Source organism: Pseudophryne corroboree, chromosome 1 (genome assembly GCF_028390025.1).
Source record: "Pseudophryne corroboree isolate aPseCor3 chromosome 1, aPseCor3.hap2, whole genome shotgun sequence".
In the NCBI taxonomy this organism is placed as follows: Eukaryota; Metazoa; Chordata; class Amphibia; order Anura; family Myobatrachidae; genus Pseudophryne; species Pseudophryne corroboree.
In genome coordinates this window covers 135,918,597-136,206,954 of record NC_086444.1, presented here as the reverse complement: position 1 = coordinate 136,206,954, position 288,358 = coordinate 135,918,597, and the positions used below count along the sequence as shown (strand labels likewise).

The 288,358-nt window shown below is 45.9% G+C and overlaps 1 protein-coding gene across 1 annotated transcript; it reads right to left on the bottom strand.

Annotated features, from left to right (window-relative positions):
• Positions 1 to 54,283: 54,283 nt before the first annotated feature.
• SHISAL2B (shisa like 2B) lies at positions 54,284 to 243,755 on the bottom strand. Its single transcript, XM_063963129.1, has 3 exons — positions 243,454 to 243,755; positions 191,551 to 191,708; positions 54,284 to 54,462 (listed from the first exon to the last, which is right to left on the bottom strand). The coding sequence occupies exons 1-3, from the start codon at positions 243,645 to 243,647 to the stop codon at positions 54,329 to 54,331; spliced, it is 486 nt and encodes a 161-aa protein (XP_063819199.1). The 5' UTR covers positions 243,648 to 243,755; the 3' UTR covers positions 54,284 to 54,328.
• Positions 243,756 to 288,358: the final 44,603 nt, after the last annotated feature.

Sequence of the window (288,358 nt, the reverse complement as noted above, 5' to 3'; positions counted from 1 at the left end):
TGTTTTGGAGAGACAGACTAAATAAAAAGGGTGGAGGGGTGTGTCTTTACGTAAAGCCGTTTTTAAAACCTGATATACGGGAAGATATTCAGGAGGGGACTGTAGACACTGTCGAGACGTTCTGGGTAGAAATTGCATGATTGACAGAACAAAGGTATTGGACGCAATACAAAAATTGTCAAGACAAGGTAATTTCCTTGGTTCCCGAATTACAACAGAAAAAAGGGTTTTATTCAAGCCTCTTTGTGGTCCCGAAGCCGGACGGCGTGGTCAGACCAACTCTGAATCAATTTCTAAAATGATTCAAGTTCAAGATGGAGTCCCTGAGAGCGGTGATTTCCAGCTTGGAGGAGAAGGAATTTATGGTGTCAGTGGACATCAAGGATGCTTATCTACATGTTCCCATCTACCCTCCACATCAGGCATACCTGAGGTTTGCGGTACAGGACTGTCATTACCAATTCCAAACGTTACCTTTCGGTCTCTCCACGGCCCCAAGGGTATTCACCAAGGTGATGGCGGAGATCATAGTACTTCTTCGCAAGAAAGGAGTCAACATAATTCCTTACCTGGATGATCTCCTCATAAAAGTGAGGTCCAGGGAGAAGCTAGTACAAGACATTACTCTATCTCTGTCGGTGCTTCAACAACATGGATGGAACCTGAATTTTCCAAAATCTCAGTTGGAACCGACAACAAGACTATAATTTCTGGGAATGATACTGGACACCGAGGTGCAGAGAGTTTTCCTTCCAATGGAGAAAGCTCTACAAAACCAGGAAATGGTAAAACTAATTTTGAAACCTGCACAAGTGTCTGTTCACCAATGCATTCGCCTACTGGGAAAGATGGTAGCGGCCTACGAGGCCCTACAATTTGGCCGATTCCATGCCAGGATTTTCTAGTGGGATCTCTTAGACCAGTGGTCCGGATCACACCTTCAGATGCATCAGAAGATAATTCTGTCAACAAGAACCAGGATTTCACTCCTGTGGTGGCTGCAATCGTGTCACCTATTGGAGGGCCGCAGGTTCTGGATTCAAGATTGGGTCCTAGTGACCACGGATGGAAGCCTCTGCGGTTGGGGAGCAGTCACGAGAGGAAAAAGCTTCCAAGGAAGGTGGTCAAGTCAGGAGACGCTTCTTCATATAAACATTCTGGAGTTAAGGGCAATGTACAACTGCCTTCAACAAGCAACGCATCTTCTCCACGATCTACCCATACAGATCCAGTCGGACAATGTGACAGCAGTGGCTCACATCAACCGTCAAGGAGGAACAAAAAACAGAGCTGCGATGGCGGAGCTGACAAAGATACTTCTCTGGGCAGAAAGACATGCAAGAGCTCTGTCAGCAATCTTCATTCCAGGAGTGGATAACTGGGAAGCAGACTTCCTCAGCAGACATGATCTCCGTCCAGGAGAATGGGGCCTGCACCAAGAGGTCTTTGCAGAACTGTCAAGACGTTGGGGCGTCCCTCAAGTGGACATGATGGCTTCTCGTCTCAACAAGAAACTTACGACATACTCTTCCAGGTCGAGAGACCCACAGGCAGTGGCGGCGGATGCTCTGGTAACCCAGTGTGTTGCCGGTCAGTGTATCTGTTCCCTCCACTTCCTCTAATACCAAGGGTTCTCAAGGTGATCAGAATAACGAAGGTTTGGGTGATTCTCATTGCGCCAGACTGGCCAAGGAGGGCTTGGTATCCAGTTCTTCAGGATTTGCTCTTGGAGGACCCTTGGGCCCTTCCTCTTCGCGAGGATCTACTTCAGCAAGGCCCGTTAGTTTATCAAGACTTACCGCGGCTACGTTTGACGGCATGGCTGTTGAACGCCAGATCCTAGCTCGTAAGGGTATTCCTAAGGCAGTCATCCCCACCCTTATTCTGGCTAGAAAGGGGGTAACGTCCAAACATTACCATCGTATATGGAGAAAATATATCTCCTGGTGTGAATCCAGGAAATCTCCTGTGGTGGATTTTTAATTGGGACAGCTTCTCCTTTTTCTGCAGGCAGGGGTGGATGCTGGTTTGCAACTAGGGTCCATCAAGGTCCAAATTTCAGCTTTGTCCATTCTCTTCCAGAAACAATTGGCTTCTCTTCCTGAGGTTCAGACATTCGTTAAAGGTGTTTTGCGCATGCAAGCTCCTTTTGTGCCACCATGGGATCTAAATGTGGTGTTGCAGTTTCTAAAATCAGACTGGTTTGAACCCCTACAGGAGGTAGAGTTAAAGTTTCTCACTTGGAAAGTGATCATGCAGTTGGCCTTGGCATCAGGCATACGAGTGTCTGAATTAGGAGCTCTTTCTCATAAGAGTCCTTATTTGATTTTTCACAATGATAGAGCTGAACTGCGGACGCGTCAGCATTTTCTTCCTAAGGTTGTGTCTTCATTCCATATTAACCAACCTGTGGTGGTGCCAGTAGCTTCAGACACCTCAGCCGTTCCCAAGTCTTTGGATGTCGTCAGGGCTCTGGAGATTTATGTGTCAAGAATGGCTAGATTACGGAAAACATAGGCCTTGTTTGTCCTTTATGACCCCAAGAAAATTGGGTGTCCTGCTTCTAAACAGACTATTGCTCGCTGGTCCGGGGTACAATTCAGCACGCTCATTCTAAGGCAGGATTGCCGATACCGACTTTGGTAAAGGCCCACTCCACGAGGAAAGTGGGTTCATCCTGGGTGGCTGCCCGGGGTGTCACGGCATTACAAATTGGCCGAACAGCTACTTGGTCAGGTGCAAACACGTTTGCTAAGTTCTACAAGTTTGACACCTTGGCGGCTGAAGACCATCAGTTTGGTCAGTCAGTGTTGCAGGAACATTAGCACTTTCCCGACCGTACTGGGAGCTTTGGTACATCCCCATGGTACTTAAATGGACGCAAGCATCCTCTAGGACGTAAGAGAAAACAGGATTTTGATACCTACCGGTAAATCCTTTTCTCCTAGTCCGTAGAGGATGCTGGGCGCCCGCCCAGTGCTCAATTTGCCTGCAGAATTTTGATAACAGTTCTTACACAAGTGTTGTGTTTGTTTTTTACAGAGGTTGTCTGTTTTGTTGTACATACACGTTAGCATGGGTTATGTTATGGCCATGTTAGGAGGCATGTCTGTAGAGTGTGGGCTGGTGTGAATCTCACCCTAGTTAATGTAAATCCTTCTCTCGAAGTTGTCCGTCTCCTTGGGCACAGTTCCTATACTGAGATCTGGAGAATGGGCATAGAGGGAGGAGCCAGGTCACACTAGTTGAAAAGTCTTAAAGTGCCGAAGGCTCCTGCGGAACCGTCTGTACCCCATGGTACTAAAATGGACCCCAGCATCCTCTACGGACTAGGAGAAAAGGATTTACCGGTAGGTATCAAAATCCTGTTTTTAAACACTAAATGATAACTACTTAGTTCAACTAATTGCATTGTACCTGGTAGGTTCCTCAATCTTAGACCTGGTATTAACAAACAATGGGGATTTAGTATCAGGTATTATAGTAGAGGAACCCATAGGAAACAGCGACCACAGTATGGTCACATTCAATATCAGTTTTCATAAACAGTCCTATACTGGCTCGACTAGGACTCTAAACTTTAGCAAAGCGAATTTTGAAAAGATGAGGGTATTTTTATGGGGTATTGAATGGGAAGGTTTGTTTCTAGGAAAAAATACTACGGAGAAATGGGATGTACTAAAATTCCTGCTAGCTAAAAATACTTAAATTTTTTCCTACAAGCAGCAAAAAAAGGAATAAAAATCATAAACCGATGTGGCTTAACAAAAAGATAAAGGAACTTATGGGCAAGAAAAGGCGAGCATTTAAAAAATACAGATCTGACGGGGAAGCTGAGTCATTTCAGCACTTTAAGGACTGTAACAAAATATGCAAAATGGAAATAAGAGCGGCTAAAGTAGAAACTGAAAAACTAGTAGCAAAGGAAAGCAAAGCGAATCCCAAAAACTTCTTTCAATACATTAATAGCAAGAGATTAAAGAAGGAGAGTATGGGCCCTTTAAAAGACAAGTTGGGAGTCTTAAGCAAAAATGATAATGACATAGCGGACACACTAAATGAGTTTTTTTTTTTTTTTTTTTGCAACAGTATTTACTAGAGAGGACCCTATTAAGGGACTAACACATAATCTCAATAATGAGAATATCCCACTCATAGGTACTTATTTAAGTGAGGAGGTAGTCTGTGACCGATTAAAACATTTAAAGATTAATAAGTCACCGGGGCCTGATGGAATTCACCCAAGGGTTCTAATGGAGCTTCACTCTGAACTTGCAAATCCGCTATTTTTGATCTTTAAGGATTCAGTAATATCCGGTATGGTTCCCAAAGACTGGCGTATAGCGGAAGTAGTGCCTGTATTCAAAAAGGGAAGTAAAGCTGAACCAGGTAATTATAGACCAGTTAGTCTTACAGCTATAGTGGGGAAAGTATTGGAAGGTATTCTAAGAGATAGTATTCAGAAGTTCCTTGAAGTCAATAAGGTCATTTAAAAGGAATCAACATGGATTTGTGAAGGTCAGATCCTGTCAAACCAACTTACTTGGCTCTTATGAAACAGTAAGTGCAAACTAAGATCAGGGTAAAGAGGTGGATGTAATCTTTTTCGACTTTGCGAATGCTTTCGACACTGTACCACACATGAGACTTATCTACAAGCTACAAGAAATAGGGCTAGGAAGCACAATATGCACTTGGATCAAAAATTGGTTAGATAATAGGGAGGAGCGCGTTGTGGTTAATGGATCTTTTTCAAATTGGACTGAAGTGCTAAGTGGTGTGCCACAAGGCTCAGTATTAGGACTGCTATTGTTCAATATTTTCATTAACGGCCTAACAGAAGGTCTAGAGAGCATGGTGTCATTTTTTGCAGATGATACCAAATTGTGTAAAGTTATAAATACGGAGGGGGATGCTGAGTCGCTTCAGAATGACTTAGTTAAATTAGAAGCATGGGCAGTGAAATGGAGAAGGCGCTTCAATACAGACAAGTGTAAGGTAATGCACTGTTGTAACGAACAAAAATAACACCTACATACTAAATAGGGTAAAATTAGGGGATTATGTACTGGAAAAGGACTTAGGTGTCCTCATAGATAGCAAACTAAGCAGTAGTACCCAAAGTAGGGTTGCAGCAAATAAGGCTAATAAGATATTAGCATGCATAAAACGGGGAATTGAATGCTAGGGACGAGAGTGTTATACTCCCATTGTATAAATCACTAGTGAGGCCACACCTTGAATACTGTGTACAATTCTGGGCACCATACTACAAAAAGGATATCCTGGAGCTAGAAAAGGTTCAGAGGCGGGCGACCAAACAAATTAAGGGCATGGAGACGCTGGAATACGAGGAAAGGCTTGCAAGGCTAGGCATGTTTACATTGGAAAAGAGGAGACTAAGAGGGGACATGATCAACATCTACAAATATATAAGGGGACAATACACAGATCTTGCACAGGACCTGTTTTTGGTTAGATCAACACAGAGAACTCGTGGACACTCGCTCAGGTTAGAGGAGAGGAGATTCCGCACAATTCGGCGTAAAGGCTTTTTCACGGTAAGGACGATACGTGTTTGGAATTCCCTACCTGAGGGAGTTGTAATGACGGACTCAGTCAACACCTTTAAGAACGGATTAGATAAATTCCTAATGGATAAGGATATCCAGGGTTATGGTGCATGACGCACTATAGTTATTCTAAAAAAGAGTCAACATTTTTACCAAATAATCCTGCATAGGAGACCACAAATAGGTTGAACTCGATGGACAATTGTCTTTTCTCATACGTCCTAGATACTATGTTACTATGTGCCAACAGGTTTTTTGTCGAAAAGTAGCGTATTGAATTGTCGAATGCAATTTGACTGGGGTTTTTTTGTTGAAAAAGCCCCATTTTCCGACAAAACGAGGGATTCGTCACCAATTGAATATACCCCTTAGTCTGTTCATATGTCTCTAGAACTCTAGTCTATGAAGATGCTTTTAAGTGTTTATTGAGGCCTTATGCATTATGAAAACGTAATATATACATGGGTCGGGTTTGGGTGATCAGCGGTTGCGATCTCATCGGTTAGCAAACCGATGCCGGGATCCCGGCCGCCAAAATGCCGACAGGGGGGCAAGCGCAATGAAGACCCTTGTGGGCTCGCTGCGTTCGCCACAGGTTCTATTCTTACTCTATAGGTGTCGTGGACACCCACGAGTGGGAATAGCCCTGGGCCCCCTGCCAGCATTCTGGCGGTCGGGATCCCGCATCGGTATGCTGACCGCCGGGATCCCGACCGCCGGTAACATGACTACATCCCATATACAGTACATCATGTTGTTACATAAACTAAAAAACTGAACAAAAAAAGGCATAGTTTTTAAATACATTTTAAGGAAACTTTTGACCCCTTAGGGAAACCTAAGAATATGATTGTTATTGTACACTAATTAATTGACTGATCCTCATAGATGGCAGCAGGCTAATGGGTCTGAGAGACCTTTACCTAGAGCAGTATATTGTGTACATGACATGGTTATAACCTAATATTATAGAAAGAATTAGCCCTGCCTTCCATATGATTTAGGATTTGGGGAAAATATGAGCTTGGTTAATCTGTGTTTGTTGCATATAATATGCCAAGCTGTCATTAGCATGGGGTTGTCAACTAGGTCAACAGGATTTTTTTGTTTGTGCATATGGAGAAAAGGGACAAATTTTGTTCCAATTCAAGGTTAACATATGTATCCAGTTACTGCTGAATATCATGTTACCTACTTCATTAAATATTTTTAAGTTGGGAAAATGTATGTCTCCCGAGGGCCTTAGAGTGTAAATAGCCCTACCATAGCTACCATGCAGAAACTGATCCATTGAGAAGGACCAGTGGGAATTAGCCAACACCAACCAGGTGGTTTTTTAACCGCGTGCCCATTCATACTCAGAAGTAGGCAGTTCTGGTACCAGTGGTAGGAGCCTGGGTGGAAGTAAGTGGTTCCAAGTGCCGATGTAGGAGGTTGGTGGTGGCAACGGGTTACCTGCCCACTGAGCAGTGGGTGGAATCAGTAACAAGCAGGTTATGACGGTAAGAGAGAATCCCTAATATTCCAAGTCAAATATTTGTGATCCGCTGGTAGAGCGAGGTCATCCGGTCACAGCTATTGCTGGCTGGGCGAGTCCCTCGGACTCGCCCAAAAAAAAGCCCAGTTTTTACCAACCAACTGAGTTTTGAAGTACATCACAGCCAGCTCTAGGTCCAGTAGTCATCGGAAGCTAGCCCCCCAGGTCACAGAGGGTACTCTTTCACGCCAATCTGCCTTACCTGATTCGGAGGTTGGTGCCAGGGTCACCCCCTTCGCTGCCATGCCTGGTACCATCAAGACAGGATGAACAACCCATTGAATCATTCATGCAGTGAGTATCTTGTTTGTTGACTGTATTATTTTATCCATGTATGTCTTATCTTCCATGTACTGCTTATTCGTATTGTATTTTGTAGCCAATGTAGTGTGCACAACATGACTGCCTTGTCTGGTGCTCTGTGCAGAATGAACAATACATGGTTCTGGGGAACTTGCAGTGATTTGGCCATAGTATTTTTTTTAGGTCTTCCATTGTGTGTCATTAGTTCCAGGCATTGCTTATTCTACCTAGTGAAATCCTATAAAGTGTACTTAAAATGGCTTCCTGACATGGATCCTTCATGGGTATGATGATCAAGTCTTACAACTGATGACACAAAATCACAGCACCGCCCTTTGTATAATCTTCATGGCCTCTGTGTTTCATGCACAGCGCTACCTCGTTACCATGTTCATAGTTTCTGTACTGCATAATGTTCATGCTTTCTGTAAAGCACCCTTAGTCCTATTTAGAGAAGGGCTCTTTCTGCAGCGGGGTACACTGGTATTCCACAGGGAATAACATCGGGGTGTAGAGTTGGATCTTGATCCGAGTCACCAACAGGCTAAAAGCTTTGACTGCTCCCAGGATGCATAGCGCCGCCTCCTCTATAACCCCGCCTCCAGGCACTGGACCTCAGTTTGTAAGCTGGTGCCTGCAGTGCAGGCAGGTAACAGGAAGGGCTGCGCTAGGTTGCCCTGAAAAGAGCTTTTTGGAGAAAGAAGACTCACCTTCTCCAGCGGCGCTGTATACTCCCGCACCCTGGTTGCCGGGTACTTACAGCGGAGGGCTCCGGTCTCATCAGGCACACACTCGCCGCATCTACAGGGAGGAGGTATGAGGGTCCCCCAGGCGGGACTCGCTGAAATCGTGATCCGGCGCGGTCTCCAGGCGACAGACCGCGCGCACTGTCGTGGACACTGTGGCCATACAGGGACCCCTCTAGACCACGGGGCACAAGTTGGATTTATTAAAATCCGTTTCAAATAGGCCCCGCAGTACCCGGTGGTGAAGTCCAGCAAGGGGATAAGGCTCTGACCTGTAGCCCCTCCCCCAGCCCCAGGTGCCATTTACTGCAAATGTTCCTGCTCTGGAGCTGCATATCTCTCTCTCCCTCACTCCCGGTCAGCGTTTGGGCGCCATTACACACAAGGTGAGCTGATTCTGGGACTGCTGGGCAATGTCTCCTCTGTAAAGCCGCCTGCATCATCAGCGCTGTGCACTTACAGGACACTTAAGTATTCTACATGTAATTTAGACAGTGTTAGTTAAGAACAAGTGCATTACTTCAGGGTTATTTAGTACAAGTACCCTGTGATATACATCCAGTCTTTACTGTGCATTGTTATATCTCTATATGTATACGTAGCTTTACTTAGTAGTCCAGTTACTTAGTATTGCTAGTCCAGTGCAGTTTTACTGTTAATAATAATTTCTGCATTGTACATGTGACTGTGTGTGCCAATAGCTGCTGTGTGGTCTATATTCCGTGTATCTCACACATATTGCTATCCCTATATTCTGTACCCTAAAGGGGGCTAAGTGCATCAGGGTTCTCATTTGATATAGGCCCTCATTCCGAGTTGATCGCTCGCTAGCTACTTTTAGCAGCCGTGCAAACGCATAGTCGCCGCCGTGCAAACGCATAGTCTCCGCCAACGGGGGAGTGTCTTTTCGCTTTGCAGGAGTGCGAACGCCGGTGCAGCCGAGCGGCAGCAAACACATTTTGTGCAGGACAAGACCAGCCCAGTAGTTACTTATTCTGTGCGATGATTGCTGCGATGAAGGTCCCGGTATTGACGTCAGATACCCGCCCGGCTACGCCTGCGTTTTTCCAAACACTCCCAGAAAACGGTCAGTTGACACCCAGAAACTCCCACTTCCTGTCAATCTCCTTGCGTCTTCCAGTGCGACTAGAAGCGTCGCTAGAACTTGTGCAAAACCACAAAGCTCTTTGTACTTGTATGATGCGCCTGTGCACTGCGATGCATACGCATGCCCAGATTAGCCCTGTTCTGCCATAATCGTTGCGCTGTGAAAATCCGTAGCAAGCGATGAACTCTGAATGACCCCCATAGTGTCTCACAGGATATACTATGGTATTTTTCTCTGTGTGTTTCAGTCACCGTATACCTCTTAAATTCTCTGTTTGTGCTCTGCTGGGTGGTAGATCCATTGCTGATCCTGCACCGTGCAGTGCTGACAGATTGTTCAGAGGAAAACATTGCAGCTGAGGGTTCAGGTACTGGGGGTTCTATACCCCTCAGTCAGTCTGCAGCACCGGGGTCACACCAAGACCCACCTTGGGCTGCCTTTTCTAATTTACTGACTACGCTAGTACCTAGACTTGCACCCCCTGTGGGACCTACTGTGCCATTACAGCCACATACAGTATTGTCCCTGCAGTTAATCCGCCATGGGCAGATAATCTGTCCTCTCGGTTACAGCAATTAAATCAGTCTTTGGCAAAACAAAAACCTAACCCTCTCCCGCCTAAGACCAAGGGGTCCTCTAAGCGGGCCATTACTTCCTCACAATCCACACGTTTCAGATACTTCATCCGATGAAGATGGTGCATATACTGACCTCTCAAACACTGATGCAGACTCTTCTGATGGGGAATCTATTACACAGGTGGATGTTCCTGACCTCTTGGAGGCTATCAGACTGATCCTTCAAATTGATGATGAAGCAGAGCCTCCAGATACCTCTAAGAAACCTGATATATTCAAGCGTCAGAAGGTTACTAAATTAGTTTTACCCCATTCTGACCATTTGGTTGACATACGTCAGGAATCCTGGGAGTATCCATTAAAGAAATTCTCTCTGTCTAAGAAGATGTTAGCTCGTTATCCCCTCGCTGCAGAGTTAAGTAAAAATTGGGAAACACCGCCGCCGGTGGACTCACAGGTCGCCATCTGGTGGTGTCATCTGCTCTGCCTGTCACTACCGTCACCTCTCTGAAGGAACCGACAGATAAGCGTGTGGAGGGTTGCTTGAAGTCTATTTACACTCTTGCAGGAGCTGTGCATAGGCCCACTATTGCGGCTTCTTGGGCTGCAAAAGCTATCGAAGCCTGGGTTCAGGAAGTTGAAGCGGAACTACCGTCTGATTTTCCTGATAATGCTAGACAGTGTCTTTCATATATTATTACAGCCTCTCATTATATTCAAGAGGTGGCATCTGATGCTGGTGTCCTGGCAGCCAAAGCGTCTACTGCGTCCATTCTGGCTCGCAAGATTCTCTGGTTACGGTCCTGGTCTGTAGATCTAGACTCTAAAAAGTCCTTGGAGGTGATCCCTTTTAAGGGAAACATCCTTTTTGTGGAGGATCTCAGCATGATTGTTGCTGACTTAACTTTCGCTAAGACTGCCTGTCTGCCTAGTACTAACCCTTCAGCTCTGAAGGCTAAAAGTACTTCCTTTTGTTCCTTTCGACGTCCAAGTAAAGCAAAGGGTCAGGCGTATCCGAAACAGGCTCGCACTTCCAAATCCACTAAGCCCAAACCTAAACGTTCCTAGGCTGCCCGTCAGCCTGCTTCCAAAACAGATAAGCCTGCTGCATGATGGGGTGGGCCTCCTCCTGGGGGATCCCAGGGTGGGAGGCCGACTTCTGTGGTTTGCTCAGGTGTGGTTACAGACCACTTCAGATGCCTGGGTTCAGGAAGTCGTCACGGATACGTCATCTCTTTCAAGAAACGTCCCCCTCGCCAGTTTTGCTCAACAAACATCCCTTTGGATCTGGTGAAAGCAAAAACTCTCCCTTTGGTGGTACAATCCCTCCTAGACACAGGAGTGATAGTGCCGGTGCCTCTGACTCAGAGAGGCAGGGGGTGCTATTCAACGTTGTTCCTAGTTCCGAAACCGAATGAGTCTTCCCAGCTCATTCTCAACCTCAAGTCTTTGAACAAATTTGTGAAGGTATCCAAATTCCGTATGGAAACTCTTCGCTCTATTGCTCTGGCTTTGGAGCCCATGGACTATATGGTATCCCAGAACAATAAAGGATGCTTACCTGCGTATTCCTATTGCTGTGTCGCATCAGCAATACCTGCAGTTTGCTATTGGCAACCTACATTTTCAATTCCAGGCCTTACCTTTTGGTCTGACCACGGCTCTGAGAATCTTCACCAAGGTCATGGCGGTCATGACGGCTACGCTACGCCGTCAGGGTATCAGGATCCTGCTGTATCTGGACGACTTGTTGATCCTGGCAAACTCTCCAGAGGTTCTCCTCTGTCATCTGGAACTGACGGTCCAATTCCTGCAAGACCACGGGTGGCTCATCCACTGGAAGAAATCCTCACTGGTCCCTGCTCAGAGCATGGTGCACCTGGGGGCATTACTGGACACCCACAACCAGCGGTTGTTCTTGTCTCCAGAGAAAGTCCTGAAACTTCAGGACAAGATAAGATGCTTCCTGTCTCGCCCGCATGTGTCAATACACTCGGTAATGCAAATTCTAGGCCTCAAAGTGTCGGCTTTCGACATTGTGGAGTATGCTCAATTTCATTCCCGCCCTCTGCAGAGGTTAATCCTTTCCAAATGGTATGGTCTACCACAACGGATCAGGTCTCCCATGATCTCCTTGACTCCGGAGTTTCGCCTGTCACTGACCTGGTGGCTACAGGACCAGCAATTAAGCAGGGGTCGTCCCTTCTGGATCCCCAACTGGGTCCTTCTAACTACAGATGCCAGTCTGCGGGGTTGGGGCGCGGTGTTCGAGCAACACTCTCTTCAGGGTCGATGGACCAGGGAGGAATCCCTCCTCCCGATAAACATTCTGGAGTTGCGAGCAGTGTTCAATGCTTTGAAACTGGCCCTGCCTCTGGTACAGAACAGGCCTATTCAAGTACAGTCGGACAACGCCACCATGGTGGCGTAGAAAAATCATCAAGGCGGCACTCGAAGCTGCATGGCAATGAGGGAAGTATCAAGGATTTTTCAATGGGCGGAACGCCATCTGCCAGCCATATCGGCAGTGTTCATTCCGGGGGTCCTAAACTGGGAAGCGGACTTCCTCAGTTGTCAGGACGTACACGCCGGAGAGTGGAGCCTCCATCCAGAAGTATTTCAACTCCTAGTGGACAAGTGGGGTCTCCCAGATGTAGACCTGATGGCGTCTCGACACAATCACAAGGTTCTGGTCTTCGGAGCAAGGACAAGGGATCCTCAAGCAGCGTTCGTGGACGCACTGGCAATTCTATTGAACTTTCGGCTGCCGTACATGTTCCCTCCGGTGTCACTCCTGCCCAGGGTAATAAGCAGGCCTGGGTTGGCCATAGAAGTCAGTGGGAGTTTCCCCGGTGGGCTGATTGGTGTGTGGGGGCCGCCTGTCATATGTTGGCCAGCCTCCCTTGGCTGCCTGTTATGCACAAAAGCCGTGACTGGGTGACGCGCCAAGGGGGGGGGGGGGGGGTTAGGGTGGGCTACGGATGACAGTCGGCCCCGCACACCAATCCGATCTGCTAGTACAGTTCCTATAATGAAGAGGCCCCGTCCACAAGGAAGGACGTATATGCGCCCCAACGCCAGGCACGTCACACACCTTGGAGAAGAGAGCATTAAGCAGGAGAGGTCAGGTCACTCAGTTCCGCAGCCTGCACTGTGCTCCCCGGGCCGCAGCTGCTCTGTTCTTTCATATAGCTTGCGGCCGGGGGACAATGTGTGCTCCTGGCCGCTCTGAACTCTGACACCCATTCACTGTGTCCTCAAATGCGGTGTTTCAGAGCCGCAGCAGTTTGGTCAGTGTCACCGCAGCCAGCCTTCTCTATATGCAGATGCAGTCCGGGATTGTTGGGGCCCCTCCCCTGGGACAAGCCAGCAATGAGCTGAGCTCCTATACTGGCTCGCCCCTCCTCTCCTGTCTCCCGACCTCCTCCCTTCGAACTCACTTTTCCCTGGCCAGCATCCATCCTGCTCCCTGCTTTCTACACCCACCAAGTAAACAAATGCTTGGGAGAGGGGGGTGTTGGTTATGTGCAGAAATTTAACAGTGTGGCATACATTTGGGTGTGTGTATACTAAGTGTGTCTGTATTTGTGTGTGTGAGGAAAATACATGTGTAAGTGAGCATACAACTATGTGTGTGTGGGGTGCTAATACTTTATTAAATGTGTGTGTATGCGGACTATTATATGTGTGTGAGTTTAAAAATATGCCTTGGGGTGTGTTGGGGGATAAAGGTTATGTGTAAAAATGTGTCAGTGTGGGTTATATATATATATATATATATAGCCCTCTGATGAAGTCCTGGTGACGAAACTGGTAGGGGCGTGGCTTATAGATGGACCCTGAACAAGGCAACATGCAGTGGTGAATCCATCTTGTATCTTTGATTTTAAAACAAATGTTTCAGTGGTGATCATACCACCATCTTTGGTACGCTTACATTTTTAGACCTGTGTTTCATGATGTGTCAATAAATTGTCATCTTTTAATGCACTATTGGCGCCCCCCATTATTCTATCTTCTCTAGACAAAATCTTTCCCCGTTGGGAGACGGGAGAACGGGGTGGACGACAGCTGATCTAAACAGCAGTGTGCAGCCAGATTGTCTGGATACTTTATCTGTTTCAATTTGGATCTAACAATCTGGACTTGGACTTGTAGTTCCACAGACATTCTCCATTTAAACCCGGTTTGCGCTCACACCTCCAATTTCTTTTTTCATATATATATATACATATATATATATATATGCAAATGGTTATAACTAAGACCAAAGTATGCAGTAGTGGTAATTTACTGTAGTGATAGTTTATGAGCAAATGGTTATAAGGGTTCTGGCGACCACCGGTGTGTTAAAAATATGTATCAGTCCATGTATATAATAAAATAAAATATACAAATTTATTTGGTACAGATAAAATACAAATAGAATGATAATAAAAAATATATAATGCTATAAAAAAAATTGTTTTAAAAAAAGTAGGAGGAGGGGGTGGATTGTGTTCTAAAAACACATAGACAAGTTTCTAAGACCAAAAGCTATAGAAGTAAATATATAAATAAGTATATACCAACTAAAAACACTCCCAAAGATTTTGGGCGTCTGCCGTCCCTTAAGTATGCAGTAGTGGTAATTTACTGTAGTGATAGTTTATGAGCAAATGGTTATAAGGGTTCTGGCGACCACCGTTGTGTTAAAAATATGTATCAGTCCATGTATATAATAAAATAAAATATACAAATTTATTTGGTACAGATAAAATACAAATAGAATGATAATAAAAAATATATAATGCTATAAAAAAAAATTTTGTTTTAAAAAAGTAGGAGGAGGGGGTGGATTGTGTTCTAAAAACACATAGACAAGTTTCTAAGACCAAAAGCTATAGAAGTAAATATATAAATATATAAATAAGTAATAGATGTTCAATAACTAGAATAAATAACGGAGAGTCTTAACTTTTAGGTAGAGGGTCACAGAGGGAGAGCCCAATGCGTTTTCGTCCTGATGACTTCTTCAAGGGGTACTGGTGTGCTGGGATAGGGTCTCTATATATACCCTCTACAATCAGTCAGTAATTGCTGATGTCACTTCCTGTTTCAGGACAGGTCAATTGTTTGTATCTAGATATATTGTTAAAAATACATGGATGAATATACATTACTCTATGGGGGACCATTCATATCTAGTAATATGCTCAAGATTCATGAAACGATGGGAATAAAGTGTTTAGAAAACATATAATCAAACCGGAGTGCGGCACTTCCGCCACACTTCCGGTATCGGACATGTCTATAATGCGCATCTGCAGGTTACGTCTATACTTCTATTGCCGGAGTGCGGCATTTCCGCCCCACTTCCGGTATCGGGCTCGTCTGGAATGCGCACGCGTCGTGTGAGATCTTCTTCTCCAGATGCGTCATCGTCCTTATCCCGGAACCGGAAGTCCCCTTACGTCAGGTGTCTGTTGTGTTGTTGACCAGGAAGTCCTCCTGTGAACCCACCATGCTTTCAGTTCTTTGGTCAATAATCTCTCCATTCCCCAAAAAAGATCATCTATATCGCAGACTGGAGCTGCTACTGTGGTGTTAATGTTCTCATTAAATATTTTCTTACACAGATCAATCCTTCTGTTGTTACGATCATTATTAAACATGTCAAGGTATCCGGGGTATTACCACACTAGGCTGCTGCTGCACAAGTAAACCATATAAGAAATAAGATAGAGAATATGCAAGCGCCACAAATGCTGTAAATACACCAACTAAAAACACTCCCAAAGATTTTGGGCGTCTGCCGTCCCTTAAGTATGCAGTAGTGGTAATTTACTGTAGTGATAGTTTATGAGCAAATGGTTATAAGGGTTCTGGCGACCACCGGTGTGTTAAAAATATGTATCAGTCCATGTATATAATAAAATAAAATATACAAATTTATTTGGTACAGATAAAATACAAATAGAATGATAATAAAAAAATATAATGCTATAAAAAAAAATTTGTTTTAAAAAACTAGGAGGAGGGGGTGGATTGTGTTCTAAAAACACATAGACAAGTTTCTAAGACCAAAAGCTATAGAAGTAAATATATAAATAAGTAATAGATGTTCAATAACTAGAATAAATAACGGAGAGTCTTAACTTTTATATATGATGTTGTTTATAAACAAATAGACATATATATACATATATATATAATTGTTCTTTGCATATTCTTTCCTTTAACTTATACTGATAAAAGTAACCATTATATGATAATTGAAACTGTTTTTATTTACATTCTACATATGTACTACGGATCACAATGGCATCTGTGAACTGTTCTATCAGAATGCATGATGCGTTCCACTATGCATCAGAACTCGGCATGGACCATGAATTTACTGGACTAAGAAGCCATCTGTACACTGCACGTCCGCTTCCGGCATAAATGACATTGAGTGCGGGCCAATATGCGGTTCACAGGAGGACTTCCTGGTCAACAACACAACAGACACCTGACGTAAGCGGACTTCCGGTTCCGGGATAAGGACGATGACGCATCTGGAGAAGAAGATCTCACACGACGCGTGCGCATTCCAGACGAGCCCGATACCGGAAGTGGGGCGGAAATGCCGCACTCCGGCAATAGAAGTATAGACGTAACCTGCACATGCGCATTATAGACATGTCCGATACCGGAAGTGTGGCGGAAGTGCCGCACTCCGGTTTGATTATACGTTTTCTAAACACTTTATTCCCATCGTTTCATGAATCTTGAGCATATTACTAGATATGAATGGTCCCCCATAGAGTAATGTATATTCATCCATGTATTCTTAACAATATATCTAGATACAAACAATTGACCTGTCCTGAAACAGGAAGTGACATCAGCAATTACTGACTGATTGTAGAGGGTATATATAGAGACCCTATCCCAGCACACCAGTACCCCTTGAAGAAGTCATCAGGACGAAACGCGTTGGGCTCTCCCTCTGTGGCCCTCTACCTAAAAGTTAAGACTCTCCGTTATTTATTCTAGTTATTGAACATCTATTACTTATTTATATATTTATATATTTACTTCTATAGCTTTTGGTCTTAGAAACTTGTCTATGTGTTTTTAGAACACAATCCACCCCCTCCTCCTACTTTTTTTAAAGCAAAACATTTTTTTTATAGCATTATAGATTTTTTATTATCATTCTATTTGTATTTTATCTGTACCAAATAAATTTGTATATTTTATTTTATTGTATACATGGACTGATACATATTTTTAACACACCGGTGGTCGCCAGAACCCTTATAACCATTTGCTCATAAACTATCACTACAGTAAATTACCACTACTGCATACTTAAGGGACGGCAGACGCCCAAAATCTTTGGGAGTGTTTTTAGTTGGTGTATTTACAGCATTTGTGGCGCTTGCATATTCTCTATCTTATTTATTATATATATATATATATATATATATATATTTATTTATTTATTTAATAGTATTCCGGAGCCCGGCACTCAAAATACGGCATGCAATGGCCACGATTCCCACCACAGACAATGAGGGGCGTAGGTTGGATCCGGTTGCGGCAGGTCCTGGCTTTGATGGTAGCAGCTGCAGTAGCTACGGGTGGTATGGTGGGGGGAAGTTGATGGTAGCAGTAGGATTCGGTCTGGGGGTTGAGGGGCGAGTCCTAGCGTCTGGTCCGGTGGTCAGGGGGTTTTATTTATTAACAGTTTTTTATGTAGCGCAGCAAATTCTTTAGTGCTTTATAATTGATAAATCAAAACTGGGAAATAACAAACAGTCATAGAGGTAGGAAGGCCCTGCTCGCAAGCTTACAATCTGTAATCTATATAATAGGGTCTCATGTAAGTTGAATGTATTTGTGTGTTCTGTAAAATTAATTTCTGTACTGCACAAGGACATAAAAAAAAGACTTGTGTCCATAGGCAAATTTGTTCTCATCTTGCACGTAGCTACTTATGCTTAGCGAGGCAGAATAGGGGTGGGTAGATGCCAATATGTTTTCGGTGAATACAGTAAGGGTGTGTTCATGAAAATGCAACAAAACAGTGCTGAAAAAAGAAGAATATTTGTCTCTTGTTCAACCTATGCTTCAAAATATGATGATGTCAGCGGCGGTAGGTTGGGGGGAAGTTTTAGTGGCGATGGTATTCCTTGTTTTTAATAGAGCACAGGTTCTCAAACTCAGTCCTCAGGACTTCAAACGGTGCATGTTTTTCAGGTCTCCTCACAGAATCACAAGTGAAATAGTTAGCTCCACCTTATGAAATGTGGTAGTGAGTAATGAATACACCTGTGCACCTGCTAGGTAACCTCGATAACGTGAGCTGTTTGCGGTCCTGAGGACTATGCTTGAGAACCACTGTAATAGAGTAAAGCATGTAGCTTAATTGCTTTAAAATGTATTTAGTGAGTGTGCAGAAAATGAAATGTCACCCCAGTTTTAATTTCTTTAGTACTTCTGCTACAACACAATACTTTCTAAACTTTTTAATATGTTAGGTCCAGCTAATATGTTTGAAGAAGAAAAAAGCAAATCAACTTTTTGTAGCAGCACTCATTCCCTAAATTCTTTTTTAATCAGAAATATGATACATTCAGATAATTTATTATTAATAATGTAAACTACAAGAAAGATTCTCAATACCCACATGTGATATAAGTGCCTTTATTATTACCACATATGATGTATTACATGTCCCCTTATTATAAAGGGGACATGTAGAGTGAAATATTAAAACAATAGAGACAGAATAACGTGTAAGAAAAAATAAATTAAATTTATGTGTATAGAGATGTATTTAAAAGAAAATGCTGGTACGCTGTCTTGATTTAGAAATCAATAAATACCTGTGATTCAAAAAATTATTGAATAATTTGTTTAATTTTTAGAAACAACCACTAACTCCTTTTGCCAGTGATGTTTATACAGGGTTAAGTGTATCAGTGTTGTAACATTCCTGGTGAGTTCTCAATTCTGTAAATCACAATGCAACATTTGTTGCTATATAGTAATGTGATAAGAATGTTGTGAACAACACTGCAAATACCCGGATGACAGTGTATCTGTGTGATTATTTATAAATATGAGGCTCTTATTGCCTTCAATAGCACCGGTATATGATCACATGCTGGCAAATTGTTCTTTAATATTGGGTATTATGGGTTGCCCCTATTGGGGTATATGCTCACTAACCAATACCCCTTAATTGATATCCTGCTATTACAGCAAAATCCTTGATAAAACTGTAAATTCACAGAGTACTAGTTTAAAAATAAGCCTGCTTTGGCACCTCTTTATTAGATTATATAAGAAGGAGACATAGGATTTATATATGGATATTGATACTACTGCAGATAATGCTGTCTTAAGTGTACAGCTAATCCATCCTTACACAACCACTATTTATTGTAATCCCAGTGATGTGTGCTCACAATAAATCAAACATGCCAAATTTTTCAGAGATATAAATGGCTGATTTTGATCTCTCATATATTGATGTAATAATTCCAGGACCTTTTGTTGCCTCAGTATCTGGTTGGTATTACAATGCGGCACAGGCACATATTGATAATTGATACTTTGATGTATATTGTGAAGCTTTTTACAAACAAACTTGATTTATTCATAACCTTCTTAATTGATATCCTTAATAAAAAATGCAAATTCGCACAGTACTAGCTTGTAAGTAAACCTGCTTTAGCACCTTTATTATTGGATTGTATAGGAAGGAGACATAGGATTTATATATGCATATTGATACTACTACAGATAATGCGGTCTTGGATAAACGGTTTGTCCAAACACATATAATTCCCAACATGGTAATTACATCCTTACACAACCACTGTTTGTTATTATCCCAGTGATGTGTGCTCACAATAAATCAAACATGCCACAGTTTGCCGAGGTGTTAATAGGGGTGTGGTTCATCAAATCGACAGTGTCTAGGTCGACAATGTTTAGGTCGACCACTATAGGTCGACAGTCACTAGGTCGACATGGATGGAAGGTCGACAGGGTTTCTAGGTTGACATGTGCTAGGTCGACCGTTCTAAAGGTCGACATGAGGCTTTTTTTTTTTGTGTCGTTTTCTTCGTAGAGTGACCGGGATCCCAAATTAGTGCACCGCGTCCCCTCGCATGGCTCGCTTCGCTCGCCATGCTTCGGGCATGGTGCCTTCGCTTCGCTCGGCACACTTTACCGTTCCAATCATAGTCCACGTGGATCGTTAAGTATGAAAAAATTCAAAAAAAGAAAAAAAATGTGAAAAACTCATGTCGACCTTTAGACCTGTCGACCTAGAAACCCTGTCGACCTTCCATCCATGTCGACCTAGTGACTGTCGACCTATAGTGGTTGACCTAAACATTGTCGACCTAGACACTGTCGATCTTCAGACCGGATCCCGTTAATAGCTGGTTTGAATCTCTCATATATAGATGTAATAATTTAAGCCCCTGTTGCTGCCTAAGTATCTGGCTGGTATTGCCATGCAGCACAGGCACACGTTAACAGTTAACACTTTATGAAATTTATTACAAACAAGCTTTAGTTTATTCACAACCTCAAATAGCTCTCCTTACTCATAAAAGAGCCATCATATTCAATATGTCTCTCATATACATGATGTCTCGCAGGTAGCTAGCACTTGGAGGAGACCCTCCTATCTTTTTGTATGAACTATGCCAGCATGAGTCTTTTGTTCTATGTAGTAACCCTTACTAATAATGTTGATATACACAGGATATTAATACATAATAATGTTGATACTGACAGCGCACAGCAAAGCCGATGCGCATTTCACTTTGTAAAGCTTCGAAGCTTTACAAAGTGAAATGCGCATCGGCTTTGCTGTGCGCTGTCAGTATCAACATTATTATGTATTAATATCCTGTGTATATCAACATTATTAGTAAGGGTTACTACATAGAACAAAAGACTCATGCTGGCATAGTTCATACAAAAAGATAGGAGGGTCTCCTCCAAGTGCTAGCTACCTGCGAGACATCATGTATATGAGAGACATATTGAATATGATGGCTCTTTTATGAGTAAGGAGAGCTATTTGAGGTTGTGAATAAACTAAAGCTTGTTTGTAATAAATTTCATAAAGTGTTAACTGTTAACGTGTGCCTGTGCTGCATGGCAATACCAGCCAGATACTTAGGCAGCAACAGGGGCTTAAATTATTACATCTATATATGAGAGATTCAAACCAGCTATTAACGGGATCCGGTCTGAAGATCGACAGTGTCTAGGTCGACAATGTTTAGGTCGACCACTATAGGTCGACAGCCACTAGGTCGACATGGATGGAAGGTCGACAGGGTTTCTAGGTCGACAGGTCTAAAGGTCGACATGAGTTTTTCACATTTTTTTTCTTTTTTTGAATTTTGTCATACTTAACGATCCACGTGGACTACGATTGGAACGGTAAAGTGTGCCGAGCGAAGCGAAGGCACCATGCCCGAAGCATGGCGAGGGGACGCGGTGCACTAATTTGGGATCCCGGTCACTCTACGAAGAAAACGACACAAAAAAAATAATCCTCATGTCGACCTTTAGAACTGTCGACCTAGCACATGTCGACCTAGAAACCCTGTTAACCTTCCATCCATGTCGACCTAGTGACTGTCGACCTATAGTGGTCGACCTAAACATTGTCGACCTAGACACTGTCGATTTGATGAACCACACCCCTATTAACACCTCGGCAAACTGTGGCATGTTTGATTTATTGTGAGCACACATCACTGGGATAATAACAAACAGTGGTTGTGTAAGGATGTAATTACCATGTTGGGAATTATATGTGTTTGGACAAACCGTTTATCCAAGACCGCATTATCTGTAGTAGTATCAATATGCATATATAAATCCTATGTCTCCTTCCTATACAATCCAATAATAAAGGTGCTAAAGCAGGTTTACTTACAAGCTAGTACTGTGCAAATTTGCATTTTTTATTAAGGATATCAATTAAGAAGGTTATGAATAAATCAAGTTTGTTTGTAAAAAGCTTCACAATATACATCAAAGTGTCAATTATCAATATGTGCCTGTGCCGCATTGTAATACCAACCAGATACTGAGGCAACAAAAGGTCCTGGAATTATTACATCAATATATGAGAGATCAAAATCAGCCATTTATATCTCTGAAAAATTTGGCATGTTTGATTTATTGTGAGCACACATCACTGGGATTACAATAAATAGTGGTTGTGTAAGGATGGATTAGCTGTACACTTAAGACAGCATTATCTGCAGTAGTATCAATATCCATATATAAATCCTATGTCTCCTTCTTATATAATCTAATAAAGAGGTGCTAAAGCAGGCTTATTTTTAAACTAGTACTCTGTGAATTTACAGTTTTATCAAGGATTTTGCTGTAATAGCAGGATATCAATTAAGGGGTATTGGTTAGTGAGCATATACCCCAATAGGGGCAACCCATAATACCCAATATTAAAGAACAATTTGCCAGCATGTGATCATATACCGGTGCTATTGAAGGCAATAAGAGCCTCATATTTATAAATAATCACACAGATAAACTGTCATCCGGGTATTTGCAGTGTTGTTCACAACATTCTTATCACATTACTATATAGCAACAAATGTTGCATTGTGATTTACAGAATTGAGAACTCACCAGGAATGTTACAACACTGATACACTTAACCCTGTATAAACATCACTGGCAAAAGGAGTTAGTGGTTGTTTCTAAAAATTAAACAAATTATTCAATAATTTTTTGAATCACAGGTATTTATTGATTTCTAAATCAAGACAGCGTACCAGCATTTTCTTTTAAATACATCTCTATACACATAAATTTAATTTATTTTTTCTTACACGTTATTCTGTCTCTATTGTTTTAATATTTCACTCTACATGTCCCCTTTATAATAAGGGGACATATAATACATCATATGTGGTAATAATAAAGGCACTTATATCACATGTGGGTATTGAGAATCTTTCTTGTAGTTTACATTATTAATAATAAATTATCTGAATGTATCATATTTCTGATTAAAAAAGAATTTAGGGAATGAGTGCTGCTACAAAAAGTTGATTTGCTTTTTTCTTCTTCAAACCTATATATTTATATCAACAAGCAGCACCACTTTAATACACTTGTGTTGAAATATTTGTTTGGTCAACACAATGTTATATTATAAATATTCCCTACATAGGATCATTTATTTATAATCTGGTGCGGGAGTCTCTTTAACTTGAGGTCCAGCTAATATGGCATGCTCTGCCTTTTACTGGTGTAACTCCACCTACATTACGCTTTGAAGTAGAAATCCCGCCTACTTTGCTATTGATTTTTCACCGCGCCCTGGTTATCTGCCTAAGGTGGTGTCATCTTTCCACCTTACCCGCTACAGTGCGTCCCCTCCCATGAGGAACTGCTTTAGGACATCCTCGATGTTATTCCCTGTGGAATACCAGTGTACCCCGCTGCAGAAAAGTCCAGTGTACCTCTCAGAAAGAGATTTAACAACGGTAAGTTCTTACCATAAATCTCCTTATACAAATACAATTATTATTATTACTATTGTTATTTCTCATACGTCCTAGTGGATGCTGGGGTCTACTTCAGTACCATGGGGTATAGACAGTTCCGCAGGAGCCATGGGCACTTTAAGACTTTTCAAGGGTGTGAAATGACTCCTCCCTCTATGCCCCTCCTCCAGACCTTAGTTTTAGAAATGTGCCCAGGCAGACTGGATGCACTCCAGAGGCGCTCTACTGAGTTTCTCTGAAAAGATTTATGTTAGGTTTTTTATTTTCAGGGAGAACTGCTGGCAACAGTCTCCAAGCTTCATGGGATTGAGGGGGCAGAAGTAGGAACCAACTTCATGCCAAGAGTTTCATGGCTCTGCTTCTGGCTGACAGGACACCATTAGCTCCTGAAGGGAACTGAACGCTAGCGGTGCCCAGATGCTCACTCCCAAAGCACGCCATCACCCCCCTCACAGAGCCAGAAGTCAGAAGACAGGTGAATGTTAGTAAACAGATCTTCAATCAAGAAAGTGACGGCTAAAGGTACCAAGCGGCTGGCGGGAGCACAGCGCGCCATGTTGCCCACACATACACAGGCACTGCAGGGCGCGGGGGGGGGGGGGGCGCCCTGGGCAGCATGAAACCTATAGAAACTGGCATAAATAAGGGGCATAAATTGCTGAGGCACAGTCCTGAATGAAAATAATCTGTTTAAGATGTTATTTTTAATAGTTCTGCCTTTCATCCACAGGGACCTTTCTGGGTCACATACAAATTTGCACAAGTAGTACAAACTGATACCGACACAGACTCTGATTCCTGTGTCAACACTAGTGATTCCGGGGGAATAGGTCCTAAGTTAGCAAAAAAGCATTCAAAACATGTTTTAGCTATAAAGGAGGTGTTAGAAGTTACGAAGCCCCCTCTTTTACCACAAGGAGAGGGTTTACTTTAGTAAAGAAGTATTGTAATTTTCCCTCCACCTCAGGCAGCTTACCTTTTTCCAAAAAAGGTGGGAGTCACCCCGCATTTTAGACAGGGCTCTGTCATAAAAGAGAAAAGGTGTTTCTCCCTGTGCCTGGAATGGCTTCACTTAAGGAGCCGACAGACCGCAAGTGAGTGAGGTGATCTATTGATGTGGCCAATGGGACACTACTCAGGCCTACCATTGTCTGTGAGTGGGTGAGTAGTGCTATTGAAAAGTGGTCAGAAAACTTGTCATTAGACATTGACACAATAGATACTCCAGTGGCGTGCAGTGAGGTCAGTGGCTGGTGAGGCACTGCAGTCATAATGTACGCTGAGGCCCACCGATGACCCCTACCACCGCTGAGCTGATGTCTGCTACCGCCCCACAAGCCAATACCCACTGCTGCTGCTGCCAATGCCAATCTACTACAAAATCGCCACTATCAACGGTCCTGGCCCCCCTGCCGCTAATTTGCATCTCAGTCCGATGCAGCCACTGCCAAACTTGTGATGAGCAGGCGGCTAATATATTGTAAATTTTGTAAAATAAAAAATAAATATTAAGGGGGGAGGGTGATGCCAGGGAGAGGGTGACAGCAGTGGGTGACAGAGAGAAGGTGACACTGACAGCATTGGGAGACAGGGAGATGGTGACGCCAGGGAGAGGGTGACAGCAGTGAGTGACAGAGTGAAGGTGACACTGACAGCATTGGGTGACAGGGAGAGGGTGACACCAGGGAGAGGGTGACAGAAGTGGGTGCCAGGGAGAGGGTGATGCTGTGGAGAGGATGACAGCAGTGGGTTACACGGAGAGGGTGACACTAGGTATAGCACAATATACAATTCAACATAAACAGTGCAGCCCGGGGTCCGTGTAACAGCACGAGTGAGCTTATACAATGTCACACTTAAAATACACTTAGAAATAAGAAGGCTCTTTTTGGGGGGCACGCTTGAAAATTTCCACAGGGATGTAAATGCACACATTTTTTTCTGGTCCCGCTCTTATCAGCGATCGTGGAGGGCACACGGCAATGCTTTTTAGTATCAGGGTGACCCGTTCCCCCTAACGCAGACAGCAGAAGGGACCCTCTATTACTATATACTGTACTACACTCTCTGTAATTTACCTCACATATTAGCTCAGTATTTTTTCCTATTTTTCAGCACTCTCTCATTGGCGAATTTGTTGTAGTCTCCCTGCACTGGCCTTTGGCATCAGGGTTACGATCAGCATCTAACACCAACAGCAGAAGTGTCCTTTCTGTCTTATTTTTTTTATTTACAGTACATTATACAGTGCAGGTACACAATTATGTATTCCTGTTTTAACTGGAAATACCTGTGCAAATAACTATGTTACTGCACAATCTGCTGAATCAAATTGTATCAATCGCTTTCTTTAACAAAAAATTCTAACAATGTGGCAATCATACAATAACAGTGTTGCTACCACTTACATTAGTTGGTGAATATAAACTTGTTTTATAGCAACAAAATATTCAGTTGCCACTTTTGAACTTGTTCTAAAGCAACAAACGTTTTAGCAATTAGAACACATCAGTGTTTCTGTTATCTTTATCACAAGCTTACAGTATATTGTTGCTCCTGGGACCCTCATTCTTGATCAATTGAGGTGAATACTGTTCTCTCTAATACAAGCCTATACTGTTATTCTTAAGGACCTCGATACTTTAGTAATTGAGGTGACAATTGTGTCTTTTCCATATTGGGTTACTCTAACTTTAAATTTTTTTATATTTATGTGATCTTTTTCAAATATCACAATAATTGGCGGTTAGGGAGCAATATGATTAAGGATCATTAATGCCAATTAACTTGTTTTTTGTATTTATGCTTTTGACCGAGTGTTATGCGGATAATGAATGAGGTCCGCCGTTGGAATTGCTCCTATATTACATGTGCAATTTCAGTCATTTGTAAACATTTCAGATCTTTTTGGTGTATAACATTAATTGGTATTGTCATTTATGACTAGAATAGTGATTATAGGATTATGTGATCAACAAATTGTGTATACATTAAAGGTCACTTTTACGTTTGAATGAATTAAATGTTTGGTATGTCTAAGTATTTTGGGGAACTGTACTCTTTTTAAGATGGAATAATAAAAGTCATGTTTTAATTTTTTCTAAGTGTGCATTTACAACCCTGCGGACATTTTCAAGCGTGCCCCCCAAAAAAGAGCATTCTTTTTTCTAAGTGTATTTTCTCTGTTTATTTGGCTCTGGGGAGCACCGCCAACCCGTATTATACATTTGCTCTGTAGGGCTTATAAATTAGGTTGTTGGCTTTGTATCAGTACTTCATGATATTTCCCATCCATTTGCATCTGTTTGAGACATTCTCAGATGCTCAGGGTGGGGATCCTGTTGCAGACATTCAATTTATGTTTTTCTGTCCACAATGTCACACTGACAAGCACTCACACTGTACTGAGGCACACACACTCATACTGAGACACAGACTCATACTGAGACACGCACACTGACACTCACACTGAGGCGCACACACTCATACTGAGACACGCACACTGACACTTACACTGAGGCACACACACTCATACTGAGACACACACACTGTCACTCACACTGAGGCACTCACACTTTTACTGAGACACACAGACACACTGAGGCACACATTAATACCGAGGCACACACACATTACCACAGTAGCTACCTTCAGGCTGGAGACTCCAGCTCACACTGCAGGAGCCAGTGTCAGCAAAGTAGGCAAAGCAGCAGTCAGATCAGGAAACTTGGCATAATCGTGGGCGTGGCTTAGTCACGGATATGTGACCACGCCCCTTTTTATAAAAATAACCCCTCACCATCAAGCAGCAGGCTCCGGAGCCAGCCCAACACTAGCTGGTGTACAGTGCTCCCCCCCTCCCCCCTTAACGCACCACTGCTCCCTGCAGCCCTGTCACCCGGGGGAGTCTCTGGTGATCTGCGGGTGTGAGCTGCCCCCCTTCCCACGTTACTTTCATTCACTCACCCCCCCTCACCTGGGTCCTCGGCATATGTGTCTTCCGCAGAGGTGTCAGTGCTGCTCCCTGGGAGAGAGCAGTGGAGGAAGGGAGTTAGCGCCGCCCGCTGCATAAAGCACTCCCAGCTTCTCTGCACTTGGCTCTCGCGGTGTGCTGTCTTCCGCTCTCCCCCCCTCCTCCATGTACCGCTGCTGCTGCACTGTGTCTTCTGGCTCTGTGTGTGACAGGCGCCGGACTGGCAGCGACAGCAACAGCAAGGACAGTGCTGTGAGTAAGGAGGCAGGGAGGGGAAAGCCTCTCATAATGAAGTCAGCGCCGCATGCACTCTGTCTCCTGGGCATCCCGGCGTGCTGCAGCTGGAGCAGTGCCTGACGTGTCCCGCCGCCGCTTCTCCCAGCTGCGTCTATGTGATTGGACCAGCGGATCCAGCACTGGATCCGCTGTCCAATCACAGGTGCCTCGCTAGCAGGGGCGTGCTTTCCCTGCTAGCGAGGCACTTGTATAAGTGCCGCTTTCCACTCTTTTTGTGATGGGCTTTTACAGCCCAGCACATGGCCCCGCCCCCCGCTTTGTGCCGTTCCCACTGGTTACGGGAGGCACTAGTTGTCAGTGCCTCCCAAACGTATTACAATGGACTACAATGATTATAATAATACAAAGAGGGTACATATGACACAGAATATGTGTCTTATGTATCTTCTTTGTATTATTTTAATCATTAGGGACAGGGGAGGCACTGCCTCCCCTGACTGCACGTCCCTGAGATACTCCTAACGTTAGGTCATATCAAAGACGCTGCTGCGTACGTACTAGAAACTATGAAATATATTGGTTTCTTGGAATCAAGAACCGCTACCATGGCAGTATCGGCTCGGAGGGCGTTGTGGATTCACCAGTGGAATGCTGATGCAGATTCCAAAAGAAAGATGGAGGCATTCCCGTATAAAGGTGAGGCTTTGGTGATGGGCTGGATGCGTTAGTCTCGGCGGCTACCGCAGGTAAGTCGACATTCTTGCCTTATGCTCCTACACCGGCGAAAAAGACACATCACTCTCACATACAGTCCTTTCGGCCCAACAAATACAAAAAGGCCAAAGGTTCCCCCTTTTTTGCAGGTAGGGGAAGGGGAAAAGGAATGAAATCTGCAGCGTCTCCCGGATCGCAGGAGCAGAAGTCCACCCCTGCTTCTGCCAAATCTGCAGCATAACGCTGGGTCTCCCTTGCGGGAGTCCGCTCGGGTGGGAGCACGTCTGAAACTTTTTAGCTAAATCTGGATTCAATCTGGCCTGGACCAATGGGTCTTACAAGTCCCATGGGTACAAACTAGAGTTTCAAAACGTCCCCCCATGCCGATTTTTCAAATAGACTTTGCCAGCTTCTCTTCCGGGAAGAGAGGCAGTAACAACAGCAATTCAAAAATTATGTCAGGATCAGGTCATTGTCCTGGTACCCTTGGCACAGTAAGGAGAAGGCTGTTTATTCAAGCCTCTTCGTAGTTCCGAATCCGGACGGCTCGGTCAGACCGATTTTAAACCTGAAAAATCTGAATCTCTACATGAAAAGGTTCAAGTTCAAGATGGAATCCCTGAGGGTAGTGATTTCCAGTCTGGAGGAGGTGTCGGTGTCTTCATGGTGTCAGTAGACATAAAAGATGCTTACTTGCATGTTCCCATTTATCCTCCTCACCAAGCTTATCTGAGATTCGCAGTACAGGATTGCCATTACCAGTTTCAGACGTTGCCGTTCGGACTCTCCACGGCACTGAGGGTATTCACCAAGGTGATGGCGGAGATGATGGTCCTCCTTCGTTAAAAAGGAGTCAATATAATCCCTTATCTGGACGATCTCCTGATAAAAGCGAGATCCAGGGAACAGTTGGTGCAGAACATCGCACTCTCCTTGTCAATACTCCAACAACACGGTTGGATCATGAATTTTCCAAAGTCGCAGTTGGAACCGACGACAAGATTGTCCTTTTTAGGGATGATTCTGGACACAGAAGTACGGAGAATATTTCTTCCAGTGGAAAAGGCTCTGGAAATCCAGAAAAGGGTCAAACAAATATTGAAACCAACAAGCGCGTCGATCTATCAATGCATTCGGTTGTTGGGGAAAATGGTAGCGGCCTACGAGGCCATACAGTTTGGCCAATTTCATGCCAGAGTATTCCAGTGGGACCTGTTGGACAAGAGGTCCGGATCCCACCTACACATGCACCAGAAAATAATTTTGTCCCCCCAAAGCCAGGATTTCGCTCCTGTGGTGGCTACACAGTTCTCACCTACTAGAGGGACGCAGGTTTGGGATTCACGACTGGGTCCTAATAACCACGGATGCAAGTCTCCGAGGCTGGGGAGCTGTCACACAGGGGGAAAGCTTCCAAGGATTCTCCTCTGGGCAGAAAGATGTTAGAGCTCTGTCAGCAATTTTCATTCTGGGAGTGGACAACTGGGAAGCAGACTTCCTCAGCAGACACGATCTCCATCCAGGAGAGTGGGGCCTCCACCAAGAAGTCTTCGCAGAGGTGACAAGGGGGAGTTCCTCAAGTAGACATGATGGCATCTCGTCTAAACAAGAAGCTTAAGAGATATTGTTCCAGGTCGAGAGACCCTCAAGCAATAGCAGTGGATGCACTGGTGACCCAGTGGGTGTTTCAGTTGGTATATGTTTTCCCTCCACTTCCGCTGATTCCAAAAGTTCTCAAAATAATAATAAGAACAAGAGGTTGAGCAATCTTCATTGCCCCAGACTGGCCAAGGAGGGCTTGGTATCCAGATCTTCAGGAGTTGTTCATAGAAGATCCTCGGCCTCTTCCTCCTCGAGAGGACCTACTACAGCAGGGGCTGTGTGTGTATCAAGACTTACCGCAACTATGTTTGACGGCATGGCTGTTGAGCGTCGGATCCTAGCCCGAAAGGGTATTCCCAAGGAAGTCATCCCACTCTTATTCAGGCCAGTAAAGGAGTAACGTCTAAACATTACCACCGTATTTGGAGAAAATATGTGTCTTGGTGTAAATCCAAGAAGGCTCCTACGGAAGAGTTTGAGTTGGGACGTTTTCTCCATTTTCTGCAGGCTGGTGTGGATGCGGGCCTTAGATTGTGGTCAATCAAGGTCCAGATTTCAGCCTTATCAGTTTTCTTTCAAAAACAATTGGCCTCCTTTCCAGAAGTTCAGACGTTCGTGAAAGGGGTTCTGCACACCCAGGCTCCATTTGTGCCTCTAGTGGCACCATGGGACCTTAATGTGGTGTTGCAGTTCCTTCAATCAGATTGGTTTGAACCTCTGCAGGAGATAGAATTGAAGTTTCTCACTTGGAAAGTGGTGATGCTTTTGGCCTTGGCATCCGAAAGGCGGGTGTCTGAGTTCTTCCATGAAGATAGGGCAGAGTTAAGAACTCGTCAACAATTTCTTCCAAAGGTGGTTTCGTCCTTCCACATAAACCAACCTATTGTGGTGCCAGTAGCTACTGACACTTTCACTGAATCATAGTCTCTAGATGTGGTTAGAGCTTTGAAGATTTATGTCGCAAGAACAGCTCGATTACGGAATACAGAGGCTCTGTTTGTCCTGTATTCTCCCAGCAAGATGGGTGTCCTGCTTCTAAGCAGACTATTGCGCACTGGATGAGAGGGACAATTCAGCACGCTGATTCTACGGCAGGCTTGCCGGTACCGAAGTCGGTGAAGGCCCATTGTACTAGGAAAGTGGACTCATCATGGGGCGGCTGCCCGGGGCGTCTCGGCTTTACAACTTTGCCGAGCAGCTACTTGGTCAGGGTCAAACACATTTGCTAAATTTTATAAGTTTGACAGCTTGGCCGATGAGGACCTCAAGTTCGGTCAGTCGGTACTGCAGGGTCATCCGCACTCTCCCGCCCGTACTGGAGCTTTGGTATAACCCCATGGTACTGAAGTGGACCCCAGCATCCTCTAGGATGTATGAGAAAATAGTATTTTAATTAGTGATGTGCACCAGAAATTTTTCGGGTTTTGTGTTTTGGTTTTGGATTCGGTTCCGCGGCCGTGTTTTGGATTCGGACGCGTTTTGGCAAAACCTCCCTGAAAATTGTCGGATTCGGGTGTGTTTTGGAATCGGGTGTTTTTTTTATAAAAACTCTCAAAAGCAGCTTAAATCATAGAATTTGGGGGTCATTTTGATCCCATAGTATTATTAACCTCAATAACCATAATTTCCAGTCTATTCTGAACACCTCACACCTCACAATATTATTTTTAGTCCTAAAATTTGCACCGAGGTCGCTGGATGACTAAGCTAAGCGACCCAATTGGCCAACACAAACACCTGGCCCATCTAGGAGTGGCACTGCAGTGTCAGACAGGATGGCAGATTTAAAAAATAGTCCCCAAACAGCACATGATGCAAAGAAAAAAAGAGGTGCACCAAGGTCGCTGGATGGCTAAGCTAAGCAACCCAAGTGGCCGATACAAACACCTGGCCCATCTAGGAGTGGCACTGCAGTGTCAGACAGAATGGCACTTCAAAAAATAGTCCCCAAACAGCACATGATGCAAAGAAAAAAAGAGGTGCACCAAGGTCGCTGGATGGCTAAGCTAAGCAACCCAAGTGGCCGACACAAACACCTGGACCATCTAGGAGTGGCACTGCAGTGTCAGACAGGATGGCACTTCAAAAATTAGTCCCCAAACAGCACATGATGCAAAGATAAATGAAAGAAAAAAGAGGTGCAAGATGGAATTGTCCTTGGGCCCTCCCACCCACCCACCACCCTTATGTTGTATAAACAGGACATGCACACTTTAACAAACCCATTATTTCAGCGACAGGGTCTGCCACACGACTGTGACTGAAATGACTGGTTGGTTTGGGCCCCCACCAAAAAAGAAGCAATCAATCTCTCCTTGCACAAACTGGCTCTACAGAGGTAAGATGTCCACCTCCTACTCATCGTCCGATTCCTCACCCCTTTCACTGTGTACATCCCCCTCCTCACAGATTATTAATTCGTCCCCACTGGAATCCACCATCTCGGGTCCCTGTGTACTTTCTGGGGGCAATTACTGGTGAATGTCTCCACGGAGGAATTGATTATAATTCATTTTGATGATCATCTTCTCCACATTTTCTGTAAGTAACCTCGTACGCCGATTGCTGACAAGGTGAGCGGCTGCACTAAACACTCTTTCGGAGTACACACTGGAGGGGGGGCAACTTAGGTAAAATAAAGCCAGTTTCTGCAAGGGCCTCCAAATTGCCTCTTTTTCCTGCCAGTATACGTACGGACTGTCTGACGTGCCTACTTGGATGCGGTCACTCATATAATCCACCATTCTTTCAATGGTGACAGAATCATATGCAGTGACAGTAGACGACATGTCAGTAATCGTTGGCAGGTCCGTCAGTCCGGACCAGATGTCAGCACTCGCTCCAGACTGCCCTGCATCACCACCAGCGGGTGGGCTTGGAATTCTTAGCCATTTCCTCGCAGCCCCAGTTGCGGGAGAATGTGAAGGAGGAGCTGTTGACGGGTCACGTTCCGTTTGACTTGACAAGTGTTCACCAGCAGGTCTCTGAAAGTCTGCAGACTTGTGTCTGCCGGAAAGAGAGATACAATGTAGGTTTTAAATCTAGGATCGAGCACGGTGGCCAAAATGTAGTGCTCTGATTTCAACAGATTGACCACCCGTGAATCCTGGTTAAGCGAATTAAGGGCTCCATCCACAAGTCCTACATGCCTAGCGGAATCGCTGTTTTAGCTCCTCCTTCAATCTCTCCAGCTTCCCCTGCAAAAGCCTGATGAGGGGAATGACCTGACTCAGGCTGGCAGTGTCTGAACTGACTTCACGTGTGGCAAGTTCAAAGGGTTGCAGAACCTTGCACAACGTTGAAATCATTCTCCACTGCGCTTGAGTCAGGTGCATTCCCCCTCCTTTGCCTATATCGTAGGTAGCTGTATAGGCTTGAATGGCCTTTTGCTGCTCCTCCATCCTCTGAAGCATATAGAGGGTTGAATTCCATCTCGTTACCACCTCTTGCTTCAGATGATGGCGGGGCAGGTTCAGGAGTGTTTGCTGGTGCTCCAGTCTTCGGCACGCGGTGGTTGAATGCCGAAAGTGGCCCGCAATTCTTCGGGCCACCAACAGCATCTCTTGCACGCCCCTGTCGTTTTTTAAATAATTCTGCACCACCAAATTCAATGTATGTGCAAAACATGGGACGTGCTGGAATTTGCCCACATGTAATGCACGCACAATTTTGGTGGCGTTGTCCGATGTCACAAATCCCCAGGAGAGTCCAATTGGGGTAAGCCATTCTGCGATGATGTTCCTCAGTTTCCGTAAGAGGTTGTCAGCTGTGTGCCTCTTATGGAAAGCGGTGATACAAAGCGTAGCCTGCCTAGGAACGAGTTGGCGTTTGCGAGATGCTGCTACTGGTGCTGCTGCTGTTCTTGCTGCGGGAGGCAATACATCTACCCAGTGGGCTGTCACAGTCATATAGTCCTGAGTCTGCCCTGCTCCACTTGTCCACATGTCCATGGTTAAGTGGACATTGGGTACAACTGCATTTTTTAGGACACTGGTGACTCTTTTTCTGAGGTCTGTGTACATTCTCGGTATCGCCTGCCTAGAGAAGTGGAACCTAGATGGTATTTGGTACCGGGGACACACTAACTCAATAAATTCTTTAATTCCCAGTGAATTAACGGTGGATACCGGACACACGTTTAACACCACCCAGGCTGACAAGGCCTGAGTTATCTGCTTTGCAGCAGGATGACTGCTGTGATATTTCATTTTCCTCGCAAAGGACTGTTGGACAGTCAATTGCTTACTGGAAGTAGTACAAGTGGTCTTCCGACTTCCCCTCTGGGATGACGATCGACTCCCAGCAGCAACAACAGCAGCGCCAGCAGCAGTAGGCGTTACACTCAAGGATGCATCGGAGGAATCCCAGGCAGGAGAGGACTCGTCAGACTTGACAGTGACATGGCCTGTAGGACTATTGGCTTTCCTGTCTAAGGAGGAAATTAACACTGAGGGAGTTGGTGGTGTGGTTTGCAGGAGCTTGGTTACAAAAGGAAGGGATTAAGTTGTCAGTGGACTGCTTCCACTGTCACCCAAAGTTTTTGAACTTGTCAATGACTTCTGATGAATGCGCTCCAGGTGACGTATAAGGGAGGATGTTCCTAGGTGGTTAACGGGGCTCAGTACTAAATGCCGCCGGCCGGAATCCCGGCGGTTGAAATTGCCGACGCCGGAATCCCGACCACACAATCCCGACAGTGGTGGCGAGCGGAACGCAGCCCCTTGCGGGCTCGCTACGCTCGCCACGCTGCGGGCACGGTGCCTCGCTACGCTTGGCACACTATTATATTCTCCCTCTATGGGTGTCGTGGACACCCACGGAGGGAGAATATGTCGGGATTGTGGCGGTCGGGATTCCGGCGTCTGTACTTCTACCGCCGGGATTCCGGCCGACGGCATCTTGACCGCATCCCGGTTAACATCCTTACTCCTACTTATTACAGCTTGACAAAGTCAACACACGGCTTGACAAATGTTGTCCGCATTTCTGTTAAAATATTTCCACACCGACGAGGTGATTTTTTTTGTAATTTGACCAGGCATGTCAATGGCCATATTCGTCCCACGGACAACAGGTGTCTCCCCGGGTGCCTGACTTAAACAAACCACCTCACCATCAGAATCCTCCTTGTCAATTTCCTCCTCAGCGCTAGCAACACCCATTTCCTCATCCTGGTGTACTTCAACAGTGACATCTTCAATTTGACTATCAGGAACTGGACTGCGGGTGCTCCTTCCAGCACTTGCAGGGGGCGTGCAAATGGTGGAAGGCGCCACCTCTTCCCGTCCAGTGTTAGGAAGGTCAGGCATCGCAACCGACACAATTGGACTCTCCTTGGGGATTTGTGATTTAGAAGAACGCACAGTTCTTTGCTGTGCTTTTGCCAGCTTTTCATTTTTCTAGCGAGAGGATGAGTGCTTTCATCCTCATGTGAATCTGAACCACTAGCCATGAACATAGGCCAGGGCCTCAGCCGTTCCTTGCCACTCCGTGTCATAAATGGCATATTGGCAAGTTTACGCTTCTCATCAGACGCTTTTAATTTTGATTTTTGGGTCATTTTACTGAACTTTTGTTTTTTGGATTTTACATGCTCTCTACTATGACATTGGGCATCGGCCTTGGCAGACGATGTTGATGGCATTTCATTGTCTCGGCCGTGACTAGTGGCAGCAGCTTCAGCACGAGGTGGAAGTGGATCTTGATCTTTTCCTATTTTACCCTCCACATTTTTGTTCTCCATTTTTTAATGTGTGGAATTATATGCCAGTAATATATCAATAGCAATGGCCTACTGTACCGTACTGCTATATATATACTGGTGGTTAGCAACAGTCTGCACTGTCCTCCTACTATATATACTGCGCACAACAAAAATGCAGCACAGGTATGGATGGATAGTATACTTGACGACACAGAGGTAGGTAGAGCAGTGGACTTCTGTACTGTACTGCTATATATATACTGGTGGTCAGCAAAATTCTGCACTGTCCTACTATATATACTGCGCACAACTAAAATGCAGCACAGGTATGGATGGATAGTATACTTGACGACACAGAGGTAGGTAGAGCAGTGGACTACTGTACCGTACTGCTATATATATATACTGGTGGTCAGCAAAATTCTGCACTGTCCTCCTACTATATATACTGCGCACAACTAAAATGCAGCACAGGTATGGATGGATAGTATACTTGACGACACAGAGGTAGGTAGAGCAGTGGACTACTGTACCGTACTGCTATATATATACTGGTGGTCAGCAAAATTCTGCACTGTCCTCCTACTATATATACTGCGCACAACTAAAATGCAGCATAGATATGGATGGATAGTATACTTAACGATACAGAGGCAGGTAGAGCAGTGGACTACTGTACCGTACTGCTATATATATATACTGGTGGTCAGCAAAATTCTGCACTGTCCTCCTACTATATATACTGCGCACAACTAAAATGCAGCACAGTTATGGATGGATAGTATACTTGACGACACAGAGGTAGGTAGAGCAGTGGACTACTGTGCCATACTGCTATATATATAGTGTACAAAGGGAAAAGGTAGCAGGTGCACTATCTCACACTAGCTCAACCTGTAGTAACCAGAGGCACTTAGCATATTCCTGGCCAGGGCTATGAGCTTACCCACCGCATCAAGGTAGCCTCTCATTGGGTAAGTCCCTAACACTAACTATAGGGAGTCAGGTCCGGGGGGCAGGACACCCCAGAGCCACCCAGCCAGACAGCCCCAGGGCATCGCAGGAGTGATAAAAATATAGGGTTAAAGAGGTAGGAGCAGCTGTTGCTGCATGTGTGAATAATGTGAGGAGTAAAAGAAAATTATGTGTATGTGTTACAGATATATAAAACAAACTATAAGTGCCATGGAGTGATGAAATAGTGTTAAATTGCGATGCCCCAGGGACACCCAGCCACGGCAGGCACAGGGAGCCCCGCACCCCAGAGAATTCCCCCCATTATGGACTGCCATATTAAACAAAATGTAGGAGTCTTACCACAGTGTGCTCATTCCAAATGTAAAGGCTAGAGTGTTGGACTATTTAAAATCATTCTGTTTAATATGGCAGTCCGTAATGGGGGGAATTCTCTGGGGTGCGGGGCTCCCTGTGCCTGCTGTGGCTGGGTGTCCCTGGGGCATCGCAATTTAACACTATTTCATCACTCCATGGCACTTATAGTTTGTTTTATATATATATGTAACAGCTTCACATAATTTTCTTTTACTCCTCACATTATTCACACATGCAGCAACAGCTGCTCCTACCTCTTTAACCCTATATTTTTATCACTCCTGCGATGCCCTGGGGTTGTCTGGCTGGGTGGCTCTGGGGTGTCCTGCCCCCCGAACCTGACCCCCTATAGTTAGTGTTATGGACTTACCCAATGAGAGGCTACCTTGATGCGGTGGGTAAGCTCATAGCCCTGGCCAGGAATATGCTAAGTGCCTCTGGTTACTACAGGTTGAGCTAGTGTGAGATAGTTCACCTGCTACCTTTTCCCTTTGTACACTTTACTAAGTCTCAAGCAGAGTAGCACCTCACTACCTAATTAAGGTGTGCAAATTAGGGCCCTTTTCCCTCTTTAACTGATGTATTCATACATTTTTGAAGGTAGGAGACACCTTCACCCTAATTTAGCACCCTGCCCCACCCACCCCTCTGATTTTAAATAGTCCAACACTCTAGCCTTTACATTTGGAATGAGCACACTGTGGTAAGATTCCTACATTTTGTTTAATATGGCAGTGCATAATGGGGGGAATTCTCTGGGGTGCGGGGCTCCCTGTGCCTGCCGTGGCTGGGTGTCCCTGGGGCATCGCAATTTAACACTATTTCATCACTCCATGGCACTTATAGTTTGTTTTATATATCTGTAACACCTTCACATAATTTTCTTTTACTCCTCACATTATTCACACATGCAGCAACAGCTGCTCCTACCTCTTTAACCCTATATTTTTATCACTCCTGCGATGCCCTGGGGCTGTCTGGCTGGGTGGCTCTGGGGTGTCCTGCCCCCCGGACCTGACCCCCTATAGTTAGTGTTAGGGACTTACCCAATGAGAGGCTACATTGATGCGGTGGGTAAGCTCATAGCCCTGGCCAGGAATATGCTAAGTGCCTCTAGTTACTACAGGTTGAGCTAGTATGAGATAGTGCACCTGCTACCTTTTCCCTTTGTACACTTTACTAAGTCTCAAGCAGAGTAGCACCTCACTACCTAATTAAGGTGTGCAAATTAGGGCCCTTTTCCCTCTGTAACTGATGTATTCATACATTTTTGAAGGTAGGAGACACCTTCACCCTAATTTAGCACCCTGCCCCACCCACCTCTCTGATTTCAAATAGTCCAACACTCTAGCCTTTACATTTGGTATGAGCACACTGTGGTAAGACTCCTACATTTTGTTTAATATGGCAGTCCATAATGGGGGGAATTCTCTGGGGTGCGGGGCTCCCTGTGTGTGCCGTGGCTGGGTGTCCCTGGGGCATCGCAATTTAACACTATTTCATCACTCCATGGCACTTATAGTTTGTTTCATATATATGTAACACCTTCACATAATTTTCTTTTACTCCTCACATTATTCACACATGCAGCAACAGCTGCTCCTACCTCTTTAACCCTATATTTTTATCACTCCTGCGATGCCCTGGGGCTGTCTGGCTGGGTGGCTCTGGGGTGTCCTGCCCCCCGGACCTGACCCCCTATAGTTAGTGTTAGGGACTTACCCAATGAGAGGCTACATTGATGCGGTGGGTAAGCTCATAGCCCTGGCCAGGAATATGCTAAGTGCCTCTGGTTACTACAGGTTGAGCTAGTATGAGATAGTGCACCTGCTACCTTTTCCCTTTGTACACTTTACTAAGTCTCAAGCAGAGTAGCACCTCACTACCTAATTAAGGTGTGCAAATTAGGGCCCTTTTCCCTCTGCTATATATATATATATATATATATATATATATATACTGGTGGTCAGCAAAACTCTGCACTGTCCTCCTACTATATACTACCATGCAGCACAGATATGGAGCGTTTTTCAGGCAGAGAACGTAGATATTTTCAGCACACTGAGCACAGATATTTGCAAGCACACTGAGCACAGATATTTGCAGCACACTGAACACAGAAACTGAGAGAACGCTGCATGTCCTCTCGCTATCATCTCCAATGCACAAGTGAAATTGGCGGCGACGTGCGGCTCCTTATATAGAATACGAATCTCGCGAGAATCCGACAGCGGGATGATGACGTTCGGGCACGCTCGGGTTAACCGAGCAAGGTGGGAAGATCCGAGTCTGCCTCGGAACCGTGTAAAATGGGTGAAGTTCGGGGGGGTTCAGATCTCGAGGAACCGAACCCGCTTATCACTAATTTTAATGCCTACCGGTAAATCCTTTTCTCCTAGTCCGTAGAGGATGCTGGGCACCCGACCCAGTGCGTACTTTACCTGCAGTTTGTTCTTTATAGTTACACAAGTTGTGTTTCATTTGTTTTCAGCATGTTGCTGTAAATGGTTCATGCCTGTTGGCGTGTGTTATGTTGAATGCCATGTTGTGCGGCATGGTTGAGGTGCAAGCTGGTATGAATCTCACCATTAGTATAAAAGTAAATCCTTTCCTCGAAATGTCCGTCTCCCTGGGCACAGTTCCTATAACTGAGGTCTGGAGGAGGGGCATAGAGGGAGGGCGGGCAAATATAACATGTGCAGAGAGAGTTACATTTTGGGTGGGGTGTGTTCAAACTGAAATCTAGATTGCAGTGTAAAAATAAAGCAGCCAGTATTTCTCTTATGTCCTAGAGGATACTGGGGTCCATTTAGTACCATGGGGTATAGACGGGTCCACTAGGAGCCATGGGCACTTTAATAATTTGATAGTGTGGGCTGGCTCCTCTCTCTATGCCCCTCCTACCAGACTCAGTTTAGAAAATGTGCCCGGAGGAACCGGTGATGCTGAAGGAATCTCCTGTAGAGTTTTCTGCATTTATTTTATATGTTTGTTATTTTCAGGCAGGGCTGGATGGCACCAGCCTGCATGCTTCGTGGGACTTAGGGGGGGAAAACGGCCCAACCTCTTGAATGGTTAATTGTCCCATTCCCCGCTGACAGGACACTGAGTTCCTGAGGGAGCTATTCGCAAGCCCATCACGGCGAGCATACAATCCCGCAGCACGCTGCCACTCCTAACAGAGCCAGAAGAATGGAGAGTGGTGAGTACTGAGCCGGCGTCCCGGTTAGCGGGGCACCGGCCATTATGGCAGCATGAGGGTACAGAGACGCACGGCTACTAAACGGGGTGGAATGCGTCTCCGGACACAGTACACAACTGCATCCCCATACACTGTACACAGTACCCATACTGGCACAACAGCCTTAAAACAGTTTTCTCCATTTTAAGCACCAGATTCCTCAGCCAGTATAAAAAAAGCGGGAAGACCGCGTGCCATTGAAGGGGTGGGGCTTCACTATGAGAGGATCCAGCAGCTCACCAGCGCCATTTTCTCTTGCGTCCTAGAGGATGCTGGGGACTCCAATAGGACCATGGGGTATAGACGGGATCCGCAGGAGACATGGGCACACTAAAAGACTGTGACTGGGTGTGAACTGGCTCCTCCCTCTATGCCCCTCCTCCAGACCTCAGTTAGATTCTGTGCCCAGGAGTGACTGGACACACACTAGGGGAGCTCTACTGAGTTTCTCAGGAAAGACTTTTGTTAGGTTTTTTATTTATAGGGAGACCTGCTGGCTACAGGCTCCCTGCATCGTGGGACTGAGGGGAGAGAAGTCAGACCTACTTCTTCTTAGTTCAAGGGCTCTGCTTTTTAGGCTACTGGACACCATTAGCTCCAGAGGGTTCGATCACTTGGTGCGCCTAGCTGCTTGTTCCCGGAGCCGCGCCGTCACCCCCCTCACAGAAGCCAGAAGAGAGAAGCCGGGTGAGTATTAGAAGAACAGAAGGCTTCAGACGGCAGAAGACTTCAGTGACGGAGGTTAAGTGCGGTACAGCGCGGCGGTCACGCTGCTCTCCCTGCTCCCACAAACTTCACCAACGGCACTCACAGGGTGTAGGGCGCTGGGGGGGGAGCGCCCTGGGCAGCAGTTACTGAAGGCTTTTTTACACTGGCAAGGCATATTCGGTGCCCGGGCACCGTATACAATACCCCCGCCAGTATAAAGATTTCCAATTTGAGCGGGACTACAGCGCACCGGGAAGGGGCGGGGCTTAGCCGCACAGTTTACCAGCGCCATTTTCTCTCTCCACAGCCGCTGCAGAGACGATGGCCCGGACCTCCAAGCTCCTTACAAGTAACAAGGGAGCAAAACGGGGGGCACATGCAATTTGGTGCTTTCTATATATATATTACAGCGCAAACACCATATATTATTTGTTGTTGTATATGGGCGCTGGGGTGTGAGCTGGCATACTCCCTCTGTGCTCTCTCTACAGGCTTCCCTGTGGGTCTGTATCCTTTATTTGGCCGGTGTGAGTGTGGGTGTGTCGGTACTGCGTGTCAACATGTCTGAGGCTGAGTGTTCCTCCCTGGAGGAAGTTGCTGGGGGAGCAGAAAAGGATTTGGGAATGACTCTGTCGGCACAGCAGACTGCTGATTGGGTGAATATGTTGAGTACACTGAATACAAATGTGGCTTTATTGTCTAAGAGGCTGGATAAATCTGATTCTCAGACGCAAACATGGAGGACGCTTTGTCTCAGGTACAGCCCCCCTCAGGGTCACATAAACGTTCAATTACCCAGATGGCAGATACTGATACCGACACAGACTCTGATTCCAGTGTCGATTTCAATGAGGCTACTTTACATCCAAAGGTAGTTAAGAGTATTCAGTACATGATAGTGGCTATTAAAGATGTTTTGCATATTTCTGAAGAGCCCCCTGTTCCAGATAAGAGGGTTTGTTTGTATAAAGGAAAAAAGCCTGACGTTTCCCCCATCTCATGAACTGAACGCTCTTTGTGAAAAGGCTTGGGAGTAGCCTGACAAAAGGTGGCAGATTCCCAAGAGAATTTTCATGGGCATATCCTTTCCCCTGTGACGACAGGGAGAAATGGGAGTCATCACCCAACGTGGACAAGGCTCTATTACGATTGTCCAAAAAGGTGGCGCTTCCGTCTCATGACACGGCTGCACTCAAGGATCCGGCAGATCGCAAGCAGGAGACGACATTGAAGGCCATTTTCGTTACTACTGGTGCATTGCGCAGACCTGCTGTGGCGTCGGCGTGGGTGAGTAGTGCTATTGCCAAGTGGACTAATAATTTAGCTTCTGATATGGATACCCTTGATAAGGATAACATTCTTTTGACTCTTGGTTATATCACGGACGCTGCAGATTACCTAAAGGATGCGGCGAGGGATATTGGCCTCTTGGGATCAAGAGCCAATGCCATGGCGGTCTCGGCCAGGAGGGCGCTGTGGATTCATCAATGGAATGCTGATGCCGACTCCAAGAAAGCTATGGAAGCTCTTCCTTTTAAAGGTAGTGTCTTGTTTGGGGATGGCCTTGCTGACCTGGTGTCTACCGCTACTGCGGGTAAGTCCTCTTTTCTTCCTTATGTTCCTACACAACAGAGAAAGGTGCCCCATTATCAGATGCAGTCCTTTCGGCCTAGTTAATACAAAAAAGGAAAGTGCTCGTCCTTCCTCGCTTCAAAGGGTAGAGGAAGAAGAAAGAGGTCACCTGCCGTGTCTGGTACCCAGGACCAAAAGTCCTCCCCCGCCTCTACCAAGTCCACCGCATGACGCTGGGGCTCCTCTGCGGGAGTCCGTGCCGGTGGGGGGCCATCTCCGATTCTTCAGTCAGGTTTGGGTTCATTCGGCCCTGGATCCTTGGGTCTTAGACATAGTCTCCCAAGGAGATACCCCCCCCCCCCCGCCGCTTTTTTAAGTCGGCCTTGCCAGTTTCTCTTCCAGAAAGGGAAGTAGTGAATGCTGCAATACAAAAGCTGTGTCAAAAGAGGGTCATTATACCGGTTCCCCCGTCCCAACCTGGGGAAGGGTTCTATTCGAGCCTCTTTGTAGTGCCGAAGCCGGACGGCTCGGTCAGACCGATTCTGAACCTAAAATCCCTCAATCCATACTTGAAAACTTTCAAGTTCAAGATGGAATCTCTTCGAGCTGTGATCTCCAGCCTAGAAGGGGGGGATTTTATGGCGTCAGTCGACATAAAGGATGCCTACTTACACGTCCCGATATATCCTCCTCATCAGGCCTTCCTAAGATTTGCGGTGCAGGATTGTCATTACCAATTTCAGACGTTGCCGTTTGGGCTTTCCACGGCCCGAGAGTTTTCACCAAGGTTATGGCGGAAATGATGGTACTCCTTCGCAAGCAAGGGGTCACAATTATCCCGTACTTGGACGATCTCCTGATAAAGGCGAGATCAAAGGAAAAGTTACTAAGAAATGTGGAACTCTCCCTGTCGGTTCTGCGACGTCACGGTTGGATTCTAAATTTGCCGAAGTCTCAGTTGATCCCGACAAATCGGCTGCCCTTCTTGGGCATGATCCTAGACACGGAACTACAGAGAGTGTTTCTTCCGGCTGACAAAGCTCTGGAAATCCAGACCATGGTCAAGGACCTTCTGAGACCGGCAAGAGTGTCGATTCATCAATGCACTCGAGTGCTAGGGAAGATGGTTGCGTCTTACGAAGCCATTCCGTTTGGCAGGTTTCATGCCCGGGTGTTTCAGTGAGATCTGCTGAGCAAATGGTCCGGGTCTCACCTGCACATGCACCGAAAAATAAGTCTATCTTCCAGGACCAGGATTTCTCTCCTGTGGTGGCTGCACGCTTCTCACCTTCTAGAGGGACGCCGTTTCGGAATCCAGGACTGGGTCCTGCTGACCACAGATGCAAATCTCCGAGGCTGGGGTGCAGTCACACAAGGAAGAAGTTTGCAGGGAAAATGGTCAAGCCAGGAATCTTGTCTCCACATGAATGTTCTCGAGTTAAGAGCCATTTACAACGGCCTCCTGCAGGCGAAGAACCTTCTTCAGGGTCTCCCTGTCCTGATCCAGTCGGACAATATAACAGCTGTGGCGTACGTAAACCGCCAAGGCGGCACAAGGAGCAGGGCGGCGATGGCGAAGGCCACAAGAGTTCTCCGCTGGGTGGAACAGCACGTGAGCGCTCTGTCAGCAGTCTTTCTTCCAGGCGTGGACAACTGGGAGGCAGACTTCCTCAGCAGACATGATCTCCATCCAGGAGAGTGGGCTCTTCATCAAGAGGTATTTGCAGAAGTAACAAGGAATTGGGGAATTCCTCAAATAGACATGATGGCGTCTCGCCTCAACAAGAAGTTTCCGAAGTATTGTTCCAGGTCAAGGGACCCCCAAGCCAGTGCAGTGGACGCCCTGGTAACTCCGTGGGTGTTTCAGTCGGTGTATGTGTTCCCTCCTCTTCCTCTCATTCCAAGAGTGTTGAAGATTATAAGATGAACAAGGGTTCAGGCAATACTCGTAGTTCCCGATTGGCCACGGAGGGCCTCGTATTCGGATCTTCAGGAGTTACTAGTAGAAGATCCTTGGCCCCTTCCTCTTCGAGAGGACCTGTTACTGCAGGGGCCCTGCGTGTTTCCGGACTTACCGCGGCTGCGTTTGACGGCGTGGAGGTTGAACGCCAGGTCCTAGCGCGGAAAGGTATTCCCGGGGAGGTCATCCCCACTCTCCTTTAGGCTAGAAAGGAGGTCACGGCGAAACATTATCACCGTATTTGGAGAAAATAGATGTTGTGGTGTGAAACCAAAGCGGCTGCTGCGGAGGAGTTTCATTTGGGTCGTTTCCTCCATTTTTTGCAGGCAGGCGTCGATGCAGGCCTGAAATTGGGTTCCATCAAAGTGCAAATTTCGGCTTTATCTATTTTCTTTCAAAAAGAATTGTCCGTCCTTCCTGAGGTTCAGACTTTCGTGAAGAGAGTGTTGCATATCCATCATCCGTTTGTGGCACCGTGGGATCTTGAAGTGGTGTTACAGTTTGTTATGTCTCACTGGTTTGAACCTTTGAGAAAGGTTGAGTTAAAGTTTCTCACTTGGAAAGTGGTCATGCTTTTGGCTTTGGCCTCTGCCAGACGAGTGTCAGAATTGGCAGCTTTGTCTCACAAGAGCCCGTATTTGATTTTGCATGTAGATAGAGCAGAATTGAGGACTCGTCAGCAATTTCTGCCGAAGGTGGTATCTTCGTTTCACATAAATGAACCTATTGCGGTACCTGTGGCTATGGAGGCTGTGGCAGTCCCCAAATCTCTTGATGTCGTAAGAGCTTTGAAAATTTATGTCACCAGGACGACTCTTGTTAGGAAAACGGAAACACTGTTTGTCCTGTATGCCTCCAACAAGATTGGAAATCCTGCTTCCAAGCAGACCATTGGCCGCTGGATTTGTAATACGATTCAGCATGCTCATTCTTCAGCTGGGTTGCCGTTGCCGAAGTCAGTAAAGGCCCATTCTACCAGGAAGGTGGGCTCATCTTGGGCAGCTGCCCGAAGGGTCTCGGCACTTCAACTTTGCCGAGCAGCTACGTGGTCGGGTTCAAACACTTTTGCTAAGTTCTACAAGTTTGATACCCTGGCTGATGAGGACCTCATGTTTGCTCAATCGGTGCTGCAGAGTCGTCTGCACTCTCCCGCCCGGTCTGGAGCTTTGGTATAGACCCCATGGTCCTTTTGGAGTCCCCAGCATCCTCTATGACGTAAGAGAAAATAGGATTTTAATACATACCGGTAAATCCTTTTCTCCTAGTCCGTAGAGGATGCTGGGCGCCCATCCCAGCGCGGATTGTTTCTTGCAGTTTGTATTGATACTTGTTGTTTTCGGTTGCACAAAGGTTGTGTATCAGTTGTGTTCAGCTTGTTGCTGTTGTTAGTTCATACTGTTATCTGGTATTCCTGCTAATCCAGTTGTACGGTGTGTTTGTGGTGTGGGCTGGTATGCTCTCGCCTTAGTTTAACAAAAATCCTTTCCTCGAAATGTCAGTCTCCCCTGGGCACAGTTCCTATAACAGAGGTCTGGAAGAGGGGCATAGAGGGAGGAGCGAGTTCACACCCAGTCAAAGTCTTTTAGTGTGCCCATGTCTCCTGCGGATCCCGTCTATACCCCATGGTCCTTTTGGAGTCCCCAGCATCCTCTACGGACTAGGAGAAAAGGATTTACCGGTAGGTATTAAAATCCTATTTTCCCTCTGCAGTGGACACAGACGCTGACAGGACAGGGATGCGGAGCTCCTCCAGTGTGACTCCACATTACCTCAGCAGTACCAGGGGGTCATAGCAAGGGGGAAGCAATTCTTAATGTACGAAGTTCCCTATCATGGTACTTAGTCTGCGACCCGGATAAGCTTGGCATTAGTGATAAGGGCGCGGTGGGTGCTGGTTCCAAACATCTCTGTGTCTCCCTGAAGGGCTCTTTGTGGGTTAATTGTGCTTAACCTTTCCTCTGTGTATTTGCAAAGAGTGTGTGTCTTGTACCGCAGAGTGTTCCTCTTCACCAGGGGGCTCACTACTGGGTAGTCGGGATTCACAGACTAGCGGGGCTGAACTGGAATGGGTTAATTCTCTTAAGGGAATGATCTCAACTCTTTCTACAAAATTGTCCCGCAATGAGAAAGAGACGCAATACTTAAAACAGACTGTGGATGAGTTTATGAACAAAGACTCAGTCCCCAAGACAGCATCTCAATCTCCTCCCATTTGTCCGCAAAAGCGATCTCTGGCCCATATCCTGCAGTCTGACTCTGACAGGTCAGACATGGAGGAGGGGGAGGTGGACTCAGAAGGGGGGATGCAGCTCTGTCACAGGGAATAGAGGCTCTTATAGAGGCTATCAGAGATGTTCTGCATATTCCTGATAAGGTGTCAGAGGAGTGTGAGGAATCTTATTTTAATGTAAAAAAGAAGTCCTCAGACACTTTTCCTGCGTCAAAGGAATTGAATACCCTGTTTGAAGAACCATGGGTTAATCCTGATAAGAAGTTTCAGATCCCTAAAAGGTTGCTCTCATCTGTTCCCTTTCCTTTGGAGGATAGGAAAAAATGGGAGACTCCACCGACAGTGGACGCATCAGACTCTAGGCTGTCACGTAAAATCATATTGCCTGTTCCTGGTGCAGCCTCCCTGAAAGACACGGCTGATCATAAAATTGAGGCTACACTCAAATCATTGTACACAGCTGCTGGGGTGGCCCAAAGACCCACTATTGCATGTGCGTGGATCACTAAAGAGATTGCAAAATGGTCAGGTAACCTAATTGAGGGGTTAGATTCCTTATCTGGGGGGGCGTTGTCTTACTCCTGCAGCATATACAAGACTCTGTGAACTTTATGGTGGAAGCCATAAAGGAAATAGGCGTGCTTAACGCACGCACCACTGTGATGGCAGTGGCGGCATGCAGAGGCTTGTTGCTACGCCAGTGGACTGCTGACGCGTATTCCAGGAAAGGCGTGGAAGGCCTACCATTCACAGGAGAGGCCTTGTTCGGAGAAGAATTAGACAAATGGATATCCACAGCTACTGCGGGTAAGTCTACATATCTTCCTTCCGCAGCCCCCCCAACCAAGAAGACTTATTCAGCTTCTAAGTTACAGTCCATTCGGACAGCCAAGTTCAAGGGCAAATCCAGAGGTGCTTCTACGTCTTCCAGCGTCGCAAGATGTAAACCACGCAAACCAGAAACAGCAGGTGCTCAGGAACAGAGCTCAGGCACTGCTTCCTCAAAGCCTTCAGCATGACGGTGGACCACAATGCCTGGAAGGTTGTCAGGTGGGAGCTCGCCTACAATTCTTCAGTCAAATCTGGTCAAATTCGTGCCAGGATCCCTGGGTCATAAATCTTATTTCCCAGGGCTACAGACTGGAGTTCCAAAGAGCTCCCACCTCACAGATTCTTCAAATCAGGCTTGCCAGTCTCACAAGAGGCAAGTATAACGTTACAACATGCCATCCAAAAACTGATACAGACTCATGTCATTGTTCTAGTTCCACCTCATCTGCTAAACAAGGGGTACTATTCCAACTTGTTTGTAGTACCGAAACCGGACGGTTCGGTAAGACCAATTTTGAACCTCAAGTCGTTGACCCCGTACTTACGAGTGTTCAAATTCATATGGAGTCTCTGAGAGCGGTGATCTCTGGTCTAGAGGAGGGGGAATTCCTATTGTCTCTGGATATCAAGGATGCGTACCTTCAAATTCCAATCTGGCCGCCTCATCAGGCTTACCTACGGTTTGCACTGTAGGACTGTCACTACCAGTTCCAGGCCCTGCCATTTGGTCTCTCCATGGCACCGAGGGTGTTCACCAAGGTGATGGCAGAGATGATGTTCCTACTCCACAAAGATGGAGTGAACATAATTCCGTACCTGGGAGATCTCCTGATAAAAGCACCGTCCAGGGAAAGGTTGCTGGACAGCATTGCTCTCTCAACCAAACTTTTCCAGGATCATGGGTGGATTTTGAACCTTCCGAAATCTCACCTAGAGCTAACACTGAAGCTTCCATTCCTGGGAATGATACTGGATACGGAGTTGCAGAAGGTGTTCCTTCCGTTGGAAAAGGCATTAGTGATCCAGTCAATGGTTCGAGATGTCCTGAAACAAACCCGGATATCAGTGCATCTGTGCATTCGCTTTCTGGGGAAAATGGTGGCCTCTTATGAGGCTCTTCAATACAGAAGGTTTCACACAAGACCTTTCCAGCTCGATCTGTTGGACAAACGGTCCGGATCGCATCTTCACATGCACCAGAGGATCCGTCTGTCACCAAAAGCCAGGATCTCCCTTCTGTGGTGGCTACAAACTTCTCACCTCGTCGAGGGTCAGAGGTTCAGAATTGGATTCTGTTAACCACAGACGCAAGCCTCAGAGGTTGGGGAGCAGTCACTTAGGAGGTGTAGTTTCAAGGAAGATGGTCCAGTCAGGAAGTCATCCTTCCAATCAACATTCTTTAACTCAGGGCCATGTACAATGCCCTTCTGCAGGCCTCACATCTTCTTCAAGATCAGGCCATTCAGGTGTAGTCGGACAATGTGACGGCAGTAACGTACATAAACCGACAGGGCGGAATGAAAAGCAGAGGTGTCAAGAATTCTCCTCTGGGCAGAGAGAAATGCTGTGGCATTGTCAGCGGTCTTCATTCCGGGAGTAGACAACTGGGAAGCAGACTTCCTCAGCAGACACGACCTGCACCCGGGGGAGTGGGGCCTTCACCCAGAACTGTTCAGGTGCTTGACAAGTCAATGGAGATATCCACAGATCGACATGATGGCCTCTCGTCTCAACAAGAAGCTCAAGCGGTATTGTTCATGGTGGAGAGACCTACAGGTTTCCTCCGCTTCCTCTGATCCCAAGAATTCTAAAGAGAATAAAAAGGGAAAAGATCAAGCAATTCTAATTGCTCCAGACTGGCCAAGAAGGGCCTGGTACACGGACCTTCTGGAGATGCTCCTCGAAGATCCGTGGCCTCTTCATCTTTGCGAGGATCTTCTGCAACAGGGCCCGTTCATATATCAGGACTTACCGCGGCTACATTTGACAGCATGGAAGTTGAACGGCTGATTCTAACCAGGAGAGGGATCCCTAACAAGGTTATCCCGACTATGATCCAAGCCAGCAAGTGGGTAACGTCTAAGCATTACCATCGTATTTGGAAGAAATACGTTTCTTGGTGTGAGAGCAGAAAATTTTCTGCGCTGGAATTCCATCTAGGACATTTCCTGCTTTTTCTACAAGCTGGAGTAGATGTGGGCCTACGTCTGGGCTTCATAAAAGTCCAGATTTCGGCCTTATCCATTTTCTTTCAGAAACAATTGGCTTCTCTCCCTGAGGTCCAGACGTTTTTGAAAGGTGTCCTGCACATCCAACCTCCCTTTGTGCCTCCCACGGCACCTTGGGATCTCAATGTGGTGCTGCATTTCCTTCAATTGGACTGGTTTGAGCCATTACAGGAGGTGGTCGTAAAAAATCTTACATGGAAGACCATCACACTGTTTGCCTTGGCTTCAGCAAGACATGTGTCGGAGGTGGGGGCTTTGTCTCACAAAAGTCCCTATTTAATTTTCCATGAGGACAGAGCTGAACTCAGAACTCGTCAGCAATTTCTTCCTAAGGTGGTGTCCACTTTTCGCATCAACCAACCTATTGTGGTTTCGGTTGTCACCGACACCTCTGCTACTTCAAAGTCTTTGGATGTCGTGAAGGCTTTGAAGGTGTCTGTGAAAAGAACAGCTCGTCACAGAAAGACAAACTCGCTGTTTGTTCTTTATGATCCCAATAAGATTGGGTGTCCTGCTTCAAAGCAGACAATTGCACGCTGGATCAGACTTACTATCCAGCATGCTTATTCCACGGCAAGGTTGCCATGTCCAAAATCTGTACAGGCCCAATCTACTAAGTCGGTGGGTTCTTCATGGGCGGCTGCCCGGGGTGTCTCGGCTTTGCAGCTCTGCCGAGCAGCTTCTTGGTCAGGTTCGAACACGTTTGCAAAGTTCTACAAGTTCGATACTTTGGCCTCTGAGGACCTTCAGTTTGGTCAATCAGTTCTGCAGGAACATCAGCACTCTCCCACCCTGTTTGGGAGCTTTGGTACTTCCCCATGGTACTAAATGGACCTCAGTATCCTCTAGGACGTAAGAGAAAAAAGGATTTTAATTACCTACCGGTAAATCCTTATCTCGTAGTCCGTAGAGGATACTGGGCGCCCGCCCAGTGCTTCGTTCTTCCTGCACTGTTACTTGGTTAAGTAATGTTGGTTCAGCCGTTGCTGTTCCTGTTTCAAGTTTGGTTAGCTTGGCTTTCCTCTGTGTGCTGGTTCGAAATCTCATCACTATCCTTATCTATCCTTCTCTCGAAGTATGTCCGTCTCCTTGGGCACAGTTTCCTAGACTGAGTCTGGTAGGAGGGGCATAGAGGGAGGAGCCAGCCCACACTATCAAATTCTTAAAGTGCCCATGGCTCCTAGTGGACCCGTCTATACCCCATGGTACTAAATGGACCCCAGTATCTTCTACGGACTACGAGAAAAGGATTTACTGGTAGGTAATTAAAATCCTATTTTACTCTGCACAGAAACAAAATAACCCACCCAAATCTAACTCTCTCTGCAAATGTTATATCTGCCCCAACTGCAGTGCACATGGGGGGTCATTCGAGTTGATTGTAGCTGTGCTAAATTTAGCACAGCTACGATCTTCTTCCCAGACATGCGGGGGAATGCCCAGCACAGGGCTAGTCCGCCCCGCATGTTAGTCCGGCCCCCCCCCTCGCAAAAGTGCAAAGGCATCGCACAGCGGCGATGCCTTTGCATTTCAATAGCAGCTCTCGGCCAGCGCAGCTTTAGCGTGCTGGCCGGGAGCTACTCATCGCTCCCCGACCCGAAGCGGCTGCGTGTGACATCATGCAGCCGCTGCGGCCCGCCCCTAGTTCGGTCCTGCGTTGGCCGGACCAAACCCACAAAACAGCGGCCAAATGCCGCCGTTCCGCCCCCTCCCGCCCAGCGATCGCCTCTGCCTGTGAATCAGGCAGAAGCGATCGCATCCCTGCTACGGCCTTCGGCCATCTGGCATGCGCAGCAGGGACCCGTTCACTCTGCTGCATTAAAACGCAGTGAGCGAACGGGTCAGAATGACCCCCAAGGTTTTGCCCAACTGCTAACAAATTTGCTGCTATGATCATGTCCGAATTACCCCCCTTGTTTCCTATTAAAACCCCATGTGAATTGGGCTGATGATATTCTATGTGCTTTAGGGTGACTAGTGACACATTAAATACTAGCAGGGAAGGGAGGACATCGTGGCTGATGAGCTATACATTCCATTAATGATGATGTGTTTGTGTACATGCTGTATATTTTATGGGTTGTGAACATTCCTGGCCAAATGCTCACTATGAAAAGTGGTTTGAGGCACATCCAAGACTCCTTCATGGACGTTTAACAGTTTGTATGCCACTTTTTTCTTTTTCTGTTCAGTGGTTCCCAAATGCGGTCCTCAAGGCACCCGTAACAGCCCAGGCTTTAAAGATATCCATCCTTGTGCACAGATGGTATAATCCAACTGACTGAGGTACCAGTGCTTAAAGTGGTCCTAGAGAGGTAGTGGTACTCATTTCCCCCACCACCCACCTCCCCTCCCACTAGGCGGAGCCAGGTCCAGTGCTAGGGTTTAGGCACCCCCTATTTGCAAAAAAAAGGGGTGTGGTCTCACAAGGATGAGTGTGGTCACATAATAGTATCCCCAGTTCAAATTATGCCACACTGTAGAACAATCTTCACATTACACCGCACGTAGTGCCCCTGATTCATATTACACCACATACCTGTAGTAGTGCCCCTTATTCCCGTTACATCACACAGTAGTGCCTCTTATTCAGGTTACAACACACAGTAGTGCCCTTAGTCACATTACATCAAACATTAGTGCCCCTTATTCATGTTACGTCACTCAGTAGTGTCCCTTATACACAATGTCCACAGTAGTAGAGCCCCTTACACGTAATGCTTACAGTAATAGTGCCTCTTATACACATCTCTGCTTCTGTAACTCCAGCAGCTCACTGCCCGTGTTCCTCCAGCAGATTTTCTGCCTCTCTCTGTCCCTCAAGCCCACTCTCACCTTGTATTCGGCCTGCACAGATCCTGCTCCTCTTCGTGGCTCTTCACTTCAGCAACAGTGATTGCATGACATCACATACGTCGTGCCAGAAAAGGAAGCCACTGGGAACTGAGGAGGTGATGATCGCCTCCTACAGACACAGCTTATGTGAGTACCAGGAGGCCACAAGCAGAGGACCCTGGAGCTGCCAGGACCTGAGGAAGGAGGAGGTAGCTGCAGCTTGTCAGTGACACTAGCGCCGCCCACATCATCTATTAACAAGGGTAGTGGGGTAGTCTTTTCTGTTGGAGTTACTGTGCAGCGCCGTGATATTGCGATCATTGTACAGGGTGATTCAAAAGTCGCAATACATCCTTTTGTTTCGAAAACTGTGCAGGAAATGGGAAAACTGAATACTCCAATAAGATATGGGTGAGGTGGGCTATCTTTTAGGGTATGTACCGAACAGGGGCGCCCTCTTGAAATTGTCCATCTTGGATCTAATTCCGTTTTTTCAAATGGAAAGTGGGTCGTGTAACATGTCAGACAACATCAGAATTTGCTGAAAAGTTTATTGCTGCAAACAGATTTGAAATAGCAGTTATGGTTCAAAAGTAAAAAAAAAATTGTTGCAGGTAATTGAAGATGACTTTGACAAAAGAGGAGAGAATTGAGGTCATTTTGATGTCTGGAGAACAAAGTTTCCATGTCATAGCTGCAGATTTTAACAACCGGCACCCAGAAAGACCTCCAATTTCATATAACACTGTCAGGTGCCTAAATTTCCAAATTCCGAGAAACTGGGACTGTGGCTGACAAGTCACGGAATGGTTGTCCAAAAAGTGCTACTGACGAGACAACCTCAACAATGGTTTTGGCATCCTTCATGAAGAGCCCGCAACGCAGCACACGACGTTCGTTCTCCAGACATCAAAATGACCTCAATTCTCTCCTCTTTTGTCAAAGTCATCTTCAGTTACCTGCAACAAAACTGTTGTCACTTTTGAACCATAACTGCTATTTCAAATCTGTTTGCAGCAATAAACTTTTCAGCAAATTCTGATGTTGTTTGACATGTTACACAACCCCCTTTCCATTTGAAAAAACTGACTTAAATTCAAGATGGCCGATTTCAAAATGGCGCCCATGTTCAGTACATACCCTAAAAGATAGCCCACCTCACCCATACCTTACTGGAGTATTCAGTTTTCCCATTTCCTGCACAGTTTTTGAAACAAAAGGGTGTACTGCGACTTTTGAATCACTGTGTATTATATGGTGATACTGTCTGTAAGTAAAGGATGACTGCTCTCCTCTAGGATGGGGGGTGCATGCAGTGACATGTTGGGGGATGGGGGGGGGCGGGCCTATAGGATATTGTTGCACCAGGGCCCACCGCTCACTAGTTCCATCACTGTCACTACATGCTGTAGGTGCATGGCATGTATGTTAAAGCATGTCACAACCTATAGCCTGCATTTCCTGTACATACACACCCTTCTCCATAATTCTGTTTAAATAGCTATGGGGTCTTTGGGGAACACACTTCTTAAGCCATAGATCACTGAAAAAGTGATTTTCGATATGAGTTCTGCATTGATTTAGTTCTAAGATAAACATCACCTAAACTTTTTAATTTTTATGAAATAATAATAATAACTGATTATATAGCACTTTTCTCCAATAGGATCCATGCGTATTACTTACAATAAACATTTATTTAATATTTATTTGCATGTAGAGTTTATAAAACTAAAAAAAAAACCATGTTTATTTCCAGCAGGTTAAAGTTTAGTAACAATTTGTGTAACTTCCGTCAGTTTTTCTTGGATGGTGCCATCCAGTTCGCAGAGTATGTCATTGGTAGAATTCACAGTAGTAGCGCAGTAACCAGATTTTGTCTTTCTCTTCAGCTTACCTGAAAAATATGAAACAATATTTTCATGCAATTAAAGTAACGTCTGAAGAAATGAAAACAACTTGCTTATTCTTTTTTACAGGATACATTTTACAAAAGTCATGTTAATTGCTCAGCACAGTTTTTTAAAATTATGGTCGGGGATGCCTAACAATCCATCCATACATAGGCAGATCCAGGAAGGGGGCACTCTGGCCCGTGCCCCCCCCCCTGTCGTTTCTGACTTCTTTTGTTTTTCAAAGGGAGAACAGCAGCAGCACTACTGCTATTTTCGTCAGTTAGATTTGATAAAAGAGTCGGCAGGCACTAGGACCCGTTGCGGCTCTAACAGCAAGTCCATGTGGTAACCAATGGGGAGGCTGGAGCTGCAACTCCAGCCTCCCCCTGCTCACACCGCAACCTACCTCCCCCACTGCCAGCCGGCCAGAGTCCAGCCCAGGCGCGGGGTTCAAATGTCAGCATCGAGTAAGACTCTTACTTATGACGGCTCAGAAGGCTTCATTAGCTCGCACTGCACAGTATCCCAGTGCTTCCTCCTCCACTTCCTTTACCACCATGCTAGGTGCAGTCAAACTCAGCCTCAGCTTTGAGAAGACGGTCCTGCAGATGTCTTATGCTGCTTGTAGGAGAGCCAGCTGGCTGCTTCTGCTAATTAAAGATGGGCAGTTCGTGTCCTGCAGTCTGAGTCTCAGTGCAGTGCCCAAAACAAGGTATGCTGCACCTGCCACCACCAACTAATAACTAATGGAACAGGTGACCAACATTTCAAGACCCAATCTGCCTTTTCATCGGGGTGAAACACTGTCAATAAACCAGGATGCGCTCCTACAGCCAATCATTACCTGATGGCGTATTCTGTGGGGCTACGCCCCCTGTGATACAACACCCCTTATCTGGGAGCACGCGTGTCTTAGTTGCATGTAAATATAACTATTATTCCCCTATCATGGTGCCCCCCCTTTCATTTTCTTCTGGATCCGCCCCTGCATCCATAACATGTACAGCAATTTTGTTGTCTGAACCAATATTGTTGCAATTAATTTTAGTGCCATTAGTTGTCCACAGAGCACCATAACCCTGTGTACACCTTTTTTTGCAGCTTATTTAGGTGTCTATTCATGAAGCAGTGAGAAGTGAGCCAGTGGAGAAGTTGCCCATGGCAACCAATCAGCATTGAAGTAACATCATTTGCATACTATACAATTGTACGAAGCACCTGATTGGTTGCCATGAGCAACTTCTCCACAGGCTCACTTCTCCACTTTTTTCACTGCTTCACGAATAGATCCCTATGAGTTGAACAGTAAACTACTGTTTTGTTTTTTTAGCATAAGATTTACATTCCAAGAATGCATGTTCATAACCCTATATATCTTCACGCATATTGTTGACTTGCTTCTCCTTTGGCAGAGACAGAACAGGAGTAAGTATATTTAAGAAAACGAGTTTTATGGTAAGAACTTACCTTTGTTAAAACTTTCTGCGAGGTACACTGGGCTTCACAAGCAATGGACAATGGGGTGTAGAGTAGGATCTTGATCCGAGGCACCAACAGGCTCAAAGCTTTGACTGTTCCCAGAATGCATAGCGCCGCCTCCTATATCACCCCGCCTCCCTGCACAGGATCTCAGTTTTTAGTTAACCAGTCCAATGCAGTAGCAGGAAAAGAGACGACAACGGTTAGTAGCCACAACACCGCATTCTCACGACGGGAGACGTGTCAACGGCTAATGCCATACCAACCCAAAGAAGCAAAGTGCGTCAGGGTGGGCGCCTTGTGGAGCCCAGTGTACCTCGCAGAAAGAGTTTTAACAAAGGTAAGTTCTTACCATAAAACTCGTTTTCTGCTGCGGGGTACACTGGGCTCCACAAGGAATAGACAATGGGGATGTCCTAAAGCAGGGAGGGGACGCACTGTAGCGGGCATACGAACCCGGCGTCCAAAGGAAGCATCCTGGGAAGCGGCAGTATCAAAGGCATAGAACCTTATGAACGTGTTCACAGAGGACCACGTAGCCGCCTTGCACAATTGTTCAAGGGTCGCACCACGTTGGGCCGCCCAAGAAGGTCCAACAGACCGAGTAGAATGGGCCTTAATGTGATCAGGAGCAGAGAGACCAGCCTTCACATAAGCATGTGCGCAATCACCATTCTAATCCATCTGTCCAGAGTTTGGTTGTGAGCAGGCCAGCCCCGTTTGTGAAACCCAAACACAACAAAAAGAGAATCAGATTTCCTAATAGGAGCAGTTCTCTTCACATAGATACGGAGAGCCCGTACCACATCCAAAGACCGCTCTTTGGGAGACAGATCAGGAGAAACAAGTGCCGGAACTACAATCTCCTGATTAAGGTGGAACTAAGAAACCACCTTAGGTAGATAGCCGGGACGAGTCCTAAGAACCACCCGGTCACGGTGAAATATCAGATATGGGGAACTACAGGATAAGGAACCCAAATCCGACACTCTTCTAGCTGGAGCAATAGCCAGCAGAAACACCACCTTAAGGGAAAGCCACTTAAGGTCAGCTGAACCAAGAGGTTCAAACGGAGACTCTTGTAATGCCTCCAAACCACCGACAAGTCCCAAGGAGCCACAGGCGGGACATAGGGAGGTTGGATACGCAACACGCACTGAGTAAAGGTATGCACATCAATTAAGGTCGCAATTTTTCTCTGAAACCACACCGACAAGGCAGATATTTGAACCTTGAGGGAGGCCAGACGCAGGCCTAAGTCCAGGCCCTGCTGAAGAAAGGCCAACAACTTGGCTATACTAAACTTGGAAGCGTCATAATCGTTAGATGCGCACCAAAGTAAGAATGCGAGACCCTATAGTAAATCCGAGCAGAAGCCGGTTTCCAGGCCCGCAACATAGTTTGAATGACCGCTTTAGAAAACCCTTTAGCCCTTTAGATGGAAGCTTCAAGAGCCACGCCGTCAAAGACAGCCGGGCTAGGTCCTGGTAGACACAGGGGCCCTGAACGAGGAGGTCTGGGCGTTGTGGAAGTAGAACTGGACGCTCTGACGATAGGCCTTGCAGGTCTGAGAACCAGTGCCGTCTGGGCCACGCTGGAGCTATGAGAAGCAGAATTCCTTTTTCTTGCTTGAACTTCCGAATTACCCTGGGCAGGAGTGACACCGGAGGGAACACGTACGGCAGCCGAAACCTCCACGGTACCGCCAGCGCATCCACGAATGCTGCTTGAGGATCCCTTGTCCTTGCTCCGAAGATCGGAACCTTGTGATTGTGTCGAGACGCCATCAGATCTACGTCTGGAAGGCCCCACCTTTCCACTAGGAGTTGAAACACTTCTGGATGGAGGCCCCACTTGCCGGCATGCACGTCCTGACGACTGAGAAAGTCCGCTTCCCAATTCAGGACTCCCGGAATGAATATTGCCGATATGGCCGGTAGATGGCGTTCTGCCCACTGTAGAATCCGCGAGACTTCCTTCATTGCTAGGAGGCTTTGAGTGCCGCCTTGATGATTTATGTAAGCCACTGTGGTGGCGTTGTCCGACTGTACTTGAACAGGACGTTTCTGAATTAAATGCTGGGCTAGGTTCAAGGCATTGAAGACCGCCCGCAACTCCAGAATATTGATCGAGAGGAGGGACTCCTCCTTGGTCCACCGCCCCTGAAGGGAGTGTTGCTCCAGCACCGCACCCCAACCTCTTAGACTGGCATCTGTCGTCAACAGGACCCAGTCGGATATCCAGAATGGACGGCCCCTGCATAGTTGTTGGTCCCAGAGCCACCAGAGCAGCGACAGACGGACCTCCGGAGTCAATGAGATCATTTGAGACCTGATCCGGCGAGGCAGGCCGTCCCATTTGGCTAGAATCAGCCTCTGGAGAGGGCGAGAGTGAAATTGAGTGTACTCCACCATGTCGAATGCTGACACCATGAGGCCCAGCACCTGCATAACCGAATGTATCGACACTTGCGGACGAGATAGGAAGCAACGAATCCTGTCCTGAAGTTTCAGGACTTTCTCCTAAGACAGGAACAAACGCTGGTTGTGAGTGTCCAATAGTGCTCCCAGATGCACCATGCTCTGAGCAGGGATCAGGGATGACTTCTTTCAGTTGATGAGCCACCCGTGGGCTTGCAGATACTGGACCGTCACATCTAGATGACGCAGGAGAAGTTCTGGGGAATTTTCCAGGATTAACAAGTCGTCCAAATACGGCAGTATCCTGACCCCTTGATGGCGGAGTACCACCGTCATCACCGCCATGACTTTTGTAAAGACTCACGGAGCCATTGCTAAACCAAAAGGTAACGCCCGAAACTGGTAATGGCAGTTGCCAATCGCAAATCTCAGGTATTGCTGATGAGACACTGCTATAGGAATATGCAGGTAAGTATCCTGTATATCCAGGGAGACCATGAAGTCCCCAGGTTCCAAGGCCGAACTATAGAGCGAAGGGTTTCCATCCGGAACTTGGAAACCTTCACAAACCTGTTCAATGCCTTGAGGTTGAGAATGGGCCGGGAGGACCCATTCGGTTTCGGGACTAGAAACAGCGGAGAATAGTACCCCCGGCCACTCTGCGCAAGAGGCACCTGTACTACGACTCCTGTATCCAGGAAGGTCTGTTCCACCGAATGTAGAGTGTTTGCCTTTGTCTTGTCCAACGGGACATCTGTCTGGCAAAATCGATGAGGGGGTCGGTTTTTGAAGGCTATGGCGTAGCCTCGAGTGACGACTTCCCGTACCCAGGCATCTGAAGTGGTCTTCAACCATTCCTGGGTATACCCTAGAAGCCGACCCCCCACCCTGGGATCCCCCAGAGGGTGGCCCGCCCCGTCATGCGGCAGGCTTATCTGTCTTGGAAGCTGGCTGACGGGCCGCCCAGGCTCTTTTGGGCTTAGGCTTACCAGGTTTGGAAGTGCGGGCCTGCTTGTTGTACGCCTGACCTTTTGCTTTACCTGGAGGACGAAAGGGGCGAAAGGAAGTACCTTTAGCCTTCGACACAGAAGGAGCAGTACTTGGTAGACAGGCAGTTTTGGCAGTAGTCCAGTCAGCCACAATCTTATTTAAATCCTCCCCAAACAGAATATCTCCCTTAAAAGGGAGTACCTCCAGGGTTTTTCTAGAGTCCAGATCCACAGACCAGGATCTCAGCCACAATATCCGGCGAGCCAGGACTGACGTAGTAGAGGCCTTGGCTACCAGGATACCGGCATCAGAAGCCACCTCTTTAATATAACGAGAAGCTGTGACAATATAAGACAAGCATTGTCTAGCATGGTCAGAGGAGATTTCAGCATCTAACTCCAAGGCCCATGCTTCAATAGCCTCTGCAGCCCAAGTAGCTGCAATAGTGGGCCTTTGTGCAGCACCTGTGAGGGTGTAAATCACTTTCAGACAACCCTCCACACGTTTATCTTTAGGCTCTTTTAGAGACGTGACCGGTAGAGCTGAGGAAACCACCATCCTAGCCACATGTGAGTCCACTGGAGGAGGCGTTTCCCAATTCTTAGACAGCTCTGGCGCGATAGCGAGCCAGCATCTTCTTTTGAGGCACAAACTTCGTACCCGGGTTTTCCCAGGGTTCCTGACGTATATCAATTAGGTGGTCAGAGTGAGGTAAAACTTGTTTAATCACCTTCTGACGCTTGAACCTATCTGGTTTCTTAGGAGGAACGGATGGCTCGGGATCACCCGTAATCTGTAAAATTAACTTAATAGCCTCCAAAAGATCAGGAACATCCACATGTGAACCACCCTCCCCATCAGCCGTATCTGAGTCAGAACCTGTGGGGTCAGTGTAAGTGCCGTCTTCATCCAACGAGGTGTCAGTGACAGCAGTGGATTGTGAGGAGACAAGCGCTCGCTTAGAGGACCCCTTGGACATAGGCGAGCGACGGTCAGATTTTTTTTAGTAGTCAGGGACTGGTTCAACTTCATTTGAGCAGATAAATCGTCCGCCCACAGCGGGTTAGCTGCAGGGACCACAAACAGTTGCACCGGCATTGGGTGTCCCATAGGGGGTGTTAGTTTATGAACTAGCGTATGCAGAAGCATGGAAAAAGCGGTCCACGGCAGGTCATTATTTGCCCCCGTTGCCACCGTCCCAGTGGGGGGCATGGAGCCCCCAGAACCAGAGCCCAAAGCTGCTATATTCTCCTCATAGGTATCTGCGGCTTCAGCAACACCGGCAGTGTGTTCAGCCCCAGAACCGTAACCCTTAGAAGCAGACATGATATAACTTGCAGTATCAGGTAACACAGTACAATTTGTCAGCAGCACAATACCTCTAGCCCAAACCCCTGCGCAGTGTAGTCAGCACCAGCAGAGATAAAGGAGAGATATGGTGACTAAATCACAGAGAAAAATACGCAATACAGTATATCTTTGTGAAAATCCTATATTAGATAAAACCTGACGCACCAAGCCCTCTCAGGTTATAGAATATAGGGATAGCAGGTTGAGTGAAAGACACAAAATGGACACCACTCAGCTATCAAATGCACACACAAATAGTCACAGTCTGTACAATGCAGAGGTTATTACTAACAATAATACTGCACTGGACTAGCTTACACAGCTATATAACAATAGATATAACAGTACACAGTAAGAACTGGATGTATATCACAGGGTAATTGTACTAGGAAACCCTGACTAAGTGCACTCTTTCTTAACTAACACTGACTAAAAAAGGCAGGTAGAATACTTAAGTGTCTTGTAAAGTTTCTAAAGCTAAGGTTGATTCCTGCACCAGACTAATGAATACTGAAAATATCAAATAAGAACCAGCTAGAAAGAATCCTGGAAGGAAATCCTATATATGATTTATTTAAGCTGGAGGTGCTGGTGATCAAGCCCAGTAGGTGAAACGTACGTCCAGCTGCTAGTTGAGTTGCTCCAAATTTCCATACAGCTCCTTTCTGCAGAAGGACGCTGTATTTTCGGGCCGGTGAATCTACACCTGACTCTTGGACCAGCAATGCTTCTGTGACCATTATATTCTCTGGGTATCAGGAGGACGTAGCTGCCAGATATGGGATCGTGATGAGAGCTGGGAGGACGCACCTGACAGCACAGCCGCGGTCGGCGGTCTGGTATTAAACGTCCCTTTTGTTTTCCCCTTCTCTCTCTTTTTCTCTCCCATATTTCCCTCCTGTTCCCCCTTTACGCAGCAGCTTTTTTTGCTTAAAACTATAAGTGCAGCTAAAGAGAATCTGCTCATCTACCTCTTCATTTTTTATTATCACTGTTCTTTAAGAGAGTGTGTCTTGGCATTTAATGTATTTGCACCAGCATAACGACTTAAATTGAAGAGAATTTGAACTTCATTATTATATTACAACAGCTGTGATCGAAGATCTGGCAATATACTACATTCTTCTTTTTTCTTCTCTTTTTTTCACAAGTGTCCCTCCGGTCTCCGCGTTGCATTGAAGCCTTGCAATGCACCTGGTAACAGGGCCTCTCTAACACCGAATACGGAGATACGGGGGATACTGGGGTCTGTTTTTCTATCAGCATAGCAGTATTCCCACTCTCACTCTTCTTCCGCTCATATGATGAGGGAGGGCAGCAGATGGGAATATCTGCCATACATGCTGTACTAATTATCATGATTCTCTTTTAATGTTTTTCCACACACTCCCTTGACCAATAGGCTTTATTAATTATAACTTTAATAAAGGTCCATTTATAGTTTGAGACAAATTCTTGTATGTACTGTTATTGATGTCAAACTGTATGTCATTTATAAATAATGGAAACATTGATGCTAATAATGTTTGTGCACAGACTCTATGAATAAGATATGTTTCACTGTGGATATGGAATTGATATATTGTATGCTTTTGTGGAAAAAATTGATGCTTTTTTTAGAGGATGCAGATTCATTTCATTGTAGCATAGACACATTTGTATACTCTTGTAACTGTTTAGAATCGATCTAAGGGCTATAAAAAGATTATCTTTTTAACGATGCAGGACTTAAAATTAATTGATGCATGATTAGATAAAGGCAACAGCTGAATCCATACCTAACAAGAGGTTTTATGTGTGGGTTATCAATTACCAATGAAACGATAATTTAATATATGGGTTATGGTTAAATACTTACCAATAATGTTGCCATATAGAGATATAATCATAAATGTAACAATGTCACTACATACTGTTACAAAGGAAAATTCATGCTAAATGTAACAGCTTTGAAGGAGCACTTCAGGGATAAGAGAATGTGACTGTCTGACATTCCCTATTGTATTTGTTCTAATTGTAGGACTTATTCATATGAAACAAGGAAGAATTTGATAATATCGATTATAACAATCATCATAAGCAGCGACCACCAACATCTATGTTTATGTGAATTCCATCAAACACCAAGCCACTAGTTCTTTTTGTCCCCCCTTTTTAGGGAGGATATTTTATTTATGTGTTGTTAGGATTTATAATCTCTGAAAGTATTTGACCCTAAAAAGGAAGAAAAAAATATATACAGTATCTCTGTATTATAACAAATAACTTTTTTTCTTCCTTATCTATATTATACTGATAGGAAATAAAGGTTACGTTTTAATCATACACATCATATCTTTACATAATATTTTTTCTAAATTTATTCAAAAGAGTGCTCCAAAAAGGAATTCTCTACGGGGCTAGTCCCCAAAAAAAGTATATTCATGTGAAGTGTCTTGTAAAGTCACAGCACTGACAACCAGGCGGCTTTACATAGGAGGATTTGCCCAAGCAATCCCAGGAACAGTGAGCTGAGGGAAAATGGCGCCGCAGACACTGCCAGGGAGTGAGGGAGAGACAGATATGCAGCTCCAGGGCGGGAACATTTGCAGAAAATGGCGCCCTGGAGCTGGGGGAGGGGCTTCAGGTCCAAGCGCTATCCCCCTGCTGGTAAAACCACCGGGTACTGCGGGTTCTAATAAAACGGTTTATAGAGAAAACCTGACCTGTCCCATGCCCTGGTGATCTAGTGGGATTGCCTGTACTGCCACAGTGTCCACCGCCAGCGCGCGCGGCATGCCTCCCACTGACCGCACCAGATTGCGATAAAGACTGGGTCCCGCAAGCGGGACCCACTTACCACCTCCCGAAGCGCGGCCACGCGATCCCGGAGAGCCCCCGTCGTGTGTGCCTGACAAGAAGTTAACCGGAGCCTCCTGCTATAGTTACCCGGCAACCAGGGCTCGGGACTGTACACCGCTGCTGGGGAGAGCCGGAGCTACAGCCGTGAATGTCCACTGACATGTAACACTGCTGCTGCCCTTGAAGTCTTCACTTTTTTCCTCAGAAAAAAACCTCTTCTTAGGGCTGCCTGGAGCAGCCCCTCTGTTAAGTGCCTGCTACTGCAGCACCAACTACAAAACTGAGATCCTGTGCAGGGAGGCGGGGTGATATAGGAGGCAGCGCTATGCATTCTGGGAACAGTCAAAGCTTTGAGCCTGTTGGTGCCTCGGATTAAGATCCTACTCTACACCCCATTGTCCATTCCTTGTGGAGCCCAGTGTACCCCGCAGCAGAAATGTTAGATTTCTCCACCCCTCTCATCGCCCCTGTTGGAGCTCCTTCTCACACCTGGAGCTATGATTTAATTAAATGTTTGGTTTTTTTTTTCAAATGTCGATATCATCAAAATCATAAAAAACATTTGCTAAAATGACATGTATAGTAGAAGTGAAAGTTGACTAATTATTGGAAAGTGGTTCTGTAAAAGAGTCAGATGTGGCTATAACAACACCACTTTCCTGAGGAATCAAGCAGCATTTTGCCAAATGCGTATAAGATATAGTAGTTTAAAGAAGGAGATGTTAAGAACAGTTTTATTCATATTCTAAATGATCACAGCACCCATGACCAAAGTGACGCTATGTCTCTATGTGCTATATCCTCATCTGTACTGGAAAAACTGGAGCCACTAGGAAAAACAGTTTTGCTGTTAAAGATGCAAACTTGAATTAAGTATTAAGATAAACATTCTTCTACAATTTCACTTTCTATTGATGTCACACTCACAACTATCTCCTGTAGTAGCCCCCAAGTATGCTGTCTTGGAGTTATCCTTGACTCCTCCCTCTCCTTCAAACCACACATTCAGCACCTCTCACAGTGCTGCCATTTTCATCTCAAAAATATTTCCAGGATCAGACCTTTTCTCACCCAGGATGCTACTAAGACTCATCCACTCACTGGTCATCTCCAGATTGGACTACTGTAATCTCCTATCTTGCCTCCCTGGAAAATGATTGTTTGCACTTCAATCTATCCTCAATGCTGCTGCCCGGCTAATCTTCCTCTGCAAGCGTACTATGCCCACCTCCCCTCTCTTACAAGCCCTTTACTGGCTCCCCATCCCCTTCTGAATACAATTCAAGCTTCTTACACTCACTTATAAAGCCCTCACCCATCCCTCTCCCATTTACATCTCCCTTTACACTGCTATCCGCCCTCTTCACTTCACAAATACATGCCACCTCTCCTGACATCTAATTACTTCCTCTCATTCCTGCCTCCAAGATTTTGGCCGTGGTGCTCCCTACCTCTAGAATTCTCTACCTCTCCCTATCAGATTCGTAACCTCTTTACAAAACTTTAAATGGTCTCTCAAGACCCACTTCTTCATCAAACCCACCTATCTCTCATCCTAACCCTCTGTCACATGCTTACTTCTACCTCATCTGCATAGGCAAAAGCAGGGGGGAGGGGTCTTGTTGCCTGGAAACTCCCCTCCTCTTGGTAAGTGGCTTAAATTATAACAATAGCAATGGTATATAATATGAAGGTAGTTGCCAAGAAGAAAAGACAGAAGCCTTTCCATAAGGTGGGAAAATGTGTGTGTCTACTACTGGTTCTATTATGTTTGTGTATTTATTTATTATGGTATGTTTAACCTTTTCCTGACCACTTATCTAATTTATATTGTTTAAATATGTTTAATACTGCCTATGCTATAGACAATCTATAGCAGGGGTGGGGAACCTCTGGCCCGCAGGCCGTATAAGGCCCGCAAAGCCGTTTGTTCTGGCCCACCCGCTTGTGTGTCAGCGAGACACGCCGCCGCTCAGTCCGGAGGCGGCGTGTCTCAGCTGTCAGGGTAGGGAGGAGAACGTAGCTATGTCCAGCGAAAGCGTCGGGTAGGATCTCAAACCAGCCGCCGGTTTGTAAGCCAATCAGAGCTCGCAGACCGGCAACCAATCAGGAGCCGCCGCTGCCAGTCCGCGAGCTCTGATTGGCTCACGAACCGGCGGCTGGTTTGAGGTCCTACACACCGCCACCACCCGACATAGCTGCGCTCTGACCCCTGACAGCTGAGACATGCCGCCGCCAGATGGAGCAGCAGCACAATGGGGTGGGGGGGCATTTGTGTATCTGGCACTGCACTGGCATATGTGTACTGGCACTGCACTATTGGGGGCATAGGTGTATCCCATTTTAATTGGCCACACCCATTTTTTGGCGCACACACTCAGTACCTCTAAGGGGCATAACTAGTGGGGGGCAGGGGCATTTTTAAGTTGATAATTTTTGTATGGCCCCTGAAGGATTTTATAAATATCCAAAGGTCCCTTGGTAGAAAAAAGGTTTCCCACCCCTGATCTATAGTGTAAGCATGCCAAATTAGATTTCTTACAAATATTTAAAATGCCCGCTCTAATATATATTGCAGACGTCAGGCGCATCTTATTACCATATATGATAAAAGTGCGCTGTACATCGCAAAGCACTGTATCCCATAAGAGAAAACAATACACCCACACATTATCTGAGTTCCAAAGCTCATTGATGTATATATTTGTTATTAAAAAGGATATGGATTCAATATATATTACAAAGTACAGTATATCTATAGTTACATGATTACAACTCACACAGTAAGCAGTTAAAACATACAATTACATACAGTTAGTTACATGCCAGCGATACAATACCATTATCCTTAAGTTATGTAAATTCGTCTTTCCATATCACTCTCTCTCTCTGTAATGTAATGCTGGGACTCCATCTTCCTCTGAGACCTTACAGCAACTCTGAGAGCAAAACAGGAACTACGCTGGCAATAACTCCATCATCGTCTCACACCTTACAGCAACTCTGAGACCAAAAACAGGAACTACCTTCCTGTGTGATCAGTGTGTTATCTAGTTTTTGGGGGAGGGATTCACGATGAGTCACCAGTCCCTTTGTATATGCTGAAAAGGCTCAGCCCTGGGGACGTCCAAAGGGGCTGGCTGAACTTCCTGTCCACTGTCCTATTCGGAACATCCATTGTTCTAACAAAAGTGATTTTAGCTTTTATACATTTAATCATAACTATCTGTCACAATGTCCTACAACTTAATAACAAGTATCAAATTAATCTACACATTAAGCTGGTTGTTTTAATAGTAAATATGAAAGGTCTATCTTGCTTCATTCAAATAATACACATACATGACATTACTTCATTACATAATTTTAAATCATCATGATGTCTGGCGCTTGATACCACCACAATTATGTACTGCATGAAATAAGTGTCGAATCCATCTCTGTGGCATGTCCGTGTAAATGCGTGTGTTACCATATATTGCTGTGCTCGCTGCGCGTATTTGCAAGTATAGCGACTTATGTGTGTGCAGTTTGTATGTTCTCTTTATGTAATATTTTTTTGACTTCGACAGTCCACAATTTGGCAGTAAACAATAACTGCCATCAATTATTAACATAAGAAAAAAATATTTCATACCATAATCGGTGACCTAGACACAAGTATGTATGCATTTCGCAAATCAGACGCTTGACTATATTTGGGGAAGACAGGGAGGAGGACGAGACATCCTCTATATGCACTCGGCGGTCACGGGACCACTAGTTGGGTGTGGGACAACATTCAACCTATAGAGTATGCTGGGACAGTGCTTTGGCCTATAATGTCTGATTTGTGATGAACATTTCACACATACATGTACCTACGTCTTTGTACACTGATGTTTGGATTCAATTGAGGTTCTACTGGGTAGGTGAAGAAAACACAAACAAATCGTGACAGTGACATATAAAATTTTCATGATCTACATATTCCTATCATTTTCTGAACATTGTTTCCATTTCTGGAACGTATGCTAGGTCTGTTTAATCATTGAACACTAGGTGCTTCATCGCGCCCTACGGGCGCTCTTCACACCGTCGCAAGGGGCTACGCCCCCTTAACCCTTGCATGCCTTTCTGGGGTTCAATATTTGTGTTATATGGAGTATCACCTGCATTCCTTTGTTAGTGGTTAAATATTGCACAATGAAAGGGTGTGCGATGGTGAAGGAGGCGCAGCCCCTTGCGACGGCGTGAACAGCACCTGCAGGCCACAATGTACAGAATGTAGCGGGTGCGGGGAGTACTGCGGATGGTGTCTGTAGATGCTGCGGATGGAGGGGGGGCGGAAGAGGGGGTGGGGCCCGGATGGGGAAGGGTTGGGAGGTGCTGCGGGTGGGGGAGGGGCAGAGGAGTGGGGGATGCAGATGGGGGAGGGGTCCGGAGGCACTGCAGGTGGGGGAGGGGCAGGGGTGCCATGGGTGGGGGAGGGGCAGGTGTGGGGATGTTGCAGATGGGTGAAGGGTTCCGGAGGTGCTGTGGGATGGGAAGGGGCGGGAGTGCCGCTGGTGGGGTAGGGGTCCGCAGGCGCCATGGGTAGGGGAGGGGCAGGTACGGGTGTTGCGGCGGATGGGGAAGGAGGTCCGGAGGTGCTGCAGGTGGTGGAGGGGCAGGTGTGGGGGTGCCATTGGTGGGGGAGGGGTGGGTGAGGGGGGGACCGCGGATGGAGGAGGGTGTCTGCAGATGCTGCGGGTGGAGGGGGGCAGGTGTGGGGCAGACATATAAGGGGGGTGAATGGTGGAGGGGGCCTGGAGATTGCTGGGGGTGGTGAAGGGGCGGAGGAGTGGGAGCCGCGGGTGGTGTAGGGGGTCTGGAGGCACAGCATGTGGGGGAGGGGTGGAGTGCCGCATGTGGTGGAGGGGAAGGTGCGGAGGTGTGGTGCATTGGGGAGAGGTCTGGAGGTGCTGCGGGTACTGTACCTGCCAAAAAGGTAGTTGGAGGGTATGCAGTAACAGGGCCAGGGCAGGGGTGACAGGGTCAGAACAGGGTTGACTGGGCCAGGACAGGGGTGACAGGGTCAGAACAGGGGTGACAGGGTCAGAACAGGGGTGACGGGGCCAGGACAGGGGTGACGGGGCCAGGACAGGGGTGACGGGGCCAGGACACGGGCGACGGGGCCAGGACAGAAATGACAGGGACAGGATAGGGGTGACTGGGTCAGTGTAGGGGCAGCAGGACCAGGACAGGGGTGACAGGGCCAGTATAGGGTTGATAGGGCAAGCACAGGGGTGACAGGGCCAGGATAGGGGTAGCAGGGCCAGCATAAGGGTGACAGGGCCAGGATAAGGGTGAAAGGGCCAGGATAAGGGTGAAAGGGCCAGGATAAGGGTGGCAGGTCAAGGCCAGGGGTGACAGGGACATGACAGAACACAGGGCATGGGAGAGATTGGTATTAGGGACAGAACAGTGGTGACAGACAGATGTGTGTTACCGGTGTCACTGCTGCTGGCTGCTGCTGTTCCACTCCAACCTGTTGGGATCTGCTGCTGGTGGAGACTTGGCATGGCTGACTCTCTTAGGCTGTAGTCCTGCTTCCTCTGCCCGTCCGCATCACTCCCCCCCTCCTCAGTCACACACCGCAGACCTCGCGCACCTGCCAGGCACTGTGGTAAGGGGAGACTGGGAGTGACTGGTTAGCTCCCAGGAGATGCTGCTGCTGGAGGGAGGAGGGGGTCAGAGCCTGCAAGCAGCGCGGACTTCTGCAGTGCTACCCGCCGGCTAAAGTGTGTGAAGGAGCTGGGCGCACCTCACTGCAGGTGGCAGCGCTGCAGCTAGCGGTGGGGTTGCCGGGGCTGGAGATAACAGAGGCAGTACGGAAAGTGCACAGCGGCTGGTGACCCACAAAACTACAGCTAAGAAGCGTGGAGTGTACCAGAAAGTGATGCTCCTCCGCGCCAGAGAGACCCTGCTGAGTATGCTGATGTGGGGTCAAGTATGGCATACCCCCTCACACACCCCCATACCTCCCAAATGTCCCAATTTTCGCGGGACAGTCCCATTTTTTGGGGTCTGTCCCGCTGTTCCACCCGCGGGTCGCAGTGTCCCACGGTGGGGGGGGGGGGGCAGTTGGAAAGCTCCTGTACTCGCTGTTCTGCTTAGCAGAGCAGCGGTGAATAGTGGAGACAGAGGGAGAGGGGGCATCAGGGGGTACGGATTAAGGGGGGGTTCCAGCAGCAGAGCCGGATTAAGGGGGGGGGGCAGGCGGTACGTACCATTGGCCCCACAGTTTTAGGGGGCCCCCCGACTGGAGTAGCTCTGTCCCAGCTCAGAAGCTCCCCGCCCTGCCAGCAACAACATTGTGCTACAGTCGGCACACGCTGCTGCGTATTGGCAGGTCTGTGGTGTTGCAGGGAGGCAGCAGTCTCCCTGCTTTCTTCTGCCTGTGCGGGTGTGTAGGGGGGAGCGACCACCTCTTCTGCATTTAGCCCTAGCTGAGGGGCTATAATCCCATAAAAAAAAAAAAATCCCGGAATTTGCATAAGGGTGCGTGGCCTCGCGGGCCGCGATTAGGCTACGCCCCCAACCCCACAGCAGGCACAGCAATGAGATAGGGCTCCCCTTTCTCAAGTACCCTGTGCCCCCCGGACTCATAATCAGCCCCTGGGGGCATGTCAGCAGCTCACAGAGCGCTGGGCATGCCCCCTCACTGACGAAAACGGGGCCCTCCCGTGAAGCCACGCCCCCTTTTCGCTGTGTGTGTGTGTGTGTCTCCTGCTCCTGAAGAAGCTGGGAGGTATGCACCCTGCCTGTGCCATGTCCATACTATCTGCTTCTGCAGCTGCTCCTAGTGTCCTATAGATTTGGCCAGATCTGTGACTCATTTGACTAACTCCGCCCACTGCTGTGACTCCGCCCAGCGTTAGCAAATGAATCACAAAATCACAGATCTGGGCTATTATATAGGAGAAGGGTTATAAGTAGTGTCCTTCCTAAATAACATAAACCTTCGGAGTTTGGGGAGAGCCACTCATAAACCTTTCTTCCACATATATTAGTGAGCTCTTTATCTGCAATGTGTGAATAGCCATTGTCTGACTGTTCCTGATTACCTCTGAACTCCATAACTACTAGACCTTTGATTTTTTTCTCTGACTTTAACAAACTGATCGGCTAATCCTGGGATCCTATAAGGAAATCACTCCTTCCTACAGAACCAGTTCCAGTCCCACACTCGACTCCTCATAAAAAAAAAAAAACTTGCAAAAATAGAATATCCTGAAAGAAAATGTTTGTCAGCGGGAAAGAGAGAAAAGGGAAATAGAACAAACAACTCTTGTTCATAACAAATCAATTACAATGACTGGTCTTTCTGCAGTCCTTTAGTACGCTCAGGTAGTGTCCAACAGTGCCGCCTCTCAGTCTTCACGGAACAGAGTCTCTGGTGATACGAGGTTCTCTTTGCCTTGCTCTTTGGACACACAGTTCACTTGGAACACACTGTTCACTTTGCTCTCCAACCTTGCTCTTTGAACACACAAACTCGATGAATGTGAGCAATAAACTACTTTGTCACGAGTTCTCTCCGGGTCAGCGACCTTCTTGCAGTGGGACGCGTGGACCCAAGTCTTTCTTTCGGCGACCTTTAGTGCTGTCAACAAATCTTGGTATGGTCCTTCCCACCTGTCTATTAGGCAACCTGAGCGTAAGAACAATCACACAGTCTCTTGGTTCACAATCAAGACAGTTAGCATTTGGCATACCAGCAATCAACAGTTTCAAGTTCTTTTGTCAAGTTCTCAAATGCTGGCTCATCTCAATAAGGTACTGTCACCTCATTGGTGTATTTCTGATCATTGTGCAGATCAATCATGACATGAGGTTGTCTTCCAAAAACAACCCAAAAAGACACAAATACCAAAACAAAAACAAATTTCGAAGAGGGTGATTCGTCGAGTGAAGATCTGGGAGTGGTTCCGAAGCTACATAATACTAGTGGCAGTATCTATGATCACAATAGTACAATTTCAAGCTTTGCTCCTACTTCTAGGGGTACCATTATCTACACACAAATTTCTGCGCAATTTTTCTTTGTGGTAAACACAGCAGCATCCGTGGCAGCAGGAAATGCCTCTACCCAGTTTGAGAAAACATCAGTGCACACCAATACATAACAATAATTCCTAAAGGGTGTTAACTGTACGAAGTCTATTTGTATTTCCTGAAAAGATCCGTCTGCAGGAGGGATATGGGATGGCTCTGTTGATATTGCTTTACCAATATTCTTCCTCAAGCAAGTAAGACAGGTCATTGCTCTCTTACCTGCATGAGAATAGAATCCTGGCGCACACCAGTAGGCTCTCATCAGCCTGCACCTACCCTCTTTGCCTAGATGAGTCAGACCGTGTGCCACCTCAGCTAGACTTGGAAGGTATGCTCTGGGGGCTACTGGCTTACCGTGTCCACCTGCCCACAGTCCTGAGGACTCCTGGCCATACCCCATTGTCCTCCAGACTGCCTCTTCCTGCAGGGAACACAATTTTTTTGTATCTTAATTTAACTATCGTGTGTTTGCAGTGTAGAGTACCATGAGCATAACTCAATGTGGCTTGTGTTTTCTGTCTAGGGGATCTATATTGACTATGTGTCCTACTACTCCTCCAATCTCTGGCAAAATGCCCTTCCTTCCTACAAGTGTAACATATTATTGACCATTAGGGATCTGGGGTTTGGACTGATGGGTCTTTCCTGTATGTGCCAGTATACTTACCATCCTCAACCTCTCCACCTGTTGTTCTCTGCGCCTAGCACTATTCTTGTGATGTTCAATAGCACACTATCTAAGATTAGCTACTGTGACCTTTCCAATTTTGCAAAGAAGTCTGCACCCTGACACTCAATGCCTTATTGAGCCCGTCCATTTGCACAGAGACAGCTACCTCCCATTTGCCGAATTAGTGTTTACCAGTGATCTTATCCAGATGGAGAGTTTTCTATTTCTGCAAGAGACAAAAACAAAAAAAAAGTTTAACAAGCTTCTAGGTCATGCGAAGTATTTCATTCAATCCTTCTCATCCTGTATTAAGGGTCTGTACGTGGTCCAACACACATTTCCAAGCTCATCTTTACTAGGGGCATTACTAGGAATGAATACTTCTTATATGGTAACTGAAAGAAATACCCTGGGGTTACCTTGTCTCTGTCCGCTTTCCTACTGGCAAATACTAATGTGCGGACAGGTTTTTTTTTCCATTTCTGACGTTACTTTCTTGATTTTTTTTTGTTCCTATATATGTACACGAATGATACCATACTTACCTGTTCCACTGGTCTTAGCCACTTCCCCCACAGGCTACTGCTCTTCTTGTACCGGTTGGATACTCCTCTGGGTGCATGAGAAATGGCTGACAACAATCAGGTCACCTTCTCCTCCTAAATAAAACTTCAACATTCATAAGTACATATATAGGTTACAGTCATATTTTTATTATTTTCTATAGTTTGTATGCTGGCCGTAACTGCTTCCACATCTACATAAGGCGGTGTACTTGCATTCTCTTTTTTTCTCTCTACTTGTTTATTGTTGCTACAAATTCAAACAGTTCTTATATTTCCATTCTTGTCTTATATGACTTTGGTTAAACATACCACCTGCAATACCTTAGGAACTCACCAACCCCTCTTGCTGTCACAGGTTTAAACAATTTGTATGTCTGATCCTTTGTTTTGGGGATTTTATTAGACATATTCTTATCCTTAAGTTCTGCGATACCTCTGGTTTAAAGCTGCCCACTTTAGGGAATGGTACCCTATCTTTGTCAGTCATACATACCCATTCATTGCAAAAAGCCTCCGTGTGTGACCCATACTTTTCACACATAACAAACCTCGCTGACCCCCTGGGCCGCGGCACCTCAACCTGAACCCTAGTTACCAAAGGCCCACTGCTTGTGCAATTGGATCCCATCGCGGACACTTTGCCAATAAACGCAATCCCCAATGCACACCGCAGATAGACGGTGAAAGACACCTAGCGCTTTCACTCGCTCTTTCTCCACTGAGTACCATGACTCACTCCAATAGTGACCACCGCATACCCAGCGAGGCCCTAACTGGTTTCTATTCACTGGAAGTGTTTAGGAGTGACTTACCTTTTCCAGTGAATATCTGCCGCTGGAGAATTTCCTGAGAGAGATTAGTGAAAACTCCCTATACACCTATACACAAATCACACTTGCGTATGCTCTATACAGCGCTAATGATACAGCGATTTTACGCAAAAGCTCGTAAAGGGGTATCCAGTTGCGCTATATATATCGCACCTACAAATGCGCGGTCCAATCGCACAGCGTATAGGTACTTGTTACCTATCTGCCGTACGACCACGGGTCAATGTACAAACTGCGACCCTCAGCCCGGAGCATAATACAAAAACCTTTTAACTTCAATCGCAATACTATGCACTATCACGCTCCTCTGCAAATCACCTCACGATTTGCGTATTTCAATCTATATTAACGTGAGTCAGCCACTTCACGCCACCAAGCCTCCTCTTACTTGATGTACCACGGGACCCGACTTCCGGGGTTCAGTTCCACTCACTCCTACGTTCGCTCGCTCAAGTACACTTTGTCTTTTCTGTACAGAAAATTTGGATTCATTCAGATAGGCAGCTTTACCCCAGAGGCAATACAGTTTTTAAACTAAATTTAGAGTAACCTGCTTTTGAAATCTGATAGTTATGTGCTATTGTATTGTGGCTACTGTCCCACCTTTAAACTAAACGAACTATTGTGTGGTTTTATTATGCGCACACAACCCTATGCAAGCTTGCGTAATTACGCAACCGTGCGTACCTCTATGCCACGTGTGTGGCCTTGAACCACGTGCACGTTTTTGTACACTGTCCTTACATTCTGTACCACGTGTACCAATGTGCGTACGCAATAAAACAAATCACATAGCTCTAAGTATAAATGTGAACAATACTAATTACTATTGCCCACTAGACACAACTTGTTCTGTATAAACTTTTATGCAGACCTGCGTTTGTGTCTTTACGCTTACTTCCTTAAAATACTGTTATTTCAGTTTTAACTATATAGCAACAAATGTGTCCTATTTCACATAGATCTATAATGAATCTAGCAATAATCAATAATTTAAATGATATGATTCAGATTGGATAGCTATCTTGCAGAACATACACTGATATAAACACACACATAATTATAATAATATTATATATAATATATATTTATATAATATATATACCACTTGACTTTCATAGAACCCCCACACAGTACACACCTACTGAATGAATGCATTTTCTTCAAAGTCTCAAATTTGCATATCAACAGAGGTTCATATGCCTGTTCAAGAGGGTAGTGGGACAGGTTAATTAACATTTCAATGGCTATCCTAAACTAGCAAGCAGATTTAACTAAATCCTGGAGGAAAAAGAAAAAAAACCCTTTGTTTATATTTGTGTGTAATTCTTACATCAAGTATTCATCCATTAACTCTCACTAGGCCCAGCTGAAACTATTTGTAATTGACTATGGCATGGGTTAAATAAATGCATTGGTAACTCATAAATGGTGTTTGATGTGACCAAGGAAAGCTGATTATTCTGAGCAGTGAAAATCAGCCATTTAGAAAATGACCTTCCCAAAATGGCCGCTGCTCCTCCCCCTTCCACATCCATGAGGGTTACACAAAATGGTGGACAGGCCATGTGGCTAGTCCAAAATGGAGGACAGACCATGCGGCTTCCTTTGTCACAAAGAAATCACACACCATACAAGCACCAGATGTTATTTTAGGCCTGAGTTAAAAAAAACGATATCAAGGCTATGCAGCAACTTTTAAATATACTTTTAAACCTACTTAAACAGATAAACAATCCAATCTGAATCAAACACAATATGACTTATTTGAACCTTGTTTTGCAACAATAAAAATACATTTTAGCATCTTAAATATTATGAGAAACGCATTGTCCCTTGAATTTCATATCAGCGTCTTACTAATAACACAACAATACACACGGATATGATTTTCTCAGCTTTTAGGATGCGTCCATTACAAGCTGAGTGCATCATTAATAACGTGATATCCCGTAAGAGCCCCAATCTAAGAATGCCAAATTTATTTCTCACAAATATTTATAATGCCCGCTCTAATATATATTGCAGACGCCAGGCGCACCTTATTACCATATACGATAAAAGTGTGCTGTACATCGCAAAACACTGTATCCCATAAGAGAAAACAATACACCCACACATTATCTGAATTCCAAAGCTCATTGATGTATATATTTGTTATTTAAAAGGATATTGATTCAATATATATTACAAAGTAGAGTATACCTATAGTTACATGATTACAACTCACCCAGTAAGCAGTTAAAACATACAATTACATACAGTTACAGTTACATGCCAGCGATACAATACCATTATCCTTAAGTTATGTAAATTCGTCTTTCCATATCACTCTCTCTCTCTGTAATGTAATGCTGGGACTCCATCTTCCTCTGAGACCTTACAGCAACTCTGAGACCAAAACAGGAACTACGCTGGCAATAACTCAATCATCGTCTCAGACCTTACAGCAACTCTGAGACCAAACACAGGAACTACCTTCCTGTGTGATCAGTGTGTTATCTAGTTTCTGGGGGAGGGATTCACGATGAGTCACCAGTCCCTTTGTATATGCTGAACAGGCTCAGCCCTGGGGACGTCCAAAGGGGCTGGCCTGAGCTTCCTGTCTACTGTCCTATTCGGAACATCCATTATTCTAACAAAAGTGATTTTAGCTTTTATACATTTAATCATAACTATCTGTCACAATGCCCTACAACTTAATAACAAGTATCAAATTAATCTACACATTAAGCTGGTTGTTTTAATAGTAAATATGACAGGTCTATCTTGCTTCGTTCAAATAATACACATACATGACATTACTTCATTACATAATTTTAAATCATCATGATGTCTGGCGCTTGATACCACCACAATTATGTACTGCATGAAATAAGTGTCGAATCCATCTCTGTGGCATGTCCATGTAAATGCGTGTTACCCTATATTGCTGTGCTCGCTGCGCGTATTTGCAAGTATAGAGACTTATGTGTGTGTAGTTTGTATGTTCTCTTTATGTAATATTTTTTTGACTTCGACAAGTGTTAGATATTAAGGGGTATATTCAATTGGTGTCGAATCCCTTATTTTGTCAGAAAACGGCCCATTTCCGACAAAAAAAACCTGTCTTATTGCATTTGACAATTCAAGAAGCCACTCTTTGACGAAATTACTGTCGGATCCGTTCCGACATTTGATTTTTCGACATTTGAGTGTCCATAATGTTAAAAAAACGGGCTTTCAAGAAAACTATATTCAATTGAAGATTGTCGAATCGGTGTCAGTGGTTTTCGATGTGACTTTCGACAATTTCACTCTGACAAGTTTTTCTATCATGAGTTGACAAGAAATTTTTTGTACTTGATTTTTGTAACTTATTTTTCACTGACTACAATAATGGAGCCTTTTTCTGACCAGATTGTGATGTTCATGATCCAGGCAAGTGTGGAGGAGGAACATGATCTTTAAGATCAGTATCGTGGTCATCAAATGTCTGCATTGAGTGAGACAGTGCGTGCATAATTTCCACGTCCACGCCAGTATCGCACTAGGCGTGCACTGGAGGATCTCTTCGAGTTCGAGGTGATACAAAATTATCGCTTATCGGCTCGTAAAATATATTCGCTGCACGATCTGATGGAGCATGACCTGGAACCTTGGGCACGGACAAATCACGCAGTCAGTGGTTTCCATAAACTGCTGGCTACGTTTAATTTTTGGGCGTCAGGCACATTCCATCCTACTTTGTCTCAAACATGCGGTGTTTCACAGCTGACACTGTTGCGCTGTTTAACCCAGGTCATTAAGGCGTTCCGCAAATTAACGACCCAGTTCAATAAATTCCCAGATATGGACAGCGGATGGCATGAGAGTAAAATTGGCTTTTACAATTAATTTAAATTCCCCAATGTTCTGGCCGCGATTGACTGTACGCATGTGCAATTCAGACCACCCAGGAGTTCGGAAGAATGTTTTCGGAACCGAAAATGGTTCCATTCCATGAATGTTCAGGCAGTCTGTGATGCAAAAACGATTTTTACAAATATTTTTGTGGGATTATTTCCTGGGTCATCTCACGACTCCTTCATCCCAAACCAGTCATCGCTGTTTCATGAATTTAAGACAGGAGAAATGCCGGATGGCTGGCTGTTAGGTAAGTATTTTTTTATATTAACCACCATTTTTTTTTCATAGGCAATGCGGGTAACCCTAACAAACCTTGGCTCTTGACCCCATTGTCTAATCATGTAGGTGAAGTCCAAGAACGGTACCAAGAGACACACATTACATCACGGGGAGTAAATTGAGCAAGCCTTCGGTGTACTTAAAAGCCGGTTTAGAAGTTTAGACTCTTCCGGCGGTGCTCTTTTATACTCCCTGGCGAAGGTTTGCAGCATAATTAATGCATGTTGTATCCTACACAACATTTGTGTCGCATACCGTTTGCCGGTGACTATTCGTTGCAGGATTTTCCGCAACGGGAATCATTCTTCTACTCCACCTGTGGGTACGGATTAATGAGATGAAGCAAGAAGCCATCTAATCCGGACATTCTTTTCCTCATCCTGTGAGTACAATTGTTTTTATTTTTTTGTAAATCAGTGTTAATTTATATAAAAAAAATATTTTTTTAAATTCCAGAGTTCTGTCCTGTTGACAGCCAGCATCCTGTTTATCCCAAAGTTACGTCAAGTTGAAGGCGACCCGTTGACGAAGTGTTTGCCAGTTACCAGTTGGGTGTGTTTACCTGTTTTTTAAATCCTGTTCTGTGTAAAGTGGCCTTCTACCATGACGGCCTACTTGTGATGTGGACCTTCCTCCACTGCGATGTTACCAAAGATACCCTCCAGGTGAGATACTGGAACCCAACCTCCCTGATGTCAGTGTTAACCTGTGTGTTGTTGCTTGCACGTGCTGCGCTTCTTTTTCGGGAGGGATGTCACTTTTTGAAGGGGTATGGGTCATTGGGTAGACACAACTTAGGTCAACAGTCATTAGGTCGACCATAGAAGGTCGACATGCATTAGGTCAACAGGAACAATAGGTCACCATGGTCATTAGGTTGACTTGTAGTAGGTCGACAGGTCAAAAGGTTGACATGGTTTTTTTTTTACTTTTCTTGGCGTCGTTTCCTTCGTAAAGTGACGGGGAACCCCAATTAGTGCACCATGTCCCCTTGCATGGCTCGCCTCGCTCGCCATGTTTCGGGCTAGGTTACCGTTCCAATCGTAGTCCACGTGGATCGTAAAGTATGAAAAAATAAAAATAAATTTAAAAAATGTGAAAAACTCATGTCGACCTTTTGACATGTGGACCTAGTACTTGTCGACCTAATGACCATGTCGACCTAATGCATGTCGACCTTCAGTGGTCGACCTAATGACTGTCTACCTAAGCTGTGTCAACCTAACGACCGTATCCCTATTTGAAGCACCTTGTAAATAAGACTATTTTTCTCTACCACAGGTTTTCCCTGGAATGTACCTCCATGACCTTGAACACCAAAGTGGACAGTGGAGCTAAGACCCTCACCCCCACTACCTTGGCGGCCTACAGTACCTCAAGACCTTCAATACCCCACACCCCTTAAAGCCCACTTGTACAATTTTTTAAGAAAAACACAAAACATATCAATTTAAAATTTTATTGAAGAAAAATAAACAGTGTTTTTTTTTATTGTTCATAAAAAAATAAATTTTTCTAAAAAAAAAGTGTTTGTTCTTCTTCATACATTCCTTGTTCTTGTGTATATTTTAAAAAAAATAAAGAATCAGACTTAAGTAAAGGGCACTGTAATGATGTCACATTCACTTTGCATATTTCCCAAGAACATTTGTGGAACCACACAGCCCAGCCAAAACCCATTGCTGGACTGTGTGGCTCCACAAGTGTAGGCAGGTCAAGGTGGAGGAGTTGTGGTGTCAGTGGTATGTACTTTGACCCGCCTGCGCTTGTGGAACCACACAGCCCAGCCAAAACCCATGGCTGGACTGTGTGGCTCCACAAGTGCAGACGGGTCAGGGTTTGTGTAAGTGTGTGTAAAGTGAAACATGCCATTACTCACCATTGTAAAGTCACCTCGAACAACGCTGTCCATGCCTCTTTGCCGACCATCCCTGAAGAAGTTTAAAAATATGTGAATGCTCAAGTTACACAACTTTTTTACAGAGGTGTATTTCTTAAAAAATAAAAATAAATGTGGTATCAGTTATGCTCTTTGGCCCATCATATATGTAACCACAAGGAGCTTTCATCCTTTACCACATTCATACATGCCCGTGCATGTATGGCTACACATAGCTCCTTGGTAGTACCCACTCGGGAAGGGGGAATACATATTAAATAAAAACAATACAAAGAAAAAAACAAATTAATGGGAGGGAGAAAAAGGGAAGCACAGAAAAATAACATTTTAAATAATGAAATAATATGACTGCGCTATCGTGTGTGGGGGCTGTCCTGATCCAATTCCTCCGGACGTGGCGACAGTGTCCTTGGTGGCTGTAGAGGGCATTGCGTTGGCCTTGGTGGGCGTGCTGGTGTAGCTGTTGAGGCCGGTGTATGCGTTGGTGGTGGAGGCATCTGGCAGACTGCATACCCTTGGTACTGCTGTGACTGTCCGTACCAGGGTTGTGGTAGAGCAAGGGCAGGATGCGTCAGTGTGGCTGGTGGTGGCGGAGGTGGTGGTTGAATGACATGTTGTTGACCTGTCCCTGGGAGTTGTCGTAGATCAACTGGAGAACCGTTGACAACTGTGAGTTGGAAGCTGTCTGTTGCTGGCTCTCCAACGTGTTCTGGAAGCTTTGTGACTCATATGCTGTGTTCTCCGCCAGCTTGTTGATGGATGTCGCCAGAATGTGGAGAACGTCCATAATCGCCCTGTGTTCTTCGTGCCTGGTCTTTGTCTTTTCAGCCATATTGTTGGCCATGGTCTTTTGCATTGCAACCATCTTCTCCATTGACTTCTCAGTGGCCTCCAGTCTGGTGTTGACGACATCCCGGAAACTGTCCTGGAGCTGCTGCATCTCTGATGCCAGGTTGTTTACCCTCTGAATTCTTGAGGGATCTTGCCCTTACTGTATGTCTCTCACCAATTGCACTTGTGCAGCTGAACAAAATGTAAAAAAAACAATTAAAGTCCATTCCCACATTTGTTTTAAGGATCACAAACTTTTCAGTTTCTTAAAAAAGGTATATTTATCTAATTACTTACACAGGGATGTAGAAACTGCAGGCTGCTGCACATACTCCTCCTCGTCCGACTCTTCCTGTAACAGATCCAGCCTGAAGTAGGGACTAATCCCTGAAGCAAATCCGCTGCTGGTCTGTGGCGCCTCTGTTTACAAAAGTATTTAAAAAAAAAAAGTTAATAATATTAGAAAATATGGAAAAGCTCACAATGGATTCATATATTAACCTTCTGCATCCTGTGGTTCCGATGCTCCAGGAGCTTCTCCGGGCCTCGAATCTTGAGACATTTATTGGCTTGGGATTGACGCGTCAGCACGGCTGGCATCGAACCCTTGAAAAGTCTCATCCGTGAATCCTGAGGACTCAAACAGGTCGAGTGATGAGTCCACAGTATAAAGGGTCACGCTTTCTGATTCTTGAGGTTCTTGTGTCACAGTCTCTGAGCTCCTGGAGGAGTGGTCCTGAGCTGGTGATGCCCTGCGCGCAGGTGAAGTTCTGCGTACTGCTGATGTTTGGCACACAGGTGATGGTCTGGGCGCTGGTGATGTCCGGCACGCAGGTGTTGGTCTACGTACTGGTGATGGTCTGTGCGCTGATGATGTCCTCTGGGCAGGCATGTCTAGGGGAAAGGAGAAACACACTTTAGCAACGAAAATGAATAATGGTTTAACACAGCACATTTGAATGAATTCTTACCATCACGCCTACTTTTGGACTGCTGGGCTTCCGCCGTCTTCCGTCTTTTGGGTGGTTCTTCCTCCTTGGGAAAGCCAGCAGGGCGGGTGGGGTCCACACTGCCTGGAACTCCTTGGACCATGACAGGGTTCATGCGCCTTTTAATGACTTCCTCTCAGGGCAGCCACTCTAAATTCAAAGCCGGACTACCTCCGGTTGTTGTCTCGTGTCAGCGCTGAATCCCCATCTTTTTCTTGGTCTGTCTACGGCAATCACTGTAACACTTCATGCAGTTTCTGGTGTCTCGACGGTTTCCAGATACTGCAGTGACTTGATTCGCGATGGCCTCCCAGATCTTCCTCTTTGCCTTTGCTGCTGTTGTCTGTGCCTTTGGTCCATACAGAACGTCATAAGACCGGTCGACGCCGTCCACTAGGACACAGTTTTCTGCCTTGGTGTACCGGGTTCCACACGGAATCTTCCGTCCTGTTTCTTCTCCAGAAGCTTCCTCGTCTGACTGATCCTCTGGCTGGCTTGTTGGGTTTTAGGAAAATAAATTACATGCAATTAATACAATATCAATGACCTGTAGGTGTGCCTCAGAGTGTGTCAGTGTCCCTGGCAGTGCGCAAAGTTGCCCGTGGGTGTGTCAAGGTGTATGCTAGTGTGGCTGCAGGCGCAATAAGTAACTTATAATTACCTTTCTTTGCCTTTTCTTTTTCCTCCTACGGCCTTGGTCCCTTGATGACCTCGGATGCTCGCTGGATGACCTTGGCTGGTCAGCCATCTCCTCCTCCTGGGTCAGGGCCCACTCCATGTCTCTGTCCAGCGAGTCTTCTGAGGAGTGGGGGGGAAGGGGGGGCGTGGGGGTGCTTTTCCCTGGACATTCCTGTTTTAAATAAACCTAACAAAAATAAAAAATAAAATTAAACATATGCATACCAAAACACAACCAAACACCACAAAAATATAACACAGAACCCACCAGGCACCTCAAATTTAAATACAAAAAAACTCGACACATTTAAAAAATAGAAAAACAGCAGCTAAACACCCAAGTACACCTTGCATGCTACAAAAATTCCAGTAGAAATTAAAAACACACCAGCACACATTAAATTAAACCCCACCCAAACACCCCAAAAGTCCACTAAAGCCACTCCTGCACCCCAACGGCATGCTGCAATTAAACAAGTGGTCAAGCATGACAAAAAAAAAAACATATTAGCACATTTAAAAAAACAGTAAAACCACACCCAAAGTCCACTAAAGCTAACCCTGCACCCCAACATGGCATGCTGTAATTAAACCAGTGGTCAAGCATGACAAAAAAACATTAGCACAGTGGTGGCCAAAAGGTAGATCGCAGAGCACTCGCCGGTAGATCGGGACCAACTTAACTAAACTTAACCAGCTCCCATTAGTGCGGCACGCATCCGGACACGGAGAGGAGCCCACCGCCGCTGCTTCTCTTCCTTTGACCGCCTGGCATGCCTGTCATGGCGTGATGTCATAGGGAGCTGCTGTTCCGCCTGGCTGCCTGCTCAGTAGGTACTGTTTGGCGGTGTTATGGAAGTTTTATATGGGGAAGGGGGGAGAGAGGAGGAGCGGGGTCTGAGACAATTTAATATATGTTTTATTTTTTTGTGGGAAACAATTTTTTCTTACTTATATGGGGACATTTTACTACTGTGTGGGGGCAATTTATTTTTACTACGGTGTGTGGGCCAATGTGTTTGAGGTTTTTACTTGTGGGGGACCAATTTGTGATTTCGGGTGAGACAAGCCCTACACCCTGTGCAGCGGGGAGGTGATGCCCCCTTTTTGTTTTGTTATGCCTTGCCCCCTTTTTGGGCATGCGTCTGTGGCGTGCACTTTTGCCCCAGATAAGTAGATAACGAAAGTTTTTCAGCTTTCAAAGTAGATCACCAACACCAAAAGTCTGGCCACCACTGCATTAGCACATTTTAAAAAACCCAGTAAAACCGCATGACAAAATAAAAAAACATTAGCAGATTTCAAAAACAACAAACCACACCCAAACACCCCAAAAGTCCACTTAAGACACCCCTACACCCCCCCCCAAAAAAAACAAACATGCTGCAATAAAACAGGACCTAAGCATAAAATAAAACACCTGTACACATGTTAAACATTATCCCAAACATACCCAAGCAGAACCACATATACACCTCATAGCACCCCACCCAAACATTACATGCTGCACTCAAACCTCATACAAAACAGTAGCCAAATATTCAAAACAGCACCCATACACTACACAAGCACCTACATGCAGTACCATACCACATGTGGTACTTACCTAAAAATTTCGAATCCGGACCAGAAACGACTCTCCTCCGCGCTGGCTGAAGGTCTTCTGTCCGTCCTGGATGAAAGTCTGCTGGGTGTAGGTTCACAAAAGTGCACGATACCACAGCAAGGAAAGCCAAATTGTTCACTCTGCAGCTCCTCACTCCGCTCTACAGGTTCCCAAAATGGCTGCTGAGCATGCAGCAAACAAGCCTTTTTAAGCTGTCGAGGAGCGCGGGAAGTCGAATCCAGGCCGCCCACAATCCGACCATTGGTCCCTTTCCGACCGGAGGTGTGTCGAATCCATTTCAAATTGAATATGCCGAATTCAGTGACCGGGAAGGAGGGATTCGACAGTTGAATGCTGTCGGATCGGCAAACTGTCGAATCCGCTGCGGGATTCGACACCAATTAAATATACCCCTTTTACTGTATTCCATACAGTATCCAATGTATAAAAAGTATCAATGTTCAGGGTCGTTACTAGGTTCTTCTACCTCTCCCCCAGACTCCTGCACTTGCTCCGCAGAGTGGGAGATTATTGATTGCATTTGAAAACCTACCTCTAGAAATCCTGCGTTTGCCACTGATCTGTGTCACTTCTGTCTGTCTGCCCCTCCCCGTAATAATGTAAGCTATCCCAAGCAGAGCCCTCTTCCCTCATGTACTTCCCCTCTTTTTAGACTATTTTTAATTCCATACTCCTTACAGCGGCACCAAACCCTCAGTTTCTGCCAACATGAGGATTATTTCCGTGTCCTGTCCCTAAATGTAGCAATGTTTATATACCATGTACTTTGTCCTAGATTGTCTTGTAAAGTAAGTCATTGTTTTCTTGTCTTGCTCATTGTTTATGTACTTTGTTAGGCACTGCAGTACCCTTGTGGTGCCATATAAATACAAGATAATGATAATAATAATATGTGGAGTTTTATGTTCTCCCCTTGTTATCATGGGTTTCCTCCAGTGCTCCAATTTCCTCCCACAATTCAAAAACATACTGGCGGGTTAATTGGCTTCGGACAAGAAATGAACCCTAGTGTGTATGTGTATCCATTTGAAGTTCGGGAATATAGGGGGTCATTCAGAGTTGTTAGCAAACCAAAAGAAGTTAGCAATTGGACAAAACCATGTTGCACTGCAGGGGGGACAGATATAACATGTGCAGAGAGAGTAAAAGGCCCTACACACTGGGCGATATCACTCAAAGATATGTACGATCTCGTTCATTAATGAACGAGATACCGTCCATATCTTTGAGTGTGGAGGCACCAGTGATGAACGATGCACTGCCCTGCGCTCGTTCATCGCTGGTGCCCCGTCGGCTGTGCATGCAGGCCAATATGGATGATCTCGTCCATATTTGCCTGCACTTCTATGGAGCCGTGTGACGGGGGTAGTGGAGAAACTTCACTCCCCCCCCCCCCCCCCGCCGGGTCGGCCATATCCGCCATCGGGCAGCTCGGCGGCGGATCGTTAAATGTGTAGGGCCCTTTAGATTTGGGTGGGTTATATTGTTTCTGTGCAGGGTAAATACTGGCTGCTTTATTTTTACACTGCAATTTAGATTTCAGTTTGACACCACACCCAGATCTACTGTAAAGATGGGTACACACTGGCCGATATATCGGCCGTTCTCTTGAACGGCCGATATATCGCGGGTCCGTCGGTCAGTGTGTATGGCCGATACGTCTGTGAACTCTGTCGTTCACAGACGTATCGCGTCGGCCCCGCTGCACAGCCAACAGCCAATATATCTACCGATATATTGGCGCTTTGCTGTGTGTGTACACATGCTGCGGCGGCCAGCGGTGATTGACAGCTGAACTCGGCGGGCGTGTGTACGTACCCGCCCAGTTCATGACGTCAGTCCCCGACGGATCGGGCAGTGTGTATGCTCAACACACTGCCTGATCCGTCCATAGATCAATTGATCGGTAGATATATCTACCAGTGCGTACCCACCTTAACTCTCTCTGCACATGTTACATCTGTCCCGCCTGCAGTGCAACATGGTTTTGTCCTCCTGTGCTTTTTTGGTTTGCTAACAACTCTGTATAACCCCCATAGATTGTAAACTCCACTGAGGCAGCGACTGATGACTAGAATATTCTCTGTAAGGTGCTGCCTCGGTCTCCTGAACGCTGCCATCCCGACAGCCGGTATATTGACTGCATCGCTGCTGAGGAACATGTGTGCGCCGTATAAATTAAAATACAGTGAAGAAACCACTCACAAATGGTAAAATGGAAAATAATCGATTTGCTGATATCTGGTGGCTAATGGAACACAAGGATCTTGCCAAAAATAGAAAGCCCTGTCTCTCTTGAGAGTAGCAATTCGATATTGATTCACCTCTATTACTAAATTCTACTTACAGTATCTGTTTCTTTTTTTTTTTGTATTTGTTTATCAGTATTCTGGGTTATGTATTGTCCCATGCTATTAAAATGTTTTTGTTTTTTTCCACTCAGTACATTGCTGAATTCTGTAATTAAACCAGTCTGCCAAAATCTTTGTATCAGCTGAGCTCACAGCCGGCTGCATTACAGTGCCCCATGATAATGAATTCCCCCTTGTGACGGCTATTCAAATCTAATTTGTATAGTATGTGCAATTTATAAACATGTCACTAATTCAGACAAACCACTTATCACTACTGTTTTGGACATGTGTTAATGAATAGGTAAATGTGCCAATTTAAAATTGAAAATGTTTCCATAGGAAAAACAAAGACATTGAGTAATAATTATTCCAATCTCAATATAGAACAGCATAGCTTCATTATATTTAGAGTATAATAATAATAAGAACAAAAACAACAACAACAATGGATTAAATGCACGTTTCAGTATTAATAATGAGGGTTATAGACAGAAACACATTACCTCAACAAGACTTATTATTTTCTTGAGTGCTAATTATGATCAGTACAATTGTCTGTTCTAAATGCAGCTAGTGACAAATCGAATCAAGTTAATTATGTTAACCTCTGTTCTGGTTCTTTATTCTGAAAAATAAAATAAGTAACTTAAATTGGTGCTTCAGATTTTGCATAGGGTTTCTAATTTAATGTTTATTTTTCTTATTTATATAAAGTGGCACTTTACAAACATATAGGGCCTGAGTTGGACGCATCCCTTTTCACGGGTGCAAATAGCGGACAGTGCCCCAGACACTAGAAGACGAGGTTTATGTCCCCTGAATTCCAACTGCAGAACGTAAGGCTGGATAGAAAGTGTAGTGGTCAGCACTATTGCCTCACAGTGGTGAGGTCAGGACTTCAGTTCTTGACCAAGGCACTAATTGTGTGGAGTTTGTATGTTCTCCTCTTGTTTTCATGGGTTTCCTCCGGGTTTTCCCATTTCCTCCCACAATCCAAAAACATGCTGGTTGATTAATTGGCTTTGGACAAAAAAAAATTAACCCGAGTTAATTTACACATTTTTGCGTATCTCCAGCCATTTCTAAGTAGGACAGATATTTGCTGTATCTCTCTTTGTGCAAAATAAGTGTTTTGGATCGGGAACTGGGCGGTAGCAATGCAATTGCACAGAACTGTTCTGCCTTATGGGCGTGTCATTGGTGTGTTGTCGGTGTGCAGTGAAGGGCCGTACTGACGGGGAGATTTCCCCAGAGATGTGTGCTGAGCAGTCTAGCACAGACCGCTCAGCGCACATCTCTCCCCCCACTCAGGACAGCGCGATGTGCTGAGCGAGGGGGGGGGGGGGGGGGACACACGGGGGGGCGCTCATTTCACGCAGCGGTGAAATGAGCGACCTGCTAGATTGTGCCTGCATGCAGGTCAATCTAGCACTGGCGATAGCGATGCGCAGGACCGTACATCGCTGTCTCCGGCACCCCTACACATGGAGCGATGTTCAGCTAATTTCTAAGCAATCTAGTCATATTGCTTAGAAATTAACTGAACATCGCTCCGTGTGTACCCCCCTTAAGAGTTTCGGGCTATTCTAGAGTTGTGCATACGGAGAACAGTAGCCTGTACCAGGTGGATCTCTTGCAGTTAGCATGGGCAGTTACCTTGGCCCAGGCAAACCAGAAGTATTGTGTATGATCCGCGGGAGCACACAGTTGGGCCGAGATCATTCAGGTGGGTTCATGGCCTTAAACATACTACCCAACTGTTCTGATTTTCGCGGGACTGTCCGGCGGTGCCACCCTCAGGCCACAGTGTCTCGTGATGTGGGGTGGAAGGGGTGAGGGCAGCTGAGATGCTCCTGTCACTCTGCTCTGAGCAATCGCTCACAGTCTATTCACGGTAGACAGAGGGGCTGGGGGCATGCCAGAAGCTCAAAGAGCACTGGGCATGCCCCCTAAGTGGCAAAATCAAGAGGCGTTGCTTGCGGATGCGTAATCCCCACTAAGGCCCCCGTTCCCATTAGGCCATTCCGCCATTTCGGGCGCAGACCTGTCTTCGGGTCTACCTTCCTCGATGTTGGGAGGAATGCCTTACAGTTGGTGGCTGGTAGAGTAATCACTTGGAAAAATAATTCCTCCTTTTTTACATTTTCCTGCAGATTACAATAAACTCCTTTAATTATTTCTTCTGCGTTGTCCAATATGTTTCCGGAACTTAGGAGCTCATACCCTGTTTCATCTGGGAGGATACTTGGCAGAGACAGAGTGACCCCCATGCCCACTGAATGTGGCTACATGCTTTTATCATTGTTTATCATGTGAGTGTGATGTACTAATAAACCTTATGCTTTTATCTGGCAGTATTGCACTATTTTCCCTGTCTTCTATTTGCCTTTGAGATAAGTTTATTTCTCATTGGGAGTGATCCAGAGGATCAATATACAATAGGACAAAAAAGGTATTGCAGTTAAGCCTGAAATTACAAATAAGGATTTTGGATTGTTTGTACTATACAGAAAATTGGTTTACGAGAAGTGAGAGCCGCCTATTATTTATACATTTGTTAAATTAAATTTGAGTGAAGTTTCAGACTGAGACTGTGTTACTGCGCCAATGTGGGACAATTTACATTATTATGACTTATTGGGGGAATTCAATTAGCCATGGGGTAAACGAATTAATGTACCAGACCTGGCAGAGTTTATCTGCGTGCGAGTCCCTGGGGATGGGCTTGTCAAAGTCAGAAAAATATCTCTATGCACACTACCATATTTGCACCTCACACAGGTCCGTGCTGCGCGTGCGTACGCTCTCCCGTACGTGCGCATACTCACAGTCGCGGGCACCCGCAGGCGCATGGTATGCGTATTTACGGTAGAGTTTATGCGATCGTAGCGTGCGACTCAATCATTACATATTTTCACTAATAATGTAATTTGTAGATCATGGTCCCTTTGATAGATTCTGAAAGTTTGGTTAATATAGAATGTTTATGAACAGAGGAATCCCTCTTTGTTTGATACGAAGGGTCAGACAGGAGTAATACAGTGGTGTTTAGTATCCATCGGAAGAATATTTAATTAGAAATATTCCGGTGTTGGTTTGAAGCAGATCAATCGCTCGTGCGAATAGTTATGGACATAAGAAGTTTATGAACATTTACTTTATTTGCACTTTATTACCCATGCGGCGGGAAACCCAGTTTCCCTCCCACCTGAGCAGTTGGAAATAGTCACAGCCCACCTGTATGAATCAACCTATGACCTTTTGTTATAATGCGAAGCCGAATTCCTATGTCCAATGAACAATGAGATTGTAGAGACCATTGAATTGTATTGTGTGTGGGGCATAAATAGGCAGGCCGACCGTATCCAGCTCTCTCTCTTCAACGGTTCTCATTGCTGATAATCGGGAGCTGGATATCGAGGCGCATGCGATCGTTCCCCTTGTGCGTAAGTTTTCTCCGTAATCATATTGTCTTACTGTGAGCCATCTCTCTCTCTCTCTCTCTCTACTTTTTCTCTCGTATTTTCCTAATTGTATTGTATTGTATTTCCTGTGTAGTTTATCTGGTTAGTTGGTTTATGTTATATTGTAGTGTATGCTTTGTACTGTGATTCTTTTTGCAAGTATAATAGTCATAATACATATAATAGGTTTCGGACCCTAAGCCCAGGTATCTGTGTATTCTTTGTAGTGTTAAGTATTCTCTGAGCGTCGGTGACGCTCAAGCAGCTTTGTAGTTAATCAGGTTACACCAGGTTGCACTTACACTCTGTCTCTACACTAAGGTATACTGTGTATCTCACTGTTAAAGGTATAGATATAAAGGTTTAACGTTGTAAGCGTCTGCACCGCTGGTGATCTCCTCGTGGTCCCGAGCGTACGCTACGCTATAGCGAATCATCACGTTAGTCGGCAGCCAATAGCGTCCCTGCCTGTGATCACTGGGCCGTAAGCGAACGTGACGCTTGAGCGTCTCGACTACGGTTGAGCGATCGCTACACAACTTGCGTACCCTTACGGTACTTCTTACGTAGATAGCGTATAGTGTTCTTAGACCTCTTAAAGTGTTTTATATACGATAAATATTCAGCTTTATCAATTGGCGGCTCGCCCGTCCTTCACATATCTGCACTAGGTAGATCAGCAGACATTATCCCTCAGCAAAGGGCGGGAGGTTGTATCCCTCGTAGTGCTGACAGGATAAGCGTCTGCTTCGCTTAAGTAAAGAGTGCTGAAGGAATCCGGGAACCGGAGGTAAGAACAAAACGCTAGTGTCTTTTAGAACTGTTTATTTTTCTGTCTTGCGTACACACGCACGCACACATATATATATCTGCATTTCTTTTTCTTTTTCATTTTCGTATATCACTCTCCTGTCTGCCAGTTTTTATAGTTGATAGAAGTGCTAAAAAAAGATTTGCCGTTATTTCATAGTTTAAGAGTAAAGGTAATATAGTTAAAAGATAGACAAACACACAGTTTCGCCTGGGAGATAAGGCGAAGTCAGTGTGTTTGTGTGGTAGATGATCAAGGATCATCTACATTGATAAAAGTATAAATTTGTGTTACGGTGGATCTTTGCTTTGCGTATACGTGTCTCTAACAAAGACTTGCGTACGCAATCCAAAGGCCGACGCACGCAGCGTACGTTACGCAACGGAGCGTCCGGTTACGCCCACGTAGCTCAAGTCACGATAAGTTGATTTTTAACGCAAAGCGATAAATAACGCAAAGCGATAAATAACGCGAGGCGAGAAATAACGCAAGTCTATTTTTGGGTGTCCGAAATTTAATTAACAGATCCTGCTCCTAATTGGTAACACACCTGATCTGAAGAAAAATTTCTGCGCAGAAATAGAAACAAAAGTGTACATGTGATGAGTGAGTGTTTTTACAATTTTTAAAGGTTGAACCACAAGAAAAGTCGAGTACTCGTGAGGTACATGCGTGTAAGTGACGTGCACGGTGGCTAGGGAGGCATCTCTGGTTAAATATACAATTTTGAGCATTAGAGTATAGCAGACCAGGAGGTCATACTGTAACAAGACCAGGAGGTCATAACAGACCAGGAGGTCCAGGTACAGCCGACAAGGAAGTCCGCTATACAGTTCACAGGCACAACACCGAAAAGGGTTGGTGCAACACCCATATAGGCCATATAAGCTCTGGCTGAAGGAATTCGCAGTCGTAAGTTTCGATTCCATTGGTCTTTCCGTACATAAGCTTAGTTGTTTGTGTACTGAACGACTGGACCGCACGTAAGTGTGTGCAGTAGTTAGTAATCTAACCTAATACCATTAGAGTAAAGGGGTCACAAACGCTATCTGTACACTCTAACGTGATTTGTGTAATTTTTTTATTTTAAGGGAAGTTCGCTGCTCACTCAGGAACTATCCAGCAACCAATAGTTACTGGAAAGAGTAAGTGTTCTTCGGATAACCCTCGCAGGTTCCAGTAAATAGAGGTTCAGGTCGCAGGGGCCCTAGGTCGAGTACGCCAGCACCATATCGGTGTGATCAGGTCGTATTGGTCGGCGTGGGCGAGTGAGTGGGGTACTCGGTAAACTGCCACCGTCAGCCTATTGTTGGCATTTGGTTTTGCGTAAAGGGTTGGCTAAATAAAGCAACACTTTCGAACTATGGGGGCCACTTGTTCAGGTAGGGGGCGATCAACCTCGGTTCGGGTTGATTCAGTGGTCCGACCAATTGGGTCGGCCAGGTATATAATGTGTGAGAAATATGGAAGTCACACAGAAACTTTATGTGATGAATGGGAGAGAATGACTGTACATGACGGGGAGAAATTCCCAAGAATAGGGAGCTTCAGCTCAGAAGTGTTACAAAATTTAAGGAGGAGGATATGTCTCATAAAATCAACAAAGAGACGAATCCAGCATTATGATTATTTACAGTTGTGGCAACAGGAAGGTGAGATACAGAGAGGTTTGGCTCAGGCGGCGGGATCTGGCTCTAACAGAAAACTGATTGCCACGGCCCCGCCGCCACCATACATATCAGGAGAGAAGTTGATTGCGGAGAAAGACGCACTAAGGTGTAACACAAAATCACTTAGTAACTGTGTAAATGTTAATGATAATGTTAACCCATTAACCCATGCAAGTATTAACCCGTGCAAGTTGTACCCTGTTTTGAACTTTCCTCAGGAGTGTGATCAAGAGGACGAATCGGCAACGATTTCAGCGCTCTCTCTAGCAGCCACCATAGCAGAGACCACAGTAGGCACAGCTCCACCCACGAGATTAGTAAAGGCCCCTAGCGGAGGGATAGGTGAGGTCGTATCAACTGGTAAGTACGGCACCATGCATTATGCTGAAACTATTTCACCACAGCCTGTAGAATCTACACAGAATGAGGTTGTTAGAATTACACCTGTTAGAGTAATAGCAGTGCCAAATGGGAAAACAGACGCATCAGGAGCCACTCCCATTAGGAACATTGCCATGTACACCCCATTTTCCTGAATGGAATTAAGGACCATAGTGTCTGAATTTCCTGACCCTAGAAAAGACTTAGTTGCCAGTCAAAAATACATCAGAGACTTAGGTAACACTGTAGAGCCCAACAATAAAGACTGGCAGATATTGCTGAGAGCATGTTTACCCTCAAATGTCGACGCAACTCAATTTTTAGCTGATTGCGGACTAGATCATGATGTACCTCTTACAGATGTGTACAACCAAGATAATGTGAAAAGAATAAACTTGCAGCTAAAAGAGTATTTCCCAGCAGTAGCTAAATGGAATAAGATATTCTCCATTAAACAGAAGGAGTCAGAGACAGCTGCAGAGTATTTTCACAGAGCATTATTAGAAATGGCAAAATACACAGGCATAGAGGACATTAAAACAGACACAAACCATCGGGAAGTAGCAGTATCGGTACTGATGGATGGTTTAAAAGAGTAATTGAAGACTAGGGTACAGACCACGCAACCATGTTGGCGAGGTCTGTCTGTGGCTACTTTGAGAGAGGCTGCTATTGATCACGACAGAAACATCACCAGACACAGGGAACAACAAGGTGACAAATTAATGTCAGTAAGTATACAGGCTCTGACCACAAGGCAGCCTTTGTTTGTATCACCAAATCCTGTGGGTAAGTCAAGTATGGTTACTTGTTATTCTTGTCACAAACAGGGACACATGGCACGAGATTGTAGAGTAAAGAATCCACGAAACTCATACCAACCCCCTAGACAATGACACGACACACGACATTGGGAGCAAGGTCCGCAGAAACGGAGTTATGAGCCACATACAGGGGAAACAAAAAGATATCCCCCAAACAGAGACTGGCATGCCTCTGGTAGTTCCCAACTATCTCCCTCACAAGTAGTTGCTGCCAGCGGGATTCAGGGAGGTCACCATACCCAATAGGGGTGTGGCCATACCTGTAATCTGCAGCCAGTAAAATTAATTGCCAATCTTGGAAGTGAACCCGAGATCGCAATTAATGTAGCTGGTAAAACTTTAAACTTTCTTGTAGACACAGGGGCGGCCAAGTCAGTTATAAATTCGACAGTGGGCATGAGAACCACTGGTAGGACAATTCCAGCCATGGGAGTAACAGGAGTAGTCCAGCACTACCCTGTTAGCAAACCAGCCGAGATTACAATAGGGCCTTTGCATACCAAGCATTCCTTTTTGCTGGCTGCATCGGCACCAACCAATCTCCTGGGAAGAGACTTACTGTGTAAAATGGGGTGCGTCATTTATTGTACTCCTGAAGGTGTATTCTTGGACATACCTGAGAAACACGCTCAGGAAGTGCGAGACATGTTAGACTCCCCATCAAAATTAATGTCACATACCATTATGACAAATAGGAATCCATCCCAAATAGAAGAGATGACATCTCAGATACCAGAGTCACTTTGGACAAAAGACGGACAAGACACTGGATTAATGGCAAACGTAGCTCCAGTAGTTGTACAAGTAAAAGATGGTAGGATAGCTCCAAAAATCCCACAGTACCCTCTGAAGCCAGAGGTGGAGTTAGGAGTTTACCCAGTAATAGAGCGCTTGCTACAACAGGGCATTCTGGTAAGAACGTCCAGCACTGCTAATAGTCCCATCTTCCCTGTGAAAAAGAGTGGGGGGAGGGGTTACAGACTAGTGCAGGATCTAAGGGGGATTAACAAAATAGTTGAGAGTCAGTTCCCCGTAGTGCCAAATCCAGCTGTCATCCTAATGCAAATCCCTCCCACTGCCAAATTTTTCACTGTTATTGACCTCTGCTCCGCTTTCTTTTCGGTACCTCTGCACCCTGACAGCCAATATTTGTTTGCATTTACATACAGAGGAGTCCAATACACGTGGACTCGATTACCCCAAGGTTTCATAGATAGTCCAAGTATATTTTCTCAGGCTTTGCATGATTGTTTACAGTCTTTCCAACCAGACAGTGGATCAGTATTGATACAGTATGTGGACGATTTATTACTGTGTTCAGATTCACTGGAAGCATCTCTGAAGGATACGAAACAGCTCCTGTTTCATCTTTCAGACACAGGACACAAGGTGTCCAAAGACAAGTTACAATTATGCCAAACTAGGGTAAAATATTTGGGACACTGTCTAACACAAGGACTGAGACACCTGACCGCTGATAGAATCCAAGCAATTAGAGACATGACTCTGCCACAAACCCAGCAACAGATCAGAACGTTTTTAGGAATGTGTGGGTATTGCCGTAATTGGATCCCAGGGTTTTCCATTTTGGCGTTACCTTTGCAGGAAATGGTCTCCTCAAACAAACCTGATAGGATTTCGCATACAGACGAGTCCGAAACAGCATTTGAGAGACTCAAACAGTGCCTAACGCAGGCACCAGCACTAGGTATGCCAGACTATGGGAAACCCTTTGAACTATACGGAACAGAAAGTGCTGGTTGCGCGGCAGGTGTACTAACCCAAAAACACGGTGATGCCAGTAGGCCAGTTGCATACTACAGCGCTCAGCTAGACACGGTAGCGCGATCCCTCCCCACATGCTTGCGAAGCGTTGCTGCGATAGCATTGCTAGTGACAAAAAGCGAAGATGTCGTGCTAGGCCACAACCTCACAATCCATACGCCACATGCAGTATCAGCCTTATTGAATTCTGCCCAAACCAGACACGTCTCATCAGCGAGATTTACAAGATGGGAATTGGCACTAATGGCCCCCGTAAACATCACCATAAGGAGATGCAGTGCATTAAATCCTGCAACGTATCTCCCAGGTGTGCCTGGTCAGGCACAAAGGGTGGAAGGTGAGAGTGATGGGGAAGGAGGATTTAACACAAAGGAAGATACACATGATTGTATGGAATATTTGACCCAAAATTTTACCGCAAGGCCTGACATCAGTGACAACCCACTGGAAGATGCAGAACTCACGTTCTACACGGACGGTAGTTGTCATAGACAGTCAGACTCGGGAGACTTGTGTACTGGATACGCAGTCGTAGATGACCAAGACACCATAGAAGCGGAACCGCTAGGCCCACCTCACTCAGCCCAGGTTGCTGAACTGGTCGCCCTAACCAGAGCATGTGAATTGGCTAAGGGTAAGTCAGCCAATATCTACACCGATTCTAGATACGCATTCGGGGTAGTCCATGATTTCGGAGCCCTATGGCGCCTCAGAAATTTCATGACGGCCGCTGGTACACCGGTAGCGCATGCAGCTCACATAAAAAGGCTTCTAACAGCGATACAGGAACCCGACAGAGTGGCTGTTATCAAATGTAAAGCACACACATATAGCCAAGACCCGGTATCACTTGGTAACAGCCGAGCAGACGAAGCTGCTAAGTTAGCAGCTGCTACCCCCATACAGACAGACACCACACAATTAATGGTATTTAATACCATTAACACACAGAAGTTGTGTGAAATGCAAAATTTGTGTTCCACACAGGAAAAGGCAGTCTGGAAGGCAAAGGGATGTGGCCAGGAGTCCTCAGGACTCTGGACGGATGGACATGGTAAACCAGTGGCCCCCAGAGCATATCTTCCATGTCTGGCTGAAGCAGCTCACGGGCTGACTCATCTAGGCAAGGAGGGAATGTGCAAATTGGTGAGAGCATACTGGTGCGCCCCAGGATTCTCCTCTCATGCGAGTAAAAGAGCAATGTCATGCCTTACCTGTTTGAGAAAGAATATTGGAAAGGCAATACCTACAGAACCATCCCATATCCCACCTGCCGGCGGCCCTTTCCAGGTAATACAAATTGACTTTATACAATTACCCCCTTGTCGGAATTTGAAATATGTACTTGTTTGTATAGATGTTTTCTCAAATTGGGTCGAAGCATTTCCTGCAGCTAACCTGGATTTGATTTATGACCCAATGATAGAAACAATGATGTGCACCTGTTTTTCTGCTTTTCTCCAAGATAAAAAGACCCCCTTGGACGAGGAAGTCGACGAGACGCTATACAGACAACGGATAGACCAAAGAAGAAGTTTTGACCACTTGAGATATGGACACTTGATGAACTTTGCCATGGATCCCCAGTTTCCCTAGAATTCTTAAACTTACGCTAGCCCAACATTTTTTGTAAATCTAATGGCATTGACAAAGCTTTTTGCTCACACCTAATGGGCAACACAGCGCAAAGAAGACGACTTTCAACTGATACCGAACAAAACTTCAACCGACAGATGTACATTAACCTGACATAGAATACCACCGCATTTACCGTAATTATGTCTTTTCTTCATTTCTACAACCCTCAGGTAATGACACACATAGTATAGGGAATACAGGCACAGATATCAGCAATCACATATTCCCCCATTCATGTATCATCAACTAAAATGTGCTCCCCATTTTGTTCAAAATCCGAAAAGAGCTCGGTAAAGTTTGACAGCCCATCCACAGACCCGTACCACGGGATAAGAAGGAATTCAAATGTATACTTCGCAATACCTCGAAGCTTGATTTACAACACGTACGGCACGATGATACATGACCCCCCAAACACGGATTCATACACACATGCTTCTGCTATCTCACTAGGTCATACCCTCTTCACACCTACTCCTCTCTCCTCCCTTACCCAACCATGGAAATGAATTAACCCCTAACATATATTTTTCTCCTTTTGAAATGTTTTCAGGAAGTGGCAGTTATTATTGACTGCCAAAGGGTGGACTGTCAAAGTCAGAAAAATATCTCTATGCACACTACCATATTTGCACCTCACACAGGTCCGTGCTGCGCGTGCGTACGCTCTCCCGTACGTGCGCATACTCACAGTCGCGGGCACCCGCAGGCGCATGGTATGCGTATTTACGGTAGAGTTTATACGATCGTAGCGTGCGACTCAATCATTACATATTTTCACTAATAATGTAATTTGTAGATCATGGTCCCTTTGATAGATTCTGAAAGTTTGGTTAATATAGAATGTTTATGAACAGAGGAATCCCTCTTTGTTTGATACGAAGGGTCAGACAGGAGTAATACAGTGGTGTTTAGTATCCATCGGAAGAATATTTAATTAGAAATATTCCGGTGTTGGTTTGAAGCAGATCAATCGCTCGTGCGAATAGTTATGGACATAAGAAGTTTCTGAACATTTACTTTATTTGCACTTTATTACCCATGCGGCGGGAAACCCAGTTTCCCTCCCACCTGAGCAGTTGGAAATAGTCACAGCCCACCTGTATGAATCAACCTATGACCTTTTGTTATAATGCGAAGCCGAATTCCTATGTCCAATGAACAATGAGATTGTAGGGACCATTGAATTGTATTGTGTGTGGGGCATAAATAGGCAGGCCGACCGTATCCAGCTCTCTCTCTTCAACGGTTCTCATTGCTGATAATCGGGAGCTGGATATCGAGGCGCATGCGATCGTTCCCCTTGTGCGTAAGTTTTCTCCGTAATCATATTGTCTTACTGTGAGCCATCTCTCTCTCTCTCTCTACTTTTTCTCTCGTATTTTCCTAATTGTATTGTATTGTATTTCCTGTGTAGTTTATCTGGTTAGTTGGTTTATGTTATATTGTAGTGTATGCTTTGTACTGTGATTCTTTTTGCAAGTATAATAGTCATAATACATATAATAGGTTTCGGACCCTAAGCCCAGGTATCTGTGTATTCTTTGTAGTGTTAAGTATTCTCTGAGCGTCGGTGACGCTCAAGCAGCTTTGTAGTTAATCAGGTTACACCAGGTTGCACTTACACTCTGTCTCTACACTAAGGTATACTGTGTATCTCACTGTTAAAGGTATAGATATAAAGGTTTAACGTTGTAAGCGTCTGCACCGCTGGTGATCTCCTCGTGGTCCCGAGCATACGCTACGCTATAGCGAATCATCACGTTAGTCGGCAGCCAATAGCGTCCCTGTGATCACTGGGCCGTAAGCGAACGTGACGCTTGAGCGTCTCGACTACGGTTGAGCGATCGCTACACAACTTGCGTACCCTTACGGTACTTCTTACGTAGATAGCGTATAGTGTTCTTAGACCTCTTAAAGTGTTTTATATACGATAAATATTCAGCTTTATCAGGCTGAATGAGCAGCAAGGAAAAGTCTGCGTAAAAAAAACAAACGGTTGCACATGGGACTAAAACACACTGTTTACGCAGCACGGAATCAGTAGTTTTCCACGTGTGAATCCTAATTTTTGGGTGCAGGAAAAAGGTTTCCGTGCCACAGGGTGTTTTGATGGCAATTAGTGGTGGGATAAATACAGCGGATAACAGTGGGTTGCGGGCTGGCTGGGCTCGCCTTGCTTCTATTCTGTGTATGTGCGGGGGGGGTTTAATGAGTGTTGGTAAGGTGAGCGTGTGTGGTAAATTTATTGAGTGCTGGCAGGGTGTGTGTGTGTTGGGGGTCTCAGTGTTGGCAGAGTGAGTGTGTATTCGGGTGGGTGGATTTATTAAGTGCTGACAGGGTGTGTGTGGGTTGATTTAATGAGTGCTAACGGTGAGTGTGTGTGTGTGGGGGTTAATGAGCACTAGCAGGGCGAATGTACGGATATATTGTGTGCTGGCAGGGTCTGTGTGTGTGTGGGGGAAGGGGTGGTTTGAGTGCTGGCCGGGTGAGTGTGTGACTGTGTGGGGGTTTTAATGAGTGATAGCAGGGTGAGTTCCATGCCTTCGTGGATGTCTGTTATTGCTTAGCAGAACAAATTTAACAAAGCTAGAAGTACCATCTAATATTTTGATGTATATTTTATATTGTACACGTTGATCTCAAAATTTCTTTGTAAACAATATTATTTCTTTCAGGGATTAATACAAAAATATATTTGGGGCTACTAACTCAGGAATAAGCCACATAAAGCTGCCCATGGGAGAAGCAGCTGGTCCTGAGATCTACAACTGCAGCTCTGATCGTTTGCCCCGCTACTTGTTGAACGTCATAGCGAAGCAGACGCTTACAGGAGGGATTCAGTGGGGGAGATTCAAATGTCTGAAAAGTCAGTTGGGAGTCTGTTTTTCCCTGTCTATTAGACAGGAAAAAACAGACACCCAACCGACTTTTCAAACATTTGAATTCCACCCAGTTAATTTGCCGGCAGTTGGGATCTCGGCGGTCAGGATACCAACACCGGAATCCCAACTGCTGACAAAACTGACAGCCAGAATCCCAGCTCACAGGGGCTATTCTCACTTGTGGGTGTACATGACACCCACAGGGTGAGAATAGAACCTGTGGCGAGTGCAGTGAGCCCGCAGAGCAGCGAGCCAGCAAGGGGACTCACCCCGCTGCCGGTATACTGACGGCCGGCATCCCAACCATCGGTAAATCATACTGAACTCCTACAGGAAACTTCAGGCGCTTTAATTGGAAAAGATAATTGTTTGGGATAAGGGGTATATGTGGTATAAACACAGTCTCAACTGCGCCACAACTTGTTAGAATCAGCAACTCTCATTGTGCGTAACCATAGTCTATTATTCCCCTTTGTGCACCATCTACTGGATTGACATGTAAACTGAAACTTTCTGAGTCAAGATAACCTGCCTGTTAGATTTCATGTGAAATAGATCTTGTGTGTGTACTGTATGTATGTATGTATGTATGTATGTATGTATGTATGTATGTATGTGTATGTGCGCATATTTATATATATATATATATATATATATATATATATATATTAGTGATGTGCACCGGAAATTTTTCGGGTTTCGTGTTTTGGATTTGGTTCCGCGGCCGTGGTTTGGATTCGGACGCGTTTTGGCAAAACCTCCTTGAAATTTTTTTGTTAGAATCAGCAACTCTCATTGTGCGTAACCATAGTCTATTATTCCCCTTTGTGCACCATCTACTGGATTGACATGTAAACTGAAACTTTCTGAGTCAAGATAACCTGCCTGTTAGATTTCATGTGAAATAGATCTTGTGTGTGTACTGTATGTATGTATGTATGTATGTATGTATGTATGTATGTGTATGTGCGCATATTTATATATATATATTAGTGATGTGCACCGGAAATTTTTCGGGTTTTGTGTTTTGGATTTGGTTCCGCGGCCGTGTTTTGGATTCGGACGCGTTTTGGCAAAACCTCCTTGAAATTTTTTTGTCGGATTCGGGTGTGTTTTGGATTCGGGTTTTTTTTTTTACAAAAACCCCCCAAAACAGCTTAAATCATAGAATTTGGGGGTCATTTTGATCCCATAGTATTATTAACCTCAATAACCATAATTTCCACTCATTTCCAGTCTATTCTGAACACCTCTCACCTCACAATATTATTTAAAGTCCTAAAATTTGCACCGAGGTCGCTGGATGACTAATCTAAGCGACACAAGTGGCCGACACAAACACCTGGCCCATCTATGAGTGGCACTGCAGTGTCAAACAGGATGGCAGATTTAAAAAATAGTCCCCAAACAGCACATGATGCAAAGAAAAAAAGAGGTGCAATGAGGTAGCTGTGTGACTAAGCTAAGCAACCCAAGTGGCCGACACAAACACCTGGCCCATCTAGGAGTGGCACTGCAGTGTCAGACAGGATAGCACTTCAAAAAATAGTCCCCAAACAGCACATGATGCAAAGAAAAATGAAAGAAAAAAGAGGTGCAAGATGGAATTGTCCTTGGGCCCTCCCACCCACCCTTATGTTGTATAAACAGGACATGCACACTTTAACAAACCCATCATTTCAGCGACAGGGTCTGCCACACGACTGTGACTGAAATGACTGGTTGGTTTGGGCCCCCACCAAAAAAGAAGCAATCAATCTCTCCTTGCACAAACTGGCTCTACAGAGGCAAGATGTCCACCTCCTCCTCATCGTCCGATTCCTCACCCCTTTCACTGTGTACATCCCCCTCCTCACAGATTATTAATTTGTCCCCACTGAAATCCACCATCTCAGGTCCCTGTGTACTTTCTGGAGGCAATTGCTGGTGAATGTCTCCACGGAGGAATTGATTATAATTCATTTTGATGAACATCATCTTCTCCACATTTTCTGGAAGTAACCTCATATGCCGATTGCTGACAAGGTGAGCGGCTGCACTAAACACTCTTTCGGAGTACACACTGGAGGGGGGGCCACTTAGGTAAAATAAAGCCAGTTTCTGCAAGGGCCTCCAAATTGCCTCTTTTTCCTGCCAGTATACGTACGGACTGTCTGACGTGCCTACTTGGATGCAGTCACTCATATAATCCTCCACCATTCTTTCAATGGTGACAGAATCATATGCAGTGACAGTAGATGACATGTCAGTAATTGTTGGCAGGTCCTTCAGTCCGGACCAGATGTCAGCACTCGCTCCAGACTGCCCTGCATCACCGCCAGCGGGTGGGCTCGGAATTCTTAGCCTTTTCCTCGCAGCCCCAGTTGCGGTAGAATGTGAAGGAGGAGCTGTTGACGGGTCACGTTCCGCATGACTTGACAATTTTCTCACCAGCAGGTCTTTGAACCTCTGCAGACTTGTGTCTGCCGGAAAGAGAGATACAACGTAGGTCTTAAATCTAGGATCGAGCACGGTGGCCAAAATGTAGTGCTCTGATTTCAACAGATTGACCACCCGTGAATCCTGGTTAAGCGAATTAAGGGCTCCATCCACAAGTCCCACATGCCTAGCAGAATCGCTCTGTTTTAGCTCCTCCTTCAATCTCTCCAGCTTCTTCTGCAAAAGCCTGATGAGGGGAATGACCAGACTCAGGCTGGCAGTGTCTGAACTGACTTCACGTGTGGCAAGTTCAAAGGGTTGCAGAACCTTGCACAACGTTGAAATCATTCTACACTGCGTTTGAGTCAGGTGCATTCCCCCTCCTTTGCCTATATCGTAGGTAGCTGTATAGGCTTGAATGGCCTTTTGCTGCTCCTCCATCCTCTGAAGCATATAGAGGGTTGAATTCCACCTCGTTACCACCTCTTGCTTCAGATGATGGAGGGGCAGGTTCAGGAGTGTTTGCTGGTGCTCCAGTCTTTGGAATGCGGTGGCTGAATGCCGAAAGTGGCCCGCAATTCTTTCGGGCCACCAACAGCATCTCTTGCACGCCCCTGTCGTTTTTTAAATAATTCTGCACCACCAAATTCAATGTATGTGCAAAACATGGGACGTGCTGGAATTTGCCCACACGCACAATATGGGTGGCGTTGTCCGATGTCACAAATCCCCAGGAGAGTCCAATTGGGGTAAGCCATTCTGCGATGATGTTCCTCAGTTTCCGTAAGAGGTTGTCAGCTGTGTGCCTCTTATGGAAAGCGGTGATACAAAGCATAGCCTGCCTAGAAACGAGTTGGCGTTTGCGAGATGCTGCTACTGGTGCCGCTGCTGCTGTTCTTGCTGCGGTAGGCAATACATCTACCCAGTGGGCTGTCACATAGTCCTGAGTCTGCCCTGCTCCACTTGTCCACATGTCCGTGGTTAAGTGGACATTGGGTACAACTGCATTTTTTAGGACTCTCTTTCTGAGGTCTGTGTACATTCTCGGTATCGCCTGCCTAAAGACGTGGAACCTAGATGGTATTTGGTACCGGGGACACACTAACTCAATAAATTCTCTAATTCCCTGTGAATTAACGGTGGATACCGGACACACGTTTAACACCACCCAGACTGCCAAGGCCTGAGTTATCTGCTTTGCAGCAAGATGACTGCTGTGATATTTCATCTTCCTCGCAAAGGACTGTTGGACAGTCAATTGCTTACTGGAAGTAGTACAAGTGGTCTTCCGACTTCCCCTCTGGGATGACGATCGACTACCAGCAGCAACAACAGCAGCGCCAGCAGCAGTAGGCGTTACACTCAAGGATGCATCGGAGGAATCCCAGGCAGGAGAGGACTCGTCAGACTTGACAGTGACATGGCCTGCAGGACTATTGGCTTTCCTGTCTAAGGAGGAAATTAACACTGAGGGAGTTGGTGGTGTGGTTTGCAGGAGCTTGGTTACAAGAGGAAGGGATTTAGTTGTCAGTGGAATGCTTCCGCTGTCACCCAAAGTTTTTGAACTTGGCAGTGACTTCTAATGAATGCGCTCCAGGTGACGTATAAGGGAGGATGTTCCTAGGTGGTTAACGTCCTTACCCCTACTTATTACAGCTTGACAAAGGCAACACACGGCTTGACACCTGTTTTCCGCATTTCTGTTAAAATAATTAAACACCGAAGAGGTGATTTTTTTTGTAATTTGACCAGGCATGTCAATGGCTATATTCGTCCCACGGACAACAGGTGTCTCCCCGGGTGCCTGACTTAAACAAACCACCTCACCATCAGAATCCTCCTTGTCAATTTCCTCCTTAGCGCCAGCAACACCCATATCCTCATCCTGGTGTACTTCAACAGTGACATCTTCAATTTGACTATCAGGAACTGGACTCCGGGTGCTCCTTCCAGCACTTGCAGGGGATGTGCAAATGGTGTAAGGTGCCACCTCTTCCCGTCCAGTGTTGGGAAGGTCAGGCATCGCAACCGACACAATTGGACTCTCCTTGGGGATTTGTGATTTAGAAGAACGCACAGTTCTTTGCTGTGCTTTTGCCAGCTTAAGTCTTTTCATTTTTCTAGCAAGAGGATGAGTGCTTCCATCCTCATGTGAATCTGAACCACTAGCCATGAACATAGGCCAGGGCTTCAGCCATTCCTTGCCACTCCGTATCATAAATGGCATATTGGCAAGTTTACGCTTCTTCTCAGACGCTTTTAATTTTGATTTTTGGGTCATTTTACTGAACTTTTGTTTTTTGGATTTTACATGCTCTCTACTATAACATTGGGCATCGGCCTTGGCAGACGACGTTGATGGCATTTCATCGTCTCGGCCATGACTAGTGGCAGCAGCTTCAGCACGAGGTGGAAGTGGATCTTGATCTTTCCCTATTTTACCCTCCACATTTTTGTTCTCCATTTTTTAATGTGTGGAATTATATGCCAGTAATATATCAATAGCAATGGCCTACTGTACCGTACTGCTATATGTATACTGGTGGTCAGCAAAATTCTGCACTGTCCTCCTACTATATATACTGCGCACAACTAAAATGCAGCACAGGTATGGATGGATAGTATACTTGACGACACAGAGGTAGGTAGAGTAGTGGACTACTGTACCGTACTGCTATATATGTACTGGTGGTAAGCAAAATTCTGCACTGTTATCCTACTATATATACTGCGCACAACTAAAATGCAGCACAGGTATGGATGGATAGTATACTTGACGACACAGAGGTAGGTAGAGCAGTGGACTACTGTACCGTACTGCTATATATATACTGGTGGTCAGCAAAATTCTGCACTGTCCTCCTACTATATATACTGCGCACAACTAAAATGCAGCACAGGTATGGATGGATAATATACTTGACGACACAGAGGTAGGTAGAGCAGTGGACTACTGTACCGTACTGCTATATAATACTGGTGGTCAGCAAAATTCTGCATTGTCCTCCTACTATATACTACAATGCAGTACAGATATGGATCGTTTTTCAGGCAGAGAACGTAGATATTTTCAGCACACTGAGCACAGATATTTGCAGCACACTGAGCACAGATATTTGCAGCACACTGAACACAGAAACTGAAAGAACGCTGCACGTCCTCTCGCTATCATCTCCAATGCATGAGTGAAAATGGCGGCGACGCGCGGCTCCTTATATAGAATACGAATCTCGCGAGAATCCGACAGCGAGATGATGACGTTCGGGCGCGCTCGGGTTAACCGAGCAAGGCGGGAAGATCCGAGTCTGCCTAGGAACCGTGTAAAATGGGTGAAGTTCGGGGGGGTTCGGATCTCGAGGAACCGAACCCGCTCATCACTAATATATATATATATATATATATATATAGTTAACTTGAAAAAAAGTCTGCGGCACTCAGGGTCTTGAAGCTGAACAATGTGTATTTACGAAATCACAGCATAGATCATCAACATTTCGGGGTGACTAACCCCTTTATCACCCCAAAACGTTGATGATCTATGCTGTGATTTCGTAATACACATTGTTCAACTTCAAGACCCTGAGTGCCGCAGCCTTTTTTTCAAGTTAACTGTCAATTTCACTGAAGGAACCGGGGCACATCAACTACCAGAGGAGTGCCGGGCTTTACACCGTATATGTATGTATATCATAGGCGTGCGCAGCACATTTTATTAGGGGGTGCACCGTTGGAGGGGTGTGTCTAGCACTGCCTTTTGGGCATGTCTAGCACCATCTATTGACAGTCAACGCAATATAAAATATCCACCCTTGTACTAATCCTAATAAAGCAGATACATTGTCAGATGTTGTGGTGTGCACCAAACAAACACCCCTGATGGCACCCACTGCAATTATACTGCTCCTCCTCAGCCTGGTCTGGCTCCCCCACTCTTTCCCCTGCAAGCTGCAGCAACTTACTTACAAGTCAGTCACTCACTGACTGTTAGGGTCTCCTGCCCTGTGCTGCCACGTCGTCATGGCAACCGGGAGACAAGTGCTAGCGGAGTAACCTGAGCGCAGCTGATACTCCGGTTCGGGTCTTTTGCTGTGCAGTGGTTACAGGCTCTGTGCATGGCAGGGGATCCGGTGCTGGGTTTTGTGCTCACAGTCTGTGAGGTCTGAGTGGGGCGTGGACAGCACCTGCTATATAAGGCCTCTTCTCAGGTTAAGCAGATGCTGCTGAATCTTTGTTGGTTAGTCAGTTCCTGAAAGTTAGCCAGTACTGTGTAGCTTTGTATTTGTTGTTGCTTACTGCAAATAGGTCTTGGGATTTGGTACTACACTCTGCCAATCCAGACCTAGCAGTAAGACTGGAGTCAGTCGTTTAACTTGCTGGGGTTCTTTTGCTACTCTGTGAACTTAGCAAGTTTGCGGCTGTATTCTCAGACTTGCCTGCCTAAATCCTGTCTCACTGTGCAAGGTGTTCAGGTGTCAGTTTAGTGGCAGTAAGCTGAACCTGTGCACTGCAAGTGAGGATTAGGATTGTGGAGACTCTCCTTGTGTCTATCATTCCATCTCTGACCAAGGAGTTTACTGCCACACCCGTTGGTAACCCTTTAGGGTTTTGCTGTTGCCCTTAGCAACAGCATTTCGGGTTCTCTACGTATTAAAACACAACATCTTGCTTTTTCCATCTGAGCATTACTAATACTAGGGAGACACCCAGTTTCTTAGCCTCTGGGCTTCTCTGTTCACTTTGTGTTTATTTTGTTACCCTATCACCTTCTGTGTACGTAATGTCATATTCCCCAGTCTGTCTGTGAGTTCATTTGTTTTGCACCCCTAACAGTTCAAACACCAGTACATTCCTGCAGGCACTGGTGTGCATAACATATTCAGCAGCCTAATACTCCTGTTGAAATTTTGTGGGAATATGGAGCATACCCCTCAAAATACGTTGCAACTGGTGGTCGATCAGGTGCAGGTCCTGACTCGACAATTTAATGATTTGTCCATTAAAATGCACACCTCCCAGGCCGCTGGCGGAGCTCCCGCAGCAGCAGCACCTTCAGGGGTTAAGGAGCTGAAAGTAAATCTCCCGGATCGTTTTTCTGGAGATCGCTCACAGTTCTTTTGTTTCAAGGAGAGCTGCAAGCTATACTTCCGGCTTAGGCCTCAGTCTTCTGGGTCGGAGATTCAGCGGGTGGGCATAGTGATTTCCTTGCTACAAGGAGACCCACAGGTCTGGGCATATGGGTTGCAGCCTGACTGTCCGTCGCTTAAAAGTGTTGATGCTTTTTTTACGGCACTGGGCATGTTGTATGATGACCCTGACAAGACGGCCTCAGCCGAGGCTCAGATTTCGATCCTTAAGCAAGGGCGAAGGCCAGTTGAGGTTTACTGTACGGAGTTTCGGAGGTTGGCCCATGATACCCAGTGGAATGACCCAGCCCTGAGACACCAGTACCGAAGAGGTCTTTCTAACCAGATAAAAGACCAACTGATACAATATCCCTTGCCTGATAGCTTGGATCAGCTCATGCAGTTATCCATCCGGGTGGATAGACGGCTGAGAGAGCGTAGGCTTGAAAGGGAGACCGAGGTTTCCTTCTTTCCCAAGGGAACCTCAGACTCTGAGGAATTTTCCGAGGAGCCTATGCAGATTGGGGCTACCCGCCTCTCCTCGCGTGAGAAGACGCGGAGGAGACAGCAGGGGTTGTGTTTGTACTGTGGGAATAAAGGTCATGTGGTAGTATCATGCCCAGAAAAGCCGGAAAACTTCAGGGCCTGAGGGTGATGGGAAATATCCTGTCAGGCCAGAAGTCAGAATTTCCCAAGAAGACTTTTATCATTCCGGTGACCTTGAAGATCCTCGGTCAAACTGTCAAGACTGAGGCCTTTGTGGACAGTGGGGCCGACGGGGTTTTTATGGACCGCCAATTCGCTCTGAAACACTCTGTTCCCTTAGTACCCTTGGCATCGGAAATTGAGATTTGTGGGTTAAACGGGGAACCATTATCCCAAGGTAAAATTACCTCTTGCACTAACCAGATTTCTTTGTTTATTGGAGCCACACACTCTGAAAAATTGTCCTTTTATGTGACTGTCTGTACTTTTGCCCCATTGGTGTTGGGGTTACCCTGGTTAAGGGCCCACAATCCTCAATTTGACTGGGTCTCTGGGGAGATTCTTAGTTGGGGTACTGATTGTTTCAGGAGTTGCTTGAGCCTTCCAGTCAGGCTCTCGCAGCTAAGTTTGCCAGGATTGCCAGGGTGTTATGCAGATTTTGCGGACGTGTTCTCCAAAAAAGTTGCAGAGGTACTACCTCCCCATCGCCCCTATGACTGTGCCATTGATTTGTTGCCAAATGCTAAGCTTCCCAAGAGCAGGTTGTACTCCCTGTCACGTCCTGAGACTCAGGCTATGGCAGAGTACATTCAGGAGAACTTGGCTAAGGGATTTATCAGACCTTCACAGTCTCCAGTTGGGTCGGGGTTCTTCTTCATGGGTAAAAAGGACGGGTCGTTGCGACCCTGCATCGACTTCAGGGAATTGAACCGTATCACGATTAAAAACTCATACCCACTGCCTCTCATTTCGGTCTTGTTTGACCAGCTTCGTACTGCCACCATTTTTTCTAAGATTGACCTACGCGGTGCGTACAATCTAATCCGAATAAGAGAGGGGGATGAATGGAAGACTGCCTTTAATACCCACTCAGGGCATTATGAATATTTGGTGATGCCTTTTGGGCTCTGTAATGCCCCGGCAGTCTTCCAGGATTTCATGAATGATGTACTCAGGGAATATTTGGATAGATTCTTAGTTGTATACTTAGATGACATCCTAATCTTCTCCCATTCCCTGGAGGAACATCGGAAGCATGTACGCTTAGTCCTCCAGAAACTCAGAGACCACCGGCTTGGGGCGAAGCTGGAGAAGTGCGAATTTGAAGTTCAGCAAATCGCATTTCTAGGATATATTATCTCCCCAGAAGGTTTCCAAATGGAGGGTTCCAAGGTACAGGCAGTCCTGGATTGGGTGCAGCCCACTAGTTTGAAGGCGCTTCAGCGTTTCCTGGGCTTTGCGAATTTTTATAGACGATTTATCGCTGGATTTCCGTCTATAGTGGCGCCCTTGGTGGCACTCACTAAGAAAGGGGCGGATGTTGCTCACTGGTCTTGTGAGGCTAAAGCGGCTTTTGCCCGTCTCAAAAGGGCATTTGTATCGGCCAAGGTGCTGCGACACCCAGATCCAGAGCGTCCTTTTGTGGTGGAGGTGGATGCCTCTGAGATGGGTATTGGGGCAGTGCTCTCTCAGATGGGAGTGTCTGATAATCGCCTTCATCCCTGTGCTTACTTTTCCCGTAAATTTTCGCCTGCCGAGATGAATTATGACGTGGGTAACCGGGAATTGTTGGCTATTAAGGATGCACTCGAGGAGTGGAGACACTGGCTTGAGGGGGCTAAGTTTGTGGTCTCAATTCTCACCGACCATAAGAATCTGGCATATTTAGAGTCAGCGAAGCGTCTCAATGCCAGGCAGGCACGATGGGCTTTGTTTTTTGCTCGCTTTAATTTTTTGATAACATATCGCCCTGGGTCAAAAAACATCAAGGCTGATGCGCTCTCGCGGAGTTTTGCTCCAATCCAGGAGACCACCGAGGAGCCGTTGCCCATTGTGTCCCCATCATGTATTAAAGTGGGCATTACCCAGGACCTCTTATCATTAGTCCTTAGAGCACAGGAGCAGGCTCCTCCAGACCTTCCGGTAGGTCTTTTGTTTGTGCCTCCTAGGTTAAGACAGCGAGTGTTCCTGGAATTCCATGCCAAGAAGTCGGCAGGTCACCCGGGTATTGCCAGAACTCGGGAGTTGCTATCTAGGGCGGTGTGGTGGCCCTCGGTGGCTAAGGATGTGGATCAGTGGGTTCGGGCATGTGACATCTGTGCCCGAAATAAGACTCCTAGAGGGGTTCCTGTTGGCCCATTACATCCACTCTCTATCCCATCTAAGCCATGGACCCACATTTCAATGGATTTTGTGGTGGACTTGCCCAAATCCTCGGGGATGACAGCCATCTGTGTTGTCGTTGACAGGTTTTCGAAGATGGCGCACTTCGTTCCACTGGTTGGGCTGCCATCGGCCAGACGCCTGTCTGAATTATTTACGCTGCATGTTGTGCATCTCCACGGGTTGCCACTTGATGTGGTCTCTGACCGCGGATCCCAGTTTGTGGCCAAATTCTGGAGGGCATTTTGTTCCGATCTCCAGATTTCTGTCAGCTTGTCGTCAGGCTACCATCCGCAGTCTAATGGGCAGACTGAAAGGGTGAACCAGTCCTTGGAGCAGTTCCTCAGGTGTTATGTCTCCAAGTGTCAGACTGACTGGGTTGCTCATCTGTCCATGGCGGAGTTTGCCTATAACAATGCGGCTCACTCTGCTACAGGGATCTCTCCCTTCCTTTGTGTATATGGGCATCATCCTAAGGCCAATTCTTTTGACCCCCTGGACTCCACGCCTGGTGGTTCCTCTGTGGTTTCGGTCCTTAGAGGTATTTGGAGGAAAGTGAAGAAAGCCCTTGTGTCTGTGTCATTAGTGACCAAAAGGGTTTTTGATAAGCGGAAAAGACCCTGCAGCTTCAAATTAGGAGACTTCGTCTGGTTGTCTACCAAGAATTTGAAGTTGAGACAGCCATCTCATAAGTTAGGCCCCCGGTTCATCGGCCCTTATAAGATCACCAGGGTTATCAATCCGGTGGCATTTCAGTTAGATCTGCCCCGTTCTTTGGGTATCAATAAAACATTTCATTGTTCCCTTTTAAAACGGGCGATTAGTAATCCTTCTTCCAGTGGAAGACCTTCCCCTCTTCTGATACGTGGCCAGAGGGAGTTTGTTGTTGAAAGGATTCTTGACTCCAAGATGGTTCGGGGTCGGCTGTCATTTTTGGTGCACTGGAAGGGGTATGGCCCGGAGGAGCGGTCGTGGGTGCGCAGTTGTGATCTTCATGCCCCCAGACTGATACGCTCTTTCTTCTCGCAGTTCCCCGATAAACCCGGTGGTAGGGGTTCTTTGACCCCTCGTTAGAGGGGGGGTACTGTTAGGGTCTCCTGCCCTGTGCTGCCACGTCGTCATGGCAACCGGGAGACAAGTGCTAGCGGAGTAACCTGAGCGCAGCTGATACTCCGGTTCGGGTCTTTTGCTGTGCAGTGGTTACAGGCTCTGTGCACGGCAGGGGATCCGGTGCTGGTTTTTGTGCTCACAGTCTGTGAGGTCTGAGTGGGGCGTGGACAGCACCTGCTATATAAGGCCTCTTCTCAGGTTAAGCAGATGCTGCTGAATCTTTGTTGGTTAGTCAGTTCCTGAAAGTTAGCCAGTACTGTGTAGCTTTGTATTTGTTGTTGCTTACTGCAAATAGGCCTTGGGATTTGGTACTACACTCTGCCAATCCAGACCTAGCAGTAAGACTGGAGTCAGTCGTTTAACTTGCTGGGGTTCTTTTGCTACTCTGTGAACTTAGCAAGTTTGCGGCTGTATTCTCAGACTTGCCTGCCTAAATCCTGTCTCACTGTGCAAGGTGTTCAGGTGTCAGTTTAGTGGCAGTAAGCTGAACCTGTGCACTGCAAGTGAGGATTAGGATTGTGGAGACTCTCCTTGTGTCTATCATTCCATCTCTGACCAAGGAGTTTACTGCCACACCCGTTGGTAACCCTTTAGGGTTTTGCTGTTGCCCTTAGCAACAGCATTTCGGGTTCTCTACGTATTAAAACACAACATCTTGCTTTTTCCATCTGAGCATTACTAATACTAGGGAGACACCCAGTTTCTTAGCCTCTGGGCTTCTCTGTTCACTTTGTGTTTATTTTGTTACCCTATCACCTTCTGTGTACGTAATGTCATATTCCCCAGTCTGTCTGTGAGTTCATTTGTTTTGCATCCCTAACAGTTCAAACACCAGTACATTCCTGCAGGCACTGGTGTGCATAACACTGACACTGACAGTCGCAGACTAGTACTGCTGCTGCTGGAAAAACGAATGACGTGTCAATGTTGCTGCCGACCGCCTGCCAGTATTGAATTTGTCTTCCTAAGAGGAACGCTGGCTGCATGCTGATCCTCATCAGTGGCTGGCGTTGGCATAGCATAGAAGGAGAGAGGTGGTCATGTTGCAGGTGATGTAATCACATCAGGCCATGCTATTTTGTTTTGTACATGGAGGTGGAGCCGGGAGTTTGAAAGCCGGTGGCAGTGGCACCCTTGATTAACCCAGGCGTCCGGTCAGTAATGCAGTGCTGACAGGGTGCAGCGCAGAGGGGACAGTGATCAGCATGCTCGGCGATCGCTGCATCAGGCATGTGAGATCGGGGTGCCAGACATTAGGGGGTGCCTGTGCGCACCAGGCACCCCCCCTGCGCACACCTATGATGTATATATATATATATATATATATATAATCATTTTGGACTTGAGGAGACTGCACACTGCATGCACCGAGTGTCAAGCGTCTGGTTTTTCTTGTATTGCTCCTCTCCCTGATGTCACATCGAGATCATACATACCTGCTTCTTTCTGGGTCACTAAGCTATACAATAGTGAAAACGCTATCCAAATTCATCCAGTAGTTTTTGCGTCGTGCCGGGACGAACAGACAGATTTAATCTCCATAGTTCAGAAGTATTTTTCTCAAAAAAAATAATAATAATTGCCCTGTACAGGCACAACCCTTACAGTTTCATTGGAGCTGTTAATGTTGCAGAACCAAAAAAAAAAAAATCAGCAAGAAGTTTTACAATAAAAACTTATGAAATCTCAGAGAGAATACAAACATAAAGAAAATATATAAATGGATATCGGAAATACACTGAACATGCACATGAGAAAGTACCATAAATTTTAATACTAAAAATGTGACACTTTAATTGAAGCCTTAAAAATGACTTGTATAGTGTTATTTATAAAAATAGGGCGCACAATTTGAGCAAGAAAGACAATCAGCGTTGCCAAGTCACAGGGCCCTGGCGTACAGAGTGGGGCTAGTTGGTGCTGCAGTATACTGTATGATAACACATCTGTACTGTTCTAGAGCAATGGTTCTCAAACTGTGTCCCGTTGCACCCTGGGGTGCCATGGGACACTGGCAGGTGTCCTTGGATTGGTGGTCCAGGACCAATTCAAATTATTTTTGGTCAATGTAATATGCAAAACCAGTGCTGGTGGCTGCCAGTCATAAAATATGTGAACAAACACAAGCATATCTCCCTCATCACACAATTGAACCTAAAGATGACATACAGTATAAACAAAATTTACTTAATGTAGTATTTCTTAATAAATTTCTCAATAAGAAACCCTTGGCCTAGAGGTGTCGTGGAAAAAAATCTGATACTCTAGGGCACGATGATTTAAACAAGTATGGGAACCACTACTCTGGAGTATTCATTTTATAATCCTTTATGTGAATAGTCTAATATGTACTAATTATGTACTTAAACTCTGTGTGTTAATAATAATAATAATAATAATAATAATAATATACTTTATTTGTCATTAACAAAATCAACAACGAAATGTCAATGAAAATTCAATCAGAGCCTCACAATGCCATAAGATAACAGTAACATTGTGCCACATTTTGGAAAACATTTGCACACAACCTAATGATCATTTAATAGCCAGACAGCAGTTGGAAAAAAGCTGTTTGACATGCGGTTTGTATGAGCGCGGATACTCCTAAACCGTTTTAAAGATGGCAATCTTTCGAAGATCAAACAACTTGGATGACTCTCATCAGTGAATATACTCCTAGCTTTCCTTAATACATTTCTAGTATACAAGTCCTTCATACTTGGCAGAGGCACCCCAGTGATCCTACTGGCAGTTTTAACCACCCTCTCGAAAGCTATTCGTTCCGCTACAGTGCAATTTCCAAACCACACTATCATCCCGTACGTTAAAAAACTCTCTACAATACTATGATAGAACCTAACTAAAGTGCTTGTGCTTAAACAAACAGCTCTAATCCTCCTCAAAAAGAAAAGGCGTTGCTGCGCCTTTTTAATAAAAAAAAGACTGTTCACTGTCAGGTCCGGGTGTTTTTGTGAATCCGTTAACCTGGAACCAACCACAGGTATAGGTGCTGGGGTATGAAGAAAGCAGGGAGGACGAAGAAAGTTCCGTTTCATATATTTATTGAAAATAACAATTCAGTAAAGTGGTAAATGGCAAGTTATTAACCACCATAGTATACTGACGTATTGCATGAATAATAGAAATAATATGCAGGATATATCTTAAAGAAAAAATAAAAGAAATGTTCATGGAATTGCGTTTAAAACAGGCTGGAAAATAAATGTTGAATTGTCCAAATGTAAACAAGCTTTGATGCTGAACTGTAGAATGTGTTTAACTGGGTAATGCAGACATGAAGAAATAACTGTGAGGATTTGCAATGAAGTTTTGAGAGGTAACTGAGAGACTGTGAAGAATTATCCTTGTAATGGCAACATAGAAAGTAAAAGTACTAAATTGGGTTACTTGCGAGTTCCGGAGATCACTGTGAGACTGTAGCAGATGATATAAGTGATGAACGGGTTAAATGCAGAGCAGAACAAACGAACAGCTGAAGTTAGTGGAATCCTCCAAACTCTGTATGGTTGAAAGCAGGCAGACAGGGTTTCCTCATGCAAGACTCTGGGAATCCAATTGTTACCAGTAGGTGCGTGATTAACTGACAGCACAGCGGGGAGCCGGTGGATCTTTTAGCAGTGAAGGCTGCCGACGGGCCTCTGGGAACGGAGGCGATATCTGGACCACGGGAATCACACAGGAATGCACGGAGAGAGCTCAGAGCTAGAGCACAGCGTTGATACAACAAAGCACTGGCCCAGAGTAACATAATCCCAGCCTACTTAAAGGCAGCACAAGCACGGGATTGGCTTACACCTGCCCACAGGTGTTTTCACAATTGCTCTGTATTACCTATTTGGTCTCCAACATGGCCACCTCCTATACAGCAGACACACCGCAGTGCCTTAGGCCATTTGGTCCCCGCACTCCCAGTTCCCAGACTCTGCATACCTGTGCCACTGATCACGCCGCGTCCCCACACGGGCGCACAGCACCGCGAGCAACCGCACTGGCAACGGACGAACCCCAGAACCCGCAAAGATGAGAGACCGGTTCGTGACATTCAAAGACCAAGTTAAGTCATTTGTAATATATGTGCCCAAAAACTTAAAAGAGACCACCTCCTCAATCGACTTTCCATCCAAAGACACGGAAAATAATGGTCTATTACAACCCCGCCTAAAATCAACAACCATCTCCTTTGTTTTAGACGTGTTTAAAACCAAACAGTTTGCTTTACTCCATTCCAGTAAGCGTAAAATTTCGGATCTATAAAATGACTCATCGTTACCACTTATCAAACCGACAACCGCCGTGTCGTCTGCAAATTTCACCACTTTATCGGAATCAAAAGTTGAAAAACAATCATACGTAAACAGAGAATATAGTAGCGGGCTCAGGACACACCCTTGTGGGACCCCCGTACTTATACAGATCTCACCAGACATAAATTTACCAAGCCTAACTACTTGCGGCCTAGCTGTCAAAAAATGTAAAATCCAATTGCACGTGAACCCATTTACGCCTAAGTTAAAAAGCTTAGAGACCAAAGATGCTGGTACAATAGTATTAAACGCGGAACTGGTAAAATCCACAAATAAAATTCTCACATAAGTCCCTTTCTTCTCTAAGTGGGTCTGTGCCTGATGTAAAACAGTCAGGGCTGCGTCCTCTGTAGACCTGTTCTGCCGATATGCAAATTGAAAAGGATCAAAGTTCGCAGGAAAGTGGGATCTAATATGTTTTAACATCAGCCGTTCGAAGCATTTCATAACTAATGATGTTAGCGCAATGGGCCGATAATCATCTAAACACTTTGGTACACCCTTTTTGGGTATAGGGATAATTTCTGTGTACTTAAAACACTTGGGTATTTTACAGACCTGCAGAGAGATATTAAATATTACTGTAAAAATCCCAGCTAATTCATTACAGCATTTTCTGAGAACATTTCCTTGAATCCCGTCTGGGCCAGCAGATTTGACCGTACTAACACCTCTGAGACACTTCAGCACCTCTTGCTCATCCAAGACTAACGAGGCCTCGCCAGGTCTAATCCCAACCGCTTCAACACTAGTTGAATCATGTCTATCAAATCTTGAGTAAAAGACATTTAAATCTTCCGCCATAGTGCTATTTACTGCACTTGACACCGCCTTCCTAGGTTTATAATCCGTAATATCTTGCAGACTACGCCACATACTCTTAGGGTCATTACACTGCATTAACTTGTCCTCCATTTTAATTGAAAATTCCCTTTTAGCCTTTTTTATCCCTCTCCTCAAATCCGCTCTAGCAATTGAGTATGCTTCCTTATCCCCTATTTTAAAAGCTATGTCCCTTGACTTTAGCAATGAACGGACTTCGGAGTTTAACCAGGGTTTCTCGTTCGCAAAAACTTTAAAGCACCGCTTGGATGTTACACTTTCTACGCAGCAGTTTATAGCCTATCACCGAAATAGCTAATAAATCAATATCAATAGACCCATTTCTTATGGACTCCTCAATTAACAACTCCCAGTTAGTAAAAGCTAAAGAGTCCTGGAGCCTTACTACAGCGTTTTCCGGCCATACAGTAATAGTTTTCTTCCTAGGCCTAACCCGCTTTACCAGGGGTATATACTTAGGGATCAGGAACAGGGAAACATGATCTGACTTCCCAATATGCAGGAGGACAACAGTCTCATAAGCAAGATCCATATTTGTGTACACTTGGTCGAGAATATTGTCGCCACGTGTGGGCACCTGAATATTTTTATAAAATTTGGGTAGGACCGACTGTAAGTCAGTCTGATTAAAATCTCCAGCAATAATAAAAGCAGCATCCACATATTTAGACTGTAAGCCAGTTAACCTGTCATATAAAGTGTCAAGTGCATAACCTACAGTAGCTTGCGGGCAAATGTAAACAGCCATAACCAAGATAACAGAATATTCTCGGGGCAAGTAATAAGGCCTGCACTTGATCACTAAAAATTCTAAGTCCTCAGAGCAATAAGATTCAACAAAAACAGCATTTGAACACCATAGCGTATTCACATAAATGCAAACCCCACCACCCCTGCATTTCCCCGATGCATTTGTTCTATCAGCTCTAAATAAAATTCTGTCCGTGAGTCCCAAAGCGGAATCAGGAACAGACTCAGACAACCATGTCTCAGTAAGAATTATTAAAGAACCATTCTTCAGGCACCGTTTGTTTGCTATTTCTGCTTGAAAGTCATCCAATTTATTTATCAGGGAACGCACATTTGCCAGAAGTAAACTGGGCAAAGGGGGCTTCACGGGACAAAGCTGCAATCTCACCCTCACTCCTGCTCTCTTTCCACGCTTCTGCCGTCTTTCCCTGCGTGGATACCGCTTCCAGCCTCCTACGAGATTTAGGTCCCATCCTGGATTATCTCGTCCGGAACCATGTCCAGCTCTCCTCTGTTGGTGGCGATTTGAGTGATGCCCATGATGGTAATCTCCTCTCTGACCATTTGCACCCTGCCCCGGCAGCCACGAGCCCAGATCGCTCAGGTTCTCTCCCTCCATAGAAAGCAGTCCCCCCGCCACAGCCATAGCAGCAGTGCCCGGAATCACAGCCTCGTCAGCAGCAGCAGCAGGGTCAAAGGAAGCCGCGGCCGGAAGCACTCCCACGGCACCAGCTCCAGCGTCTTCACCTCCCGCAGCACCAGCGCCCACGGACCGGAGCACACAGCCCGCAGCGTCCAGAGCGTCTCCTCCCGCAGCTCCACGCCCAGCCCTCACAGATCGGAGCGCACTGCCACCTTTCGTAAGAGCACCGGCCCCGGCTCCGACACCGCCGAGTCTCCCCGCACCTCCACGAGCCGCGTCACCACCACACCGACCTCCATGCACGCCGTCTCCTCCATCGCCCCGCAGACCAAGCAAGACCTCTCGGGGGTAGGTAAGCCTCGTAGCGCTACCCCGGAGGGACAATGCAATCCAAAGGCAGTAACATGCCACTATCATCCTCATAGCAGAGGAGCTCCTTGCCGCTGCGTCTGAACGCGCCGCCACCTAAATTGTCAGTTTAAGCAGTAATGGATGTACCATAGTATTATACTACTTAGTCATTTACCCTATGGCAACAGAAAATGTGTTTTGTATGAATGACCTAGATTCAGTTAAGTGCAATAGTTATCTGCCTGCCACATTGTAAAACTTCTCTTACATTTGCAATAGGTTTAGTATACAGCTTGAGTATCCCATATCCAAATATTCCAAAATACAGACTTTTTTGAGCGAGAGTGAGATAGTGAAACCTTTGTTTTTTGATGACTCAATGTACACAAACTTTTTTTTAAATGACCTTCAGGCTGTGTGTATAAGGTGTATATGAAACATAAATGCACTCTGTGCTTAAACTTGGGTCCCATCGCCATGATATCTCATTATGGTATGCAATTATTCCAAAATACAGAAAAATCCAATATCCAAAATACCTCTGGTCCCAAGCATTTTGGATAAGGGATACTCAAACTGTGTAATGAGTGTAATGAGATTCCCTGACGAAGGCCTCAACGAGCCGATACGCGTTGGAAGCACATCACTATAGATCATTACACTCATCCCCACTAATCTCAACAGAGCCTCAAGGAAGAGAGAACTAGGACGGGTGAAAAAGAACAGCCCCTGCACCGAGAGAACATCGCGGTCACGTGACCGGAACGACCCGGAAGCAGAAGGAGGACACCATCGACGAGGAAGAACGGAGCAGGCCGCCGGCAAGAGGAGAACAGACGGAGCTACGAGGATAAGGTAAGGGACTCTGTAGGAGAGGAGGAGGCACGGCAGATAGCCCAGTAGGGCTAGAAGCAGTTGTCTCCCTCCCTCTCCAAGACGGTGACCGCCACCCAAACAGCACGGATAACCACGGTGCGCTCACAAGAGAGACGCCGCGATTTATCGGAGCACAGGAGTGGACGGTATGTCCGGAGCCCTAACTACCTGACTAGTAGCCACGATCAGGATTCCGTGCCAAAAGCAGCCCTCCAGGGGTACCCCTACTTCGATTTGGAACTTTTTCTGACTTAGTATTGGACACCATTACGGACACACTCCCCAGAGGCTCTGAGCACTACAGCAGGACATTAGACACTGCAGAGGTGGGACGCCACCTATCTGAGTGTTTTCACCACAGTGTGTTTTTTGACTACATTTTTCATAAAAACAGACTTGATACTGTACCTCTAGGTACATAGACGTTTTTTCATCCCTCCCATCCCTCATTGCCCCCCCTCCCCCATCCCCCCTTTCTAACCACTATCATTTTTATAGATCTGTATGCATGCAGCTGATGCAGATACAACATTATTTTGAATTAAAAAACGCAAATTGCAAACTACATGATTATTAGTCTATTAGCATCTTTTTGAGAGTGTTGTTTTCTTTGGCGCACCTGTATACCTGCATTCCATTATATCTATACTGAAGTTTGAGGTACTTCATCAACAGGTTGCAGCCTAAGGACAATCAAAATACCCGTACACACGAGCGCTGGATACCCCTTCTGATAATCTCCCTGGAAGATGCCTTTATCAGTAGATCGTCCAGATATGGAATTATGTTCACTCCCTGCTTGTGGAGGAGGAGCATCATCTCTGCCATGACCTTGGTGAATACCTTCGGTGCTGTGGAGAGGTCAAATGGCAATGCCTGGAACGGATAGTGACAGTCCTGTAGTGCAAACCTTAGGTAGGCTTGGTGAGGCGGCAAGATTGGAATATGAAGGTAAGCATCCTTGATATCCAGGGATACTAGGAATTCCCCCTCCTCCAGACCTGAGCTCACCGCTCTCACAGACTCCATCTTGAATTTGAATTCAAGTAAGGGTTCAATGACTTTAGGTTCAATATCAGTTTTACTGAACCATCCGGTTTCAGTACCACAAACAGGTTTGAGTAGTAACCCCTGTTTTTTAGGTGTGGTGGAACTTGAACAATGATAGTCGTTTGTACCAATTTTTGAATAGCTTCCTGCAGGATTGTACTTTCTGTCAGTGAAGCTGGTAAGCCTGATTTGAAGAATCTGTGGGGTAGGAGTTGCTGAAATTCCAGTCTGTACCCCTGGGCAACGATATCTTTTACCCAGGGGTATAGGCATGATGACGCCCAGATGTGACTGAAATCTTTTAGTCTCGCTTCCACCTGCCCGATCTCCAGGCTGGGAGGTCCACCATCATGCTGAAGATTTTGAGGAAGCAGGCTTCTGTTCCTGGGAACCTGTTGGTGTAGGTTTTCTGGATTTTCCCCTACCTCCTCTAAAGAAGGTGGTGGTACCCTTGGATTTTTTTTATTTTGCGGTCTGAAAGGATTGCTGTGTGGGTGTAAGATATGATTTCCTAGCCGGTGCAGCTGCAAAAGTAAGAAATGTCGACTTACCCACAGTTTCCTTAGATATCCACGTACCCAGTGCGTCCCCAAACAGGGCCTCACCTGTGAAGGGTAGGTTCTCCACACTTTTCTTGGATTCCGCATCCGCAGTCCATTGGTGCAGCCACAGTCCTCTGCGTGCCGAGACTGCCATGGTTGTGGCCATTGCATTAAGCAGGCCAATGTCCTTCATGGCTTCCACCATGCGGAATCCTGTATGTGATGTAAAAACAAGTCAATGTCACCCCTATCCATAGAATCTAAATCATCAAGTAAGGTGGTTGTTTGAGCATAGTCTCAATCTTGTGGTCAGCTGGCTCCTTTAGGGAGGCTGTGCCCAGGCCAGGTAAGACAACCTTCTTAGACAATCTAGATACAGAAGCGTCCACTATAGGTGGGTTTTCCCTCTTCTTTCTATCCTCTTCAGGGAAAGAAAGGAGTATTCTTTTAGGTATTTGGAATTTTTTCACTGGGTTTTCCCAGGTCTTTTCAAACAGGGAGTTTAACTCTTTAGAAGCAGGGAAGGTAAGCGAGGATTTCTTATTTAAAGTAAAATAAGTCTTCAGTTCCTGCACAGGTACATTCTCAGTAATATGCAAAACATCCCTAATGGCTTCAATCATCAGTTGCACCCCTTTTGCATGGGCTGCATCCCCCTCCCCCCTTTCCCCATGCATATCCCCATCACCGCTCCCTGTGTCAGTGTCAGCTTGCATTTTCTGGGCAAGTGTACGCTTTTGTGGGTATGCAGGGGGGGTTCAGAGGTGCAGTAGTGGGGGTTGAATACATCATATCCTCCATAGATTTTCTCAAAAAATGCTCAGTATGTGACAATTTTGTAGAAATACTGGATATCATCCCCCTTATGGAATCCACCCAGGCGGGTTCGAACCCAGAAGGTTGAACATTTGTACACTCCTGAGTACATGGTATAGACTCCTCAGGTGAAGATATACATTCTGCAGTACAGGAGGCACAGTCCTTAGACATGGTGATGTGAGATATATGCACACAACACACACACACAGGAAAATGTCAGACACAGTTTCCCCCAGAGTACCTACAGAGAGTCATAGAGTATGAGGAGCCAGCCACACTGCGCCCTTTCAGGCTGCTGTTATGATAACAGTCCGGCGCTGACCAACTATCCTTAATAGGGTAGCTAGTATACTAAGTACACTCCCTCCCCTAATCTATAACCCCCTGGTACCGCAGAAGTGCTGGAGTTATGTGGAGGAACAGCGCTTCCCTGTCAGCGTCTTGTACTGGAGATCTGCAGGGAGAAAATGGCGCTGGTGAGCTGCTGGATCCGCTCTGAGAGGAAGCCCTGCCCCCTGCAATGGCGCGCTGCTTGCCGCACTTTATTATTTATACTGGCCTTGAGACCCACTTGCTAAAAGTGGGATTAGCCCCTGTTAGCACTGTGACCAGTGTAGGGTATATCGCGCTTGCTCAGGATGCCCCTCACAGCGCCTACATACAAAGCATGTTGCTGAGCCTTCCTGGAGCGCAGCCCCCAGAACTGCGTTCCCACCCTTGTGCCGCCATACCCGCCAGCAACCCGCTAACCGGGACGCCGGCGCTGTACTCACCACTCTTCTATCTTCTGGCTCTGTTAGGGGCTGGCAGCGTGCTGCGGGAATGGGCGGTCGCCTCGTGGGCTTGCGAACATTTCCCTCAGGAGCTCAGTGTCCTGTCAGCGGAGTAATGGACCATTAACCCTTTATTAAGTTGGTTCATTACTCCCCCCTAAGTCCCACAAAGCAGGCAGACTGTTGCCAACAGCCTCCTGTAAAATAATAAACTCTAGAAAAAAAATAAAACTAAGAAAACTCCTAGGAGCTCCCCTAGCTGTGACTGGCTCCTCCGGGCACAATTTCTAAACTGAGTCTGGTGGGAGAGGCCAGCCCACACTATTAAACTCTTAAAGTGCAGTGGCTCCTAGTGGACCCGTCTATACCCCATGGTACTAAATAGAGCCCCAGCATCCTCTAGGACGTGAGAGAAAATGGCACTGGTGAGCTGCTGGATCCTTTCATAGTGAAGCCCTGCCCCTTCAATGGCGCGCGCTCTTCCTGCTTTTTTTTTAATACTGGCTGAGGAATCTGGTGATTAAAATGGAGAGAACCGTTTTAAGGCTGTGGTGCCAGTATGGGTACTGTGTACGGTGTACTGGGAAGCAGTTGTGTACTGTGTCCGGAGACGCATTCTGCCCCATTTAGAAGCCGTGCGTCGCCGTACCCTCATGCTGCAATAATAGGACGCCGGCTCAATACTCACCACTCTTCAGTCTTCAGGCTCTGTTAGGGGTGACGGCGTGCTGCGGGAATGTACGCTCGCCATGGTGGGGCTTGTGAATAGTTACCTCAGGCGCTCAGTGTCCTGTCAGCGGGGAACGGGACCATTAACTCTTCAAGAGGTTGGGCCACTCCACCCTAAGTCCCACGAAGCAGGCAGGCTGGTGCCATCCAGCCCTGCCTGAAAAAAACATAAAATAAATGCAGAAAACTTTTCAGGAGCTTCCTTCAGCGTGACCGGCTCCTCCGGGCACATTTTCTAAACTGAGTCTGGTAGGAGGGGCATAGAGGGAGGAGCCAGCCCACACTATCAAATTCTTTAAAAAAAACATGGCTCCTAGTGGACCCGTCTATACGCCATGGTACTATATGGACCCCAGTATCCTCTAGAATGTAAGAGAAATGGAATAAACTGCAGATTCAGAAAGCACAGGAGGAGGTTACTGTACCTCTGGTTAATGCACATGCACGAGGAAAAACAGCAGAAGATTTACCATAAAATACCATCTAATAACAAAACAGTCTATTGAGGAAAGAGATTAATAATCTGTTTATCTGTCATCATGGAGATGTGATACAGGCAGGGCACGATTATAGGTGGGGTGGTCCCCACAGCCTGGCAGTAAAATAGAGCTCTACCCAAACCCCACCCCCGCCCCCCACACCTGTTGCTGCTGTGAGGCAGAATGGGGTGTGTGCCAAGGGCGGCCACACCTATTTCATGCAAACTCTGCCGCCGCATGAAGAGGGAGCCGCATTCGGATTGGCCACTGGAAAGCCATGTATTCCCTTGCAGCCCCATAAACATAGACACTTTTCTATTAACGTCTTTCAAAAAAATAACCAGGCTTGTGGTACTGCAGGTGCCGGAAGGAAAGTAGCTTGCGTGCTGTCTGCGAGCACCAAAGAGTCAGGCAGCCCCAGCCTCTCATATCCCTGGCTACTGTACAGCAGCCAACCCTCCCCACCCAGCTGCCTAAAAGTACAACTTGATGGAGACCGAGCTGAAGCTTCGGGTAGACTTTTGGTTGCAACTCCAACTCTGCGACCAACAGCCAAGTGAACAGCCCAGACCAAGGGTAGAGACCCATGAACGCCTTCATGCCAACTTGGGGACAAGGTGATAAACAGCATACAGCACCTTCCCTTGGTGGAGCAGGAGCTTAGTGATGGCAGCCCTGGTCTGTCTCCTGTGCATGTGTGATAACCAAGGCTGGCAGCAGTAGTGCTTATGTACCGGGCTCATCACTGGCAGTGGATGGAGAGGACAGGCTTGAGTCTGGGTAAGGGGGCTCCCCAATTTATTTGGCCTGGGAACCACACAAGCCTTAATCCAACCCTGGATACATGTTGCAAAAACCTTAACGAAACGTAGCTGCTAAAAAGTTGTCACTGGTCCTAGTCAGTGTGAACCCATCTTTGCTGTGTAACAAAGAGTTTATATCTGATCTTAAAGACTCATCAGGAACTGCACTGTCGAGAGTAAAGAGGCCCACATGGGGGGGGATTGTCTGTGAATAGGAGATGTCAACAAAACGGCCTTGATGACCTGGCCATTCAACAAATCAAGTTGCTTACCAGAGGCAGAACTCTGGGAGGCAACGGAGTCATCTGCCGCCGGGCTCCTGCTCTGAAATGGGGCACCTCTCCTCCCATTCTGTGACACCATTGAATTAAGTTAATTGATAGCTGTCGCTGTTTTTTCAGTGGCTAACTTCCTCACTGGTCCCTGCACTTTACAAATCACACCCTCTTTATTATACTGAATATACTCATTTTACAAGTATCACACCCAGGATTAGAAACCACAACCTATTACACTGGAAGCAGACACCTTACTGATGAAGCGTTTTGCTCCTGTATAGGAAATATGAGAATTATATGAAGATACTTCTCTGACAATTACACGTAATTTCATATAGTTAGAATTCTCATGCTTCCTCTACAGGAGCAAATAGCTCCATCAGTAAAGTGCCTGCTGTCAGTGTAACAGGTCATGGGTTCTAATCCTGGGTATGACTGCTATAAAATGTGTGATTTAAAATAAAATACCATTAAATGTATAAATACAGTATATAAATTGTTTTCAGAACACTCCATACACACACACACATACATACATACATATATATATATATATATATATACGCACACATACATACATGTATTTATCTTAATATAGGAAATAGGGGGGCACCAATATTTATCTTGCCTCCGGGCGACTGTGATGAACTTACGCCACTGCTGCTTACATATGTTTATTGGGCACTGTCTGCCCTTATATCACTGCTCTAACAAGAAACAGCAGCGGATAGACTAAAAGCATAGATGCTGCTGTAACAGACTGTGATACATTAGGACACAATAGTTATGGAGGAGTAAAACTAGCATCAGTTTGTCAAATGAGTTTGACTCCAATATCCTCTGTGCAGATGGGACCATTAACAACTAGATGATGAAAAACAAATATTTGCCAATAAGATATTGGATCTTATATTAGTACTAATGCAGAGTTGTGTGCAACTCCGTACAGCGCCGATGATGAGAGATCTGGGCATGTGCAAATCTCTGTGTGTGAGATCGTACGCAGTGCCCCCACGCCATAGCATGACTGACATGCTGCTGCCGCTTTCACCCATTTTCTAGGTGTGTAGCCATTCTGAGTAAGCTTAGGCTTAGATGGATGATGTGCACGACCATCGCAACTGATGGTGATGTAACGCTTTGTCTTCATTTGCAGCAGTTGGATCTGCGACGCCTCCTGTGGCATTTGCATATATTCACATCGCTGCTGCATGTTTGGACACAGCATTGATACAAGTAGAATCCACCTCTAAATCAGGTCCTTTGTGTGGCCAGTAATAGCTGCACATGATAAAGAGGCTGTGGCAGAAACTGCTGCTAAACGCACTACTTTTCTCTCTCTGATGGTATAACAGTGATACGGGATCCTGGGCTTAGAATACTGACACCGGCATCCCAACACTGAGAATCCCGACAATACTTTGTAACAAACGTAATCCTAATCCTCCCCCTCCCCCTTACTCTAACCCTCCCTTCCGCAGCCTAACCCTAACCCTCCCCCTGCAGCCTAGCCCTCCCTCCCCACAGCCTAACTCTAACCTCCCCTCCCGCAGCCTAACCCTCCCTCCTCACAGCCTAACCCTAACCTCCCCTCCCACATCCTAACCCTCCCTCCCTGCAGCCTAACCCTAACCTCCGCTCCCACAGCCTAACCCTCCCTTCCTGCAGCCTAACCTCCTCTCCCGCAGCCTATCCCTAACCTCCTCTCCCGCAGCCTATCCCTAACCTTCTCTCCCACAGCCTAACCATAACCTCCCCTCCCACAGCCTAACCCTCCCTCCCCGCAGCCTAACCCTAACCTCCCCTCCTGCAGCCTAACCCTAACCTCCCCTTCCGCAGCCTAAGGGCTGTATCACACGCGCTGGTTTCTCCCGGATGGCAAAAAGCCGGACAAACTTCGTCCGGCTTTTTGCCATCCGGCAGAGTCTTTCACACACAACGGCTTTGAGCCGTGTGTGATGCTGTGCGCATGTGCAGCATTCGACACGGCTTGGAAAAACACTGTTGTGTGTGAAAGCTCCCCTTCACACACACGGTCCACTGGCTGCAAAGACGGCACGGCCCCGGCCCGACAGCTGGACCTTCCAGTGGATATTTCTGGCTGTAACCCGGCAGCCGGGCCGGGGCCGTGCAGTGTGAAAGGACCCTACACCTCACACTGCTCATTACAATACCGGCACGGGAAAAAGCCATCCGGCTTTTTCCCGGCCGGCAAAAGCCGTCTTGTGTGTTTCAGCCCTAACCCTCCATCCCCGCAGCCTAACTCTAACCTTCCCTCCCGCAGCCTAACTCTAACCTCCCCTCCCACAGCCTAACCCTAGCCTCCCCAATATTTACTTTCGGGATATCAGGTGTCAGGATTCTGGTGTCTGTATAGTGACTGGTGTTGGGATTCCAGCATCCTAAATGTTGGGATGCTAACTGCATCCCCTTTATTTGTAACTTTTTTAATTCTTATACTGTAGGTCCACAAAAATGTAAAAATCACTGTAATCCATTCAGCAATTACTGAAGTAGACGTATCCAGGGTCTGGAAGTAATTATAAATCTTGTATGAACTTGGCACTTTGATGAGTACAGTCACATCTGAGTACTGGTACATTCTTATCATAAAAAATGGTTTGTGTGAATGATAAAAAACAGGTATCCCATTTTTGACCAAAAAGTACAGCAGACACGTCATCTCCTTACCCACAAGCTTATTTACTATCATGAGTAAGTTTCTGTATCAGAAGAAGCAGGCAGAGACCCATGAAACGCTCACTCAATTTCTATTGACCTATTAGATGATATCTGCTCTACGTACCCTCATTTCTGTAATAAAAATCTTTGCAAGACATCGACATTTGTAGGATTAGTCTCTCTAACCTTCACTGCCATCTGACTATTGGTCCCACTACAAAGAGACCGATGCCAAGAACACTGGAACATATACAGTCATTTACTGTGATCTTGTTGCCTGCGTCCAGGAATTTATTTTGTTATCTGGATGGAAGACAAACAGTTAATAGATATAGTCAATAGGTTGACAGTTACAGAAGGTCCGCAGGGTCAAAAGGTTAACATTGAAATGGCCAACACCAGAGGTGGCTCCAGAGGTGGGGCTGAAGGTCAGTTCAAAATTCATATAGGGGAGCCACACCAACTGCCACCAACTGTCATTTCAAACTGACTCACTGGCAGTTGGTGTGGCTACCCTATTTGAATTTTAAAGTGAGCTGCAGCCCCACCTCTGGAGCTGCCCATGGTCGACGCATAGTTTTTCATGATTTTTAGGATTAGGATTAGGGTTCGGTACTTGGGAGAGTGTTAGCTGCCGGAAGAGATGGTTTGACAGTTGGCGAAGAGTTAGGCTGTGGAAAAGGATAGTTAGGGTTAGGCACTAGGGGGAGGGTTAAGATTAGGGTTAAAATAACAAAAATGTGTAGACCTTTTTAGAGATGAGCGGGTTCGGTTTCTCTGAATCCGAACCCGCACGAACTTCATGTTTTTTTCACGGGTCCGAGCAGACTCGGATCCTCCCGCCTTGCTCGGTTAACCCGAGCGCGCCCGAACGTCATCATGACGCTGTCGGATTCTCGCGAGACTCGGATTCTATATAAGGAGCCGCGCGTCGCCGCCATTTTCACACGTGCATTGAGATTGATAGGGAGAGGACGTGGCTGGCGTCCTCTCCATTTAGATTAGGGTTGAGAGAGAGAGAGAGAGATTGACCTGAGGCTGTGATACTGTAGAAGAGAGTGCAGAGTTTAGTGACTGACGACCACAGTGACCACCAGACAGTGCAGTTGTTTGTTTTATTTAATATATCCGTTCTCTGCCTGAAAAAAACGATACACACAGTGACTCAGTCACATACCATATCTGTGTGCACTGCTCAGCCCAGTGTGCTGCATCAATGTATATATATATCTGACTGTGCTCAGCTCACACAGCTTATAATTGTGGGGGAGACTGGGGAGCACTGCAGTGCCAGTTATAGGTTATAGCAGGAGCCAGGAGTACATAATATTATATTAAAATTAAACAGTGCACACTTTTGCTGCAGGAGTGCCACTGCCAGTGTGACTAGTGACCAGTGACCTGACCACCAGTATATATAATATTAGTAGTATACTATCTCTTTATCAACCAGTCTATATTAGCAGCAGACACAGTACAGTGCGGTAGTTCACGGCTGTGGCTACCTCTGTGTCGGCACTCGGCAGCCCGTCCATAATTGTATATACCACCTAACCGTGGTTTTTTTTTCTTTCTTTATAGTCATACTAGTTACGAGTATACTATCTCTTTATCAACCAGTCTATATTAGCAGCAGACACAGTACAGTGCGGTAGTTCACGGCTGTGGCTACCTCTGTGTCGGCACTCGGCAGCCCGTCCATAATTGTATATACCACCTAACCGTGGTTTTTCTTTCTTTCTTTATACATACATACTAGTTACGAGTATACTATCTCTTTATCAACCAGTCTATATTAGCAGCAGACACAGTACAGTGCGGTAGTTCACGGCTGTGGCTACCTCTGTGTCGGCACTCGGCAGCCCGTCCATAATTGTATATACCACCTAACCGTGGTTTTTTTTTCTTTCTTTATACATACATACTAGTTACGAGTATACTATCTCTTTATCAACCAGTCTATATATTAGCAGCAGACACAGTACAGTGCGGTAGTTCACGGCTGTGGCTACCTCTGTGTCGGCACTCGGCAGCCCGTCCATAATTGTATATACCACCTAACCGTGGTTTTTTTTTCTTTCTTTATACATACATACTAGTTACGAGTATACTATCTCTTTATCAACCAGTCTATATATTAGCAGCAGACACAGTACAGTGCGGTAGTTCACGGCTGTGGCTACCTCTGTGTCGGCACTCGGCAGCCCGTCCATAATTGTATATACCACCTAACCGTGGTTTTTTTTTCTTTCTTTATACATACATACTAGTTACGAGTATACTATCTCTTTATCAACCAGTCTATATTAGCAGCAGACACAGTACAGTGCGGTAGTTCACGGCTGTGGCTACCTCTGTGTCGGCACTCGGCAGCCCGTCCATAATTGTATATACCACCTAACCGTGGTTTTTTTTTCTTTCTTTATACATACATACTAGTTACGAGTATACTATCTCTTTATCAACCAGTCTATATATTAGCAGCAGACACAGTACAGTGCGGTAGTTCACGGCTGTGGCTACCTCTGTGTCGGCACTCGGCAGCCCGTCCATAATTGTATATACCACCTAACCGTGGTTTTTTTTTCTTCTTTATACATACATACTACTACGACATCTCTTTATCAACCAGTCTATATTAGCAGCAGACACAGTACAGTACGGTAGTTCACGGCTGTGGCTACCTCTGTGTCTGCACTCGGCAGGCAGTCCGTCCATAATTGTATACCACCTAACCGTGGTTTTTTTTTCTTTCTTCTTTATACATACATAGTTACATAGACATCTCTTTATCAACCAGTCTATATTAGCAGCAGACACAGTACAGTACGGTAGTTCACGGCTGTGGCTACCTCTGTGTCTGCACTCGGCAGGCAGTCCGTCCATAATTGTATACCACCTAACCGTGGTTTTTTTTCTTTCTTCTTTATACATACATAGTTACATAGACATCTCTTTATCAACCAGTCTATATTAGCAGCAGACACAGTACAGTACGGTAGTTCACGGCTGTGGCTACCTCTGTGTCTGCACTCGGCAGGCAGTCCGTCCATAATTGTATACCACCTAACCGTGGTTTTTTTTTCTTTCTTCTTTATACATACATAGTTACATAGACATCTCTTTATCAACTAGTCTATATTAGCAGCAGACACAGTACAGTACGGTAGTTCACGGCTGTGGCTACCTCTGTGTCTGCACTCGGCAGGCAGTCCATAATTGTATACTAGTATCCATCTCCATTGTTTACCTGAGGTGCCTTTTAGTTGTGCCTATTAAAATATGGAGAACAAAAATGTTGAGGTTCCAAAATTAGGGAAAGATCAAGATCCACTTCCACCTCGTGCTGAAGCTGCTGCCACTAGTCATGGCCGAGACGATGAAATGCCAGCAACGTCGTCTGCCAAGGCCGATGCCCAATGTCATAGTACAGAGCATGTCAAATCCAAAACACCAAATATCAGAAAAAAAAGGACTCCAAAACCTAAAATAAAATTGTCGGAGGAGAAGCGTAAACTTGCCAATATGCCATTTACGACACGGAGTGGCAAGGAACGGCTGAGGCCCTGGCCTATGTTCATGGCTAGTGGTTCAGCTTCACATGAGGATGGAAGCACTCAGCCTCTCGCTAGAAAAATGAAAAGACTCAAGCTGGCAAAAGCAGCACAGCAAAGAACTGTGCATTCTTCGAAATCCCAAATCCACAAGGAGAGTCCAATTGTGTCGGTTGCGATGCCTGACCTTCCCAACACTGGACGTGAAGAGCATGCACCTTCCACCATTTGCACGCCCCTGCAAGTGCTGGAAGGAGCACCCGCAGTCCTGTTCCTGATAGTCAGATTGAAGATGTCAGTGTTGAAGTACACCAGGATGAGGAGGATATGGGTGTTGCTGGCGCTGGGGAGGAAATTGACCAGGAGGATTCTGATGGTGAGGTGGTTTGTTTAAGTCAGGCACCCGGGGAGACACCTGTTGTCCGTGGGAGGAATATGGCCGTTGACATGCCAGGTGAAAATACCAAAAAAATCAGCTCTTCGGTGTGGAGGCATTTCACCAGAAATGCGGACAACAGGTGTCAAGCCGTGTGTTCCCTTTGTCAAGCTGTAATAAGTAGGGGTAAAGACGTTAACCACCTCGGAACATCCTCCCTTATACGTCACCTGCAGCGCATTCATAATAAGTCAGTGACAAGTTCAAAAACTTTGGGTGACAGCGGAAGCAGTCCACTGACCAGTAAATCCCTTCCTCTTGTAACCAAGCTCACGCAAACCACCCCACCAACTCCCTCAGTGTCAATTTCCTCCTTCCCCAGGAATGCCAATAGTCCTGCAGGCCATGTCACTGGCAATTCTGACGATTCCTCTCCTGCCTGGGATTCCTCCGATGCATCCTTGCGTGTAACGCCTACTGCTGCTGGCGCTGCTGTTGTTGCTGCTGGGAGTCGATGGTCATCCCAGAGGGGAAGTCGTAAGCCCACTTGTACTACTTCCAGTAAGCAATTGACTGTTCAACAGTCCTTTGCGAGGAAGATGAAATATCACAGCAGTCATCCTGCTGCAAAGCGGATAACTGAGGCCTTGACAACTATGTTGGTGTTAGACGTGCGTCCGGTATCCGCCGTTAGTTCACAGGGAACTAGACAATTTATTGAGGCAGTGTGCCCCCGTTACCAAATACCATCTAGGTTCCACTTCTCTAGGCAGGCGATACCGAGAATGTACACGGACGTCAGAAAAAGACTCACCAGTGTCCTAAAAAATGCAGTTGTACCCAATGTCCACTTAACCACGGACATGTGGACAAGTGGAGCAGGGCAGGGTCAGGACTATATGACTGTGACAGCCCACTGGGTAGATGTATGGACTCCCGCCGCAAGAACAGCAGCGGCGGCACCAGTAGCAGCATCTCGCAAACGCCAACTCTTTCCTAGGCAGGCTACGCTTTGTATCACCGCTTTCCAGAATACGCACACAGCTGAAAACCTCTTACGGCAACTGAGGAAGATCATCGCGGAATGGCTTACCCCAATTGGACTCTCCTGTGGATTTGTGGCATCGGACAACGCCAGCAATATTGTGTGTGCATTAAATATGGGCAAATTCCAGCACGTCCCATGTTTTGCACATACCTTGAATTTGGTGGTGCAGAATTTTTTAAAAAACGACAGGGGCGTGCAAGAGATGCTGTCGGTGGCCAGAAGAATTGCGGGACACTTTCGGCGTACAGGCACCACGTACAGAAGACTGGAGCACCACCAAAAACTACTGAACCTGCCCTGCCATCATCTGAAGCAAGAAGTGGTAACGAGGTGGAATTCAACCCTCTATATGCTTCAGAGGTTGGAGGAGCAGCAAAAGGCCATTCAAGCCTATACAATTGAGCACGATATAGTAGGTGGAATGCACCTGTCTCAGGCGCAGTGGAGAATGATTTCAACGTTGTGCAAGGTTCTGATGCCCTTTGAACTTGCCACACGTGAAGTCAGTTCAGACACTGCCAGCCTGAGTCAGGTCATTCCCCTCATCAGGCTTTTGCAGAAGAAGCTGGAGACATTGAAGGAGGAGCTAACACGGAGCGATTCCGCTAGGCATGTGGGACTTGTGGATGGAGCCCTTAATTCGCTTAACAAGGATTCACGGGTGGTCAATCTGTTGAAATCAGAGCACTACATTTTGGCCACCGTGCTCGATCCTAGATTTAAAGCCTACCTTGGATCTCTCTTTCCGGCAGACACATGTCTGCTGGGGTTGAAAGACCTGCTGGTGACAAAATTGTCAAGTCAAGCGGAACGCGACCTGTCAACATCTCCTCCTTCACATTCTCCCGCAACTGGGGGTGCGAGGAAAAGGCTCAGAATTCCGAGCCCACCCGCTGGCGGTGATGCAGGGCAGTCTGGAGCGACTGCTGATGCTGACATCTGGTCCGGACTGAAGGACCTGACAACGATTACGGACATGTCGTCTACTGTCACTGCATATGATTCTCTCAACATTGATAGAATGGTGGAGGATTATATGAGTGACCGCATCCAAGTAGGCACGTCACACAGTCCGTACTTATACTGGCAGGAAAAAGAGGCAATTTGGAGGCCCTTGCACAAACTGGCTTTATTCTACCTAAGTTGCCCTCCCACAAGTGTGTACTCCGAAAGAGTGTTTAGTGCCGCCGCTCACCTTGTCAGCAATCGGCGTACGAGGTTACATCCAGAAAATGTGGAGAAGATGATGTTCATTAAAATGAATTATAATCAATTCCTCCGCGGAGACATTGACCAGCAGCAATTGCCTCCACAAAGTACACAGGGAGCTGAGATGGTGGATTCCAGTGGGGACGAATTGATAATCTGTGAGGAGGGGGATGTACACGGTGATATATCGGAGGGTGATGATAAGGTGGACATCTTGCCTCTGTAGAGCCAGTTTGTGCAAGGAGAGATTAATTGCTTCTTTTTTGGGGGGGGTCCAAACCAACCCGTCATATCAGTCACAGTCGTGTGGCAGACCCTGTCACTGAAATGATGGGTTGGTTAAAGTGTGCATGTCCTGTTTTGTTTATACAACATAAGGGTGGGTGGGAGGGCCCAAGGACAATTCCATCTTGCACCTCTTTTTTCTTTTCTTTTTCTTTGCATCATGTGCTGATTGGGGAGGGTTTTTTGGAAGGGACATCCTGCGTGACACTGCAGTGCCACTCCTAAATGGGCCCGGTGTTTGTGTCGGCCACTAGGGTCGCTAATCTTACTCACACAGTCAGCTACCTCATTGCGCCTCTTTTTTTCTTTGCGTCATGTGCTGTTTGGGGAGGGTTTTTTGGAAGGGACATCCTGCGTGACACTGCAGTGCCACTCCTAGATGGGCCCGGTGTTTGTGTCGGCCACTAGGGTCGCTAATCTTACTCACACAGCTACCTCATTGCGCCTCTTTTTTCTTTGCGTCATGTGCTGTTTGGGGAGGGTTTTTTGGAAGGGCCATCCTGCGTGACACTGCAGTGCCACTCCTAGATGGGCCCGGTGTTTGTGTCGGCCACTAGGGTCGCTAATCTTACTCACACAGCTACCTCATTGCGCCTCTTTTTTTCTTTGCGTCATGTGCTGTTTGGGGAGGGTTTTTTGGAAGGGACATCCTGCGTGACACTGCAGTACCACTCCTAGATGGGCCCGGTGTTTGTGTCGGCCACTAGGGTCGCTTATCTTACTCACACAGCGACCTCGGTGCAAATTTTAGGACTAAAAATAATATTGTGAGGTGTGAGGTATTCAGAATAGACTGAAAATGAGTGTAAATTATGGTTTTTGAGGTTAATAATACTTTGGGATCAAAATGACCCCCAAATTCTATGATTTAAGCTGTTTTTTAGTGTTTTTTGAAAAAAACACCCGAATCCAAAACACACCCGAATCCGACAAAAAAAATTCGGTGAGGTTTTGCCAAAACGCGTTCGAACCCAAAACACGGCCGCGGAACCGAACCCAAAACCAAAACACAAAACCCGAAAAATTTCAGGCGCTCATCTCTAGACCTTTTATGTGTCAACAATTTGCACATTGACCTTTTACCCTGTAAACTTTTTTTCCCTGTCAACATAAATCCATGTCAAACATTTTACTGTCAAACTTTTGACCCTGCCGATCATCTGATGTAGACCTATGACTCTCTATATACTATAGGTCTTTTAATCCACGCCCATTTATTTTTATCGTTACAAAGAAATATAAAGCAACATATCTTGCAAATTAAAGATGTTATTTCAACGTGTAAAACACTTTTCATTTGACCTGATCCAAAATGACCGTATAAAGCTTAAGAGAAACATTTTTCCTAAAAGGTGGCCGTAGACTTTGGAACAATACTCCCCAGGAGCTCTCCAAGCAGAAAACATCTTAAAAAATCCTTAATGCAGGATTCAGAACCCCTGGATGATGCCTCGGCCACATATGACTGTGTTGATTTAATTTAGACTAAGCAATTCTTTGGCACTTACTGCACTACCCGATGCTATAAAGTAGGATGGTGCAGTCCCATAGAAAGTGGTTTCTATGTGTATCTACTTTAGGTTACAATATCCCATGTTGCGTGGCAACTCTAAAAGCAAAGGTAGAGTTACTGGATTGTGTGTCGTGCCTTTCATTATCTGTAAGTGCTGTAGGAGTAAATGTATTGAGAACAATAGGTTATTGTTAATATCTAACATTTATGCATTACAGAAAGAAAGAAGAATCCCTGACCTTCTACTACAGAAATGACAACATATTTTAGCTCTGAAAGGTAAAATGGAAATCCACATGCTGAGTGAAATATAAAAATCAAGCTTAGAAAGTACAGTAGTACATAGATAGATAGATAGATAGATAGATAGATAGATAGATAGATAGATAGAAAGTTGAAATATACTACGCTATGACTTTTCCTTTGTTTATTTGTTACTGGACTATATTGCAGATTTGGAAGTGTTCCTAAACTGGAGAAAAAACATCCCGTTAGAACATCTTATGGTCTTATTAGGAGGGATAAGGCTCATGAGCTTTCAGCACTCAATACATACAGACTGGCAGACTTTATAATCTATCTAAGATCTTCAGGTTCCTGTGAAAGCCCTGCTTGTGGGATATGAGAAAATGATCGCAGCAGGCACACTGTGAGTGGTGATCTCCCCAATTGCTTTCCTCTGGATCCGCCAATGGTCACAGATGACCAACTGCTGTTAACTCTCCTTAATTCATAGGAGGGGTTACCAGCCATAAAGATTGCTTGCCTCAAACATTGTTTCCACACAGGTTTCCATTACCGGTCCAGCTGTATCACCTTCATACACGCACGCAGGTGGGGAATTCTGAGTACCTAGAACCCCTTCGGCCACCAATCCATCAGCTCAGCTGACCGTCGTGACCGATATTTATGTAATTTTAAGCAGAGCCTCAGGCAGCCTGTGCGGCTGCTGGCAGCTGCCTCCTGCTCCTATTATACTGAGACACAGGGGTAGCTCCTCCCAGGCAGTGGTCTGTCAGTCATTTGCTGGGGGCTTACTTAATGTGCTGGCTGGGTGAAGTACTCGCTGTTCTTATGTTTGTTTGGGGAGTGGGGGTGATGTATGCTATGTGTGTCTTTTGTGTCTATATACTACAGATGGAGCCTCGCTCATCTAGCCTTCTCTGCTGCGCCTAGGTGCACCAATGTTTATTAGCATAAGCCTTTCATCTATTGTTCTCAACTGCAATACAATACAGACAGAACAATACAGCAGGGGATTAAGTCTGACTGCTCTAGCTCAGTTAATCCTATTAAAGGGATAGATGAGGAGGGCTCCGTCTGTATGTGCCTGTGTAGTATGCTATGTGTGTGTAACCTATGCTCACTCATCTGTAAATATGACTGACGTCCCACTCCAGATGGTTCCTTCTGTTCTGCCTCACAGGTGCAGCCATCATGGGCAGTATCACATGATCTGCTCTGACAAACTAGTCTCAAGCAACTCAGTTCACGATTCATCCAGCCTACAGTATCAGTGCTGATAGCTCATTGCCAGCACAACTTCTCTCCCTGAAGACCACATTAGCTCCTGGTTCTGTTTTGCATTTCTTTATTTTGTTCTAGATGCCTGGTCAATATTTGCTTCAGAGCTGCACCTGCTCCAGTTACCTGCACCGGTATTGTTTCCGAGAGTTCAGTCTTGGGTGGTTATTCAGAGTTGGTCGCATATTTTGCTATCGTAGCAAAATTTGCAACCACTGAAATCACATGCTGGGGGCAGCCCAGCACAGGACAAGGCCGTCCAGCATGTGTGGCGCCCCCGCGTGATGTGAACGCAGTTGAATTGCTATCGGATCAAACAGAGGTTGACCCCTGCCTATGCAACATGGCTGCGTATGCAGGCAGTCCAGCACCATATTTCCTATAGCAGGAAACGCAGGTGACGTCATTGGGTCGCCCTGAAAATGGCCATGACACACCTGCGTTTCCTGCTCTCCCCCCACCCCCCAATGCCGCATCACCACTCCCATACGCCTGTCACCTGTCAATCATTATGGATGTGATTGCTTATTGAAGGGTCGCGCATGCGCACTGTAGCCACTGCGCAGGCGCAAACCCTCTGGATGCGGCTGTGCATGCATACGCTGTGACTGCGTTCAGCTCTGAATAAGGCCCTTGATACACTCCTGCAGCCTACCGCAAGAGACACCTATTCCCGCAACCTGCTTCTGTTGTGCTATAGTACCCAGTTCCCATATTTCTGACAGTCTGTTCCAGTTGTGCGTCCTGATTTTTACCAATATACTAGTACTACCACCACAGGCTGTCTTTATAACCTGAACATAGCCTCAGCATCTGTTCCTTATCATTTAGTTTCTGTTACTACCAGTGGTCTGCATGAGGAATAGTATAGTCAGGTCATCCAGCCCTGTGTACACTCCAGCACATCCAGCTAGCCCAAGGGGTCCTGGCCCAAATCAACAAACTCCCAGTGACATGATAGTTGGGCCCTATTCTTCGGCGCATCAATACGAAACTGAATTTAGAGGAACCAATCACAGGGCCTGATTCATGTTTGTAAGCAAAACAAAAATGCACACAACTGTGAAAAACCATGTTGCACTACAGGTGGGGCAGATGTAACGTGCAAAGAGATTTAGATTTGGGTGGGGTGTGTTCAAACTGAAATCTAAATTGCAGGGTAAAAATAAAGCTTTCCCTATCCTCTGCTCTCGACTCTGTGGCACCCCTCTTCTCTGTCCCCCTCTGCCGCTCTAAACCCCAACCCTGGCACACCAAAGTAACACGATTCTTACAAAAATGTTCACGCTCCGCTGAACACTTCTGGAGGAAATCTCACTCTCTGGCGGACTTCCTCCATTTCAAGTTTATTCTCTCCTCCTACAGCTCTGCTCTGTCCCTCACCAAGCAATCCTTTTTCCAAGCACTCATCTCTTCTCAGTCCTCCAGTCCACGCCATCTCTTTTTAACTTTCAACACTCTCCTTCGCCCCCCTCCTCCTCCTCTCCCATCCTCCCTCACTGCCACTGACTTTGCCTCCTTCTTCATCTCCAAAATTGTGGAAATCCAACACGATATCTCCTCCCGTCACCCCTCTGTTGCCCCCTTTCCCCTCATCATACTTCCCCTCCATCTATCCCACCATATGCCCTCCTTCTGCCCCACTACAGACAAGGAAGTCTACTCCCTCATCATATCCTCCCCCCCTCAACCTGCCCCCTGGACACCCTCCCCTCCAGTCATCTCTGCTCCCTCTCCCCCACTGCCTGCTCCCACCTTGCTCACCTCTTCAACTTATCAGTCTCTACCGGCATCTTTTCCTCACCATTCAAACATGCTCTGGTCTCACCTATTCTCAAAAAAAACAACCTCGACCCTTCATCACCCACTAGCACCCACTAGCTACCCTACTAGCTATCTCTCTTCTCCCATTCGCCTCCAAACTACTTGAATGACTGGTCTACAGCCGTCTCACAAGTTACCTCTCTTATAACTCCATCCTTTCTCCACTACAATCTGGCTTTCGTCCACTCCCATCCACTCCACTGAGACTGCCCTGGTGAAAGTCACCAATGACCTGCTTTTGGTCAAATCCAGGAGCCACTTCTCTCTGCTTATCCTTCTGGACCTCTCTGCTGCCTTTGACACTGTGGATCATCCTCTCCACCTTTGCACACTCCAAAACATTGGCCTCTCTAGCAATGTCCTTGACTGGTTTACCTCTTACCTCACTAACCGCTCCTTCTCTGTGTCTGCCTCTGGCGCCACCTCACACCCTTCCATCCTTCCTGTTGGTGTCCCTCAGGGTTCTGTCCTTGGCCCCCTTCTGTTCTCCCTGTACACCTCTTCCCTGGGTGTGCTCATTAGCTCCTTTGGCCTTCAATACCACCTCTATGATGATGACACACAACTCTACCTGTCCTTTCCTGATCTGTCTCCCTCTGTCCTCTCCCAGGTTTCCAGCTGCATCTCCGACATCTCCTCCTGGATGGTTGAGTACTCTCTGAAGCTCAGCATGGACAAAACTGAACTCATTATCTTTCCCCAGCCAGAGTAACACCCCCTACCAATATCTCTATCACTGTTGACAACATCATCATCTCCCCCATTCCCCAACTCTGCTGCTTGGGCATCACTCTTGACTCCTCCATCTCCTTTGCACCCCACATCCAAGCTCTGGCACAATCCTGTCAATTCCAGCTATGCAACATTGCTCGCATCAGGCCATTCCTCTCCCAGAGTGCAACTAAACTTATCCACTCACTGGTCATCTCACGGCTCGACTACTGCAACGTTCTCCTCACTTGCCTCACTTGCTCCCCTCCAATCTGTCCTCAACTCCGCAGGTAGGGTTATCTTCCTCTCCCACCACTCCACATCTGCCACTCCCCTTCGACAAAATATGCACTGGCTCCCACTCCCCTAGAAAATCCTCCTCAAACTCCTCACCCTCACATACAAGGCCATCTCTAATTCCACTGCTCCCTACATCTCCAACCTCCTCTCCCTTCATACTCCCTCCCGCCCCCTATGGTTGGCCAATGACTGTCGCCTCTCCTCTACCCTGGTCACTGCTTCCCATGCTCGCGTTCAAGATTTTGCCTGTGCTGCACCCCTTCAGTGGAACGTGCTCCTACACTCCATTAGACTCTCCCTGACCTTGCAAAGCTTCAAACGGGCACTGAAAACCCACCTATTCATCAAAGCGTACCCTTCCAATGCATAACCTAGTCCTAAGGCTGCTCCTCCATCCCCCTGCCTCATGCCTTGACCATCTCTGCTATGCTTACACCCTGCCATCAGGCTACCTCCCGCCTGCTTGCACCTCATGTCATCTGTCGCCCCTTCCTACTAGATTGTTAGCTCCTCAGAGCAGGGCCCTCTTTCCTCTTGTTGTCTAAACCCTCTTCTCAACACATTTCACTCACAGCTCTCTCCTACTCAGCAACCATCTTTATCTGCTTTTTCTCCTGCTGGTAAAGGCTCATCTCTATCTATGGCCACCAGCTCCTAGTAGTGCGCTGATCATTCACTCGCTACTTACATCTAAGCTGTAATATGTTTTGAAGATTGTGGTGCTCCTTGTTACCTATACTCTATTTTTTTTATTTATTTACTGTAATTTTAAATTTTGTCTCCCTGTACTGGCCCTTGTACGGTGCTGCGAAACACTTGGGGCGCCTTATAAATAAAACGTAATAATAATAATAATAATAATAATAATAATAATAATCATATTTTGCCTCAATCTTTGGAGGGTGATAAGGAGGAGCATCTTAAGATTTATCATGATTTGTTTGTAACTATTTATTACAGTTGATCTATTGTCTATGACCAACAACCAAATTATCCAGTATAGTCTAAGGAAATGGCCTTAAACTTAAAGGGCTGGTCAAGGGGGAAAATCGTGTTTACTCTTGATTTTCTTTGACTAAGGGCCAGGGTGTTCAGTATGTCAGATAGCACAGAATGTTCTTCCAGTGGCCAAGTTACATCTATGGGAATGGCCCTGTCCTCCTGCTTGGCAGAAAGCACACATTAGTTTTGCAGAGCCATTTGTGGGCTGAATGTTCTTCATTGTAGTGTATGTTCACTCTAAAATAAATTGCCATAAGTAATTATAGAAACATAGAATTTGACTGCAGATAAGAACCACTTGGCCCATCTAGTCTGCCCCTTTTTTTTTATCCTTTAGGCAATCTCAACCCTTTTTGAACCTTAATTCTTTGTAAGGATATTCATATGCCTATCCCAAGCATGTTTAAATTGCTCTACAGTCTTAGCCTCTACCACCTCTGATGGGAGACTATTCCACTTATCCACTACCCTTTCTGTGAAGTAATTATAGATACATAGACACATACAAGGCCATCCAAGGCCATACAAGGCCAAGTGATTACAATATATAGTCCACCACTGTGGAGAAAACCATATGCATGTTGAGATTTATAGAGGTAGAAATGGATTACCAGATTAAGTTTTCAGTGACAATGGGCCACAGTTCATGTCTGCTGAATTTCAACAGCTTACGAAAGCGAAGGGTATAATTCATTTCACGGTTGGCTCCACGCCATTCTGTCACTAATGGTATGGCAGAAAGAATTATACAAACATTTCAAAGAGCTTTGAAAGCAATTTATCTGAGGGAAGGATGTCAATACAACACAATATTGATATTGTCTTGTTTATATACCGTAACACAAGCATTCCACCACAGGTCAATCACCAGTCATGCTATTTTTGCACCGGAGTTTGAGGTCTCAGTGGGATTTATTAAAGCGTGATAAATTAAAATACGCATACATGACAAACAGTTCAAACGAAGCTGTAATAAATCTGCTCATGATTTCAGTGTGGGTCAAGAAGAAGTGCCCATTCATGATTATTATAGGAAAGATAAATGGCAAGCTGGCATGGTGTGCCCTAAAACTGTGTCCTCCATATATGTTTATACAGTAGGAGAGTTGTGGAAGTGGTAGGTTGACCAAATTATTGAGTCCATTAAAAAGAGGGAGGCCAGTGTAGCCTGAGATACTTTGTGTGCAGAGGAACTAACCTTACCAACTTCTGCACAAATTGCAGCATCGTAAGAGATGGAAAAACTCATGGGAGGTCTTGTCCCTCAGAACCTGTTCTAGAATCTGGGAGGTATATTTAGAAACTATAGGTCGATTTTAGACAATTTTAAATTGATGAAAAGCGATCTAAATTGAGATTGTTTCCACACATGTACTAATATATTAAAATGAATATCCAAAATAATCTGCTAGTACATGTGTGTCATAGCTCCTGAAACACAACATCAATTTAGATTGATTTTCATTGCTTTGAAATATACCCCTAGGAATGTTCCTTGTGAACAGGAAGAAAATTTGAAAGATAAGCTGTTTGTAAACTGGAAGTGTTGGCTCTCAGAGCGTACCTCATGGGATCCACCAATGCTAACTAGTCAGAGTATTTAAACCTCAACTAAGACTGGACATAGCTTCATAGAGAGTAAACCACTGTTTCCAACTACCTGTTAGATACAGCAAGGATGGGAGGGGTGTGATGTTTATAGTATTACAGTTACTGACATGTAATGTGTATTCCGTTTGTCTGCATTTTCTATTATTGGGGGGTCATTCTGAGTTGCTCACTAGCTGCCGTTCTTCGCTGCGTAGCGTTTAGTGAAAAAAAGGCGAATCTGCGCATGCACCGCAGTGCACACGCGCGTCGTACGGGTACAAAGTCCTTTGTGGTTTTGCACTGGTTCTAGTGTTGATTCCAAACACACAGCCGATCGCAAGGAGACTGACATGAAGTGGGCGTTTCTGGGTGGCAACTGACCGTTTTCAGGGAGTGTTTGGCAAAACGCAGGCGTGGCTGAAAAAATGCAGGCATGGCTGGGCGTTCGCTGGGCGGGTGTGTGACGTCAAAAGCCGTCCCTCCATTGTTAGTATCAACGCACACGAAGAGTAACTACAGGGCTGGTCTTGTTTTGCACAAAAAGATTTTGCAGGCGCTGTGCTGCACAAGTGTTCGCACTTCTCCATAGCGAAAATACACTCCCCAGTGGGCGGCGACAATGCGTTTGCACGGCTGCTAAAAGCTGCTAGCGAGCGATAAACTCGGAATGACCCCCATTGTACAGTAAAGCACATCAGTGTCTTGTTCGTTATTTAAGATAAAGTGTAAAAATAAAACTATTCATAGGCATTATTGTGTGAAGTGAGAAGCTAATGACAAGTACTGTATTTTTATAGTTGTAGGGTACAAAGTCATTGTATGAGTATTTTAGTCTGCGTTCAGGCTGGTACAATGTGGAGAGATATGTGTGTGGGGGGGTGGGGGGCAGCAGAGAAAGAGAGACAGGAAAAGAGGGGCAAAGACAGAGAGAGGAAGAAAGATGGGGGAGGAGGGGCAACACCAGGTACAGCATCTACAGTTACAGATATGTCCTCCATCAGCTTGTCCGCTGCGCGAGTACGGGTGTGATTATTTACGCCTGCATTCAACTCATTCAGGAGAATGTGTGCACCATGCAATCCCATGGATTGCGGAGGTGAATGCAGTGCTTACTTTCATGGGCACGCCAGTCGCTGCAAACAACCCGAAATTTCCACGGCTAGCGGTAAAGTTGAAGGAGGACTCACTGCTCCCTGCTTGCAACTTAGTGAATGATGGGTCCTCAATGCTAATTAATAATATCAGAAGTAAGCAAACATTCGTGTTGCAAATAGCCATGCATTCATCCACTGCAGTGTTGTGACTGCTCTAATATAATTACAGCGCATAATCTAAATCTCCGATCACTGTGATTTGCAGTGGTGTTAATTTACTGTACTTCTTAGCCATAACAATATACCATATATACTTGATACAGATAGCCAGTCACACATCCACTGTAGTGTTTTAGCTGCTTGTTACCTCAGTGCAGCTCAGGATCTAACCCTCTGATCACTGTAGCCGGGAAGTATATGATGATACACCACTCCAATTCAAGCTCAGTTATCGAAACCTTTTTGCAAACAGAGTGTGTGTTATTTTTAGTGATGTGCACCGGACATTTTTCGTGTTTTGTGTTTTGGTTTTGGATTCGGTTCCGCGGCCGTGTTTTTGATTCGGACGCGTTTTGGCAAAACCTCCCTGAAAATTTTTTGTAGGATTCGGGTGTGTTTTGGATTCGGGTGTTTTTTTACAAAAAACCCTCAAAAAGAGCTTAATTCATAGAATTTGGGGGTCATTTTGATCCCATAGTATTAGTAACCTCAATAACCATAATTTCCACTCATTTCCAGTCTATTCTGAACACCTCACACCTCACAATATTATTTTTAGTCCTAAAATTTGCACCGAGGTCACTGGATGACTAAGCTAAGCGACCCAAGTGGCCGACACAAACACCTGGCCCATCTAGGAGTGGCACTGCAGTGTCAGACAGGATGGCAGATTTAAAAAATAGTCCCCAAACAGCACATGATGCAAAGAAAAAAAGAGGTGCACCAAGGTCGCTGGATGGCTAAGCTAAGCGACACAAGTAGCCGACACAAACACCTGGCCCATCTAGGAGTGGCACTGCAGTGTCAGACAGGATGGCAGATTTAAAAAATAGTCCCCAAACAGCACATGATGCAAAGAAAAAAAGAGGTGCACCAAGGTCGCTGGATGGCTAAGCTAAGCGACACAAGTAGCCGACACAAACACCTGGCTCATCTAGGAGTGGCACTGCAGTGTCAGACAGGATGGCAGATTTATAAAATAGTCCCCAAACAGCACATGATGCAAAGAAAAAAAGAGGTGCACCAAGGTCGCTGGATGGCTAAGCTAAGCGACACAAGTGGCCGACATAAACACCTGGCCCATCTAGGAGTGGTACTGCAGTGTCAGACAGGATGGCAGATTTAAAAAATAGTCCCCAAACAGCACATGATGCAAAGAAAAAAAGAGGTGCACCAAGGTTGCTGGATGGCTAAGCTAAGCGACACAAGTGGCCGACACAAACACCTGGCCCATCTAGGAGTGGCACTGCAGTGTCAAACAGGATGGCAGATTTAAAAAATAGTTCCCAAACAGCACATGATGCAAAGAAAAAAAGAGGTGCACCAAGGTCGCTGGATGGCTAAGCTAAGCAACACAAGTGGCCAACACAAACACCTGGCCCATCTAGGAGTGGCACTGCAGTGTCAGGCAGGATGGCACTTCAAAAAAAATAGTCCCCAAACAGCACATGATGCAAAGAAAAATGAAAGAAAAAAGAGGTGCAAGATGGAATTGTCCTTGGGCCCTCCCACCCACCCTTATGTTGTATAAACAGGACATGCACACTTTAACGAACCCATCATTTCAGCGACAGGGTCTGCCACACGACTGTGACTGAAATGACTGGTTGGTTTGGGCCCCCACCAAAAAAGAAGCAATCAATCTCTCCTTGCACAAACTGGCTCTACAGAGGCAAGATGTCCACCTCCTCCTCATCGTCCGATTCCTCACCCCTTTCACAGTGTACATCCCCCTCCTCACAGATTATTAATTCGTCCCCACTGGAATCCACCATCTCAGGTCCCTGTGTACTTTCTGGAGGCAATTGCTGGTGAATGTCTCCACGGAGGAATTGATCATAATTAATTTTGATGAACATCATCTTCTCCAAATTTTCTGGAAGTAACCTCTTACGCCGATTGCTGACAAGGTGAGCGGCTGCACTAAACACTCTTTCGGAGTACACACTGGAGGGGGGGTAACTTAGGTAAAATAAAGCCAGTTTCTGCAAGGGACTCCAAATTGCCTCTTTTTCCTGCCAGTATACGTACGGACTGTCTGACGTGCCTACTTGGATGTGGTCACTCATATAATCCTCCACCATTCTTTCAATGGTGACAGAATCATATGCAGTGACAGTAGACGACATGTCAGTAATCGTTGGCAGGTCCTTCAGTCCGGACCAGATGTCAGCACTCGCTCCAGACTGCCCTGCATCACCGCCAGCGGGTGGGCTCGGAATTCTTAGCCTTTTCCTCGCAGCCCCAGTTGCGGGAGAATGTGAAGGAGGAGCTGTTGACGGGTCACGTTCTGCTTGGCTTGACAATTTTCTCACCAGCAGGTCTTTGAACCTCTGCAGACTTGTGTCTGCCGGAAAGAGAGATACAACCTAGGTTTTAAATCTAGGATCGAGCACGGTGGCCAAAATGTAGTGCTCTGATTTCAACAGATTGACCATCCGTGAATCCTGGTTAAGCGAATTAAGGGCTCCATCCACAAGTCCCACATGCCTAGCGGAATCGCTCTGTTTTAGCTCCTCCTTCAATGTCTCCAGCTTCTTCTGAAAAAGCCTGATGAGGGGAATGACCTGACTCAGGCTGGCAGTGTCTGAACTGACTTCACGTGTAGCAAGTTCAAAGGGTTGCAGAACCTTGCACAACGTTGAAATCATTCTCCACTGCGCTTGAGTCAGGTGCATTCCCCCTCCTTTGCCTATATCGTAGGCAGATGTATAGGCTTGAATGGCCTTTTGCTGCTCCTCCATCCTCTGAAGCATATAGAGGGTTGAATTCCACCTCGTTACCACCTCTTGCTTCAGATGATGGCAGGGCAGGTTCAGGACTGTTTGCTGGTGCTCCAGTCTTCAGCACACGGTGGCTGAATGCCGAAAGTGGCCCGCAATTCTTCGGGCCACCGACAGCATCTCTTGCACGCCCCTGTCGTTTTTTAAATAATTCTGCACCACCAAATTCAATGTATGTGCAAAACATGGGACGTGCTGGAATTTGCCCAGATGTAATGCACGCACAATATTGGTGGCGTTGTCCGATGTCACAAATCCCCAGGAGAGTCCAATTGGGGTAAGCCATTCTGCAATGATGTTCCTCAGTTTCTGTAAGAGGTTGTCAGCTGTGTGCCTCTTATGGAAAGCGGTGATACAAAGCGTAGCCTGCCTAGGAACGAGTTGGCGTTTGCGAGATGCTGCTACTGGTGCCGCCGCTGCTGTTCTTGCTGCGGGAGGCAATACATCTACCCAGTGGGCTGTCACAGTCATATAGTCCTGAGTCTGCCCTGCTCCACTTGTCCACATGTCCGTGGTTAAGTGGGCATTGGGTACAACTGCATTTTTTAGGACACTGGTGACTCTTTTTCTGACGTCTGTGTACATTTTCGGTATCGCCTGCCTACAGAAATGGAACCTAGATGGTATTTGGTACCGGGGACACAGTACCTCAATCAAGTCTCTAGTTGCCTGTGAATTAACGGTGGATACCGGAAACACGTTTCTCATCACCCAGGCTGCCAAGGCCTGAGTTATCCGCTTTGCAGCAGGATGACTGCTGTGATATTTCATTTTCCTCGCAAAGGACTGTTGGACAGTCAATTGCTTACTGGAAGTAGTACAAGTGGTCTTCTGACTTCCCCTCTGGGATGACGATCGACTCCCAGCAGCAACAACAGCAGCGCCAGCAGCAGTAGGCGTTACACTCAAGGATGCATCGGAGGAATCCCAGGCAGGAGAGGACTCGTCAGACTTGACAGTGACATGGCCTGCAGGACTATTGGCTTTCCTGTCTAAGGAGGAAATTGACACTGAGGGAGTTGGTGGTGTGGTTTGCAGGAGCTTGGTTACAAGAGGAAGGGATTTAGTGGTCAGTGGACTGCTTCCGCTGTCATCCAAAGTTTTTGAACTTGTCACTGACTTCTGATGAATGCGGTCCAGGTGACGTATAAGGGAGGATGTTCCTAGGTGGTTAACTTCCTTACCCCTACTTATTACAGCTTGACAAAGGCAACACACGGCTTGACACCAGTTGTCCGCATTTCTGTTGAAATAATTCCACACCGAAGAGGTGATTTTTTTTGTATTTTGACCAGGCATGTCAATGGCCATATTCGTCCCACGGACAACAGGTGTCTCCCCGGGTGCCTGACTTAAACAAACCACCTCACCATCAGAATCCTCCTTGTCAATTTCCTCCCCAGCGCCAGCAACACCCATATCCTCATCCTGGTGTACTTCAACAGTGACATCTTCAATTTGACTATCAGAAACTGGACTGCGGGTGCTCCTTCCAGCACTTGCAGGGGGCGTGCAAATGGTGGAAGGCGCAACCTCTTCCCGTCCAGTGTTGGGAAGGTCAGGCATCGCAACCGACACAATTGGACTCTCCTTGGGGATTTGTGATTTAGAAGAACGCACAGTTCTTTGCTGTGCTTTTGCCATCTTAACTCTTTTAAGTTTTCTAGCAGGAGGATGAGAGCTTCCATCCTCATGTGAAGCTGAACCACTAGCCTTGAACATAGGCCAGGGCCTCAGCCGTTCCTTGCCACTCCGTGTCGTAAATGGCACATTGGCAAGTTTACGCTTCTCCTCAGACGATTTTGATTTAGATTTTTGGGTCATTTTACTGAGCTTTATTTTTTGGGATTTTACATGCTCTCTACTATGACATTGGGCATCGGCCTTGGCAGACGACGTTGATGGCATTTCATCGTCTCGGCCATGACTAGTGGCAGCAGCTTCAGCACGAGATGGAAGTGGATCTTGATCTTTCCCTATTTTATCCTCCACATTTTTGTTCTCCATTTTTTAATGTGTGGAATTATATGCCAGTAATATATCAATAGCAATGGCCTACTACTATATATACTGCGCACAACTGAAATGCACCACAGGTATGGATGGATAGTATACTTGACAACACAGAGGTAGGTAGAGCAGTGGCCTGCTGTACCGTACTGCTATATAGTATATACTGGTGGACAGCAAACTGTGCAAAACTGAAATGCACCACAGGTATGGATGGATAGTATACTTGACGACACAGAGGTAGGTAGAGCAGTGGCCTACTGTACCATACTGCTATATATTATATACTGGTGGACAGCAAACTGTGCAAAACTGAAATGCACCACAGGTATGGATGGATAGTATACTTGACGACACAGAGGTAGGTAGAGCAGTGGCCTACTGTACCGTACTGCTATATATTATATACTGGTGGACAGCAAACTGTGCAAAACTGAAATGCACCACAGGTATGGATGGATACTAGTATACTTGATGACACAGAGGTAGGTAGAGCAGTGGCCTACTGTACCGTACTGCTATATAGTATATACTGGTGGTCAGCAAACTGTGCAAAACTGAAATGCACCACAAGTATGGATGGATAATATACTTGACGACACAGAGGTAGGTAGAGCAGTGGACTACTGTACCGTACTGCTATATATATAGTTATACTGGTGGTTAGCAAAATTCTGCACTGTCCTCCTACTATATACTACAATGCAGCACAGATATGGAGCGTTTTTCAGGCAGAGAACGTATAATACTGGTGGTCACTGGTCACTGGTCAGCAAAACTCTGCACTGTCCTCCTACTATATAATACTGCTGGTCCCCAGTCCCCACAATAAAGCAATTAGCACATTGAGCACAGATATTTGCAGCACACTGAGCACAGATATTTGCAGCACAATTTGCAGCCCACTGAACATAGAAACTGAGAGGACGCCAGCCACGTCCTCTCACGATCATCTCCAATGCACGAGTGAAAAATTGCGGCGACGCGCGGCTCCTTTTATAGAATACGAATCACGTGAGAATCCGACTGCGGGATGATGACGTTCGGGCGCGCTCGGGTTAACCGAGCAAGGCGGGAGGATCCGAGTCTGCCTCGGACCCGTGTTAAATGGGTGAAGTTCGGGGGCGTTCGGATCCCGAGTATCCGAACCCGCTCATCACTAGTTATTTTGCAGAGCCCAAACGAGTCACGGTCACAGCAGAAATACACATTCCCTCATGAAGCGTCATCAGTAACAGAGGTGTAAGTAGCGCATTTAATAACTATTTCAGAGTAACATAATTCATCTTAATAAGGGTAATTTTTTTATATGAGGCCTCTAGATGTAAAGTAGAGCTGTTGTGTGCAAAGCTGGCCATAGCCAAGTACCACACAATGGGATATTAAGAACTATGGGGGAGATGTATCAAGCAGTGTAAAGAGTGGAGAGGTAGAAGCAACCAACTTCTACCTATCATTTTATAGAATGTATTGATGAGACTTCCGGTTACAGCTGCTGCATGGACAGCAGTGTGTGAGAGCCGCTCCGCTGCCACTTGCCGGGCAAATACCTTTTACAATGCATATTGCCTCCCTGCATCTCCCGCTATCACGCCCGCAGTTCCTGCGGTCTGCGCACTGTATGGAGCGATACTTAGCGCCGGTCATGCCGCCTAAAAAAGACCTTAAGAAGACTGAGAAGGAAAAGCACCGCACTGAGCTCAAAATGGCGCCAGACGCTGGGGACTCCGTGGCTTCCTCCTCCTCTCCCTTACAACATCAGGACACTGACCTCTCTCAGGGCACACAGCCTCCGGCTGAACAGGTACTGTTTACCCCTGCAGTCCTGGTTACTTATAATGACATGGTAGGAGCCATACGCTTGGTGATGGACCCACTGCTTAAAGGCCAAACTGCTGATATAAATAAACAAATTGCCCAGCTTAATACTAGACTCATGCAGACTGAGCAGCGTACTGACGAGTTGTTCCATGATGTTACACAGCTCAAAGCAGAGGTGAAACAGGCAACTAAAATGCATCACCAGATATGGAATAAACTAATGACCTGGAGAACAGGTCTCGCAGATCTAATCTCCACATAATTGGTCTCCCTGAATCGCTTAAAGGCCCTGAACTATTCCACTTTCTATGTATCATGCTGCCTGAATTACTGCATATACAAGATTCATGCCGTGACTTGGTTATAGGATGTGCACACCAAATTGGTCCCCCTAAAACCTATGATGGAGCCCGCCTACGGGTAGTCCTCTTTAAATGTCTTAACTTTTTACATAAAGAGGAAATTTGGAGAGCCTCTCGCAAGTCTCGGGACATAGCTTGGGAATCGCATAAAATATTAATATTACAGGATGTCAAAGTCGAAAAATATTGAAGAACACACAGCACGTATAAACTGCACACACGGCCCTTGTTCCGCCGTGCGTGCACATATCCGCAATTTGCGTATGGTCGCTCCCGCAGTCCTGCGCGTGGTATGGGTATTTACGGCGGAGTTTGTGAGCGCATGGAGAGCTATCAAAATATTACATATTTAATCCAAATAGTGCACATTGTACACATAGCCTCCCTGCACCACATCAGAAAGTATCAACAGTTTAAATGATTCCAGAACAAGGGGATTCACCTTTACAGGATAAGAGGGGACAGACTAAGGTTATAAGGTGGTGTTTGGTATCCAGCTGTAGGGTATTTTAAGGGTAACATTCCGGTGTTGGTTTGCGGAAGATTGCATGTTCCTGCGGATAGTTAGGTGCAGAAGCAGAATATAGATATAAACTGTATTTACTGTATATTATGTATGCGGCGGGAATCCAGAGGAGACCACCCACAAGAGCAGTTGGGAAAGACATTGCCTACCTTTACAAATCGACCTATGACCTCTCTTGTACTGTAAAAGTGCATTCCTGTGTCCAATGGACAAAGGGATTACAGTATCCATTGTATTGCTTTTGGAAGTATTGTATAAAAAGCCTGTTGCAACCTGGCCGGGCACAAGACTCTCAACGCTATCAACCTGATAGCGGAGGACCGGACCGGGAAGTGCACGCGAATATTCTCACGTATGTACATTGACTGTAGCCATTTACTCTGTTGTATTGTAGTGCATAATTTGTATTGTTAACCCCCTTTCAGAAATATTACTCTGTGGTGTCGGAACCCAGTGATTTACTACAAATCAGTGTTGTGTCCTCTTTTCCCTGCTAAGGTTTAAAGTGTATTGCATTGCCTAACTGTATAAAGTTTAAAAGCGTATTAATTGGGTGTGTACGCGCTGCGAGTACTTTGTACTGTCAGCGCGGCGTTTGTACGCAGAGTCCGTACATGGTACGGGACTCATTTACGCAAATAGCGTAAAAGGTACGTAGAGTGCATATTAAGTCTAGCGGCCGCAGCGGCTCCATGGTAAAAGTGTGTTTAAAGGTATAGCTTTATGTTTAAAGATAAAATCGACATTATTAATTGGGGGCATCGTCCGGTTTTTCCACATACCCGCAGCCTAGCAGGTTAAAGCAGACTTTATCTATCAGCAAAGGGCGGACAGGTATCCTACGTAAACCTTTTTCTGGCCGGTGGATACACTGGAAACCCTATTTTATTGCTGATTAGATGGCGTCTGCTCTGCATGGTTTGTAGGGATGCTGGTGGGACCCGTAAAGTAAATACGCAAAGCTATTTAAAAAGTCTGTGAATTTCTATTTTGGCGCCAAATGCGCACACAACACAAGCGTACACCTGTACTCTGTATACCCGCTCACATTGTTGCCATAAGTACTGATTACTATATTCATTTAGACCTGTGTAAAAAACTGAGAAATTTGTTGCTATTAAGTTAAAATATAGAATAAATATTAAGGAAGTAAACGTAAAACACAAACACAGTCTGGCCTAGTTAAAAAGGTTTATACAGAAAGAAACTGTGTTGTGTTAAGTGAGCGATTATTAGTAATATCGCTTACATTTATAGAAGTGTGGGATTTGTACTATTGCGGACGTACGGTTTTTGTACACGTGTCTCGGACGAAGTACGGGACTGCGTACGCAACGTAAAGACATACGCACGGTCGCGTGTTTACGCAACGTGCGTAAGGGTACGACCGCTAAGTACAAATTACACAATAGTATCGTTTAGTTTAGGGGCGGGACAGTAGTCACGCTACATTAGCACAAATTGCTCGGTTTCCAAGATTTAGTTTAAATAAAACCTTTTTTACTGTATTGCCTCTGGGAGTAAAGCTGTTTATCTGAATGAAAGATAATTTCTGTACAGAAAAAACAAAGTGTATTTGAGTGAGCGAACGTGAGTGAGCGAACGTAACAGTGAACGTAGTGAACCCCGGGAATTCGGGATCCCGTCGAGTGGTACATCAAGTGAGTGGAGACTTGGTGGCGTGAGGCGGCTGACTCACGTTAGTATAAGGTTTAATACGTCAGTCGAGAAGACTTACAAAGGAGCAAGGTAGGCAATTGTGTTCAGAGTACGGCGGCCCAGGGGGTTAGCGAGGTTTACCCATTTAGTTTTTGATACGCTCCAGCTGAGGTTTCGCAGCTTGTGATTCGATTCCAGTGGTCGCACGGCAGATAAGTAACAAGTACCTATACGGTGTGCGATTGGACCGCGCATTCGTGGGTGCAATATTTAGCGCAACGTGATACCCTTTTTACGAACTTTGCGTAAAATCGCGTTATCATTAGCGCTGTATATAGCATACGCAAGCGTGATTTGTGTATAATAAAGGTTTAAGGAGTTTTCGCTGGCCTCTCTCAGGAAATCTCCAATGGCCTATATTTACTGGAAAGGGTAAGTTATTCCTAGAAACTTCCAGTAAATAGAGGTTACATAGGGGCCCTATGTTGGGTACATTGCCTTCGCTATCAACAGTGTATGGTAGTACTGGCCAACGTGGGCGTGAGTGGGTGAAAGCACTCGGAGAACTTTCACCGTTGCCTTATATTGAGTATTTTGTTTTTTTGTAGGATTAGCCGAAAGGGCAATACCTGCAAATTATGGGGGCCAGTTGCTCAAGTAAGGGACGCTCAACCAGGGTTCAGGTTGACATGCCGCGGCCCAGGGGGTCAGCGAGGTTCATAATGTGTGAGAAGCATGGACCACACACAGAAGTTTTATGCAATGAATGGGAACATATGACTGCGGAAGATAGGGAACCATTCCCTAAGGTAGGCAGTTTTGAACCAGAGGTATTGCAGAATTTAAGGATTAGGATATGTCTGATAAAATCCCGAAAACAAAGGGTCAGGCACACAGATTGTTTAAATTTATGGCAGCAAGAGGGTGATATGCAAAGAGAATTAGCTCACACAGCAGGTTCCAAACCTAGCAGGAAAATTATGGCAACCGCACCACCACCACCGTATATTGTGGGGGAGAAAGTGGCTACAGACAATGGCATATTGGTATCCGATAAGAGTATAGTTGATAAATGTACTAACGCTAACCCTTGCCAGTTGTATCCCATTTTAAATTTTCCTCAGGACTGCGAGCAAGAAGATGAGCCCAGCACGATATCGGCACTCTCTCTAGCAGCCACCATACAGAATACTCAGGTGGGCACGGCCCAACCAGCAAGAGCAGTAGTAAGGTCCCCTAGCGGAGGGATAAGTGAGGTCGTGTCCACAGGTAAGTACGGTACCATACATTATGCAGAGACAATAGCACCTCACATTGTGGAGTCAACTCAGAATGACGTAATTGAATTAAATCCTGTCAGGGTGATCGCAGTCCCCAATGGGAGGACTGACGCTCAGGGAGTCACTCCCATCAGGAACATTGCCATGCATTGTCCCTGGTCCCGGACAGAATTGAGGTCAATTATGTCAGAATTTCCCGATCCCAGAAAGGATCTAGTCGCATGCCAGAGGTTCATTAAAGAGTTAGGTAACGCCACCGAACCCACAAACAAAGATTGGCGAACAGTGCTACGAGTATGTTTACCTTCCAATATTGACCCCACGAAATTCATTACTGATTGTAGATTAAACGCAGAAGTACCTCTCACTGATGAGTACACTCAGGAGAATATACAACAAATCAATCTGCAATTAGGAGTATATGTCCCTACTGTTGTCAAATGGAATAAAATCTTTTCCATAAGACAAAAAGAAGGTGAAATGGCATCTGAATATTTCCATCGAGCACTGCAGGAAATGGCTAGATACACTGGGATCGAGGACATTAAGGACAATGTACATCACAGGGAGGTAGCTGTGTCAGTATTAATGGACGAGTTAAAGAGGCATTAAGAACAAGGGTACAAACCTCTCTACCTAACTGGAGAGGTATCTCGGTTGCTGCATTAAGAGAGTCCGCTTTCGAGCACGACCAGAACGTCATTAAGCACAGGGAGTCTCAGGGGGACAAGCTGATGACAGTAAGTATAAATGCTCTTACAACAAAACCACATCAGCCAAAACCCCAGACCCCTGATGGTAAGTCACGTGTAGAAGTATGCTATAACTGTCAGAAGGAAGGACATTTTGCACGGAATTGTAGGTATAAAGACACACATAATGTATACCGACCCCCTAGACCAGGATATGAACCACACTATAATACACATAATTGGGATCAGGGACCGCATAGGAGAAGTTATGAGCCACATGCAGGGGAAACAAGGAGGTACCCACCTAGGAGGGACTGGCAGACCTCCGAAAATTCTCATTTACCCCCCTCACATATTGTAGCTGCCAGTGCGCTGCGGGAGGGTCACAATATACAATAGGGGTTGGGCCACACCTGTAGTCTGCAGCCAGTGAAGTTGATTGCTAGCCTTGGTAGTGAACCTGAGGTCACAGTTGATGTAGCTGGTAGATCATTACTTTTTCTTGTAGATACAGGGGCGGCCAGGTCAGTGTTAAATTCGACGGTAGGTATGAAAACCACGGGTAAAACAATTTCGGCAATGGGAGTAACAGGAATAGTGCAACACTACCCTTTGAGTAGACCTGCGGAGATTACGATAGGGCCTTTGCAGACCAAGCATTCCTTTTTGCTAGCTGCATCGGCTCCGACTAATCTACTTGGGAGAGATTTATTGTGTAAAATGAGGTGTGTCATATATTGTACTCCTGAGGGTGTCTTCTTGGATATACCCGAGAATCACGTTCAGGAAGAGCAGGATATGTTAGACACCCCACAAAGGCTAATGTCACACTCTGCTGTTATAGACAGGTGTCCATCAAAGGTAGAGGAAATGATCTCACGAATACCGGGTTCCCTTTGGACCAAAGGTGGACAAAACACTGGTTTGATGGCGGATGTAGCTCCAGTAGTAGTGCAAATAAAAGATGGTAGGATAGCTCCAAAAATCCCTCAGTATCCTCTGAAGCCAGAGGTGGAATTAGGAGTGTACCCCGTCATAGAGCGGTTGCTACAACAGGGCATCCTAGTCAGGACATCCAGCACTGCCAATAGTCCCATCTTCCCTGTGAAAAAGAGTGGGGGGAGGGGTTATAGGCTAGTGCAGGATCTAAGGGGGATAAACAAGATAGTTGAGAGCCAATTCCCTGTAGTGCCAAATCCAGCTGTCATCCTCATGCAAATTCCCCCTACTGCTAAATTTTTCACTGTCATTGACCTCTGTTCTGTCTTCTTTTCTGTCCCTCTGCACCCTGACAGCCAATACCTGTTTGCATTCACATACAGGGGAGTACAGTACACCTGGACTCGCCTACCCCAAGGTTTCATTGACAGCCCAAGTATTTTCTCCCAGGCTTTGCATGACTGTTTACAATCCTTTCAACCTGAGAGCGGATCAGTATTAATACAGTATGTCGATGACTTATTGCTGTGTTCTGATTCACTCGAATCGTCCTTGAAAGACACGAAACAGCTTCTGTTTCACCTTTCTAATACGGGACACAAGGTTTCGAAGGATAAGTTGCAGCTGTGCCAGACCAGGGTAAAATATTTGGGACATTGCCTGACGCAAGGACTTAGACACCTCACCGTTGATAGAATACAGGCGATTCGCGACATGACTCTGCCACAAACCCAGCAACAGATCCGCACCTTTCTTGGAATGTGTGGGTACTGCCGAAACTGGATCCCAGGGTTCTCCATACTGGCTTTACCTTTGCAAGAGATGGTCTCTTCGAACAAACCAGATCGGATCTCGCACACAGATGAGTCTGAACTGGCATTTGAGAGACTCAAACAGTGCCTATTACAGGCACCTGCATTAAGAATGCCAGATTATGGGAAACCCTTTGAATTGTACGGTACGGAAAGTGCTGGGTGTGCGGCAGGTGTCCTAACCCAGAGACACGGTGATGCCAGCAGGCCGGTAGCTTACTACAGTGCACAGTTGGACACCGTAGCGCGGTCTCTCCCCACATGCTTGCGAAGTGTTGCAGCGATAGCTTTGCTAGTAAGTAAAAGCAAAGACGTAGTGTTAGGACACAACCTGACAATCCATACACCTCCTGCAGTATCAGCCTTACTGAACTCCGCCCAAACCAGACATGTCTCATCGGCACGGTTTACAAAGTGGGAATTAGCACTAATGGCCCCTGTAAACATCACCATAAAGAGATGCAGTGCACTAAATCCTGCAACTTATCAGCCAAGTGTGCCTGGACAGGCACAAAGGGTGGAGGATGAGAATGATGGTGAAGGAGGATTTAGTGCAGACACTGATACGCATGATTGTATGGAATACCTGAACCAGACTTTCACTGCAAGACCTGAATTAGTGACAACCCACTGGAAGGCGTAGATTTAACTTTTTACACTGACGGTAGTTGCCATAGACAGACGGACTCGGGAGACTTGTGCACTGGGTACGCAGTTGTAGACGACTGAAGTATCATAGAAGCTGAGCCCCTGGGCCCACCGCACTCAGCACAAGTTGCTGAGCTGGTCGCCCTAGCCAGAGCGTGTGAATTGGCCAAGGGTAAGTCAGCCAATATATACACAGATTCTAGGTATGCCTTTGGAGTAGTGCATGATTTCGGGGCCCTATGGCGCCTCAGAAATTTTATGACGGCAGCTGGCACACCTGTAGCACATGCGTCCCACATAAAAAGGCTTCTAACAGCGATACAAGAACCAGACAGAGTGGCTGTTATCAAGTGCAAAGCACACACAACCAAGACCCAATCTCACTTGGTAACAGCCGGGCAGACGAAGCTGCTAAATCAGCAGCCAGCACCCCCATACAAACGAATATCACATCACTGATGACATTCAACACAATCAACACACAAAAATTAATTGAAATGCAAAATTTGTGTTCTCCACAGGAAAGGGCGGTCTGGAGGTCAAAGGGGTATAGACAGGAGTCCTCAGGACTCTGGACAGGTGGACAGGGTAAGCCAGTGGCCCCCAGAGCATATCTTCCAAGCTTAGCTGAGGCGGCACACGGTCTGACTCATCTGGGTAAAGAGGGTATGTGTAAGCTGGTGAGAGCCTACTGGTGTGCGCCAGGATTCTCTTCTCATGCAGGTAAGAGAGCAATGACATGTCTTACTTGCTTGAGGAAGAATATTGGAAAGTCAATACCAACAGAGCCATCCCATATCCCTCCGACAGACGGCCCTTTTCAGGTAATGCAAATTGATTTCATACAGTTACCAACCTGTAGGAATTTAAAATATGTGTTAGTCTGTATTGATGTGTTTTCCAATTGGGTAGAAGCGTTCCCTGCTGCCACAAATACTGCTACGTTCACTGCAAAGAAAATTGTGCAGGAATTTGTGTGTAGATATGGTATCCCTAGAATAATTGAAAGCGATAGGGGTACCCATTTTACAGGTGAAGTGTTTCAGGTTATGTGCAAACTGATGGGAATTAATAGCAAGCTGCATACTCCGTACCGACCACAGGCGAGTGCGAAGGTGGAGAGAGTGAACAGCACTATTAAGAACAAGCTGAGCAAAGTGATGGCTGAGACTGGATTGTTGTGGCCAGATGCTTTGCCACTAGTATTGTACAGCATCAGAACCACTCCCAGGTCCCCCCTTAACCTATCACCCTTTGAGATTATTTTTGGCCGACAACCCCATGTAATGATAGACCCCCAGGATGATTTGAAATGCAATAACGAAGTGACTGTAAAATATTTGGTTAAGATGAGCCAGCAGCTGAGGAATCAAAATAGAAATCTAAAGCTGGTGATTCCTGACCTACCGAACAGTAATTGTCATGACATTGAACCTGGGGATTACGTAATGATTCGAAATTTTCTACGCTCAGGTTGCCTCATTGACAGGTGGGAAGGACCGTACCAAGTCTTGCTAACCAGCACGACAGCATTAAAGGTTGCCGAAAGAGAGACTTGGGTCCACTCGTCCCACTGTAAGAAGGTCGCTGACACGGAGAGAACTCGTGACAAAGAGCAGAGTGTAGAGAACATCGTATCACTGCAGTGTCTGTTCCGGGAAGGTTGAGAGGCAGGACTGTTGAGACGGCACCTGAGCGCGGAGAACAACAAGACCAGAGGCGGTTGTCGCACCAGTTTTTTTTTATTATTTTCTCCATCTCCCACTACCCTCCTTCTCTCCTTCTCTTTCTCCCCCTTCTTGTTTCCCTTCTCTTCCCTTAACAAGATGGACTTACCCCAAGAGACTGCATTCCGGGTTTTCCTGTTAATCCTGTTGTTGACCAGGACAGTCTGTTTCGGTGAGGGTCCCAGAGAGGTCGAGAAAGGATCTGGAATGGGTTCTGATGGCGAGGATGGATTTGTAGAATCTCAAGAGCAACACACTAATCGAGCAAAGGCGAGTATCAGAAAGCGCTCTGGTAGTCAAGGAGCTCGGAGGCACTGTGAAGGGTTATTGTCTGAGGAAAATTGCATTTGTAGGAATTGTGAGAACATAGTCGAGGATGGGGGCATCCAAAGATGTCAGTCCAGCCTTAATATCAACATGGACCGTCATCCATTGAGTGATTACCACTCACTAGTAGGTAAGGTTTTGAACCAGACAGAATGCTGGGTGTGCTCACAAGTACCTCAAGGTCTGAGCAAGTCAGGATTAGTACCGTACCCTTTAGCAATAGATGAGGTACTCGAATTACGGGGTGGGAGACCGGTGGACGAAATTTAATATTTCTAGGCCCCCTAGCTTGAAGCTCCACCAGTATCATGTAGATAGATCCTTATTATGTTTCAATATTTCCAATTACCGAAAACCGGGAAATTGGGAAGTGACGTAGAATAACCAGACAATGACATTTTCACACAGAGCTGATAGGATACCCATAGACTCGCAACTTGTACGTCAAATAGCCAACAGTGGAAGGTATTTTCGGTATAGGTACACTCAAGGAAGCAAGACCATGTGGGTTGGAAAAGTATCACCAGGGTACTGTGCTCATATCATCCAGCCCGATACTTGTACTGAGCAGATGGGAGAACTAGGGATTGGGTTTTTCACTTGGAAAGTTTGCAATATGGTAATGTCATATTCTGTCCCCTATGTTCTCCCCGATGATGCCTATTTCATATGTGGGAGGAAGGCGTACAAGTGGCTTGCCCCGAGCTCAGAAGGATTGTGTTATATCGGAAGAGTGTTGCCAGAGGTCATGACCATAACCCATGATAAGATGAAAGAGGTTCACCGCAGTGCTCAGGCTCCTTATACTCATACTCACTATGAACACATCATCAAGAGACACCTCATAGAGAGGACAGAGCACGTAGCCTCTGATTTGATCCACGAATCCACCGGGATTCAATTCTTTCTCGCATTAGACATCACCCATACTGCCAGAGGAATTATAAATTATAGGTATATCCATGCGCTAGCGAACTTGATAGATAATATCACTGAGATGTATGATGACACCTTCAGGTATACGGGAAGGGAGTTACAAGCTTATAAGACAGAACTGATCCAGCACAGGATGGTCCTCAATTATATCACAGCCGTGACGGGTGGGTACTGTGTCACTTTGGCAACTCAGTATGGTGTGAAGTGCTGCACGTATATTACAAACAGCACTGATGACCCAACCGAGGTTATCGATCAAAAGATGGACGATATCTTGCAGTTGAAGTGCAAGTTCCGGAGGAGACACAACCTTACCCTGACCGCTGTGGGTAATGAGCTGACCGGCTGGGTCTCATGGTTGAACCCACGAAATTGGTTCTCAGGATTAGGAGAGTGGGCTCAAAATGTTATTATGAGTGTAGGGAAGTTTCTCCTTTGTATCCTGGGAGTCGTCATAATTATTGGCTTGATATTTAGGTGTGTTCGAATTCTAACGCGGCGCAAGCACGGTACAAAATTGATGAGTCTAAGGAGCGGGGGCGCTGTTACAGCAGCAGATTTAATTTACGGCCCATCCATAGAGACAGTGTTATGATAAGGATTGCAAATGAATTCCATGGCCTGTTTCTTTCACCCGTTTTTCCTTTGTCTCCCCCTCTGCCCAGATACACCCATCCAGAAAAGACATCGACCATACCCAAGAATGTTTATGAAAATGTTATGTGAATGTATTTTAGATATGTGTCTTATCTTCATCTCTACAACCTTCAGTTAATGACACACATAGTCGACAGGTGATATCCACATGTACTAGCACTCACATATGTTCCCCCTCCATGTATCATCAACTAAATGTGCACCCCATTTGTTGAAACAAGAAGCCAAAAAGAGCTTGGTAGTGTTTGTTGGCCCACTTACAGACCCTTAATATGGGATAAGAAGGATTTAATGTATACTTCGCAATACCTCGAAGCTTATCTAGAACATATATGGCACGATGATACATGCCCCTCAGACATGGATTCATACATACATGCTTTTTACTATCCCACTAGGTCATACATTTCCCACCTACAACTCTCCTCCGACCATCCAATCGTTTGTAGATATTGTATTGATATTTTTCTGTTTAGTGATTAGATAGTGGCAGTTATTGTTGACTGCCAAAGGGTGGACTGTCAAAGTCGAAAAATATTGAAGAACACACAGCACGTATAAACTGCACACACATGCCCACTGCGCGTGCACTTGTTCCGCCGTGCGTGCACATATCCGCAATTTGCGTATGGTCGCTCCTGCGGTCCTGCGCGTGGTATGGGTATTTACGGCGGAGTTTGTGAGCGCATGGAGAGCTATCAAAATATTACATATTTAATCCAAATAGTGCACATTGTACACATAGTCCTCCTGCACCACATCAGAAAGTATCAACAGTTTAAATGATTCCAGAACAAGGGGATTCACCTTTACAGGATAAGAGGGGACAGACTAAGGTTATAAGGTGGTGTTTGGTATCCAGCTGTAGGGTATTTTAAGGGTAACATTCCGGTGTTGGTTTGCGGAAGATCGCATGTTCCTGCGGATAGTTAGGTGCAGAAGCAGAATATAGATATAAACTGTATTTACTGTATATTATGTATGTGGCGGGAATCCAGAGGAGACCACCCACAAGAGCAGTTGGGAAAGACATCGCCTACCTTTACAAATCGACCTATGACCTCTCTTGTACTGTAAAAGTGCATTCCTGTGTCCAATGGACAAAGGGATTACAGTATCCATTGTATTGCTTTTGGAAGTATTGTATAAAAAGCCTGTTGCAGCCTGGCCGGGCACAAGACTCTCAACGCTATCAACCTGATAGAAGAGGACCGGACCGGGAAGCGCACGCGAATATTCTCACGTATGTACATTGACTGTAGCCATTTACTCTGTTGTATTGTAGTGCATAATTTGTATTGTTAACCCCCTTTCAGAAATATTACTCTGTGGTGTCGGAACCCAGTGATTAACTACAAATCGGTGTTGTGTCCTCTTTTCCCTGCTAAGGTTTAAAGTGTATTGCATTGCCTAACTGTATAAGGTTTAAAAGCGTATTAATTGGGTGTGTACGCGCTGCGAGTACTTTGTACCGTCAGCGCGGCGTTTGTACGCAGAGTCCGTACATGGTATGGGACTCATTTACGCAAATAGCGTAAAAGGTACGTAGAGTGCATATTAAGCCTAGCGGCCGCAGCGGCTCCATGGTAAAAGTGTGTTTAAAGGTATAGCTTTATGTTTAAAGATAAAATCGACATTATCAAGGATTATTCGGCTGAGCTTTCGAAAGCCAGGAAAGATTTCTACCCGCTGTGTTCACAATTGATTAAATTGAACAGGAAATTCTCTTTGCTCTATCCTGCTCACTTGCGCATATACTCTGGTAATTCATTCACTGACTTTCTCTTGGTAACTGATGCTGAAGCTTTCCTTAAAGAAGAAGCTGATGGAGTTGATCGTGAGGCTGATGACTAGGATAATTGATTGTTATGGTCCCTTGAACACTACGCATAAGCTGTCAGATCACTGGCTCATGGTTTCTCTTTCTCCTTATATCCATAGTCCTGTTTGTTTGTTGTAAATTATTTCATACTGAGTTGCCTCATGCAGCGCGTCCTTTTATACTCGTTTCTGATTGTTCGGATGCACTTATTACTCTTCATTACTTCTCATGGAACTGCTGGACCTGTTATGGACTTACGGATTTTTTTCCCCTGCAGTTTTTCGGATGCTTAATTTTCTGAAATTTTTTCACACTTCCTGCCAAGTTTGACGACGAGCCACGCTCTTACTTTGTTTTTTTTATATTTTTACAAACATGCCCGGAAGTTATTGTCTTCACTTTGTGCATTTTTGTGGAATTGGAATACCTCTACTTATAGTGTGGGGTGTTTTACATTTCCAGTTCAGACTATATTACTCTTGCGAGTATTCCCTTCCTTAGTCTCTCCCTTCCCCTCCCCTCTGGTGCTTCCATATATGTTGCATACTATTTTTCTATGTATCTCAGTGCTGATATTGCCACCTGGCACTATGATTTCCATGTACTGTACTTATGTTTATTATGTCTAGTTTAATAGTTGGAATGTGGGGGGAATTAACTCCCCACAAAAGAGGAAGAAACTTCTTATGTATATGAACAAACTGAAAATGGATGTTATGTTTTTGCAAGAGACTCATCTTGTTGCCTCTGACCAGGGGTGTATCTACGGGTCTGAGCGCCCCTGGCAAAGTAAGGAACTGGCGCCCCCAACCTCCCCCACCCAGAGAGACAGAGGGGGGAGTTACAGATAGGCTGAGGTCAGGGACACTGAGGGAGAATTACAGGGAGGGTGTGGGTACAGTGGCAAATGCAGGATTTCTAGAGGGGGGTTTCCAAATGCAGTACACAATCTCCCACTCTGCGGAACTTTGGAGCAAGTGTGGGAGTCTGGGGGAGTGGTAGAAAAACCTAGTAAAGACCCTGGACATTAATGTATACTGTATGGAAAACAGTATTAATATTTAACACTATAGATGGTCCAGGCTTGCCTACCGCAAACCTTGCTTTGCCTCCCGGTTTTTATGGGTCCCTCTGTGAAAATATGTACTGCGCATGTGCGAGTCCATAAATGCTGGGGGTGGGGCCTGCACGGGATACTCACTGCCGTCATTGTGGATAGCGCTGGCCGCTGTACTGCAGTGAAAGTCTGAGCTGAGGCTCATCACTGCAGCTAGCGTCACTGTGGGACAGGAGCTGCAGGCAGAGACTGCATCCTTTCACAGCCGGAGGGAGGTGGGAGGGTTAGCAGTGCATGAAGGCACCCTATTGGAGAGGCCATCTCCCTGCCCTGCAGCTATCAGCAGTTGCAGGACAGCAGTGTCACGGTCTTTCAGTGCTGCAGATTGCCCTGGCCGGGTCTCCCTTACCCCCACCTCACAGAGAGGGAAAAGTTTTTTCCCTGGTACAGCAGTGGCAGTCATCGTACAGCCGAGGCTCCGCCCCTTGCAAGGCCCCGCCCCCTTTGTGGCCCGCGATTTCCCCACCCCTCCACACCAAACTATGAGGATCTATCCAGGACAGGTCTTCTACGGGTAAGAGCTGTTTGTCTGCCCTTACAGGTTTAAAAAATAAAATACAAACAAGTTAGTATTAGTAGCTGGGGCTTGTGCTGATTGGCTGTCTTGTGTCCAGTCTTCAGACATCATCCTGATTATAGGTAAATTAACTGCTGAAAAAGCGCCTCAGCAGAGGATGCATCACATAATTTATAATATGTACTAAAAACAGAATTGTGAGATTCTGCGCTAGCCGAACATCTATGTGTCGATGTGTAACAAGAAAGCTAACAAGAGAAAACGGCTGCGCTGAATGTCAGAAGTACAATGAAAAGAGAGCCAACATATGAATAATATAAGAATTTAATATGTAATAAAAAAGATGTTATAATGTAATAATACCGATATAACAATGAACAATAAAATAACCCACAGAACTTGTCTCAAAGTGTCTGCACAACTGGAGGACTTATAATGTGTTGCAGCTATAGTGTAAAGCTGAAGTCCATGTTCCAAAGCTGCCGATGAACACTGCTATGAGTGCACAAACAATGGCCCTCATTCCGAGTTGATCGGTCGCAAGGCGAATTTAGCAGAGTTACACACGCTAAGCCTACGCCTACTGGGAGTGTATCTTAGCTTCTTAAAATTGCGACCGATGTAATCGCAATATTGCGATTACAAACTACTTTGCAGTTTCTGAGTAACTTCAACCTTACTCTGCCTGTGCGATCAGTTCAGTGCTTGTCGTTCCTGGTTTGACGTCACAAACACACCCAGCGTTCGCTCAGACACTCCCCCGTTTCTCCAGCCACTCCTGCGTTTTTTCCGGAAACGGTAGCGTTTTCATCCACACGCCCATAAAACGCCGTGTTTCCGCCCAGTAACACCCATTTCCTGTCAATCACATTACGATCGCCGGAGCGATGAAAAAGCCGTGAGTAAAAATACTATCTTTATTGTTAAATTACTTGGCGCAGTCGCAGTGCGAATATTGCGCATGCGTACTAAGCGGATTTTCATTGCGATGCGATGAAAAATACAGAGCGAACGACTCGGAATGAGGGCCAATAAACGAAAGGTGCAATGGTAAAACTCCAATAGTAATTATCTTTATGTCGCCAGTTAAAGTTCAGTTGTTAATACCTCTCGGGTGGGCTGGTCCGTGTGCCGGGCGTCCCCGGTCGGATGTCCTGCGTTGCCCACAAAAGCTATGCAGTAGAGAGGGAATAAAGTGCTGTGTACTGTAGAACTTGCTGGGACGGCTTGAGTGGTAACAGCCGCTGGAGACAGAAAAGCAGTAGAAAACGTGTCCGGCTGAGTATGTTGGAGTTGCACCCAAGTATGACACCTGAGCAAGGTGTGTGGAGGGGCGGGTCCTAGCCCCTCCACACACCTTGCTCAGGTGTCATACTTATTCCCTCTCTGCTGCATAGCTTTTGTGGGCAGCGCAGGACATCCGACCGGGGACGCCCGGCACACGGACCAGCCCACCTGAGGGGTATTAACAACTGAACTTTAACTGGCGACATAAAGATAATTACTATTGGAGTTTTACCATTGCACCTTTCGTTTATTGTTTGTGCACTCATAGCAGTGTTCATCGGCAGCTTTGGAACATGGACTTCAGCTTTACACTATAGCTGCAACACATTATAAGTCCTCCAGTTGTGCAGACACTTTGAGACAAGTTCTGTGGGTTATTTTATTGTTCATTGTTATATCGGTACTATTACATTATAACATCTTTTTTATTACATATTAAATTCTTATATTATTCATATGTTGGCTCTCTTTTCATTGTACTTCTGACATTCAGCGCAGCCGTTTTCTCTTGTTATCATCCTGATTATGGGGGTAATTCCAAGTTGATCGCAGCAGGAATTTTGTTAGCAGTTGGGCAAAACCATGTGCACTGCAGGGGAGGCAGATTTAACATGTGCAGAGAGAGTTAGATTTGGGTGTGGTGTGTTCAATCTGCAATCTAAATTGCAGTGTAAAAATAAAGCAGCCAGTATTTACCCTGCTCAGAAATAAAATAACCCACCCAAATCTAACTCTTTCTGCACATGTTATATCTGCCTCCCCTGCAGTGCACATGGTTTTGCCCAACTGCTAACAAAATTCCTGCTGCGATCAACTTGGAATTACCCCCTATGTGAGGGGTATACTGCACAAGTCTCTATGGTTTGCAGTACATGGTATTAAGTTACTAAAGATGCCCCCTTTTTGCATGCAGCTTTCTATGGGTAGTCCGTTCCTCTCCCACCGTACAGGGAGATGGCTATCCCGGTACCCCCTGTATACAATGCCACTGCGCCGTGCAGCCATAGCAACCCCCTTCTCCTCCGGCGCACCGGGGGTTAACACTCCACTGCCGCTGCCAACAACAGTTGAAAAATACATTTTTAAACATGTTAACCTTCTCGGAACTTTTTTTTTTTTAATTCAACAATTTTTATTGAGATTTGTTTCTTTTTTTGTACAGATTACAGAACAAAAATACAACATAAACCTAAAGCATTGCTGTCGACAATAGTATCAGGCAACATATAGCATATCACGCACAGACATATAGTTATAATCGGTTGACATCTGATATTGAACCCGGCAGACACGTCACTTCACCCATATATATCTATATGCACACATACACCTATGTACATATATATACACATATATACACATACCTACAAATACATACACAAAAAAAATAGAAAAGTACATCTTTCCAGAACCGCTGAATACAACCATATTAAATACAGGAAGTAGTGCCTCGGGTGAGCTATATAGTAAATAACACTATTGTGCAAGCAGTACAATTTCCTAGCCTCATCAGGTAGCTTCGGGGTGATTATGTTGAAGCTAAACTTGCATCCGCAGATATTGTAGTGCAGGCACCCCCAACATATGGTGATGACAACCATCTATCCCATATCGCATAATATTTAGTAATGGCTTTCCTGGATACATAGACAAATCTTTCATGCGCCATTGTAGTATTCACTAAAGCAATCCATGAGTCAATATCTGGGCCATCAGGTGCCATCCACGACCGGGCTATAGAAACCTGTGCAAGAGCACACAGGTTGATAACGTAACGCCTGGAGGGGGCATCCAGCAACTCCTCATCCACCACCGCCAGCACACACACAGGGGGGGTCAGCACATCAGCAGGTATACCAGTGGAAACCATAATCTTGAGTACATCTTGCCAGAAGGCATTAACTATCCTACAGGACCAAATCATGTGCCAAAAGGTGCCCCCATCTAGAGTACACTTGGGACATTTAGAATCCACTCTTCCTCCGAATCTCATCAACCTCTCAGGAGTAATATAGACTCTATGTAAAACAAAAAGATGCACCTGTTGGTAACGGACCGCTGTGGTCGCCAGTCTAGAGGCACCCAGTGCATCCTCCCAGGTATCATTAGATATGGGCCCCAGATCACTTTCCCATCTAGATTTAAGAGAAAGAAGGGTCTCACAATGATAAGCATGTAGTAGAGCCGAATAAAATATGGAAATAGTACAATTTTGAAGCTTAACAAATAGTTCCCTAACTGGTGTGTCCCGGAGCATCAGGGGAGCGTTTGCAAATTGAGTTTGACAAGCATGGCGGAGTTGTAGATATCGATAGAAATAGAAGGTAGGAATATTATAATCCTCCTGCAATTGTTGGAAAGACTTAAATACACCCATATGATACAATTGCCCAAGAGACTGCACTCCCCGGCTGCTCCAGACCTCCCTCATCTGCAACGATGTAAGCTCATTAAAAGAATGTGCGTAGGCTAGAGGCGTTTCCGGATCCCAACCCTCTGCCTGGAGCAATCTATGCGTCTGTCTCCATACCATAATTGCTTGTTTGACAATGGGAAGGTTAAGTAGCGATACATTGTCACTCAACAGTAGTTGTAATGGGGTGCAATTCCGATCGGTTATATAGAGAATTTGGGAAATCAATTCATCTCTACCAGGATCATGTAACCACTTACTAATATGTACCATTTGTGCCGCTAGATAATATAATCTGAATTTAGGGAGGCCCAGGCCCCCAGAGTCACGTGGGCGCGTGAGGGTGTCTAATTTTATTCTGACCCGGCGTTTAGACCATACGACAGAGGACAGAAGACTATCTATTCTCCGAAAGGTTTTTAATGGGAGATAAACAGGGGAGTGCTGTAACGCATACAGCAACTTAGGCAGGGCCACCATTTTCACTAAATTAATTCTACCCGTTATAGTTAGAGGTAGAGTCCCCCACACCGCAATACGGGAGTGCAAATAATCCATGTGAGGTTTTATGTTTAGGGAAAAGTATTGAGAAGGATTATTTGTGACCCAGATTCCTAAGTACTTGAATGAGTCCACCCAGCGAAGAGGGAGGGCCACGGGCGGGACCCCAGGACAAGCACCCCGAAAGGGCAATATGCAGGACTTATCCCAATTTATGGACAAGCCAGAATACCCGCCATAGGTGTCAATAATACGCAACACGTGCGGCATGGTGTTGCAGTAGTCTGATATAAACAGCAGAATATCATCCGCGTATAGAGCAATCTTGTCCGTGGTGGGGCCCACCCGGAACCCCCCCACCCGCAGGTCAGAACGCACCAAGCACGCCAAGGGCTCCACTGCTAGAGCAAAAAGGATAGGGGATAGCGGGCAGCCCTGTCTTGTACCCCTGGCCAGAGGGAATGCAGAGGAAATAAATCCATTTATCGAGACCCTGGCTGATGGGGCGGAGTAAAGTAACTTGACCCACCGTATAAAGCGTGGTCCAATACCGAAGCGGGCCATGGACCCCCACAAGAACGCCCACTCCACTGAATCAAAAGCTTTAGCAGCGTCGAGAGACACTACAACAGAAGTGTCGGCGTCCCCGCGAGGGCCCTGTAAGTGCGTGAACAAGCGCCTAAGGTTAGTTAGAGTGGACCGCCCCGGTACAAAACCAGTCTGATCTGTGTGTATAATTTGGGTAATAACGGAGTTGAGTCTAAGTGCCAGGATCTTTGCTAACACCTTGACATCAGTTGTAAGTAGCGAGATAGGTCTATATGAATCTACCCGCTCTGGGTTCTTATCCGGTTTCAATAGCACTATTATCAAAGCCTCAGTCATGGAATCTGGCAGCGACCCCAACTCCAACAAGTCATTGAATAGAGTAAGTAACCTAGGGCCATAAAAGTCAATATGCTTCTTATATAGCTCAATAGGAATTCCATCTAGCCCTGGTGCCTTGCCTCCAGAAAATGACCTGATGGCTGTTTCAATCTCCGTCAATGACAAAGGGGAGTCCAGGAATTCAACCGCCACATTAGAGAGCGAGGGCAATGGTATACCAGCAAGATAATCATCTATTTCGGTTAAATCAGCCGATAGTCTCGTACTATACAGACTTTTATAATAAGCAACAAATTGGTCCGCTATTTCCGGAGTTTTTACATAAGTTACACCGTCATCCCCACCTATCGCAAGGACAGTATTAGAGAATTTATCTGCCGCCGCTAAATGTGCTAGATAAGTACCAGGTCTATCGCCTGTAGCATAATAAGAGTGTTGGGCATACAGCAAACGGTATTTAGCTTTATCAGACAGACAGTTCCTCCATTTGGACTGCGCAAGCAACCATGCGTCCTTGGAGGCAACCAATCCATCTTGCAAATATTGGATTTCTAGGGACCTGCAGGACGCTTCAAGTTCCATTTCTTGGCGTTTGTAGCCATTTTTTAAGGTAGCAACCCGTCTAATTAGGGAACCACGTATAAATGCTTTAAATGCGTCCCAGAGGATTGCTGGTCCAGCAGTACCCCCGTTTAGCTCCAAGAACTCCCGCCAAGCAAGCTCAAGCTCCGCTCCAGTACCCATCTGTGAAAGCCAGAATGAGTTAAATTTCCAAAACAACTGTCCCCGGGTACCCCCAGTATCCAGATTCAACAGTACTGGTGAGTGGTCAGAGATACCTCTAGTTGCATACTGGATATCAACAATTTTGGGAATTAAACAGGGGGAGACCAGGGCCATTTCAATCCTAGAAAAGGAGGAGTAAGTAGGGGAGAAGCAGGAGAACTGTTGAGCAGCTGGATGCCGCGCCCTCCAGACGTCCACCAAACCCATACCCTCCACCAACAGAGCAAAGTTACCCGGACGTGGGCGAGGCACAGTAGCATTGGTGCTGAATCTATCCACTCTAAGATCCATGACATTATTAAAGTCCCCAATGCAGACAGTGGGAATATTGGGGTAAAGGGACATAAAATCAGCAGCCTTGCGTAGAACCTCCGGGGAGTACGGTGGAGGAATGTAAATAGCTAACAATAATAAAGACATGGAATTTATCTGACATTTAAGAAAAATATATCGTCCCCATTGATCCACCTGGGCCTGGTCCAAAACAAACGGGACAGATCTACGGATCAGGATGGAGACGCCTCTGGAATGGGAGGTATGAGTGGAGTGGTATAGCCACCCAATCCATGGCTTTTTAAGAGATAGAACTTTGGCTCCCTCCAGGTGCGTCTCCATAAGACAAACAACATCTGCGGAGTACTGCCTAATCTGCCGAAGCACCAGGGCCCTTTTAATTTTATCATTAAGGCCCCGCACATTCCAGGATAACATTTTTAGACTAAGTGATGCCATAATACATAAGAGCACCAAGTGCTAAATGTGCCCACAACATTGGTATTTGAAAGAGACAGAAAAGTAACCGCCTGCGAAAAATTTCTCTAAACATGTCGCAACAGCAATGCTTATAAAACAACCACCCATTAAATCCTCCCTTCCCCCCCATACAACCCCCCACCCTGTATACCGGCCCGAACTGTGGCATACCTAATCCCAAAAAAAACCCCTCCCAACAACTAAATAACTAGTAAAGAGGACAAAAAATACAGCGGTCAAAAGCAGGCACTGCTCCCCCGCCATAACCCAACCCCCCCAGGGCCAAATAAGCACCCAACCCCCGAACATGCAGGGACCCAATATCAAGTGCAACATTTAGTATACTACCAATAAAGGCTGTATTGACCCCCTAGTAGGAAAAAGTCAACAAACATTAATGCAATAGCTGTATACACAAATACTTAATGACATAAATCACAGCCCAGTCAGCGGGCAGCTGCGACATTCAGTCATTTGCCAGAGCACGCCCCGCCGGGAACTGCCGGTCAAGCCACGTCGCCGCCTCCCGCGGGGTCAAAAAGAATTTAGTCTCTCCTCCTGCGACCACCCGCAACTTTGAGGGAAAGAGCATAGCATAAGGGAGATTGAGCTCCCGGAGACGTCTCTTAATTGGAAGGAACTGGGCTCTCTCCTTCTGGACGTCGACCGCAAAATCGGGAAACACAGAGATCCGGGTACCATTCCATTTAAGTGGGCCTTTGGTGCGTGCCAGGGTGAGTACCATGTCCCGATCCTTGAAGTGGAGGAATTTAGCTATAAATGTACGGGGAGGAGCCCCCGGCGGTAATGGCAGCATAGGGATTCTATGTGCTCGTTCCACCGCGTAGTGTGACGTAAAAGCATCCGTCCCAAAGAAATCTGTAAGCCACTTCTCCAAAAACCGCTCAGGAGCATCAGCCTCCTCCTTTTCCGGCAAGCCCACAAACCGAATGTTATTCCGTCTCAGACGCCCCTCCATATCGGTCAATTTTTTCTGCACCTCCGTCATCTGGGATTCAAGGGCAGTGGTGCGTCGGCCAAGCGGGGCCACAAAGTCCTCGACAGTAGAAATGCGGGTTTCCGCCTCCCCCACTCTCTCTCTAACTCGTTGTAGATCCTGATGAATTAAGGAAAGATCTGATTGCACCTGAGTAATCTTTTCGGCCAGCCTGCCTTCGCTGGCATTAACTGCGTCCAGTACCCTTTGGATAGCATCCTCTGAAGCCTCCGGGGGGCCGGAGCCAGCACTTGTAGCCGGAGAGGGGGGAGAGGAACCATCCTGCGACCCCCCCATTCTCTTATTTTGCGCTGGAGGATTTCTAGCGTATTTTTCAAGCTTGGCCGCAGCCTGAGAAGTCTTCCCCATAGTATTCGTTATAGTCACCCCTACAGGGAGTTGCAGCACTATATGAGAGAGTTATGGTAAACCAAGCAGGCAAGCCTCCAGTCAGTGCTATATCAACAAATCAGGAATCACACAGTGGTAGACCAGCAGCCTCCAGCTGGATATATATAATGAAAAGAGAAAAAGTCACAGTAATATATTTCTGACAGGGAATAAGCAGCAGAGGGGGCCGTGATCCGGGGGCACTGAGCAGTTATTAGGACAATGGGTGGGAGCCCAATTCCTCATCTCCCAAGCCCCACACTGGAAGGTTATATATTAGCCACAGCAGGGGCTCTCAGAGACTGCAGCCGGAAGTGCCTGTGCAGCCTCTGATAGAGCTCGTTTTATTTATTTATTTATTTTTTATTTTTTGTTATTTTTTATTTTCCCCCACAGTGCCCTATCCTGTGGAGCAGGAGAGCAGTGACAGGCAGAGAGCGTCAGGCAAGGAGGAGCGGGGGACACGCTCAGCCCAGCGGACTGCAGCAGACTCAGGCGGTGCACTCCGTGCGCGTCTCCCAGCCGCCGACCGGAAGTAGCAGGGCCAGCCGCGGCCGGAGCAGGGGAGACCGCACTTACAGCAGCGGGCTCAGGCGGCAGCAGGAAGGAGGAGAGCAGGGAGCGCTCGCCGCCGCAGATCTCTCCCCGGGAGCCCGACAGGCAGTGTAGATACAGCGCGCCGATCCCCGCCACCACGGACACCGCGTCCCACGTGGCGCGATAGCAGCCAGGCCGGAGCCGTCCCGCCGGCCAGGCACACGAGCAGGACAACGGAGCGGGCCAGAAACACTCCTATGGGTGCACCAGACGGTAAGGCAGGTCCAGGGCACCTCTTAACCCCGGGGGGGAGACTTCAGGGTATTTTTGAGGATGTTCAGGCAGGAGAGCTCAGCACAATACGTGCTACTCCATGCCCAGCATAGCCACGCCCCCAACCTTCTCGGAACTTAACGCCGAGGATACATTTAAAAATGGCGCCTAGAGCTAGTGTCTTTTTAAAAGTGCCGCCAAGTGCCCATTGTCCCTTGAAATGATGCTGTGCCAGGAGTGTTAACCCCTTCAGTTCTGTGGATATATATATGTGTGTGTGTGTTTGAGTATAAAATCACACAATCCCGCACCAGTGTATATAGATTTTCTATTTGTGTGTCTCTTCTAACAAATGTACGTGGTACGTTAATAGCACTAGGTATGCGTTACCGCCGCATGGGATCTCGGCGGTCAGCATAACGATCGCGGGTACGGGCGACCGCAACAAGGCCCTTGTGGGCTCTCTGCGCTCACCAAAGGTTCTATTCCCACTCTATGAATGTCATAGACACCCACGAGTGGAAATAGTCCCTTGTAGTCTGCATGCAGACTGTCAGGATTTAAAGGGGTGCGGTATGTACGGGGAGGTACTGTGACTGGCGGTCTCCTGACCCATGGTCACATAACTACATCCCTATTAATATATAGTGCACCTATATTATTAGAAAAAACAACCCTGATCCAGGCGCTAATTTGTTAATTGTATTATTTACTCTTAATTTGAGATTTATAAATTTAGAGCTGCAATCTTTGTCCAGCTGTACCTGTGTACGTACAGCTAAAACTTGATCAAAACACTGATCAAGAAGCTACACAAGAAAAAAGAAGAAAAGTGACTGATTGCGCTATTTCTCCAGGTGCGTATATGAATAAAAACACATGTTTTTCACTTCTCTGGTGTTTATTTTAGTACAAACGTTATATCTCATACAACAATATAATAAAAAATTAAGTATGCATACTCATTAGGGGCACATTCTAAAAAATTATTTTATAATAATAAAAATGATGATATTTCTCTGTTTTAGACATCCAGTGCTCAAATCTATCAGAGACAATTAATAGTTACACTCCTGGATTAAAATGCAACATAATTTATGTATCCACAACGTTTAAACGGTGATTTTCCAAGGTGAAAACTCAGTTCTCTGTTTAAAGACACAGTTTTCACAACATTGAATATTGCTTATCTTCGTTGTATTAGAACTCAGTCTTTAGCATAGGACCACAGTTCTCATTCATATAATTGCAAAGTCCATGGACTGACAGTTTCTAAATTGAGCCGCTTACCACCGTGTCCGTGGATGCAGACGTGATGGGGAGATCCTCGCCGTGCACAGCGATGCTGGTTTGCTTTCCTTCTCCCCGTCCGTCCTCCGTGGTGGTAGCGGTGCTGGATGGTTTCTAACCCTCAACGTGAGTGGGGCCGCTTGTATGTGGACAATTTTCAGAATAGACTCTCCACCTTGCTAGCCGCGTCTCCTTTGATTGCAGTTCAGCTGGAGCGGCAGGTGTGTAGGAGGTCTCGTTGGTTGTCCTTAGCTCCCAATCCGGCAGGGTTGATCCCAAACAATGTCGCTGATCACTTGGCAGGGTGAAAGGCAATTCTCTAACGCGTTTCGCACACAGGTGCTTCCTCAAAGAGTAATGTACTTTCAAATTCCAAGGCTTTATATACCTGACCACCCTGATTGATGTTCCTCCCATTGGTCCAGATTGAATCACAGGTGCATTCTATTTCTAATTTTCTGCTATGTGCACTTTGCTCTAATTGCTACAACTGGAGCACTGATCGTTATTATCAATTCTATTAAAGAATGCATACGTTTGATATAGAGAATATATATATGTGTCCATCAAGGAGAGATATTCTTAATTACTCATATACCACATTCCGAATTGACAGATAAATTAAACAAATGGATAAATAAATAAATAAAACAAAATTATAATTAAACATCCACCACTTCTTATCTCATATTTCTAACCCACCCCAGTATCAAACTCATAACCTCACTAATGGTAAACCAACACCTTACTCATTGAGCTATTAGGTGTTCACAATATCCCTGGCTACGAAATGTGCCACAGAGTCAATTTAATCGTATACGGAGGAACTGTACTAATAAGGATACATTTATAAATCAGGCTAACATTATGTTTGAAGATTTTGTAGATAGAGGCTACCCCAAGCCTATACTAAAATCTGCGTATAATAAAAGTTTAAATTTAGATAGAGATATACTTTTACAATCTAAACAAAAAGAGAAAAGAACCTGGGATACAAAAAACTCTGGAGATGATTATTCACAGCTATTTTTCTTGTCAAAATATAATAATAAATCAGGGGAAATTAAAAAGATCCTAACCAAAAACTTTGATATCTTACAACAAGATCGTGTTTTACAAAAAGCCATACATCCACAGTTGAAAGTTATTTTTAAGAAAAACAGAAATCTAAAGTCACATTTAGCACCCAGTATGCTAAAAAGCATGGACAAACCAGAAGCCAAAACAACATGGCTGTCCACCATAAATTACACAGGGTGTTATAAATGTGGGAAAACCAACTGCATCACGTGTAGGTATATGAGAAATAAAACCACAGAAATCAGGTCACATGTGAATAAAGAGGTTTTTAAAATTGAGGAATTTATCAACTGTAATACAGTTTACTGTATATATGTGTTACAGTGTCAATGTGGATTACAATACGTGGGTAGGACCACTAGAAGCCTGAAGACTAGGTTTAGAGAACATCGGCTAAACATCTTAAAAAAGTACCCTTTTCACAGTGTGTCTAGACACATTACAGAAGAACATGGAGGGTGTATTGAAGGCCTCACAGTGATAGGAGTACAACATATTAAAAACACAAAAAGAGGGGGAGATAGGTTCAGAACTTTGAGTTCTAAAGAAGCTTTTTGGATCTTTAAATTAAAAACCATTCATCCTTATGGATTGAATGAGAATATTGACTTTGAATCTTTCATGTAAAGGGATTAGATGGAGACATATAGAAGTTCATTCATTTTTTATAGATAGAACCCCTCGGAAGAAGAGGGATATGTATAAAATAGTCCTCATTTTGAGAGGAAAGGACAGACTACCTGTAAGCTTGGAAATTAGATAATCATGCTGAAATGTCTCAGTTGTCTAGTGGATTCACTGACCACTTAGGACATATTAATATTAGTTATAATAATGAAGAAACAGAAAAGTGGTTGAAAAGTGAGCAAGTGAGAGAAAAGAGAGAAAGAAAAGTCTAGTAAACAATTTAAGAATTATTTAATTGTGGGTGCCATTTATCATTTTTCTTTCACATATATGTATAAAAAAAGTAGTTTAAAAAGAAAGGATCAATCTTTTGGTAAGAGTTGTTTTATACATTATATAAAATAACATCATACAAAATATAGAATAAAGAAAAATCTACATTAAATATAGGGGACGCTGTAGCCGAGTGGGTAAGGTCGAAATCCTTATATAATGCTATTTGTAATTAAAATCCTTTAGCTGAACATTTTTTTGTGTTTATTATGTTTATTATGATATATAAAATTAATAAATCATAGTCTTTATGGATGATGAGCTCGATGAGAATAGATTAAAAGCTGCACTAAGACAAAAAAGTCCGATAGCTAATCGGGCTAAAAATGATTATAGAACAAAGTTAAACATATGATTAAATGTGGGGTTGGTCTGTATGCCATACGGGATGCTGATTACAGAATGTTTACTCTACTAATGAGAAATGTCTGTTTATCAAACGTAAGGATACTCCGCTATATAGAGATTGTTGAATAATGGAGTTAAGATACATCATATAAGAAATAACCAGTGGGATATTGTGAACACCTAATAGCTCAATGAGTAAGGTGTTGGTTTACCATTAGTGAGGTTATGAGTTTGATACTGCGGGGGGTTAGAAATATGAGATAAGAAGTGGTGGATGTTTAATTATAATTTTGTTTTATTTATTTATTTATCCATTTGTTTAATTTATCTGTCAATTCGGAATGTGGTATATGAGTAATTAAGAATATCTCTCCTTGATGGACACATATATATATTCTCTATATCAAACGTATGCATTTTTTAATAGAATTGATAATAACGATCAGTGCTCCAGTTGTAGCAATTAGAGCAAAGTGCACATAGCAGAAAATTAGAAATAGAATGCACCTGTGATTCAATCTGGACCAATGGGAGGAACATCAATCAGGGTGGTCAGGTATATAAAGCCTTGGAATTTGAAAGTACATTACTCTTTGAGGAAGCACCTGTGTGCGAAACGCGTTAGAGAATTGCCTTTCACCCTGCCAAGTGATCAGCGACATTGTTTGGGATCAACCCTGCCGGATTGGGAGCTAAGGACAACCAACGAGACCTCCTACACACCTGCCGCTCCAGCTGAACTGCAATCAAAGGAGACGCGGCTAGCAAGGTGGAGAGTCTATTCTGAAAATTGTCCACATACAAGCGGCCCCACTCACGTTGAGGGTTAGAAACCATCCAGCACCGCTACCACCACGGAGGACGGACGGGGAGAAGGCAAGCAAACCAGCATCGCTGTGCACGGCGAGGATCTCCCCATCACGTCTGCATCCACGGACACGGTGGTAAGCGGCTCAATTTAGAAACTGTCAGTCCATGGACTTTGCAATTATATGAATGAGAACTGTGGTCCTATGCTAAAGACTGAGTTCTAATACAACGAAGATAAGCAATATTCAATGTTGTGGAAACTGTGTCTTTAAACAGAGAACTGAGTTTTCACCTTGGAAAATCACAGTTTAAACGTTGTGGATACATAAATTATGTTGCATTTTAATCCAGGAGTGTAACTATTAATTGTCTCTGATAGATTTGAGCACTGGATGTCTAAAACAGAGAAATATCATCATTTTTATTATTATAAAATAATTTTTTAGAATGTGCCCCTAATGAGTATGCATACTTAATTTTTTATTATATTGTTGTATGAGATATAACGTTTGTACTAAAATAAACACCAGAGAAGTGAAAAACACGTGTTTTTATTCATATACGCACCTGGAGAAATAGCGCAATCAGTCACTTTTCTTCTTTTTTCTTGTGTCACCTATATTATTACTCTTTTTTATTTTTTATTTATTGCTGCTTTTAGTACTATAGTTTTCACCTGAGTGGCAATAAATATGCCCATAGGTGGAGCGGGACACATCCTTTGAGCGACACATGACACGATCCTCACCGACGCGCCATTCTGCTACCACCTGGAATCTTCCTGAAACTTGTTTTCAAAAGTAGGCAAGTATGAGATGGTCCATAGTATAGGCTGTATAACACATTTAAATAATATAAATAAGTGGTCAGGAAAAATATTAAACATACCATAATAAATAAATAAACAAACATAGTAGAACCAGTCCTGCACTTTATAAGCACACATTCTCCCACCTCATGGTAAGGTTCCTGTCTTTTCTTCCTGGTAGCTACTCTCTTGTCCAGTGTACCGATTGAGGATTCACACAGCAAACTTGGTAGAAGAAGATGCTACCACTGAGCATGTGCAGCAGCTTTGCTCTGTCCCTTAAACTGCATTATGTGGTGGTAGCTCTAGTTATCGTATTATGGCCCTCATTCCGAGTTGATCGGTCGCAAGGCGAATTTAGCAGAGTTACACACGCTTAGTCTACGCCTACTGGGAGTGTATCTTAGCATCTTAAAAGTGCGAACGAAGTTTACGCAATATTGCGAACAAAAAAAACTTAGCAGTTTTAGAGTAGCTCCAGACTTACTCTGCCTGTGCGATCAGTTCAGTGCTTGTCGTTCCTGGTTTGACGTCACAAACACTCCCAGCGTTCGCCCAGACACTCCCCCGTTTCTCCGGCCACTCCTGCGTTTTTTCCGGAAACGGTAGCGTTTTCAGCCACACGCCCATAAAACGCCGTGTTTCCGCCCAGTAACACCCATTTCCTGTCAATCACACTACGTTCGCCGGTGCGAACAAAAAGCCGTGAGTAAAAATCCTTTCTTCATAGCAGAATTACTTAGCGCAGTCGCAGTGCGAACATTGCGCATGCGCTCTAAGCTGATTTTCACTGCGATGCGAAAAAAAAGAACGAGCGAACGACTCGGAATGAGGGCCTATATACCATTGCTATTGTTTTCATAATTTGAGCCACTTGCCAAGAGGAAAGGGGTTTACGGGTAACCGGAACCCCCCGCTGCGTTTGCCTATGTGGTAGGGACAATGAGGTGGAGGGTTTACAGTTAGGCTGAGGTCAGGGACACTGAGGGGCAATTACAGGAGTGTGCGGGCAGGGACACTGAGGCGGAATTACGGGGAGGGTACGGGCAGGGACACTGAGGGGGTAGTCACAGGGAGGCTGAGGTCAGGGACACTGAGGGGGAATTACAGGGAGGGTTCCGGTAGGGAAATTGAGAGGGAGGGGCTACAGGGAGGCTGAGGTCAAGGACACTGAGGTGCAATTACAGAGAGGAGACGGGAAGGGACACTGATAGGGAATTACAGGAGTGTGCGGGCAGGGACATTGAGGGGGGAGTCACAGGGAGGCTGAGGTTAGGAACACTGAGGGAGAATTACAGGGAGGGGTGCAGGCAGGGACACTGAGGAGGAATTACGGGGAGGGTGCAGGCAGGGAGAATGAGGGGGAAATACGGGGAGTGTGCAGGCAGGGACACTGAGGGGGAATTACGGTTAGGATGCGGGTAGGGACACTGAGAGGGAATTATGGGGAGGGTGCGGGCAGGGACACTGAGAGGGAATTACGGGGAGGGTGCGGGCAGGGACACTGAGGGGGAATTACGGGGAGGGTGCGGGCAGGGACACTGAGGGGAAATTACGGTTAGGGTGCAAGTAAAGACACTGAGAGGGAATTACGAGGCGGGTGCAGGCAGGGATACTGAGGGGGAATTATGGGAAGAGTGTGGACAGGGACACAGAGGGAATTACAGGAGTGTATGGGCAGGGTCACTGAGGCGGCAGTTACAGGAATGGTGCGGGATATATGCACACATACACACAGTTAAAAACCCCTCTCTAGGTGTGGTGGCACTACATGTCCCAGCAAATCCAGTTGACAAGGTGTGCTGGGACTTGTAGTCACAACGTCACTGGTCTAGATACCTCTCCATACAGAGCTCTTTGTAACCTGTGATCCAGACTGCCAGGATAGACCATGCAGTGCAGCTACGGTACCGCAGAAAATGTACAGGTATGCTCATGCTGCACTGCTGACTGGTGCTGATTGTAGTTGATGGTGTTTGGTGACAGACCGCGTGGGACCAATGAGAAGGGGAGCGGATGTGGAAGAGGAAGTGCCTCGCCCCTCCCCATACCTGGAAGTGCCCCGCTCCCTGGCTATAGTCACCATCATTGTGACTGTAGTCACAGAGAGTGTCAGAGCGCAACACACTTCTGAGAGTCCGGCAGTGGATTAGCACTGCTAAGGGATGTACTCAGTGAGAACTACTATGTCATTCTACGCCCTGGCGCTGGTGGCACTGCCGGGCGGTGCCCCTCCCCCCATGGGCCAGCGCCCTTGGCAAGTGCCATCCTGGCCAATAGGAAGATACACCCCTGCCTCTGACACACTTAAACTTAATACACTTAAGTGGAAATGGATAGCTTCTGCCCCTTTCACTTCTAAGGCACGAGGGTTCGCCATATTGGCTAAGCAACACGTCCCATTAGAGATGAAACATATTGTGGCGGACCCAGAAGGCTGTTATGTCCTTTGTCATGTGTTGTTAGACCGACAGTTGTACTTACTGTGTAATCTGTATGCCCCCAATACTAATGTTAAGGCATTTGTTCAAACCTTTGTATCGATACTTACTCCGTATAATGATATTCCCTTTGTAGTGGGTGGGGACCTTAACATTATATCCTTTCTTCAGTTAGACAAACAAATACCACGGACAGGTGGTGGTAGTCCCCCCAAACTAAGTGTTCCATGGTTTACTTGAACTCTCCAACTGCTTGATATATGGAGGACATTGCACCCTATAGACAGAGAGTTTACATGTCTCTCAGCCGCACATGGAACGATTACTTACTGCTTTCTGCTGCCTCGTTACCCAAAATTTTAGCAGCTGATATTGAACCAATTGCATTATCCGATCACACTGTTGTGTGGATGGAATTGCAATTGGAAACAGAGAGGGGCCCCTTCCCTTCGTGGCTGTTTCCCTCTGCGCTGACTAACTCCCTTACCTTTAGAAACAAAATAGAGGCTGCTTGGGTCACGTATTCAGATGTTAACAAGGAAACCGCACTTTCTTCCCCAATCCTGTTCTGGCAGGCCTCGAAAGCTGTACTTAGAGGTGATATTATATCTTACACATCGGGGGTCTATAAATCACTATTGACAGAGTCATTTCAAATATACAAAAATGACCCCACCACTCTTAATAGGGAGAGTTATTCCATGGCTAAGTTAACTTTTGATGGTTTATTTGCTAAGATGGAAGCTCGTCATTCTTTTAAAAAGTATGTTCATTTTCATAAATTTGGTAACAAATTGGGCAAGTTACTTGCAAACTTGTTAAGAGGTCATTGACCGCCCATGATAGTCCATCCACTGAAATGCCCTGACAACACTCTTATGACCTAAACAGCCAGATTGCGAATGTATTACATTCCTTTTATACTGATTTGTATTCGGCTCATACTCCCCATCCCGACCTGTATCTAAGTTCTGGGATGGTCTATCTATCCCCCAAATTACCGCTACACAAGCGGAATCCCTGGTGGCAGATATTTCTGAGGAAGAAGTAGCAAAAGCTATCGCAGGTCTTAAGATGGGTAAGGCCCCGGGTCCGGATGGCCTTTCCTCAGAATACTATAAAATACTGCCACCGAAAGTAACTCCACCACTGATGTAACTGTTCAACTCCCTGTTAAGCACGGGTGACTTACCTTTATATTTTAATTCTGCGCATCCCAGCATTCACAGCAGCGGCGGCCAGCCTATGTGGAAGGAGAGGGACAGCTGCAGCGGTGCCGCCACCAATTACAGGGCGCTGTTGCAGCTCCCTCCTCCCCCTCCCTCCTCTTCCTTCTCACCTGTCCCAGGAGCTGCTCCTCTCCTCGATCCGGCACACATAGGCGGCTTGTAATGAGTCAATTTGACTAATTACAATGCCGCTGACTTTAGGGAATGTGGGCAGTTGCGCCCTCAGGGCCACTGCTCTGTGTGCCAGGCACACCTGGCACACACGTAGTTACGGCCCTGATATTATATCACATCTCCTGTTTAAGGATCTTCACTCAGCGTTGTGGGCAGTCAGCAAAAAACTGGGTAGAAGTCCTCAAAGAACAAATATGATAGCATTTTGGGCTAATCCTTTGTTTTCACTTGGCATGGATAACGCTGTCTTCTAACGTTTAAAATTGAAAGGGATTAAATTAATTGCTGATATATTTGATCCTGGTGGTTCAGTACTCCCATTTACTACTTTGCAAGAACGATTTGGGTTAACTGCTTTCTATTCTTATGCTTACCTAAACACTATATAGCATCACTCCCTCCGGTAGTACCAAATGCTTCTACTGATGACTATGACTCAACTATTACATTTGGTGAAGAGTAGACCATACAAAACTCGATATTTCTACTTAGACTTATTGAATGTGAACATTGGGAAACTTGACACACAGACTGTATTGGCTTGGAAACAGCATACCCCCGACGTCACTAAGCCTGAGAACCTGTTTCATATGTATGATAGAACCTTGAGAATATTGAAATCTTCCTCTTTACAAGCGGTTCATATTAAAACGATATACAGGACATATATATAACTGGCCCAGAGAAAACATTTTGTAGTTGAGGAAATGGGTCAGTGCCTGAAATGTTAGCACTCATCTGCTACTTTTTACCATCATTTTTGGGAATGCGGCACTATTAAGCAGTTTTGGAATAAAATAAATGTAATTAGTTTATTTCATTAATACTAACCTTCCCATCCATGTCACTTTAGATCCGAGAGCTTTATTATTTGCTGATTTTACTGTTTGGCACTTAGATGATGACTACAAATATCTGTCCAGGCACTCCCCAACGTTAGCTGCTGTGCATCAATTGCTTCTACGTATATTGTTTATTGAAAGATACTCTACCCTACCTGATATAGAAAAAGGTGTTATAAAATTCTATAAGAAGTGGAGCCCGCATATAACAATGTTATATAACATCTTTACGCTATTTGAAAAAACAGATTGGTTGAGAATATATCTTTAATTTCTTATACAGATATTATATACATTCTGCTTGCATATTTAAAATCTTGATATTGTTATGTCTTGGTCGTAGTGGTCACACACTGAGAGAGACACATATCACCTTAGGCTACCCCTCCCCCCCCCCCCCCCCCTCTCCTTATTACATACCTCTTATGGGGCCTACACACTTGCAATGCCGATGTGTGCGGCCGATATGATCAATCTTGTTCAGTAATGAACGATAAATTGTTCATATCGCTCAGTGGGGGTAATTCAGACCTGATCGTAGATGTGCTAAATTTAGCACATCTACGATCACTTTCACAGACATGCGGGGGGACGCCCAGCACAGGGCTAGTCCGCCCCGCATGTCTGGCTCTGCCTCATCCCCCCCCCCCCCCCCATTCCTGCAGAGGTACAAAAGCATTGCACGGCGGCGATGCTTTTGTACCTGAAGAGTAGCTCCCTACCAGCTCAGCTCCTGCGCGCTGGCAGGGAGCTACCCGTTGCTCTCTGGGTCGCAGTGGCTGCATGTGACGTCACGCAGTCGCCGCGGCCTACCCCCACATGGTCCAGGCACGCCTGTGTTGCCCGGACTGCGCCCCTAAAACGGCCCAATGCTGCCGGCCCACCCCCTCCCACCCAGCGAACACCTCTGCCTGTCAATCAGGCAGAGGCGATCGCTTGGCTGAGATGCCAATCGTATCTCTGGCATTCGTCGGCACTTGCGCATGCGCAGTTCAGACCTGATCGCCCGCTGTGCAAAAACGCACAGCAGCGATCGGGTCTGAATTAGCCCCTGTGTATAGGCACCAACGATGAACAATGCGTGTCCCCGAGATCGTTTATCGTTGGTGCCGGGACATTTATGCCTGCAAAAAAATCTGGACAATATTGTCCATAGTAGCATGCAGGGCTATGGGGTCGGGTGACGTCAGGGAGTAAAGAAACTTCACTCAACCCATCATCCTCCCCTCCACCGGGAAGGCCGTCAGCCGTATTGGCCGTCTGGCACCTTGGCGGCAAATCTTCAAATGTGTAGGGGGCTTAAGTCTTCACAGAGTCAATTTTGTTATATTTGCCTGGAAATGGTATACAATATTGATGGTTTTGTTGTTCTACTTTCTCATTGCAATTACTGATTTGTACGCTGTACCATTATCCTGCCTGTGTTACCTATCTGTGATGTCTGTACACTTGTTGTTTTCATGAAAATCACAAAAAAGAATAAAAAAAAAAGAATGCATTAATGAAAGCTAACTCAAAGCTAATTGGCTATGAGCCCATTCTTCTTGCCAATATTGCTCAGGTTGGTGTTACAAGCCGCGACCGCAGCTTGCTGTCTGTTCATGTTCTGATGCTATGATCTGTATTGGATCAGCATGCCATGTTTTACTGCATTCCCAGTTCATTTCAGATTCCTGCATGTTCCCTGTGTGTTCAGCTTCAGCTGCAGTATAATTAGGAGTTTTCTCTGTGTGTGTGTAGCTGAACAGGTGCATTGAGTCTCCTTATCAGAGGGCCTGGTTTCCCTGGCTGCTCTGATTGAGAATTGCTCCTAATATTACCCAGCCTGCTCTGAACCTTATGCTGGTTATAGTTTCTGCCTTGTGTATAAACTCTGCTCCAGCCGTGCTCTTGTCCTGAGTTTAATCCTGTCATTACCTGCAGTATCCGGGGCTTTCTCTCTATAAAGCTATCTGCAAAATACCACCAAGCAGTGTATTTGGAGCTTCAATCTGTTAGCCTGTAATCTCAGCTAGCTGCAAATTCTACCTACAGTGTCTCACAAGTTCCAGGCTGTCTATCTGAAAGTGAGCATCTCCCAAGTACAGCCACTGGACTCTAAGTACAAACTCTGCCCCTCCATTCTTGTCTAGTTTTGGCCAGTGTGTGTGTTTTGTTCCCTAGCATAACTTTCTGTCTTTCGGTTATTGCTCACCTGCTTCCACTAGCCGTCCCTTTATTTTGTGCTATTACCCTTGTCAATGCTACCTTATCCAGTCCTGGTCCCACTGTGTGTTTCTACTCATGCTACTCACCAGTACCTGCCAGTCCAGTTTAATCTCATCCAGGGCGGGATGTACTAAGGGAAAAATGCTGTAAAATCCCCATTTTCGGGGGTTTTACCGCATTTTCAAATGTACTAAGACTCGGCCGCCGGTTTTTCGCCACCCAGGGTATCGCCATCTCTGGATGGCGATACCCTATAGAAGCCTATGGGCTTCTTATCGCTGGCCACACAACCCGCCGCCTCCGCCGCCCCCCCGCCGCAGATGCCGACCCCCTTCCTCCCCGGCATACCTTCCTCCAGGCAGCCTGGACCCGGAAGGTAAACTTCTCCTTACCCTAGCAACGCAGCCGGAGGCCCTTCCGGGTGCAGGGGGGAGGATGAGGCGCAGCGGAAAGCTTGCTGCCTTGTTCCCAGCAGCTGAGGAGAAGGAGAGCCCAGGGAGGTGACGGAGACCCCCCGCACACCACCTTACAGGTATCGCAGGGGGCCTTCGTAACCGCATTGCGATGTTGATCGCATATGTTAGTACATATGCGATCAACATCGCTGCGATTGGCGTCGAGGGGCAGCGATGTATGTTAATACATCCCGCCCCCAGTTCTGGTTCCACTGTGTGTTTATACTTATAATTATTCATCCGTACCTGCCAGTCCAGTTTTGTCTAGTCCTTGTCCGGTGTGTGCCCGTCTGTCTAGCCTCAACCCACTCCGTGCCAGGTGGGTGCCTACTCCAACATATTTTCCTTGCACTTGTCCAGCCTCCATTAGTTTCCTTGTCCACATTAAGACCTGGGAACATCTGAGTACTGGGTGGACCTAATCCACCTAGGAAAGACGGCTGCTAAAGGTGAAGCTTTAGTCCGCAGGAGACTAGAGGATTGCTTGGCTTGCGTAACAGTTGGATGGTGATCATTGTTGGACAGCAATTTCTAAATATTGCTACGGATGATTAATTTGATTGTTCTCTAGGCTTTAGCTAGGCCACTTCAGGACATTCACCTTTCTTGTTGTTGTTAAGCCACTCCAGTGTAGCTTTTGATGTGTCCTTTGGGTCATTATGATGATGGAAAATAAATAATAAATTGATAGCTATGAGAATTTGCTATATCCTCAACACTCATTTCCTGGCAGCCGACAGCAATAGTTTTAATGTGTTACGGTTTCATTTGCAAAAGTTATAGCTTGGCGGTCCAGAGTCACTGGATTTTCTCTTTCTTAGGGGTCTGTTTACTAAGCCTTGGAGAGAGATAAAGTACCAGCCAATCAGCTCCTGTCATTTTTCAAACACATCCTGCAATTATGGCAGTTAGGAGCTGGTTGGTTGGTACTTTATCTCTCTCCACGTTCTCTCTCCGAGACTTAGTAAATAGACCCGCTAATGACTAACATCTAAGATAGTTCTCAAAATACAGTGATCTGCTACTGACTCTCCTGTGTAATGCAGTAAGTCCTCGTGCTGCTCCTTGAAACTATCTAAAATTCATTTTGTTAAAAAAAATATTTATTTTATTCATCTCATAGTTCGTTTCTACTCTTCTCTTCCAAAGTATTCCTTCAGTGCCTCTATACAACAAACATCCATCTAACTCATATAATTGCCATGCGCACAGCCTATAAGCTAAAGTCTCCTGTCAAAACACAGTAATCATTTCTCACTGGAGTTACTTAAATGCATTAAAAGCTCCTACTTTCCTCATACATGTCTAGATTACCTCAAAGAAAAACCTTGAAAGGTGGGGTTGGAAAAATCTTGTATTTCCGAAATCAACTGCTTTGCAATATTATGATGGAAAAATCCATTTAAACTATGAAAGAGGTGTTTAAATCATCAGACACATAATAAAACGCTCTGCACTATAACAGGTTTCACTTTCAACACCCCTTTTCCAGCAAAGTCCCGGGTCTGACCTGGGACTAGGAACACGGTTCCAAGCCGTGTCAGACCCAAGACTAACCCCTTTTCCACAGCGGCCTTTATATTGCACACGGGTACACTCTCTTTTGGTCAGTAATTGGAGATGATGTCATCTCCAAGTGTTGGGAAATCCTGCAAATCAGGACACCCTCCCCCAAGGGCGTGGCCTCAGTCCTGTTAGGCCATGCTCCTTCAGTTGCCATATGTCACACTAGGGGCAAGCACGGCACTCTGCCAGTTACTGGGCTGCCCTCCCAAATGCCTGCGGGACACTGTGGTTCGGGCTCTCTGCATGCTGTAAATGGTTCCCGAGTTGGATGACCCAGGTAACCCATTTACACTGCCCCTTCACCCGGTTCCTACCCATGTCCAACCCTGCAAGCTACGCAGGCTGTATTCCCGGGTAACTGGACCCATTTTGGTTTTTTTTGGGACCCTTTTCCACTGAACTAAAAACCTGGGTTGAGTTGCGTTCATGTTTCACCTATCCATGGTCATCCCTGTTATTTCAGTGACTGGCCTTATAGGCCAATCACAGCCTGGGGGCAGGGCTTTGCTCCGTGTCCCGACACCTTACAAAAAATGTTTTTAATTTATGATGTACCATCGATGAAGGGAAACCATCTGCTTCTCTTCCATCAATGGCAAAAGTATTCAACATCGGACATAAACCATCGATGAATATGATTGGCACTTTCCTTTATGTACAGTGTGCTCTGGTGCCCTCCAGAACATAACAATATATCCAAATTCAAAACAAGCAGTGGCACTCAGAGACTTTGAAGTAAATAAATGTGTATTAACAATGTGGTGACATACCAATATTTTGGGGCACAGACGGTACTTTGTTCACCTTGACAAAGGGCTGGCTGTGCCTCGAATCATTGGTATGTCACCATATCGTTAATACACGTTAATGGACACACAATAAATTCAGTTTGCTTCATAATTTATAGATTAAATAAATAAAAATAATAAATAAAAGAAAAGAGATATATAGTGTCCTACAATGCAGGGACACATTTTATTTTACATTTACAAGAGTGCAGGCACGTGTCCATCTTTAGAATGTATTATATTTGTATGTATGTGTGACTGTGCATGTGTGTAATGTATGTACAGCATGTATGTATGTATGTATGTATGTATGTGTGACTGTGTGGTATAATGTGTGTAAGCGTCACTGCTACAGGTGGCGTTACGTATGTAAGCGTCACTGCTACAGGTGGCGTTACGTGTGAGAGCGTCACTGCTACAGGGGGTGTTATGTGTGAGAGCGTCACTGCTACAGGGGGTGTTATGTGTGAGAGCGTCACTGCTACAGCGGGCGTTACGTGTGTAAGCGTCACTGCTACAGGTGGCGTTACGTGTGAGAGCGTCACTGCTACAGGTGGCGTTACGTGTGAGAGCGTCACTGCTACAGGTGGCGTTACGTGTGAGAGCGTCACTGCTACAGGGGGTGTTATGTGTGTAAGCGTCACTGCTACAGGTGGCGTTACGTGTGAGAGCGTCACTGGTACAGGGGGTGTTATGTGTGAGAGCGTCACTGCTACAGGGGGTGTTATGTGTGTAAGCGTCACTGCTACAGGGGGTGTTACGTGTGTAAGCGTCACTGCTACAGGGGGTGTTACGTGTGAGAGCGTCACTGCTACAGGGGGTGTTATGTGTGTAAGCGTCACTACTACAGGGGGCGTTACGTGTGAGAGCGTCACTGCTACAGGTGGCGTTACGTGTGAGAGCGTCACTGCTACAGGTGGCGTTACGTGTGAGAGCGTCACTGCTACAGGGGGTGTTATGTGTGTAAGCGTCACTGCTACAGGGGGCGTTACGTGTGAGAGCGTCACTGCTACAGGTGGCGTTACGTGTGAGAGCGTCACTGCTACAGGGGGTGTTACGTGTGAGAGCGTCACTGCTACAGGGGGTGTTATGTGTGTAAGCGTCACTGCTACAGGGGGTGTTATGTGTGTAAGCGTCACTGCTACAGGTGGCGTTACGTGTGAGAGCGTCACTGCTACAGGGGGTGTTATGTGTGTAAGCGTCACTGCTACAGGTGGCGTTATGTGTGAGAGCGTCACTGCTACAGGGGGTGTTATGTGTGTAAGCGTCACTGCTACAGGTGGCGTTACGTGTGAGAGCGTCACTGCTACAGGGGGTGTTACGTGTGAGAGCGTCACTGGTACAGGGGGTGTTATGTGTGAGAGCGTCACTGCTACAGGGGGTGTTATGTGTGTAAGCGTCACTGCTACAGGGGGCGTTATGTGTGTAAGCGTCACTGCTACAGGGGGCGTTACGTGTGTAAGCGTCACTGGTACAGGGGGTGTTACGTGTGTAAGCGTCACTGCTACAGGGGGCGTTATGTGTGAGAGCATCACTGCTACAGGGGGTGTTATGTGTGAGAGCGTCACTGCTACAGGTGGCGTTACGTGTGAGAGCGTCACTGCTACAGGGGGTGTTACGTGTGAGAGCGTCACTGCTACAGCGGGCGTTACGTGTGTAAGCGTCACTGCTACAGGGAGCGTTACGTGTGAGAGCGTCACTGCTACAGGGGGTGTTACGTGTGAGAGCGTCACTGCTACAGGGGGCGTTATGTGTGTAAGCGTCACTGCTACAGGGGGCGTTATGTGTGTAAGCGTCACTGCTACAGGGGGCGTTACGTGTGAGAGCATCACTGCTACAGGGGGTGTTACGTGTGAGAGCGTCACTGCTACAGGTGGCGTTACGTGTGTAAGCATCACTGGTACAGGTGGCGTTACGTGTGAGAGCGTCACTGGTACAGGGGGCGTTACGTGTGTAAGCAGTGGCGGGTGTAGACGCTGCGCTTTTTGAGCCTCGACGCACCTGCGGTCCAGATAATACAGGCATGTCCAGACCGTTTGTGGGGCAGGTTGCGGCAGCTGCATATCGCCACAAGCAGCCGCTGCGACCTAAAAGATGGTGGCCCCCCATCTGCCTATGCAGCTAGGCTGCGTAGGCGGGGGCTACCCTTATCATGCGAGTGCTTTGCTGTGGGAGGACCAGGCATGCGGGGCAGAATTGCCCTGTGCTGGCTGTCCCCCCCACATGTCAGTGTAAATGGTTGCTGAATCGGGCCCTGTAACCCACTCAATAATTAATTGTGTCCCAAAGTATCCGTACTGTACCCCAAACTGTATCCCGCAGGTACCAAATGCTGTTTTTATGGTTGGGAAAATTTTGGGGAGCTGCTCAACAAAAGGCTGATCAATCAGGGCTTTACATGGGCACAGAGTGCCAGTCATCAGTGGCCCAGGGCTCCCAGGAGTGAGGTACAGATTGGGCACTGAGAAGAGTAAATGAAGGCTGCATAGGCATGAAATGATATAAGGGGTCTTTGGTTTGTGATGGGTTAATGAGAGAGCTTTTGCTGGTTAGATTAGCCTCCCCCTTGGGGGGTTTGGTGTGTGGTGTTATTAGCCTATCAGGAAGCAGCACTTCCTTTTGGGTACCTGGGTGCTGCGGTTCTGTTAGGCCATTTAACAGTGGGGTTAGAACCTGGCAGTGTTGGGAAGGCGCTTTTGACCAGCAGCCACATGGCGCATAAATGGTCTTTGAGGGGCAACTACCCTTTCCAAGGACGGCTAGTGAGTTCTGCCCGTACAGGAGGACGATTGGCATTTTTGTAGGAAATGGTCACGCTATGCCATAATAAAGGGTAGTATTTGCCTTATCAGGACAGGTTATGCTTTGGCCGGATGAGGCGTTTTAGTTGCCTCATATCATAAAGTTGGGGCGTTTAAGTCGCCGCCATTATTATATAACATCAATTGGCTAGAGCTGGTCATCAAGCACTTTCCTAGCCACCCCTTACCATAAGGGTCATTCCACTTAATAAATACATTAATGACCTTTTAAAACTTACGCAGTTGTTGTCCATGTCTTATTGTGTCTGTGTCATTTATTTTAGAAGATAAGCTAGCTTAATGGTTATGCAAAGGTAATCACATAAATCAATAGACGCCTTATAGTCATGTGCTGGGGGCCTGTGGCCTAATGTAGGGGGCATCCACGCTGCTATGTTACACATGGTTTACTGGTTTTTCTTTGCTGTTTGTTTGTTAACTACTACTACTTTTGAGCAATGATATTCCACACACGATTCTTAGGTAGATTCTGTGTTGGATTGTTTTCTATTGAATGTACTTGCGAGTTGGTTTGATTGGTTATTGCCAATACTGTACATACTACATACTGTACATTACTAATTTGCAAAACATTTTTAAACAGATATACTGTAACTACCGTGTGTTTGTGCGGCTGCTCTATTGCTTATTTTAGCTGGGCAGCCTTCGGCCTCTATTGGTGAAAAATATTGTGAGGGCTGAGGTGGTTGAAAATGACTGGAAATTAATGTTATTGAGGTTAATAATACCATAGGGACAATAAAAAAGCCTTCATTATATGAAATGTCGCTGTTTTTATCAATTAAAAAATAAATACATGTCCAAAACACAGGAGTCAGCGCCCATCTCTAATTCTATAATATTATATACTTTCAGTGTGGACTTACCTTTATGTGAAGACAAAGATCCACAATGCTGTAACTTCAAACCAGTTTCTATTCTCTGTGGCTTCGTATATAGAAACAAATAGCACAGTACACAAACACTGACAACAAATGCTAATAACACCAAGGCTGCAATCGCCAGTCCAATCAGAGCTCCTATACTGGGAAAGAAAAGAGAAGAAATTTGATTATTTGGGAGCAGCGGAGATCACTGCAATATCATGTGCACTGAGAAATGAATGAGTGGTTTTAAAAATAGTGCCCATCCCAACCATTGTGATCTAGAAGTCACTGACTTATCCATCGGTTCAGAGGGTAAAGAAAATGGGCCTAATTCAGACCTGATCATGGGTGTGCTGAATTTAGCACATCTACGATCAGCGTCACTGACATACGGGGGGACGCCCAGCACAGGGCTAGTCCACCCCGCATGTCTGGCCCTACCTTGCTGGCGCAGTTCAGACCTGATCGGCTGCTCAGCGAAAACGCACAGCAGCTATCAGTTCTGAATTAGGCCCATTGTGCAGCTATGGGGGTCAGTTTTGCTACTACTTACAGTAGTCCTGGACTCACTGATTTTTGTGGCTTCCAATGTCTGGGTCGACATGCATTAGGTCGACAGGTACACAAGTGCAGATGGTCAAAGGAAGACAGTGCTTAAGGTTGACAGGTACGAAACGTCAAAATGACAATGGTTGACACACAAATGGCAGACCAAAGTTTTTCATGTTTTTCCAATTTTTTCTTGATTTACTATCCAAGCGGGCTAGGATTGGAAATAGTAACCTGTGGCAAATACAGCAGTAGTGGAGCGAGTTACCTTGCCCCGAAACCTGGCAAACATAAACGTTTCCACTGATTGCGCTTAGATATGGTTCAACGTACAAAATGACTCCCCCCCCCCAAAAAAAAAAAAACCAAACAAACCAAAAACAAAACTTGTGTCAAACTTTTCTTTGTGTCGCCCATTTGTCATGTTAACTTTTAACCCTGTTGACCTTTTGTACCCGTTGACCTTACTTACTGTCTACCTTTTAACTGTTGACCTTTGACCCTGTCGACCTAATGCATGGTGACCATATGGGGTCTACTAGTGACTTTGTCTAGACTGTGCAGAACTTTCATACCAATATTTGTTAGCAGCCCCATGAAGCTGCAGAGATAAATGTGCGAGTCCAGGCTGAGGTGGGGATGAGAATGGAGACAGGATGAGGTGGGGATGAGAATGGAGACAGGCTGAGGTGGGGATGAGAATGGAGATAGGATGAGGTGCTGTCACTGATGAGGTCTCCTTTCTGGCCGTCTGTCTATTTAATAGGTGTAAATACCAGCCATTAACTCATTCGGTTTCAGGAGCTCCACGGGAACAGTCCATCTCCCTTCTTTAGATTTTATTTTTACCGACACATTTACGTCAGACCAAGAAGCTGATTGTAGATAAGTAATGAATGATACCACTACAGATGATTGCAGGAGGCAATAGGTGGCAAAGATCTTATAAAGTACAGAGAGAGCACTGTTATGGTCAATACTATTAATGGGGGACGCTTATTTCTGAAACTATTTATGGGGGCTCTATTATATATAAGACTAGTAGCAGAGGTACTGTTATGATCATTTATAATGACTCATCAACTATTATTAAAATTAACAAGTTAAGTGCAAGCATCTTTCTTTTTAAACAATACATGGGTGTTGTTATTTACTTTTTTTCTTGGTACCGACAGGCTAGAAATAACAGCAGGTTCCCAATGCTACTTGCCATTGATACCAAGCGATGTAATTATATTATAGGGACGTTAGGGAAGATGTCTCAAGCCTTGGAGAGTAATAAAGTGAAGACGTTTCCCAAAGCAACCAAACAGCTTGTAACTGCCATTTCAAAGACTGTGCTAGATAAATGACAGAAGCTGATTGGTTGATTTGGGCAAATCCTCAACTTTTTTTCTTTCCAAGTTTTGATACATCTCCCCCTTGGTAGGCTGCATTCTACAAATTATTTGTTCAGACCTCAGAATGTAACACTCAGAATGTCTGTTTCCACTGATAAGAGGCAACAGAGACAATTTAATGTTACTTCTTATATTTCTGTATGTTTTTGTAGTAACTAAGCTAGTGATGTGTTTACCAGTAGGCTACAATAATTTAAAATGGAATGTTGTCACAAGTGAGTAGATCCTATTTATTAAACAACCTCAGGCGGACAGACTCTCAGATTAATAAACACAATGCAGTAGGCTGTGCAGAATAACTGATTGACAATTAGGACATGACTTAATGTACAGTATGTCCAACAGTCAGGCTTCATTCATATAGGATCTGTGTGAATAGCCAATCACAGCAGTTTTCTAATGCTCCATCCAATCAAAAACGAGCTACTTTGATTGGCTAATCACAGATAGGCCCATTTTCATTAATTTGCATCATAGTTCTGCTAGTAACAAGTCAGATTTGTTTTTGTATTAACCCTTGGATTACTTCAGGAAAGACTACAACAAGATCCCTAAATATTTAAGCATGTAATAAAGATGGGAATTTGGGAATTGGTGAATGGTTATCTCTAATAAAATGTTTTTTTCTGTATAGTGTTGGGTCTTCATTTACTTTTAGTCCACTGTGTCTAACTAGGACAGGGATGGAGAACCTTTGGCCCTTCAGCTGTTGTTGAACTATGCATCCCAGCATGCCCTGCAATAGTTTTAGCATGGCCAAATAGCAAAACTGTAGCAAAGCATGCTGGTATGTGTAGTTCAACAACAGCTGGAGGGCCAAAGATCCCCCACCCCTGCTGTAGGATCTGACTGGCCCTGGATGTCATGGGCATGCTGGCACTTGCAGTTCTGTGTGAAAAACATGTTTAAAGCAATAAGGTTTTAATGGTTGGATAGGTTGTTCTGTTTTGGAATGCTGGTGCTTGTAGAACTACAAGTGCCAGTATACCCATGGTTAAAAGAACATGCTGGCACTTGTAGAACTACAAGCATCTGCATGCCCTGGTATCCAGGGACCACTGGCACCTGTAGTGCACATGCACAAACAAATGACACTGGAATAAACACACACAAAGCCCTTTATTAATACCTTCACAGCTGAGAGTTTTCCCACCTGTACTGAGCCTTCTTTTCTCTTCAGTTTATTTTTCTAAATAATTGTAACCACATGAATGAAAGCCCTTTTTTTTTTTTTTTTAAGAAGACGTTGCTGTCTGTCATTCTAAGCACCATCACTCTGACTGCTCAGAACAGGAGAAAACAGCTTTGTATTAGTAGTGTTGAGACCTCACAGCCCTTAGACACCCACAGCAGATATGCGTACTGGCAAGCAACAAGGGCATATGTATTTCTGCAGTCTACCTTCTGGTAACATTGGAGTGAGCCTGCCCTTACTGTACTGCCTTCCTACCCTCAGCCGCTTGGTCCCTTCGGACATAAGAAGTTACAATTGTCAGATCCAGGCCAGTCTGTGGGCCTAATTCAGACCTGCTCATAAATGTGCGAAAAAATGCACATCTATGATCAAAATCTTTGGCATGCGTGGGTGGGGGGGATGCCCAGCACAGGGCAAGTCTGCCCCGCATGCCAGGTCCTGAACCCCCTTTCCCCCGTCAGAGACATGTGAAAGGATCGCACAGCAGCGATGCTTTCGTACCTGGTAAGTAGCTCTCTGTCTACCCAGCCTAACTACGAAGGCAGGCAGGCTACCCATTGACAATGCTAAATTCCTTTGTCATATAAACAACCCTTTATGAAGCTAAGAACACTGTACGCTGTTTACTTAAGAAGTACCGTAATGGTACGCTATCTGCGTAGCGATCGCTCAGCCGTAGGCGAGACGCTCAAGCGTCACGTTCGCTCACGGCCCAGTGATCACAGGACACGTTATTGGTTATGTCTAGGGGAATGATTCGCTGTAGCGTAGCATACGCTCGAGACCACGAGGAGGTCACCAGCGATGCAGACGCTTACAACACTATACCTTTATGATAAAACCTTATACCAATGAAATACACTGAATACCTTAATGTGAGTACAGGGTGTAAGTGCAACCTTGTGTAACCTGACTAACTACAAAGCTGCTTGAGCGTCACCGACGCTCAAGTGAACACTTAACACTATAGGAAATACACAGATACTGGTTTAGGTTCCAAGGCCTATTAACTGTATTATATCTAATATACTTGTAAAAGGGGATAACAGTACAAATGATACACTACAATATAACAGAGACTTCCTAACCACAGAACTAAACAATAAATACAAAAGGACAATACTACTCTGACCTAAAAGAAATACAATACAATACTATCTAATACAATACAATACTAGCCTAGTCTAGGGGAGATATGAGAGAACAGAACAGAGAGAGAGAGAGAGAGAGAGAGAGAGAGAGAGATGAGATGAGAGAAATTGGCTCACAGAAAGACAATGATTACGGAGAGAAACTTACGCACAAAGGGTATGATCGCCTGCGCCTCGATATCCAGCTCCCGGCTATCAGCAGATAACCGTTGATGAGAGAGTGAGAGCTGGATGTGGTCGGCCTGCCTATTTATGCCCCACACACAATGCAATCTCCTGGTCCTACAATCCCATTGTCCATTGGCCGAAGGAATTCGGCCCTGTATCATAACAAAAGGTCATAGGGTGATTCATACAGGTGGGCTGTGACGATTTCCAACAGCTCAGGTGGGTGGGAAACTGGGTTTCCCGCCGCATACCTGAGTATGTGTAATTAATAGAAATGGACATAAACTTCTTATGTCCATAACTATTCGCACGAGCGATTAATACGCTCCAAACCAACACCGGAATATTGCTAATTAAATACTCTTCCGATGGGTACCAAACACTGCTGTATGATTCCTGTTAGACCCTTCGTACGATATAAAGAGGGATTCCTCAGCTCTGGGACATTGTATTTTAACCAAACTTTCAGAATCTATCAAAGGGACCATGATCTATAAACTACATTAATTGTGAACATTTGTAACGAATGAGTCGCACGCTACGACTACATAAACTCTACCGTAAATACGCATACCGCGCCTGCGAGTGCACGTTATTGCGGGTATGCGAATCCACGGGAGAGCGCATGCACGCGCAGCGCGGACCAGTGTGCGGTGCAAATATGGCAACGTGCATTGAGACATTTTTCTGACTTTGACAGTCCACCCTTTGGCAGTCAATAATAACTGCCACAAAACATTTAAGGAGAAAAATGTAAGTCAGGGGTTAATTGATTTCCATGGTTGGGTAGGGGAGGAGAGAGGAGAAGGTGTGAAGAGGGTATGACCTAGTGAGATAGCAGAAGCATGTGTGTATGAATCCATGTTTGGGGGGTCATGTATCATCGTGCCGTACGTGTTGTAAATCAAGCTTCGAGGTATTGCGAAGTATACATTTGAATTCCTTCTTATCCTGTGGCACAGGTCTGTGGATGGGCTGTCAAACTTTACCGAGCTCATTTCGGATTTTGAACAAAATGGGGAGCACATTTTAGTTGATGATACATGAATGGGGGAGGTATGTGGTTGCTGATATCTGTGCCTGTATTCCCTATCGTCTATGTGTGTCGTTACCTGAGGGTTGTAGAGATGAAGATAAAGAACACTTACGAAAAATGCAATGATATTCTATGTCAGGGAAATGTACATCTGTCGTCGAAGTTGTTTTCGGTATCTGTTGAGAGTCGTCTTCTTTGCGCTGTTTTGCTCCTTAGGCATGAGCAACAAGCTTTGTCAGTGCCATCAGATTTACAAAAATGGTGGGCTAGCGTGAGTTTAAAAATACTAGGGAAACTGGGGATCCATGGCAAAGTTCATCAAGTGTCCATATTTAAAGTTGTCAAATCTTCTTCTTTGGTCAATCCGTTGTCTGTATACATCTCGTCTCGTCAGCTTCCTCGTCCAAGGGGGTCTTTGTATCTGGGAGAAAAGCAGAAAAACAGGTGAAAGGAACGGACCGTATAATCGCATTTTCATCACATTCTGGTTTCTATCATTGGGTCATAAATCAAATCCAGGTTAATTACAGTTTCCTCACTCCTCAAGCTCATCACTTTTGTACTTTGTTTGCACCTCATTAAAGCCTGCCCGCATCTAAATATCAATCCAATCGATATAACGACACCCAAGATACATAGTAGAAACTTTCCAACATCCATTATGACTCCTTGAGCCCAATCTCCTAAACCGGAGAACCAATTTCGCGGGTTCAACCATGACACCCAACCAGTCAGCTCATTACCTACAGCAGCAAGGGTGAGATTGTGTTTTCGACGAAATTCCCACTTTAGTTGGAGAATATCGTCCATCTTTTGGTCTATGACCTCTACCGGATCCTCGGTGCTATTTGTGATATACGTGCAACACTTTATGCCGTACTGTGTTGCCAATGTAACACAATATCCGCCTGTTACTGCTGTAAGATAATTAAGAACCATCCTATGCTGAACTAGTTCTGTTTTGTAAGCTTGAAGTTCTCTTCCAGTGTATCTAAACGTGTCATCATACATTTCAGTGATATTATCTAACAAATTGGCGAGTGCGGAAATGTATCTATAATTCATCACTCCTCGAGCGGTACGAGTGAAATCTAACGCTACCAGAACCTGAATCCCGGTGGATTCATGGATAAGATCAGAGGCCGGATGCTCTAACCTTTCTGACAGTTGTCTTTTAACTCGGTGTTCGTAATGAGTGTGAGTATAAGGAGCTTGGGCACCACGGTGTATGTCCTTCATTTTGTCATGTGTAACAGTCATCACTTCGGGCAATACTTTTCCAATATAACACAATCCTTCAGAGTTTGGGGCAAGCCACTTGTACGCCTTTCTCCCGCATATGAAATATGCATCATCGGGGAGAACATATGGGACGGAGAAGGACATGACCATGTTACAAACCTTCCAGGTGAAATCTCCTGACCCTAATTCTTCCATCTGCTTAATGCACGTATCGGTTTGTACGATATGTGCACAGTATCCTGGTGATACCTCTCCAACTCTAGTAATCCTATTTCCTAAGGTATATCGATACCGGAAAGATTTTCCTCTACTGGCTATATGGCGTACGAGCTCTGTATCTGTAGGCATTCTATCTGCTCTGTGTGAAAAGGTCATGGTAAGGTTGCTCCACGACACTTCCCAATTTCCCGGTTTTCTGGGATTGGAGATGTTAAAACATAAGAGGGACCTATCCACATGGTATTGGTGGAGCTTCAAACTAGGAGGGCTGGAGATATTAAACCTCCGGTCCACCGGTCTCCCACCACTTAGCTCAAGTACCTCCCCTAACGTTAAAGGAAATGGTACTAGCCCTGATTTGCTGTGACCCTGAGGTACTTGAGAGCATACCCAACAATCTGTTTGGTTTAACACGTTACCCACTAAGGAGTGATAGTCACTCAATGGATGCCGGTCTATATGGATATTAAAACTAGATTGGCATTTCTTTATGCATCCATCTTCAACCAGATTATCACAGAGCCTACAGATACAATTTTCTTCAGCTAACAATCCATCACAATTTCTTCTATCGGATCGTTTTCTGATACTCGCCTTTGCTTGTTGGTTTGGTTGATCTTGGAAAACTACGCCTCCATCATCATAATCGGAACCCATTCCAGAACCTCTTTCGACCTCTATGGTACTCTCGCCGGAACAGACTGCTCTGGTCAACATCATGGTTAACATCAAAATCCGGATCACAGTCTCTTGGGGCAAGTCCATCTTTGAGGAGGAAATAGAGAAGAATGAGGAGGGGAAAAAAGAAATTTTAAGGGAGAGGGGCTGGGAAGTGGAGAAAAACAATAAAAGGGAGAGGGGAGTCGACAGCTGCTTTCGATTTTCAAGGCTCAGGTGCCGCCTCAATCCTCCTGGAACAGACACTCCAGTGATACAACCTCTACCGTCTGTTCCTTATCGCGGGACTTCTCTGGATCAGCAACCTTTTTGCAGTGGGATGAATGGACCCAAGTCTCTCTCTCAGCAACCTTCAATGCTGTGGTGCTAGTCAATAAGACCTGGTATGGTCCTTCCCATCTATCAATAAGACAACCTGAGCGTAGAAAATTTCGTATCATTACATAATCCCCAGGTTCAATGTCATGACAATTACTATCTGGTAAATCAGGAATCACCAACTTCAGATTATCATTTTGATTCCTCAACTGTTTACTCATGTTAATCAAGTACTTTACAGTTACTTCATTGTTACATTTCAAATCATCCTGAGGGTTAATCATGACATGCGGTTGTCGACCAAACAAGATTTCAAAAGGAGACAGATTAAGAGGGGACCTGGGAGTGGTTCTGATGCTATACAAAACAATGGGTAAAGCTTCTGGCCACGTCAATCCTGTCTCTGCCATTACTTTACTCAATTTATTTTTAATAGTGCTGTTCACTCTTTCGACCTTCGCACTCGCCTGTGGACGGTACGGAGTGTGCAGCTTGCTATCAATACCCATCAATTTACACATTCCTTGAAAGACATCACCTGTAAAATGGGTACCCCTATCACTTTCAATGATTCTAGGGATACCATATCTACATACAAATTCCTGCACAATTTTCTTAGCTGTAAACATAGCGGTATTTGTAGCTGCTGGAAAAGCCTCGACCCAATTCGAGAAAACATCTATACAAACAAGTACATATTTCAAATTTCGACATGGGGGTAATTGAATGAAGTCAATTTGTATTACCTGGAAAGGGCCGCCGGCAGGTGGGATATGGGATGGTTCTGTAGGTATTGCTTTTCCAATATTCTTTCTCAGACAGGTAAGGCATGACATTGCTCTTTTACTCGCATGAGAGGAGAATCCTGGGGCGCACCAGTATGCTCTTACCAATTTGCACATCCCCTCCTTGCCTAGATGAGTCAGCCCGTGAGCTGCTTCAGCCAGACATGGAAGGTATGCCCTGGGGGCCACTGGTTTACCATGTCCATCCGTCCAGAGCCCTGAGGACTCCTGGCCATATCCCTTTGCCTTCCAGACTGCTCTTTCCTGTGTGGAACACAGATTCTGCATCTCACACAACTTCTGTGTGTTGATGGTATTAAATACCATCAACTGTGTGGTGTCTGTCCGTGTGGGGGTAGCAGCTGCAAGCTTTGCGGCTTCGTCTGCTCGGCTGTTACCAAGGGATACTGGGTCTTGGCTATATGTGTGTGCTTTACATTTGATAACAGCCACTCTGTCGGGTTCCTGTATCGCTGTTAGAAGCCTTTTTATGTGAGCTGCATGCGCTATCGGTGTACCAGCTGCCGTCATGAAATTTCTGAGACGCCATAGCGCTCCGAAATCATGTACTACCCCGAACGCGTATCTAGAATCGGTGTAGATATTGGCAGACTTACCCTTAGCCAATTCACATGCTCTGGTTAGGGCGACCAGTTCAGCAACCTGGGCTGAGTGAGGTGGGCCTAGCGGTTCCGCTTCTATGGTGTCTTGGTCATCTACGACTGCGTATCCAGTACACAAGTCTCCCGAGTCTGACTGTCTGTGACAACTACCGTCCGTGTAGAACGTGAGTTCTGCATCTTCTAGTGGATTGTCACTGATGTCAGGCCTTGCGGTAAAATTTTGGGTCAAATATTCCATACAATCATGTGCATCTTCCTTTGCATTAAATCCTCCTTCCCCATCACTCTCACCTCCCACCCTTTGTGTCTGACCAGGCACACCTGGGAGAAATGTTGCAGGGTTTAATGCACTGCATCTCCTTATGGTGATGTTTACGGGGGCCATTAATGCCAATTCCCATCTTGTAAACCTTGCTGATGAGACGTGTCTGGTTTGGGCAGAATTCAATAAGGCAGATACCGCATGCGGTGTATGGATTGTGAGGTTGTGGCCTAGCACGACATCTTCGCTTTTTGTTACTAGCAATGCTATCGCCGCAACGCTACGCAAGCATGTGGGGAGGGATCGCGCTACCGTGTCTAGCTGAGCGCTGTAGTATGCAATTGGCCTGCTGGCATCACCGTGTTTTTGTGTTAGTACACCTGCTGCGCACCCAGCACTTTCTGTTCCATATAGTTCAAAGGGTTTCCCATAGTCTGGCATACCTAGTGCTGGTGCCTGCGTTAGGCACTGTTTGAGTCTCTCAAATGCTGTTTCGGATTCGTCTGTATGCGAAATCCGATCAGGTTTGTTTGAGGAGACCATTTCCTGCAAAGGTAGCGCCAATATGGAAAACCCTGGGATCCAATTACGGCAATACCCACACATTCCTAAAAACGTCCTGATCTGTTGCTGGGTTTGTGGCAGTGTCATGTCTCTAATGGCTTGGATTCTATCAGCGGTCAGGTGTCTCAGTCCTTGTGTTAGACAGTGTCCCAAATATTTTACCTTAGCTTGGCATAATTGCAACTTGTCTTTGGAGACCTTGTGACCTGTGTCTGAAAGATGAAACAGGAGCTGTTTCGTATCCTTCAGGGATGCCTCCAATGAATCAGAACACAGCAGTAGATCATCCACGTACTGTATCAATACTGATCCACTGTCTGGTTGGAAAGACTGTAAACAATCATGCAAAGCCTGAGAAAATATACTTGGACTATCTATGAAACCTTGGGGTAACCGAGTCCACGTGTATTGGACTCCTCTGTATGTGAATGCAAACAAATATTGGCTGTCAGGGTGCAGAGGTACCGAAAAGAAAGCGGAGCAGAGGTCAATAACAGTGAAAAATTTGGCAGTGGGAGGAATTTGCATTAGGATGACAGCTGGATTAGGCACTACGGGGAACTGACTCTCAACTATTTTGTTAATCCCCCTTAGATCCTGCACTAGCCTGTAACCCCTCCCCCCACTCTTTTTAACAGGGAAGATGGGACTATTTGCGGTGCTGGACGTTCTTACTAGAATGCCCTGTTGTAGCAAGCGCTCTATTACGGGAAAAACTCCTAACTCCACCTCTGGCTTCAGAGGATACTGTGGGATTTTTGGAGCTATCCTACCATCTTTTACTTGCACAACTACTGGAGCTACGTTTGCCATTAATCCAGTGTCCTGTCCATCTTTTGTCCAAAGCGACTCTGGTATCTGAGATGTCATCTCTTCTACTTGGGATGGATTCCTATTTGTCATAATGGAATGTGACATTAATTTTGATGGGGAGTCTAACATGTCTCGTACTTCCTGAGCGTGATTCTCAGGAATGTCCAAGAATACACCTTCAGGAGTACAATAAATGACGCAACCCATTTTACATAGTAAGTCTCTCCCCAGGAGATTAGTTGGTGCAGATGCAGCCAGCAAAAAGGAATGCTTGGTATGCAAAGGCCCTATTGTAATCTCGGCTGGTTTGCTAACAGGGTAGTGCTGGACTACTCCTGTTACTCCCATGGCTGGAATTGTCCTACCAGTGGTTCTCATGCCCACTGTCGAATTTATCACTGACTTGGCCGCCCCTGTGTCTACAAGAAAGTTTAAAGTTTTACCAGCTACATTGATTGCAATTTCTGGTTCGCTTCCAAGACTGGCAATCAACTTAACTGGCTGCAGATTACAGGTATGGCCACACCCCTATTGGGTATGCTGACCTCCCTGAATCCCATTGGCAGCAACTACTTGTGGGGGAGTTAGCTGGGAACTACCAGAGGCATGCCAATCTCTGTTCGGGGGATATCTTTTTGTTTCCCCTGTATGTGGCTCAAAACTCCGCCTCTGTGGACCCTGCTCCCAATGTCGTGTGTTGTGTTGTTGTCTAGGGGGTTGAAAAGATCTTTGTACATTCTTTGTTCTACATTCTCGTGCAAAGTGTCCCGGTCTGTTACAAGAAAAACATGTTATTACACTTGCCTTACCCACAGGATTCGGTGGTACATACGCAGGCTGCCTTGTGGTCAGCGCCTGTATACTTACGGACATCAACTTATCACTTTGCGATTCCCTGTGCCTAGTGATGTTTCTGTCGTGATCAATAGCAGCCTCTCTCAAGCCGGACACTGACAGACCTCGCCAGCATGGTTGCGTGGTCTGAACCCTAGTCTTTAATGTTTCCTTTAAACCATCCATCAGTACAGATACTGCTACTTCTCGATGGTTTGGGTTGGTCTTAATGTCTTCTATACCAGTGTACTTTGCCATTTCTAATAGTGCCCGGTGAAAATATTCTGTTGCCGTTTCGGACTCCTTTTGCTTAATGGAAAATATTTTATTCCATTTAACAACGGCTGGGAAATACTCCTTTAGCTGTAAATTTATCCTTTTTACATTATCCTTGTTGTACACGTCTGTAAGCGGTACATCTTTATCCAATGCACAATCAGCTAAAAATTGAGTTGCGTCAACATTGGAAGGTAAACAAGCTCTTAGCAGTATCTGCCAATCCTTGTTGTTGGGTTCTACAGTGTTACCTAGATCCCTGATGTATTTTTGGCTAGCAACTAAATCCTTCCTGGGGTCAGGAAATTCGGACACTATTGTTCTTAATTCCATTCTGGAAAATGGAGTGTACATGGCTATGTTCCTTATGGGAGTGGCTCCAGACACATCTGTTTTTCCATTGGGGACTGCTATTACCCTTACAGGAGCAATTCTAACAGCCTCTTCCTGTGTAGATTCTACAGCTTGTTGTGGTACAATTGTTTCAGTGTAGTGCATGGTGCCGTACTTACCCGTTGACACGACCTCACCTATCCCTCCGCTAGGGGCTTTTACTAATCTCGTGGGTGTCGCTGTGCCTACTGTGGTCTCTGCTATGGTGGCTGCAAGAGAGAGAGCTGAAATTGTTGCTGAATCGTCTTCTTGATCACACTCCTGAGGAAGGTTCAAAACAGGGTACATCTTGCACGGGTTAATACTTGCATGAGTTATTTGGTTAACATTATTAACATTTACAGGGTTACTAAGAGTTTGTGTTTTACAACCCAGTGCGTTTCTCTCCGCAATCAACTTCTCTCCTGCAATGTATGGTGGAGGAGGAGCTGTGGCAATCAACTTCCTGACTGCCCCAGATCCTGCCGCCAGAGCCAAACCTCTCTGTATCTCACCTTCCTGGTGCCATAACTGTAAACAATCATGATGTTGAATTCGTCTCTTTGTTGATTTTACGAGACATATCCTCCTCCTTAAATTTTGTAACACTTCTGGACTAAAGCTACCTATTCTTGGGAATTTGTCCCTGTCTTGTACAGTCATTCTCTCCCATTCATCACATAAAGATTCGGTGTGAATTCCATATTTTTCACACATTACATATCGTGCCGACCCAACTGGTCGGTTCACAGAATCAACCTGAACCAGGGTTGATCGCCCCCTACCTGAGCAACTGGCCCCCATAGTCTGCAGGTGTTGCTTAGTCCTCCTTGGATCTCTGTATCAAGGTTTTCAGCAAGCCTTTACAGACAACCAAATTACTCCACAGTAGGCCGGCGGTGGCGGTTTACCGAGTACCCCACTCACTCGCCCACCTCGACCAATACGACCTGATCTCACCGACGTGGTGCTGGCGTACTCGATACAGGGCCCCTATGGAACCTTCAGTTTACTGGAACATATGAGGGTTACCCGCAGGACACTTACTCTTTCCAGTAAAGTTGGGGTTGTTAGATAGTTCCTGAGTGACCAGCGAACTTCCCTTCCAAAAATAAAAAATTACACAAATCACGTCAGAATGTACAGATAGCGTTTGTGACCACTTTACTCTAATGGTATTAGGTCAGATTACTAACTACTGCACACAATAACGTGTGGTCCAATCGTTCAGTACACGAGCACTACTTGTCATGTACTGAAAGATCAATGGAATCTATGTTTCCGGCTGCGATTCCTTCAGCCAGAGCTTGTATGGCCTATATGGGTTCTGCACCAACACCCCAGGCGTTGTGCCACTGGACTTTTATAGCGGACCTTTTACCTTACGACCTCCTGGTCTTGTTACCTTATGACCTCCTGGTCTTGTTACCTTATGACCTCCTGGTCTTGTTACCTTATGACCTCCTGGTCTTGTTACCTTATGGTCCGCTATACTCTAATGCTCAAATATTATTTAACCAGGGATGCCTCCCTAGCCACCGTATATGTCACTTACACGTATGTCCCTTGACGAGTACCCGGCTTTCCTTTTGGTTCCACCTTAAAGTTATATAAACTTTTGTATACAAAACACACTCACTCAACACATGTACACTTTGTTTCTATATCTATTTCTGCGCAGAAATTGTCTTCAGGCCAAGAGTGTTACCAATTAGGAGCAGGATCTGTTAAACTAAATTTCAGATTTTCTAAAAATAGATTTGCGTTATTTACCGCTTCGCGTTATCTACCGCTGTGCGTTACTTATCGCCTTGCGCTAATTATCGCTTTGCGCTAATTCAACTTTTTCGTGACTTGAGCTACGTGAGCGTAACCGGACGCTACGTTGCGTAATGTACGCTGCGTGCGTCTGCCTTTTGGATTGCGTACGCTAGTCTTTGTTAGCGACACGTGTACGCAATGCAAAGGATCCACCGTAACACAATATATTTATTTATCAATGTAGGTGATCCCTGATCATCTACCGCAATCCACACTGACTGCCTTGTATCTCAGACAAACCGTGTGTTGTTCTATACTTTAATTATTACCTCTACTATTAAATAACAGCAAATCTCTTTTTAGCACTTTCTATCAACTATAAAATTTGGCAAACAGGAATAGTGATATACGAAAAAATGAAATACACAAGTGAAAAGAAATGCAGGTATGTATGCGTACGCAAGACAAAAGAAAAATAAACAGTTTTAAAAAGACACAAGCGTTTTGTTCTTACTTCCGGTTCCCGGATTCCTTCAGCATTCTTTATCTAAGCGAAGCAGACGCTTATCCCGTCAGCACTGTGAGACAACCTCCCACCCTTTGCTGGAGGGATAGTGTCTGCTGATCTACCTAGTGCAGATATGAGAAGGATAGGACGAGCCCGCAATTGACAATGCTAAATTCCTTTGTCATATAAACAACCCTTTATGAAGCTAAGAACACTGTACGCTGTTTACTTAAGAAGTACCGTAATGGTACGCTATCTGCGTAGCGATCGCTCAGCCGTAGGCGAGACGCTCAAGCGTCACGTTCGCTCACGGCCCAGTGATCACAGGACACGTTATTGGTTATGTCTAGGGGAATGATTCGCTGTAGCGTAGCATACGCTCGAGACCACGAGGAGGTCACCAGCGATGCAGACGCTTACAACACTATACCTTTATGATAAAACCTTATACCAATGAAATACACTGAATACCTTAATGTGAGTACAGGGTGTAAGTGCAACCTTGTGTAACCTGACTAACTACAAAGCTGCTTGAGCGTCACCGACGCTCAAGTGAACACTTAACACTATAGGAAATACACAGATACTGGTTTAGGTTCCAAGGCCTATTAACTGTATTATATCTAATATACTTGTAAAAGGGGATAACAGTACAAATGATACACTACAATATAACAGAGACTTCCTAACCACAGAACTAAACAATAAATACAAAAGGACAATACTACTCTGACCTAAAAGAAATACAATACAATACTATCTAATACAATACAATACTAGCCTAGTCTAGGGGAGATATGAGAGAACAGAACAGAGAGAGAGAGAGAGAGAGAGAGAGAGAGAGAGAGATGAGATGAGAGAAATTGGCTCACAGAAAGACAATGATTACGGAGAGAAACTTACGCACAAAGGGTATGATCGCCTGCGCCTCGATATCCAGCTCCCGGCTATCAGCAGATAACCGTTGATGAGAGAGTGAGAGCTGGATGTGGTCGGCCTGCCTATTTATGCCCCACACACAATGCAATCTCCTGGTCCTACAATCCCATTGTCCATTGGCCGAAGGAATTCGGCCCTGTATCATAACAAAAGGTCATAGGGTGATTCATACAGGTGGGCTGTGACGATTTCCAACAGCTCAGGTGGGTGGGAAACTGGGTTTCCCGCCGCATACCTGAGTATGTGTAATTAATAGAAATGGACATAAACTTCTTATGTCCATAACTATTCGCACGAGCGATTAATACGCTCCAAACCAACACCGGAATATTGCTAATTAAATACTCTTCCGATGGGTACCAAACACTGCTGTATGATTCCTGTTAGACCCTTCGTACGATATAAAGAGGGATTCCTCAGCTCTGGGACATTGTATTTTAACCAAACTTTCAGAATCTATCAAAGGGACCATGATCTATAAACTACATTAATTGTGAACATTTGTAACGAATGAGTCGCACGCTACGACTACATAAACTCTACCGTAAATACGCATACCGCGCCTGCGAGTGCACGTTATTGCGGGTATGCGAATCCACGGGAGAGCGCATGCACGCGCAGCGCGGACCAGTGTGCGGTGCAAATATGGCAACGTGCATTGAGACATTTTTCTGACTTTGACACCGCCATGTTTAGGGTTGCAGCAGCTGCATGTAACACCACACAGCCGCCGCGGCCCGCCCCGCAAACGGTCCGGACACGCCTGTGTTGTCCAGCTGCACCCCCCAAACACTGCTGCAATGCTGCCGACACGCCCTGCAACTGCTTCTGCCTGTCAATCAGGCAGAGGCAATCGCACAAGTGAGATGCTGTCACATCTCACTGTGTGCGCACGTGCAGTGCAGCTGCTGCGCATACACACACTTCACTGGGCTTCAGCCTGCGTACGCTGCTGCTGCAGCGACCGGGTCTGAATTAGGCCCTGTATTCCCACAAATACATTGCTTCTGTTTGTGAATATGCGTAGTGTGACTTTACACTACACCAACCAGTATAAGATCAACTCTGGATCAGCCCAAAGGTCACCTTTACTGTAGCTTCCCCTCGTCTTAGGTTTTTTTCTTCTCTGGCATGAAGAATTCTCACCCAGTTCTGTCCATTCATAGGTTCAGACTGTGCGTCTAATTCTGAGTTGCACGCAATCTGCATGTAATGGTGATGTTCATGTAGTTGAGCAATTATTTGCAACTGCACATGCTCGCAAATGTATGTACAAAGGTGCTGCTGCAATTGACTCAGAAAGGTGACGGAAAAGTGACGGGTGTTCTTGGGCGGTGACTTGGAGGTGGAAAAAATGTGTCAGTCAGTGGGTGTATTATGGGAGTGTCAATACAAGTGGTAGCATTCACAGACACACAGCCGCTCATACGGGAGGCCATACTTGATGGGGAAACGGCACCTGCCATAGTACTGCTGCAACTGATGGTGGATGCACCAACAGTCCTGCAGCGTGCATGGGCACTAAAAATGGGCATCTCAATCTTTGCACATTTGGCTGCATGGATGTACACAAGGGGAGGAGTCTGCAGGCCATTTGCATAAAGTTGCAGACAGGTAACCACTAAAAGGCATTGCTGTGTGCGCTTCTGCTCTGTAACTCCTTCATAATGAGGCAATCTGGTCAGAGCTGCCATCAGAAATTATGGGGCCTGGGACTGACAAAATAGACAGGGTCTCCCTCCTAAAAAAAAGATTCTGTCACACTGCTCCATCCCTATGTGATGTCATACATTGTGACGTTACATATAGGTGGAGTGTTGCGGACCTACAGGAACGGTTCACAGAGAGCTGATGCATAGATAAGGCTTGTTGTAAGAAGTCCTCCTTGTGCATCAGACTGCTGTTGATTCACAGACTGGAGCAGCGCTACAGATATTGGCGGTAGAAGCCAGGGGTGGGCCCCCATCTCTGTAAGGGCCCAGGACACCAGTCCCCACAGTTTCCCCTTGATGGCTGCCCTGAATCTGGTATATGGCAAACTGATCTGAGAGGCATGGTGAGTAGGTACAGAAGCTAGAGAAGTTTATAACAACATAAGTCTACATATAAGTATGTAACAGTTGTCTGTGTATTATATATACAAAGATGATACCATGTATGTATTAAAGGTGAAAATGCGGCCACAACTCTGAAAATCCTGTTTTCATAGTAATGGCCACATTCCCATAAGGACCAAGCTCAGGAATGCAAAAACATTCCTGAGCTTGGACCCAATGGGTAACACCAATTTTAGATGACATTGCCTAATAGAAGTGCTTTTTGTGTTCCTTCCGAGACTGGATCCCTCTCGGATCCACCCACCCCACCCCCACCACTGTGGTGCGCATCACTCTGTCCTAAACCCCAAAGTCGTCCTATCGTAAAGGACATCTGTTATCGGGAGAGCTGTCCTTTGTACATTTCTAGGTACATACTGGCGTTACTAACGCCAGTATGTACCCGATAACTGGTGGGATGTATCACATTGTGTTTAGTACATCCCGCCCATAGGGTGGTGTTTGTGTAAAACGTCACTTTTTTTTAATTAGTTTTTATTGCAGAGACAGTGTCTACCCTTTGTGACAGGAGCTCCTTACTCTTCTAATAAATATTGAGTTAGGCAACAACCAACATAAACTTCTGATATGTATAATTTACGGCAATACAGTCGTTTTCAATTTTAGCATAATGCTAGCATATTTTCATACATAATGTCGTAATCTTTAAAGTATATAAAAATATACTTTTTTTTAAATTGCACAAGGATGTAATGTAGTTTTCAAACTATGGAGTCTATGGCCCTCATTCCGAGTTGATCGCTCGCAAGGCGATTTTAGCAGAGTTACACACGCTAAGCCGCCGCCTACTGGGAGTGAATCTTAGCTTCTTAAAATTGCGACCGATTAATTCGCAATATTGCGATTACAAACTACTTAGCAGTTTCAGAGTAGCTTCAGACTTACTCGGCATCTGCGATCAGTTCAGTGCTTGTCGTTCCTGGTTTGACGTCATAAACACACCCAGCGTTCGCCCAGACACTCCTCCGTTTCTCCGGCCACTCCTGCGTTTTTTCCGGAAACGGTAGCGTTTTTAACCACACGCCCCTGAAACGCCGTGTTTCCGCCCAGTAACACCCATTTCCTGTCAATCACATTACGATCGCCGGAGCGAAGAAAAAGCCGTGAGTAAAAATACTATCTTCATTGTTAAATTACTTGGCGCAGTCGCAGTGCGAATATTGCGCATGCGTACTAAGCGGAATTTTACTGCGATGCGATGAAATATACCGAGCGAACGACTCGGAATGAGGGCCTATGTACTAAGCCTTGGAGAGAGATAAAGTGGACGGAGATAAAGTACCAGCCAATCAGATCCTAACTGTCATTTTTCAAACAGCCTGTAAAATGGCAGTTAGCAGCCTGTAACATGGCAGTTAGGAGCTGATTGGCTGGTACTTTACTTCTCTCTACTTTCTCTCCACTGCTTAGTAAATAGACCCCTATAACACATATTTTATGAAATATTAAAATGTTCATTTATTGTTACACTAGGTGCTTCATCGCGCCCTACGGGCGCTCTTCACACCGTCGCAAGGGGCTACGCCCCCTTAACCCTTGCATGCCTTTCTGGGGTTCAATATTTGTATTATATGGAGTATTACCTGCATTCCTTTGTTAGTGGTTAAATATGGCACAATGAAAGGGCGTGCGATGGTGAAGGAGGCGCAGCCCCTTGCGACGGCGTGATCAGCACATGCAGGGCACGATGTACAGAATGTAGCAAGTGCGGGGAGGACTGCGGATGGGGGAGGGTGTCTGTAGATGCTGCGGGTGGAGGGGGGGCGGAAGCGGGAGGGGCCCTGATGGGGAAGGGTCAGGAGGTGCTGCGGATGGGGGAGGGGCAGAGGAGTGGGGGCTGCATATGGGGGAGGGGTCCAGAGGCACTGCAGGTGGGGGAGGGGCAGAGGTGCCATGGGTGGGAGAGGGGCAGGTGCGGGGATGTTGCGGATGGGTGAAGGGTTCCAGAGGTGTTGTGGGATGGGAAGGGGTGGGGGTGCCGGGGGTGGGGTAGGGGGTCCGGAGGCTCCATGGGTGGGGGAGTAGCAGGTACAGGTGGTGCGGCGGATGGGGAAGGGGGTCTCGAGGCGCTGCAGGTGGTGGAGGGCAGGTGTGGGGGTGCCGTGGGTGGGGGAGGGGTGGGTGAGGGGGGGACCACGGATTGAGGAGGGTGTCTGCAGATGCTGCAGGTGGAGGGGGGGCAGGTGTGGGGGGAGACATATATGGGGGGTGGAGGGGGCCTGGAGGTGCTGTAGGTGGTGGAGGGGCGGGGGAGTGGGAGCCGCGGGTGATGTAGGGGGTCTGGAGGCACAGCGTGTGGGGGAGGGGTGGAGTGCCGCATGTGGTGGAGGGGAAGGTATGGAGGTGTGGTGCATTGGGGAGGGGTCTGGAGGTGCTGCGGGTACTGTACCTGCCAAAAAGGTAGTTGGAGGGTATGCAGTAACAGGGCCAGGACAGGGGTGACAGGGTCAGAACAGGGGTGACAGGGCCAGGACAGGGGTGACAGGGCCAGGTGAGGAGTGACAGGGTCAGAACAGGGGTGACGGGGCAAGGACATGGGTGACAGGGGCGACGGGGCCAGGACAGAAATGACAGGGACATGATAGGGGTGACATGGCCCGGGTAGGGGCGGCAGGACCAGGACAGGGGTGACAGGGCCAGTATAGGGTTGACAGGGCAAGCACAGGGGTGACAGGGCCAGGATAGGGGTAACAGGGCCAGCATAAGGGTGACAGGGCCAGGATAAGGGTGAAAGGGCCAGGATTAGGGTGAAAGGGCCAGAATAAAGGTGACAGGGCAAGGCCAGGGGTGACAGGGACATGACAGAACACAGGGCACGGGAGAGATTGGTATTAGGGACAGAACAGTGGTGACAGACAGATGTGTCTTACCGGAGTCACTGCTGCTGGCTGCTGCTGTTCCACTCCAACCTGTTGGGATCTGCTGCTGGTGGAGACTTGGCATGGCTGACTCTCTCAGGCTGGAGTACTGCCTCCTCTGCCCGTCCGCATCCCTCCCCCCCTCCTCAGTCACACACCGCAGACCTCGCGCAGCTGCCGGGCACTATGGTAAGGGGAGACTGGGAGTGACAGGTTAGCCCCCAGGAGACGCTGCGGCTGGAGGGAGGAGGGGGTCATAGCATGCACGCGGCGCGGACCTCGCGGCTGCCGGGCACTGTGGAAAGGGGAGACTGGGAGTGACTGGTTAGCTCCCAGGAGACGCTGCGGCTGGAGGGAGGAGGGGGTCGGAGCCTGCAAGCAGCGCTGACTTCTGCAGCGCTACACGCCGGCTAAAGTGTGTGAAGGAGCTGGGCGCACCTCACTGCGGGTGGCAGCGCTGCAGCTAGCGGTGGGGTTGCCAGGGCTGGAGATAACAGAGGCAGTACGGAACCTGCACAGCGGCAGGTGCCCCACAAAACTGCAGCTAAGAAGCGTGGAGTGTGCCAGAAAGTGACGCTCCTCCACGCCAGAGATCCCCTGCTGAGTATGCTGATGTGGGGGGTCAAGCACATAGTGAGCCAGTGCCCATCTGTCTGTATGGCATACCCCCTCACACACCCCCATACCTCCCAACTGTCCTGATTTTCGCTTGACAGTCCCATTTTTTTGGGTCTATCCCGCTGTCCCACCCGTGGGCCGCAGTGTCCCCCGGTGGGGGGGCAGTTGGGAAGCTCCTGAACTCGCTGTTCTGCTTAGCAGAGCTGCGGTGAATAGACGATGTGCGCATGCGCACAGCGTCTATTTAGTGGAGACAGTGGGAGAGGGGGCATCAGGGGGTACGGATTAAGGGGGGGTTCCGGCAGCAGAGCCGGATTAAGGGGGGGGGGGCAGGGGGTATGTACCGTGGGCCCCACAGTTTTAGGGGGTCCCCCGGCTGCAGTAGCTCTGTCCCAGCTCAGAAGCTCCCCGTCCTGCCAGCAGCAGCATTGTGCTAGTCAGCACACTCTGCTGCGTGTTGGCAGGTCTGTGGTGGTGCAGGGAGGCAGCAGCCTCCCTGCTTTCTTCTTCCTGTGCGGGTGTGTAGGGGGGAGCGACCAGCCCCACTGGATTTACCCCTAGCTGAGGGGCCAAAATCCCATTAAAAAAAATATATCCAGAATTTGCATAAGGGGGCGTGGCCATGCATCCCGCGATTAGGCCACGCCCCAAACCCCCAGCAGTCACAGCAATGAGATAGGGCCCCCCGTCAGGGCCGTCTTTTCGTATGGGCTCAATGGGCTCTTGCCCAAGGGCCCCATGGAATAAGGGCCCTAGGCTGATAGCTGAGGATCCCCTCTTTCCAGGGGTACCAGATTTTTGAAAATCGGCCCTGGGGAACCAGAGATATCTGACTTGAAAGCAGTGGTCCCCATCCAAGCCTGTTAATTGCTCTTCCCAGCCAGATATTTCGGGTTCTGTCTGACTTTGAGTATTTCTAAGGGTATAAGCCAAAAGCCGGGACTTTCCCCTTTTAGTGGACATTGGCAGCTTGTTTCTACTATGCCCAGAACCAGAGATATCAGCCTTCAAGCAGCTGGTCCCTGCTCCAGCTCCACATGCCTAATATGCAGTTTTAGATTTTCGTTGGTGGATTGCTCTGGCTCCTGAACTCTGATCCCCAAGTCCCCAGAACCTTCTGAAAGGTGGAACTCTCTAGTATTTTATTCAATTCAAAGCTAAGAAATATATTTTCAGGACCTTGAGATATCTGCAACTCAAGCAAGCTGCCCTCCCACCGTAAAATGATATTAAGCCCACTCCACTAGCCACCCCTCCCCTACGTATTAAACACCCCCTACCACCCTAGAAGTCATGTACCAGGGCTTCTTTATTCAGCACAATGACCCCTTCTACAGTTTAGCCCCATCTGTGCAGTAAAGAAGTAATTAGCAGAAATCACTGCTTCAGGTCCTACATGCTGAGCGGAAGATAGAACACCCCCTACTGCCCGCGGGACATCAAAGCTGCTGCTGATAGCTCCTCCCACCCCTACCGCTGGAGCATGGGTAGGGGGCCCAGTGCATTGCTGTGCCCAGGGGCCTACACTGCTGTTAAGACGGCTCTGCCCCCCGTCTCAAGTGCCCTGGGCCCCCCGGACTCATAATCCGCCCCTGGGGGCATGCCAGCAGCTCACAGAGCGCTGGGCATGCCCCCTCACTGATGAAAACGGGGGCCCTCCCGTGAAGCCACGCCCCTTTTCGTTGTCCACACCCCTTTTCGCTGCCTGTGTGTCCCTCCTTCTGCCTGAAGAAAGCTGGGAGGTATGCACCCCTGCCTGTGCCATGCCCATACCATCTGCTTCTGCTCCTAGCCTCCTATAGATTTGCCCAGATCTGTGACTCATTTGACTAACTCCGCCCAGTGTTGTGACTCCGCCCAGCGTTAGCAAATGAGTCACAAAGTCACAGATCTGGGCAATTAAGGAAATAGAATGACTAGCCTGAGAACAGCCATGGAGTAGGAGCTCCAGAAAAACAATATGGAGAAGGCAGCAACAGAATACCTGGAGATGGTAGAAGCAGGGGCATTGTAAGAGAGGAGAGAGCCCGTGTGCCAACTCCAGGTGGGTCCCCTCCTCTCCATGGTGCCACAGGCTCCGACACTGTGCTGGAATCTTCTGCATATGCGCAGGTCTCTGGAAACATGGCGCTCGCCATGGTCAAGAGACCAATTATATACTGCTCATGTGCGGCGGCCATTTTGGATGTGATTTTTTTTGCCGCAGCTACTGTGGCTGCAGCTCCCATAACGCTGAGTATTAAAACAATATTGGTGCAATGCGTGCGGTGTGGGCCCCCCTGGACCCAGGGGCCGGTGTGCACCGCACACATTGCACCTATTATAGAAACGCCTATGGGTAGAAGAGTAGATTGAAGTGAGGGTGCTGGAGTAATAGTGCTGGAGTAATAGGCCCTACACCTTTGGTGACTCGCCACCGAGCTGCCCGATGGCAGTTACGGCAGACGGGCGATTCGGCGGCGGGGGGAGGTGACGGGGGAGTGAAGTTTCTTCACTCCGCCGTCACCTGGCTCCATAACAGTGCAAACTAATATGGACGAGATTGTCCATATTGGCTTGCATGCATAAGCGACCTGGCACCAACAATAAAAGAGCTCGGTGCCGCGCATCGTTCATCGTTGGTGCCTACACACTGAACGATATGAACGAGTTGAGGCCCTGCTCTCAACCTTACAATTTATATAGGGAAATAAACATTGAGACACAAGGATAGGTGCTATCTTTTGCATAATCGTTCTGCTAGATTGCAAATGTTTTTGATGGACTTTATGGTATGGTCACACATCAATGGTAGCCTGGGGTCAGGATATGTGTGACTGTATAGAGGGAATGTAATTGGGAAGGATAGCATATAAGGGTTATGTAGGCAGTTCTGGATTCTGATAAGCTTATCTGAAAAGGTGAGTTTTCAGGAAATCTTGAAGGTTTGCAGATTAGAGGAGAGTCTTATTGTGCATGGGAGGGCATTCCACAGAGCGGGTGCAGCTAAAAAAACAACAACCCTGTACTCGTTAGTGGGATCGATTAATGCAGGTTGATGCGAGATGCTAAAGATAAATAAAAAGATTTATGTTGTTTAATAGTCTTATGTCACGTGGAGGCTCGGCATTTGGGGAATAGATTCAATGTGTGTACACATAGATTCTCCTTAAGTCCTTTTGGTATCAGGATTTCTTTTTGTAACCCCTGGATGCCTACATGGGCCGAATAGGACCGATCTGCACAGGAAATAGGTATGTTTTTTTTTTTACAGGTTACTTATCCATTTCTACAGGAGAAGAGGACTGAAGGGCTACGGGGGATTGTAAGTAAGTATGCGTGAGTGTGTTTATATATGTGTGAGTGTGTGTGTAAGGGTGTTTTAGTAAAGTTATACTATCTACTGTGTTTATTGTACTATTTGATTTACTGATGGGACTACAGGTACCAGCGGGCTCTTTAATGCCCCACATGCTGGTACTTTTGTTTCTCCAAGTACCAGCATGTGGGGATGTTTGATGGCATCTGTAGTTCAACACAATATTACATCTTTCTTTTACACTGCATTTACGGACTATCAACTCATCACCCACAGCCAAGGGCTGCCAGGGATAGCCTCGCTGTTCAGCCCTGGCCCTTGGGTGACCTGGAGGGGGTCCCAACTCCCCAGGAAACCATGGTCAGGGCTGACTATTGGGGGGGGGGTGGAGTAATGCTACAGGCCTCAGGGACCAGTATAAAAGTGTCCCCCGACTGCGGCATTACCTCCTTGTTTTTAAAAATATGGGGGACCCCTACTCCCTTTTTCCCATGTATTTTTGGAATCTGGACTGGTCCAAGAACCCGGGGCTGGTCATTTAAGTAAAGGGGGACCTCAGTCAATTTTTCCTCTGTATTTTGAAAACAAGGACCAGCTCAAATAGCCTGGGGCTGGTTATGCTTAGGACAGGGGACCCCACGCAGTTTTTTCTTCCTGTTTTTAAACTTTTTACAGCTTCAGACAAAGAAGTCTACATGGGTCTCACTGATCCGTGCATGCTTCTCCAAACACGCTGCCCATAAGGTGGTCTATTTCAAACTTCTATTTTGGTCTGAGTTTCCTCCATTTACACCCATGTTTGTATAATTCATACCCGTGTTTGAAATTATGGATCTTCGTAAAATTACGTGTAGGGTACTATTGATGTTTATTGAACTTTTTGAGAAAGACTTTGCCCATGGGATGAAACACGTTAGAGGAGGGAGCACACAGAGGTGTACTCAACAGCATCCAGCACATTTGATTTACAGTTTAAGAACTCCATCTGAAACGTGGTATCATTGATCTGCTCCTACAAAGTCTTGTTAGCAAATGGAACAGAGACCTGAGCTCCATCAAGGTGTTACGGACACCAGATGGCAAGTGTGAGGTCTGTACAACATTAACTGCAGTTCACACCCAGAGTGGATGTGGCACCGTGCACTTAAAGAACATTGGTGGTCATTCCGAGTTGTTCGCTCGCTAGCTGCTTTTAGCAGCTTTGCAAACGCTAGGCCGCCGCCCTCTGGGAGTGTATCTTAGCTTAGCAGAATAGCGAACGAAAGATTAGCAGAACTGCTACTAAATAATTCCTTGCAGTTTCTGAGTAGCTCCAGATCTACTCCTAGATTGCGATCACCTCAGTCCGTTTAGTTCCTGGTTTGACGTCACAAACACGCCCTGCATTCGGCCAGCCACTCCCCCGTTTCTCCAGCCACTCCTGCGTTCTTACCTGGAACGCCTGCGTTTTTTAGCACACACCCTGAAAACGGCCAGTTTCCGCCCGGAAACACCCACTTCCTGTCAATCACACTACGATCACTCGAGCGATGAAAAAACGTCGCTCGAGCTTGTGCAAATCTCCAAAGTTTTGTGTTAAATTACTGAATGCATGCGCACTGCGTACCATGCGCATGCGCATTTTCCACCTAATCGCTCCGTTGCGAAAAACGTCAACGAGCGAACAACTCGGAATGACCACCATTGTCAAATGCAACCAGTTGCCTCTCAGTGACACTGAACTGTATCTGCCTATAAAACAGAGCAGTAGTTGTTCATAATTTCCCACCCATATATAGTGGTAGAAATACTAAGAACTGGTGTGTGAGCCGTAAGTGTGAAATTCACTTTTTCATCCAAAACACTGTGCCCTGATAAGGACAATTACAACAACTTGGTACAGAGACATTTATATTGTTAGAGGAGCTTAAACATTTGGATCCAAAATCTTATCCAAGCTACTGTAGATATGGGTGTGATACAAATGCCCGGCGGTCTGGATGCTGGCGGTCACATGACCGACACCGGTATCCTGACCATGAGAATGCCAACAGGGGATGGGGTAATCACTTTACCCCTCTGCTGTCCCCTACCCTAACTCCTTTGGGGGGGGGAAAGGGCAGCTAGGACTAAGATTCAGGGTATGGCAGATAGGGTTAAGTCACTGGGGGTGGCAGCTAAGGCTAAGACTCAGGCGGTGGCAGCTAGGGCTTACTCCCTCCTCTAATGCCTAACCCCCACCCCGGTCCCTAACCCTAAGGGTCACCTTGATACTTCACGGTGTTCCGACACGGGATTCCGAGTGGTGTAGGGATTCTGGCGTTGGTCACTTGACCGCTGGCATCCCAACTGCCGAGATGCTAGCTGCATCCCGTAGATATATTTGAAAAGTCTGTTATTTCAATGACCTTTTCTTTTTCTAAAAGTAGACAATTTTTATCAGTTTACACAGTAAAGACTAACATGACAGACAGTTTATATGAAGATAATACAAATTTTTTAATTACATTTTTTCATTAGGCCTGTATATTTTTCTTTTTGTTTCAGACTGTGTCTGAAAACTTAATATCCAAGTCTAGAATTAATTACCTCGTACACACCTGTTGTGATATATTACACTCTAACAACCAAATTGCACTACAGATACGATTTTATGGGAGAATAAATACAGAATATTTTATTTATAGAAATGTGTTCTGCTACTTTCTGCCATATAAATTTCACAGTGGATATTTTGTGTGTTTTTTGCTTATTGAGCTTTTCTCCTAGAACTAGCACACCAGATCCTGGGGGTGGTTCAGAGGTGGACGCACTTGCAGTAGCGGCTGCCACTGTGCCCTTTTGCTATTGCCTCTTGAGATGCCCTCTGACTGTGATGCAAATCTACTGATGTGTGTACTAAGATGCACTATCAGCGCTCCATTGGCCAATACACTTGCAGGCGCAGAATGTCAAAGTAACCATAGCTGCTGGTGTCAGTGCAACTGCTTCTTTAGATGCTATCACTGACACTAGCACGTCCGTGGCATGCCCCTGACTGCTAATGTGGCTTTGACCTCTGGCTCTCCGAAAGCACGTAGTCTGGCTTTGGTTCTCCGGCTAAATCCTTGATAAAGCACATTCTCTGTACTTAAGATACTGTACATCTTATAACTAAAGACTGTTCCTACTATATGCGTGCCTACTATAGTAATCTGGCAACCTAATACTGTATATACAGAGGTAAATCCTTGAAAACATAAATTCTGGAATATAATTTTTTTTTGTGCTTGGTGTTCAGACACAGCACACCGAACCTTTACTTGCAGCCCCAGCTCGTTCGGACACTTGTTTAAAATGCCTGCTGATATGTCATTACAGATAGGCGTGTCTTTCTTTTATTCAATGCATTGATTTAACGTCTTAGGGCCCCCATACATCAGCAATCACAAAAATATTTTGCAGATTCTGAGATTTTTCCCAGATTTAAAGATTCCCCAATCCACCAATCTGCGCTCATACATTACAGACATTTATTAGTGATTTGCAGATCATTTTCAGAAAATACAGATCTGCTTATTTTGAAAGGCTGATCGGTTGACTAGAAACACTCGCAAATCTGCTGATTGTTGGCCATACATTAGTAATCTAGAGCCTCAATTTATCTGTGAAATCCAACATGTTGGACAATCTGATTTAATAATCCCAATCGATTTTTGGTTTCAATCTGCGGTCTGTGAACCCCATACATTGTAGATTTATTTGCACTATCATCTGCAAATTGCCCCAGTTGATTGCTGATGTATGGGGGCCTTTACTGAGATTAAAGGGAATGCATGACCCTTTTAAAGGTTAGAGGGCCACCAAATGCAGCCCTTGAAGTGTACCAGGTTAATTATCACAGGTTGCAACCGGCAGTACTTAACCAATTTTATTGCCTTATTTTTAATGCAGTGGAGAATTGTTTTTTCCAAAAGAATTTTTAATAACTGTTTTTATACTTTTCTGTTGTCACTTTCTGAATACATGAACGCGTCATTCCGCAATTCAGAAAAAAAACAGTGTTTCATTGAAAGCCTGGCGTACTATGTAATTTCCACACCTTTTTCTTGGCAGCTGCAAGTTAATACATGATGTACAGTAATATTCTGTAAAACCATAGAAAGCTAATTCTACATAATTCTAGCTTGTTATATTATTTCCTACATTACAACTGTGATCAGTTCTTTCTTGCTGAGGTGTTAACAAAAGTGACATTAAATTAAGGCTGTTTTTTTCCTTATTGTATAAATGCCCCTTGCCTTCCCACAAATTACATTTCTAGAACTTCATTTTATTTACATAAAGTCATTTTGCTTGAATTCATTTTTTTTTATTGTCTTAAAAAATGATTTCCATTTGTTATTCAGAGATGGAAAAACGATTTTAGCTGTAACATTTAGGAGTCTATGTACCAAGCTTTGAAGAGAGATAAAAAAACGGAGATAAAGGCTTAGTACATAATGAGCGGCATTAATTAACAGTTACTGCATGAAAATGTAGTAGTTAAAGAAATTCACCTAAAACTGACTAAACCGCATATAGGATAATGGGCTCTAAACAGTTCTGACCTAATAACTCAATATTAAAATAACAACCAACAGCATAACTGGTGGTTAAAGGTTACTGACTTATTAAAAAATGACAAATTGAGTATAAAGAGTGGCTGAAAAAGCATTGCTGACAATCAGCAAGACATAAAGGTAAGATATAAATACAGGTGCATAACTTCCACTCCAAACATATACTGGATTGTGAGAAAACCCACCGGGATCAGTACGTAATCCCGCTGGACGGGATACCGGCGGTCAAAATCCCGACGCCGGAATCCCGACCACACAATCCCGACAGGGGTGGCGAGCGGAATGCAGCCCCTTGCGGGCACACTGCGGGCATGGTGCCTCGCTATGCTCGGCACACTATTATATTCTCCCTCTATGGGTGTCGTGGACACCCATGGAGGGAGAATATGTCGGGATTGTGCCGGTCGGGATTCCGGCGTCGGGATTTCGACCGCCGGGATTCCGTCCGGCGGGATGTTGACCACATCCCAACCCACCCTTCCCTCTTACTGGGCTAGATTAAATGTTCCTAATGGACAAGCCAAGATCCCCTCATACAAACAGGACACCTTGCCTTACAAGGGAAGTACCTCACAATACTACAACTATAACTATTGCCACCAATAGCCAAGTTCTAAAGGAACTGCACCCAAATGTCCTAAAATACTACTACAAAGAAAACAATTAATACAACATATAACTTCATCGCTCACATGAATGCCATAATACCTATACAAACCCACAGCAGCAGTACAGATGAGCAGATGATGCATAGCAGCACCACCAAGATGAACTTCAAACTTAGCCACCAAGTGTCACAACCAGTGCTCTCCTTCCCTCACATCAGCGGCGGTGCGGCGGGGACGGCGGGTGCGGCGGGTGCGGCGTGTGCGGCGGTGCGGCGGGGAGTAGGGGAGGGAGGGAAGGAAGAGGAGCGGCGGCCCGTCGGTGTGGGTACGGCGTACCCACGGCTAAATTCTTACCCACCCGTACCCGCCCACTTGCACCACTGGTCACAACCCTGACTAAATTTCTCATGTTTTATATCTTACTTCTGTCATCACTCCTGCAGTTCAGCATACAAGCTGCAGTCTGTGTTTCTTGCTCCTAAAACTCTTGACTAGTCACCTGTATGAGAATTCCTCTGTGGGAGTAATCATCAGGATACTGTTCTGAGCAGCTGGTCTCTCTGCTCATTGTGCTTGGTTGTCAGTGAAGTCTATAAATGCTGCCTTTGCACAGCACTCTCAGCATTCTGTGTATAATCCTAAGTGTGATCCTCCATAGTGCTCCGCTTCCTGGTGTTTCTGCCTAAACCAAAATTCCCACCAAAACCAGTCATGGACGTCACCATCTTGGTTCCAGTCTGCTGACTCTCTACTGACCAATCTTATCCAGTCTGGTGCTCAGCTGACACTTCAAGTCAGCCCAGAACAACCCAGGAGTATAAAGATTCCTGCTTTCCAGGGTACAGGTTGCCAGTTCGATAGTCACAAGCTCAGTGTATGATCCTTGTGGTACTCCTCTGTATTCATAGGTATTGGCTTAGAACCTGCTATCCTTTGTGTCTCAGCATTCTAGTCCAGTTTCATTCCAGTCTGGTTCTAATCCAGAAGTGTCATCATTCAGGTTCCAGCCCAGTCAGCACTCCAGTTCAGTTCTGTACGAGTTAATACAAGAAGTGTCATCATTCCGGTTCCAGCGCAGTCAGCACTCCAGTGCAGTTCTGCTCCAGTTCAGTACCATTTAATGCAAGAAGTGTCATCATTCCGGTTCCAGCTAGGTCAGCACTCCAGTCCAGTTCTACCTAATCGTCTCCATCCTTGTGTTTCTTAATAGTTCTAGACCAGATGACCCAGTCAGGGGGACGCAACTAGCCTGCCGGGTGCAGCGAAACCCAAATCCCCTTGCAGTGTTCCCTGGAGAAGACCACCCGTTGGGAAAAACTCTGTGCCCCTGTTCTGGGTTCAGTCAACAACCTGGTGCTAGTTCTAGTGAATCCTTAGCCTCAAGTCTCTCTCTGACCTCATGAGCAAGAGCTATATCAAACCATAAAGCTTTCGTCACAGTACAGCTCCAAGTACCAGTACCTCTGTCACAGGTTCGGAGTCATCCAAATACCAAACCCAGACTTCAAGGAATTAACCTATCTCAGCAGCCTGTTGATGACAGAAAGACCATGTGTACACCTCCAAACCAGCCTCAGAACAATGTCAGACCAAACAATGTGCACAACCATCCACTGAATCTGGATCAAAACAAGGTCAGACTTTGGCCGATATCCTAATAAGTGTGGTGAGTTACCACACGGTAATAACTGGCTTTTTAGCCTGATAATGCTGTCGGGCTATCCAGTTGTAGCCCGTTTTTAACACATGGGATACGTGATAACATTTCGGACCCATGTGTTCGGGTCCGATAACAGGTCTCCAAGGGCTGGTTATCGAGGATTCTGCATCACATGCCTGAGGCACGCAAAACAGAATTCCTCGATAAGTGCCGGCTTAAGGGCCTATTAGCCCCAAGGGAATCCTTTCTCTGCAGTAACTCACTGCAGCTAATAGGATATCGGCCTTTATGTTAAGGATGAGGTTTATGCCCTGAGCATTTCCCCAATTGATTGCTCCCAAAATGATTACCAAGTACCTAGGGGCCTCCATCTAGCTACTGACTCAACCATGCCCAGCAAACTATCTCAAAACAATTCAACTGATCACCAAACCCAGAGTATGAATGGGCTTGCACCCCAGTAGAGAGAAGACCAGATCAGCTGAGAGTTGACATTCATTTAAAAAGATGAAATATTCTACTACAAAGCCACACTTCTTCCAAGGCATCAATAAAACCTGCAAAAACAAACAACCTAAAGGTTAACAATGGCAGCAAAAAACATGAACATGAGCAAATACAACACCAACCCAGACACATGCAAAAAAAACCCCAGCAAATGCAGGGGAATTGAAGACAGGGAACTCAGGGGAAAAACAGGAGGTACTGTACTAACAGCAAATCAGGCCCTCTTTAGGAAGCAAATCCCTTCAAGGCTTCCACCAAAGCAATGGCAAAGACCCGAAATCCAGGGTTACCACTTGTAGAAAAAGCAAGCAACCTGAGACACTGCAGCAGCAGCAGAATTCACATAGGCGTTTGTAGGCAAAGATTTCCAATAGACCCACGCCAGAATAGTTGCAGTGGGGTGCGTGCTGTAATTAGTAGCACTGAAACTCAACACGTGTAAACACTTCTTTAGCACCATGTCTAACTGAAACTTTGTGAGCAGCACAATGTCAGAGTGCATTAACCACTGTGCCCCAAGCAACGGGCGCAAGCGCACACAGCAGAAAGTCCAGCTAGACAAATGCGATCGCCACAGGTTCTATTCCCACTCTATGGCATGTCGACCATCGGGATTGTGAGTGGGCGGGATTTAGGGGCCGGTATTGTGACACCTCTGCCCAATGGTCCTTCTTGGAGTGGTGAATTGACAAAGAACCACTGTTTTCTGAACCCAAGCTGAAAAATTCCCAAAAAATGCAGAAAAAAAGCAAACCTGAACAATGCCACCTCAAGTGGATCACAGACTTGCTAGTCCAAAGTCGCCATCAAAAAGCCCAATACACAGAGATCAATGAGACAATAACTGTTAACTTCCAAGGGCACTCCTTTGAGAAGCCTGAGAAATTAAGAAGTGCTAAGTAGGGCCTACAGTATGTGTTAGAAAAAGAGAACATTGGGCCTAATTCAGACTGGATCACTGCAGCGGCAAAGATTAGGCACTGCAGAGAAAATATTCTTGCGCAACCCAGATGAGAAAGGAAGAGCTCCCAATCAAGTAAAGCAAGGTCTGTGGTGCCAATGCCCTCAGTGCCAACCAATCCTGTGAACTGGCTTGCCTATCTATCAAACATAAAAGGGCATACTAAGGCAACAGAAAGCATCCCTAGGCACAAATGCATAAAAATCCATGAACACAATGAGCCTGGACTTCAAGCAACACAGAAGCAAATGGTGCAGCTGCTGCAATGACAAGGGGGAAGTAGAGCAATGGCTGTTTATGGCCTGAATGATCACCTGTTCCAGTTGTGTGGCATGAGGAACACAGATCAGTCACTACCAAAAACAAAATCCATCAGGAGCAGGTTGGACAAAGCGGTAATGGGGAGGGCTGTATTGTCACAGTGATCAAAATCAGTGAAGTGGGGATGGGGGCTAACAGGCCCACATGGAGCCCTGGTTTTGACCTTGCTCCCATAACCCAGTCCTATGGGGGTCATTCCAACCCGTTCGCACGCTGCACTTTTTCGCAGCCATACGAGTGGATCAGAACTGCGCATGCACGCGGGCGGCAATGCGCAGGCGCGTCACTGACTGGCAAAGGCCGTCGCTGGGCAGCAACAAGAATAACGAAGAATAACGTAGAAAGCATTCGCAGCGGCGAACACAAGAAGATTGACAGGAAGAGGCCGTCCGGAGGCATCAACTGACCGTTTTCACGGAATGTCCGTCCGAACGCAGGCGTGCCCAGCCGTTTCCAGGGAGGGATCCTGACGTCAGCTCCATCCTGGATGATCGCAGCGGGTGAGTAAGTCCCGAGCTGTGCAGAGACTGCAAAAACTTTTGTTTGTGCAGCTCTCTGCACAAGCGTTTGCAGCCCTGCACAGCGATTCCCTCCTCCCATGTAGGCGGCGACTACCTGATCGCAGCAGTGCTAAAAGTAGCCTGCTAGCGATCAGGTCAGAATGACCCCATATGTCCTGCTTTGAGTCTGCCTGCCCCCTCCGGCATCAACAATATCCACTCCCAAGCTGCGGCACAGGTGGAACAAAAGCTGGTGCGGCCGCCGGCATAGATGTGTATGAAAGCGGTGCAGTGGAAGGCTTTCATAGCCCTCCCTGCGCTGCATACTCTCTGAGCACCGGAGCCTCCTCTGCGCATGATGTCACAGAAGTGCCTCCCCGCCACAGCCGCGCCCAGATCCCTAGAGGCCCTGACTCCGCAACACAGCACCTGGGCTGCCGGCCTGGAAGCCTCGAGATGGCTAATGTAACGGATAGAGTAGGTGATATCACGGAGGGTAATGTCTGGACGCTGAATCAATGTAAAAGGTGACAGTGCAGTGCAGTGGGTGTGCAGTGTCACTGCACAGCACTCTCACCTTTTACATTGATTCAGCGAGTCAGTCACTTCTGCTAGCCAGTCACAATTGTTAGTGCCGGTGTCCCAACGCACCGCATTACATGGAAGTAGATGCACTAAATAAACTACAGCTCCAGCAGCCCTTAGCGCCGAAGCATTCTGGCGCAAAGGGCTGCTGGGAGCTGTAGTTTATTGAGTGCATCTTCTTCCCTGTAATGCGGCGCGTTGGGACACTGGCGCTAACAATAGTGACTGGCTGCTTGGCTGCTGTGCGAGTCTCCGGGAGAGCCACTGCCAAAGGGAGGACAGCAGCTCAGCTGCCTCCAGGAGGAGAAGCATTACTCGCCCCTCCCCTACTCGCAGTACCTCCGGGCCCAATCCGCGGCACCCCCACACCCCTCCTCCACCACCAGCGGTGGCTCCGGACCCCCTCCCCTGCCTGCAGCACCCACCCGTCCCACCCCCGCAACCGCTCCTCCCCTACCCGCAGTAGCTCCCGACCCCCACCCGCGGCACCCATTCACCCTCCCCCACCCGTGGCACCACCGCACCAGCCCCTCCCCCACCCGCAGCACCCCTGTCACCACCCCTCCCCCACCCGCAGCATCCCCGGACCCCATCCGCGTCTCCCCCGCACCCGCCACTCTGCCCAACCACAGCACCTACTAGGTGAGTCATCAGGCCCTGCGTGCGTTGTTCACGCCGTTGCAAGGGGCTATGACCCCTAAACCATTGCACGCCCTTTGTCCGTTTAATATTTAACCACTCACACAATTATGATTGGAGGTAATACTCCATATAATACAAATATTGTATGCCACAAGGGCGTGCAAGGGTTAAGGGGGCGTAGCCCCTTACGACGGTGTAAAGAGTGCCCGTAGGGCGCAATGAATCACCTACTGTATAATAATTGCGTATATTGAAACAACTGAAAATAGATTTGTCTATGGAGTTTTCTATTAATAGGCAAGTTATAAAACAGTCAATTCTTTCATGTCCCCAGAGTTCCCCAGCAACATTGTTTTTCTGTGCAGATTCTGAAGTTTTAAATTAAGAGGTTAACTTATTTGCTAAGACTCTGATTATACCCAACATTGAAAGCTTACTATTTTATTAAGTTAATTCTAGTGGGGAATTTTTACTATTCAATATGCATCAAAAGGTACCAGTTTTGCAAGATATAAAATGAACATATGTCATCCCTTCACCTTCCTGTGTACACGTATATTTCTAGCGGTGGGGACAAGCGCCAACAGCAATTGTCTATATGGGTAAAACCGTGCATGGGTATATTTATTTTCTGTGTTGCTTTCAAAAGGTTTCCTAATGTTGTTTTGGTTGCTGTCTATTTGGTCTATAGCATACAGTATAAGGCCTTTCTTGTTGGAATAGGTGTATATAGGTGGCGGTGGTATGGCAGAGTGTAGGTACACACAGGAGCAATTTTAGCTATGGGCAAGCAGACGCCCGCCGCTTGCCCGCACCCCCGCTGCAGCCAACACCATTGAGGGAGACAGTTAGGCGCTAGAGGTCTCACTTGACCTCCAGCATCTGGAGGAGAGCAGGGGGACAGACACTAGAGGTCAAGTGGGACCTCTAGCGTCTGACTGTCTCCCCCAATGGTGTCGGCTGCAGCAGGCACCCACGGCAATGGGCATTAGACCCCTGGCAATGAGCATGGAACCAAGTGCAGGAAACCCCTGACAACAAGTATGAGACCCCTGGCAACAAGCATGAGACACCTGGCAATGAGCATGGAACCCAGAGCATGAAACCCCTGGCAACGATCAGAAAACTCCTGGCAATGAGCATGGAACACAGAGCAGGAAACCCTTGGCAATGAGCATGAGACCCCTGGCAACGGGCATTAGACACCTGGCAATGAGAATGGAACCAAGTGCAGGAAACACCTGACAAAGAGCATGGAACCCTTGGCAACAAGTATGAGAACCCTGGCAATGAGCATGGAACCCAGAGCATGAAACCCCTGGCAACGAGCATGGAACCCAGAGCAGGAAACCCTTGTCAACGGGCATTAGAACTCTGGCAATAAGCATGGAGCCAAGTGTAGGAAACCCATGGCAATGATCAGAAAACCACTGGCAACGAGCATGGAACCCAGAGCAGGAAAACCTTGGCAACGAGCATGAGACCCCTGGCAATGGGCATTAGAACCCTGCAAATGAGCATGGAACCAAGTACAGGAAACCGCTGGCAATGAGCATGAGACCCCTGGCAACGAGCATGAGACCCCTTGCAACGGGCATTAGAACCCTGCAAATGAGCATGGAACCAAGTACAGGAAACCCCTGGCAATGAGCATGAGACCCCTGGCAACGAGCATGAGACCTCTTGCAACAAGCAGGTAATTTATGTGAAAGAAATTAGAAGCCTTACTGTGGGGCATAATTTGTAAGGGACATTATTGGGTGTGGAGCATAAAATGGTGTCGGTGCATAACTGTATGTAGCATAATGTGTAATGGGCATTATGGTATGTGCCATAATATGAAATGGGCATTATGGTTTGTGGTGTAATGGGCATCACAGTGTGTGGCATAATGTGTTATAGGCAGTATGGTGTGTGGCATAATATGTAATGGGGAGTATGGTGTGTGGCATAATGTGTAATGGGCATTACGGTGTGTGGCATAATGTGTAAGGGGCATTACTATAAGGAGGAAAAATGACAAATAATGTAATGGGCATTAATCAGGTTTTTTTTCTTCCTGTGTTGTATAAGGGGTTCCAGTGGCGTCATGAGGGGGGTGCAGGGGGTGCGGCCCACACCCAAGTGTCACCCTTCAATGGGGTGACACCAAAAAGGGCTGCACCCCCGCCCCATCCATATCCGCAGCGGCAGCATCCACACTTCCTCCCGGCACCAAGCCCCCTCACCCCCGCCGACTTCGGACGCAATGAGGGGCGGAGCTTGATTGCCGGCCTCGCACCGCGGGCATCGTTGCTGCACTGAGCAGAGCTGATACTAGTGCACTGTGGGCGCGGCGGCAGCAGCAGCAACAGATCCCTCCCCCTGTCCCCCAGCACATTGGGAGCTGCTTGCTGTTGGGAGGGGGAGTGAGGTGGGAAGTGACTTGGCGTGGAAAGATTGAGTTTGGACTGCTGGAAACTAGAAGGAGTAGGCTGAAGAGAAAGAGTACATGGTCTCATGGAGAGTGACTCGGTTATAAGCAGGGTGGGGGGAGGGAGACTCTGTGTGTGCACATATATACTTCAATTGCTGGTTATTTACATTGGTATACACAGGTGCAAAATTCCAGTGCTGAATGTCTAGTAAAACAGTACTTCAGAATGAGAGCAGGGATTTTGCCTGAACTATTTTGTTTGTTTCATTTGGTGTGTAGTATTAATAGGTATGTGTATTCTACTCTATCTTTTTTTCCATATGTGACTTTTTTAACATGTTTATACCAGACTTGCCTACCCTCCTGCATTTAGTGGGACGCTCCTGTTTTTTTACTTTAGCCTCCCACTTCCCTGGAAGCCATGCTAGTCCTCCCGTTTTTACCCCGTCCCTCTGTGAGAAAAAAAAGGCCATAAAGTACCAGTGTATTTTGTAATTTGTTAAAAGTAACAATTGCTACGCCGCCAATCACAGCCTCCTCCACACCGCCGCTGCTGATAAGGTAATCTTACACTGCTGTCTTTCTCTCTCCCTTCTGTATGTCGTTGCTGTCCCTCTCTCTGTCACTCTCCCTGTCCCTATGTCCCTGCTGTTGCTCTCCCTGTCCCTATGTCCCTGCTGTCACTCTCCCTGTCCCTATGTCCCTGCTGTCACTCTCCCTGTTCCTATGTCCCTGCTGTCACTCTCCCTGTCCCTTTGTCCCTGCTGTCAATCTCCCTGTCCCTATGTCCCTGCTGTTGGTCTCCCTGTCCATATGTCCCTCTCACGCTCCCTGTTCCTATGTCCCTGCTGTCACTCTCCCTGTCCCTATGTCCCTCTGTCACTCTCCCTGTCCCTGAATTGCGGCCTCATACTGTGTGGCATAATGTGAATTTTGGCTCATTTCGTGTGGCATAATGTAAATTTTGTCTCATTCCATGTGGTACAATGTGAATTTGGCTCATTCCGTGTGAATTTTGATTCATACTGTGTGGAAAAATGTGAATTTCATCTCATACTGTGTGGCATAATGTGAATTTTGTCTCATTCCATGTGAATTTTGGCTCATTCCATGTGGCATAATGTAAATTTGGGCTCATACCATGTGACATAATGTGAATTTTGGCTCATTTCGTGTGAACTTTGGCTCATTCCATGTGGCATAATGTGAATTTTGGCTCATTCCGTGTGAATTTTGGCTTATTCCATGTGGCATAATGTGAATTTTGGCTCATTCCGTGTGCTATTGGCGGCCAGTTATGCAATCACAATACAATTGTGATTGCATCGATGATTTAGGGTAACACGCCGCCATGTTTCCAATCGCAGCATCCGCGTGTGATGTCACACGGCCGCCCCAAACTCATCTCCATTTATGAGGGCATTCCCCCGTAATGCCGAGTTGATAACCCCACAACGCCGCATCGCCATCCTGTGAACTCCTCTGCCTGTCAAATCAGGCAGAGGTGTTCGCATAAGCTGGATGCGATTGCATCTTACTTTGTGAGCACACGCCGTATGGTCCATAGGGGAGTGACACCATGAGTTACCATACCGGGTGACACCAACCCTAGTGACGCCTCTGAGGGGTTCTACCTGGCGTAATGTGTATAAGGGGTACTACTGTGTGGTGTAATGTGACTGACGGGCACTACTGTGCGATGTAATGTGAATTAGTACTGTTCTGTGGCCACTTCCTTATGAAGCCACATACCTATTTTTTGACGCCTTTTGTGTGCACTAACCTTGTTTTGAATGGTGGGGGGGGGGGGAGTACCAAAGGAACTTTCGCTCTGGGCGCCTCAAGGTCTAGAACCGGCCCTGGGTATAAACCAGCGGATGCCCTAAGACAATGAACAGCCCAGTGCTTAACCAAGGAGGTGGTTTGTTTAGTAGCAACGTGACTCTACAGCTGTAATCATAGTTATGCATACACAGACTTGTTGCATGTAGTGGAATATGCAGGTCATCAGCCGCTGACTGTATATGGGTAGCAGTAGTAACAGCATCTCTAATTGGTGGATGGATAGTTTCGCAGGGTATCTGTGGAGCTAAGTGGAAGACTAACAGTGACACGATGGCAGAACTACAGGTTCTCATTATGGTAAAGGATTGAAGTCTGTCTAGAGGAACTAGTATGGAGTATGCGCAGCTCCACAAGGGCGCATATAGAGAGGATAAGGCCCATGTGCAGACTCCGTCTGGGCCTCCAAGGTGTGTGTGTGTGTGTGTGTGTGTGTGTGTGTGTGGGGGGGGGGGGGGGGGGGGGTAGGGTTAGGCGGCATAGCGGGGGAGGGCTAGACGATTGCTCAACTAGCAGGTGTTGGGATTCTGAGCATCAGGATGCTGCTGTCGCTATTCTAACCGTCAGCATCCCAAGTGCCGGGACCCCGATACCATCCCCCCACAACTTTTGCCCGTGACTTCAGCACATTTAAGACTAAGCACTCTTTGCCCCTGAAAATATCAAACAAGGACAATGCCAAGAAGGGATGCGGTCACACTACACAGGGTCTTGCTTTGGGCAACTTCTCCACTTTATCACTCTCCTACAGGGAGATGTATCAAGCCATGGATAGAAATAAAGTGGATGAAGTTGCCCACAGCAGCAAACCAGTCCCTTTCAATTATTTAGCACAGTCTATAAAATGACAAAAGCTGTTACTTTGGCACTTCTCTACTTTATCTTTCTCCAAAGTCTAATTACATCTCCCCTCAAGGCTTGATACATCTCCTCCTGGGGCTGACACCGAGTTGAAAGAAAGTCAGTTTTGTGGACAGATCTCGTGTGATTCCTGCTTCGTAGCCAAATGAAAGCAACTATAGGTGATGCTGAGTTGTATGCACTACAGTAACGTCCAATTGCGGCTGAAGGGGCATAATGGTAATAATAGGGATGGATCTTGTGCTGCGGGGTGGTATGAATCACACTGATAACCTTATGATAAGTCTTAGAACAAAGGGGGTAATTCTGAGTTGATCGCAGCAGCAAGTTTGTTAGCAATTGGGCAAAACCATGGCCCTCATTCCGAGTTGTTCGCTCGCTAGCTGCTTTTAGCAGCTTTGCACACGCTAAGCCGCCGCCTACTGGCAGTGAATCTTAGCTTCTTAAAATTGCGAACGAAAGATTCTCAAAATTGCGACCACACACCTCTTAGCAGTTTCTGAGTAGCTCCAGACTTACTCGGCATCTGCGATCAGTTCAGTGCTTGTCGTTCCTGGTTTGACGTCACAAACACACCCAGCGTTCGCCCAGACACTGCTCCGTTTCTTCAGCCACTCCCGCGTTTTTCCCAGAAACGGAATCGTTTTTTCGCACACACCCATAAAACGGCCAGTTTCCGCCCAGAAACACCCACTTCCTGTCAATCACATTACGATCAACAGAACGAAGAAAAAAACGTGAGTAAAATACCTAACTGCATAGCAAATTTACTTGGCGCAGTCGCAGTGCGGACATTGCGCATGCGCATTAGCGACTAATCGCTCCATTGCGAGAAAAAAATAACGAGCGAACAACTCGGAATGACCCCCCCATGTGCACTGCAGGGGGGCAGATATAACATGTGCAGAGAGAGTTAGATTTGGGTGGGTTATTTAGTTTCTGTGCAGGGTAAATATTGGCTGCTTTATGTTTACACTGCAATTTTGATTTCAGTTTGAATACACCCCATCCAAATCTAACTCTCTCTGCACATGTTACATCTGCCTCACCTGCAGTGCACATGGTTTTGCCCAACTGCTAACAAATTTGCTGCTGCGATCAACTCAGAATTAGGCCTAATATGCTTACTGGTACTTACAAACTGCAGGTACTTACTTAGCAATGGCTTATTAATGGTTAATACAATCCTAAAGGATAAGTGAGACACAAATATGGTCTAACAACCAGCCAATGCAGATAGAACCACATTCAAGGGTCAATATTAATCAGGGGCGTAGCCAGAACTTTGTGGGCCCCATTGCAACATTTTGAAGGGGCCCCCATCCCAATGCTTCTAGAGAGACTTCTCTGCAGCAGTTGTTAATTTTATGCCCTATAATAGTGCTCTAGTTAATTTTCTGAACCATAGTAGAGCCTTATTTAATGTTATGCCCCATAGTAGTACCCTAGGTCCTTTTATGAATCGCAGTAGTCAGGGCCGGTGCTAGGGTGTTCGGCGCCCCCCTGCAAACTATAAATTTGCACCCTCCCATATTCAACAAAGGGTCAGCACGCGCCTTTGGTGCGCGCCGGTAAAAGGGGTGTGGTCTCACAAGTAAGGGATATGGCCACACAATAGTACCCCCATTTAAAATTACGCCACACAGTAGTGCAATCTTATTCATCTTATACGTAATGCCCCACCCGTAGTAGTAGCGTCCTTATATGTAATGCACCCCAGTAGTAGTAGCATCCTTATACATAATGCACCCACAGTAGTAGTAGCAGCAGCGTCCTTATACTTAGTGCACCCCCAGTAGTAGTAGCGTCCTTAGACGTAATGCCCTCCCCAGTAGTAGTAGCTTCCTTATACGTAATGCCCCCAAGTAGTAGTAGTATCGTTATATGTAATGCCCCCCCCAGTAATAGTAGCATCCTTATACGTAATGCCCCCCAGTAGTAGCGTCCTTATACATAATGCCCCCTCCCCCAGTAGTAGCATCATTATACGTAATGCCCCCCCAGTAGTAATAGCGTACTTACATGTAATGCCCCCCCCCCAGTACTAGCGTCGTTATACATAATGCCCCCCTGTAGTAGTAGCATCCTTACATGTAACGCCCCCCCTGTAGTAGTAGCATCCTTACATGTAATGCCCCCCCTGTAGTAGTAGCATCCTTACATGTAATGCCCCCCCTGTAGTAGTAGCATCATTATACGTAATGCCCCCCCTTCCCCAGTAGTAGTAGCGTCCTTACATGTAATGGCCTCCCAGTAGTAGCGCCCATAATGCTTGCGCACACAGACATACCTCATACACACAATTCACACATATATACACACACACACACACACACACACACACACACACACACACACACACACACACACACACCATACACACACACCCCCACCATACACACACACATACATACATTTCTTTCTCACCCTCCAATTACCTGGCTGGCCGCCACTGTAATTACTGTCCCTCTCTCTACAGCAGCCTGGTCTGTTTAGCTCCGCCCCTTCCATCCCATTTAGCTCCACCCCTTCCATCCCGTGTAGCCACGCCCCCTCCTCTGATCCATACAGCCGCTGACACACAGGTGAGGGGAGGGGAGGGAGAAGGCTTTTCATTTTGCCAGCGCCGCTGCCTGTCATACAGTGACAGGCACAGCAGCTGGCAACAGGACGGCGCAGCAGCAGGGAAGGGATGCAGAGCAGGGGAAGCGCCTCTCCGTCCCAGCGCCTCCCTGCACTGCATCCCTTCGCTGAGCGGGTAGCGCCGGGCCTGGCAGTGGTGCTTAAGTTCACCCTATGTCACATTTCAGAGCTGCCAGTACATGTTATGCCGCACAGTACCCCAATTTCACATTATGATATATAGTGCTCCCCGTTCATATTGTGCCTCATTATTGTGCCCTGTTCATATTATATAACATTAAAATGCCCTTCAGTTCATTTTATACCACACTACAATGAACAGGTCCAGGAACATACCTAGATATATTGCAGGCCCTAAGGAAAAAGTTTGAAAGGACCCCTACGTACCACCCAATGGCGAAAAATGTATATAACACAACTAGTAACTGTGACAGGGAAGGTGGGTCCCTCTCAGCTCTGGGCCCCATAGCAGCTGCACTGCCTGCACCTATGGTAGCTACACCCTTGCTATAAATGGTGTAACTGAGAAGTGATACCAGAACTTCCGGCATGAGGTTCCGCAGCAGCGCAGCACACACACACATTACTAGAGTTGATAACCAAAACCTCTGGCAAGAGGTGGCAAAGACAGATTTTAGAGATGAGCGCCGGAAATTTTTCGGGTTTTGTGTTTTGGTTTTGGGTTCGGTTCCGCGGCCGTGTTTTGGGTTCGACCGCGTTTTGGCAAAACCTCACCGAATTTTTTTTGTCGGATTCGGGTGTGTTTTGGATTCGGGTGTTTTTTTCAAAAAACCCTAAAAAACAGCTTAAATCATAGAATTTGGGGGTCATTTTGATCCCAAAGTATTATTAACCTCAAAAACCATAATTTACACTCATTTTCAGTCTATTCTGAATACCTCACACCTCACAATATTATTTTTAGTCCTAAAATTTGCACCGAGGTCGCTGTGTGAGTAAGATAAGCGACCCTAGTGGCCGACACAAACACCGGGCCCATCTAGGAGTGGCACTGCAGTGTCACGCAGGATGTCCCTTCCAAAAAACCCTCCCCAAACAGCACATGACGCAAAGAAAAAAAGAGGCGCAATGAGGTAGCTGACTGTGTGAGTAAGATAAGCGACCCTAGTGGCCGACACAAACATCGGGCCCATCTAGGAGTGGCACTGCAGTGTCACGCAGGATGGCCCTTCCAAAAAACCCTCCCCAAACAGCACATGACGCAAAGAAAAAAAGAGGCGCAATGAGGTAGCTGACTGTGTGAGTAAGATAAGCGACCCTAGTGGCCGACACAAACACCGGGCCCATCTAGGAGTGGCACTGCAGTGTCACGCAGGATGTCCCTTCCAAAAAACCCTCCCCAAACAGCACATGACGCAAAGAAAAAAAGAGGCGCAATGAGGTAGCTGACTGTGTGAGTAAGATAAGCGACCCTAGTGGCCGACACAAACACCGGGCCCATCTAGGAGTGGCACTGCAGTGTCACGCAGGATGTCCCTTCCAAAAAACCCTCCCCAAACAGCACATGACGCAAAGAAAAAAAGAGGCGCAATGAGGTAGCTGACTGTGTGAGTAAGATAAGCGACCCTAGTGGCCGACACAAACACCGGGCCCATCTAGGAGTGGCACTGCAGTGTCACGCAGGATGTCCCTTCCAAAAAACCCTCCCCAAACAGCACATGACGCAAAGAAAAAAAGAGGCGCAATGAGGTAGCTGACTGTGTGAGTAAGATAAGCGACCCTAGTGGCCGACACAAACACCGGGCCCATCTAGGAGTGGCACTGCAGTGTCACGCAGGATGTCCCTTCCAAAAAACCCTCCCCAAACAGCACATGACGCAAAGAAAAAAAGAGGCGCAATGAGGTAGCTGACTGTGTGAGTAAGATAAGCGACCCTAGTGGCCGACACAAACACCGGGCCCATCTAGGAGTGGCACTGCAGTGTCACGCAGGATGGCCCTTCCAAAAAACCCTCCCCAAACAGCACATGACGCAAAGAAAAATAAAAGAAAAAAGAGGTGCAAGATGGAATTGTCCTTGGGCCCTCCCACCCACCCTTATGTTGTATAAACAGGACATGCACACTTTAACCAACCCATCATTTCAGTGACAGGGTCTGCCACACGACTGTGACTGATATGACGGGTTGGTTTGGACCCCCCCCAAAAAAGAAGCAATTAATCTCTCCTTGCACAAACTGGCTCTACAGAGGCAAGATGTCCACCTCATCATCATCCTCCGATATATCACCGTGTACATCCCCCTCCTCACAGATTATCAATTCGTCCCCACTGGAATCCACCATCTCAGCTCCCTGTGTACTTTGTGGAGGCAATTGCTGCTGGTCAATGTCTCCGCGGAGGAATTGATTATAATTCATTTTAATGAACATCATCTTCTCCACATTTTCTGGAAGTAACCTCGTACGCCGATTGCTGACAAGGTGAGCGGCGGCACTAAACACTCTTTCGGAGTACACACTTGTGGGAGGGCAACTTAGGTAGAATAAAGCCAGTTTGTGCAAGGGCCTCCAAATTGCCTCTTTTTCCTGCCAGTATAAGTACGGACTGTGTGACGTGCCTACTTGGATGCGGTCACTCATATAATCCTCCACCATTCTTTCAATGTTGAGAGAATCATATGCAGTGACAGTAGACGACATGTCCGTAATCGTTGTCAGGTCCTTCAGTCCGGACCAGATGTCAGCATCAGCAGTCGCTCCAGACTGCCCTGCATCACCGCCAGCGGGTGGGCTCGGAATTCTGAGCCTTTTCCTCGCACCCCCAGTTGCGGGAGAATGTGAAGGAGGAGATTTTGACAGGTCGCGTTCCGCTTGACTTGACAATTTTCTCACCAGCAGGTCTTTCAACCCCAGCAGACTTGTGTCTGCCGGAAAGAGAGATCCAAGGTAGGTTTTAAATCTAGGATCGAGCACGGTGGCCAAAATGTAGTGCTCTGATTTCAACAGATTGACCACCCGTGAATCCTTGTTAAGCGAATTAAGGGCTCCATCCACAAGTCCCACATGCCTAGCGGAATCGCTCCGTGTTAGCTCCTCCTTCAATGTCTCCAGCTTCTTCTGCAAAAGCCTGATGAGGGGAATGACCTGACTCAGGCTGGCAGTGTCTGAACTGACTTCACGTGTGGCAAGTTCAAAGGGCATCAGAACCTTGCACAACGTTGAAATCATTCTCCACTGCACTTGAGACAGGTGCATTCCACCTCCTATATCGTGCTCAATTGTATAGGCTTGAATGGCCTTTTGCTGCTCCTCCAACCTCTGAAGCATATAGAGGGTTGAATTCCACCTCGTTACCACTTCTTGCTTCAGATGATGGCAGGGCAGGTTCAGTAGTTTTTGGTGGTGCTCCAGTCTTCTGTACGTGGTGCCTGTACGCCGAAAGTGTCCCGCAATTCTTCTGGCCACCGACAGCATCTCTTGCACGCCCCTGTCGTTTTTTAAAAAATTCTGCACCACCAAATTCAAGGTATGTGCAAAACATGGGACGTGCTGGAATTTGCCCATATTTAATGCACACACAATATTGCTGGCGTTGTCCGATGCCACAAATCCACAGGAGAGTCCAATTGGGGTAAGCCATTCCGCAATGATCTTCCTCAGTTGCCGTAAGAGGTTTTCAGCTGTGTGCGTATTCTGGAAAGCGGTGATACAAAGCGTAGCCTGCCTAGGAAAGAGTTGGCGTTTGCGAGATGCTGCTACTGGTGCCGCCGCTGCTGTTCTTGCGGCGGGAGTCCATACATCTACCCAGTGGGCTGTCACAGTCATATAGTCCTGACCCTGCCCTGCTCCACTTGTCCACATGTGCGTGGTTAAGTGGACATTGGGTACAACTGCATTTTTTAGGACACTGGTGAGTCTTTTTCTGACGTCCGTGTACATTCTCGGTATCGCCTGCCTAGAGAAGTGGAACCTAGATGGTATTTGGTAACGGGGGCACACTGCCTCAATAAATTGTCTAGTTCCCTGTGAACTAACGGCGGATACCGGACGCACGTCTAACACCAACATAGTTGTCAAGACCTCAGTTATCCGCTTTGCAGCAGGATGACTGCTGTGATATTTCATCTTCCTCGCAAAGGACTGTTGGACAGTCAATTGCTTACTGGAAGTAGTACAAGTGGGCTTACGACTTCCCCTCTGGGATGACCATCGACTCCCAGCAGCAACAACAGCAGCGCCAGCAGCAGTAGGCGTTACACGCAAGGATGCATCGGAGGAATCCCAGGCAGGAGAGGACTCGTCAGAATTGCCAGTGACATGGCCTGCAGGACTATTGGCATTCCTGGGGAAGGAGGAAATTGACACTGAGGGAGTTGGTGGGGTGGTTTGCGTGAGCTTGGTTACAAGAGGAAGGGATTTACTGGTCAGTGGACTGCTTCCGCTGTCGGCCAAAGTTTTTGAACTTGTCACTGACTTATTATGAATGCGCTGCAGGTGACGTATAAGGGAGGATGTTCCGAGGTGGTTAACGTCCTTACCCCTACTTATTACAGCTTGACAAAGGGAACACACGGCTTGACAAATGTTGTCCGCATTTCTGGTGAAATACTTCCACACCGAAGAGCTAATTTTTTTGGTATTTTCACCAGGCATGTCAACGGCCATATTCCTCCCACGGACAACAGGTGTCTCCCCGGGTGCCTGACTTAAACAAACCACCTCACCATCAGAATCCTCCTGGTCAATTTCCTCCCCAGCGCCAGCAACACCCATATCCTCCTCATCCTGGTGTACTTCAACACTGACATCTTCAATCTGACTATCAGGAACTGGACTGCGGGTGCTCCTTCCAGCACTTGCAGGGGGCGTGCAAATGGTGGAAGGCGCATGCTCTTCACGTCCAGTGTTGGGAAGGTCAGGCATCGCAACCGACACAATTGGACTCTCCTTGTGGATTTGGGATTTCGAAGAACGCACAGTTCTTTGCGGTGCTACTGCTTTTGCCAGCTTGAGTCTTTTCATTTTTCTAGCGAGAGGCTGAGTGCCTCCATCCTCATGTGAAGCTGAACCACTGGCCATGAACATAGGCCAGGGCCTCAGCCGTTCCTTGCCACTCCGTGTGGTAAATGGCATATTGGCAAGTTTACGCTTCTCCTCCGACAATTTTATTTTAGGTTTTGGAGTCCTTTTTTTACTGATATTTGGTGTTTTGGATTTGACATGCTCTGTACTATGCCATTGGGCATCGGCCTTGGCAGACGACGTTGCTGGCATTTCATCGTCTGGGCCATGACTAGTGGCAGCAGCTTCAGCACGAGGTGGAAGTGGATCTTGATCTTTCCCTAATTTTGGAACCTCAACATTTTTGTTCTCCATATTTTAATAGGCACAACTAAAAGGCACCTCAGGTAAACAATGGAGATGGATGGATACTAGTATACAATTATGGATGGACTGCCGAGTGCCGACACAGAGGTAGCTACAGCCGTGGACTACCGTACTGTACTGTGTCTGCTGCTAATATAGACTGGATGATAATGAGATGTAGTATGTATAAAGAAGAAAGAAAAAAAAAACCACGGGTAGGTGGTATACAATTATGGATGGACTGCCGAGTGCCAACACAGAGGTAGCTACAGCCGTGGACTACCGTACTGTGTCTGCTGCTAATATAGACTGGTTGATAAAGAGATGTAGTATGTATGTATAAAGAAGAAAGAAAAAAAAAACCACGGGTAGGTGGTATACAATTATGGACGGACTGCCGAGTGCCGACACAGAGGTAGCTACAGCCGTGGACTACCGTACTGTGTCTGTTGCTAATATAGACTGGTTGATAAAGAGATGTAGTATGTATGTATAAAGAAGAAAGAAAAAAAAACCACGGGTAGGTGGTATACAATTATGGATGGACTGCCGAGTGCCGACACAGAGGTAGCTACAGCCGTGGACTACCGTACTGTACTGTGTCTGCTGCTAATATAGACTGGATGATAATGAGATGTAGTATGTATAAAGAAGAAAGAAAAAAAAAACCACGGGTAGGTGGTATACAATTATGGATGGACTGCCGAGTGCCGACACAGAGGTAGCTACAGCCGTGGACTACCGTACTGTGTCTGCTGCTAATATAGACTGGTTGATAAAGAGATGTAGTATGTATGTATAAAGAAGAAAGAAAAAAAAACCACGGGTAGGTGGTATACAATTATGGACGGACTGCCGAGTGCCGACACAGAGGTAGCTACAGCCGTGGACTACCGTACTGTGTCTGCTGCTAATATAGACTGGTTGATAAAGAGATGTAGTATGTATGTATAAAGAAGAAAGAAAAAAAAAACCACGGGTAGGTGGTATACAATTATGGATGGACTGCCGAGTGCCGACACAGAGGTAGCTACAGCCGTGGACTACCGTACTGTGTCTGCTGCTAATATAGACTGGTTGATAAAGAGATGTAGTATGTATGTATAAAGAAGAAAGAAAAAAAAACCACGGGTAGGTGGTATACAATTATGGATGGACTGCCGAGTGCCGACACAGAGGTAGCTACAGCCGTGGACTACCGTACTGTACTGTGTCTGCTGCTAATATAGACTGGATGATAATGAGATGTAGTATGTATAAAGAAGAAAGAAAAAAAAAACACGGGTAGGTGGTATACAATTATGGATGGACTGCCGAGTGCCGACACAGAGGTAGCTACAGCCGTGGACTACCGTACTGTGTCTGCTGCTAATATAGACTGGTTGATAATGAGATGTAGTATGTATAAAGAATTAAGAAAAAAAAAACCACGGGTAGGTGGTATACAATTATGGACGGACTGCCGAGTGCCGACACAGAGGTAGCTACAGCCGTGGACTACCGTACTGTACTGTGTCTGCTGCTAATATAGACTGGATGATAATGAGATGTAGTTTGTATAAAGAAGAAAGAAAAAAAAAACCACGGGTAGGTGGTATACAATTATGGATGGACTGCCGAGTGCCGACACAGAGGTAGCTACAGCCGTGAACTACCGTACTGTGTCTGCTGCGACTGGATGATAAATAATGATATAAAAAATATATATATATCACTACTGCAGCCGGACAGGTATATATTATATAATGACGGACCTGCTGGACACTGTCAGCAGAATGAGTTTTTTATTTTATAGAATAAAAAAACACCACACAAGTCACACGACGTGTGTTTAACTTTTACAGGCAGACATTCACAATACAATATAGTATACTATATACTGGTGGTCAGGTCACTGGTCAGTCACACTGGCAGTGGCACTCCTGCAGAAAAAAAGTGTGCACTGTTTAATTTTAATATGTACTCCTGGCTCCTGCTATAACCTAACTGCTCCCCAGTCTCCCCCACAATTAAGCTGTGTGAGCACAGTCAGATATTATACATAGATGATGCAGCAGCACACTGGGCTGAGCACAGATATGGTATGTGACTGAGTCACTGTGTATCGTTTTTTCAGGCAGAGAACAGATTATATTAAATAATATAAAACTGCACTGGTGGTCACTGGTCAGTCACTAGTATAACTAACTAATACTATCAGCAAAATTCTGCACTCTCTGTCTGAGTACTCCTCCTAAGCTCCAGTAAATGAAGTGTCACTGTCTCACTCTGTCACTAGTATAACTAACTAATACTATCAGCAAAATTCTGCACTCTCTGTCTGAGTACTCCTCCTAAGCTCCAGTAAATGAAGTGTCACTGTCTCACTCTCACTCTCCTATCTATTTCTTCTCTAAACGGAGAGGACGCCAGCCACGTCCTCTCACTATCAATCTCAATGCACGTGTAAAATGGCGGCGACGCGCGGCTCCTTATATAGAATCCGAGTCTTGCGATAGAATCCGAGCCTCGCGAGAATCCGACAGCGTCATGATGACGTTCGGGCGCGCTCGGGTTAACCGAGCAAGGCGGGAAGATCCGAGTCGCTCGGATCCGTGTAAAAAAAGCTGAAGTTCGGGCGGGTTCGGATTCCGAGGAACCGAACCCGCTCATCACTATAATAAATATAATAAAAAGTGTGAAATAATGTAGATAATAAATGGTTAACAAAACTGCAAACGTATCTTCATGTGACAGATTGAGGAATTTGTTCATATTTTGATCACAACATACAAGCTTACAGCAAAGCGTAAAGCAATAAATAATAAATTACACATATTGGGGGTAATTCCAAGTTGATCGCAGCAGGAAATTTTTTAGCAGTTGGACAAAACCATGTGTTTGCAGGGGAGACAGATATAACATGTGCAGAGAGAGAAAGATTTGGGTGTGGTGAGTTCAATCTGCAATCTAATTTGCAGTGTAAAAATAAAGCAGCCAGTATTTACCCTGCACAGAAACAAAATAACCCACCCAAATCTAACTCTCTCTGCACATGTTATATCTGCCTCCACTGCAGTGCGCATGGTTTTGCCCAACTGCTAAAAAATATCCTGCTGCGATCAACTTGGAATTACCCCCTTTGTGCTCTCTGGAACCATCAATACCCACATAAACTGAGGAAATAGGGTACACTCACATACATTGTGATATCACAGCCTCCAAACATTCCATGGTGAAAAGCAGAAGTGAGTTAGTGAAGTCAAACACACTTCATGTGCATATATATATACACACACACATATACTGTATGTGTATATATATATATATATATATATATATATATACACACACGCACACACACACACACACACACACACACACACACATATACTGTATGTGTATATATACACACACACACACACACACACACACACACACACACACACACACACACACACACACACACACACACATATATTGTGTCATAGTGTAGATAACTTATGGACACTAGCAAAAAGTTATCATTACTATTCCCAATGTTTCTCTGGGCACCTAACAGTACAGGTTTCAAGGATATCCATGCTTCAGCTCAGGTGGCTTAATTAGTACATTAGTCATTTAGAGTTAAATATACAGTATGTGCTCATTTATGGCTTATTACTAGAAAAGATTTGAACAAACATTTGTTTTTATTTCTTGACAAAAGTACAGTTGATTCTCCCGTAGCTCAATCTTACTAAATGATAGTGAATATCACTTGTTACTCTATTCATGAAGTATCCCATTCATTGTGCTTTAAAGGTGATCTCACCTATCTGTCAGTGATTCCACATAACTGAAGACAACAACTTTTAATTCTTAATAATAAGGTCATTATCTTACCTAAGAGACAACATGTAATCATGTTTATAGGGAAAGTAGTTTCCTGGTTCACTGCAGCAATATTTTAAGTCCACAAATCCGCAGCAGTATATCAAGTCTATAGTGTCTTCTTTCCGCGGGCACCCAAAGCCATCCACAAATGTGTTATTGGAAGTGCGGTAGCTTTCACAAATGTCAGGCAGGTTCCTTGTCATACTGAGATTACAGATGCTTCCAGTGTTGTCTCCCAGTGTCGGGTGCAGCTGGCTTCTCAGGTTCCTGCTACCTTTTCTTCCTCTGAATCCACTGTGTAAGTCTCACAGTCATTATAGCTTTATATACTTTCAGGACTATCTGACTGAATCTCACAACTAGCTTGTTAGTGCCATCTGCTGTTAGCTGTAGCCTCCTGTGCATAGTATGGATGCCATATAGACAGTAATCGTAGTCAAACATTTTCTGGGACCAGAAATCCTGTTCCGGAGCCAGCTGATCTTCAGAGCTCTATATTTTTGCACAGATTTTTTTTTTCAAGCCTTAGGGGGACATTTACTAAGCAGTGATAAGAGCGGAGAAGTGAGCCAGTGGAGAAATTGCCCCATCAACCAATCAGCAGCTCTGTATCATTTTATAGTATGCAAATTATAGATGTTACTTCAGTGCTGATTGGTTGCTCTTGCCAACTTCTCCACTGGCTCACTTATCCGCTCTTATCACTGCTTAGTAAATGTCCCCCTTAGAGTGATAAATTGCATGGTTGTAAAGTACCAACCAATCAGCTCCTAACTGCCATGTTACAGGCTTTGTTTGAAAAATTACAGTTAGGAGCTGATTGGTTGGTACTTTATCACTGTGCAATTTACCACTCTCCAAGACTTGATAAATCTGCCCATTAGTCTTTTAAACCGTGACCCTTTGCAGTAATAACTTGCAGTGTCACTGACCTAGGTTGGGGATGTTGTGAACTCGGGGGTTCTCCCGATGGTAGGGGAGAGGAACCACAGTTGGGTCGGAACAGGGATAGCTTGATATAGGTCTTCCTCATACAGGACTCTGACAGTAAAGCTTGGTGAAAATATTAAAGAACTTTATTGCAGGAAGGGAGCAACACAATGTCACATAGCAGAGAAGGAACGTATGGAGGGAATGTCCAGGACTATAGGAGAACTTGTGAGCAATGTTAAAGATTCCAGGAAAAGAAGTACTTGTGAGTGTTGGTACAAGATAATGGTGACTGAAGAACTTGTGAGTGATGGTTTTAAAGATACTGATGATTTGAAGAACTGGTGAACGGTGGTTAAAGACTCTGATAATTTGAAACACTTGTGAGCGATGGTTGCTGATGATTTGTATGACTTTAGAACGGTGACTAAAGATACTGATGATTTATAGAACTTGTGAGCGGTGGTTAAAGACACTGGTGATTTGTATGATTTGAGAGCGGTGATTAAATACACTGTAGAACTTTGAGAACGGTGGTTAAAGACACTGATGACTTGTAGAATTTGAGAACGGTGTTTAAAGACACAGATGACTTGTAGAATTTGAGAACGGTGTTTAAAGACACATGACTTGTAGAACTTAAGAGCGGTGTTTAAAGACACAGGTGACTTGTAGAACTTGAGAGCGGTGTTTAAAGACACAGATGACTTGCAGAACTTGAGAGCGGTGTTTAAAGACACTGAAGACTTGTAGAACTTGAGAGCGACGTTTAGCCCGCAGCCCAAGCTGACTCCAAGAAGCACTGGTGACAGGATTGCAGAGGAACACACCAGCAGCTGTATACGCTGGAACTGTGCAGCAACTGGCACCTGGAAGCGCCGGAGACACTAGGGTACGACTGCAGAGAGATCCGCCGGGAACAAGAGCACTGGCATCCACTTCAGGGGAAAAGACGATACTCAGGCGCCGAGGCGCTGCCCGGCGTCTGCCTTTGAATCTCCCGCCTCCGCTGGATTGGCGGAACAGTCCGATAACATCACCTGCTCCCCCACGTGATGCCGGGTGTCATGGTGGCGCCCCTGCCCCGGGGAACCGCCGGGAGCCGCGCCAGCCAGGCGCCGGAGCCCGTGGACCATCGAAGGCGGAGGCCGCAACACAGACCAGCAGGCACGCAGAGGTAAGCGCGGTGAACGCCGCCTATGGCGTGTGACACACAGTATTGTTTGTTTTACTAACTTACAGGAGATCTTTCACCCCTTCACATAGACAAGCTGATCTATTTTGCATTCAATGTCATATTTATTATCTAGACCAGGGGTTTCCAAACTTTCCTGAATCATGGTGCCCTACTAGAGTATCATAATTGTTTCACTACACCCTTATGCCAAAAGTTTCTTATTGAGAAATTCAACAAAAATGCATTAAGGAAATTGTTCTTAAGGTGTTTACTTTACACACGGTGAGATTCTTGCTATGCCCGATTTTGACTATGTGATTTCCCTTGAACTCCCCCAGAGCCCAGATAGCACAGATTGTACAGATTTTGACTATCTGATCTGTACTTTCGATTTTGTCTATGTACGATTTTGACTAAGTGCCAATTTTGACTATACTTTGTACTAAATAGTACACTAGATAGTCAAGATTGACTATCTAGCCTTACGATACCGACCCCACGGGAGCACACATCGGGATCAAATCGGTATCGCAAGCTGCCTAACACCTTGAGATTTGCACTAACTTTCCTTAAATTTTGACTATATAGTCAAAATCTTACAGATTTATCTCACCGTGTGTACACACCTTTATGGTGCCCATACACTTATGAGATAATCGGTGCTATCCTTCAATTTCGACCACATCTGTGAGATAAATCGAAGGATTGTATGCACATTTTAGGTACCTTGAGACGCGATGCGCTGGCACGCCGGTCGAATATCGCGTCTCAAGATGTTATGTGCTGCACTTAATATTTCTCGCATCGCAGTGTGATCGCATGTGGTTTTAAACCCACATGAGATGTATCGCAGTGCGATGGGCACCCGCCAGAGGCCGCTCGCATGATCGCATGGTAATCACTTTGGCAATTCAGGTGCGATGCCCCGCGATGTTGCGTCACGGGGCATCGCACAAGTGTATGGGCAGCTTTACTGTAGACACTGTTAATAAATAAATAATAAATAAATAAAATAATACTGTACCTGTCATCCTTATGTTCAGCTTTGCGGTAGACAGGAGTAGATTACGCTTCTGTTTGTCAGCATATTTTATGATTGTCAGCAACTAGCACAATGACCAGAATAAATTTGATTTGATCATGGACCACCAACCCTTGCAAGTGCACCGAGGCACCTCAGGGTGCCACAGCACCCAGAATGGGAACCACTAATCTAGACTCATCATTTTCTGAAATTGAAAAATTCATACCCATGTCCCATGAAATTATGTTCATAAATATCATATTGAAGGTGACAAAGAATCCTCTCCTTCCTCAACTCACCCCCATGCAGCAGATTGTGTATGATGCCGGCACATGCTTTTGTATCATGTACTCATACAAAAATGAATGAATATAGCACAGAATGAAAGGCGCCAAAAGCCCGGGCACAATTACCGATAGCAAGATATGTGGGGCGTCACTGAATAATGCTTACAGATGGTATTCAGGGCCAGCTCTCCCGGGTGACTCCCTCAGCTCCAGCAGAGGGCGCCCAGAGAATCTCCTGGCTAGGAATGGGACTTGGAAAGCCGACATTGGTGTTACTGACGTTTTAAACAGTGGATCATCGATATCGCTGGCAATGAATTATTGGGTGAAAAATGTCCGTGTTTGCCACTGAAACCATCGGTAGTGTTCGTGCTTCCCAGGTGCAACCTGGCTTGAGACCTCTTTCAGACGTGCGGCCCGACCCAGGATATTGCCGGGTTGGTGACGTCACCGCTGACGCTACAGGAGACGGCACTTGGAGATGATCATCTCCAAGCGCCGCCTCCTCCTATACAGAGAACAAGTGCCGTGTCGTCTTGAGCCAGCTTACCCTTTCACCTTGACCCAGCTTACCCGTTCGACCTGGGATGAAATGCCGGAACGCTTGACCCAGGATATTTCTTTAGGACCCTTTCAGACTAGGCAAAATCCCGGGTTGATGCGCGTTCACATGCAATAACCGGGGAAATTTTTGCTAGTGTGAAAGGGGTATTAATGATGATGTTAATGCTGCTCTGAAGCTTTAACAGTATAGAATTATGGCATACAGATATAGGATTGCTTAAACCCATATCAAGATATATCATATCAAGCTTTGGAGATAGATAGACTAGAGAGGCTGCGCAAAGCACCCATCAGAATCTGTAATTTATTTAGTATGGTCTTTGAAATGACAGTTGGAAGCTGCACTTTTTCTCTCTCCAAGTCTTGATACATCTTATTGTTCGCAACTTCCTGACTTGACAATAAGCAGTGAGTGTGGTGAGATGAGCCAATCAGCAGACAGTCACAGAGCATTGGAACATGGCCATCGCTGGTATGCAAAGATAGCAAACTCACCATTGATGGTAAAACGTTCAAGCATTAGGACCAAAACATTGATTATTTCAATATTTCATCATTCGATTCCCATCCCTAATCCTGGCAGCTCAGTAGGGTCAGCAACAGAAATCTTGGGGCCCAGTACAGTGATATCTCTGGCACCCCTCAGATTATATATAACCCACTCTAAACATGGGGAAAGACTAATCTGCGCTGCACTCCCCAGTACCTAAACCCTCACACCGCACAGCAGGTACCATGCAGCCCTCACACCCCACCAGAAGAGGCCGGCGCAGGGCACGGTAATCCTGGCCAGGGGAGCTGCTATGTCCCATAACTGAGCTGGGCTGGGAAAAGCGGGTGCACACTCGTGCCGCACAGTCACTGTGTGTGACATTGTCCTGTCACTCCGCCTACAGCTTGCTACCCTATTTGACGACTTCCATCACTGCCGGCTACTAAGTGGTGTATCCTTCGGGCCCCTCTTAGTCTTGGGGCCCGGTACAGGTGTCCCCTTTGACCCCCCCCCCCCCCCTGTCGCCGGCCCTGCAGTTCAGCACTTATCTTTTACATGATCAGGTTTTGAATCTAATTAATATCACATCATATAAAATGACATTAATTTTTCACTTTCATATCACCACACTGTAGTAAACTAGAGACTGCTACAAAAGCCTCACCATACATGTTATCTCTCTGTAATTTAAGAAGAGTGCTATCATGCCATCTTGTGGTCAAAACCATAAGTACAATAGATACATATTTTTTTTTTAAATCAAGTTTTTCAATTTGAAATTAAAATCATTGTATCATAAGAGTGTGTCCGAAAAAGGGGTCTGTAACCGAAATTGGGACAGGTGGGAGGTATTCAAATCTGTAATGACACTGGCTTGGAACGCAATCCACTGTATGGTAATAACACCTTCTCCAATGGTCAGATGCCCAAAGCACCTTTTGGAGCAGATATGGAGGAAAGAGTAGAAATGTGCTGCTCTTTCCTTCAGACCGGCCTTTAGAGATGTGCACTTGAAATTTTTCAGGTTTTGGGTTTTGGTTTTGGGTTCGGTTCCGCGGCCGTGTTTTGGGTTCGACCGCGTTTTGGCAAAACCTCACCGAATTTTTTTTGTTGGATTCGGGTGTGTTTTGGATTCGGGTGTTTTTTTCAAAAAACCCTAAAAAACAGCTTAAATCATAGAATTTGGGGGTCATTTTGATCCCAAAGTATTATTAACCTCAAAAACCATAATTTCCACTCATTTTCAGTCTATTCTGAATACCTCACACCTCACAATATTATTTTTAGTCCTAAAATTTGCACCGAGGTCGCTGGATGACTAAGCTAAGCGACCCTAGTGGCCGACACAAACACCTGGCCCATCTAGGAGTGGCACTGCAGTGTCACGCAGGATGGCCCTTCCAAAAAACACTCCCCAAACAGCACATGACGCAAAGAAAAAAAGAGGCGCAATGAGGTAGCTGTGTGAGTAAGCTAAGCGACCCTAGTGGCCGACACAAACACCTGGCCCATCTAGGAGTGGCACTGCAGTGTCACGCAGGATGGCCCTTCCAAAAAACACTCCCCAAACAGCACATGACGCAAAGAAAAAAAGAGGCGCAATGAGGTAGCTGTGTGAGTAAGCTAAGCGACCCTAGTGGCCGACACAAACACCTGGCCCATCTAGGAGTGGCACTGCAGTGTCACGCAGGATGGCCCTTCCAAAAAATACTCCCCAAACAGCACATGACGCAAAGAAAAAAAGAGGCGCAATGAGGTAGCTGTGTGAGTAAGCTAAGCGACCCTAGTGGCCGACACAAACACCTGGCCCATCTAGGAGTGGCACTGCAGTGTCACGCAGGATGGCCCTTCCAAAAAACACTCCCCAAACAGCACATGACGCAAAGAAAAAAAGAGGCGCAATGAGGTAGCTGTGTGAGTAAGCTAAGCGACCCTAGTGGCCGACACAAACACCTGGCCCATCTAGGAGTGGCACTGCAGTGTCACGCAGGATGGCCCTTCCAAAAAACACTCCCCAAACAGCACATGACGCAAAGAAAAAAAGAGGCGCAATGAGGTAGCTGTGTGAGTAAGCTAAGCGACCCTAGTGGCCGACACAAACACCTGGCCCATCTAGGAGTGGCACTGCAGTGTCACGCAGGATGGCCCTTCCAAAAAACACTCCCCAAACAGCACATGACGCAAAGAAAAAAAGAGGCGCAATGAGGTAGCTGTGTGAGTAAGATAAGCGACCCTAGTGGCCGACACAAACACCTGGCCCATCTAGGAGTGGCACTGCAGTGTCACGCAGGATGGCCCTTCCAAAAAACACTCCCCAAACAGCACATGACGCAAAGAAAAAAAGAGGCGCAATGAGGTAGCTGTGTGAGTAAGCTAAGCGACCCTAGTGGCTGACACAAACACCTGGCCCATCTAGGAGTGGCACTGCAGTGTCACGCAGGATGGCCCTTCCAAAAAACACTCCCCAAACAGCACATGACGCAAAGAAAAATGAAAGAAAAAAGAGGTGCAAGATGGAATTGTCCTTGGGCCCTCCCACCCACCCTTATGTTGTATAAACAGGACATGCACACTTTAACCAACCCATCATTTCAGTGACAGGGTCTGCCACACGACTGTGACTGAAATGACGGGTTGGTTTGGACCCCCACCAAAAAAGAAGCATTTAATCTCTCCTTGCACAAACTGGCTCTACAGAGGCAAGATGTCCACCTCATCATCATCCTCCGATATATCACCGTGTACATCCCCCTCCTCACAGATTATCAATTGGTCCCCACTGGAATCCACCATCTCAGCTCCCTGTGTACTTTGTGGAGGCAATTGCTGCTGGTCAATGTCTCCACGGAGGAAGTGATTATAATTCATTTTAATGAACATCATCTTCTCCACATTTTCTGGAAGTAACCTCGTACGCCGATTGCTGACAAGGTGAGCGGCGGCACTAAATACTCTTTCGGAGTACACACTTGTGGGAGGGCAACTTAGGTAGAATAAAGCCAGTTTGTGCAAGGGCCTCCAAATTGCCTCTTTTTCCTGCCAGTATAAGTACGGACTGTCTGACGTGCCTACTTGGATGCGGTCACTCATATAATCCTCCACCATTCTTTCAATGGGGAGAGAATCATATGCAGTGACAGTAGACGACATGTCCGTAATCGTTGTCAGGTCCTTCAGTCCGGACCAGATGTCAGCATCAGCAGTCACTCCAGACTGCCCTGCATCACCGCCAGCGGGTGGGCTCGGAATTCTGAGCCTTTTCCTCGCACCCCCAGTTGCGGGAGAATGTGAAGGAGGAGATGTTGACAGGTCGCGTTCCGCTTGACTTGACAATTTTCTCACCAGCAGGTCTTTGAACCCCAGCAGACTTGTGTCTGCCGGAAAGAGAGATCCAAGGTAGGTTTTAAATCTAGGATCGAGCACGGTGGCCAAAATGTAGTGATCTGATTTCAACAGATTGACCACCCGTGAATCCTTGTTAAGCGAATTAAGGGCTCCATCCACAAGTCCCACATGCCTAGCGGAATCGCTCCGTGTTAGCTCCTCCTTCAATGTCTCCAGCTTCTTCTGCAAAAGCCTGATGAGTGGAATGACCTGAATCAGGCTGGCAGTGTCTGAACTGACTTCAAGTGTGGCAAGTTCAAAGGGCAGCAGAACCTTGCACAACGTTGAAATCATTCTCCACTGCGCTTGAGACAGGTGCATTCCACCTCCTATATCGTGCTGAATTGTATAGGCTTGAATGGCCTTTTGCTGCTCCTCCAACCTCTGAAGCATATATAGGGTTGAATTCCACCTCGTTACCACTTCTTGCTTCAGATGATGGCAGGGCAGGTTCAGGCGTTTTTGGTGTTGCTCCAGTCTTCTGTACGTGGTGCCTGTACGCCGAAAGTGTCCCGCAATTCTTCTGGCCACCGACAGCATCTCTTGCACGCCCCTGTCGTTTTTTAAAAAATTCTGCACCACCAAATTCAAGGTATGTGCAAAACATGGGACGTGCTGGAATTTGCCCATATTTAATGCACACACAATATTGCTGGCGTTGTCCGATGCCACAAATCCACAGGAGAGTCCAATTGGGGTAAGCCATTCCGCGATGATCTTCCTCAGTTGCCGTAAGAGGTTTTCAGCTGTGTGCGTATTCTGGAAACCGGTGATACAAAGCGTAGCCTGCCTAGGAAAGAGTTGGCGTTTGCGAGATGCTGCTACTGGTGCCGCCGCTGCTGTTCTTGCGGCGGGAGTCCATACATCTACCCAGTGGGCTGTCACAGTCATATAGTCCTGACCCTGCCCTGCTCCACTTGTCCACATGTCCGTGGTTAAGTGGACATTGGGTACAACTGCATTTTTTAGGACACTGGTGAGTCTTTTTCTGACGTCCGTGTACATTCTCGGTATCGCCTGCCTAGAGAAGTGGCACCTAGATGGTATTTGGTAACGGGGGCACACTACCTCAAGAAATTGTCTAGTTCCCTGTGAACTAACGGCGGATACCGGACGCACGTCTAACACCAACATAGTTGTCAAGGCCTCAGTTATCCGCTTTGCAACAGGATGACTGCTGTGATATTTCATCTTCCTCGCAAAGGACTGTTGGACAGTCAATTGCTTGGTGGAAGTAGTAAAAGTGGGCTTACGACTTCCCCTCTGGGATGACCATCGACTCCCAGCAGCAACAACAGCAGCGCCAGCAGCAGTAGGCGTTACACGCAAGGATGCATCGGAGGAATCCCAGGCAGGAGAGGACTCGTCAGAATTGCCAGTGGCATGGCCTGCAGGACTATTGGCATTCCTGGGGAAGGAGGAAATTGACACTGAGGGAGTTGGTGGGGTGGTTTGCGTGAGCTTGGTTACAAGAGGAAGGGATTTACTGGTCAGTGGACTGCTTCCGCTGTCGCCCAAAGTTTTTGAACTTGTCACTGACTTATTATGAATGCGCTGCAGGTGACGTATAAGGGAGGATGTTCCGAGGTGGTTAACGTCCTTACCCCTACTTATTACAGCTTGACAAAGGCAACACACGGCTTGACAAATGTTGTCCGCATTTCTGTTGAAATACTTCCACACCGAAGAGCTGATTTTTTTGGTATTTTCACCAGGCATGTCAACGGCCATATTCCTCCCACGGACAACAGGTGTCTCCCCGGGTGCCTGACTTAAACAAACCACCTCACCATCAGAATCCTCCTTGTCAATTTCCTCCCCAGCGCCAGCAACACCCATATCCTCCTCATCCTGGTGTACTTCAACACTGACATCTTCAATCTATCAGGAACTGGACTGCGGGTGCTCCTTCCAGCACTTGCAGGGGGCGTGCAAATGGTGGAAGGCGCATGCTCTTCACGTCCAGTGTTGGGAAGGTCAGGCATCGCAACCGACACAATGGGGAATTCCCCCAGTCGGCCCGGGCCCCGCTCCCGGTGTGGGAATTCCTTATTTTCCTGCCAGTGTCACAGCGCTCCCTCCAGTGCCGGCGCTGCTACCGCACACACAGGGCGGCCAGGTGACAGACAGCAGGTCACCCGCCAGCCTCGGCTCTCTCCCTACTGTCAGGGTCTACTGTCAGCGTGCCCTTTCATGCTCTCCCCCCGGCACATGGGCTGCTGTCACCCGATGTACATACAGCGGTACAGGACAGGCACAGAGCCTTATTCTATACTCTGCAAGAAGGAGCTTCTGTGCATGCAGGGTAGTAAACGAATGAGAAGATGGGTCAGATCTCTGCATTTAAGGTCATCCAACTACGAGGATAAGAACTTTCCACCTCGGAGAAGGTAAAGAAGAACCAAGCGACTTAAGACACCTCTACATGCGGGACATACCACGACTCCTTGTGAGTACGGTATGCATTGAGTCTCCCTACATCCAGCACTTCCGCTTTGTATAAGAACTAAAAGAGACTATAATTTAGTCATAGACTTATCCATTGGGAACCTATCATTTATTGCATTACTGTTTATTGTTGTTGGATGAGCGCAGAAGGGATCCCTTATTTTCTTGTGCATTGTGTTACAGGGTGATTGAGTGATCATCTGTTGGTATCCCTACTGCAGCTCTCTGAGGCGCAGCAGTCCTCTACCTCCCCTTTCCTAAAGTAAGCTACTAGTATCAAGAAGATAGAAAAAAAAAATAAACCACGGGTAGGTGGTATACAATTATGGATGGACGAGCGACTGCCGACACAGAGGTAGCTACAGCCGTGGACTACCGTACTGTGTCTGCTGCTAATATAGACTGGATGATAATGAGATAAAATTAAAAAATATATATATATATATATCACACTAGTACTGCAGCCGGACAGGTATATATTATGTAATGACGGACCTGCTGGACACTGTCTGTCAGCACTGCAGACTCCTAAAGCAAGCTACTAGTATCAAGAAGATAGAAAAAAAAATAAACCACGGGTAGGTGGTATACAATTATGGATGGACGAGCGACTGCCGACACAGAGGTAGCTACAGCCGTGGACTACCGTACTGTGTCTGCTGCTAATATAGACTGGATGATAATGAGATAAAATTAAAATATATATATATATCACACTAGTACTGCAGCCGGACAGGTATATATTATGTAATGACGGACCTGCTGGACACTGTCTGCAGAATGCGTTTATAAAACACCACACGACGAGTGTTTAACTTTTTCAGGCAGACAATCACAATATACTGGTGGTCAGCAGACAATCACAATACTGGTGGTCAGTGGTCACTGGTCAGTCACACTGGCAGTGGCACTCTGGCAGCAAAAGTGTGCACTGTACTTAAAATATGTACTCCTGCTATAACTGCTCCCCAGTCTCCCCCACAATTAAGCTGTGTGAGCACTGCAGTGAGCACTCAGCAGTCAGATAATGATATACAGTATATGATGCAGCACACTGGGCTGAGCACAGATATGGTATGTGACTGTGTCACACTGTGTATCGTTTTTTTTCAGGCAGAGAACGGATTCATTAAACTGGTGGCACTGGTCACTGCCATTGGTCACACTATCAGCAGCAAGTAGTACTCCTCCTATATTATGCTCCCCAAAATTTGTGTCTCTCTCTCTCTAGTACTATTAGTCACTCTAAACGGAGAGGACGCCAGCCACGTCCTCTCCCTATCAATCTCAATGCACGTGTGAAAAATGGCGGCGACGCGCGGCTCCTTATATAGAATCCGAGTCTCGCGATAGAATCCGAGCCTCGCGAGAATCCGACAGCGGGATGATGACGTTCGGGCGCGCTCGGGTTAACCGAGCAAGGCGGGAGGATCCGAGCCTGCTCGGCCCCGTGTAAAAAAAGCTGAAGTTCGGCGGGTTCGGATTCAGAGAAACCGAACCCGCTCATCTCTACTTTTAATCCCCTTAAAATATTTTCTTTATAACCAAAGCATACAGAAAATTGTGTAGAACAGACACCAGGCATGATTTCTTTCACACAGACCAGGGCTAGTACAATGAAAGCTTTATGTACACTTGGTTACTTTTGAAAATGCATTCAGGGAGACTATGTAAGCAACATCTTATGAATGTGGTGTTACAGTGGACATGTACTGCTGCGCTTGAGCATTGATAGTCAGTAAGTGTTACTTGTTGGCTAAAAAACACCGATACTTTTCAGGGATTGGTTATGTGTTGTGCTCTACTCACATGTGAATGTATGTATATGTATGACTTCTTTTTTGTCCAAGTATGTAAAAGCTACAAATCGGGGCAATCGGGGAGATTTCTAGACTCTTCAGGGAGTCAGGGAGATTGCTGTTATTTCAGGGAGTCCCTCTGACATTCAGGGAGAGCTGACAAGTATATATGCCTTATTACCCCTTTAATTTAGATTTTATCATATCCACAATGATATCACACTTGTATTTTCCTCCAGTGTCTAGGCCAGTGACAGACAACTTCCATGGGCTGCCTATCTCTGCCCTCTAACCTCAAACAAGGGTGCACATTACCTTTGAAATAGATACCTATCTGTAATAATACATCAACAGGCCTTTTAAATGAGCATTACAAGCACACGCTATAACACATAAAATATGACTACATAGCAGAGATGGGGGCTGCACATGGAGGCTCGGTGGGGCCACCTGTTGCCCATCACTGGTCTAGGCCATGTCCACAGCACACTACTGTATATTATAGGGGTGGGCAAAATACGGCCCGCGGGCCGGATGCGGCCCGCAAACCGATCCTGACCGGCCCACTGCTTCCCACCAGCATGCAATGACAAGCGGCCCGACTGACTGAGCTGCTTGTCATTGCTCTGCAGTACTCCAAGCTGCCGGCGCCTGTCTCCTCCCCTGCTGCTGCTGCACGGCGCCTGACACACATCCTCCAGAATCCCCATTGGCAAAGGCAGCGATCAGACAAAAAGGGGGCGGAGCTATGCGAAGATGAGGGGGCGGGGCTACGCGGGACTTTAGGGGGCGGGGCTACAAAAGCCACTGCTAGAGATCCATCCTTCCTGCCACTGCCAGCCAGACACAGATCAGTAAGTTAATGGAAAAAGTGAGGGAAAGAAAGTGTATGTGTGTGTGTGTGTGTGTGTGTGTGTGTGTGTGTGTGTGTGTGTGTGTGTGTGTGTGTGTATGAGAGAGTGTGTGTGTGTATATGTTTGTGTGTGCGGGCAGTGGCGTCAGACTGTTTTTAGGTTAGGGGGGAGATCTTTAATGCTTGCTGTACCACCCCCAACCCCCCCCCTCCACTGGATTCTTTCACCGTATCACCCCCCATGTTCTGTCACTAAGTCACCCCCCCCCCGTGTTGTTACCGTGTCACCTCCCGTGTTCTGTCACCGTGTCCTGTCACCCCCGTGTTCTGTCACCGTGACACCCCCCCACGTTCTGTTACTGTGTCACCCCCGTGTTCCTCCACTGAGTCAGCCCCCCCATGTTCTGTCACGGTGTCATCCCCCCCCCGTGTTCTGTCACTGTGTCACCCCTGTGTTCTGTCACTAAGTCACCCCACCGTGTTGTTACCGTGTCACCTCCCATGTTCTGTCACTGTGTCACCCCCCCGTGTTCTGTCACTGTGTCACACCCCCGTGTTCTGTCACTGTGTCACACCCCCGTGTTCTGTCACTGTGTCACCCCCCGTGTTCTGTCACTGTCAGCCCCCGTGTGTTCTGTCACTGTCACCCCCCCGTGTTCTGTCACTGTCACCACCCCGTGTTCTGTCACTGTGTCACACCCCCCGTGTTCTGTCACTGTGTCACCCCCCGTGTTCTGTCACTGTGTCACCCCCCGTGTTCTGTCACTGTCACCCCCCCGTGTTCTGTCACTGTCACCACCCCTGTGTTCTGTCACTGTCACCACCCCCGTGTTCTGTCACCGTGTCACCCCCCCGTGTTCTGTCACCGTGTCACCCCCCTGTGTTCTGTCACTAAGTCACCCCGCCGTGTTGTTACCGTGTCACCTCCCGTGTTCTGTCACCGTGTCCTGTCACCCCCGTGTTCTGTCACCGTGACACCCCCCCCACGTTCTGTTACTGTGTCACCCCCGTGTTCTGCCACTGAGTCAGCCCCCCCCATGTTCTGTCACGGTGTCATCCCCCCCCCCTCGTGTTCTGTCACTGTGTCACCCCTGTGTTCTGTCACTAAGTCACCCCACCGTGTTGTTACCGTGTCACCTCCCATGTTCTGTCACTGTGTCACCACCCCCCGTGTTCTGTCACTGTGTCACCCCCGTGTTCTGCCACTGAGTCAGCCCCCCCATGTTCTGTCACGGGGTCACCCCCCCCCGTGTTCTGTCACTGTGTCACCCCTGTGTTCTGTCACTAAGTCACCCCACCGTGTTGTTACCGTGTCACCTCCCATGTTCTGTCACTGTGTCACACCCCCCGTGTTCTGTCACTGTGTCACACCCCCCGTGTTCTGTCACTGTGTCACCCCCCATGTTCTGTCACTGTCACCCCCCGTGTTCTGTCACTGTCACCCCCCCGTGTTCTGTCACTGTCACCCCCCCGTGTTCTGTCACTGTCACCCCCCCATGTTCTGTCACTGTCACCACGCCCGTGTTCTGTCACCGTGTCACCCCCCCCTGTGTTCTGTCACTAAGTCACCCCGCTGTGTTGTTACCGTGTCACCTTCCGTGTTCTGTCACTGTGTCACCTCCCGTGTTCTGTCACTGTGTCACCTCCCGTGTTCTGTCACTGTGTCACCCCCCGCATTCTGTCACCGTGTCACCCCCCCCTTGTTCTGTCACCATGTCATACCCTGTGTTCCATCACCATGTCCCACCCCCGTGTTCTGTCTCTGTGTCACACCTTTCCCCAGGGGCCATAAGACACTGGATAATTTGCTTGCTGTGCAATGATTATCCCAAATAAAATGTTAATGTGTAAAAAGGGGACTCTACCTGCCGTAATGTGTAAAAGGGGGCTCTACCTTCCGTAATGTGTAAAAGGGGGCTCTACCTGCTGTAATGTGTAAAAGAGAGCTCTACCTGGCGTAATGTGTGACAGGGGCTCTACCTGGAGTAATGTGTGTAAGTGGCGCTACTGTGTGGCGTAATTTGAATAATGGAGACTATTGTGCAGCCTAAAATGAATCTGTATTATTTTGGCCACACCCCTTCCCCATGAAGCCACGTCCCTATATTCTTGGCACATAGGGGAGCTGATATTTTGTGTGCGGCCCTCGAAAACTGACAGGAAAGTGTCAAGTGGCCCCTCAGCTGAAATAATTGCCCACCCCTGGTATATTATATATCTGTATGGAAAGGAATGCAATCCATAACCAACTACAAGAAAACATCGAAGTCCACCACCATGCACCAAGACCTAGCAGACGAGCTGAACCACTTTTATTGCAGGTTCATAAAAGAAGTCCCCTGCGACCCAATCACCTCTACGATGCCCCGAACACCAACGGCCAACTCCAGGCACTGCAAGTCGCCCAAGAAGAGGTAGAGGCACTGTTCAAAAGGGCCAAACCCGGGAAAGCTCCGGGTCCTGATGGAGTGTCACCATCTGCCCTGAGAGCATGTGCGGGTCAGCTTGCCCCCATATTCAGCAAGATCTTCAACAAATCGCTGGAGCTACAGAAAGTCCCTTCCTGCCTCAAATTGTCCACTATCGTCCCGGTCATCCCAATAGTAAAGGACCAGCTATACCCCGGCCACAGCATGTTTAACTTGCTTTCTTCAGGCAGGCGTTACAGGGCCATCCCCGTCGGGTCCACCAGATGCCTCCAAAGTTTCTTTCCCCAAGCGGTCCGCCTGCCGAACTCCTGAACATTGACTGACTAGACGGACATGTAACTCAATTGTGTCCCTACGGTATGCCTATCTGTGTGACTTTTCTTGCCCCCATCCCCCCCCCCCCCCCTCCCCACCACCACCACTTGCTTATGTTACCTACTTGGCTGTTGTATAGCAAACCGGAGACAAATCCTAGTATACGCAAGTATACCTGGCCAATAAAGCGGATCCTGATTCATACACATAGTAGATACAAATTCTATTTATCCTTAATTCAATTTTGCACGAGTTTAATTACATTTAGGACAACCAAGTAAAGTTGATAGTGTAATATGGATAATGGATAGAGCTGGGGAGTAAAACAGCTGTAGAGGGAAATGCAGTTTGGGTGGGCAGCTGTGGGGAGGGCAACCTTGGTGGATAAATGTGTAGCTATCAGTGACCAATCACTGGAACACATACAGCCAGCAGCCTTGAGGTTATTGTACGTTCATGTGAGTGGGTAATACACAGCAATGTAAATACAATATTATATTTACTAATAGTGTATAGCTTTGGACTATTGTGGATTTTTTTTACATTTTGCTTTATAGCTCATTCTAGCATTTAAATCCCACCCCCTTCCCCCCCGCCTAGAAATCATGATTTAACCCTGCCGCGAGTGAGCAGTCTACAAGCAATGTCAGCAAGGGGGAGAAATCTGCATTAGAATTTGCTGCCATACCATCTTTCATTACATAACATAACACGGGCTCTCTTCTGCTCTGTATAATAAGGTATTAACTAGGATGCTCTCTGTATTGTACAGTGGACAGTTGGATGCTCCCGATATTGTATGTCGGTCACTAGGATACTCTATGATATCTAGGAATCACTACAAGGGTTTTTGTTTTGCGTAGTGGTAATTAACATTCTGTGTTGTATTGTGGCCACAAGAATGTTCTCTGCATTGTATGTCAGACATTATTGTATATTAAATGGTTGCTTGGCAATGTTTATGCTGCAATTCTGTGTGTTTCTTCGAGCTGAATCATTACTGTTGTTCTAATCTTATTTTAATAAACTGTTTTGCTCTTTTTACAATGGAAATGGTATAGCTTTCTGCTCTGAAAGACGATGTGGCTATGTGATATGTATTATATTATTGTAATTCAGCATTAATTACAATGTTTGCCCTTTACTGCCCTTGTGTATTTGGCAAGATTGTCAGATATACAACAAGATAGTAGATACAACAACTTGCAGTAAAAATAATGATGTTGCACATAATGTCACTTGAAATCTTCCCTGGCCAGGCTTACGTTGGTGCACATAGGACTCAGAGAGCAAGTAGATAGGTACTTTACACAATATATTTGCTGTAGAAATTATCTGTAACTTTCAATAGATAGTGACTTAGCACAGTCTGGCTCAAACACAGTAAAGACATGAGTGGTGCTATCCCAGCTTAACAAACAATGCTGCTTTTAGTAGTCGTAGGCTCTTAATGGCATATAGCCTTAAGTGTAACACAATTTGATTAAGCTGTCCCTTTAAATACACAGCTGCAGCAGGGGCTGGGGCATGTTCTGCACAATTGGTAGGCTGAAACATTAATACCCCTTTCACACTGACAAATATTTCCCGAGTTATTGCACATGAACGCGCATCAACCCGGGAATTTGCTCAGTGTGAAAGGGTCCTGAAAGAATATCTCGACCTGTGTTGAATCCGGAATCGACCCGGGATGCGGTGCAGTGTGAACGGGTAAGCCGGGTCAAGGCGACCCGTCACCCGTTCTCTGCATAGGAGGAGGTGATGCTTTGACATGATCATCTCCAAGCACCGCCTCTGGTAGCATCAGTGGTGACATCACCAACCCGTTAATATGCCGGGTCGGGCCGCAAGTCTGAAGGGGTCTCAAGCCGGGTCGCACCTGGGAAGCACCCGTGTACACATTCCTGGGTGCGACCCAGCTATTGTCAATCTGAAAGGGGTATAACATGCACATGCTACTGTTGCTTCATTTTACTTGAGAAATATGACAATGCATGTGTTTGGCACCTTAATGTTTAAGTTTAGGCCTAGCATTAAATTAAGTTACTGTTATTTTGCCCTCTTGTTCTAAATATGAACTAATACATTCAGGGATTACATGTTTCAAATATATAACAACACCTTTGTTTGAAATGCATTGAAGATTCGCCACAGTTTTACTCTTAATCCACCATAACATGGTAAATGATCAAATAACCTACCACTGATTTGTATTGTAGTACCCATAGTATTGCAGCAGTAGTGCTTTATGGGGGTCATTCCGAGATAATCGTCGCTGTGCTAAATTTAGCACAGCTACGATCATTCACACTGACATGCGGGGGGACGCCCAGCACAGGCCCCCCCCCCCTGCAGAAGTGCAAAGGCATCGCACAGTGGCGATGCCTTTGCACTTCAAGAGTAGCTCCCGGCCAGCGCAGCTTTAGCGTGCTGGCCGGGAGCTACTCATCGCTCCCCAGCCCGCAGCGGCTGCACGTGACGTCACGCAGCCGCTGGGGCCCGCCCCCCGTTCAGTCCGGCCACGCCTGCGTTGGCCGGACCGCATCCACGATACGGCGGCAAAATGCCGCCGTTCCGCCCCCTCCAATCCAGCGATCGCCTCTGCCTGTCAATCAGGCAGAGGCGATCGCATCCCTGCTGCGGCCTTCGGCCGTCTGCCAAGCGCCGGTGCACTACGGCGCCGACGCTTTTGCAGTAGGGACCCATTCGCTCTGTTGCATTAAAAAGCAGCTAGCGAGCGGGTCAGAATGACCCCCTATATTCCTACATTTTATATTAGTTCAGCACCTCTTTCATCTGGTTAGTGTAACCATCAAAATAGAACTATAATACAAATTAACTGTTAATGTTAGTATATGGAGTCATCAGGATTGAACTCTAAATTTAATTATTTGGTAAACTAAAAATATTATTTATTTATTTATGAATTAATTATATAGGTTTTTTTCTAAAGTATTGTATTTATAATTTCAAATAGAAAAAGAAAAACCAATGTCACATAGCAGGGAAGCAGACCAACACGGTAGTAGAGCGAATAAAAATGAAAAAAAAAAAATCACAGGAGAACAAACCAGTATTAAATCTATCCGTAACTATTATTTTCAGGCAATCTGGCAGATTAACCATTGTTGCTCAGTGGGGTAAATTTACTAACATTCGTAATTTTCCGTTTGAGGTCAAAGTTCAATCACGAATGACATCGAAAGTGTAAATATGCAACTTTTTGAATTGATTACGACTAATTTACTAAGCTGCCGTATTCTGCATTTTCGGATTTTCCGATGTCGATGTAATTCGTTTTTTTAGGCAGTGTTTTACGTGAGTGACTTGTAAAACACTGCCGACTTTTATACAATGAATCTCGGCCGGATCTGAGAGATCCGTGCTGGGCTTCATTGTGCACCTTGTTAAAAAAAAAAAAAAATGTTTAAACTTAAAAAACAAATTGCGTGGGGTCCCCCTCCTAAACCAAACCAGCCTCGGGCTCTTTGAGCCGGCCCTGGTTGCAAAAATATGGGAAAAAAATTGACAGGGGTTCCCCCATATTTAAACAACCAGCACCGCGCTCTGCGCCTGGTTCCAAAAATACGGGGGACAAAAAGCATAGGGGTCCCCCGTATTTTTTAAACCAGCACCGGGCTCCACTAGCTGGACAGATAATGCCACAGCCGGGGGTCACTTTTATACAGTGCTTTGCGGCCGTGGCATCAAATATCCAACTAGTCACCCCTGGCCGGGGTACCCTGGGGGAGTGGGGACCTCTTCAATCAAGGGGTCCCCCCCCAGCCACCCAAGGGCCAGGGGTGAAGCCCGAGGCTGTCCCCCCCATCCAATGGGCTGCGGATGGGGGGCTGATAGCCTTTGTTGAAAGTTATGAATATTGTTTTTAGTAGCAGTACTACAAGTCCCAGCAAGCCTCCCCCGCAAACTGGTACTTGGAGAACCACAAGTACCAGCATGCGGCGGAAAACCGGGCCCGCTGGTACCTGTAGTACTACTACTAAAAAAATACCCCAATAAAGACATTACAAACACCTTGAAAGTATAACTTTAATGCATACATACAGACCACCATATACACATACTTACCTTATGTTCACACGAGGGTCGGTCCTCTTCTCCATGTAGAATCCATGGTGTACCTGTTGAAAAAATTCTACTCACCAAATCCAGTGTAGAGGGCTCCTCGGATAATCCATTTGTAATCCACGTACTTGTAAAACTAAAAAAACGGACACCCGACCACGAACTGAAAGGGGCCCCATGTTTTCACATGGGACCCCTTTCCCCGAATGCCAGAAACCCCCTCTGACTCACGTTGTGGCACCCTCCTGATCGGCTGTGTGCTCCTGTACTGTCTGACAGGTGGCACACGACAGTGTTACAATGTAGCGCCTATGCGCTCCATTGTAACCAATGGTGGGAACTTTGTGGTCAGCGGTGAGGTTACTTTCGGTCACCCGCTGACCACAAAGTTCCCACCATTGGTTACAATGGAGCGCATAGGCGCTACATTGTAACACTGCCGCGTGCCGCCTGTCAGACAGTACAGGAGCACACAGCCGATCAGGAGGGTGCCACAATGTGGCGCTCCCTGATTGGCTGAGGAAACCCTCTTAGACATAAGTCAGAGGGGGTTTCTGGCATTCGGGGAAAGGGGTCCCATGTGAAAACATGGGGCCCCTTTCAGTTCGTGGTCGGGTGTCCGTTTTTTTATTTTTACAAGTACGTGGATTACAAATGGATTACCCGAGGAGCCCTCTACACTGGATTTGGTGAGTAGAATTTTTTCAACAGGTACACCATGGATTCTACATGGAGAAGAGGACCGACCCTCGTGTGAACATAAGGTAAGTATGTGTATATGGTGGTGTGTATGTTTGCATTAAAGTTATACTTTCAAGGTGTGTGTGTAATGTCTTTATTGGGGTATTTTTTTAGTAGTAGTACTACAGGTACCAGCGGGCCCTGTTTTCCGCCGCATGCTGGTACTTGTGGTTCTCCAAGTACCAGCTTGCGGGGGAGGCTTGCTGGGACTTGTAGTACTGCTACTAAAAACAATATTCATAACTTTCAACAAAGGCTATCAGCCCCCCATCCGCAGCCCATTGGATGGGGGGGACAGCCTCTGGCTCCACCCCTGGCCCTTGGGTGGCTGGGGGGGGGACCCCTCGATTGAAGGGGTCCCCACTCCCCCAGGGTACCCCGGCCAGGGGTGACTAGTTGGATATTTGATGCCACGGCCGCAAGGCACTGTATAAAAGTGACCCCCGGCTGTGGCATTATCTGTCCAGCTAGTGGAGCCCGGTGCTGGTTTAAAAAATACTGGGGACCCCTACGCTTTTTGTCCCCCATATTTTTGGAACCAGGACCAGGCGCAGAGCCCGGTGCTGGTTGTTTAAATATGGGGGAACCCCTGTCAATTTTTCCCCCATATTTTTGCAACCAGGGCAGGCTCAAAGAGCCCGAGGCTGGTTTGGCTTAGGAGGGGGGACCCCACGGAATTTTTTTTCAAAAAATTAACACTTTCACATCCCCTTCCCACTGATAAACATGCACAGATCTCATGGATCCGTGCATGCCTATCCAAACACGGGATAAAAAAGCAGGTCTGGTTTTTTTTAGCACTTTTTTACGATTTGTATTTCTGCACGGCAGTGTTTGGCTATTGTCGGCAGTGTTTGTGATTTGCACTTTTTAGTAAATTCCCGATTTCTACCAAATTGCAGGCGTATTTGACCGATGGTGTATTGATTCGTGTTTTTTTCCTAGGACTTCCAAAATATTACGAATGCCCTCATCACTGCCGTGATTTTTGCTTAGTAAATTACCGAGATGACACTTTGAAGAAAAAACGGCATCTCGGTCAAAATCGGGACCTTAGTAAATATACCCCAGTGTGTGTACATGAAAGATAATCTGCCTACACTCAGAAACCACCCAGAAACTACTGTAATCATTTAATTTGTTCCTTCACACATTTTTGATCTCTCGGACCATCGTTCTGCAGATTTCATGTTAATCATACCAGTGTACTTTACATGTTAATGATAAATCTCTCAAAGTTTCGGGATCAGTTATAGCTCTCAGGGGTCTATTTACTAAGCCTCGGATGGAGATTAAGTGGTTGGAGATAAAGTACTAGATAATCAGCTCCTTACTGCCATTTTTCAAACACAGCCTGTGGCTCCTATGTCAGTTAGGAGCCCATTGGTCGGTACTTTATCTCCGTCGACTTTATCTCCATCCAAGGCTTAGTAAATAGACCCCTCAGTCTTTTGTACTGTTTGTCAGTTTGCCTGGAAAAATCTTTCATTGTATGGCCATCTTAAGAAGTTCGCTATTTATTCCAGATACGACGACTATGATTATGGAGCAGATACATTTTTATCTATATAACACATGAGTGATATAAACATAGTATAATATAATAAAATAGCTGTAATATTGTATATAGTTATATTTGATGAATAGTAATTTCCCATGTGTAACTGTCAGTGAAGCTAAAACACACCTGGATATGTTGATCACAACATACAATAAAAATCTAAAATTTCAATTTGTGTAATAGAAGGAATCATTTATCTCAGTGTTTTTCAACCACTGTGCCGTGGTACACTAGTGTGCCCTGAGCAGTCTCCAGGTGTGCCGCCATAGAAGCACAGCCAGGCCCGTCAGTGTTTTGCCGCTACTGAGGCCCTGGAACGATCAATACTGGTGGGTTTAGTGGTTGCAGAGCCAGTTCTAATTTTGGACCCGGGCAGTGTTGGGCTCTTCTGGCTTTCTCAGATGTGTCTCAGGCATTACCTATGGAGAAGCTGCGACATGACATCCTAGGACACGCAACTGCACCATGCATCACCATTATATATGAATGTGCCTTGGCAATATTTAAATCTTGTTCAGTGTGCCGCCAGTTGTAAGAGGTTGAAAATCTCTGGTATAGACAGTGTCATCACCATGTTGTTATAAAAACGCCAAAATACGTGCATTGGTGGAGGGGCTGCTGAAGGGGTCCGGCAGGGGCCCAAGTTTGCTACCCCTACCAAGTATGCCTGTGCTGTAGCCAGTGGTGCCATCTTCCCCTCACTGCAAGCAAGTTGGTAAGGCCGCAAAAGGAACCTTGCCCGACCCATGGCCGCGGACCACAAAAGGAAGTGATAAGGGCTGTGAGATTGACACCCCTGCCCTAGAGTATCAGAATTTGTTTCACGGCACCCCCAGACCAAAGTTTCTTAGTGAGAAATTCAGAAAAAATATATAAAATGAAGTAAATTGTGTTTATAATATGTCATCTTTAGGTTCAGTTATGTGGTGAAGGACTGGTTTTGCCAATTAAATTTAGTATAAATAATTTGAATTGGTCGTGGACCACCAAACTATTACCCCCCCCCCCCCTTCCCTTTCCGAGGCACCCCAGGGTGTTACGACCTCCAGTTTGGAAACCACTGCCATAAAATAAACTTTTTTTTTTAACTACATATAATACACCTTAGATCTCAGTTCCTATAAGGTTTTATATCCTTCTATACAGTAAACTACACATATTTGAAAATCCTACACCAGACACAAGTTATCATTCAGATGCGTTGGGTATGGTTGACCGGTGGCCGGGATCCTGGCAGTCAGCATACCAATGTCGGGATCCCGGCCGCTAGAATGCCGGCAGGGGGGCAAGCAAAAAGAAGCCCCTTGCTGCGGGATTCACGCTGCGGGATCGGTGACTTGCTGCTCTCGCCACAGGTTCTATTCCCACTCTACGGGTGTCATGGACACCAACTAGTGGAAATAGTCCTCGGCCCCCTGTCGGCATTCTGGTGGCCGGCATCCCGGTGGCGGTATGCTGACCGCCGGGATGGTGACTACATTCCATTTAGATGACTATGTGGGAGTTTTATCATTATTATCCTATTTGTATGTAAAAAGTGTTGAAAGGGGAGAGCGCTACTGCGCAGATTCCATACTGTTCCTTCAGGAACTAAAGATAAAATATTGTGGGCGCACCGAAAAAAATACTTATTTAGCAGCTGCTGGTTTTGTAAAACACAATTTTATTCACAATATAGTTGAAAGTACAACTATCAATCCTTACACATCATAAAAGACTATATTAAAAATAGACACGTGTCTTAAACTGGAAACTTGCTAATATAGCATAAATTGCTGGTTAGTTTGACATGGAATTGCATGCATGCACGCACCGGGAATTAGTGATCACTGATTAATACTGCACATAGAGCTCAAGCAGGATATTAGTATAGCAAGGCAGTTCTTATCGTTAAAAGCCTGTTTATACTTCACCACCGTGAAGCTGATCCTGTGAAGTCCAGTTAGATATAGGAACACATGAGTCCTCTGAGCGGGCAGTGTCCACATCCGTATTACTGACCCATAAACATGTATTAGCGATCCTTTTTACTGACCAGTCCCAGACCTGCCGCACTGCGGCGGCTCTCCGTTATTTTGTCCTGGTGTTAGGCCGCTATACGTCTCCTGCGGCCACCCGGTGCCGGGGCTGGATAGCAAGCTCGATGCTGCAGGGGATGCACGCTCGCCGCGTTCCGCGACTTCCTGGTTCGGGGCTTCCGGCTGCGTTCCACCTGCATTCCACTGACGTGTGTAGGTCACCTGACGCATTTCTCCGCCTCTACAGGGGGCGGTTTCATCAGAGGTATGGCTGGGGAGACTCAGTGTCTGTATTTATACCCACTATGGATAAATGATTGATTGCAGCTGTGATTAGTTAATTGTTATCCATTTAGTGAATCAACACCAGCAATTTGTATTATAAAACCAGCAGAAACTAAATAATTACATATTCCTCCATCTTATGATTGGAAAACCATTAAGAAGAAGAATAGATTTAAAAAAAAAGCTCTAAACACATTAGTTTCTTATTTGTTATTTTCTAAACATATACTTTATTAAAATATATATATACATACAAATATATATATATATATATATATATATATATGTGTATATATATGACCACTGTGAGGTGTCAAACCTATGTAAAAACCTATATAAATCTTCCACATTAGTATGTTAATCAAAAAATTAATAATAATCATAATATATAAGACAGAGAGGTGTCCAGATGATAGTAATCTATTGGTGGACTAGTAGTTTTAATTCTCAATATACTATGCCTATATACAGCCCACCTAACTTCATCCGATTTAAACAAGAAGAAATACACAAACTATAAACAGAAAAATATAAAAATAAAAATAAATGTCTATTTCTCGACTGTTAGGACATAATGATGGAATTCCATATCCCACCAACAAAAGGAGGAAAGAGGGCAGGAGAAGGAGAAAAAAAGGGGTGTTATCAATAGTAGTACCACTAACATTAGTACCATTGTTGCTAAACTTACTACTAGTAAACTAGCAAGAGCCATTAGGGGGGCAATGTATGACCTAAAAATTATACTTCATGAGGGGCGTGGCTTGGACGCTGGCCTGAACAGTCACGCTGGGCTGGAGCTTCTGAATATAAATCCCTAAAACAGCCAAAATCTCCCTTTATTAGCCTCTGCTGGCTCCTGATCCCCCCCAGTGAGCTGCTACCTGCTGGGGGCTGCCCGGAGTGACCTCCGGTAACGCTGGGAGCTGAATTCTGCAGTTCCGAGATCGGGGCCTACACATCCTCCAGAAGCCGGGGCCTCGATTTTGGAGACAGCCCGGCGTCGAGCTCCGGGACCCGTTCGCGGCCGCGGCGGGACCCGGCGGACCTCTTGTGGGCTCACAACACCCAGCCTGGGCGGCGGAGACCCTCCCCAGACCCTCAGGTACCTTCCAAATACCGTTGGCTCCCTCCCTGTGCACGTTAAAGCCAGAGGTAGTGAAGTCTCTGGCCTGATGATTCTGGCGGCGGCCATCTTGGATTTCTCCTAACAGCTCCTGAGATCACAGGCAGTACAACACAGAGTTACTACATAGCTGCTCTGTGACATCCTCTGAGCCCACTTATCCTGCATGCTGTATAGCTGTATTCACCTCTACCTATTGAAGACATATATAAGCTGCTGATTGCAGCCTCTGCAATACGCTCTGCAAATTAATTGTGCCTTACCATACTAATCTGTCACTACTCTCAGCCCTGTCTGGAGACTTTCTACCATCATTACCGAGCTTGAAGCAACCCTCGTCTCTATACTCAGACAGCCCGGCAAGATGTGACCCCTAATATGCGCTACCTCCGCCCAGAGTCTTACCGTTTAACATGGGAATACGTCTGAAAAACAGCATCCTGTCTACTTTATAACACATCAACCTAGAGGGACCCAGCTGCTGTATTATCCTCAGAACACTTATTTTTCTCAATTATTTTTTTCCTTTTCCCTTTATCTCACTATGGCACCTAAAAAAGCAAAGGGTATGCTACCTCCTCAGGTATCTCTCCCGATTCGGAAACAGCATCAGGCGTCCCCGCCGCCTCGAAGAGTGTCGGCCCCCTCCACGAAAAGTCCGAACACATCCGAACTGCCCAGTTCGCTCTCAATGTCGGGAGTAGACCCGAGCTCTGACGCTCCCCTTACCGTGAAGACCCTTTGCCAAGTCCTGTCGGCCTTCAAATCGGACTTAACTCGCGACCTCACAGCTGCCATACGGGAAGTTAAGGAGGAGCTGACAGCCATTGGTGATAGAACCGACACTCTAGAACGTAAACTGGAAGAATTGGTGACGTCACATAATGAGCTCATAACAGCTCACGACCAACAACAAAACGAGTTGGACATGGTTAAAAACAAAATGGCAGATATGGAAGACCGTTCCAGACGGAACAATATTAAAATACGTGGAATACCCGATTCTGTAGATAACTCCGACCTGACGAAATACGCGATGGCCCTGTTCCGTAAACTACTACCTGAAGCATCTGATGCGGAGCTGCTTATTGACAGAATTCATCGCCTTCCTAAGCCTCGGTTTCTCTCCAGCTCCTTACCTAGAGATACACTACTCCGGGTGCACTTCTTTACCGTTAAGGAACGTATTCTCCAAGCTACCCGAGATGCACAGAACTCTGATACCCTAGGAGGCTTGCAACTGTTTCCAGGTTTTTCCGCAATCACCCTTTCTAAAAGACGCAGTCTAGCCCCGATTACCACCGCCCTCCGAGCCCAAGATATCCGTTATCGGTGGGGCTTCCCAGTGAAGCTGATTGTATTCTATGACAGCTCTACGTTTGTTATATCAGAACTGGAAGCCGGAGTAAAGCTGCTTGAAGACTGGGACATCTCGGTGAAACTACCAGCCTCACATGAGAGACGTCCTCCTCCTCGCTCAGAATGGTCCACTGAGTGACCACGTTACGTAATTAATGTATTGTTCTAACATGCCTTGTCGTATTTCGTTAGACTTACCGTCTAGATTATATTCTGTCTATTGTAGCCCTTAAGGCTCTCGAACCCCTCTAGGTGAGATACACCATGTTCCCACTAATTCATATAGCGCATACTCTTCTACTTAAATGTGGTCGCTCAACTCTCGCCCCAGTTTACTTGTTTACCTGTTTACTGGCCTATCTTTCTAGTATTCGCTAAATGTAGCAGACGGCGGTCTTCCCGCTGGCAAGATACGCCAGTACACTTGTGCTATATTTGTGTTTTTCTGATATGTAGTTATACCCCTCGTACCACATATGTTTAGATGAAGATGTGCAGTTATTCCCCTTATATATTAGCTGTTTGATCTCTTAATGACTCTGGGCGGATTGAAGAGTCCGCCTACCCCTCGTTTTTCTACTGCATTCATTTTCCCCCTGCAGTAGCTATGCAGACCCGATATACTGGGTCGATTTACTTTTCTTCCCCTTTTGCTTTCCTATATCTATGCATATCGCCCCGTTTCCTTGATTTTTGTATCCCCCTTCTCCCCCCCCCCATCCGGATGGGATGCCGTCACTTGCATGATATTTTAACTGAATAAGTATGGTTGGTATTCTCTCATTGAACGTTAAGGGCTTAAACTCCCCTAATAAACGTAGATTAGCTTTATCCTCCTTCCATAAGTATAAAGCCGATATAGTCGCCCTACAAGAAACTCACTTTTCCTCACATAACCCCCCTGTATTGAAGGATCATAGGTTCACTACTGGTTTCTTCGCTAATGGACCCTTTAAAAGAAATGGAGTAGCTCTGTTGTTTAGAGAGGGTGTCCCCTTTACTCTCCACTCACAAATTGCAGACAAAGCAGGCCGGTACTTAATTCTCACGGGTATTTTGGAGGGTAGACCCATCACAATAGTATCTCTGTATGCACCGAACTCGAATCAAGTGGCCTTTATTCGGAAGCTATGCTTACTTATCCAGAAGGTCCGGGTCGGCTCCCTAATCCTCCTAGGAGACTTTAACTTAGTACCAGACCCCAAATTAGATAAATCGTCCAAGCCCTCTTCAACTACACCTAAAACCCGCTCTGGCCCCTCACTAGCGCTGCGCAATGTGATAGCGGAATTTGACCTATATGACATTTGGCGAATCAGCAACCCCTCAGGCAGAGACTACACGTTCTTTTCACCAGTTCACAATTCATACTCACGAATTGACCTCGTGTTATGCGATAAATGGACCTTGCAGGAATCTGGTGGGGTGGATATCCTACCTATTACCTGGTCCGACCATGCTCCGTTATTTTGGAAGTGGCACATTGGACCTGCCCCCGCCCCCCCCAGACCATGGCGACTATCTCCCCATTTGTTGCATGACGCGTTGGCCAAAAAGATTATCTCAGACAGCCTATCCCTATATACAGATACCAATTCCCCTTCGGACACATCATTACCAAATTACTGGTGTGCGCTAAAAGCGGTTGTCCGTGGCTCTGCTATTCAGGCTGGAGCAACGCTTAAAAAGCAAGCCAAAAGACTCCAACTAGACTTGGAACAAAGACTTAAAATAGCTGAAGACAAGAATAAGTTACGCCCCTCTCGTCTTTTACGTAAGGAACTAGCTGACATCCGCAGCAAATTACAAAAACTCTTGGTTTTTAGAACCCAAATAGCTCTCAATAGACTACGGCAGAAATTCTATTTAGTAGGTAACAGACCCGGTAAAATGCTAGCACGCAGACTTCGTGCCCAACAAGCTCGTAACAGAATTAAATTCATCCTTTCCCCTACAGGCTCTAAGCTTGCTAACCCATTAGATATTGCTAACCAATTTGCAGACTATTATACTAAACTGTATAACTTACATTCTGACCCCCTTACATCCCAACCTACCCCCGACACTATTCAAACGTTCCTTTCTTCTATCAATCTCCCTACCCTAACCCATGACCAACTAGACGCCTTAAATGCTCCTTGGACCGTAACGGAGGTCGAATCCACTATTAAAGCTCTCCCTAAGAATAAAGCCCCAGGCCCCGATGGGTTTATTAACGACTTCTACGCTTCCTTTGCAGACCGCCTCTCCCCCACTTTGACCGCTCTGTTTAATGAGATAACTAATACTGCTACATTCCCTAAAGAAATGCTGGAGGCCCAGGTAGTAGCTATCCCCAAGCCTGGGAAAGACCCTGCCCACTGTCAAAACTACAGACCAATCGCATTACTTAATAGTGATGTTAAGATATATGCTAAATTGATAGCATCCCGACTTAGTGTTTATCTACCGCTATTGATCCACCCCGATCAAGCTGGATTTATGCCTGGCAGACAGGCCTCTGACAATACCCGCAGAGTTTTTAACCTGATAGATAGGGCCCCTGGCACAGAGGGATTTTTATTACTCTCATTGGATGCTGAGAAGGCGTTCGACAGACTGAATTGGCTATATATGCGTACTGTTTTGGTTAAATTTGGTTTCTCGGCCCAGATTCTGGCGTCAATCTTAGCATTATATACCCTACCGTCAGCTAGAGTCTTTAGTAATGGATTTCTGTCGGACGCCTTCCCAATCACTAATGGTACCCGCCAGGGCTGCCCTCTCTCACCGTTGATATATGCTCTGGGTATTGAACCCCTGGCAGCTAAAATTAGAGCAGATGCTGCATTCCCAGGCCTGACCCATGGCGGACTCTCCCATAAATTGTGCCTCTTTGCCGACGACGTTCTCCTCTTTGTATCTCATCCCTCCTCCTCTCTCCCGAAATTACATTCCATACTACACGACTTCAGTGAGGCATCATACTACAAACTGAATACAACAAAAACCGAAGCCTTGCCGGTCCAATTACCCGATACACTCATGGCCACTTTACGATCTCAATATCCATACAATTGGAAACTCAACTCACTTACATACCTCGGGATTCATATCCCTCCTACCTCCTCGGCTGTGTTTGATTTAAATCTCCCCCCCCTGATACTCACTCTCCAGATCCTGACATCCTCATAGTTGCTGTATGAGATATCCTGGCTGGGACGTTTATCCGCCTTTAAAATGTCCTTACTACCCAAACTCATGTATTTATTTCGCACTATACCTTACTCTTTTCCCAAACCGTACCTCGATAAATGCAAAATAGTTCTGACGAAATACCTATGGAAATCGCACCCCCCAAAACTGGCACACGCTAGAATGATTCTTCCCCGACATAGAGGAGGCCTCGCATTGCCTGACCTAAGTATGTACCAGGAAGCATGTGTGCTTGCCCAATTGAAATCTTGGAACATATCCAATCCCGCTCCCCTCTGGGCCCACATTGAGAAGGTCGGGTGCATAGGATACCCCTTAGCAGATTTGCTATGGACCCCTAAGGTCCTCCGTCCAAATGGTTTGAATGTTCTTCCCTCTACGGCTTCTTCCTTACGAATATGGGATAATTTGATGAGTAAACTTCCTAGCATTACAACCCCCCACACAACCCTTTCACTTAAAGCAGTGAGTAAGTTAATTCCCAACTTACATATCTCTACGTGGACTGCTTGTAATATTCATACCCTTGGAGACTTGTTGGACGGATCTACCCTCCTTACATTTGCCCAATTGCACGATAAATTCTCCCTCCCAAGTGCTGAACTGTTTCACTACTTCCAGATCAGACACTGGTTTCAAAGCCTACCTACAGTACAAACTCCCCCCCAGCTCTTTGGCTCAGTCTATCCGATCCCGCATAGTATTATCTTCATCAACTAAAGATATAACTTATTGGTACAACACACTCATCTCATTAGTCCCATACCAAAAGTCTAACGCTCAGAGGCGCTGGGAGGGAGACTTGGGTATTCCCATAGCAGAGGCACAATGGGAGAAATTATACCGTTTAACATTTCGCATGTCTCGCTGTTTAAATCATTCGGAAATGCATGTTAAACTACTGAATAGATTATATCTGACCCCAGACAGACTGCACACCTTTTGGCCCTCCTGCTCACCACTATGCTGGAGAAATTGCGGAGAGATAGGGCATGTATACCATATTTTCTGGTCATGTCCCCTTCTCCAAACTTTCTGGGCCGAAGTATTTACGCTAATAAATAAAGTTCTAGGCCTATCTTTAAGCCCATCCCCAGATCTGGCTCTCCTACATATGTATCCCCTGGAGGTATCATCCTCTCAGAGGTACTTGTTGGGACACATCTGTATCGCAGCAAGGGCAACCCTGGCCCAAGCCTGGAAGCAGGTGGCGGTCCCACCTGTTCTAAAGGTGTTCCATAAAGTTAATTTTCATTATTCTATGGAAACCGAATGTATGCCTTACTCCTCCTCTGCTTCCTCTCCCATGGTGAAATGGTTCCATTGGCATGAATTCGTCACGGAGGGGGAGGGCTCCACCTACATATCACACCCGGGGCAGTCGTCCCCTATACAATTCAGTCTGAATGAGGAACCTTCTACTTCCTGAGTGCTCTTTCTCCCATACTTTCCCCTCTGGTCCTTCTTACTAGACACTACATTTATGATGTTATCAACCGATGCCCACCGGTTTCTAGAGTTGGAGTAGAGAATCCATATTGAAATACCTATGCGCATTTCAAACTGTTAACATGTCTAGGATACCTGTATACCTACTTAGTGTTATGCTATCTGTTTTATATGTCAGTTGCATTTTATTGACGTGTACATCCCTCCCCACCCTGGTTTTTTTCTGTACCCCCCCTCCCTTTTTTTTTCTTTATCCCCTTTTTGCTTTTTGCATTCAATATAAAATTCAATAAAAACTATTGATGTTAAAAAAAATTATACTTCATATCATATATTGTTCAGTTCTATATTTTCATTAAGGCCACATGGTTCAAGCGTTTTTAACTTAAAAATCCAGAAGGCCTCCCTCCTACATAATAAGTTAAACTGACCCCCCCCCCCCCCCCCTTTCTGTGACTCTTGCCTGTTCTAATGCAAGTACACGAATGTTGGCTATGGCACCCAGTTCACAGGAACTTGTATGTCTAGAAAGACTATGTAAGGGACATTTCTTTAATATATTCCTCCTATGTTCTAAAAATCGCACCTCTAGTTTCCTTATAGTGCGACCTACATACTGGATGCCACAACCACACTCAACCAAATAAACCACATAGGTGGAATTACAGTTCAAAAACTGTTCTATTTCTATTACTTCACCAGTAGTCTTAGATCTACATGACTTCGTTCTTAGATTTACGTTTTTACACGTCAAACATCTTGGTAGGGCACATTTAAAGAAACCACAGGGTTTCAATCTCCACCAATCGGAAGAGCCAGATACCACAACGTTACTATTCAGAGTCTGTTCCCCACTGAAACTCTTTCCCCTTTTATCTTGATGATCTTTTCTCTTATTACTACTGATGTTTCGATCTGGATTAAACATGCTTGGCGCTAATTTAGATTTAAGTGTTTCTGATTTTTTGTATACCACTTTTATTTTATCTCCAATTTCTGGTTCTAATAGAGGATCAATTTTAAGTAACGGGGTGTTTTTATGAGTAATTTGTCTAATTTGTGTGGCATGTGTGTTGTACTGAGTTACAAACACACATTTACCTCCAAAAGGTTCTGATTCTTCAAACCTCTCCTTACATTTTTTATATTTTTTACCCACTAATAAAGTGGTTCTATCTCTTAAATCTACTTCCTGTAAGGCTTTCTTCAGAACATGCTCAGGGTAGCCCTGTTCTTGAAAAGCTGTATGTACTTTATCTAGTTGGGCTCTATAACTAACTTCTCTAGAACAATTTCTCTTTACCCTAAGAAACTGGCTTTTCGGAATATTATTTCACCAGACTGGGAGGTGGCTACTACTATACATCAAAAAATTATTGGCATCAACTGCTTTAAAGAAGGTTTCCGTATGGATACAACCATCTAGGGACAGGAGCGCAATATCCAAAAAAGTGATGTGATCTGAATGTGTAGTGTCAGTGAATTTAAGACCATAATCATTAGAATTTAAATGTGTGACAAAAGTGTGCACTGATTACACATCCCCATCCCAAATAAAAAATAAATCATCTATGTATCGACCATAGAGGACCAGGCTTGCCCCGAGGTCCGCCCCCAAGATGAGCTCTTGTTTGAGCGCACCCATATATAGGTTGGCGTAACTCTGAGCGAACCTGGTCCCCATGGCGTTACCTCGTGACTGTAAATAATATTGGTGCGCAAAAGTAAAATAATTGTGCTCAAGTATAAACTTAATGGATGCCACCAAAAAGGTTTTTAGATGTTCAGCGACTGTGTCATCCCCATCAAGGATATTTGCAACCACTTCTAAGCCCTTGCTGTGGGGAATATTAGAATATAAAGATTCCACATCACAAGTTGAGAATCGATATGAACTTTTCCATTTGATGTCTTTAAGCATATTAAGACACTGGGTTGTATCCTTGATGTAGGATTTCAGCTGTATCACATATCCCTGAAGGTGTGCGTCCACACGAAGTGTGACAGATTTGAATCACACATTTAAATTCTAATGATTATGGTCTTAAATTCACTCACACTACACATTCAGATCACATCACTTTTTTGGATATTGCGCTCCTGTCCCTAGATGGTTGTATCCATACGGAAACCTTCTTTAAAGCAGTTGATACCAATAATTTTTTGATGTATAGTAGTAGCCACCTCCCAGTCTGGCGAAATAATATTCCGAAAAGCCAGTTTCTTAGGGTAAAGAGAAATTGTTCTAGAGAAGTTAGTTATAGAGCCCAACTAGATAAAGTACATACAGCTTTTCAAGAACAGGGCTACCCTGAGCATGTTCTGAAGAAAGCCTTACAGGAAGTAGATTTAAGAGATAGAACCACTTTATTAGTGGGTAAAAAATATAAAAAATGTAAGGAGAGGTTTGAAGAATCAGAACCTTTTGGAGGTAAATGTGTGGTTGTAACTCAGTACAACACATATGCCACACAAATTAGGCAAATTACTCATAAAAACACCCCGTTACTTAAAATTAATCCTCTATTAGAACCAGAAATTGGAGATAAAATAAAAGTGGTATACAAAAAATCAGAAACACTTAAATCTAAATTAGCGCCAAGCATGTTTAATCCAGATCGAAACATCAGTAGTAATAAGAGAAAAGATCACCAAGATAAAAGGGAAAAGAGTTTCAGTGGGGAACAGACTCTGAATAGTAACGTTGTGGTATCTGGCTCTTCCGATTGGCGGAGATTGAAACCCTGTGGTTTCTTTAAATGTGCCCTACCAAGATGTTTGACGTGTAAAAACGTAAATCTAAGAACGAAGTCATGTAGATCTAAGACTACTGGTGAAGTAATAGAAATAGAACAGTTTTTGAACTGTAATTCCACCTATGTGGTTTATTTGGTTGAGTGTGGTTGTGGCATCCAGTATGTAGGTCGCACTATAAGGAAACTAAAGGTGCGATTTTTAGAACATAGGAGGAATATATTAAAGAAATATCCCTTACATAGTCTTTCTAGACATACAAGTTCCTGTGAACTGGGTGCCATAGCCAACATTCGTGTACTTGCATTAGAACAGGCAAGAGTCACAGAAAGGGGGGGGGGGGATCCGTTTAACTTATTATGTAGGAGGGAGGCCTTCTGGATTTTTAAGTTAAAAACGCTTGAACCATGTGGCCTTAATGAAAATATAGAACTGAACAATATATGATATGAAGTATAATTTTTAGGTCATACATTGCCCCCCTAATGGCTCTTGCTAGTTTACTAGTAGTAAGTTTAGCAACAATGGTACTAATGTTAGTGGTACTACTATTGATAACACCCCTTTTTTTCTCCTTCTTCTGCCCTCTTTCCTCCTTTTGTTGGTGGGATATGGAATTCCATCATTATGTCCTAACAGTCGAGAAATAGACATTTATCGTTTTATTTTTATATTTTTCTGTTTATAGTTTGTGTATTTCTTCTTGTTTAAATCGGATGAAGTTAGGTGGGCTGTATATAGGCATAGTATATTGAGAATTAAAACTACTAGTCCACCAATAGATTACTATCATCTGGACACCTCTCTGTCTTACATATTATGATTATTATTAATTTTTTGATTAACATACTAATGTGGAAGATTTATATAGGTTTTTACATAGGTTTGACACCTCACAGTGGTCATATATATACATATATATATATATATTTGTATGTATATATATATATATATATATATATATATATATATATATATGTTAATAAAGTATATGTTTAGTAAAATAACAAATAAGAAACTAATGTGTTTAGAGATACGTTTTAAAATCTATTCTTCTTAATGGTTTTCAAATCATAAGATGGAGGAATTTGTAATTATTTAGTTTCTGCTGGTTTTATAATACAAATTGCTGGTGTTGATTCACTAAATGGATAACAATTAACTCATCACAGCTGCAATCAATCATTTATCCATAGTGGGTATAAATACAGACACTGAGTCTCCCCAGCCATACCGCTGATGAAACCGCCCCCTGCAGAGGTGGAGAAACGCGTCAGGTGACCTACACACGTCAGTGGAACGCAGGCGGAACGCAGCCGGAAGCCGGAAGCACCGAACGCGGAAGTCGCGGAACGCGGCGAACGTGCGTCCCCTGCAGCATCGAGCTTGCTATCCAGCCCCGGCACCGGGTGGCCGCAGGAGACGTATAGCGGCCTAACACCAGGACAAAATAACGGAGACCCGCCGCACTGCGGCAGGTCTGGGACTGATCAGTAAAAAGGATCACTAATACATGTTTATGGGTCAGTAATACGGATGTGGACACTGCCCGCTCAGGGGACTCATGTGTTCCTATATCTAACTGGACTTCACAGGATCAGCTTCATGGTGGTGAAGTATAAACAGGCTTTTAACGATAAGAACTGCCTTGCTATACTAATATCCTGCTCAAGCTCTATGTGCAGTATTAATCAGTGATCACTAATTCCCGGTACATGCATGCAATTCCATGTCAAACTAACCAGCAATTTATGCTATATTAGCAAGTTTCCAGTTTAAGACACGTGTCTATTTTTAATATAGTCTTTTATGATGTGTAAGGATTGATAGTTGTACTTTCAACTATATTGTGAATAAAATTGTGCTTTACTAAACCAGCAGCTGCTAATTAAGTATTTTTTTCGGTGCGCCCACAATATTTTATCTTTAGTTCTTATATATCATTGGTGGACCTCCAGATCCCCCATTTGTGGGCTGCAAGAGAATCAATACCTTTTTTTTTTTATCTCTAAACGGATATAATAGTAAAGTATAAATTCGTATAGCGCCCACTTTTTTGTATATTGTTTTGTTCTTTCAGGAAGGCTTCACTCCCTGTACCAAGATGGCTGCTGACCTAAATACTGCACATAAGTGTAGCACCATCTTGTCAATGTCTTAGATCATCTCAGTGGTAGACAGTAGTTTTTAACTTAACTCCTCTGAGACCTGAGATTATCAGAGATCCACAACACTTCCAGTGATCCTGCACTGCTACCTGTTGCATACACTCATCACCTGGGGAGCCGAATGACACCCCTCTTGTCTCAGCCTCTGCTTAGTGAGAACCAGTGTGTAACAGTGATTAAGTGGGATTCATATAAATATTTTATGCAATTCACAATATGAGCTTACCATCTTTGGAAGGGTTGGAGAATTATTATATATTTTTATATTTTGGTCAGATATATATTTTTTTTAATTATTTCAAAATGTAACTGGACTCTCTATTGTTATTTTCTCCTCAGCTCACTTTAAAATAGTTATAAAGGAGAAAATATCTAAAAACACATAGAGTAAGACCATTTTCCTTACTGTGTAAGCTGCAAACTAGGTGTCCTGTAAGTTGCTTTTAATTTTACCCTTGTATGCCTTACTGCCATGTTTTACTTATTGCATAGTGTAATCTATGTAGTGCACCCAACATGGCTGCCTCGCTGGTACTCTCTTGTGTAGAATAAACAATGCATGGTTCTGAACTCTCCTAATATATTTGGAAAGCGTAACTTATCCTGCGCTAGTCTTTGTTTCCATCGACAACAATCAGATTTTCACATACTCAATAGAGGTTGTATTAGAGCATATAAAAGAAATTAAAAGAGCGGATATAGTGAAGCACAATTTAATATAATTAAAATTCATATAACACACATATAAAATCCATAAACATATATTTATAGCAGCAAAATGTATTGCACAGAAATCTCCATAGGCAAGAGACTGGTGAATAATTACCAATGTGTTAAGAACTGTAAAAACAGATCTAAGCCAGGATACAGGTTTTTATTCCAGAGGATCCCGGAAATCCTCTCAAGCCTCGTTTAGCTGGAACAGAATCGCAAGTCCTCCAGTGTAATGTCCCACGGCACCTGTGCGTTCCACCGATGCGTTTCTACTCCAAACAGGAGTCTTTTTCAAGGTGTAGTGTTCACAGTGCTACTACTCCAATACTGAAATTTAAATCCTCAATTAACCAATAGGAACGTCACCCCCTCAGCTGGACCCTATACATATTTGATCCTATCAAGTACCATGGTCCCTTGCGGTTGGTGACGTCCTAATTTGATCTCCCATGCCGCGCCGTCCGTCCCTGCCGTCTAGCGTCTATCCGTTACTGTAGCAACGGTGACTTCCGGTAGTACTTCCGGGTCGCGGTAGCGCTGTATACTTTCCTCCCGCAAGTTTCATCAATCTCGGCACGGCAACTAGACATATCACTCCAGAGTCTCATTAACCACATATTTTGTACTTTTACAGTTACTTGAAAACGTCCATACAATCTCATCCCCCGGCGGCCGATATCGCGATGTCACTTCCGGTGATATCATCTGTCATAAATAGTAAATGTTGGTAATAGCTTCAGACAAATACATTTTGCTGCTATAAATATATGTTTATGGATTTTATGTGTGTTATATGAATTTTAATTATATTAAATTGTGCTTCACTATATCCACTCTTTTAATTTATTTTATATGCTCTAATACAACCTCTATTGAGTATGTGAAAATCTGATTGTTGTCGATGGAAACAAAGACGAGCGCAGGATAAGTTACGCTTTCCATTTTTATTCTATTGTGGCACTTACGGTGAAGGGAGAGGGATCCTTCAGGAAAGTGTGTTTCTTCCAGCAGCTCGATTGCGCACAATTCTTTCCCTTACATTTTTCTTATATTGTAAGTTTTTTTTCCTTCATAAGGGATTTGTTTGATGCTGCAAAATGTTCAAAATCAGAGAAAATCGTAAAACTACATTTAACTATGTCTTTAGAGAGGTCGGAGAAGTGGCTACTCTGGTGGACGAAAGTCTGGAAAGTGCCATGAAAAAATTAGAAAAGGTCCTTTTAAAGGAAAACAAGATTTGGTAGGAGATGGTGACTTTAGAAAAGTACCTCTCCCACAAAATCATACCGAAAGGGCTACGTATACAAAAGACTCCGTCTTTTTCTACACTCAATGAGGATTTTAAGTTAGAGTGGGAGAAAATCCTCGAGACATGTGCCTTGGAGTTAACTAATCTTATTGTCTTAGATAGAAAGCAGGAATTAGTCAAGCTAGAAACGGAAATAGAAAGTTTTAAGGAACTTATTCATCCTTTTGTGGATCTGCCTGAATTTAAAGATCTGGAAAAAAGGATTGAAAGTAACTTAAAGAAAAATGAAAAAATGATCATTGAACGTAAGGTAAGAACGTTTAGCAGGGACAGGAAGTTAGAGTCCGATCCTGCTCCTCATAATAACGAGATAGAAGACGAAGAAGAATCATTCAGTGATAATGATTTTTCTCCAGTGCAAATCATCACACCTTTAAAACAGAACAGTTGGACACAAAAAAGAAATAGAGGTTCAAGACGGGGACAGGATAGGCCACCTAACAACTCACCGGTATCTCATAAGTATACTGATCCACAGTTGAAACCCTTACAACAGAGGAAATATCAAAGACCCCATCGAAATAGAGAAAATATAAGGGTTCAGAGACAGGAAACATTTGCTAAATATGGGAGAAAAACCTCTGGGGACAATTATGCACAAAAAGAGGAAAGAATTAATAAAAGAGAAGATAATTTTATGAGAAGAAATAGGTATGAAATATTAGAACATCCAAGTGAGGGCCCCTCCCCTTTTTTTCACAGGGAACGACAACGGGGGTATCGTGAGGTCGAGAGGGAAAAGAGGAGGGAAAAAGATCACAAGCAGAAATAAGAGTAGAACAAATAAGAAAAGAAAAAAGATTAAGAATAAAATCAAGTTCAAAACCCACTGTTGAGGTAAATAATGCAACAGAGGGAAAAATTTAAATTTTCAATCTGAGTAAGCAAATATTGGAAAAGGAAGAAATTTCCCTATTAGAAAAGGGGCTGAAATTTTCCCCTTCTCTCCTTCTAAACAAATTCGAGACTTTTGTAGACCTCAATAAGTTCATTAGAAAACTGAGTATCAAAAAGATTTTTATTAATAATCCCAAACCACTAGAAGAGAGGATAGAAGGAACCCCGTTTTGACCTAAATATATTTTCAACCCGACCCACATGCTGGGTAACTTCATAGAAACTTTTTTTGAAATTGGTGTCAGAAGACATTAAAGAATTTGATATGCACCTACCGAGAAAGAACTTGACATATAAAGAACGGGAGGCCCTGAAAAGGTTGAAAGAGAACGAGGATTTGGTAATAAAGCCCTCAGATAAAGGGGGAGGTATTGTTATCATGTCAAGGGAGGACTACGATGCGGAAGTCCTAAGACAATTAGACGACAGACAAACTTACAGTAAACTGCGTACAGATCCCACTAAGGGCATAATAGAGAAATTGGAGGTGCTTTTGAGAAAATATAGTGACTTAGGAACCTTGGAGGAAAGGGAAGTAAATTTCCTCTCCAATAAAGAACCCACAATTCCGGTACTTTATATACTGCCTAAGGTTCATAAAGATCCTTATAAACCACCAAGGCAGGCCGATAGTATCCGGCATTGGGTCTATAACATCAAATCTATCTGAGTATATTGATTTTTACCTGCAGCCTCTCGTAGTGAAGTATCCCTCACATCTTAAGGATACTAGGGACTTCCTACAGGTCTTGGAAGAAATTAAGTGGGAGGATGGTTTCATAATGGTGGCAGCTGACGTCAGGTCACTATACACCATTATAGACCACAAAGATGGCCAAAAAGCACTTTCCACAGCCCTCACTAACAGCACTTTGGATCAAAACCTACAAGATTTTATTAAGGAAGGGGTACAATTTATTTTAGAAAATAATTACTTTTCTTTTAATAATACATTTTTTCTACAAAAAGTCGGCACAGCCATGGGTACCAGGTTCGCCCCGAGTTACGCTAATATTTTCATAGGACAGTGGGAGGACGAAAAGATTTGGAACCACTGTCCATTTGGGGCGAACCTGGTGTCCTGGAAAAGATATATAGATGATGTATTTTTTATTTGGAAAGGGGGTGTCGAGAGTCAGGAAGATTTTTTTTAAATATCTTAATACCAATTAATTGAATATTTTTTTTACGTTTGATAATAATAAAAAACAGACAATTAATTTTTTAGATGTTACTGTTTTTATAGAAGATAATAGTTTGAATACAAAAAATGTTATCAAACCAACCGATTCAGGGGCGTACATTCAGTCCTCAAGCTGTCATCATCCTAACTGGCTGGAGTCGATACCAGAAGTCCAATTTAAATGCCTTAGAAGAAATTGCACAAATAATGCCACATATGAGGAACAGGCAGAGATATTAAGTAAAAAGTTTGAAGCCTCAGGCTACAATACCGATAAGGTAATGAGCTCCAAAAATAAGGTGGCAGAAATAGATAGGAAGGAATTGTTAAAACCCACTATTCGAGGTGAAATTCGAAATAACAATAATTATGAATGGGCGTTTATCACCTCCTTCAGCAGCCAGCACAAAAGGTTGGAAGGGTCATTGAAGAGACATTGGAAGATCTTACAAAAAGATCCGCTAATAGGAGATCTTCTCCCCATTAAACCAAAATGTATATATAGAAGAGCGCCTAATATTAAAACCAAATTAATAAAGAGTGCACAGCCCCCCCAAAAACCAATGACTACCATTAAGTCAAAAGGTTTTTTTCGCTGTGGGCTGTGCTTAGGATGTAAGGGGATACATGGAAAGGGTAGCAAAATTACGGAGGTCACTATCAACGGTACACCAGGGCTGCAATCACAGATTTCATGACATGCCACAGTAAAAATGTGGTGTATGGCATGGAATGTGCTTGCGGCCTCTGGTACATAGGACGAACCTCACGACCCCTAAAGGTTAGAATAGGAGAGCATCTCCGTAATTTTAAAAAGGGTCTAACCACCCACACCCTCTCTGAGCACTTTAGAACAGAGGCGTATCTAGCACGGGGCGAGCAGGGCACGTGCCCTGGGCGCCGTGGAAGCCCCAACAGAGGGGGGTGCCACCGGAACGGCCCGCTCGCCCCATACGGCAGGGATTCCGCCGGCGCTCTCCCTGTCTCCCCGGCTGCTGTGCCTGTCACACTGGACACGCAGCGGCAGCCAGGAGCCTCCCCTCCTCCTCCCCCCTCCTCCCTGCACATTGTACAGTGCACGATCGCGCATGCGCGCGATCGCGACCTCGGAGGTGCGTGCGCTGCCGCGGTGAGCTGTCAAACAGGTGAGCGGGCTTTACATATTTTAAAGATGTTTATAGTTTTCTGTCGGGAGAGGGGGGGAGAGGGGAGAAGAGGGGGGTGCGGGACAGTGTGTGTGTGTTAATTGTGTGTGTGTGTGTGTGTGTGGGACAGTGTGAGTGTGTGTTAATTGTGTGAGTGTGTTAATTGTGTGTGTGGGACAGTGTGAGTGTGTGTTAATTGTGTGTGTGTGTGTGTGTGTGTGGGACAGTGTGCGTGTGTGTGGGACAGTGTGCGTGTGTGTTAAGTGTGTGTGTGTGTGTGTGTGTGTGTGGGACAGTGTGCGTGTGTGTTTATTGTGTGTGTGTGGGACAGTGTGAGTGTGTGTTAATTGTCCCGGCTGTGATTGGCGTCTGCAGTGTGCGCCCCCCCCCCCCCCGTCCTCCTCCGCCGCTGACAGGAGCAGTGTTGTGTGACTCTCCTCCTCCTCCGTCCTCCCGGCGTGGCCCTGCAGTGTGTCCCGACTCTCCCCAGCAGCAGCAGGTTAGTCTCTCTCCCCCTCCCCCTCTCTCTCTCTCTCTCTCCTCCTGTGGATTGAAGTTTGTAAGTATAATTTTCATTTTTACAGGTGCCCCTATTGGATTCTACTGGACAAGTGGACATGACCGGTGTGGGATGTAGGTAAGTATGTGTGAGTGTGTCAGTGTGTTTTAATATATTTTTACTGTCACGGTGTGTGAGTTGTGTTTTTATTTGGGTATTTTTTCTGTTGTAGAACTACAGGTACAAGCGGGCCCGTTATTTCCCCGCATGCTGGTACTTGAGGTTCTCCAAGTACCAGCAAGCGGGGGAGGCTTGCTGGGCCTTGTAGTTCCACAACAAAAAACAATATTCTTTTTTTTTTATTACATGGCTATCAGCCTCCCTTCCACCGCCCACGAATGGGGGGGACAGCCTCGGGCTTCACCCCTGGCCCTTGGGTGCCTGGAGGGGGGTTGTCCCCCTGATTTAAGGGGACCCCACTCCTCCAGGGAACCCCGGCCAGTGGTGACTAGTTGGGGGGGGGGGAGTAATGCCACGGCCGCAGGGACCTACAGAAATGTGTCCCCCGGCTGTGGCATTATGTCCCTGGCTAGTGGAGCCCGGTGCTGGTTTTAAAAATACGGGGGACCCCTACATCTTTTGTCCCCCGTATTTTTGGAACCAGGACCGGACTAAGAGCCCGGTGCTGGTTGTCTAAATACGGGGAACCCCTGTCCAATTTTTTCCCAGTGTTTAAACAACCAGGACCGGCTCAAAGAGCCCGAGGCTGGTTATACTTAGGAAGGGGGACCTCGCACATTTTTTTTTACAGTTTTTAACTCATTCAGACCATTCTCCGTTAAGATAATGGAAGCCCTGGACAACAAAATTGCATTCATGTCCTCCTCCCACTCCCTTCCCAGTCCCAAACACTAATTATTATTTTTTTCTATAAAAATGTACAATATATCACAAGTATGATGAGCAGGCAGGCAGCGGGCATTGGCGGCAACAGACTGAGATGCAAATTAGTGGCGGAGGGCTGGGTCAGTTGATGGTGGGCGGGTTTGTAAGCCATTGGTGGTGGCAGCGGGCATCGGCTCAGAGGCAGTGGCGGGCATTGGCTCGGTGGCGGTAGGGATCATCGGCAGATTCGGTGGACATTATGGCTGTAGTGCTTCACCAGCCACTGACCTCACCGCATGCCACTGGTGTGTGGGACAGTGTGCGTGTGTGTTAAATGTGTGTGTGTGGGACAGTATGAGTGTGTGTTAATTGTGTGTGTGTGTGGGACAGTGTGAGTGTGTGTACATTTTTGCAGTCCAGTGTGTGTGGGGGAGGGGAAAGTATGAGAATGTGTGTGTAGTCTAAGTGGGTGTGTGTGGGGTTTGGGGGTGGCCAGTCTGTGTGTGTGTAATCTACAGCGTGTGTGTGTAAGTAAGGGGGTGGGGCAGTCTGTGTGTGTGGGCGGGATGTACTAATGGCCATTTACCGAAGAGGGATATGTATTAAACCACGGGCACTGAGATGCCCTTCTCACTCACCATCCAGCTGGGTGGGCGAGCCGGGCAGGTGGAAAGTCAGCAGCAAGGGCAGCATGCCGGATATCAGCAGCCGAGGGTGCGGACTGTAAGGCACGTGCGGAGCCCAAAGCCGGAGATCGGCAGCATGTTGACCGGCAACAAGCGGCTTCTGCTTCCGCATTCAACATGCTGCCGATCTCCGGCTTTGGGCTACACAGGGTTCGGGGGATGGGTGTCCTCTGCCGATGCACTGCAGCGCCGGGGGTGTGGGCTCCGGAGGCTTTCAGCACTGTTGAATATCCAGCTGCCTCAAGTATGTACAGCCCGCACCCTCGGCTGCTGAAATCCGGCATGCTGCTGGCTGTCCCCCCCGCCCAGCTCGGCCACACAGCTGTATGGTGAGAAGGGCATCTCAGTACCCGAGGTTTAACACATATGCCTCAGTAAATGGCCTCTGCGGTAAATTATACTAATGCTTACCGTGGCAGTAACAGCGGGGAGGACGGCGCACATCGGGATCCTGCAGCAGGAGAGAAGAACCCCTTCGGAGCGCAGCAGACCACACTGAAAAGGGTGCATCCCCGGTGCGGTGCTCTGCATCCCGGGTGGCGCCGAAGATGTGGAGTGTCGGAGGTGGCAGAAGCGCCACAGCTTGGGGTGAGAAACCGCTGCAGCCCTTCCGCTGCTAAACTCTGCAATTAGTCTATTAAGGGGGGTAGGCTCCCCTCACCACAGTGCCCCGCAGGATTAGTTAATTAAGGCGGTAGGATCCCCTCACTCTAATGTGAATTTTAGCTCATACCATGTGCTGTAACGTGAATTTTGGCTCATACCGTGTGCTATAATGTGACTTTTGGCTCATACTGTGTGGGGTAATGTGAATTTCGGCTCATACCATGTGGGGTAATGTGAATTTCGGCTCATACCATGTGGGGTAATGTGAATTTCGGCTCATACCATGTGGGGTAATGTGAATTTCGGCTCATACCGTGTGCTGTAATGTGAATTTCGGCTCATACCGTGTGCTATAATGTGAATTTCGGCTCATGCCATGTGGGGTAATGTGAATTTCGTCTCATACTGTGTGCTATAATGTGAATTTCGGCTCATACCGTGTGGGGTAATGTGAATTTCGGCTCATACCGTGTGCTATAATGTGAAAGGGGCACCAGTACTAGATAGTATAAAGGGTCCTACTACACTGAAGGACACGCCCCTTT

Excerpts from the sequence above, each read along its gene's own strand:
- SHISAL2B (XM_063963129.1), bottom strand. The coding sequence starts at position 243,647 with ATGACAAGGAACCTGCCTGACATTTGTGAAAGCTACCGCACTTCCAAT. Across the intron at positions 191,709-243,453 it reads GATTACATGTTGTCTCTTAG|TATAGGAGCTCTGATTGGAC; the intron begins GTAAGATAATGA and ends TTTCTTTCCCAG. Across the intron at positions 54,463-191,550 it reads ATCTTTGTCTTCACATAAAG|GTAAGCTGAAGAGAAAGACA; the intron begins GTAAGTCCACAC and ends CATATTTTTCAG.